Source organism: Mobula hypostoma, chromosome 2, assembly GCF_963921235.1.
Source record: "Mobula hypostoma chromosome 2, sMobHyp1.1, whole genome shotgun sequence".
NCBI lineage: Eukaryota > Metazoa > Chordata > Chondrichthyes > Myliobatiformes > Myliobatidae > Mobula > Mobula hypostoma.
In genome coordinates, this window is record NC_086098.1 from 236,423,074 (window position 1) to 236,650,573 (window position 227,500).

Below are 227,500 nucleotides of genomic sequence, written 5' to 3' on the forward strand. Positions count from 1 at the left end.
ACCCCGTGACGGGTTAAAGAACCAGCAGAAATGGAAAACACTTTGGAGTCCAGTACTGCTATTAACTAATGGAATTTATTAGTAACTACATAATACAGTAATATAAAATCAGATATATCAAACAGGTTAGCAATGATTATATAGATATAGTATATAAGTGTGGAAATATATGAAAACCAAGCTTCTTCAAGTCTAGGGGTAAATAGATAGTCATACGATGATGAGTAAAGTTCAGTTCAGTTCGTGGTTTTGAGTTGAGTAGTGATTGAGAGAGAGAGGGAGAGATTTGAGTCTTCAGGTGATCTGACGCCGTCGATCTTCCCGTTGTCCTCCGAAATCCTCTGGAAGTCACCGACTGTGACCACAACAAAGGGGACCGTTCTTCTGTGGTAGAATTATCAACCCAGGCGAGGGTTGGACACAGATAACTCCCCCACCAGTCACACCCTTTTCACACTGCGAGAGCCACTGATCGATCCTCCAAAATCCACCTTTTCTGTGGGCACAACAAGGCTCATTCAGTGTCCAAAACCATGTGCCTGTAGGTCTATCATCTGACCTTTTGTTTATCTCACCGTGTTGAACACTAGCTGTCCATCAAGCCGCCCCTCTCTTCTCTCACTGTAAGAACTGGGAAACTGCTAGTGTCCTTGCAGAAGTGTAAACATGCTGCCGAAAAAAGCATAACACCATGTCAAAGCAGTCTTCGCCTCTCTTTCACTTTCTATCTCTCACTTTTTAACAAGGTGTCTGGAGCTGAACAACTCTCTCTCTCTCTTTTCAAAAGCACTGTTCATAGGGGCAATTCAGGACCCCGTCACAGGACTGTGTATATCCTGTTTATGTTCCATAGTCTTTCAATTTCCTCTTAATTCACCATATTTCTGGTGTTTTCGCTTACTAATTTCTGTAATAATAGTAATCACTATTATTATTATCTTTGCACAGCTTGTGTTCTTATGCACATGGGTCCCTGTGTTTAGTTCTTCATTGATTGCATTGTAGTTATTTGTTCTACTGCGAATGCCTGCAAGGAAGTGAAATTCAGGGATACTTTGATAATGAATTTACTCTGAAGGTGCCCCTCGACGCGACATTAGGATCCAGCGACTGTGTCTAGACTGGTGGGAGTCTGAGGATGCAGCCTTGGGTCACTCTCCCCTCAGGTGGGGCAGGAGGGAGAGCAGTTGAAGAAGCGCCCCTCCTACTCCGAAACCTCGCGCTCTTCTACGGACCCCGCCTTTCACTTTCGCCGGCCCTCCCATTGCACCAAGTTCCCTCAGCATCACCCCTACCACAATACGGTGCTCCCTCAGCACCGCCTCCCACAGTGGGGCTCTCCCTTGATACTGCCATGCCTACTGTTTGATGCTCCCTGAGTAACAACCCACTGTCCCACAGTGCCCCCACCCTCAACACCGAACCCTCTCCAGCGGAGTTCCCTCATCACCCTGCCCACAGTGCGGTCCTCCTTCACGCTGTCGCTCCCACAATATGGTGCTCTCACTGTACCCACCACTGTCAGAGTACAGGCACCCTCAGCTCCACCACTTACATGCCGCGGCTCACCCTCATCACCGTCCCTCCCACAGTGGCTCTTCCTCAGCACTCATCCCTCTCTCAGAGCGGCGCTCCCTGCCTATTGCAGGCACGGGGATCTGTTACGGCGAAAGGTGGGACCATATTCAGGCCGGGGCCGGGAGCGGATGCAGTTTCCGGGATTCTGTGGGGCATCGCCCTCACGCAGTGCAATTTCCACAGGCCGGTCACTGCTACTGCACCACGAAGACAAGACAGGAGGGGGAAGGAACGGCTGCATTTCCCCCATCGCGGCCACCCGCACCTGATCTGTTGAGCGAGATACCTCGGGTTCATTGCCAGCGCACGTCTCTGCAGACAGTATACATTCCTCATCTTACTGGAGCTGCCGACAAAAACAAGTGATAAGGTGCACCAGCTGTTATCACCCGCATCTCATCCAACGGGGAGGGGACGAGTAAATCAGCTCTCCTGATTGGAGCCCCATGGCCTGCCAAAAAAGGTTGACACGGACTGCAGGGCCGTGGTTCAATGTCCCATGAAACAAGGCGGCACCCCTTTGCACCCTCTTTCCAAGCGAGGAAGACAGCAGCCCGGAGAAAGCAATTCGTTGTAATGTACAGATGAGGGGCAGCAACATGCCACTCGGCCCATCGAGCCTACCCAGCCGCTCACATTTCTGGGCTGATCTGATAGCGACCTCAGCTCCCGCATTCCAGTCTACTTGCATGAATCTTTCACCACTTTGTTTAGCATGCACCAACCTCTCTCTACCTTAAAAATATTCTAAAACTGCTACCAACCCCCTTTGCAAAAAGTAGTTTTAAATCCCGACGGGCGTTCATCGCGGTCATAAATGGGTGATTCCTTTATTCAAACTTCGGATCCTAATTTCAATGTCTCCCACAAGGGGAAACGTGCGCTCAATATCTATCCCTCGGTCTTTCATGTTTTACTCTAGACTCCCCTCTCGCTGGACTTTAGAAGAATGAAGATGGGGGGGCGGGGGCGGTCTTTAACCAGAGGGTGGTGATCTGCGGAATTCATTTTCACAGTCAGCTGTTGAGCTTGATAGGTTCTTCATTATTATGGGTGTCAAAGATTAAACTCACTAGGAGAAAAGCCATTCTGGATTAGGTGTTGTGTAATGAACCAGGTTTGATTAGGGAGCTTAAGGTAAAGGAACCGTTAGGAGACAGTGATCATAATGTGATAGAATTCACCGTGCAGTTTGAGAGGGAGAATATGCAGCCAGATGTATCCGTGTTACAGTGGAGTAAAGGGAATTACAGAGGGACGAGAGAGGAACTGGTCAAAGTTGACTGGAAGGGGATATAATCAGGGATGACTGCAGGACAGCAATGGCTGGATTTTCTGGTGACAAGTCGGAGAGGCAAGATAGATACATCTTAAAGGTGAAGATGTATTCTAAAGGGAGTCATGCTGACAAGGGAAGTCAAAGACAGCACATATGCAAAAGAAAGGGCATATAATAGAGCAAAAATAGTGGGATTGGGAAGCTTTAAAAACCCTACAAACTAAGAACCCATAAGGAGAGAAAAGATCAAACATGAAGGTAAGGTAGCCAATAGTATGAAAGAGGATATCAGAAGTTTTTTCAGATGTATAAAGAGAAAAAAAAGAGGCGTGAGTGAATATTGGATGATTCCGGAGAGGTAGTAATAGTCAATAAAGAAATGGCAGATGAACTTATTTTGCACCAGTTTCCACTGTGGAAAACACTAGCAATTTCGAGGTTATTGGAAATGACTGTAGTTGGTATTGCTAAGGAGAAGGTGCTTGGGAAGCTGAAAGGTCTGAAAGTAGTAAGCCACCAGGAGCAGATGAACTACACCGCAAGGTTCAAAAACGGCAGCTGAAAAGATTGTGGAGGCATTGGTAATTATCTTCCAAGAATCACTGGATCCTGAAATGATTCTGGAAGACTGAAATATTGCAAATTACACCCTACTCTTTAGAAGGGAGGGAGACAGAAGAAAGGAAATTCTAGGCAGCCAGCCTGACTTCAGTGTTTAGGAAGATATTGGGGTCCATTATTAGGGCTGAGGTTTCGGGGTACTTGGAGGTACATGATAATCTAGTGCAAAGTCAGCATGGTTTCCTGGTTTGACAAGTCTGTTGGAATACTTTGAGGAAATAATAGGCATGATACAGAATGGAGTGTCCGGGGATGTTGTTTACTTGGATTTTCAGAAGGCGTTTGGAGAGGCTGCTTATCAAGTTAAGATCCCATGGTATCACAGAAAAGATACTAGCATGGATAAAAGATTGGTTGACTGGCAGAAGGCAAAGAGTTGGAATAAACGGGGCCTATTCTGGGTTGGCTGCCAGTGACTAGTGGTGTTCCACAGCAGAAGGTGTTGGAATTGCTTCTTTTCACATTATGCGTCAAGGAATTGGGTGAGGAAATTGATGGGTTGTGGTCAAGATTGCAGACGAATCGAAGATAGATGGAGGGGCAAATAATATTGAAAGTCTCCAGAAGGGCTGAAACAAATTGGGAGAATAGGCAAAGAAGTGACATTGAAACGTATCTTATATTGAAAGACTTTGTTAGAATAGTTGAGGAGGAGATGTTTTCTGTAGTTGGCAAGTCTTGAACCAGAGGCCACAGCCTTGGAGGGACGTTGATTCAGAACAGAGATGAGGAGGATTGTCTTCAGCCAGAGGGTGGTGAACCTGTGGAAGTCATTGCCGAGGGACGGCTGTGGATGCCCAATCATTTAGTGTATTTAGCGGAGTTAATATGTTCTTGATTAGTCAGATCATCTAAGGTTACAGGGAGAAGGAAAGAGAGTGGGGCTGAGAAGGATAATAAATAGCAACACACTCAAAATGTTGGAGGAACTCAGCAAGTCGACGTGTTCATTTATGCATTTCCATAGTTGCTGCCTGACCTGCTGAGCTCCTTCTCTCTGTGCGTGTGTGTTGCTCTGGTTTTCCAGCATCTGCATAATCTCCAGTGTTTCTAAGAAATCAGCCAAGATAGGATGACGGAGCGGACTCGATGGACTGAATGGCCTTATTCTGCTTCTATGTCTTAGTCTCCCAAGCTCTCCCACACCATTCCCAGGCCCAGCCCCGGCTATTCTCCCTGAACCGAATTCTTACTTTGACAGTGAGGCCAACACTATGCACAGAGCCCCAGCTGTGGTCACAGCTGTGCTCCGTACATTTAGGATAGGAAGGGTTAAGTTCAAAGTCGATGTGAGGGGCATTTGTTTTTTTACAACGGGTGGTGGGTGCCTGGAATGTACTGCCAGGGATGGTGGTGGAGGCAGATAGACTAGTGGTATTCAAGAAGCTTTTAGTTATGGACGTGAATGTGCAGGAAATGGAAGAACGTGGACATAGCTAATGTAACCCCACTTTTTAAAAAAGGAGGGAGAGAGAAACCGGGAATTATAGACCGGTTAGCCTAACGTCAGTTGTGGGGAAACTGCTGGAGTCAGTAATCAAAGACGTGATAACAGCATATTTGGAAAGCGGTGAAATCATCGGACAAAGTCAGCATGGATTTGTGAAAGGAAAATCATGTCTGACGAATCTCATAGAATTTTTTGAGGATGTAACCAGTAGAGTGGATAGGGGAGAACCAGTGGATGTGGTATATTTGGATTTTCAAAAGGCTTTTGACAAGGTCCCGCACAGGAGATTAGTGTGCAAACTTAAAGCACACGGTATTGGGGGTAAGGTATTGATGTGGATAGAGAATTGGTTAGCAGACAGGAAGCAAAGAGTGGGAATAAACGGGACCTTTTCAGAATGGCAGGCGGTGACTAGTGGGGTACCGCAAGGCTCAGTGCTGGGACCCCAGTTGTTTACAATATATATTAATGACTTGGATGAGGGAATTAAATGCAACATCTCCAAGTTTGCGGATGACACGAAGCTGGGCGGCAGTGTTAGCTGTGAGGAGGATGCTAAGAAGATGCAGGGTGACTTGGATAGGTTGGGTGAGGGGGCAAATTCATGGCAGATGCAATTTAATGTGGATAAATGTGAAGTTATCCACTTTGGTGGCAAAAATAGGAAAACAAATTATTATCTGAATGGTGGCCGATTAGGAAAAGGGGAGGTGCAACGAGACCTGGGTGTCATTATACACCAGTCATTGAAAGTGGGCATGCAGGTACAGCAGGCGGTGAAAAAGGCGAATGGTATGCTGGCATTTATAGCGAGAGGATTCGAGTACAGGAGCAGGGAGGTACTACTGCAGTTGTACAAGGCCTTGGTGAGACCACACCTGGAGTATCGTGTGCAGTTTTGGTCCCCTAATCTGAGGAAAGACATCTTTGCCATAGAGGGAGTATAAAGAAGGTTCACCAGATTGATTCCTGGGATGGCAGGACTTTCATATGAAGAAAGACTGGATGAATTGGGCTTGTACTCGTTGGAATTTAGAAGATTGAGGGGGGATCTGATTGAAACGTATAAGATCCTAAAGGGATTGGACAGGCTAGATGCAGGAAGATTGTTCCCGATGTTGGGGAAGTCCAGAACGAGGGGTCACAGTTTGAGGATAGGGGGAAGCCTTTTAGGACCGAGATTAGGAAAAACTTCTTCACACAGAGAGTGGTGAATCTGTGGAATTCTCTGCCACAGGAAACAGTTGAGGCCAGTTCATTGGCTATATTTAAGAGGGAGTTAGATATGGCCCTTGTGGCTACGGGGGTCAGGGGGTATGGAGGGAAGGCTGGGGCGGGGTTCTGAGTTGGATGGTCAGCCATGATCATAATAAATGGCGGTGCAGGCTCGAAGGGCCGAATAGCCTACTCCTGCACCTATTTTCTATATTTCTATAAGATAATGAGAGGCATTGATCATGTGAATAGTCAGAGGCTTTTTCCCAAGGTGGAAATGGCTAGCATGAGAGGGCACAGTTTTAACGTGCTTGGAAGTAGGTACAGAGGAGATATCAGGGGTAAGTTTTTTTACGCAGAGTGGTGAGTGTGTGGAATGGGCTGCCGGCTGCGGTGATGGAGGCGGATACGGTAGGATCTTTTAAGAGACTCCTGGACAGGTATATGGAGCTCAGAAAAATAGAGGGCTATGGGTAACCATAGGTAATTTCTCAGGTAAGGATATATTCGGCACAGCTTTGTGGGCCGAAGGGCCTGTATTGTGCTGTAGGGTTTCTATGTTTCTAATAAATAAATAAATGGTACTGAAAGCATGAGTCCTTGAAAGTAAGTCTGTAGGACTTGGAATCAGTTCAGAGTAGTGGTGAGTGAAGTCATCTCCACTGGTTCAAGAACCTAATGTTTGAAGGGTAATAACTGTTCCTGAACCTCGTAGCGTGGGAGCCAAGGCTGTTCGTTCAGCGTCTGTGGGGGAAATTGTCTGCACGGGTCCAGATAATGTCGGCTTTCCCACGCTCCCCCCGCCCCCGCCAAAGAACTGCCTGACTGGCTGAGTTGCTCCAGTTTTTTATCCCTTCAGAATCTAGCTCTTCAGTGTCTTGTGTCCCTGTAACCTATGAATCTCCATGTGTATCCGCTTCTGCCTTCTTCACTATTTACCTTCCTCGCTTTCTCTGTCGCATCAGAAAATTTAGCACTTCAACCTTCTGAACTTACACCCAAGTAACTTGTATGTAAAATATGAGCAACGATCCTTAAAGCCACACGACCATCAGACATAGGAGCTGTATTAGAGCTTTCGTTCCATCGAGTCTTCTCCGGAATTCCTTCATGGCTGATTTATTATCCATCTGAACCTCATTCTCCTGCCCTGCCTTCGTTACCTTTGACGCTCTTACTTATCAAGAAACTATTAACAACCGTATTAAATATATCCAATGACTTGCCCTGCACAGATATCCTATCTTCTGGCTAAAGAATTTCCTCCTGATTTTGTTCGAATGGGACCCCCATCTGTTCAGAGGCCGTGCCCTCTGGTCGTAGACTCACCCTCTACAGAAAACAACCTCTCCACATTCACTCTACCTAGGCCTTTCAACATTCATTAGATTTCAATGAGACCCCTCATTATTCTCTAAATTCCTGCTAGTACAGGCCCAGAGCCGTCAAACTGTGATACATGTGACCCATGTTTCATGATACATGTTTCAGTAAACTACAAAAGACCGGTCTTTGTCATTTCTCCTGTCAACTAACTGACAATTACCTCCTGATTTTCCATGTTCAGCAAAACTTTTAATAGGACTCTTGCCAAATATCATCTAGAGATCTAAGTATTACACATGAACCCTCTTAAGAATTTCTCTAAGCAAGTCAAAACATAATCTTCCAAAACCAATCTGACCTCGCCTTAAATTATTCAAAGCATCCTGTTACAACACGTTTAACGACAGAACCCAGCATTTTCCCAGTGTCAGACATTGTCTGTAGTTCCCCTGTTCTCCCCTTCCCTCTTTGTACAATGGGTTACACTTGCTGATATCTAGTCTGGTGGAACTACCATCGAAACTGAGGAATTTGGAAAATCACTTTCATTGCATCGGCTATCTCAGCAACACTAGCGCCTGAGAAGTGGAAAATCTGAACCGAGATATCCAGACAGATGGTGTTTAATCCGGACAAGTGTGAAGTGATGCACTTTGGAAATGTACAATAAATGGTAGAATCCTTTGAGTACTGATGCACAGAGGGATCTTGGGGTGCAAGTCGTTAACTCCTTGAAAGTGGTAACGTACCGAAAGGGTGTGTGGTAGCAAAAGGCGTACAGCATGCTTGCCTTTCTGCAGAATCTGCAGGCGCTGACAATCTAGAGTGACACATACAAAATGCTGGAGGAACTGAACAGGTCAGACAGCTTCTATGTGGGGAATAAACAATGGACGTTTGGCGCCTCCAGAATGTTGTGTGTATTATCCTCAACTCCCATACTCCGAAGAAAACAGATCTTATTTGTCTAGCCTCTCCTTACAACGAATACCTCAATGCCGACAACCTGGTCAACCTCTTCTGCATCTTCCCCAAAGCCTTCACGTCAGTCCTATAGTGTGGTGATCTGAGCAGTACACAATGCTCCCTGTCAGGCCCAATTAAAATTCCATATGGTTACAACAAGACTTTCCTGCTTTTATAATGACCCAACCGATGAGGGCGAGACACAGAAAATGCTGGAGGAACTCAGCAGATCAGGCAGTATTTGTGGAATGCGATGAAAGATCTCGGCCCAAAACGTCGAATCTTCATTTCTCGGCATAGATGCTGCTTGACCGGCTCAGTTCCTCCATCATTTTGTGTGTGTTACTCCGGATTGCCAGCATTTGTGTTGTTCAGGAGGTTGAAGATAGATTTGATAGAAGTTTATAAAATTATGAGAGGCAAGACTACATACAGCCACTTTCACAGAGTGGAAATGTTAAACACGAGTGAGCACAGCGTTAAAATGTGAGGTGAATGTTTAAAGGAGATTTATTTTTTAACACCGAGAGTGTTAGATGTCTGGAACATTTTTCCAGGGGAGGCGGTGGGAGTACACAGTTGCAAAGTTTACACTCACACGAATCCAGGCAGGGAATGGATGGATACGGACAATGAGTAGCAAATGGAATCAGTTAAATTGGGGATATGATTAGTGCAAACATTCCAGAAGGGTCTGTCTCTGTGCGGTACTATTCTGTGTTCTAAGTTGCCGGGACGAGCTCTGTCAGGGACCCGAGACTGGTCAGTCCACAGTTTCGAGAACTGGCGCAGCACCCTGACTGGACGTCTCCCGAGCAACAGCCACAAAATGCTGGAGAAAAATAGGAGGTCAGGCAGCATCTACGGAAATTAATGAACAATCAAAGTTTCGGGCCGAGACCCTTCATCAGGACTAGAAGGGAAAGGGGCAGATGGGGCTGGCGAGTGGAAGGAGAATAAACTAGGTGATAGGTGAAGTCAGGTGGGTGGGGGAGGGGAGATCACGTAAGAAGCTGTGAAGTGATAATTGAAAAAGGTAAAGGGCTGGAGAAAAGGGAATCTGATAGGAGAGAAGAGTTGATCCTGGGAGAAAGGGGCACCGAGGGAGGAGATAGGCAGGCAAGGAGAGAACGTAAGAGGCCAGGGTGAGGAAATGAAGAAGAAGGCAGGAGGAGGAGAAACAAATTACTGTAAGTTGGAGAAATCGGATGTTCATGCCTTCAAGTTGGAGGCTGTCTGAAGGGAATATGAGGTGTTGCTCCTTCAACTCGAGAGTGAACATTTTCCTCCAACTCATGATTGACAGCTCTTGCTGGGATGTTACTTCCCACCTCTACACTGAAGACTGGGACATAATTCTGTTGTAATTCAGCTGCCACCTTCTCGTACCCCCATTATTAATCACCCAGCCCAATGTTGTTAACTTGTTCTTCTATTTATGTTTTTTTAAAGGTAATTATCACCTTTATTAGTCGATCGCTCTTATGATAGTTCTCTCATTAGAATGTATGTAATCGGAGAGAAACACACACACACACCTGCTTCACCTCGATTGGTTGATCCTCATTTTATTTGCCACTTCACTGTAGCTCACTCTACGTACAGTTTCCATTAGAACCGTTTCAGACCCATTAGCCCAGGTCTTCTGCCTAGTCCCATCTCTGCGGGGATAGCCAGCCAGTCCGCCTGCTCCGGCTTCGAGATGTCCAATACTAGACAACAGGAATTTAAGGTGACGGGGGTGGGGGGGGGGTGGTGCGGTGTGCGGGGGTACCTTCAAATGAAATGCGTGGCACAAGTTTTTTTTTACAGAGAGAGAGAGGGATGTGGATGCCTGGAATGAGCTGGCTGGGCGGTGGCGGATCCAAATACGACAGAGGCGTTTACGAGGATTCCTAGGTAGGCGCATAGATGTACTGAGAATGGAGACTGAATAGGTAGAAGCGACTCGTGCAGTTGGTTTTTAATGACTAGCTTAATTGGCTCAACATCGTGCGCCGAAAGGCCTGTTCCTCTGCCGTACGGGTCCCTCCAATGTCCTCTGCTATCTTAACCCCCATCCACTGCAGAAAGCCTCCCACCACTCATGCTTTTTACCTTCTCTATCCTCTTTGACAGCACCAGCCTCCACAACCCGTTACCTCAATTATATTAGTTAAGCAAGATGGCAGTCGGCACAGAATATACTCACTGATGATTTTTTGGTCCGTCGATGTTATAATCCCGGATCACAGCTAAGATCAATTCCTGAGGGAGGTGGTTAGCTACACCATTGCTATTTGTGAGATCCCACTGTGCACAAATGAGCCCTTCTGACCATTACAATAGAGAGCGCCGCTGATTGGCCAATCAGCCTCCTTCCTCTTCCAGTGGAAATTCGTTGCTGTTCGCAAGGCTCTGTGCGATTGTGTACTGGGACAGTGTATGGGCAAGGGGATGCAGGAGCAGCCATGCGAGGGCGGGGCCAGGTACAGACACCGCGAGCAGCGTGGCAGGGGCACCCCCTTCTCCCCCACCCCCACAACCCCCGCACAAAGCAAGGTGGTATCTCATTTCAGGATTAAATTCCAGCTTTTGTCCACGACGGTACCACTTTCTTGAAACGCCGTTAGGGAGGTACATCCGATATCAACCTTTCCCACACCCGCCTCAGAGTACTGAAATGTTACGTTTATCCAGTTATGTTATATGGCTCAGAATATTGGACAAAATCTAGTAACACGAGGAAAAGAATTGAAGCAGCAGCGATGTGGTTTTTGAGGAGGGTGCAAAGAATATCATGGACAAAACGAATATCTAACGAGGATGTCATGAACAGAGCAAGCACAAAAAGAGAAATAATATATGAGATCATGAAAAGGCAACGTGACTTCATAGGACATGTGATTAGGAAGGAAAGAGGAGTTAGAATGTACGGTAATTATGCGAAAGATTGAAGGGAAGAAAGCAAGAGGAAGACAAAGACAAATGATGATGGAGACAGCAGCCAGAGAACTGGAAATGAATACCAATGAATTGATCCACTTGACCCGAAACAGGAGTGTGTGGACCATGGCAGTCAAAGCTCAAACTGGGCACGGCACCAGATGATGATGATGATGATACCGACTGACAGTTACTGACGCACTCGCATCCCTCACTCCTCATCCTTAATTCATCACACCCACTCCACTGCCTTCCCACCCGTCTCTCGCTTACTCTCCTCCCTTACCCCTCTCTCTTGCACCAGTCCCTCACTCCGCACCCTCCCTTACTTCCCTCATTCTCTTCCCTCACTCCGCTCCCACACCCCTTCCCTCATTTCCCTCCACCTCCACTGTAGATTCCCTTCTTTTCCCATGCTGACCACTCCCCACAGGCACCAGTTGCATAAACTTTAGCTATTGACCCCCCTGCCTTTGTGACACTCTTTCAGCTCCGCCTCCGCAGTGTGACCCTCTCTCAGTACTGCCCCTTCCACACCATGACCCTCCGTCAGTACTGCCCTTCTCGCACTGTAGCACTCCTTCAGCGCAGGAGAAAGACGAGATGGACTCAGTGGTCTGATTCCCTCAGCAGACCGTCCAGTTCATCTGGCAAAATGCCTCTTCGCCAGACCTCACCAACAGGCACAAAGATCTCGCCTGGCTGGCGGTGAGAGAGGCCCTCCCAGTCAGATCCCTCCTGTACGCCCGGAATGTCGTCTCCGCACCTCACTGCCTACGGGAGGACTGTAATGGGGTGGAGTCGGGGGCTCACCTCTTTGCACACTGTGGGTTCGCAAAGAAGGTGTGGAGGAGAATGGAGGGGACAGTACTAAGATTCATGCCCAGCAGCTGCGTTATCGAGGACTCCGTGATCTACGGGCTGTTCCCGGGGACGCATTGGAAACAAACATCCGGTGCTGCTGGCAGATCGTCAATTCGGTGAAAGACGCGCTTTGGTCGGCCCGAAACTTGGTGGTCTGCCAGCACATGGAGATGTCCATGACTGAATGCTGCCGACTGGCTCACTCTCGCCTGCAGGAGTCCGTGCTGAGGGATGCACTCAAGCTTGGTGCGGCCACCGCGAAGGCCCAGTGGGGAAGGACCACAGTTTAAGGTTCATCGCCCGTGGGAGTGTGAGGGGTTGGGTGGGGAGGAGACTAACCCTCATCAGCGGTGTGGACAGATGAATCAACATGGTGCCCCAGGAGTGGGTGAAATTGTTAACTTGGAAAAGGAATTAGAGCCAACGCGTGCCTTTATTGTTGATAATTTTATTGTTAATAAGTCTTAACTCTTGACCAAGGGTTGAGAGTAAATGAACGATTAATTGTAAACATCTTTCATTTGTATATGAACAGAGAGTCAACGCATAATTTTATTGTAAATAACTTTATTTATTGAATAAGGACTCAGAGTCAAGAAATGTTTTTTCTTATATGTATATAACTTTATTTTGTAGTAATTCTGAATAAGGTATTTTTGGAGAAAAAAAAACACTTTGAGTCCCACGTTGTGACTCTCCCTGAGCACCGCCTCCACAGTGTCACAATCCGTCAGGTTCCCTTTCCCCAGAAACACCCTAGAAACCTCGGAAACAGGTTCTTCCGCCCATCAATCCATGCTTGTCATCTTCACGATTCCAGTGCTCACCTAGATGTCGTGGATTTCTGTGTCCCGCACCCGCTCAGGCTCTGGGCTCGGCTCCCCTCACTAGCTGATTCCACGGAGCTTGTTACTGGCCTTAGATACCGCCGGCCGCGGTTGAAGTTTCCCACTCTGTATCCTCAGCAATTTCTACGCATGCGCTACCAAAAGCACCCCATCGCAATCCATAGCGGCTTGGTATGGCAGCTATTCTGCGTGTGACCGCCGTGGACGCAGCTCAGCACATCACGGAAACCAACCTCTCCTCTCTGGACTTTGTCTGTACTTCTCACTGTCTCAGTAAAGTAGTGAACATATTCAAAATGCCGAGCCACCCCAAACATTCTTTCCTCTCCTATCGGGCAGAAAATACAAGGATCTACCACGTTCTACCAGGGTCAAGGACAGTTTCTATCCGACTCTTGAACAGACCTTTTATACAGCAAGATGGACTCTTGGCCTCACAATCCACCTCATTATGATCTTGCACTTTATCGTTTGCCTGTTACAGTTTACATTGTTATTGTACTACCCTTGATTTGTGTAGACAGTGTGCAAGACAAGCTTGTCTCTGTATCTTGGTACATATAACATTGACAATAAATCAACCTCTGCTCCCCAAATCTTCGTAGTTCTGTGGAATATTCCTAGCAGTTTGTGGAGTCTTGCTGTCAGCCTAACCGCGGGGTGGGAGAGGGTTGAGGCTGGGGGGAGGGGTGTCGGAGAGAAGAGGGTGAGATAACTAAAGTCTCAGACCTATGAATGACCCCACCCCCTCCTCTGCGGCCCAGAGGACCAGCTCCCTCTGCGGACCGCGGAGGGAAGGGCGGCGCGTCGTCCGCGCGGCCCTATCTCGAAAGGGGGCGTGGACTGCGGAGCAGCGCCCCGCTGCCTAGCCTTATATAAGTAGTGTGGAGTGGGAAGTGCGGGCTCCGGACTTCAGCGCAGTTACCTCTCCGTCGATCCCCAGTTCGTCACCATGAGTAACGCGGCCCCGAACATGCGGCTCCGGCTGCCGCTGCTTTGCATCTCGCTCCAGGTCCTGCTCGTGATCCTCTTCGCTCTGTTCGTCCGCTACGACGAGCACACTGACGCCATGAAGTGGTTCGAACTGAGGTCGCGAAATCACACGCCCAATTCGGAGAACGAGTTTTACTTCAGGTACCCCAGTGAGTGGCTCCTACAGGACACCCCCACCACCGCCTCCGACCGGCACTCGACCCGCGGGAAGATCTTTCATTCCAAACCAGGACACCCCTAACACCACGTCCGGTCGACACTCGACTCGCGGGGTTCCACTCATTCTTACTCGGGATGCTCCCAGCTCTGCGTCCGACCGTCACTCGACCCTCAGGTTTCCCTCATTCCTACAAGGGACACTCCTAACACCACGTCCGACTGACGCTCGCCCCGCAGGGAGACCCCTGCCCCCGCCGCCATTCCCACGCCAGACACCCCTTACCCTGCGTCCGAGTGGACACTAGATCTCTGGGGGAACCCCACTCAATCCTAAACCCAACACTTACTACACGGTGTTCGACCATCATTCGACCCCCTCCCTCATTCCTACACGGGACACCCTTAGGGCTGCGCCCCCAGTGGGCACGGTGGAGGAGATTGAGGGGTGGAAATTTCTTCTGTAGTTCCCGGCTGCTGGTTCGGGTCTAGCAGTTTTTGCTTGAACCGACGCGGCGCCTTCTCAGCCTTGCGTTACCCTGGACCGGACTCCGGAATGTAGTTGTTGCTGGGGTCAGAGGGGCAGCTTTTTGTTAGCTTGTTTGACGCGCATAGGCTCTGCGCCAACTACACGGCACCTGTTTCCAATAATTCTATGCGAACGTTTTATTACGCTAGCACATTTAATTTTACAAAGACATTTAATTCAAAAATTAACTTTATTATCAAAGTATACAGCTCCGAAGATACCCCATATTCCATTGTTTACCCCCAAGCGGCCAATTAACTGACCACACCTGCGACGGACGGCGTTGAGCGAGCACAGCACTGTAAGGGTGGCGCTGAGGGAGCGCGCATCATAGGTGCGTCCGTAATGAGAGAGTCCGTTGTCCGAGGGCTCGCTCTGAGGGAGAGCTGCGCTGCGAGAGAGACGGTGATGCGGGAGAGCTGCAATTTCAGAAGGGTTACGCGGTGGAACGCACACTGAATGGAGCGCGCTGTGAGAGGGGCGGTGGTGAGAAAGCATCTCACTGTGAGGGGCGATGGCGACGCAGGAGGCACAGAGACGAGGGAGCGCCGCACCACGGCGATCAATCTAGGATAAAGGACTTTCAGCGTGACGGTTTTAATGTTCCAATCTTCCTTGGATTCGGGGAACCGGCCATGAGTTTAGAATATGAATGCGCTGGGCGAAGTCTCCGAAGATTATGGTAGTGCTGCGTTTTATTGCCGATAACATAAAAGTAGGGACGTTATATTGCCTTCGGTAAGAACAAGTCTGGTTAACTGTTTAAAAAGCCTGGTCTAGCTATTTAAGTAATGCAGTGGGAGAACTGAGAGATTTCGCTGGAACAGCCAGGTTGTCTCATAGGGAAAAGGTTGGTCACGCGGTGCTCGTATCTGCGGGAGTTTCGAGGAAAATTTTCAGGCCGAGACCTTTAAAGTCGACTGTTATTTCCTTCCATAGATGCTGCCTGACCTGCTGCACATTGTGTGTGTGTGTGTGTGTGTGTGTGTGTGTGTGTGTGTGTGCGTGTGCGGACGCGCGCTTTGCTCCTGATTTCCAGCATTTGGCAGGTTCTGCAGGCAATGGATCATCAGTATGCTGAGAGGTTTTAACAGTTTGGATACCGAGTAAGTTTAGTATTAGGGTGTCTTTTACATATTCACTAGTAAAGAGTCGACATCTGAAGACAAAGGTGAAACATTGTTTTCTCTCTCTCTTATTGTGCGGTGTTTTTGAAACTTTTCTCTTCAACGTGCGGTGCAACAGATTTTAAGAGAGTGGCAGACCGATTCGTGATAAATGAAGGAGTCAATTGTTGTTATAGTTTGGAGGGGATGTAGAGTTCAGATTACAGTGAGATTAATCAGGCACTTATAAATAAAGAGCAGGTTTGACGGGTCGCGGCTTACTCCTTCTTCAAAAATACCATGGGACCATGATATTATCCAGCCCATATACACGCCCTTCGGCCCAATTCATCCGTGCTAGTTCAATTTCTTTAATCAGCTTCGTGTCCTTCTGAACGTTTCCTATCCAATTACCTGCCAAAATGACTTCTAACTGTTGTAACTATAACTGCAGCTTTACTGAACACTGGTTAGGCCACACATAACATTATCCTACAGTTGTGCTCGACACACTATACTGTATAGGAAGGACATGATCTACTGGAGATGGTGCTGAGGAGATTCAACGGGATGTTGACTGGATTGGAGGACTTTAGTTACGGAGAAATTGATCAGGCTGAGCTTATTTCCTCTGGAGCGAAGGAAGCTGAGGGGCGGTGGTGGCTGATCTGATAGCAAGTAAACCAAATAATGGGGGGAGGCATATATTGGATGGACAATTAGAATTTGTTTTTACCCAGGGTAACAGAAACAAGGGAGAACAGGAGAAGGGAAGGGGAGAACAGGACGTGGGGAAAACGAGGGAGGAGCAAGTTTGAAGGGGGGAAGTAGGTGAGTCTGGAATTTGCTTCCCGAGGAGGTCGTGGATTCAGATGCAATTACATTTAAGGGACATTAACACAGTCACTTAAATAGGCAAGGCACGGAAGGATGTGAATAAATTCTAACCCTAATCTTAATGCATGGGAGAACAGTTAGAAAGGACGTGATGGGCCGAAGGGTCTGCTTCTATGCTGTGTGACTCTAAAACATACCTGTATACGTTTAGATAAAAATCACAGGTGAAGCGTGGGAAGAAACCCTGCCGCCTCACTGGGGCGGCTGGGGAGTTAATCGGTGTCGGTGCTCTCCTCAGGGTGGGGTGGGCTCGGCACCGCCTGTGGGGTGTTGTTATACCAAAACTGGGAGCTGCAATTCCTGTGGGTGGCACCGCTCACCACCCTCCCCATTAGGGTTGGGATGAGGCTGGAGACCGTCAGAAACTAGAAGATATAAAATAGAACACAACAGCAGGTCCTTCGGCCCACTATGTTGTACCAACCTTTTGACTCTCTTCAAAATCAATCGACCCTTCCCTATGTTTTTCTATCCCTTCCCTCTTGCTTCTCTCCGGACACGGTCCTGGATGTAGGAGTTGGTCTGGGGTGCAGCGTTTTTGCTGGACAGAACTGCCCCAGATCCCACCCTGTCTCCTCAGTAAACTTTAACATCTTCTTGTTTGTCTGTCTTCTACCCCATCCCCTCTCACTCCATTCCCACTACCCTCTCTTACAATTCTCACTGCTCTCCGTCCATTCCCCTTTCTGTAATTTTCCCTCGCCCATTCATTCCCTCCTCCATTGCCTCTCTTCTCCATTTCCTTCTGATCTTCCCCGTCCTTTCCCCTCTCCTTATTCCCTCCATCCGGTCCACCCCTCCTTCTTTCTTTGCTTGCCCCCCTCTCTCTCTCCAACCCCGACCCCACTTTTCCAATTCCTCATTCTCTCTCTTACTCCCCACTTCCTTCTGTCATCCCGCATCTCCTTGTTGCCCCCCTCCACGTCCCTCCCCTTATTCCAAACCCATCCCGCCGCCCCTCTGTGCCAGGTTTCCAGGATGTGCACGTTATGATCTTCGTGGGCTTTGGATTCCTCATGACCTTCTTGAGGAAGTACGGATACAGCAGTGTGGGCTTCAACTTCCTGCTGGCCGCCTTCTCGCTGCAGTGGGCCACGCTGGTGCAGGGCTGGCTACATGGCCTCGGGGAAGACGGCAAGATCCACATCGGCATAGAGAGGTGAGGCCGATGGGGGCGGGGGGGGGGGGAGGCGGCGACAGAGAGATGAAAGGGAGAGGAGAAGGGAACGGGAGAGCAGGACGTGGCGAAAACGAGGGAGAGGATGGAAAAGGAAATAGGAGAGGTGAAGGAGAGGGAGGGAAGAAAGGAGAGGAGTCGAGGTCGATGGCCAGCGGGAGAAGAGGGGAGGGGAGAACCAGGGAGACCAAGGACGGGGGAAAGAAGGAAGGGGGATAATGAAAGAGGGGAACAGGAGGTGAAAGGGTGGCGAGAACGAGGGGGAAGAGGGTAAGGAGAGAGGAGAGAATGAGGAGACAGAGATGAATAGAGAGGGGAAATGAGGGAACAGGGGTACAGGAGGTGAGAGGGGAGAGGTGAACGAGGGGCAGAAGGTGAAAGAGGCAAAAGTGGGAAACCAGAGGGAAGGATGTGAAAGGTGAAGGGAGAACGAGGGAAGGAGAGGAGAAAAGGAGGAGAGGAAAAAGGGAGACGAGGGAGGGGAGAATGGGAGAGGAGGGGAGTCAGGAAGGGAGTGGGAATAGAACAGGTCAAAGGAAAGAAGACAGTGAGAGGTGAGGCAGGGAATGCCGGATTGGGGTGAGGTGGATAGTTGGAGGGAAGGAGGGGGTACAAGGGGGCAGAGCCTGGGTGGAGTAAGAGAGTGACCTTGTGTAATATTTGCTGGAGGCGTGGCAGTGGATGGGGTTATAGGGTGGGGTGGGGCTCTGGGGTATGTCATCCCGATGCGTTGGCCATTGTTATTGATGGAAGTGGAAAGACTGTGCAGATGGGATGGGTCATTGATGGGCAAGAAGGGAGGAGGTGTGGGAGTGAGGGGAGGGGGAACAGAAGGATGGAGAAGCCTTGGGGTGGTATGTTGAAGAAGACTGGAGGATGGTGAAAGGGGAGGGGTGTTTGGTGAGGGGGAAGAGAGCTGTGGGAAGAGTGTCGAAGAGAGGTGGAGAACGGGTGAAGGGGAGAGAGGGATGGAAGAGGAGAGGCGGGGAGGGGAGGGAGAAGTGTGGGAAAGGAAGGGGAGAGATGGGAGGGAGAGGTGGAGAGAGATGTAAAAGGGGAAGGGGAGAGATGCGGGGGTGAGAGGGGGAGTGAGATGTTGAGAGGTGGGAGAGAGAGGTGTGGAAGGGGAAGGGGAGAGGTCGGAGTAAGGTCGGAAGGTGGGAAGGGAAATTGGCGGAGGAGAGAGGAGAGGGAGGGAAGAGAGGGTGCAGGGAGAGAGGTGTGAGAGGGGTATTCGGGCTCGGGGGGTAAGAGCTCTCTCTGCGCACAACACAATGTACCAGCCCTTTTCTTGGGCAGATTATTTCACCCCAAGACCTCTAATACCACTAACCTCGTCTCTTCCCCCCTCCCCCCGCAAATCACGCCCGCGCCAGTATGATTAACGCGGACTTCTGCACCGGATCCGTCCTCATCTCGTTCGGAGCGCTGCTGGGCAAGTGCACCCCCGGGCAGCTCCTGGTGATGACAGTCTTCGAGGCGGCCTTCTTTCCTATCAATGAGTATATCTTGCTCTCCCTGCTGCAGGTGAGTGGCAGAACCCTTTAAATCATGGCACAGCGGTGGGGGCAGGGGCACATGCTTTAAAAAAGAGGGCGACACCCCACTTGGTCAGACAGCAAGACCACGCCACCAGTACCCTTCCTTCCGATGTAGCTCACCCACCTTTGGTCAGACTATGTTACTCCTGACCCCATCGGACCGTTCAGTTGGTGGGGGGGGGGGCAGAGACTAGTCCCCGTCCTGGACAGAGGGAGAGACCAAGAGGTTAGCTATTCGACTGCTTGGACATCAGGTGGAGGTCAATTGTGTGGGTAGATCATTGTTAAATTAGGCAGGTAAGTCCTCTCACAATTATCCCCCTGCCACACCCATTCCCCCCCCCCACCTGACTCCCCCCACAGCACTTCCCCTCCCACAGCCTTCCCCCTTCCCACCCTCCTTTCTACCTTCCCACACTACCTCTCCCTCCCACATCCCTCTCTTCCTCACACACCTGCTCCCCCCTCTCCTATCCTCCCCTTCCCCCTACCACTTCCTCCTAAACTTCTTCCTTCCCTCCCACACCTTTCTCGGGGGGCGTGGGGGGAACACGCGGGGTGGAGTGCCTGGGAAGAAGAGGTGGAGTAAACGGGGGAAAGGGATGGGAGACGCCAAGACAACTAGAAGGGGAGGGCTTTGGCGAAGCTGAGAATAGAGGAGGAGTGGTGGGTTGGGTGCACAGATGCCGCGGGAGTGGAGACGGGAAGGTGCAGAGAGACGGAGGGTCTCCGTGGGATACGCGTTGCTGCTCACGGCAGACCTTTGTCCGGGTCGCAGGCACACATTTCGCAAAAATAAACAGTGTGTCGGCCAAAGCAAACGACTTCCCGCCTGACTCCCGGCTCAAAAGGGTGTCGGGCCGCCAAAGGTCGGGTGGAAAATCACCCGGAGACCAGGCACCCTGGGGCGGGGATCTTGGGTTGGGTCATTCATGGCTGCTGTCCATCACTCCGTCCCTACCTCACTCGCTCCCTTATTCTATTCTTTACACACCCAACTCCCTCTGAGTCGCATATTTCCTCCTCTCCCTACCCCACTCACTCCTTCTCTTACATACTTCCCCACTCGCTCACTGTATCCCTCACTCCCACGCCGTCCCTTACACATTCCCTGTTCCCTCACTCCCTCCCTCCATCCCACTCCTTCCTCCGCACTCCCACACTCGCCCTCTCATTCCTTTCCTTACACATTCCCTGTTCCCTCACTCCCTCCCTCCATCCTCCCCTTCCTCCACCCTCCTACACTCTCCCTCTCATTCCCTCCCTTCCACATTCCCCGTTCCCTCACTGTATCCCTCACTCCCACGCCGTCCCTTACACATTCCCTGTTCCCTCACTCCCTCCCTCCATCCCACTCCTTCCTCCGCCCTCCCACACTCTCCCTCTCATTCCTTCCCTTACACATTCCCTGTTCCCTCACTCCCTCCCTCCATCCTCCCCTTCCTCCACCCTCCTACACTCTCCCTCTCATTCCCTCCCTTCCACATTCCCCGTTCCCTCACTGTATCCCTCTCCCTAATTACCCTACTCCTTCCGTCCATTGCTCCCTCCCACATTTCTCTTTCACTTCCTCACACAGTCCTTCCTGCTTCCTACCACTAATACCCTGCTTATTCCACACCCTTCCTGCTCCCTACCATAGCCTTCACTACACACTGCCCACTCCCTAATGTGGCCTACTCTCCTTTCCTACCCTCTCTCTCCCTCCCTCCCTACCTCCACTCTCTACCTTATTCCATCCCTTTCTCCCACTCACTCACCGTATCCCACATTCCTTTCCCATCCCACTCCCTCCCGTAAACACTCGCTCTCTACTTCCCTCCTCGTCTCCTTTACTCATTCTCTCGCACTCCCTCCCAAAATTCCACAAGACCGAACGAGATGCGAGCAGAATCCGACCCAAGTCTGCTCCGCCATTTCATCATGACTGATCCATTTCCCTCTCAATCCCATCCTCCTGCCTCCTCCCTGTAACCTTTGACGCCTTTTGTAATCAAGAATCTATTAATCTCCACTTTAAATATACCCAATCACTTGGCTTTCACAGCCGTCTGTGGCAATGAATTCCACAGAGTCACCATTCCCTGGCTAAAGAAATTCCACCTCCTCTCCGTTCTAAATGGACGTCCAGATACTCTGAGGCTGTGCCCTCTGGTCCTAGACTCCCCCACTATAGGAAACATACACTCCATCTGGGTCTTTCAACGTTATAGATCTCAAAGAGACCCCCTTCTCCTTTAAAAAAAAATCCTTCCATCGCCCTCACTCCCATATTATTTCTTCCTGCTCCGGCTCTCTCACTCCGTCTCACCCTACCTCATTCCCCCGCTCCCTTATCCTTATCAGCCTCCCTCCCTACCTCCTCCATTTATCTCACTCTCTCCTTCTCTGCTCTTTCCCTCATCTCCCCCTCCCTCTTTCCCTCATCCGGCCCTCGACTGCAGCGGTAACCCAGCTCCTCCTCCACCCCTCTGCCGGTCCCTGCCCCGCCCCGGATTGCGGAGATTTGATAGCGGGAGCCGAGCAACGCACCCAAGGTCGGAGTCATTAGCTGGTGAGGGACAGGGTCGAGGGAACGCCGCAGTTAAAGGCAGGGTCGAGGGAGCGCCGCACCTTCTGACTATCCTTCCCCACTGGTGCAGATTAAGGACGCGGGCGGCTCTATGACAATCCACACCTTCGGCGCTTACTTCGGGCTGACCATCACCCGGGTTCTATACCGGCCTCAGCTGGAGAAGAGCCGTCACCGGGAGAATCCCGTCTACCACTCCAACCTCTTCGCCATGATCGGTGAGTCGAGCGCCCGGCGGCCCCGCGGGTGCCCGGTCGGTTCTTCTCTGCGCGGTCTCCCTTGCCGCTGACCCCGCTCTCTCTGTCGCCCGCAGGTGCCATCTACCTCTGGATGTTCTGGCCCAGCTTTAACTCCGCCGTCACCAGTCTGGGCAGCGCTCAGCACCGCACGGCCCTCAACACTTACTACTCGCTAGCCGCCTGTACTCTCTCCACCTTCGCCGTTTCCAGCATCGTGCACGGCGAGGGCAAACTGGACATGGTAGGGAATCAAGGCTGCGGTCTCGCCCACTTCCTCCGCCCAGCCAGCCGCCCTTCCCGAGGGTCCGAACTGTTTCCCTTTCTGTGTATGTGTGTGTGTGTGTGTGTGTGCGTGTGTGTGTCTGAGTGTGTGAGTGTGTGTGATTGTATGTGTGAGTGTGTTTGTGTGAGTGTGTGAGTGTGTGTGATTGTGTGTGCGCGCGTATGTGTGTGTGTGTGTGTGTGTGATTGTGAGTGTGTGCGTGTGTGTGTGTGTGGTGTGTGTGTTGTGTGTGTGTGTGTTTGTGCGTGTGTGTGTGTGTGTGTATGTGTGTGTGTGATTGTGTGTGTGTGCGTATGTGTGTGTGTGTGTGATTGTGTGTGTGCGTGTGTGTGGTGTGTGTGTGTGTGTTGTGTGTGTGTGTGGTGTGTGTGTGGTGTGTGAGTGTGTGTGAGTGTGTGTGTGTGTGTGTGTGTGTGTGTGTGTGTGTGTGTGTGTGGTGGAGGAGAGGGATTGGGGTCGGACATCAAGAGCAGCGTGAACCAGGGACGAGAGGTACGGGTCTAAACCTTTGCTGCAGTTTCAGTTAAGAACGCAATTCGTGTGCTGTCACGAACACGATACCATGTTTAGACCATAAAACCATAAAAGGTAGGTTAAGAATCGGGCTGTTCGGCCCATCTCCCATTTTCGCGGTGGGAAAGTGAGAGACGGACGACCAGCCAGAGGTGGGAGTTGTGGAGTTGGTGGAGAGGAAGTGAGCAGTTACCGGAGTTTAACCATTCTCTCGGCAGGTTCACATTCAGAACGCGGCCCTGGCGGGGGGTGTGGCCGTCGGCACGGCCGGAGAGATGATGATCTCCCCTTACGGCTCCATGATCGTTGGATTTCTTTCGGGCGTCATCTCCACTTTGGGTTTCCACTACTTGACGGTAAGTTGGGGTCCCTTGTGTCCTATACAGAGCTGTAACGCGCACCGTTCTCGTTCCCACTTCTCACCCCACCCATCCTGACAGTTGGTCATGGTGTCACATGTACCGAGCTACCAGGACAGACAGACCACCCAAACTGATCACCCGATGGTGATCAATGGATCGGGGTAGCACGAAAGGTAAGAGCAGTAAAGGTAGGTAAGACCCGTGATGAGGTAGACTGATAGATCACGAGTTCATCTTTGAACGGAGGACAGGTCTGGTAGCAGTGGGGTAGCAGTGTCCTTGAGCCTGGTGGTACAGGGTTCCAGGCATTGTACCTCCAGCCGGGTGGGAGAGCGGATAGAGAATATCCGGGGTGCGAGGTCTCGTTGATTATCCTGGTTGCTTTCCCGAGGCAGCGAGAAGAATAGACAGAGTCCATAGAGGCGAGGCTGATTTCCATGATGTCCTGAGCTGTGCCCGCAGCTCTCGGCAGATTCTCGTCGTCACAGGCAGAGCAGTCGTCATGCCGAGCCATAGTACACCCCATAGTTTCAATGGTAAGTCTGTAAAGTCGTCAGGGACTTGACGAATTTCCGTTCAGCTCGATAGGTTGGTCCCACTCGCCTACAATGGTATCGGGAGTGGTGGGTGCTTGGAAAAGACACCCATGGCTTGTGGTGGAGTAAACCTGGACTGGAGCAAGAGGCTGTTGGATAGTCACATTTTATTACATTATAGATAGCAAACAGGGATATGGATCATGTTTTACTCAACGTTCCACCTTCTATGTTCCATGGTTCATGTTCCATTTTCTACATCTTGTCTCCCAAGCCCATCCTGGACTCCAAGTTGAAAATCCAGGACACGTGCGGCGTGCATAATCTCCATGGGATGCCCGGGATCCTGGGAGGAACGGTGGGAGCCATCGCCGCCTCTCTGGCCAGCAAAGAGATTTATGGGGATGGGTGAGTCTACGGAGAGGGAGTCGGGGTGTGTAAAAGGGTCCGGGAAATTGCGCAATTGCGAGGCCATGGGGGCGGCGGCGGGGTGGGCAGGTGTCAAAGAGCCGGAGAAGTGGGCTGTGTGCGAGATGTGGGACTTGGAAAAGAGAGGGGGAAGGAGAGGGGTTCCATTGAAGGGAAGCGGCGAGGGTTCACTGGATGTCGGTGAGTGTGGTCAGCGTTTAGAGGGACGGGGCCGAGCTCAGACCGGATGGGAGGGACCGGGGTTCCGCGTTGATCAGAAGCAGGGTGGTAAAAAGCATCAGGGATCTGACGGGCGTGGCGAGCGATGGGTGAGAGGAGCTGAGAATTACCAGGAGTTGGGACATGGAGGGTGTGGGGAAGAGGGAAGAGGTTACGAAGTTTCCATGAAATGGAGGGAGGAGCCCATCAGAAAGAGCAGGGTCAGTTAGAGACGGTTGGCGGACGGCGCCAAACTTGCATGTGCTGAGGTGGGGGGGGGGGAGGGGGCGGGAGGTTGATGGGAAGGGCCTGCATGAGTTTCTCATCCCGCGATCCCGGTCGCGCGTGGTTCTCCCCCCCGCCCAACACCCCCCACGTCTAACTCGGTCTCTCCGCTCAGGCTGCAGGATGTCTTCCCTCTACTGGACAACGAGCGGTCAGCGAAGGAGCAGGGACTTTTCCAGGCGCTGGGTCTCGTCGTCACCCTGGCGTTCGCCTTGATCGGAGGGGTTATAGTGGGTAGGCTCCTCCCTCCCCCAGCGTTCCGTGTATTCCGGGACATTATCTTTGTTTTGCCCGGGGTCCGCCTCCACCTCGTTCTCAGAAGCCAAGCAGTCCTGCCTAATCAGCGCCCCCCGACCTCTCCAAAACACTCTCTTACAATCGAATATCCAGGAAGATCCCTCTCACCTTCTCTGGGGCGACCACCACACAGCCAACACCTTCTCCCACCCCCCGTCCCGTTAACTTTCCTTCCCAACCCCGGCAGCCCGTTCTCCCCTCCCAGTTTCCTAATTTAACGGTCTTTCCACCCTTATCCGCCAGACACTTGCTCCCCCCTTCATTAGGAACATCCTTCCCCACTTCCTCCGCCAATACCTGCCTCTTGCTAATCCGTCACACTTCATCCGTCCCGTTTCTACCTCTCCCTCCCTCACCTGACTACCATCCGACCTGAACAGACCTCTCGCACCTCGTACTCTCATACTCCTGTGTCCGGGAGGCCACTCCTCGTGTCTCTAGGCAGATTCTCCCGCCGACAGCCCCTCCCTACCGCCCTCCTCCCCCCTCGCCCACTCGGTGCGGCGGCTGGATTGACTTTCCTTTCCCTGCAGGATTTGTGATGAAACTGCCGATCTGGGGAGCCCCGCCGGACACGCAGTGTTTTACCGACCAGCCGTACTGGGAAGTGAGTGATTCTGGGGCCAGGGTGAAAGTCGCCGGTGGGATCCGATGATCTCCTGAACGTGGGTGGGGGAGCTGGAGGGTTCAGATTCCCTCTTTGTGAGGTTCTAACATCCCTCCCAGATAGGACGGATGCTGGGATCTTTGTCCATTCCTCTTATAACAGGGACAGCAAGTTTACACACAGGACGATCCCACGGAAAACGTGGGTGGGGCGGGGGTGCGGCGGTAAATATCGGGGGCAGGACATCCGCCCTTCTTCCCGTTGTCTCGTGAACTTCTACACCCACCCACTGCACTTGGGTTAAATATATCATCCGGAACACTACTCTTCTTCCAGTGCGGCGCTCCCTCGGCTCTGCACTTGGAGAGGGGATGATCCGAGGTGTTCGAATCCCAATACCACCCCACATCTCCCTTCCCGAATCCCCTGACCCGCAGCCAGCCCGGCGGCCCTTGGAACAGCGGGAACTCGAAGCTGGGTCCGCAGTGGCGTGACTTTCCAGCGGCACGGCACTAACCTCGGCATCGTCACTTCCCCTCAGCTTCCCGAGGACGACAGCAACCACAGCGAGATGGTGCCGATGAAGCCGGAGGAAGCCGAGAAAATCGCCTAACCATCCCATCTGATGTTCGCCGACGCCGATTAAAACAGCCGGATAATCTCCGGGCAATATAATACTTTGTTTATTCCAAGTTATCTAACGGTCTTTTTATTTGTATATACAAAACATAAACCAACACATACTGCCTTTTATTGTACATGCCGCCCGATCTTCAATAAATTTCGTTCGTTTTCATTCTGATTTACCTTTATTTGATATTTAAGTCATAATAACGCGCAGAAAACAGTTATAAAATTGATAAAAGACTCACACTGGGTGGTCACTTTATTAGCTACACCTGTACACCTGCTCATTTATGCAAATATCTAATCAGCCAATCATGTGGCAGCAACTCAATGCATGAAAGCATGCCGACGTGGCCAAGAGGTTCAGTTGTTGTTCAGGCCAAATATCAGAATGGTGAAGAAATGTGATCGAAGTGACTTTGACTGTGGATTGTTGGTGCCAGACGGGGTGGGTTGAGTACCCCAGAGACTGATGATTTCCTGGGATTTTCACTCTGGAGTTTGCAGACAATTATGCAAAAAAAAACCAACAAAAAATACAGTGAGCCGCATTCCAGTGAGAGGTCAGAGGAAAATGACCAGACTGTTTCAAATCGACAGAAAGGCGACAGTAACTCAAATAACCACGCATTACAACAGTAGTTTGCAGAAGAACGTGTCTGAACGCACAACCCGTCGAACCTGGATGTAGATGGGCTACAGCAGCAGAAGACCACGAGCATACACACTAGTGGCCACTTTATTAGGGAGAGGAGATACTGAATAAAGTGGCTACTAAGCGTATATGGGTAGACAGAGTCTTTTTCTCAGGGTGGAAATGTCAAATACTAGAGGGCAAAGGTCAGAGTGGAAAGTTTAAAAGAGATTGTAAGGGACAAATGTAATTACACAGGGAGTGGTGGGTGCCTGGAATCGCATGGCCGGGGTGATGGAAGAGGTGAGCATTTCAGAGGCATTTAGACAGAGACATGAACGGGCCAGGAATGGAGGAACACGGACCGGGTACAGGAAGATAGGGTTGGTACCATGTTCAACAGGAAGGTGGTGGGATCTCCAGGAATAATCCCCAAGACACTACCCTAGATACCAGGCAGAGACTTGTGTGTCAGAGACGGGAAGGGAAAGCGGAGCCGAAGGGGGCTACAGAGATGGCGAGGAGTGTGGACGACGGTGTACCCCTGGCAGGAATGGAAACTAGTCTCCACTGGCCCTTTAGTTCTTCGATCCCCCCGTCCCCGTCTCCCCGTCTCTCTCTCTCTCTCTCTCGCTCGCTCGCAGACCTACAGACAGAAAGACAGAGACATACACAGACAGACAAACGTATTCGTACACACACACCATTTCTATCGTCCATGGAGGGAATTCACATTCGTTGACCATCGCCCCTGACGAAAGGCGAACGAAGGCATCGTTCCGTGATTTGTCAGTTTGTTGGTGTCTTCTGCCACCTGCTGGGCATTTCGTCACCCTGCAGGCTGGCCTGACAGGAGGCGGAGGAGATCCTGGGGAGCTTTGGTTTCATTCTCCACAGCCGCTGCCTGACACGACGAAAGTAACAGTCTTTTCCCCCGTTTGTCCAACCCTAACAACCCGGATACGGCCCAGTCCATCACGGGTCAAGTCCTTTCCACCAGACTCTGATAATAAATTTACTTTGAACTTTGAATCCCTCCTTGTAGCTCATGCACACCCACCCCTCAACCCAAGCAGCATCTCCAAAGCCTCCACAGCCTTTCTCAAATGGAGCCGGAACCGCTCACAATACTTGGACCAGAAATATGATCCGACCAGAATTTTACACAACTACAACGTGACTTTCTTGTTAGGGAAACTGCACCGCGGTGGACAGGCGGGTCCTTCAACGGGTAGCCGAAACTGCCCAACCCATCACCGACACAAAGCCTGCCCACCATCAAGGACGTATGCAGAAAGGTGCCAGAAGAGGGCCGGTAGCATCTTAAGGGAACCCACCCACACTTATCATCGACTGTTTGTTCCACTCCTACCGCGAGGGGGCAGCATACCATCCACGCCGGGACCACCAGACTCCAAAACAGCTTCTTTCCCCATGGAGGCAGACCCACCCCCTAACCCACCCCTCCCCCTCCACACCCCCGCCACAACTTCTTTATCATTTCCTGTCAGTCACCTCATGTACAGACACTCCTGTGCCTAGAGTTATTATGGACATGCAATCAACCTATGTATATAACTGTCTTATGTATTTATATTCATTGTATTATTGTGTTCTTTATTGTATTGTGTTTTGTTTTGAGTAACAAATATTTTGCTCTCTTTTACACTTGTCTTGAATCGTGAATTTTGAGTCGTTCAGGGTGCCACGTACTTTCATCCCAAGTTCCCTCTCTGCATCTGTCACTCTGAGGGCCCAGCCCTTCACAGTAAACTGTGTACCACCGCCCGAAGTTCCTCTTCAAGCTGCACACCACCCTGACTGTGAAGCATGTCGCTGCTCATTATCACTGGAGACACGCCACAAGAGCAAAGTGGAAATCCCCTTCCCCACGGTGTCTATGAATTCAACCACCCCTCCTTCTCTCAGGGCAGCTGGAGATGAGGGATAAATGCTCGTGATACCCTGCTCCAATGTTCTGCTCTGGGTGGAGAATCACATTTTTAATTCTGTTTCTAGGCTTCAGAGACTCTTGCCTGCTTTGGGATGTCCTGAACTTTAGTATGTTGGTAGGGAATTGTAAGCGCCCATGTTTTTAATGAATCAACCACTCCTCCTATCCTGGTGTTACCAAATTGATGGTCTGAATCAAATTCAAATTCAGTTTATTGTTCTTCGACCATACACATGTATACCGCTAAACGAAACAACACCCTTCCGATCAAAGTGCACAACTCTGTACGTATAACTCACACACGTGAAATAATGTTACCACAAATAAATTAACAAATAATAAGGTGCATTTAGCACACAAGCTAAAAGGTAAACAGTAAACACTACCGTGATGAGACCTGGGTGGTGACAGGGAGTTCTGTAGTCTCACAGCCTGGGGGAAGAAGCTGTTTCCCATCCGAACAGTTCTTGTCCTATTGCCACGGTCTGAGGGTAGGGGGTCAAAGAGATTGCTGGACGGATGGGAGAGATCATTGACAATGCCAAGGGCCCTGCGCACGCCCCGCTCCTGATAAGTATCTCGCATGGGTGGAAGAGAGACTGGCAGCAGCCCTCACAATCCTTTGTAGGGACTTGCCATTTCCGTACCAGACAGTTGGTCAGGAAACTCTCGATGTAGGGGGCAGCGATGTTGCTCTGAAAATACAAGTTATTGCGGGGTGCAATTACTACTGAGAAAAGCAGGAGTTTAAGCTTTCTGCAAGCAACTCCCATCACCACAGTCGCGAAGCAAGGGGGCTTTGGCAACGCGACGCTCCACAGATCCCAGTGAAACCTCGAGCAAGGAGTCTCGGGGGAGGGGGGAAGTGGCGGGGAGGAGCAAGGCGAGGACCAGCAAGACACACACACACACATTCTCAGCAGTGCTTCTGTAAAAAAAATGGTTAATTTGCCGGGGGGAGGGGCTGGGCTCGCTCCCTCAATCTCCTCTGGAAGCGGAGGAATATCCTCCTCCTGTCCTTGTCCAGTCTGCCGGTCACCCAGTCACATTAATCATTAACCCTCATCCCGCCAGGGGATCAGGCAGCCCTGGTGTTACCATCGCTTTGAACGAGTGTGTCCCGGGATTAATCAACCGAGAATCCTTCACACTAAAGCTGATTATTGCTGTCGATGGGGGAGGGGAGCTGGGGGTGAGACAGAGTTCAGCGCGGGGCGCATGTTAGTGGGTGCTGCTCTGTGGGGGAAAGAGGGGTGAGGCATTGATTAGCAGGGGGGTTGGGTTCAGCTTAGCCGGGGTTGATCTGCATGGGAAGGGGGAGTGAGACTGGGTTTAGCGGGGGTTGGTTGTGGGGGCGGAGTGAGTCAGGGTTTAGCGGGGGCGGGTCGGGTTAGTGGGGGATGATCTCTGGGAGAGGGAGGGGTAAAATAGTGTTTAGCGGGTGGTGGGTGGGTTCAGGTTAGCCGGGGTTTATCTGTTTGGGAAAGAGGAGTGAGACTGAGATTAGCGGGAGGGGGCAGGTTGGTCGGGGTTGTTCTGCAGGGGAGAGGTTAACACAGTCCATTAGAGGCAGCTTCAGATACACAAGACCGGCTTCCACAGTCTTGGACGCAGGAGACGTATGTGTCTGAACACCCTCACGGGACTGTGCGCAAACATAAATACGCACACACGTAGCCACACACACGGCACATCGCACCCACACACATGGGAGTGCACACACGTAGCCCCACACAGAGGATATGGACACTCGTAACCACACACACACCAGACCATGCACACATCTAATTAACCAGTGATGCCCTTGTGCATACAGGGCCCCCTCTACCTATTAACTGCTCCCAATAGCGTGCGTGCGTGCGTCTGACAACCAAGTCCAGCTTCTGGCCCTTATGTGTGGCTTAGCTAAGTCCGGCGGAACCATTTCTATTGACAGGAGAAGGGGGAAAGACGCCTTGAACCAGTCGCTTCGGGCAGCTGCCGTGTTTGGCACCTTATCTGAGAGAAGGAAAACTCTGATCTCCAACCTCCACTGACTTGGGCCTACACCCACTCATGGGGAAGGCTTCGGGAGTAAACCCCGAGGAAAAACCTGAAGCTGGAATCCCTTACACTGAGTTCAACGCTGAATGTTCCTGTGACGCATCTGGTGCCAAACTATATCGGTCTCTGCCGTTCCTTTGGATTCACCTGCATGGAGAGGGGAGCTTGCTTACGGGCACATCTTGCTGTCCATATCCTACTGCCCTGGCTTGCGCATCACGTAGGCAGCTGGGTCACAACATCCTCTCGAAGTGAATGCCAACCTTGCGTTTGCCTCACGTCCTTGTTGAACGCCAAGTTGGCGTGGTCGTTCATTGATTCTATTTTACTCGATTTCATTTTATTTTATGGATTTATTGAGTATGCCCGCAACAAAAAGAACCTCAGGGTTGTACATGGTGACACAAATGTACTTTGATAATACATTTACTTTGAACTTCGAAATCGCGACTGTTAATTTAAAGTCAAGGGTGGACATACCCTTTAAAGATCCGCACTGCCCCTTTATATTTGCCTTTCTCTTGGCCGCGTACGCGGTTCAGGTTCATCCACGTGGAAACTCAGAAGGGAACGATTGAAAATCTGCCCAGCACCCTTAAGATCAGCCTTGCCCATTGAAAATGTGCCCTGAACCTTGAATGAAATTTACATCTGCATAACTAGAACCATCTTATCTGCAGCTTTAAAACTCCGCCTGTCCCGCAAAGTCTCTTCATTGACCATCACCCCGATCCGCCCCGGCTCCGATCTGTCAATCATTCGCTCTCATCCACCCCCAACCCCACTATTGACGTCACTTCCGGCGCAGCTCCATTCTCATCCGCGCCGACAAAGAGTTTGCAGGCACGGCCGCCTTACGCTGAGGTGAGAAGTAGTCCCTGCATGGCCTGAGCCGCCGCGTCCAGGTCAGTGACCGATGCCGTGCTTTCAGCCGCCGATCCGGTGACATCGGCGACTGTGGCTTGACCGTCACATCGTCTGCTCCCTGGGGAAAGGGATGCGGAGTAATACGTCACGGCGAGACCTAACTTGACAGTTCCAGGACCCGCCCCCTCCGCCTCCCGGTCGCCAGCCTATTGGCTGGATGGCCGTCACTCGGCACGGGCGCGACGGCGATTGGATGGAGGTTTGCCGTCAGCAGGGCCGGGGGTGGGAACAAGGGGATGTAGCAGGTTTGGGTGCGCCGGCGGGGTTTCTCCTTGTTTTCTGTCCGAGGCCGCGGGAGAGAAGCGGCGGCGGCCGAATCGGGGAGCGGGGACCCGGGGTTCGGAGCAGGTCAGTGCCGCGGAACTGTGCCTCTTGTGGCCGGCGCCCGTCCCGCGTTCTGTCTCCAACGTCTCTCGTCCTGGTTCCTGTCCCCTCCCTGCCCCCCCTTGTCCTCGGGCTCCTGCTCTATCCCTCCCTCTGTCGCCTCTCCACCCACCCCCCGTCTCCGCGTTATTACCCCTTCGCTCGGCTACTGCCTCCTGCTCCTTCCTTGTACCCGGGCTCCTGTCCCCACCACCCGCCCCGGCGACTTGCTCCCTTCTAACCTGCTTGGTCCCCGGCCCCTCCCCCCTTGTCGCCGGGCCCCTGGTCACTCCCTCCCCTGGATCATCCCCCCTACCCCTCCGATCACCCCTTCCCACCCCCGATCACCCCCTCCCCACCCCTGTCAGCACCGATCAGTCCCTCCCCACCGCCCGTCCCCGGGTACTTCTCCCTTCTAACCTGCTTGGTCCCCGGCCTCTCCCCCCTTGTCGCCGGGCCCCTGGTCACTCCCTCCCCTGGATCATCCCCCCTACCCCTCCGATCACCCCTTCCCACCCCCGATCACCCCCTCCCCACCCCTGTCAGCACCGATCAGTCCCTCCCCACCGCCCGTCCCCGGGTACTTCTCCCTTCTAACCTGCTTGGTCCCCGGCCTCTCCCCCCTTGTCCCTGGGCCCCTGGTCACCCCCTCCCCTGGATCATCCCCCCTACCCCTCCGATCACCCCTTCCCACCCCGATCACTCCCTCCCCACCCCTGTCAGCACCGATCAGTCCCTCCCCACCGCCCGTCCCCGGGTACTTCTCCCTTCTAACCTGCTTGGTCCCCGGCCCCTCCCCCCTTGTCGCTGGGCCCCTGGTCACTCCCTCCCCTGGATCATCCCCCCTACCCCTCCGATCACCCCTTCCCACCCCCGATCACCCCCTCCCCACCCCTGTCAGCACCGATCAGTCCCTCCCCACCGCCCGTCCCCGGGTACCTCTCCCTTCTAACCTGCTTGGTCCCCGGCCCCTCCCCCCTTGTCCCTGGGCCCCTGGTCACTCCCTCCCCTGGATCATCCCCCCTACCCCTCCGATCACCCCTTCCCACCCCGATCACCCCCTCCCAACCCCTGTCAGCACCGATCAGTCCCTCCCCACCGCCCGTCCCCGGGTACTTGCTTCCTTCTAACCTGCTTGGTCCCCGACTCCTCCCCCCTTGTCGCCGGGCCCCCGATCATCCCCTTCATCCCCTCCTTGCTCCATTCATCCGCTCCCCCGGATCACCCCCTCCACTCTCGATCACACCCTCCCCGCTCCATTCATCCTGTCCCCTGGATCACCCCCTCCACTCTCGATCACACCCTCCCCGCTCCATTCAACCTGTCCCCTGGATCACCCCCTCCACTCTCGATCACACCCTCCCCGCTCCATTCATCCCCTCCCCTGGATCAACCCCCTCCACTCCCCCCTCCGACCACCTCCTCCCCACCCCCATCACACCCTAATCCCCCAGATAACCCATTCCCACCCCATCACCCCTTACTTCCCCCTGATCACCCCCTTCCCTCCCCATTCATCCCCTCCCCTGGATTATCCCACTCCACCTACCAATCACCCTCTCCTCACCCCCATCATCACCGTTCAGTCCCTTCTCATCACCATCACCCCTACCCCCCCGGATCACCCCTTCCCCCTCACCAACTCCCGCCGCCCGATTAACCCTTCCTCCCCATAGATCCCCTACCCAACTGCTCCTCCCCCCTTTTATTCCTCCCCTGGATCATCCCCTCCCCTCTGTCAGCCCCTCTCCCCGCTGACCATCTCCCTCGTCCTCTTTGTCTCCAGGCTCTTCCCCCTTCCTTACCCCTCGCCTTCTGCCTTCCAGCTCCCTCCCCTGTGTTCTTCGATTTCTTGCCCCTTGCCTGGCCTCTGCTCTCCTCACTCACTCTCGTCTCAGGCTCCTGCTCCCACCTCTCCCATCACAGGCTCTTGTCTTTTTCCATTCCCCCCCACCATCCACCCACACCTTTCTGTCTCTCGTTGTCTCTGCCCTTCCCTCCTACTCGTACTGGCTCTTGCCACGTCCCTCCCTCTCACTGCCCTCACACTCACCTTTATCATATCCCATTCCTTTGTCCACTCCCAGGACTTTACCCCCTACCCCCACCCGTGGGCCCTTGCACTTTCCAAGCGCCCCACCCCAACAGTATGCCCATCCTGTTCTCTGCCCCCTCCCTGTCCAGTGTCACCAGCCACCCCAGCATACCTTGTTCTGCCATCACCAGGTGACCAATCCTTTTAGGAGCACTGTTGACTCTTTCCCTGGTGCCTGGTGAACCCTCCAGGAGGGGTTGTCCATGCCCCCTCACCCTTCCTCCCTCTCAATGCCATTTGCCCACACTGTGCCCTTCTCCCTGCTGCTACACCTTGTTCCATGGCCTTGTGCCCACACTGCAGCTCCCCTCTCAGTGCGGCTTCCCCCTCTTATACCGATGGACTTGCCGTGCCCTCTTCCGGATCTTCCTGCTTTAACTGGGGTTGCCGCCTTCCTTTGTGGTCAGGGGATCTAATGCAGCCCACCATTTGCCAGCGTGCCCATCGCGTTTGAAATGTTCCTGGCATCCTGTGTAGAAATTTGCCTCTGAATTGGAGCGATTCATTCAGTCTAACTCCTTGCCTGCGTCACGTGTGTTTTTGATGCAATCGTGTAACGATAGTGCACAAAGGAGGCCATTCAGCCCATCTTGTTGTTTATGGTGCCCCGTCAGTCTCTCTTACCCACGGCCCTGCTATTTTCCTTTTCTCTTTCCTTTCAGTTCCCTTGTGATGGGTATACTCTTCAGTCTTCATTTGTTTTATTTTTAATTTATTTAGAGATACAGTGTGAAATAGGCCCTTTGGCCCTCATGAGCCGTGCCACCTGGCACTCCCCAATTTAACCCTAGCCTACCCACAAGACAACTTTCAATGACGAATTGACCTATTAACCGGTGGGTCTTTGGACTGGGAGGAAACCCATGTGGTTCACAGAAGAACGTACAAACTCCCTACAGAGGATGCTGCGCTTTGTACTCCAATGCCCCAAGCTGTAATAGCTTCGCACTAACTGTTCTGCACCGTTTTACCCCTCCGCCCTGACAGTTATATTAAACGTTTGCGTGCTGCCTCTCCTGCCTTTGTCAGCGAGACCTTGATGAATTTTGTGCATCATTCGTTGTGGTAATAATTGCAGCTGATCAGGAACGCGATGAGAGGTTTTATATCTCGCTGTTTCTGTACATGCTCAGAGTAGCGTGGTGTGCCTGCAGATAGATCTTATTCTGTGGCTTTTAATCTCAGAGCCGGGCTGGAGTCGTGATATTTGTTGTGTTTGGGAGTGCTGTGTGCTACATTGGTGAAGGGACAGTGCTGGCTTCTCTAAGCCTTTGACCACTGCTCTAAAAAGTCTGATTCGTCCACTGCCTGACCCTCATTGGGAATCGATGTGTGTTCTGTTGCTGCCGTCTGTGCAATTGCCATCATCTTATCTACAGGAGGCTGATGGAGGTTTAACTCGAGGATGTCGAGGCATTAGTTTCCGGTGTATGAATGGCTTCCAATTTTCCATGGGATATAGATTCAAATGAATTTATTTATGAAGTGTACATCGAGGCATACGGTCTACAGACCTACCAGTTAAGTAGGTTAATCGGTCATTGGAAATTGTCCTGCGATTAGGCTAGGGTTAAACAGCAGGTTCACAAACAAGAGAAGATCTGCAGATGCTGGAAATCAAAGTAACATGCACAAAATGCTGGAGGAACTCGGCAGGCCAGGCAGCATCTATGGAAAAGAGTAAACAGTTGACATTTTGGGCCGAGACCTTTCATCAGGACTGGTTGTTAACACAGACAACACAGTTCACTGTATGTTTTGATGTCCATGTGATAAATAAATCTGACTGTGAAAATTGATATTTATTCTCCTTCATAGATGCTGTTTGTTCCTCCAGCATTTAGTGTGTGTTAGTTAAATAGGAGTGACTGGGTGGCGTGTCTCAAAGGGCCTATTCCACACTTTATCTCAATCAAAGAAATTCTGGAGGAACTCAGCAGGTCAGGCAGCATCTATAGAGAGGAATAAACAGTTCCGGACCGAGACCCTTTAACAGTGCCGATTGCCACATCTACCTAGTCCTGGACCTAGCACCTCTCTCCAATGACCCAGGGTCACAGAAACAGTGATCATCTTTGTTTTGAATGGTATCTGGAGAGATGCAAGCACATCAAGGTCGTACAAAGGGAAATAACAATGAGAATGCAGAACATGGCAACGCACACAAAATGCTGGAGGAACTCAGCAGCATCTATAGAAGAGAATAAATATCGATTTTTCACGTTCAGATTTATTTATCACATGGACATCAAAACGTACAGTGAACTGTGTTGTTTGCGTTAACAACCAGTACGACCTAAGGATGCGCTGGGGGCAGCCCGCAAGTGTTGCCAGACACCCTGGCGCCAACATAGCGTGCCCACATCGTTCAGTAGAACAACAGCAGGTCTCCTGGCTTCCACAAAGGGTAGAGCATGCTTCCCATCCACAGCCAGACTCTTCCATAAGTAGGAATGTTCCCCTCACTCTGCCTGTCTCAGGACAATGTTGCTAATGATCTCTTCCGATAATTCAGTAACCCTTCTTTCCCAAAGTTCTATGTTACTGAACTTCGCATCAGTAATCCACATCGCTTAATTATCAAAGAGGTACGGCATAGAGTATTACATCACAGTACAGACCCTTTGCCCTACCATGTTGTGCCGACCTCTAACCTCCTCTAAAATTAATCAGACCCTTCCCTCCCACATAGCCCTCCATTTTTCTATCAGCCACATGCCTGTCTAGGAGTCTCTTAAATGTCCCTAATGTATCTGCCTCTACCACCACCCTGGCAGTGTATTCCAAGTACCCACCACTTTCTGTTTTAAAAAATCCAGTTGTCCAGTGGATTCATCCCTTTTATCATCAAATGTATGTTGGAAATCCCGAAGTAACAACAGCAAATGGCAATAACACCCGACAGAAACTCTGTTTATCCTTCCAATGATGCTGCCTGAGGAGTTTTCAGTCTTCATTCCCGTGAACTGTCATTTAGTAAGTAACCACCTTCTTCCAGCACGACCCAGTCCGTCACGGGTAAGGCCCTCCCCAGCATTGAGCACATCTGCTTGGAGCGCTGTCCCAGGAAGGCAGCATCCCATCATCAAGGCCCACCCCCCCACCAGCCAGGCCACACTGTCTCCTCACTGCTGCCATCACGAAGAAGGTACAGCAGCCTCAGGACTCACCACCAGATTCAGGAAGTTATTACCCCCTCAACCATCGGGTTCTTGAACTGGTGGGGATGGCTTCACTTGGCCCATCTATGAACTGTTCCCACAAGCGATGGACTCACTTTCAAGGATGTTTTAGATATTTATTGCTTACTTATTATTATTTTTTTTTTCTTTTGTATTTGCACAACTTGTACATTGGTTGGTTGTCCGTCCTCTGGGGTGTGGTCTTTCACTGCTTCTATTATGGTTCTTGGATTTACTGTGAATGCCTGCAAGAAAATGAATCTCAGTGTTGTGTATAGTGATATACATGTACTTTGATAATAAATTTACCTTGAACTTTAAACTTTAGGCAGTACTGGTACAGTTAGTCGAGTTGCTGCCTCTGTACCAGAGACCTGGGTTCAAACCTGATTATGAGTGCTGTCTGTGTGGTGTTGGCATGTTCTCTCCGTGGCTCCATCTGCCTTTCTTATCACGTCCCAAAGTCTTGTGGTTGACAGATCAATTGGCCACTCTAAATTGCTCCTGGTCTGTAGAATTGAGGAGAGGCTGATGAGAATAAGACAAAACAAGATTTATGGGGCGCCACAGTAGTGGTGTGATTAGCATCATGCTATCAAGTGTCAGAGTTCAGAGTTCAATCTCAGCTGTCTCTGTAAGCAAGTTTGTACATTCCTTCCTGTGTGTATGTGGGTTTCCTCTGGGTACTCTGGTTTCCTCCCACGGTCTAAAGACAGGTTGTAGGTTAATTGGTCATTGTAAATTGTCCCGTGATTGGGACAATTGAATCAGTGGGTTGCTGGGTGGTGCAGCTTGAGGGGCCTGTTCTATGCTGTATTGCTAAAAAATAAATAAATATAAACATTGAATTAGTGTAATTGGTTGGCACAGGCTTGATGGGCCAAAGGGTTTCTTCCCACTGAGTGACTCCAGATCTCTTTAGCTCTCAGTAGTCTCTGGCTCCTAGCACCCTGTACTACCGTCTGTATTAATAATCTACCAGAGGTTGGAGCAACTCAGTGGATTAGCTGATCTCTGTTGTTTCAGATTTCAGCGTCTGCTATCTCCCGTGGTCTCTACAGAGAGTTATTTCACTCTGACCCTCATTAACCCTTCTTCCTCAGTACCTGGTAATTACTGATATTAATCCAGCTTCCTCGTACTTCCATTCAGCAGTTCCTCCTCATAACTTGTGAAAATTGGTGATCCTTGCAATTGAGGGATGACTTTCTTATTAAAAATTGGCAGTCACCTTCTTTCATTGCTTCATTCCTCCTTGTAGCCTAAAACAGTTTTGCTGATTTTGACCGGTGGAAGTAATGCTTATTCTGTGTAAAGACGATAGAGTTTCTGGCAAGAGTCTCCTTAATTTTGTTTTAGGAGAACAACTTCTAATTCTATTGTTTCTCTACATAACCACCCACCTTAAGCCTGATTATATCTGTGAGTCAACTCTGTGGCTTTCTCTCTGCAAAATTCCTGCTCAGCTGTAACCATGGTTTGATTAAAGAAACGGTGTAACATGTATTTGAGATTTCTATACATCTAAGAATCAAAAACATTTACTTGCATTGATATAGATCTGGTTGCCTGGGAGACCTTTGGGCAAGTGACTTGAAGCTTGGATAAAGAGAGATTTTGTGGAGCTTTTAAAAGGGCAGGTGGAGAGCATTGGGGAGGCTTGAACCCAGGCAGCTGTCAGTAGTGGCAAGGCCAGAACTTGAGATGTTACGGAGACGCCAGATAAAGAAGGGTTCTGAACATTTCGTTCCTAAGGCGCAGCTCATGTTTGGTACAGAGGAGAGATTAAGCAGCCTGGACTACAGTTTGAAAGCCATAACTATACTCTAATATCTCTACATTTGCCAAGGCTGCACTTGAAGGTTTGTGCCCAGTTCTGGTCACCTCACTGCAGGAGAGATGTAGGGGTTTTGGAAAGAGTGAAAAAGAGGTTCACCAACATGCTGCCTGGATTAAAGCATGCGAGCAATGAGGAGAGATCGGACAAGCTAGGGTGCCTTTCTGTGGCATGGTGGAGACTGAGGGGAAAAAATAGTTATAAGGCTCAGTGGGGTAGATAGTCAGAATCTTATCGCCCAGCCTAGAAATGCCAAGTCCTGGAGGACGGGAATCTAAGGCGAAACTGGGAAAGAGTAACGGAGGTGTGCAGGGTAAGTGCTTTACACCAAGTGGTAGGTGCTGGAACGGGCTGCCAGGGAGACTGCTGGAAGCAGATAATGACAGTGACATTTTAAGAGGCTGCTGCATAGACATGAAAATGCAGGGAATGCATGGATATGGATCATGTCCAGTAGTTCAATTCTGCCTAGTGTTTGGCTTGGACATTGTGGGCCAAAGGGTCTGTTCCCATGCTGTTCAATGTTCATTCCAAACAACTTCTACAGTGAGATGCAGGGACTGTTTTTCCTGGTTTGGGGTAACCTTACAGGCACTGGGCAGACTCCAGGTATGAAGACAGCCTTTCCAGGCAATGATGACAAGAAATCGCTTTACTCGAGGTTTAGCTTAGATGTGGGTAAATTGGAGTGGAGAATGGAACTGTTGAATTCTGGTTTGCATGTTTGATGCAAGTCGTTGCCGTAACCATTTACAGACCTGGTTCAGGTGGAAGGAAACTAGGTTCTTGAATCTTGGTGCAATGATGGCGACTCAGCTCCTGCCTGTTTCCTTATCTAAGGTGGTTTTCAATGCTCATGGAGGGGGGGGGTGTCCTCTCATCTTCATCTGAGTCCAAGCTAGCAGATCACTGATGGGTCAGACTTAATCAAAACAAGCCAGCGCTGCCCCTTTAACTATCAGCACCTTCTCTATGAAACAGGAATGTTCAGAATCGGGTTTATTGTCAGTGACGTGTGTCGTGAAACTTACTGTTTTGTTGGCAGCAGTACAGACAAAAATTACAGTAAGTTACAAACAATTAATTGTGCAAAAGGGAGGCAGTGACTAGTGTTAAACACGAGATTCTGCAGATGCTGGAGATCCAGGAAATACTGGAGGAACTTAGCAGCATCTATGGAAAGAAAGGGTCTCAGGGTCTCGGCCTGAAATGTCTAGCGTCTTGTGAGGTAGAGTTCATGGACCGTTCAGAAATTGAATAGCAGAGGGAAGGATGCTGTTCTTAAAATGTTGAGTGTGGGTCTTCAGGCTCCTGTATCTTCTCTCCGAGGGTAGTCATGGCAGAGCAGACTTGATGGGTCAAATGGCCTAATTCTGCCCCCATGTCTTACGGTGTAATTATACGTTAGTAATAACAACCCTGATTCTGAACATTCCTGTTTCACCAACTCATACAAAAGGTGAGAGTCTTTAATGATGGATGCCATCTTCTTGAGGCATTGCCTTTTGAAGGTGTCCTCAATGGTGGGGAGGGTTGTACCTGTCATGGCTGAGTCTTTGACCCCCCTTCAGTCTCTTGGGATCCTGTTCATTGGAGTCTCCATATCAGGCAGTGATGCAGCCATTTAAAATGCTCTTCACCACACATCTCTAGAGGTTTGCTGGAGTCTTTGGTGACATACCAAATTTTTACAAACTCCCAAAAAGTAGAACCATTGGTGTGCCTTCATCGTTATAGCATCAGTATGTTGTGCTCAGAATAGAACCTCTGAGATGTTGAGCCCTCAATGATGACTGGTGTGTGTTCTCATAATTTCACCTTCCTGAAGTCCAAAATCAATTCCTTTGATCTTACTGACGTTGGATGCAAGGTTGTTGTTGTGACAGCATTCAATTGATCTATCTATTGTACACCTCCTTGTCACCACCTGAGATTCTGCTGTCAACAGTGGTGTCTTTGACAAATTCATAGACTGCCTTTGAGCTGTGCCTAGTGTATATAGGGTAAAGCAGTGCATCCTTGAGCTGGCCCTGTGACGATCTCAAGGAGGAGATATTATTACCGATTTGTAAAATATAACCAAAACGTTGTACACCCAGCTATAGAATAGTTCCCTTCCTCTGACCTCAAGATGTAGAAGGTTGAAAGGATGATTTACAGTGGTGCTAGAAAGTTTGTGAACCCTGTAGAATTTTCTCTATTTCTGCAAAAATATGACCTAAAGTGTGATTACATCTTCCAGCAAGTCCTAAAACTAAATAAAGAGAACCCAGTTTAATAAATAACAGAAAAAACATTAAGCTTGTTTGTTTATTTATTGGGAAAAATGATCCAATATTGCATGTATTTGTTGGAAAAAGTATGTGAACCTTTGCTTTCAGTAACAGGTGTGACCCCTTGTACAGCAATAACTTCAATCAAATGTTTCTGTTAACTGTTGATCGGTCCTGCACGTCGTCTTGGAGGAATTTTAGGCCATTCCTCCTTACAAAACTGTTTGAACTCTGGGATGTTGGTGGGCTTCTTACATGAACCGCTTGCTTTAGGTCTTTCCGCAACATTTCTATAGGATTAAGGTCAGGATTTTGACTCCGCCATTCCAAAACACGAATTTTCTTCTTTTTAAAACATCCTGTTATTGATGTACTCTTCTCTTTCCGATCATTGTCCTGTACTTTCCAGCTCTTATTAAGCTTCAGGTGACAGACTGCTACCCTGACATTCTCCTGTAAAATGTCTTGATACAATTTTGGATTCATTGTTCCCTCAATGATTGTAAGCTGTCCAGGCCCTGAGGCAGTAAAGCATCCCAAACCATGATGCTCCTTCCACCATGCTTCATAGTTGGGATGAGGTTTTGGTGTTGGTGTGCAGTGCCCGTTTTCCTCTAAACATAGCAATGAGCATTCCTGCCAAAAAGTTCAACTTTGTGTAATCAGTCCACAGGACATTACAAGCATTGTAGAACACCCAGGTGATCATTTGCAAACTTGGGACATGCAGCAATGTTTGTTTTTGAAGAACAGTGGTTTTCTCCGTGGTGTCCTTCCATGGACACCAGTCTTGTCGGATTTTTTTAAATCGTGGACACATGATCAGAGACTTTAGCAAGCTCTAGAGATTTCTGCAAGTCTTTTGCTGTTACCCTTGGGTTCTTTTTCACCTCCTTCAGCATTGCATGTCGTGCTGTTGGTGTGAGCTTTGCAGGAAGCTCACTCCTAGGGAGAGTAGCAACAGTACTCAGCTTCCTCCATTTGTAGACAATTTCTCTTACTGTGGACTGGTGAACACTCAGGCCTTTAGAAATGCTTTTATAGCCTTTTCCAGCATAATGCATCTTTCCAATTCTTCTAAGGTCCTCTGAAAGTTGTTTTGATAGACGCATGGTGCACATAAACAGATCTTTCTCGAGAAAAGCTTGCTCTGTCAGACGACACCATGGTGGTTGGTCTGATCAGAGGGGATGACGAGATGGCCTACAGGGACGAGGTCCAGCACCTGGCTGCGTGGTGTGCCGACAATAATCTGACCCTTAACACCCAGAAGACCAAGGAGATCATTCTGGACTTTAAGCATGCCAGGAGTCACACTCAAGTCCCCATCTACATCAACCGAACTGTAGTGGAGTGTGTATCAAGCTTCAAATTCCTTGGTGTCCACATTTCCGAGGGTCTCACCTGGTCCATGAACTCTTCCATCCTGATCAAAAAGGCACAACAGCGCCTTTATTTCCTGCGGAGCATGAAGAAAGCTCACCTCTGTCCCAGGATACTGACAGACTTTTACCGCTGTACCATTGAGAGCATACTCACCAACTGCATCTCAGTGTGGTATGGCAATTGTCCCGTATCGGACCGCAAAGCACTCCAGCGTGTGGTGAAAACTGCCCAGCGGATTATCGGCACCCAATTGCCCACCATTGAGAACATCTACCATAAACGCTGCCTGGGCAGGGCGAAAAGCATTATCAGGGATGCATCTCACCCTAACCATGGACTTTTTACTCTCCTCCCATCCGGTAGGCGCTACAGGAGCATCCGCTCCCGCACCAGCAGGCACAGGAAAAGCTTCTTCCTGGAGACTGTGACACTGCTGAACCTCTCATCACAGTGCTAAGCAGTATTACATCCGTATTGTACTGTCTCAGTACTTTTATATTTGTGTGCTGTAGCACTTTTTTTATTCGCAGTTATTTTTGTAAATAACACTGTTCTTTGCATTTCTGGTCAGATGCTAAATGCATTTCATTGGCTTTGTATCTGTACTCAGCACAATGACAATAAAGTTGAATCTAATCTAATCTAAACCTGACTGTGTCTTTTTTGTAGGGCAGGACCCCTCCACAACCCATACCTCCAATTGATCGGGACACCTGGCTCCAAATAACTTTTGTAGAAGGCTTTATCCCAGAGGTTCACATACTTTTTCCAACAAATCCATGTAATATTGGATCACTTTTCCAATTAATAAATGGAAAAAATATTATGTTTTTGTGTTATTTATTTAATTTGGTTCCGTTTATCTAAGATTTAGGACTTACGTGAAGATGTGATCACATTTTAGGCCATATTTATGCAGAAATAGAGAAAATTCTACAGGGTTCACAAACCTTCTAGCCCCACCGTAGTCCAGAGAAGCCATTTACCAACCAAGCCCATGTCATAAGTCACAGGAGCAGACTAAGGCCATTTGGCCCATTTAGTGCTCCGCCATTCCGACATGAGTGATTTATTATCAATCTCAACCCCATTCTCATGCCTTCTCTCTGTAATCTTTCACACTGTTGCTTATCAAGAACCTATCAACCTCTGCTTTAAACATACCTAATCACTTGGCCTCAACAGCCGTCTGTGACAATGAACTTTGCAGATCTAACATCCTCTGGATAAAGAAATTCCTCTTCTTCTCCAGCTCTGACTATTCTGACAGTGAGGGATTTGAAACAGCCAGGGGCGTGATGGACTTCAGAAAATAATTTTTAAGTACAGTCGCTTCAGATTATTGCTAATGAAGTATTTATCCAATTTTCCCTGAAAGTTCCTCTTGCGTTAATCTCCGTCATCTTTTCAGGCAATTCCAATGATGACATCTTTTTTTATTTTTATATAAAAACTTTTTCAGAGTTTTGTTCTTCTGGCTACCCATCAGCCTCCTGTCGCTGGGAAATGGACCCAAATATTCTCAGGAGCGGGAAGTATGGCTAGTTCTTATTTTTGTCTTATTTCTGTTCATAAATTAATCCTACAAAATGACTACAAAGCACTTTCTTTTTCTAAAAATAATCCACCAAATATGATGATATTTTAACTCCCTTAGCCTGGTGAGAACTTCTCAGGGTTTGGCTTCCAGTACTGATGCATAGGGTTGGATTCTGTGTGTCCAGTGACTTGTGGAGTTGTTAATCTGTGACAAGGACAGAGCTGACTGCTCTGTTATAGTTGACTTTCAGATAAGATGTTAATTCAAAGCCACGTTCCCCTGAATAAATAGGCCCCACTTTGAAGAGCATCTCCATCGATAGTTAATGTCTCCCAGTGATATTAATAGTAGGGAGTCACTGGTAGGTAGTCACCAACATATTGATGCAATTACAAAGAAAGCACAGCAGCGGATATATTTCAATTGGAGTTTGTATGTCACCAAAGACTCGCAAATTTTTACAGATATACCGTGGAGAACATTCTAACTGGTTGCATCATTGCCAGGTTTGGAATGACCACTGCACAGGTTAGGAAAACCTGCAGAAAGTTGTAAAGTCAGCCAGCTACATCAAGGGCACTCGCCTCCCCAGCATCGAGGACACCTTCAAAAGGCGAGGCCTCATGAAGGCAGCATCCATCATTAAGGACCCCCATCACCCAGGATGTGCCCTCTTCTCATTGCTACCATCAAGGAGGAGGTCTTTAGGCTCCCAAATCACCTCCTTGATGGTAGCAATGTTTCAGGAACATGTCTTCCCTTCTACAATCAGATTTTTGACTGGACAATGAACTCGTTAATACTACCTCACATTTTTTCTTTTATTTTTTGATCTGTTTAATGCACTACCTGTTTAATTTTTATATGTATTTCTGACTATAATGTATAATTTCTTATTTTTATGTTTTGAATTGTACTGCTGCCGCAAAGACAACGAAGTGCATGACATACGCCAGTGATATTAAACCTGATTCTAATTCTGCTGTGAGATCTATACTCCTTGACTGTTGTCCTTCCTCCGTAACATCAGTGACGATACTTCAAATGCTACTACACTGAGAGATGGGTTCTTAAAACCTGCTGTTCAAAAACAAGGGCCAGTACCTGGTAAGGGGAGATTAAAGCCAAAACCACTGGGTATCTTATAGCAACACACAAAATGCTGGAGGAACTCAGGTCAGGTAGCACCTATGGAGGGACTGGACAGTCGATGATTCAGGTCCAGGCCCTTCGTCAGTACTGGAAAGAAAGAGGGGAGATGGCCAGTATAGACAGGAGGGCGTCAGTGGTTGGAGCAACAGCTGACAGGTGACTGTTGGATCCAGGTGAGCAGAGTGATAGGCATCTACTAGGTGCTGTCCAACAACTACCCAGGTTGACACCTTCCAGTATTCCCCACAATACTCTAAAGCAGCGTTCATCCCTTTTTTATTCCATAGACCCCTCCCATGAACCAAGGAGTCCATGGACCCCAGGTTGTGAACTCCTGCTCTATAGAGGATCTCGGTGGTCTTTAGAACATTGGGGAAAATATTAGGAGCTCTTTAGGGCAGCACAGTTAGCATAACACTTCTGCACTGTCAACAATCTGTGTTCAAATCCACCTCCACAAGGAGTTTGTACTTTCTCCTCATGACCGCATGGGTTTCATTTGGGTGCTCTAGGTGCAGGTTAGCAGGTTAATTGGTCATATGGACGTAATGGAGCAGTGCGGACTTGTTGGGTCGGGAGGGCGTGGTTTCCTTAAGGGGAAATCTTGCTTGATAAATCTGTTGGAATTCTTTGAGGAAATAACAGGCTGGATAGACAAAGGAGAGTCAGTGAAAGTTGTTTTCTTGGATTTTCAGAGGGCCTTAGACAAGGTGCCACACATGAGGATGCTAAATAAGAGCTTATGGTATTACTGGAAAGGTATTAGCATGGATAGAAGATTAGCTGACTGGCAGAAGGCAAAATATGTGAATAAGGGAGACCTTTTCTGTTTAGCTTGTGGTGGCTGCTCTGCAGGGGTCGATGTTGGGATTCCTGTCAATGTCAATGTTTTGGATGACAGAATTGATGGCTTTGTGGCCAAGCTTGAAGTTTACACAAAGATAGGTGGAGGGGCATGTAGTGTTGAAGAAACAGGGTGTCTGCAGAAGGAACTGGACAGATTGTGAGAATGGGCAAAGAAGTGGCCGATGGTATATGGTGTAGGGAAGTGTATAGTCATGCACTTTAGTAGAAGGAATAAGGGCGTAGTCTGTTTTCTAAATGGGGAGCAAATTAAGAAATTGGAAGTGCAAAGGGGCTTGAAGGTCCTTGTGCAGGATTCCCTTAAGGGTAACTTCAGCGTTCCTGCTAACATTTTTTACAACTGCGCGGACCGACCATTGCTCTGAGCAGGAAATTTTTACATGCCTGGAAACTGCATGGCACGTTAATAAAACGTATAAAAGAAAAATTCCAGCTGCGTGGCAACAAAGGCTACGTGCATGGGAACATTTCAGTTACTGCGCGGCCACGCACTCGTGCAGCTAGAGAGAGTAGAGGTTAATTGGCAGGTTGAGTCAGTAATAAAGAAGGCAAAGATGGTGTTAGCATTCATTTCAGGAGAACTAGAACATAAAATCAGTGATATGTTGATGCTTTATAAGGCATTGATCAGACCACATTTGGAGTATTGTGAGCAGTTTTGATCCCCATATCTAAGAAAGGATGTGCTGGCATTGAAGAGGTTCCAGAGGATGTTTACGAGAATGATTCTGTGAATGGAAAGGTTAATTTGCAGGAGCATTTGATATCTTTGGGCCTCTACCTCCGGGAGTTTAGAAGAATAGACAATAGGTGCAGAAGCAGACCATTCGGCCCCTCGAGCAGAATGAAGGAGGATCTCATTGAAAACTATAACATGTTGAAAGGCCGGGATAAAGTGGATGTGCAGAGGATGATCCCAATGGTGGGAGTGTTTAGGACAAGAAGGCACAGCCTCAGAAGGATGTCCATTTGAGAGATGAGGAGAAATTTCTTTGGCCAGAGAGTGGTGAATCTGTGGAATTCATTGCCACAGACGACTGTGAAGGCCAAGTCATTGGGTATACGTAAAGCAGGAGGTTGGTAGGTTCTTGATTAGTGAGGGCATCAAAGGACATGGAGAAAAGTCAGGAGAATGGTGTTGAGAGGAAAATATATCAGTGATGATCGAATGGTGGAACTGACTCAATGGGCCAATTGGTCTCATTCTGCTCCTCTGTCTTACGGAATTTTGTTCTCCCAGGATCTGGTGAATGGTTCAAATTCTGTAACCAAGGAGACCGTGGAGGCCCGGTCACTCCGTATATTCAAGGCAGAGTTAGTTAGGTTTTTAAGCATGAGGCATTTGAGGTTGGCGCAGGGACACGGGGTTGGTGCAGGGATGTGATACTGACTTGAAACCTTAGCTGTGATGTTACTGAGTGCCAGAGCCATTCCAAGGACAGAATGACCTGCTGCTCCTCATGCATGACTGCTTCAGGAAGATTTGAGAGGTTACCCAATGTTGTCCTCAGAGATAATACACAAAATGTACAGGAGCCCGAAGACGCACACCACCTTTCAAGAGCAGTTTCTTCCCCTCCGCCATCAGAATGGGCAATGAAAGCATGAACACTACCTTACTATTTTGTTCATTTTTGCTCTATTTATTTAATTTTATATATTTCTTATTGTAATTTGTAGATTATTTTGCGTATTGCACTTTACCGTCGTCACAAAATCACATATTTCACAGCATGTCCATGATAATAAACCTGATTCTTTGTGACTGGTGTCTCACCTTCCCACCTGCTGTAGCTGCTGCCTGTCTAACCACTGATTGCTGTCTTTCTCTTGTTGAAAAACTTTCTTGCAATGTCCTGAGATAGTGAGAGACACCGAGGTGCACGTTTACTGTACTGGTGAAATTGCAGAACTGTGAAAGAGTGCCATGAATCCTAGAGAGATTTACAAGGGATGAGATGCCGAGTTCATAGGTGGTAGGGAAGTGGAATGTAGTCTGGTAGATAACACTCTTGGGAGTGTGCTGTGTTATGTGTTATGTGACTTCAGGCAGCGTATTTATTGTATGCACTAACCGAGATAGTCACCAGAGCACAGAGACAGACACGTTATACCTACGTCAACCCCGTCTACAATGTACCTAGTTGAGGGTTTGTCCTGATTGCAATGGGTGTGTACCAAGTCCCTCGCTGGCGTGAGGAATGTGGTGAGGCAAGAACTCGTTGTAACTATATCATCTCCCTGCTCCTCCATCAAACCCTGTTTCCTGCACCTCCTGAGCATGGAGGCCAGGAGGTACGGCACAAAGATCGGCAGGGCAGCCCTGTCTAGGCCCGTGTACCTTGTACTGCAGTCCCAGTTCCAGGGCAAAACAACTAGTCCATCATCCAGGCCATGCTCTCTTCTCGCTGCTGCCATTAGGAAGGAGGTACAGGAGCCTTGGGTCCCACACCACCAGGCTCAAGGACAGTTATTACCCTACAACCATCAGGCTCCTGACTAAGTGTGGATATCTTCACTCACCTCAACTCTGAACTGATTCCACAACCTGTGGAATCACTTTCAAGACTATACAACTCATCTTTTCAGTATTATTCATTTATTTGCACAGTGGTTGTTTGTCAGTCTTTGTGTGTAGTTCTTCATTGAGTCTATTGTATTGCTCCGTTCTATTGTGAATGCCTGCAAGAATACGAATCTCAAGGTACCTGATCTCACTGATTGCATCACTTTCTGGTATGGTGGGGCCATTGCACAGAATCAGAAAAAGCTGTAGAAAGTTCAGCCAGCTCCTTCATGGGCAACTCGCCTCCCCAGCATCCAGGACACCTTCAAAAGATGATGCCTCGAAAAGGTGGCATCCATCATTAAGGACCACCATCACCCAGGACATGCCCTCTTCTCATTGCTACCATCAAAGTGGTGGTCCAGGAGCCTGAAGACACACTCAATGTTTTAAGAACAATCAGATTTCTGAATGGACAATGAACCCATGAACCTCCGTATTTCTTTCCTGATATAATAAGTAATATAAAAATATTACTTATTGTAGTTTCTAGTTTTTATTATTATGTATTGCAATGTACTGCTGCCACAAAACAAAAAAAATTCACCGACATATGCCGTGATAATAAACCTGATTTTGATTCTGACTTTCTTAATTTCTTTAGTCTCCTGTGGAAGTGAAGGTGCTATTGTACTTTCTTCAAAGTAAATTTATTAATCAAGTACATACTGTATAGAGTGGCATGCAAAAGTTTGGGCACCCCTGGTCAAAATTTCTGTTACTGTGAATAGCTAAGTAAGGAAAAGATGACCTGATTTCCAAAAGGCATGAAGTTAAAGATGACACATTTCTTCAATATTTTGAGCAAGATTACTTGTTTATTTCCATCTTTTACAGTTTCAAAATAACAAAAAATGAAGAGGGCCTGAAGCAAAAGTTTGGGCACCCTACATGGTCAGCACTTAGTAACACCCCCTTTGGCAAGTATCACAGCTTGTATACGCTTTCTGTAGCCAGCTCAGAGTCTTTCAATTCTTGTTTGGGGGATTTTCGCCCATTCTTCCTTGCCAAGGGCTTCTAGATCTGTGAGATTCTTGGGCCGTCTCGCATGCACTGCTCTTTTGAGGTCTACCACAGATTTTTGATGATGTTTAGGTCAGCAGACTGTGAGGGCCATGGCAAAACATTCAGCCTGTGTCTCTTGAGGTAGTCCATTGTGGATTTTGAGGTGTGTTTAGGATCATTATCCTGTTGTAGAAGCCATCCTCTTTTCATCTTCAGCTTTTTTACAGATGGCGTGATGTTTGCTTCCAGAATTTGCTGGTATTTAATTGAATTCATTCTTCTCTCTACCAGTGAAATGTTCCCCGTGCCACTGGCTGCAACACAAGCCCAAAGCATGATCGATCCACCCCTATGCTTAACAGTTGGAGAGATGTTCTTTTCATGAAATTCTGCACCCTTTTTTCTCCAAATATACCTTTGCTGATTGCGGCCGAAAAGTTCTATTTTAACATCATCAGTGCTTGTTTAGATATTCCTTCGCAAACTTCTGATGCTGAATTTTGTGGTGAGGATGCAGGAAAGGTTTTCTTCTGATGACTCTTCCATGAAGGTCATATTTGTGCCGGTGTCGCTGCACAGTAGAACCGTGCACCACCACGCCAGAGTCTGCTAAATCTTCCTGAAGGTCTTTTGCAGTCAAACGGGGGTTTTGATTTGCCTTTCTAGCAATTCTACGAGTAGTTCTCTTGGAAAGTTTTCTTGGTCTTCCAGGCCTCAACTTGACCTCCACCGTTCCTGTTAACTGCCATTTCTTAATTACATTACGAACTAAGGAAACAGCTACCCGAGAAGGCTATCTTCTTATAGCCTTCTGCTTTGTGGGCATCATTATTTTCATTTTCAGAATGCTGGGCAGCTGCTTAGAGGAGTCCATGGCTGCTGATTGTTGGGACAAGGTTTGAGGAGTCAGGGTATTTATAAAGCTTTGAAATTTGCCTCACCTGGCCTTTCCTAACAATGACTGTGAACAAGCCATAGCCCAAACAAGCTAATTAAGGTTTGAGACCTTGGTAAAAGTTATCTGAGAGCTCAAATCTCTTGGGGTGCACAAACTTTTACATAGTGCTCCGTTCCTTTTTTTCACTCTAAAATTGTACAAAACAAAAATAATACACTAATCTTGCTTAAAATGTTGAAAAGAATGTTTCATCTTTAACTTTATGATTTTCGGAGATCAGTTCATCTTCTACTCACTTAACTATTCACCGTAACAGAAATTTTGACCAGGGGTGCCCAAATTTTTGCATGCCACTGTATATGACCATATACTGTACAATCCTGTGATTTATTTTCTTGTGGGCATTTACAGTAAATACAAAGAAACGCCATAGAATCAATGAAAAAGTGCACAAAATATGGACAAACAATCAATGCGTAAAAGGCAATAAACTGCAAATATAAAAAAAAATAAATAAGCAATAAATATCCAGAACATGAGACCAGCCCTTGAAAGTGAGACCATATGTTGTGGGAACAGTTCTGTGTTGGGGTGAATGATGTTGAGTGTCTGGTTCACGAGCCTCATGGTTGAAGTGTTCATGAATCTGGTGGTGTGGGTCCTGAGGCTGCCGTACCTCCTTCCTGATAGCAGCAGCGAGAAGAGAGCATGGCCTAGATGGCGCTTTCCTGTGTCACCGGTCCTTGTAGGTTTGTTCAATGGTGGGGAGGGCTTTACCCATGATGAACTGGGCCGTATCCATACTTTTTCGAGGCTCTTCTGTTCAAGGGCATTGGTGTTTCTCTACCAGGTGGTGATGCAACCAGTCATTATACTCTACACCGCATTTCTTTAGAAGTTCATCAAAGTTTTGGGTGACATGCCTAATTTTTACAAACTTCTGAGAAAGTAGGAGTGGTGCTGTGCTTTCTTTGCAATGGCTGAACCCAGTGCAGATCATCTGAAGTAACAATATTGAGGAATTTAAAGTTGCTGATCCTCTCCACCTCTGCTCCTCCGATGAGGACTGTCTCATGGACCGCTGGTTTTCTCCTCCTGTAGTCAATAATCAGCTACTTGGTCTTGCTGACATAGAGTGAGAGCGTGCTGTTCAAGCACCATTCTGCCACTCAGTCTCCCTCAGATGCTGATTCATCATCACCAATGACAGTGGCAAATTTAAGTATGGCAGTGAAGCTGTGTTTAGCCTTGCAGTCAGAAGTATAAAGTGAGTAGAGCAGGGGCTAAGCACACAGCCTTGTGGTGATGGTGATTGTGGAGGAGATTTAGTTGCCAGTCTGAACTGACTGGGGTCTGTCTGCAAGTGAGGAAATCAAAGATCCATTTGCACAAGAAGGTATTGAGGCCTGGGTGATTAATTCTGAGGCTGTAGTGTGTAAAGAAGAGGGTTGGCCATTCAGGATAGACAGGAAACCTTTTCGGAGGTTTAGTCTGGGCAACCTGCTGCCTGAAAGCGCTGTTGAGGCACGGTGGCTGAGTGTATTCAGGACAGAGATCTGTACATTTTTGGGTATTAAGAGATTAGGGAAGTGCCACTGAGGTGAAAAGTTACAGTAGTTGTGATCTTACTGAGTTGCAGAATGAGCCCAAGGGACAGAATGGCTTACTTTGCCACCTGTAGCTGCTGTTGTACAGAAAGACACAGGACACTTTTCTCTCTGCCTTCCCAAGTTCTGCCATCCTTGGTTGCCATTTATCCCTTATTCCAAGCAAGTGAACTGTTATTTCCTGCTGGGCTGCTGTATGCAGCAGCAGGCTGTGTACATTGAATGCCATGTGGCCTGTGATTGTAATGGCAATCTCCCCACCCCCAGCCCCCATCTACCGTTCTGATGAAGGGACTCGGCCCGAAATATCGACTGTTTATTCATCTCCGTAGTTGCTGCCTGATCACCCGGGTTCCTCCAGCAGATTCTGTCTGTTGCTCCACATATGAGACCATAAGACAGGAGCAGAATTAGGCAATTCAGTCCGTAGAGTGCTACTCTGATTATTCCTTCGTGGCTGATCTATTATGCCCTCTATCCTGACTTCTGCCTGCAATTTTGATGCCCATACTAATCAAGAATCTATCAACCTCTGCTTTAAATATAACCAATGACTCGGCCTTAACAACAGCCATCTGCAGCAATGGTTTACCACCCTGTGGCTGAAGAAATTCCTCCTCGGGAATCTGCTTCTGGTTGATGGGTGGGGTGGGTGGGTGGCGCGGAGGATCCCTGCGTTTGATGGTTGGTGTGGCCGCTTAGGAACCACTATCTGGCCAGCCGATCGGCGATTCGCTGAGAGTTGCTCCCTTCTCGCTTCTGTGTGCACTGGAGGCTGAGGAAGGAAGCTGGGCTGAATCAGATCGAAACCCCCACTGTGGTTAAACCCGGTGGAGCTCAGGGCTGCAGTAGAGTGGAGATGCAACCCTCGCATTGAGTCAGCACCGAGCACTCCATTGAGTCATGCATTTTCCCTGACCGACCCGCTCCGCCCCAAGTCATGTCAGTTCCACTCACAGATGGCAGCTCACACCAAACATCACCTGGTAGAGCATGACATGAACTCTAGACAGAATGCAGCAGAAAGAGAATGGGTGTGTCTGGAAATCAGAGGCCTGATGTACACTTACTGGTATAAGATGTTGGTGAATAATCTTGCCACTGTGGTTCAGTGGGGCTGAAAGACACCTGGATGGAGAGGAAACTGGAGGGGAGAGAAACAAAGCAGACTGCAGGTGCTGTGCCATGTGTAACACTCTGTACCTTGTGGTTCTGTTGACTACTATCTCGGTCTAGATTGTAACAGCTATTAATTCACTGCTGCTTGACCTCGTACCAGAGGGCCATCTTGCCTCACTGCCCACCCTACAGCTGAGCAATTAGACTAGCAACAGAGGACTGTCCGCCCATCTGCCTCAGCCTGTCCTTTGAAAATCCGATTGCTTCCACGTTCCTCCTTGCGTCCCAAAACCTGGCAGTTGATATCGTCAATGCTTACGACATGCTGAACCGTTAAGAGTTATGGAATAGTACAGAATGGATTCAGGCCCCATTGGCCAACCAGGGTGCCTGCCTAGTTTGTCCCAACTTCTTGCATTTGGCCCATATCCCCCTAAGCCCCACCCTTCCATATGCCTCTTCTTAAATTAAACTTTTGTACCTCCCTCAACCACTTTGTTTGACAGCTGACTGCCCATCACTTGAAAAAGGGACCCTCTGGTCCCTTTTAAATCTTTCCCCTCTCACCGTAAGTCTTTACTCCCTGGTTTTGGACTCCCCTACCCTGGAGGAAATGACTGTTACCACCCACGCTATCTATGTCTCTTATAATTTTAAGCTTTTCTATAAAGTTGCCCCTCATTCTCCTATGCTCTAAAGAATAAAGACTTAGCCTGGCCAACCTGAGGCCCTGGCAACATTGTCCTAAATCTTTCCTACACTCTTTTCAGGTTATTAACCACATCTTTCCCGTAACAGGATGACCAAAAACTGTACACAGTACTCTCAGTGTGGCCTCATCAACAACTTGTACTTCTGCAATGTAGTGTCCCAACTCCTATACCCAAAGTTCAAGTTTATTGTCATTCAACCATATGTATACTGCCAAATGAAACAGCGCTCTCTGGAATGGGACCAAGGTGCACATACAGTACATATAACTTACACTTAACACAAAGGTAATAACGTGCATTTACAACACAAGTCAAAAAGTAAAAAGTAAACACTACTAGCACCTCATATGTGACTGCCTTCACTGATGAGTATCAGTATGTTAAGTGCCTTTTTCACCACCTGTCCACCTGAGGTGCTGCTTTCAACAAATTATGCCCTTGCATCCTTTAGTCCCTCTGTTCCATTACGCTCCCTAGTACCCTGCTGTTCATAATTTGTCCTACACAGGTTTGACTTTCCAAAATGCATCACCTTCTGCTTATCTGTACTGAAATCGATTTGCCACTTCCTTCCCTGATCAACATCCTCCTGTAATCAACAATAACCTTCTTCACTATCAACAACACCTCCTGATCTTTTGAGTTTGAGTTCACCTCGGGAGCAGTGCAACTCTCGGCTGCTAATTTTTGTGGGCCACGGCTTTGTTGCTTGTAGAATGGCAGCGGTAGCAATACTGTCCAGGTTTGGGGGCCTGGTGTGGCTGTGTTCATGTTGGCAAGGTGCAGCGTCTAGACCTTGGTCTGTTTCCCATTGGTGGAGATGACACCTCCTGGTGTGGTTTACGTCAAGTGCTTCTGTACCTTGTGTGGAAAGCCCAGAGTGTGTGGCTCTGTGGCCTTGGTGATAACTGAGCACTTGTTGTTGTTTCATCGAGGCCTCTGCTGTCACTTGTATGTTGTTGGAGTCTCTGTTAGGGTGGCTGCCTTGTTTGGATTTGAGAGCATCTCTCGGTGGGGAAGACCTGAGGTGGAACCTCAGCAGAACTGAGGTGTTGGATGGGTTGCCGTGTAATTTGCCACAGCTGGAAGTGGTTGACAGTCTTTGATCAATCCTCTGTTTTTGTGGACATGTTTAGCAGGACATACAGCACGTGGTGCATGAACATTTTATCCACATAGGAATATGGTTCCCCATGGATAAAGTGGCTGCTCAGGAGATTTCTGCCAGCAACGTGTTTGCAATTTCAATTTTCCCCTGGTCCTGGAGGATTAAGGTATAGCCTAAATGCACTCCAAAGTACCAGCAAGTATGTGCTCCAGGCCCATCCCACAGAAACAGTTGCTTTATGGTACAAGAGACTCAGGTCCCACACCACCAGGTTCAGGAACAATTATTACCCCTGAACCATCATGGATAACTTCACTCACCTCGACATTGAACTGATTCCACAACCTATGGACTCGCTTTTAGAGGTTTGACAACTTGTGTTCTTGATAGTTATTGTTTATTTATTTACTTATTTTTGTTGTCATTTGCACTTTGGTTGTTCACTGATTCTGTTGTGTTTCTTTGTATTTACTGTGAATGCCAACAAGCAAATGAATCTCGGGGTAGTATGTGGTGACGTATACGATAAGCAATCCCCTTTGAACGTTGAGGCGGAACTGAGCTGTCGGGGTGTAATCTCTTGACGGCGGAAGTATTGCTTTGTGCCTCAGGTCTGGGACCAGAGGACGAGGACTTGGGGGCAGGATAGGTGAATTTGGCTGACCAATCCCACAGACCAGGTGTGTGGACTTCCTGCCAGGGTGAGGGGTGGTTCTTTGGCACTAGAGAGCCCTGAAACATTAAAGGTTAGCTTCATTGCAAAGTGGAAGGTCCTGAAGGAGTACCTGGTAAGGCTCTGAAAACCTGTACCAACCAAATAGCGGGAGAATTCAAGGACATTTTCAACCTCTCATTGCTACGGGCGGAAGTTCCCACTTGCTTCAAAAGGGCAACAATTATACCAGTGCATCAGAAGAATAATGTGGGCTGCCTTAATGACTATCGCCCGGTAGCACTCATATCTACAGTGATGAAATGCTTTGAGAGGTTGGTCATGACTGGACTGAACTCCTGCTACTGCAAGGACCTGGATCCATTGCAATTTGCCTATCGCTACGATAGGTCAGTGGCAGATGCAGTCTCAGTGGCTCTCCACACAGTTTTAGACCACCTGGACAACATAAACACCTACATCAGGATGCTGGTCGTCAACTATAGCTCAGCATTTTATACCATCATTCCCACAATCCAGATTGAGAAGTTGAAACCTGGGCCTCTGTACCTCCTTCTGCAACTGGATCCTCAACTTCCTAACTGGAAGACCACAATCTGTGTGGACTGGTGGTAACATATCCTCCTTGCTGAGGATCTACACTGGCACACCTGAGGGGTGTGTGCTTAGCCCACTGCTCTACTTTCTGTACACACATGACTGTGTGGCTAGGCATAGCTCAAATACCAACTATAAATTTGCTGATGATACAACCATTGTTGGTAGAATCTCAGGTGGTGACAAGAGGGCGTACAGGAGTGAGATATGCCAACTAGTGGTGTGGTGTCACAGCAACAACCTGGCACTCAACATCAGTAAGACGAAAGAGCTGATTGTGGACTTCAGGAAGGGTAAGATGAAAGAACATAATCCTCATAGAGGGATCAGAAGTTGAGAGAGTGAGCAGCTGGGTGTCAAGATCTCTGAGGATCTAACCTGGTCCCAAACATATCGATGTAGTTATAAAGAAGGCAAGACAGCAACTATACTTTATTAGCAGTTTGAAGAGATTTGGCATGTCAACAAATACACTCAAAAACTTCTATAGTTGTACCATGGAGAGCATTCTGACAGGCTGCATCACTGTCTGGTATGGAGGGGCTACTGCACAGGACCGAAAGAAGCAGCAGAAGGTTGTAAATCTAGTCAGCTCCATCTTGGGTACTAGCCTACAAAGTACCCAAGATATCTTTATGGAGCAGTGTCTCAGAAATGCAGCGTCCATTATTAAGGACCACCAGCACACAGGGCATGCCTCCTCACACAGGGCGGCCTCCTCACTGTTACCATCAGGTAGGACGTACAGAAGCCTGAAGGCACACACTCAGCGATTCAGGAACAGCTTCTTCCCCCTGCCATCCGATTCCAAAATGGACATTGAATCTTTGGACACTACCTCACTTTTCCTTTTTGAATATACAGTATTTTTATTGCACGTTTTTTAATCTATTGAATATACCTAATTGATTTACTTGTTTATTTATTATTATTTCTAAGTTTTATTATTGTAATTTCTTTGCTAGATTACGTATTGCATTGAATTGCTGTTGCTAAGATAACAAAATTCACGTCAGACACCGGTGATAGTAAACCTGATTCTGATTCTATCGGTGGCATGTGACATAGAATGAAAAGCATCGTTTGCATCACAGTCTGAGGATATGCTGGGGACAGCCTGCAAGTGTGACCGCACTTCCGGCGCCAACATGGCACGTCCACAACGACTACTCATATGTCTTTGGAATGTTTGTGGGAGGAAACCATCATGTCATGGGAGAGCGTATAAACTCCTTACAGACAGCAGCGGAAATTGAGCCCAATCGATCATCCTGGAAAGCTTTACCCTAACTGCTATGTTACTGTGGCACCCTTTAAACCCTTGCCAGCCATACCAGTGAGGAGATTGGGGCCAGCCTTACACTAAGTCAGCACTTTTGACTGTGCAAAGTCACAGGCCAAAAGGATTCTAGATGGGATGGTCTTGGGGATCGGGGAGCTGTTCAGGTATTGTGCTAGATTGAAGGGCAGGGAGCATGTGACTTGTTAGGTTTGAAATTGGATTAGAGATGAACTGGTCATGATTAGTAAAGCTGTCAAAGATTACGGTACGGGGAAAAGGTGGGAGAATAGGAATATTAAGAGGGGTAACAAATGAGCCATGATGGAATGGCAGAGCAGACTCTGGGCCTCATCTTGCATCTGTGTCTTATGGTCTTATGTACATTTAAAAATACAGTGAAATTCATTATTTTGCATCAACAGCCAAAACGGTCCGAAGGTGTGCTTGCTGGGAGGTGCAGCCTGCTGGTGTCACTACACTTCTGGTGCTAACAGAGCATGCCCGATATTTACTAACCCTAATCCGTACGGCTTTGGAATGTGGAACGAAACAGGAGGAAACCCACACAGTCATGTACATTTTGCCGACAGCTGTGGGATTTGAACCCAGGTTGTTGGCGCTGTAATAAGTTATACTGACCGCTACATTACAGTGACCTGTCAACTTTGCTGGAGAGAGCTTTTTGGTCCATGGTCTGGGAAGAGGTGGATGTTTCCTGGTCATTGCTGTCTCTGGGAATATCAGCTGAGCTGGAATCTTGAGTTTTGAAGGAGCCCTCTGGCCCCCTCCCTGGCTGACGAAACAACCGGCCGGGGCCGATGTGTGTGAGGTTGGTGGAACAGCTGCCTCACTGGCTGGGGACCACCTACTTCCTGTTCTCACAGCTGTGGTTGCCGTGGGTGGAGTGAGATAGGGCGAGTGGGGGTGGAGGATTTGGCTGCCTGGCGTTGAGCTGGTCAGAGAGGCGCTTGTCAGTGCTGGTCATATGTTTTGACAGATTCCAAACAGTTGTTAGAAGCTGTGAGGCCTGTGTGCCGGCCCTGTCTTTGTCCTTCACATGGGCATGTCTGCTGCTTCAGGCACTCGCCTGCACTGCCGTACTGGTGAGTACACTAGGGGCTTGTCAAAATGTACTCCATTTGTCAGCACAGGGGGCTATGGGTCTTTGGGGGTGACCCACTGTTAGAAAAATATCAGTAATGTCATCAAATGCAGATCAGAGGGAGCCAGTTTATCCTTCTTTCTCACTGTGTCTGTCTCTGTGTGAGTCTCTCCCTCTCTCTCTCTCTCTCTCTTTCTCTCTCTCTCTCTGTCCCTCTATGTCTGTCCGTTATCTCTCTCTCTCTCTCCCCCTCTGTGTGTGTGTGTGTGTGTGTGTGTGTGTGTGTGTGTTTGTCTGACTGACTCTTATCTCTCTTTCTCTCTGTCCCTGAATGTGTCTGTTCGTCTGTCTGACTGTTATCTGTCTGTGCACCTCTATGTGTGTGTCTCTCTCTCTCTATTGTTTTCTCTGTATATGTGTCTCTCTTATCTCTATACTTTTTGTATGTGTACATGTGTCTTTTTCTTTCTTAATCTCTCTCTGTGTCCCTCTCTGTGTCTCCCTTATCTCACTCTGCCTCCCTCTATCTCTCTATCGCGCTCTCTTTTTCTTCTCTCTCTCTCTCTCTCTCTGTTATCTCTCTGTGACTGACTCGTACTCCCCCCACCCCCAAGCTGTGCGCAGCATGACCCGTGTGCCAGTGATGTACAGCTGAAGGAATTGAGGCGTTGCTAATGGTGTTGTTGCCTCCTCTGAGTGTTGACGTATAGTGAATATTTTGCAGGGTGAAGGCTGTGCTTGCTGTCCTGAACTGCTGCCCTGTTAGGTAGGTTGTGCGGTGAAATTTTGGCTCGATGGACATTTAATCCTGAAGAAAGGATCAGGTGTGGCCAGTACTGCAACTTCTATAACCACTGTGAATGTCACCGAGCATTTGCTTGCAGCTGACCACCACCCTGATTAGGGGTTGCTCGTCCTCTTGGGGTTGAAGGTTAACTTCTTCCATGATCTCGATTTTCCCAGCACCGCAGAACTTGGAGATCTCCAGGCTTCTCCAATTTTGTCCTCTTAATCATCCGTTTCTTTTTGTCCTCCACGGTGACTCTCGATTGTGTACAATAACCTCACCCAACTACTCTGCCCCGCTGTTGCTTGTTCTTCTGAAGTGTTCCTTAAAACCTTCTTGGTTTAAGATAAAAGGATTAGCTTATAAATGGTATTTGTCACATGGACATCGCAACGCAGTGACATTTGTGTCAACAACCAAGTCCAAGGATTGTGCTGGGGGCAGGCCGTAGATGTCGCCATGCTTCTGGTACCAACATAAGGTGCCCACACCTACAAGCCCTAATCCTATGTATGTCTTTGGAACATGGAGGACACACTAGAGTCCAGGGTGACAGGGGGAACAGACAGACTCCTTTGTTTGGCATTACCTCCCTCAGCTACTTTTAGCTGTTTCTGATAAATGAAAATTATTCTTTTCTTTTATAATAAACAAATCAGAAAAAGGTCAGATAAGCAGTTGAGAGGTATGTCTATTTTCTATCAGAATGTCCCTTTGTTTGATTAAACATGCTGTTGGTGTGGTGAAAGGTTGATTGACCAGAGGTAGTCAGATAATCTACCTCAGAGTTTATTCTCACAAGCTTCCCCATGAGTGGGTACAGCTGCAAGGCAGTGGAGGTGTGAGATCAGTTTTCCTTCTCCTAGATGAGCTGCCAACCACGGCTGATGAGCCCCATCTGCCCGAAGCAACTGGTTTTAAGGCGCCATGAACCTGCCTTTTGTACTGTACTCCACTGTACGATTGTTGGAAACCCCTATGGTTTAGTATCTGGCTCACGATACAATATTTCCAAGCTCCCTTCTCACTCACCTTTGTTTTCCCTCTTCCTTTAAACTTGCCTGTTTCACTGAAAAAAAAATTAGTGTAAATTGGTAACTTGTTGTATTATTGCCACATGTTTTGGGGCACAGTGGAAAAACTGTTTTGTATGCCATCCATAAACCATTGAGGTAGTACAAGGGAAAACACTAACAGAATGCAGAATAAAGAGTTACAGTTGGAGATAATGCAGTGCAGGGAAACTCTCTTAAGGGGCAAGGCCATAATGAGGTAGATTGGGGTCATTGGTCCACTTTAGCATGGCAGGGACAGTTCAGTAGTCAAGATCATGTCGTTGAGCTTGGTAGTGAAATTGGTGGGACAAAATTGCAGTCAGTGGAATGAGCTGAAGTGTAACATGGCACAGCATCGGAGTGATGAATACAGGACTGAAGGTGTTATTTGAATGCACGCAGTATATAGACTATGGTAGATGATCTTGTAGCTCAGTTAGATTTGGCACGTATGACATTTTAGGCATCACTGAGTCATGCTGAAAGAAGGGAACTTAACAACCAAGGATACACATTATATTGAAAAGACAGGCAGGTAGACAGAGGGGTTTGGTGTGGCTATTTTGGTAAAAAAATAAATGAAATTCTTGGAAAGGGATAGGATGGGATTGGAAGTTGTAGAATTCTTGTGGGTAGAGTTAAGAAAATGCAAGGGCAAAAAGACCCTGATGAGAGTTACATACAGGCCTTCAAACAGTTGCCAGGATGTGGGCTACAAACTACAATGAGAAAAGACATGACAAAAAAGTAATGTTGCAATAGGCATGGGGGATTTCAGTATGCAGCTAGATGGGAAATTCAGATTGGTGTTGGATCCCAAGAGAGAGAATTTGTAGAATGCCTACAAGATGGCTTTTTAGAGCAGCTTATGGTTGAGCCCACTAGGGGATCAGCTATTCTGGATTGGGTGTTGTGTAATGAACCACAATTGTTAGGGAGCTTAAAGTAAAGGAACCCTGAGGAGGCAGTGATCATAATATGATAGAATTCATTTTGCATTTTGAGGGGGGAGAAGCTAAAGTCAGCTGGATCAGTGTTATAGTGGAGTAAAGGGAATTACAGAGGCATGAGAGAGGAGCTGGCCAAAGTTAATTGGAAGGGGACACTAGCAGGGATGACGGCAGAACAACAATGGCTGGAGTTTTGGGAGCAATTCGGAAAGTGAAGGATAGATACATCCCAAAGAAGTAGTAGTACTCTAAAGGCAGGATGACGCAATCGTGGCTGACAAGGGAAGTCGAGGCCAACGTAAAAGCAAAAGAGATGGCATATAATAGAGTAAAAATTAGTGGGAAGTTAGAGGATTGGAAAACTTCTAAAAACCAACAGAAGACAACTAAAATGCCATAAGGAGGGAAAAGATAAAATATGAAAGTAAGCTAGCCAATAATATCAAACACCATTTTAGATATATAAAGAGTAAAAGAGAGGCTAGAGTAGATATGGACCACTGGAAAATTATGCTGGATAGTAATGAGGGACAAGGAAAAGGCAAACAAAGTATTTTGCGTTAATCTTCACTTGGAAGACACTAGCAGTATGCCATAAGTTTAAGAGTGTTGGGGGGCAGAAGTGAGTGCAATTGCTATTACTAGGGAGAAGGTGCTTGGGAAACTGAAGGGTCTGAAGGTAGATAAAGGTCTGAAGGTGGACCAGATGGACTACACCCCAGGGTTCTGAATGAGGTGGCTGAAAAGGTTGCGGAGGCACTAGTAATGATCTTTCAAGAAGCACTAGATTCTGGAATGGTTCCAGAGGACTGGAAAATTGCAAATGTCACTCAACTTTTCAAGGAGGGAGGGAGGCAGAAGAAAAGAAATTATGGTCCACTTAGCCCAACCTCAGTGGTTGGGAAAAAGATGGAGTCGCTTGTTAAGGATGTAGTTTTGGGGTACTTGGAGGCACATGATAAAATAGGCCAGAGACAGCATGGTGTGGACTTAGTGGGCCGGGAGGGGATACTAATCTTGAGGGAAAATCTTGCCTGACAAAGCTGTTGGAATTCTTTGACGAAATAGCAGGCAGGAAGACAAGAAGAATTGGTGGATGTTGTGTACTTGGATTTTAAGAAGGCCTTTGACAAGATGCCGCATGGGGCTGTTTAACAAGAGCCCATAGCATTACAGGAAAGATCCTAGCATGGATAGAGCATTGGATGTTTAGCAGGAAGAAAGACTTGGAATAAAGTGAGCCTTCTTTGATTGGCTGCCAGGGACTAGTGGTGTTCCATAGAGGATGGTGTTGGGGATCACTTCTTCTTACATTGTTTGTCAATGATTTGGATGACGAATTGATGGCTTTGTTACCAAGTTTGCGAATAATACAAATATAATGCAAGGGCAGGTAGTTTTGAGGAAGCAGGGAGGCTGCAGATAGGCTTAGACAGATTAAGAGAATGGGCAAAAAAGTGGCAAATGGAATGCAGTGTCGGATGTGTATGGCCATGTACTTTGGTAGAAAGAATAAAAGCATAGATTATTTTCTAAACAGGGAGAAAATTCAAAAATCGAGGTGCAAAGGGACTTGGGAGTCCTTGTGCAGGATTCCCTAAAGGATAATTTGCAGGTTGAGCTGGTGGTGAGGAAGGTGAATGCAGTGTTGGTATTCATTTCAAGAGGACTAGCATATAAAAGTAAGGATGTAATGCTGAGGCTTTATAAGGCACTGGTGAGGCCTCCCTTGAAGTATTGTGAGCTGTTTCGGGCCTCTTATTTAAGAAAGGATGTGCTGACATTGGTGAGGGTTCCGAGGAGTTTCACTAGAATTATTCCTGGAAAGAAAGGCATATTGTATGAAGTACAATTGATGTCTCTGGGCCTTTACTCGCTGGAAGTTAGAAGAATAAGGAAACTCATTGAAACCTATCAAATGTTGAAAGGCAGAATTAGAGTTGATGCAGAGAGAATGTTTCCTGTGGCGGGGGAGTCTAGGACCAGAGGGCACAGCTTGAGAATATAGGAACATGCATTTAGAATGGAGATGAGGAGGAATTTCTTCAGCCAAAAGGTAGCGAATCTGTGGAATTTGTTGTCACAGGTGGCTGTGGAGGCCAAGTCATTGGGTATATTTAAGGTGGAGGATGATAGTTTCTTGATTAGTTGGGGTGTTAAAGGTTATGCAAATAAGGCAGGAAAATGGCGTTGAGAAGGAAATGAATTAGCCATAATGAACTAGAAGAGATTTGATGGGCCAACTGGCCTAATGCTACTCCTATGTCTTATACTATGTGCTTTCAGGTTTTTATATCTTCTGCCCAATGGGGGGGGGGAGGAGAAAAAGAGAAAATAGCTGGGGTGGGAGCGATCTTTCATTACACGGGTTGCTTTATCAAGGCAGTGGGAATTATGACCAGAGTCCACAGAAAGGCGGCTGTGTCTACCACTCTTTGCAGTACCTTGTAGCCACAGGCAGACCAGTTTCCATACCAAACCATGATTACTTAGAAAATACAGCAAGGTGGAGTATTTTTAAATTGTACGAGGTGATAGTGTTCAGAGGGAATCGAGTGTACTTACTTTACATGCCATCTACACATGTCATGTCATCACATCAGTGCATTGAAGGAGTGCAAGAGATAACACCAACAGAACGCAGAATTAAGTGTTACAGTTAGAGAAAGTGCCGTGCAGGCAGACAACAAGGTGCAAGGCCATAACAAGGTAGACTGAAGTCAAGAATCTGTCCTTATGTAGCCTCTCCATCAGCGCTGATGGGTGGTCAAGAAAGGATGTTGCATTATGTCTTTAGTCAATGAGATGAATTCAAGAGTTGGGAAGTTATGTGGCAGCTTTATAAAACTCTAGTTAGGCCAAATCTCATGTAATGCATACAGTTCAGGTCACCTCATTATAGAAGGGATTGGAACCATTGGGGAGGGTACAGAAGAGGTATACCAGGATGTTGCCTGGATTAGAGGTCACATGCTTTAGGGAAAGGTTGGACAAACTTGAGTTGTTTTCTCTGGAGTAGTGAAAGCTGAGGGGAGAACTGATGGAAGTTAATAAATTTGAGAGTCATAGATGGAGTAGACGGCCAGATTCTTTCTCCCAGGTTTAAAATGTCTAATACTAGAGGGTTTGTTTTTAAGGTTAGAGAGGCTAAGTTCAAAGGAGATGTGTGAAGCAAAATTTTCTTACAGAGAGTGGTGGGTGCCTGAGATGTGCTGCCTGGGGTGGAGCTGGAGGTGGAGGTAGATACAATATAAGTGTTCAGGAGGCTCTTAAGCACAGGAATGTGCAGGATATGTAAAGACATGAACACTAGAAAGAAGAGTAGTTTAGTTGGGTATTTAATTCCACTTTTAATTAGTTCAGCACCCACACTGTGGGCTGAAAGATGTCTTCCTAAGCTGCACCGTCCTTTTCATACTAGGAAATGTTATAGTCTTATAATAGTGTGATAGAAGCTGCCCTTGAGCTGCTGGTCCATGCTTTCAAGCTTTTGTATCTTCTGCCTGGTGGGAGGGTGGAGAAGAGGGAATGTCCTGCTAGTAGGGCTTCTTGGACTATATTGGCAGCTTTCCCAAGGCAGCGGGAAGTGAAGGCAGTTCATGGAGAAGAGGCCGGTTTCCGTGATGTGTTGAGCTGAGTCCACATCTCTCTGCAGTTTCTTGCTGTCTTGGGCAGAGCAGTTGCCGTTCCAAGCCGTGATGTATCTGGATAGAATATTTTCTGTGGTGGATCTGTAAAAAATCTTGGTGGGGTTGAAGAGTACATGCTGAATTTCTTTAGTGTGCTGAGTTTTAGTAGAGGTGCTGATGCACTTTCCTGGCCATGGTGTCTGTGTGGCTGGATCAGGACAGACTATTGGTGATCTCCACTCCTTGGAACGGAAGCTCTCAGACCTCTCAACCTCAGCATCTTTGATGTCAACTGCTCATCTTCATGTTGACAATAACCAGCTCATCGTTATTTGTGAGTTTGTCCTCTACTGTGGTGTCATCTACAAATGTGGAGCAGACCTGGGCCGTGCATTCATGAGTGTACAGAAGGTAGAGTAGGGGGTTGAGGATGCAGCCTTATGGGGAATCTGTGTTTAGAATAATTGTGGTGGAGCTGTCACTGCCTATCCTTACTGATTTTGGTCTGTTGGTTGGGAAGTCAAGGATCCAGTTGCAAAGGGAGGTGTTATGTTCCAGGTCTAGGAGATTGGAAGAGAGTTTGCTTGACATGTTAATATTATAGTACTATGTACCAGCAGAAAGTCAGTGAGAAGTCTGTTGGGGTGTTAGAACATGTGATAGTCCAGAAAACCAGTGCAGCACTACCAGTCCCAGACGTGGCCAATTATCGGAGTTTCACTGTGTGACGTCCAATACCGAGTATTGCACTTGGATAGGATGCAAGACTTTGGAACAGGTGCTGGGACAATTTATCAGTAGGTTTTTCTCGACCAAAGCCAAAAAAGACCTGCTGGAAATGTGGGACAAAAGCAGGAAATGTTGGAGAGACTCTGGCACAATATGGAACTGTGCCAGTGCAGTCTGAAATGTCTTGTTGCTCTCGCTGTCTTCATAGTTGCTGCTTGACCTGCTGAGTATGCCCACTAGTTTCTGTTTCTCTTTCATTATTTGACGTCTGACACATTCTTGCCTGAGGCAAATTTTGATCTGTTGAATTCTGATGCTGATCTCATCATAACCCAGAGGTTAAAAATGCCTTTGAACTACCATTCAGAATTAAAGTATGCAAATGTTACCTTGAGATTTATTTTCTTGTAGGTATTTACAGGAAAATAAAAAAACAGTACAATTTATGAAGAATTATGCATAAATAAAGACTGACAAGCAACCAACGTGCAAAAGAAGACAAATTGTTCTAATAAAATAAATAATATTGACAATATTAGTTGTAAAGGGTCACTGAAAGTGAGTACATAGCTTGTGGAATCAATTAAACATTGAGGTGAGTGAAGTTATCCATGTTGGTTCAGATCCTTGTGGTTGTAAGGTAATAGCTGTTCTTGAACCTGGTGGTATGGGAGCTAAGGCTTCCGTACCTCCTGCCCAATTATAGTAGCACGAAGAGAGCATGGCTTAGATGACGGGCGCCCTCAATGATGGATGCTGCTTTCTTGCGACAGAGTTTCTCGTGACTGTGCTCAGTGGTGTAGAGTGCTTTGCCTGTGATGGACCAGGCTGTATCTATCACTTTCTGTAAGCCTTTCCGTTCCTGGCATTGGTATTTCCGTACTAGTCTGTGATGTAAGAAATTCTTGCCTGACAAATCTGTTGGAATTCTTTGAAGAAGTAACAAGCAGGATAGATGTTGTGCATTTGGATTTTCAGGCTTAGACAAGATGCTACACATGGGGTTGCTTAACAAGCTACGAGCCCATGGTATTACAGGAAAGTTTCCAACAGTGGCTGGTTGGCAGGAGGCAAAGAGCGGGAATAAAGGGAGCCTTTTCTGGTTGACTGCTGGTGACTAGTGGTGTTACCATAAGACAATAAGGTATAGGAGTAGAAGTAGGCCATTCAGCCCATTGAGTCTGCTCCACCATTCAGTCATGGGCTGATCCAATTCTTCCAGTCATCCCCACTCCCCTGCCTTCTCCCCATACCCTTTGATGCCCTGGCTAATCAAGAACCTACCAATCTCTACCTTAAATGCACCCAATGACTTGTCCTCCACAGCCGCTCGTGGCAACAAATTCCACAGAATTGCTACCCTCTGACTAAAGTAATTTCTCCGCATCAATGTCCTAAATGGGCATCCTTCAATCCTGAAGTCGTGCCCTCTTGTCAGACTCCCCCACAATGTTCCACAGGGATCAGAGTTGAGACTGCTTTTTTATGTTATATGTCAATGATTTGGATGATGGAACTGATGACTTTGTTGCAAAGTTTGCAGACTATACGAAGATACGTGGAGGGGCAGGTAGTTTGAGGAAGTAGAGAGGCTATAGAAGGACTTAGGCAGATTAGGAGAATGGGCAAAGAAATGGCAGATGGAATATAATGTTGGGAAGTGTATGGTCATGCACTTTAGTAGATTAAATGAAAGGGTTAACAACTTTCTAAATGGAGAGAAAATACAAAATAAACTGAGGCGCAAGGGGACATGTGAGTTCTTGTGCAAGACTCCCTAAAGGTTAATTTGCAGGTTGAGTCTGTAGTGAGGAAGGCAAATGCAATGTTAGCACTCATTTCAAGAGGACTAGAATATAAAAGCAAGGGTGTAATGTTGAAACTTTATAAAGCACTGATAAGGCCTCACTTGGAGTATTGACCAGTTTTGGGCCCTTTATCTTAGAAAGGATGTACTAAAACTGGAGAAGGTTCAAAAGAGCTTGACCAAAATGATTCCAGGTTGAATGGCTTGTCATGTGAAGAGTGGTTGATGGCTCTGGGCCTGTACTCACTAGAAGTCAGAAGAATGAGGGATGACCTCATTGAAACCTATCGAATAGCCTTGATAGAGTGGATGTGGAGAAGATGTTTCCTATGATGGGAGAGTTTAAGTCCAGAGGACTCAGCCTCAGGATGGAGGGACGTCCTTGTAGAACAGATATGAGGAGGAATTTCTCTAGCCAGCAAGTAGTGAATCTGTGGAATTCTTTACCACAGGCAGCTGTGCATGCCAAGTCTTTATGTATCTTTAAGGCAGAGGTTGATAGATTCTTGATAGGTCAGGGTGTGAAGGGATATGGGGAGAAGGCAGGAGAGTTTGAGGCTGAGAGTAAAATTGTATCAGCCATGATGAAGTGGCAGAGCAGACTCAATGGGCCAAATGGCCAAATACTTCTCCTATACCTTATGGCCTTGTGGTTCCAAAACCTGATGGTAAGATATTTTTAGAGCTGTAGGTAACGAGCCAGAGCAAGGTGTGCTGAGCATCGGGTACTCAATCTGTTCCCACACTCAACAGTGTTGAGGTTGAGAGCTTCAAGTTCCTATGTGTGAACATCACCAGTGGCTTGTTCTGGTCCAACCACACTGATGTCACCAAGGAAGCTTATCAACGCCTCTTCAGGAGACTGAAGAAATTTGGCATGTCCCCGTTGACTCGGCAATTTTTATCGATGCACCATAGAAAGCTGTGGAGATAGCTTAACACATCATGGGAGCTAGCCTCCCCTTCATTGACTCTGTAAAGCAAACAGCATGATCAAAGACCCCACCCAACCAATACATTCTCTCTTCATTCCTCTCCCATCAGGCAGAAGACACAAAAACCTGAAAGCATCAGGCTCAAGGACAGCTTCTACCCCACTGTTATCAGACTATTGAATGGACTCCTTGTACAATAAGAGGGACTCTTGGCCTCACCATTTACCAAGGTTATTGCTTGACCTTGTTCTATCTCAATGCACTGTGTAATGATTTGATCAGTATGAACAGAATGCAAGACAAGCTTTTCACTGTATCTTAGTGCATGTGAGAGTATTTAACCAAGGATCATTGACCCTCATTTTCACCCAAGGTTTCTAGTCACCTGCCTTGCTATCTGCTTAGATGCTTTCCTGTCAAATCTGTTTGCCCCCCACTCGCCAAAGATCCTTGGGATCCTTGTTGGATGAGTGAGGCTACATAAATGCAGTCTGCTGCTAAATGCGCCCAAATGTAATTTGAAATATTCTGCACACCTGTAGGCAGTGCACTAAGATGGCCTTGAGAAATTCTGGTGTTTGGGCATGAGCCCTGTGGGAGACCATTCATCCCCTCAAGTTTGTTCTTTCACGCAGACAGATAATGTGCTTTAAGTCTTAACCCATCTTTCCCCACCCGGTTCCATCTCCCCTGATCCCTCTGCACAAATTACACTACTGTCACAGTACTGTACTTTGATGCATGGCCTTAAAGTTCTCAATACCAGTCCAAACGTGCCTGGCCACCTTGAGAGGTCATAGGCCTGAATTCCCAGGACACATGGGGATGCTGCAGATTTTCATAAAGGCTTTGCAAAATTTTTTGAATCCAACCAGGATGCTCCTTGGATTAGAGAGCATGTTGTATGAGAATAGGTTGAGAGACTTAGGGGTATTTTCTTTGGAGTGAAGGTGGATGACAGGTGACTTGATAAAGCAGTACAGTATAAGATGGGAGGCATAGATTGCCCCTATTTGGGACATTTACCAAGAGGGTTGTAGACAAAGGGCCTGAAGCATTGTTGAGGATCGCTATCACTCATTCCACAATCTCTTTCACCATCAGAAAGGAAGTACAGGAGCATCAGGACAAGGACTGGCAGACTGGGTAACAGCTTCTTCCCTCAGGCTGTGAGACTAATGAATACCCTGCCACCACCAAGGTCTCATACTAGGACAAGGAGCTGATTGCTGTTTACCTGTGCTGCACAATGCATGCACTTTGAATTATATTTTATTAACTTATTTGTGGTAATATTTTGTTTTCTGTGTTGTGTGTGATATATGTTTTGTAGGTGCACCATGGGGTGGAGGAACATTGTTTTGTTTGGTTCCATGTATGTACAGTCAGATGACTTTAAAGTTGAACTTGAAATTGAGTAGACAAGCATGGTGGTTCAAAGCCATTCCAGGGACTAAGTGGTCCTCCCCAAGGTGTTACCTGCTGTTGCTATATTCTGTATTTGCTTCTCATTGTAATGACCTGTCTCCTCTTCTCATGGTCACACCAGACAGAAGCAGGCACCGGTTCAACAGGTCCAGGATCACAGTCCAGTTCATTATAAGACTTAGGATCAGAATCAAGCTATTCAGTCCATCAAGTCTGCTCTGCCTTTCCATCATAGCTGATTTATTTTCCTTCTCCTTCCTTCTCCCTGTAACGTTTGTCATCCTTACTAATCAAGAATCTATAAATCTCTGCTTTAAATATGTCCAATGACTTGGCCTCCACAGCTGTCTGTGGCAATGAATTCCACAGATCCACCACCCTCTGGTGAAAAATCGACAGCAGAAGACTTTTTCCCAGGGCAGAAATGGCTAATACAAGGGGACGTAATTGTAAGGTGGTGGTAGGGAAGTATGTCAGAGATTGATGGATGTGTGGAGCACCTGCCAGAGGTGGTGGTAGAGGCAGGTACATTAGGGGCATTTAAGAAACTCTTGAATGATAGAAAAATGGAGGGGCTATATGGGAGGGAAGGGTTAGATTGATCTTGGACTAGATTCAAAGGTTGGCACAACGTTGTTGTCCAAAGGGCCTGTATTACACTGCAGTGTTCTGTGTTGTTTCTTCTACTTGGTTAGCCTCTCGGAGCTTGGACCAGTGTGTCTGCTCAGGAATTGGAGATATGAACAAATTGGAATGCCTGCACTGAGTGTGGTACTCTAAATGGGCTTTACACTAGTGAGATTTGGCAAATTCCAAAGGAGGTGGGGTGGAAAACCAAGGGATGAGTTCAACATGTTATCAGTGAACATGTGTAAAGCAGGCAACAAATTCCTTTTTGCTGTTAATCTGCCCGACAGAAATGCCTGGAGGGTGCTGAGCATGTTTTCTTGGATCACTGTTGGTTTGGGTTGAAGGTGTTATGGCCGCTGTTTCATTGGCATATGGGAGGCTCTTTGCATTGTGTGCTGATTCATCAACACACTCTCTCCCATTGATGTGTGATATCATTCACAAGCATTCGTCTCCTTTCCTGACACTGAGAGTTCATCTGCTCTTCAAAGTAGTGACAAGGGTTCAGACAGGTGATTCGAAGGTATTAACAGTTGGTTGCCCAAATTCTGTCTTTGCTTGTCTTGAACTAACCCATTTGTTCCCAGATAGAAGCAGGCCCTTCAGCCCATCAAGTCCAGTATCAGAATCGGGTTTATTATTGCTAACATAAGTGATGAAATTTGTTGTTCTGTGGCAGCAGTACAGTTCAATACATAAAAAAACACTACAAGCTACCAAGCTACAATAAGAAATATAATAAATAGTCCAAAAAGAGAGTAAAAGAATGATGTAGTGTTCTTGGGTTCATTGACCGCTTGGAAATCTGATGGCAGATGGGAAGAAGCTGTTCCTATTTATTGATTGTGGGTCTGTAGGGTCCTGTAACTTTCTCCCTGTTGTTAATACTGAGGAGAGGCCATGTCTTGGGCGGTGAGGGCCCTTCATGATGGATGTTGCCTTCTTGGGGTATCGCTTTTTAAAGATGTTCTTGATGATGCGGAGGTGTGTGCCCATGATGGAGGTGGCTGAGTTTAGAACTCTCTGCGGCTTTTTCCAGATGCTGATGCAACCAATCAGATTGCTCACCACAGTAGACCTGTAGAAATTTGCTAGTTTTTGGTGACATACTAAATCACCTCAAACTCCTAATGAAATATTAGGTGTGCCTTCTTTTGAAATTGCATCAATATGTTGGGCCCAAGTTAGATCCTCTGAGCTGCGTACCCTTTCCATTGCTGACCCTTTGATGACTGGTGTATATTCTCCCAACTTGTGTGCCAGCCATTGTACCCTTTGTATTAATCCTAATCTGATTATACCCCCTCTCATCATTTCAAACAACTCTCCTCACATTCTGGAGGGCCAGTTAATCCACCAGAGCAAACATCTTTAGACTACGGGAAAGAACCTAGAACCATGGAGGAACCCATAAAGTTGTATTGAGCTAATGACATCGTATCCCTTCTGCCTGCACGTGGCTCGTATCCTGCCACTCAGTGCACATTCTTAAGTGTCTCTTGTATCTGCAGAATTCCCGGAGGAGATGCATGTGGAGACGTGTAAAAGCTCAGGTGGCACAGGAACGTCACGGGCGGTGTGAGGCAGCGCCTTCACCCGCTGTCCCACCTCTCCCATCACCCTTTCTCGGCCCACTTACTGCTGTCACTCATTCACTCCTGTGGCCCGATCCTCACCCTTAGGGGGTGGCTAAGGGAAGTATAGCTTGAACAGCACAGTGGCCTGAGCACACTCCCCTGCCCCCCCCACGAGAAGTATCTCAACAGCTTTGTCCCCTCCCCGTCACTACACGCTAGCTGAGTTATGAACGGCCGGTAACATGAAGAATCCCACCCAACCCCCACCTCATGGATTGCTTGCTCTACCCCCATCAGGGAAGAGACTACATAGCATTCAGACCGGGAGCACCAGACCCAAGCTGTAAGGTTAATCAACACCTCCACCCACTCTCATACCCCTCGACAACCACTAACCACCACTACTTTATCCACCTTGTGTACCTACCATCAACTTTATGGGCGTGCAGTCAATGTATATAATAAGGCATTTTATGTATTTATATTTGTTGTGTTTTTTTCTTATTATTATTGTGTACTTTATTTTTTTTTTGTGCTGCATTGGATCTGGAGGAACAATCATTTTGTTCTCCTTTACACTTGTGTGCTGGAAATGACTTTAAACAATCTTGAATCTTGAATCGTGGACTGTGGGTCTGGTTGGACTCGACAGGGATGGAAATGAATCCTCAACAGTGGGAGGATTGTGATTCTACGCTGTATGCTGCTTTAATGAGCGTAATTAGATCCTTGAGTCGCAACTGCCCTTACAGAGGAAGGGTGGACTCGGTTCCCGTCACCAGCTGTCTCTGCCTGTCCACCAGTGAGCCCTTGGAGAAAAGCTGATGCAGATTGTTGATGTAGCAGCACTGGTAGTGAGGATCGGGTCTTGTAGCATCCACTCTGAAATATCTATCAGTTTTCTGACTCCCAGTGCTTTCTGGAGGGCCGCCCATCTTCCTGAGACACCAGCAACCCCAAGGTAGGTAAAATATGAATTAAGTTGTAGAAGGCGGCTCCCTCCGCACAGCCCCAGGGCAAGAGGACTGCAGCTCAGAAATGGGGGTCTGAAACAGAACACCTGGAACAAAAGCGATGGAGGAAGTCAGTGGGTCAGGCAGCATCTGTGATGAGAAATACAGTCAACTTTTCAAGCCAAGACCCTTCATCAGGATTGGAAAGGAAAGGGGCAGAAGTCAAAATAAGATGATGGGCAGAGACGAAGGAGTACAAAATGGTGCTCACCTGCTTGTCACCTTGCTTTGCTTTTCCTCTTTCCCTTTCTCCCATGGTCCTCTGTCCTCTCCTATCAGATTCCTCTGCCTTCAGCCTCCACCTATCACTTCTTATCTTCTTATTTCATTCCCCCTCCTCCAACTACCCACTTTCCCCCTCACCTGGTCTCACCCGTCACCTGCTTTCTTGTACTCCTCCACCTGCCCCGCCACCTTAGGGTCTCGGCCCAAAACATCAACTGATTACTCCCCTCCATAGATGCTACTTGACCTGCTGAGTTCCACCAGTAGTTTGTGCATTGCTCAAAATTTCCAGCATCTGCAGAATCTCTTGTGTCTCAAGGAAAGGGTATGCAGTTTACAATGTCGCCTCAGTTGAGCCACAAGGTTATGACCCTGTGGTAGATGTATGGCGAGTGGGAGGTCACACCAGGTGCTGAGGTGCGTAAGTGAGTTTGTGGATCCAGACCTTGGGGTCACACCTCGCCTTCTTCCCCTGGGGAGCTGTCAACAGCTCAAGGAGCTGTATGATTTCGAACCACACATCATGGATCCAGAGGGTTTTCAGGGATGTCCTAGCGTTTGAGAGGATCTGTCAGTTATGGGGAGAGGTCCAGTGAACTGAATGACGCCTCTCTTGTGAAGCAGGGCAGTCATCATCTGTTACTTGGACTCCCAACAAAAGCAGAATGGCGTTGAGAGGGATAATAAATCAGACATGATTTAAGTGGAGATAGGTTGAGCAAATTAGGGCATGTACTGTGCTGTTATGTTCTATGATTGAATGACGTAAAAGATTCACTAGTCCAAAAGGCCCAATCCTGCTCCTATGTCAGAAAGCCATAAGACGATAAGATACAGGAACAGAATTAGGCCATTTGGCCCATCGAGTCTGCAATGCCATTTCATCATTGTTGATGTAGCAGCACTGGTAGTGAGGATCAGGGTCTTGCAGCATCCACACTGAAATATCTATCAGCTTTTCTTCTCAGCCCCAATCTCCTTCCTTCTTCCTGTATCCCTTCATGCCCGACCAATCAAGAACTTATCAACCTCTGCTTTAAATATACCCAATAACCTGGCCTCCACAACCACCTGTGGCAATGAACTCTCTGGCTAAAAAAATTCCTCCTCACCTCTGTTTTAAAAGGATATCCTTTTATTCTGAGGCTCTGTCCTCTGGTCTTAGACTTCCTCCACCATAGGAAGCATCCTCTCCACATCCACTCTATCGAGGCCTTTCACCATTCGGTAGGTTTCAATAAGGTTACCCCTCATTCTTCTTAATTGAGTAGAGGCCCAGAGCTATCAAATGCTCCTCATGTGACAAGCCTTTTAATAGAAACATAGAAACATAGAAAATAGGTCCAGGAGTAGGCCATTCGGCCCTTCAAGCCTGCACCGCTATTCAGTATGATCATGGCTGATCATCCAACTCAGAACCCTGCACCAGCCTTCCCTCCATACCCCCTGATCCCTTTAGCCACAAGGGCCATATCTAACTCCCTCTTAAATATAGCCAATGAACTGGCCTCAACTGTTTCCTGTGGCAGAGAATTCCACAGATTCACCACCCTCTGTGTGAAGAAGTTTTTCCTAATCTCGGTCTTAAAAGGCTTCCCCTTTATCCTGGTATTATTTTCATGAGCCTCCTTTGAACCCTCTTAAATGAGAGCACATCCTTTCTCAGATAAGCGGCCCAAAACTGCTTGCAATACTCCAAGTGAGGCCTCACTAGTGCTTTTTAAATCCTCAGCTTTACATCTTTGTTTTTATATCCTAGTCCTCTCGAAATGAATGCTATTATCACATGTGCCTTCCTCACCACAGACTCAACCTACAAATTGACCATTTAGGAATCCTGCATGAGGTCCCTCTGTACCTCAGACTTTTGAATTTTTTTCTCCATTTGGAAAATAGACTAGTCCTTTATTTCTTCTACCAAAGTGCTTGACTGTACACTTCCCAATACTGTATTCCATCTACCGCTTCATTGCCCATTCTCCTAATCTGTCTAAGTCCTTCTGTGGCCTCTGTCCTTCCTCAAAGCTACCTGCCCCTCCACTGTCTTCATATTATCTGCAAACTTGACTGCACAGCTGTCAATTCCAACATCCAAATCATTGACATAATGGGAAAAGAAAGGATCCCAACACAGACTCCTGTGAAAGACCACTAGTCTTAGATACTGGAGTCATTGATCAAGTCAGGCAGTGCCCACAAGGAGAAAAAGGCTATACAGTTTGGAGGGGGATCCCTCATCAGAACAGTGACCCTTTTCCGTATAGGGGTACAGGACCTCAACCTGGGCTCTGTACTGGCCCATGTGATCCATCCTGGCTGCTCCTACACAGCCCTGGACTAGTCCATTTAGTATAACACCCATCTATTCTGGGACCTGATCCACCTTTTACATATAACTGATGTGTTGATTGCCTGTCGCTTCTCTGACCAACATCACAAATAATTTCTCATAGCTGCGAGGGGTGGTAGTGGCGATAAGCTTCCACTACCTATTAAATGCTTTCACTGGTAGCAATCTCAAATAACCTCTGACAACCATGTCTGGCCTTGACATGTGGCTTAGCTACTAAGCCCAGTGGAACCATTTCTACTGACTGGAGAAGGGGCAAAGGTGGGTTACTGAGGCCTTAAGACCAGTGGCTTTGAACAAATGAGGCTCATCAGCCATAGTTGGCAGATCACCTAGGAAAAAAAAAACTCTGATATCAAACCTCCGCTGCCTTGCAGCTATACACACTCATGGGGAAGGCTTTGGGAGTAAACGCAGAGGAAAAGTCCAGAGCTGGATTCCCTAAGGTAGACCTACATTGAGTTCAACGCTTACTTGACAGCTCCTGCAATGTCGCTGGTAGCAAACTTTGGATTCATCAGCTGCATGGTGAAGAGCAGTCTACTGCATAGGCAACATCTTCCCCTGCATATCTTACTGGCCTGGCAAACATGGTTGATCCCAACAACGGAGAGCTTCCTCTGTACACGGTTTGACTTGGTCCTTGTTTCTTTTCCTGTGTCCTGTGCCCTTGACAACATCTGTTTGCTGTGACGGAAGTGGCTCAGGCTTGCCCTGTTCCTGAGTCAGTGGTGTCCATTTGTATGGAGCCATTTCCATTGTCTCCTCTGATGCACGTGGGTGAGTTTGCCTCTCTGCAGATGTGCTCCTTGCAGTTACACATCCCACCAATCCACGGAGGATGTGTGAGTGAGTTCTTAGTAGTGGTGTAGTAGTGCGATTATTTGAGTCGAGCATGATGTTCTCCTAAGGGGTTGTCTGTTGGTGGATTCTCAGGTGGCTGTAGAGGCCGATCTGGGATCCACATATTCTGGTGCAGTGTGGGCTGTGGCTAGTCGTTGGATCCTTTGGTTGTTCATTCTCTCCTTTTGCGGCTGCCAACTTGTTCTCTGCGACACAGCGGAGGTCGCTGTTAGGTAGCGCAGATCCCTTTTGAAAAGATTTCCTCTAGGTGCATCTATTGAGTAGAATGCCTTCCCAGATTTTAGATGTATTGTTGAATTTCTCCAGGCTGATTGTGATGTTTAACTTTGAAGTGTTTCCTTTGCCCACAAGGGGCTCACTGACCTTCCTTCAACTGGGAGTAATAGATCTGTTAGGGGAGACATGAGTTAGGCATCCAGGTAACATGACCTATCCATTGGAGTTGCCTGTCGGCCTTTGTCACTGCACGGTTCAACTGTTCCAGACACCAGGAAGGCCAGTCACAGGTGGGCTTATTGCCAGAGATAAGCACACACCTGAGTCTTCACCAGGAAGCCTGGTTGGCAAGCTGACAGGAGCTGGAGGCAAAGGTTACACTTGCCTAGGGAGGGGGCAAATCTGTTCCAAATCCTGAACTGGGTGGTGACTGCCATACTAAAAAAGCAGCTCTCTTTGATCTCGCCAATATCCAGAAGAAGCTGGTGGGTATCTTCTGGGCAGAAGGCAGCACTGGGTCTCAAATTTCAAAGGCCAGCTAAACTTATTATCAAAGTATGTATATGTCACCATATAGTATCCTGGGATTCAGTTCATTGCAGGCATTCACTGTGGAACAAAGAAATACAATAAAATCAATGAAAAACTACCCACAACCAATGTGCAAGAGACAAAAAAAAGATAAATAAGTAAATAAATAATACTGATAACATGAGTGGTAGAGTCCTTGAAAGTGAATCCATACAGTACTGGGCAAAAGTCTTAAGCACATATATGTAGCTAGGGTTCCTAAGACTCTAGTGTATTTGTCAACGTGGAGTGGAGAGCAAGTTTATAAATCTGGCGGAAGCAAAGGATGTTGGCAATGTCAAGGGTGGAATACCGTGGAGGGGGGTGGAGCGCGTGGTGTGGGACAGGCGGCAATGAAGGAGTGTCAGGTGGGGGGGTGGTTGCACTGGTGCAGACACACCCAGCCCTGAGACACCAGGTAAGGTCATTTGATTCCAAGCAATTGGTTTATTGATCATTACAGAATGTCTCTCTGATTCTTCCTGTTCCTTCTCCTCTTTCTTCCCCTTTTTCCAACGATGATTCCCCTCTCTCCGCCGCCTTCCCACTCTCAGTCCACAGTAGGGACCCATATCAGAATCAGGTTTATCAGCACTCTCATATTTCATGAAATTTGTTTTTTTTTTGCGACAGCAGTACAGTGCAATGCATAAAATTACTACAGCACTGTGCAAAAGTCTTAGCCACTCTAGCTACTGTACGTCCATTTGCCTAAGATTTTTGCATAGTACTGAATGTTGTGAATCAGTTCATTGTTGAGGTGAGTGAAGTTATCCACACTGGTCTCTGCTCCTGATGCAGTCTTTTTGTTGGTCAGTTATTTCTGTGTATCTGTCCCTGAGTGATGACTCAGACTGTGGACACTGCAGAGGTATCTGTAAAGCATTCCTACAGTAACAATACATTCTTCCACCGGTGCACAGCCTTTAGTATGTTTCTGGTGGCAGGCATCGACTATGATGATCTGAGGGAGCTGCCAGCCTTTTTATCGAGACCTCTCAGGGTTACCCCCAGTCAGTGACCCACCCAACTTGTGGAAGGGAGGTGCTGTCACGGTGGATGGACCTTGGGATGTCTTGGGTGCTGGAGAGAGAACCACATCACTGGGTATTGAGGGGATATGCGTATGAGGTGCTCCTGACTTTCTCGGGTTGGAATTGTTTACCCAAAACCTTCCTCAAGAGCCAGTGCGTAGACTGGAATGCCCTCTCAGCCGTTCCACACGGCACAGAAGTGCGACCTCCTTTCTGCACACCTTTCATTTCCTTGCCCACAGTTACCGTCCCGATACACTGCGGCTGGTCTGCCTTTGATCTGGGGATGCCTGATCTCTTTTAGTGGGACCTTGGGCCTGCAGAGTTCTGTACGGAGCACTCCCAAGCAACAGGTTCAGAGTGCCAAGCTTCCTAGAGCCTGCTGAGGTCCGTGTCCCAAAATTGGGGTGTGTGAGACTGCGACTCGTTCTTGTGTGTGAAAGATACTGAGATTAGCTTTATTTGTCACATGTACATTGGAACATTCAGCAAGATGTGTTGTTTGCATCAGATCAAATCAGGGAACATTGTGCTGGGGCACCTCGCAAGTGTCGCGATGCTTCCGGCACCAACGTAGCAAGTCCACAACTCACAAACCCTAAATTGGAATGTGGGAGGAAACTGGAGCACTCGAAGGAAACCCACATGGTCCTGGGGAGAACATGCCAACACTTTACAGACAGTGGTGGGGGTCGGGGGTGGGGAGGTGGAATCCAATCTTATAGCTGGCACTGTAATTGTGTTGAAACGTCTACTTGTCAACTGGTCACACTTCAGTCCCACGCTGCAGCTCTTTGGGCACCTGGTGGAGAGGGAATGTCACTGTCTGGTGAGATGAGGACACTCCTCCTCAGCCTGTCCAGTGTGTGTGTGTTCAGAGGCTTAGAGGGCACACAGTATGGGCACCAGCTCCATGCCATTGAGCTCTGAGTGCTTTGGTGTCCTCTGGCTGTCTGTGGATCTACGGGGCACCATAAGGTCTTAGTATATCCCTCCACACCATTCCACCACACACTCCTAGAGTCAGGCACAAAGTGGAGCTCCCTCCACGCCATCCCATCACACACTCCAGGGCAGGGATAGTACAGGTTAGACACAGTGGAAATCCCGACACAGTCCTAGTCTGTTTCAATCTGGAGCTCTCCGGTGAAGGTGTATCTCTTTGTGTTACAGGTTGTCTGTGATTTTCAACGAGCTGAACATTGTTTCCATTCCCATGGTCCTGGACTTCATCGCTTTGACTTTCTGGAAACGTGAATGGTTCGTAATGTCTTTGTCTACATGTGCGGTGCTGCGATGGGCATTTGCCTGATTCTCTGGTGCCTGTGGAGAAGCCTCCCAGTCTTTAACATTGCACTCTGTGGCTCTCCTGAGTTGTTGATCAGTTCTAACTCTTAACCCTTACCTGGGGTTGGCAGGTTGTGTATTTGGGATAAGGAGAGAGTGAGGTGCTGGTTATCTGCTGAAGGCTCTGTTGTTAGAGCTGGCTGTGTCAGTGGCCGTGCTGTCCCTTCAGTCCTGCAGCTGATGGAGTGAGTAAGTATTTGGATGGGGATTGGGCTGCCCATCAAAGAGCAGCACAAAAACTCCTTAATTGAAAGGCCGAGATAGAGTGGATGGAGGGGTTGTTTCCTACATTGGGGGAGTCTAGGGCCAGACAACACAGCCTCAGAATAGAAGGACATCCGTTCAGAACAGAGATGAGAAGAATTCACTATCCAGAGGATAGTGAATCTATGGAATTCATTGTCACAGATGGCTATGGAGGCTAAGTTGTTGGGTATATTTAGTCAGGGTTTCAAATGCTACGGGGCGAAGACAGCAGAATGGGGTTGAGAGTGATAATAAATCAACCATGATCGAATGGTGGAAACAGGCTCGATGGGCTGAATGGCCTAATTCTGCTCCCATGTCTTATGGTCTTATAATGTGCATACAGGACTTTGGGGTAGGGCTTCATCAAAGTGAGATAATACTGTGAGAATTGAGGGTTATGTTACTGCACACACGGGATATGCTAGTGCAGACACGGGTGATTAGCCAACTGGGCTTGATCAGAGAATGTATGTCAAAATTGCTCGCGGAACATAAGCACCATGGACTGTTGGGAACTCTGACCAAGTCCTGTTCAGTGTCGCTGAGTAGTTATTTGGGAAGTTGAAGGTGTGTAAAATCATGGGGCTGGGGGGGTGGGGGAGGATGCATAGATAGGGTCAATGTACTCAGTCTTTTTCCTCAGGGGTGGGGAATTAATAGCTAGAGGGCACAGGTTTAAGATGAGAGGGGAGAGATTTAATAGGGACCCAAGGGTAACTACCACACAGAGGATGGTATGTTCCAGAGGAAGTGGTTGAGGTAGGTGCAGTAACAACAGTTAAAATAGATTTGGATAGGAAAATATTAAAGGGATATGGATTAGCTTGGATGGGTATCTTGGTCAGTATTTACGAGTCAAGTCCAAGAGCTGGGTTCCATGCTGTATGGCTGCAAGTGTGGTTGTAATTATGGGATCCAAATCACTTGTGAGGTTCTGAAATTTCACACTGAATGGCTTTGCCTTGCAGGTTTATGCATCAGACTGCCCTTGGGAGAGCAGAGAGCCGGCAATGATCTAAGGGGTTTGGCGGCAGACTTGAACAAGAACAGTATTCAGACCACCATTCCCCAGGGGCCCCAGCAGAAAGCATGGGGCGCAAAAAGATTCAGATCACACGCATCGTGGATGAGCGCAACCGGCAGGTAACTCAGCTGATCAGCCTTTACCCCAGTGTGTCTCCTCACCATCATCTGCCTTGGTCTCCGAGCAGCTCACCTAGGGGTGCCATCGCAGCAGTCTGCACACATATACACTCTCACACACGGACGGTTCTCTGAATTGACCCTCCAGAGCGGCAGGGGTTCAAGTTTATTTATTGTGTTTACATTGAAACATACAGTAAGATGCCTCGTTTGCATTAACAACCAACACAACGTAAAGGTGCGCCGGGGGCAGCCTGCAAGTGTCGCCAGACGTCCCAGCACCAACATCACATGCTCACACTGCTTGGCAGAACAACAGAACACAACAAGCAACAAAACAACAGCACAACAAGCCCCGTTCCTCTCTGTCACCCATGCACATACAGTGTCCTCTAACCCCCAAGTCAGGTTATCTTCAGCCCATTCCCTGCAGAACAGGAAGTGTGCCCTACAGCAGCACTTGTTTATGTGCTTGTGAATAGCTGCAGAATCCATTGAGGAGTGAAAAATTTGCATAGTCAGGCAAGACTGTGTGTGTATATATATATATAGCAGCAGTGTGATGCACAGTGCCTTTATAATGCTAAATTTAGAATCTTAATTAGGGACACAGCAATCACTGTTTAATTAATGAGATATTTCAAACCGGAAAACGTCAGGGCAGCGGTTCAAATCTACTAAGCCTGGAGATCAGAACACAACTGGAGGAGAGAAACTTGCCCTCTCTGCACCCCCTTTCCTGTCACACCAGGCAGTGTTGGGATCCTTCTGTGTATAGATCGACACCAAAGTTGAATCACCAAGAGGAGAGTAGAGAGGCACAGGCTGAATGGCCTGGCTAAATGAGAAGAGCATGGGCTTTACTCTGTATCTTACCCCCTCTGTTACGCATGCGAGGAGCATGAACAGCGACCGATCAGTAGTCATAGTCAAAGTCATACTTTATTGATCCCGGGGGAAATTGGTTTTCGTTACAGTTGCACCATAAATAATTAAATAGTAATAAAACCATAAATAGTTAAATAGTAATATGTAAATTATGCCGGGAAATAAGTCCAGGACCAGCCTATTGGCTCAGGGTGTCTGACCCTCCATGGGAGGAGTTGTAAAGTTTGATGGCCACAGGCAGGAATGACTTCCTATGACGCTCTGTGTTGCATCTCGGTGGAATGAGTCTCTGGCTGAATGTACTCCTGTGCCCAACCAGTACATTATGTAGTGGATGGGAGACATTGTCCGAGATGGCATGCAACTTGGACAGCATCCTCTTTTCAGACACCACCGTGAGAGAGTCCATTTCCATCCCCACAACATCACTGGCCTTACGAATGAGTTTGTTGATTCTGTTGGTGTCTGCTAGGAGGATTAAATGTTTGCACGGAATCGCATTAGCCACAGTACACGCTGTGCAACGTTCAGTGCAGGGGCGATGAAACCGTGCGCTTGAAAGCCCTGCGCAAAAAGAGAGGGCCTCCCACATGGAGGAGGCCCATTGGATTTACCGCGTAATCAGTCGGCCACAGCGCACTTACTGCGTTCTCGCAAATATTTTGTCACTTTTCACCCTCTAGACAGTTCTATAACACAATCGAAGGTAAGCAAGGTGTGGGTCAGTTGCAGAATAATGTTTTGACTATATTCCAATACCTGTAGCACAGGTTAGAAGCAGAGCTCCCTCTGCCTGGTCCCATTACACAGCCCTGGGGCAGACACAGTATGGATAGGAATACAGTAACCTGCACCCCACCCCACTATCCTGTCATGTCGCAGTGCAGCATATCTCTCCTTTCTCCCCCCACCCACAACTCTCCACTTTCCACAGCACACGCTCTCTTCATGACTCTCCTGCCCACTGATCTCCCTGCAAGTGTTACACCTGCCCCTTCATCTCCTCCCTCACCACCATTCAGGGCCCCAAACAGTCCTTCCAGGTGAGGCAATGCTTCCCCTGCGAGTTTGTCGGGGTCGTCTACTGTATCCGGTGCTCCTGCTGAGACTCGATTTAGATTAAGGGGCCACTTCATTGAGCACTTATGCTCCATCTACTGCAAAAGGTGGAATTTCTCAATGGCCACCCATTTCAATTTGACTTCCCATTCCCACTCTGACATGTCAGTCCATGGCCATGGAGGAGAGATACCTCTGGGTAGCATCCAACCTGACCCCTCCCTTTTCTCCATTTTTCCATTTGCCATTCTGACTCCCCCTTACCCATTCTCTTCTCACCTGCCCATCACCTCCCTCTGGTGTCCTTCCTCCCCTTTCTTCCATGGTCCACTCTCCTATCAGATTCCTCCTTCTTCAACCCTTCACCTCTTCCACCTATCTTCTCCCAGCTTCATACTTCATCTCCCTCACCTGGTCTCACCTGTTACCTGTCATCTTGTACTCCTCCCCCTCCCCCACCTCCTTTCCCTTTCCTTTTCAGACCTGATGAAGGGTCTCGGCCTGAAACGTCGACTGCTTATTCCCCTCCATAGATGCTCCTGACCCACTAAGTTCCTGCGGTGTTTTGTGTGTGTTACAAGTAAAGCTTATCTATGCCATACTCTCAGCCTCTCCCAGCACGGGGACGGGATTTGCCATGAATTCATCCATCACGCGTATCTGCTTGATGTTACATTCCCACGTACAGACTGACAGTAACCAGGGTACGGAGCCAACATTGCAACAGCTGCCTGCCCAGTAAATGATAGTTTGATGCTCTTGTTCCGGAGGCCTTTGTTGGGATTTGTTGGCTCCTTGCTTGTTCTGAACTTTATTAGAATCACATAGCAGCGAGGAGACCAAGCAACCCGCATGCCTGTGCCGTCTCCTGGTAACAGCTCCACAGTTATTCTCACTCCCCGCAAAGGCATTGAGCAGTTTGTCCCTTGTAGTACTAAATTCCCTTGGGAAGTGGCAACATTGACACAGGTGACATTCTGAGTAGAAGGTTGTGTGCACTCAGTACTTTCTCTGGACTAAAGGTCGAGTCCGATGCTTTAGGGGAGGACTGAACCATCAAAAGTGTTGTATCTGTCTCAGACCATAAGGAGCAGAATTAGGCCATTCAGTCCATCAAGGCTGCTCCACCATCCATTATGACTGATTTATTATCCCCCGCCAGCTCCCCAGAACCTTTGACAGCCTTACTAATCAGGAAGAGATCAACTCCTGCTTTAAATATACTCAGTAATTTGGCTTCCACAGAGGTGTGACCCTCTATTCTGAGGCTGTGCTCTCTGATCCTAGATTCCCCACTGTAGGAAACAGCTTTCCCCATCCACTCTATCTAGGTCTTTCAGTATTTGATAGGTTTCAGTGAGATTCCCCTCATTCTGCTGAACTTCAGCGAGTGCAGGCCCATAGCTATCAAATGCTCCTCATGCCTCTCACTTCTCTCAGGTCTCCCCTTCAGAGGAAGTAATCCGTGTGTCTAACCATTCCTTAAAGTCTCATACTCTTTAATCCAGGCAGCATCCTGGTGAACCTCTTCTGTACCCTCTTCAAAACCACCTCAGACTGAGTGTGTCTGCACCCCGCACCACCTCCCACCCCAGCACTCCTCCTCTGCCACCTGTCCCATTCCCCTCTCGTGACACACCACCGTCACCATTCCCAGTATCCTTTGCTTTCATTAGGTTTGCAAACTCGCTCTTTACTCCACTTTGACAAATACAGTACTGTGCAAAAGTCTTAGGCAGCCTAATTATATATAAATGCCCAAGATTTTTGCAAAGTACTGTAGATGCTAACTGGTTGGAATCTATCCAGACAGGGTATGAGGTGTTGATCCTTCAACCTGAGTTTGGCCTCATTGTGTCAATAGAGGAGGTCATGGACAGGCGTGTCAGAATGGGAAGTTGAATTGAAGTGGGTGGTCACAGGACGATTCTGCCTTTTGTGATGGGCAGAGGGAAGGTGCTCAAGCACTTCCCTCCTCTTTTCTTCCTCCATTTCCCATTCTGGTTCCTTGCTCATCCCTTCTCTTCACATGCCCTTCTCCTCTCTCGAGTTCCCCTTCTCCTCCCTTTTCTTGCATGGTCCACTTGCCCTCTCTTATTAGATTTCTTCTTCAGCCCTTTCCCCTATCATCTTACAGCTTCTCACTTCATTCCCCCTCCTCCACCCACTCACCTTCCAGTGTTGGGAACTGTGGGGTTATGCACTTTGGTAGAAAAAATAAAGGCATACACAATATTCTAAATGGGGAGAACATTCAGAAATCCAGGCTACAAAGGGACTTGTGAGTCCTAGTTCAAAGTAAAGTTTATTATGAGAGGATATAAGTGTCACCACATGCAACCCTCAGATTCTTTTTCTGCGGGTATACTTAGCAAATCTGTAAAGAGGATGTGCTGAGAGCTTTTGGAAAGCATCAAGTTGGATAAGTCACTGGGACCGGACGGGATGTACTCCAGGCTACTGTGGGAGGCGAGGGAGGAGATTGCTGAGCCTCTGGCGATGATCTTTGCATCATCAATGAGGACGGGAGAGGTTCTGGAGGATTGGAGGGTTACGGATGTTGTTCCCTTATTCAAGAAAGGGAGTAGAGATAGCCCAGGAAATTATAGGCCAGTGAGTCTTACTTCAGTGACTGGTAAATTGATGGAGACAATCCTGAGAGGCAGGATTTATGAATGTTTGGAGAGGCATAATATGATTAGGAATAGCCAGCATGTCTTTGTCAAAGGCAGGTTGTGCCTTAAAAGCCCGATTGAATTTTTTGAGGATGTGACTAAGCACATTGATGAAGGTAGAGCGGTAGGTGTAGTGTATATGGATTTTAGCAAGGCAATTGATAAGGTCCCCCATGCAAGGCTTTTTGAGAAAGTAAGGAGGCATGGGATCCAAGGGGACATTGCTTTGTGGATCCAGAAGTAGCTTGCCCACAGAAGGCAAAGAGTGGTTGTAGATGGTCATATTCTGCAAAAGAGTCTGGTGACTAGTGGTGTGCCTCAGGGATCTGTTCTGGGACCCCTACTCTTTGTGATTTTTATAAATGATCTGAATGAAGAAGTGGAGTGTTGGGTTAGTAAATTTGCTGATGACACAACGGTTGGGGGTGTTGTGGATAGTGTGGAGGGCTGAAGGAGGTTACAACGGGACATTGATAGGATGCAAAACTGGGCTGAGAAGTGGCAGATGGAGTTCAACTCAGATAAGTGTGAGGTTGTTCATTTTGGTAGGTCAAATATGATGGCAGAATATAGTATTAATGGTAAGACTCTTGGCAGTGTGGAGGATCAGAGGGATCTTGGGTCCGAGTCCATAGGACACTCAAAGCTGCAATACAGGTTGACTCTGTGGTTAAGAAGGCATATGGTGCATGGGCCTTCATCAATCATGGGATTGATTTTAAGAGATGAGAGGCTATGTTGTAGCTATATAGGACCCTGGCCAGACCCCACTTGGAGTACTGTGCTCAGTTCTGGTCGCCTCACTACAGGAAGGGTGTGGAAACCATAGAAAGGGTGCAGAGGAGATTACAAAGATGTTGCCAGGATTGGGGAGCATGCCTTATGAGAATAGGTTTTCCACAGAGCTGAACTGGCTAGCACGAGAGGGCGTAGTTTTAAGGCGCTTGGAAGTAGGTACAGAGGAGATGTCGGGGTAAGTTTTTTACGTAGAGAGCGGTGAATGCGTGGAATGGGCTGCCGGCGGCAGCAGTGGAGGCGGAAACGATAGGGTCTTTTAAGAGACTCCTGGATGGCTACATGGAGTTTAGAAAAATAGAGGGCTATGGGTAAAGCCTCGGTAGTTCTAACGTAGGGACATGTTTGGCACAGCTTTTTGGGCCGAAGGGCCTGTATTGTGCTGTATGTTTTCTCTGTTTCTGTTAAACAGGATCAATGGGACAACAAACTGTGTAAATGCAAATATAAATAAATAGCAATAAATAATGGCCATGAACTAACAAGATAAAGAGTCCTTAAAGAGACATCATCGGTTGTGGGAACACGAGAAGTAAAATGAGTATCCCCTTTTGTTCAAGAGCCTGATGGCTGAGGGATGGTAAAATCCCCTTTTGTTCACGAGCCTGATGGCTGAGGGGTGGTAAAATCCCCTTTTGTTCAAGAGCCTGATGGCTGAGGGGTGGTAACTGAGGATCTTTGATAACGGATGCTCTTTTCCTACAGCAATGTTTTATGTAGATGTGCTCAATAGTTGGGAGGGTTTTACCCGTGATGTAGTGGGCTGAGTCCAGTACCTTTTGTAGGACTTTCCACTCAAAGGCATTGGTGTTCCCATACCAGGCTGTTATGCAGCCAGTCAGCACAATTTCCACCACACATCTATAGAAGTTTGCCAAGGTTTTTGATGACATGCTGAATCTCCGCAGACTCCCGAGGAAGTAGAGGCAACTTCATGCTTTCTTTTCAATTCACTAAAGTTTAACTTGCAGGTTGAATTGATAGTAAAGAAAGCAGATGCAATTTTAGCATTCATTTCAAGAGGATTAGAATATGCAAACAAAAATGTAATGCCAAGGATTTATAATATGTGGTCAGACTGCATTTGGAATATTGAAAACAATTTTGTGCCCAGTATCTAAGGAAGTATGTGATGGCCCTGGATGCGGTTCAGAGGAGGTTCATAAGGATGATCCCAGGTATGAAAGGCTTAACATATGAGGAGTTTGATGTCTCTGTAGGATGAGGAGGATCTCATTGAAGTCTATTGAATACAGATAGAGTGGACGTGGAGAAGTTGTTTCCAACAGTAAGAAAGTCAAGGATCTGGGGTCTCAGCCTCAATTCGGGGATGAGATGAGAAGAAATTTTGTTAGCCAGAGGGTAGTGAATCTGTGCAATTTATTTCCACAGAGGGCAGTGGAGGCCAATTCATTGGATGTATTTAAGACAGAGGTTCTTGATTGGTAAGGGGATGAGAGTTATGGGGAGGAAGGCAAGAAAATAGGTTGGGGAAAACAAATCAGCCACAGCTAAATGATGGAGCAGACTAGATGGGCTGAATGGCCTAATTCTACTCTGTATCTTATGGACTTAAGGACTTGGTCACACCAATCACCTCATAAAATGCTGAAGGAGCTCAGTAGGCCAGGCAGCAAGGGTCTTGGCCTGAAACGTGAACTGTACTGTTTTCCATAGATGCTGCCTGGCCTGCTGAGGTTCTCCAGCATTTTGTGTGTGTTGTTTGGATTTCCAGCATCTGCAGAATCTCTCTTGTTTGTCACCAATCACCTGCCAGCTTGTACTCCTTCCCTACCCCACCTTATTTTGGCTTCTGCCCCTTTCCTTTCCAGTCCAGATGAAGGGTCTTGGCTAGAAATCAATTATTTTGCAGAAAGCTTTATTTAGTTTTCATCAGGTGCCAAATTCAATATGCTTGTTCATCCTCCTCTCTCCTCTCCTCTTTGCTCTTGATCACCCCTCCAATCAAACTCAGGTGACCTTCACCAAGCGGAAGTTCGGGCTGATGAAGAAGGCGTACGAGCTGAGTGTGCTGTGTGACTGTGAGATCGCCCTCATCATCTTCAACCACTCCAACAAGCTCTTCCAGTATGCCAGCACAGACATGGACAAGGTGCTGCTCAAGTACACAGAGTACAACGAGCCCCACGAGAGCCGTACCAATGCCGACATCGTGGAGGTGAGTTGGCTGCCCGGGGTGGCTCTCTGTGGGACCCTCTGCTGTCCTTCCTGAGGTGCTGAGCTGTGCTTTCCGAGACCATGGCTCAGACTTTTAAGTTTGTAAGGATGGTTTTGGGGAGGGGAGTTAGGGGTCAGGTTAGGATTTAGGCACAGAGATGTGGAGGAGGTAGAGGTCAGGCCTCCGTTCTGCTTTTGAAGTCCAGTGACATGGACTGGTGATGAAGGGCGTTCACAGTCCAGGCCTCCACTCTGCATTGAACGACTGTGTAAGCAGGAAGCATGAGGGCCCGTCAGCTGGTGAACCTGGAGTTCATGTGGTGTTCGTGGTGCCATCATCAGCTAGTCTGGGGTTCAATACCAAAGAATGGCTCCTGAAGGCCGATTGGTAGTCCGGAAATCAAAACACAGTGGCCAAAGCCTGGAGACTGGAAGGTTGCCTGTATGTGTGTGGTTGGTGGGAGGGAAGGAGTTTGGTATGGAGTAAAGGGACTTGTTTTGCTGTTGTTGTTCTGTTGTTTATTGTGTTCTGTTTTGATCTGATGGGCATAGTGGGCATGCTCTGTTGGTTGTTAACACAAGCAAGGCATTTCACAGTATATTTCAAAGTACATCTCATAAATACACTTCAATCTGGGGGAGTGGAATCTCCTCGGTTCTTCACCAGTAGTGGGCTAGACATTTTGTAGTGGAGGGACGGTTTGTGATCTGCCGGGGAGCAGATACAGTCGTAACGTCAGACTTACACAGTATAGAAACAGGTTATTGTTCCCTATCCACACTAAACCCATAAACCCATCAGTTCCCCTCTACCACCACTTTGCTCCGTCTAGCAGAATTAGTCCTTACTCTTAATAATTTCTCCTTTGGCTCCTCCCACTTCCTCCAAACTAAAGGTGTAGCTATGGGCACCCATATGGGTCCTAGCTATGCCTGCCTTTTTGTTGGCTTTGTGGAACAATCTATGTTCCAAAGCTATTCTGGTATCTGTCTCCCACTTTTCCTTCGCTACATCGATGACTGCATTGGCGCTGCTTCCTGCTTGCATGCTGAGCCTGTTGACTTCATTAACTTTGCCTCCAACTTTCACCCTGCCCTCAAGTTTACCTGGTCCATTTCCGACACCTCCCTCCCCTTTCTAGATCTTTCTGTCTCTATCTCTGGAGACAGCTTATCCACTGATGTCTACTATAAGCCTACTGACTCTCACAGCTATCTGGACTATTCCTCTTCTCACGCTGTCTCTTGCAAAAATGCCATCCCCTTCTCGCAATTCCTCCGTCTCCACCGCATCTCCTCTCAGGATGAGGCTTTTCATTCCAAGACGAGGGAGATGTCCTCCTTTTTTAAAGAAAGGGGATTGCCTTCCTCCACCATCAACTCTGCTCTCAAACGCATCTCCCCCGTTTCACGCACATCTGCTCTCACTCCATCCTCCCGCCGCCCCTCTAGGAATAGGGTTCCCCTGGTCCTCACCTACCACCCCACCAGCCTCTGGGTCCAACATATTATTCTCCGTAACTTCCGCCACCTCCAACAGGATCCCACCACTAAGCACATCTTTCCCTTCCCACCCCCCCCCGCTTTCCACAGGGATTGCTCCCTGTGCGACTCCCTTGTCCATTCGTCCCCCCCATCCCTCCCCACTGATCTCCCTCCTGGCACTTATCCTTGTAAATGGAACAAGTGCTACACATGCCCTTGCACTTCCTCCCTTACCACCGTTCAGGGCCCCAGACAGTCCTTCCAGGTGAGGCGACACTTCACCTGTGAGTCGGCTGGGGTGATATACTGCGTCCGGTGCTCCCGATGTGGCCTTTTATATATTGGCGAGACCCGACGCAGACTGGGAGACTGCTTTGCTGAACACCTACGCTCTGTCCGCCAGAGAAAGCAGGATCTCCCAGTGGCCACACATTTTAATTCCACATCCCATTCCCATTCTGATATGTCTATCCACAGCCTCCTCTACTGTAAAGATGAAGCCACACGCAGGTTGGAGGAACAACACCTTATATTCCGTCTGGGTAGCCTCCAACCTGATGGCATGAACAGTGACTTCTCTAACTTCCACTAATGCCGCACCTCCCCCTCGTACCCCATCCGTTATTTATTTATATACACACATTCTTTCTCTCTCTCTCCTTTTCTCCCTCTGTCCCTCTGACTGTACCCCTTGCCCATCCTCTGGGTTCCCCCCTCCTTCTCCCTGGACCTCCTGTCCCATGATCCTCTCATATCCCTTTTGCCAATCACCTGTCCAGCTCTTGGCTCCATCCCTCCCCCTCCTGTCTTCTCCTATCATTTTGGATCTCCCCCTCCCCCTCCCACTTTCAAATCTCTTACTAACTCTTCCTTCAGTTAGTCCTGACGAAGGGTCTCGGCCCGAAACGTCGACTGTACCTCTTCCTAGAGATGCTGCCTGGCCTGCTGCGTTCACCAGCAACTTTGATGTGTGTTACTGATATTAGGGCCCCAGCTTTCTAAGTCTTGGTGATTCAAGTGGTTATCTAGATACTTAAGAGGAATCTGAGGGGAATTGCTTCACTCAGAATGGTGCAATCGTGGAACAAGCTGACAACTGAAGTTGTAGAGGTGAGTTCACCTGTAACAGTTAATAGAAGGTTGGATAGGTGCATAGTTGAGAAGTGTATAGAGGTGTATGATCCGGATGCATATAGATGGGTCTAGGCTGAAGAGCAGGCCAACATGCACTAGATGGGCCAAAGGGCCTGTTTCATGCTGTAAGACTGTGTAACTCCAGGATGTGACAGTCTCTACATTCCAGATTCCAACCACCTTCAAGATTGAAAAATATTCCCCCTTAAATCCTGTATAAACCCATCACCTTAAACCTCTGCTGTTTGGTCTTGGGATGTAGACTTTGATTATCTATCTGTCGCCCTCATTATTTACTGTCAGCTCACCTCACCCTTTGGGTTTCTGGTGTTGGCCACTCCACCCCAGGTGAGAGTCTATCCACTGATCAACTTGCACTAAAGAAAGATAATTTTAAATAAGAGTATAAGACATAGAAGCAAAAATAAACCATTCAGCCCATAGAGTTTGCTCTGTCATTCAATCATGGCAGATTGTTTTTAAAACCTCATTCTCTTGCCTTTTCCCTGCAGCCCTTATCCTTTAACTCTTTAGCAGCCGAGAACCAATCACCCTCTGATTTAAATCTGGCCAGTGACTTTGGTAATGAGTTCCACAGATGTGCTGCTCTCTGGTTGAAGAAATTCCTCCTTGTCTCTGTTCTAAAGGAACATCCTTCTATTCTGAGGCTGTGTCCTTGGATCCTAGATTCTCCCAGTATTGGAAACATCCTCTCCACATCCATTCAATCCAGGTCCTCTGTCTCTGGTAGGTTTAATCAGGTCTCCCCACCCCCCAACCTGCCACCACAATCATAAAACAGTACAGTATAGTACAATTCCTTTGGTCCATGATGTTGTGCCGACCTTTTAACCTACTGCAAGATCATCTAACCCCTTCTATCTACATAGCCCTCCATTTTTCTGTCATTTGCATGTCTATCTAAGAGTCTCTAATCCTTCTGAACTGATTGTATGTGCATTTCTGTGGGGAGAGTGGGGGGCCAGGATTACTTGTAAGGTCATGTCCTTGGTGATCCTTGTCCCTTCCACTAACTGTCTCTGAGTGGAGCACGAGTGACCATGTACATTTTATTGTGGATTTCCATGCCAGAGCAAGCGCACTAGTTCTGGCTGACTCCAGCTGTGGCTTAGCTTGGGCTGGCTTGACACTGATTGGATCAGATTTAAGAACTGGAACTGTTCTTTGACCTTGCATCATGGTAATTCTCTCGGAGGTCAGTAGTTAATCCTTTTCTATCCCGTCTTCATCTTGTGTAACTTTAAGCTCATTCAGAGCTCTGGCGCCTGCCTCCTCATTCAGCTTTGCACACGTCTGTTCTGACCCTGTCATGGGTTGTGGGCTCCCCTGGTGAGACTAAAATTAATTGCCCAGCTCCTAAACCCTGAATACTGACCAGGGCAGCTGAGGACTTTGGAGAGTCCTTCACATCACTGGGATCCAGAATCCCAGTCCCTACCGGGTAAAGGTGTCTATTATTCCGTCCTGAAGAACCTTAATGAAGCTCATAAGGTCACGTTAACAGCACTCTGGTAGTGTCACAGACATCATAAATAACCTTGTAAAAACTCAGGATGTATTCAGTTAACTCAATTAAAATTCCCCAGCTCCTGTGGGATTTGAACTTGTAATGCATTCACTATGCTTGCTTTCATCCTGTCTGGAGGCTCTGGCTTCAGTGGTCTTGGCTTTCTTTGGAAACCCCTCCTTCAGTTTCCCCACTCAGTTATACTCTGCCTCCAAAATAGGTTTGGGACTGTTCAGAAATCTGAAGGCAGAGGGTAGAAGCTGTTCCTAAAATACTGAGTGTGGGTCTTCAGGCTCCTGCACCTCCTCCCTGATGGTAGTAATGAGAAGCACGTCCCAGGTGGTAAAGATCCTTATGATGGAACCTTATGATGCCACCTTTCTGACCCAAGATCCATTGTGGTATATCTGTTCCAAACTTTGGTGTCCAGCACTGGGTGAGGCTCTCCATCTGGCCTGCCTTTTATACAAGTTGGTTGTGCACTCTGGGCACACAAGAGTCTTTAGATGCTGGAATCTGGAGTAACACACAATCTGCTGGAGGAACTCAGTGGGCCGAGCAGCATCTGCGGGGAGGAAAAGGAACCGTCAATGCTTTGGGCCAAAACCATGCATCGGTCCTGTTCGACCTGCTGAGTTCCCCTGACCAGTTGTTCGTTGCCTCGTATTTTGAGTTATCCATGTGGCCTGTGTTGTTTAGAGGTTCGGTGTAACCACCTGGGTTTTATGTTTATGAAGCCCAGGATTCCATGTGCTTTCCAATGGCACTTCAAAAGGTTATACACATATGAATAGGCTCCTGCAAGGCTGTCTGCTGTCTGCTGCCGGGGAGGCTGTCCACTACTGGAGATTGTGCTGTTTAGGCCATTATGTCTGCTTGTCATCACATTCATGCAGTGGCTTCTGTGTCTTCCTACAATATAATGCTATACTGAAGGAGAAAGGGAAAGATTTAAAAAGGTCTGTTGGGTATTGGAGCAAACAGGTAAATTACAATGTTTAAAAGGCGTTTGGACGGGTATATTGACAGGAAAAGTTTCGAGGGGTACAGGCTAAATGTAGAGAGATGGGACAAGCTTAGGTTGGCATGGTACAGTGTCCGTGGGCCAAAGGGACTGCTCTGTGTGTCGAACTCCATGCTAATCTCTTCTTGGAGCAGAATTCAGAGCAGCATCTCTCTTTTGGGAGCTTGTCAGGCAGTGAACAATGTGCCCGATGTAACTGAGTCAGTGTCCTGTTGTGTCACCTTGGGATGTGCTGACGTTGGAGAGGATGCAGAGAAGATTCACGAGAATGATTCTGGGAATGAGAGGGTTAACATATGAGGAACGTTTGTCCGCTCTTGGACTGTATTCCTTGGAGTTTCGAAGAATGAGGGGAGACCTTATAGAAACATTTCAGATGTTGAAAGGCATGGACAGAGTGGATGTGGCAAAGTTGTTTCCCATGATGGGGGAGTCTAGTACAAGAGGGCATGACTTAAGGATTGAAGGGCGCCCATTCAGAACAGAAATGCGAAGAAATTTTTTTAGCCAGAGGGTGGTGAATCTATGGAACTTGTTGCCACGGGCAGCAGTGGAGGCCAAGTCATTGGGTGTATTTAGGGCAGAGATTGATAGGTATCTGAGTAGCCAGGGCATCAAAGGTTATGGTGAGAAGGTGGGGGAGTGGGACTAAATGGGAGAATGGATCAGCGGAGCAGACTTGATGGGCCGAATGGCCGACTTCTGCTCCTTTGTCTATGGTCTTATGGTGTGTCTACTGATGAAGTTCTGAAACTTCTCTTTAAAATGTGATCCAGGTACTTCCTGGTGTGAGTCCATCCATGCTTCTTTGTACCTAGGTATTGGCTTTGGAATGGGTCTGGGGTACAGTTCTGCTCACCATTTTGTCATAGAGTAACACAGTGCGTAAACAGGCCCTTCATCCATGCCGACCAAGCTGCCCAATAAGCCAATCTCGTTTTTCCACATTTGGTCCATTTCCTTCTAAACCCCTCCTATCCATGGACTGACCCAAATGTCTTCTGAATGTTGTTTATTACCTGCCTCAATTACTTTCTCGGGTAGCTCATTCTGCATAACCACCACCCTCTTTGTGAAAAAGTTGCCCACAAGTCCATGAGGTATGGAAGCAGAACTAGGAGTGGTGTATTGCCTGCCCCTCTGCACCCCCCCACCCCCCAATCAGTCATGGCTGGTTCTTTACTAACCCTACTCTCCCAGCTTCTCCCCTTAATCCCCTTACCAATCAAGAATTTACCAACCTCTGCCTTAATACACTCAATGACTTGGACTCCTCAGCCCTCTGTGACAATGAATTTCACAGATGCAGAGCCCTCTGGCTGAAGAAATTCTTCCTCATTTCAGTTTTAAAGGGATGTTCCCTCTATTCTGAGGCTGTGCTCGAGGATCCTCAACTCTCCTATAAATGGAAACTTAAGGTTACTTCAGGAAACTTAAGAAACTGGAGATCCCTTTCTTGGTGAGAGTGAGATGAAGACTGACGAATTAAGTTTGTGCAGAGAACGTTGATTGCAAATGAAGTGAGATTTGTGGCACTGATGGGCACTGCCAACTGTGTGGACTACCATTATGCCTGTAGTACACAGATAACACATGCTACTAATTAGCCTGTGGGAGGAGATGTGTCATTCCTGTAGGTTATTTCATGAAAGGTTTAGTTCCTGAATTTCTTAGGAAGTAACATTGGCCCGTAATGCAGACTTCTAATCAAGCATAAGGCCGAGCACCTTACAGTTCACTCCCTCTGGGCCATCCCCATTCCTTTTCATTCCTGCTGTACATAATCCCAATGGGAATAACACTTCCCACTGCTCCAACCACATTGATGCCACAGATTAGATAGCTCACCAATGGCTCTACTTCCTCATGAGGCTAAAAAAAATTCAGCATGTCCCTATCAGCCCTTTGCCGATTTTTATCAATGCACCAGAGAAAGCATTCTGTCCGGATGCATCACGGCTTAGTACGGCAACTGCTCTACATGTGGCCGCAAGGAACTGTGGACACAGCTCAGGACATCACTGGAACCAGCCTCCCCTCCATGGACTCTGTTTACACTTCTCACTGCCTCAGTAAAGTAGCTGGCATAATCAAAGACCCCACCAACCCAGACATTCTCTCTTCTCCCCTCTCGCATCAGGCAGAGGATACAGAAGTCTGAAAGCACAGACCACCAGACTCAAGGCCAGATCATACCCCAGTGTTAACAGACTCTTAAATGGACCTCATATATGAGAAGATGGACTCTTGGCCTCACAATCTACATCTTTATGATCTTGCACTTTATTATTGCCCTGTTCAGTAGCTTTTTCACTTTATTGGGCATTGTTATTCCTTTACCTTGTTCTGCCTCAATGCACTGTGTAATGATCTGATCTGTATGAACAATACGCAAGACAAGCTTTACACTGTATCTTAGTACATGTGACAATAATAATCCAATACTAATACATTTTCACTGAAACCTGCTGCACTTTGAGATTTTTTGAACCTGAATATCTACAAACGTTTGTAGGTTGTTGACATAGCTAGCTGTGGAAGGAACATTGGCCAGGGTGCCTGTATCTTGATAACTACCTCTAAGAGGCAAGCAACGGTCTCTTTGGGCAATGACATTCTCAGAGGGGTTCATTGAAAAGAAGAGTGTGGAGGAGTCAGTGGTTGTGGTTCCTTCTCCAGTGTATGGGGTCCCAGAGAGCTCCAAAGGTATACTACAGCATGCCTAGGTTTGAGGAGTGGGACTTGGTCGCAGCTACATACTGAAGTGTTGATCTGCTGTTCCCCCCCCCGCCCCTCAACCATCCACTTCCTGTAGACTCCCCAAAACCAGGAGGCAGTGGGTTTTCTGGGGAAGTAGAGTATTTTCAGCCTTAGAGAGAGGTATTGGGGGTTGGTTGGCGTAGGGGAGGGCAGGGAAGTGGGAGAGGGGAGTGTTTGCTCTTCCCATCTCCCTTCCCTGCTCACTTGGCAAAAATCTCTCGCTAACACACCCATACCATTTCCCATCTAACCTCCCTCTGTATCCTTGCCCTCACTAACCAGTCTCCTGCTTCACCTAACAACACACATCAAAGTTGCTGGTGAACGCAGCAGGCCAGGCAGCATCTCTAGGAAGAGGTGCAGTCGATGTTTCAGGCCGAGACCCTTCCAGCTAGCCTCTTTCCCCTCTCCCCAATTTTTTATTCTGGCATCTTCCCCCACCTTTCTCTGTCCTGAAGAAGGGTCTCAGCCTGAAATGTCAACAGTTTATTCTTTTCCATGGATGCTGTCTGACCTGCTGATTTCTTCCAGCATTTTGTGTGCATCCCTACATTTTTGTCTTCCCTCCTCCCGCCCCTGTCCCTCCCTGCATCATTTTTTTCCCTCTCCGCCTCTCCCCTCCTCTTTTTCAGTTGGGCTCCTTTGCTGTCACTGACCTCAGTTTGTTCAGTGGCTGAATGGCTCCCCAGTGTAACCTGAACCGGTTCCTTGCTTACTTACCAGCCTGTGAATTAATTGGATGGTCACAATTAGGAACTGATGTTGGAGATATTTTCAGCTCCAAAATCTGTCAAAGTTTAAACATTGGGGAACATTTGTGGGCTTTGTATTTTAAGACTTATGGTAATTATTTTAGGCTTCAGAACAGTCACTTAACAGGATTTGAATCCATTGATGTTGAGTGTAACTTGTAAGTCGTGCATTTACAGCAAGTCCTACATACACTGTGCTCCCACGCACTAACCAAAATCTGCCTCAGCTGCAGGAAGACCTTTGCTTTCTCAACTTGTTTCACTGCGCACTCTTTTCCAATTTTTTTAACCCCCTCCCTCCTCGCCGCCTTGCTGCCCCTTTTCCCTCACCCCAACTCCAGTCACAAGTCAATGCCTGATGTCTGAAAGAGGGGTATCCTAAAGGAGGGGATTCTAGAGTAAGGGATAAAATTTGAGCTGTGATTCCTGATTCACTCTGTGTTCAGGGTGCAATGCTGAGGATCTTTTCCAGAGAATCTTGCCCGGTCGGGTTCTGCACGTTCTCAAGCGGGACCCCAGGTCTCTGCGTCTGTGAACTAGAAATGTCCAATGCATATTACTCGCCAAAGAAAATGGGGTGTGGTGGGAGGAGGAGCTTCCGGCCGCAATCCGCCCATTCGGACTTGAACAGAGAGACCTAGGATTACAATGAGGTACGGTAGCGTAGTGGTTAGCACGACGCTACTACAGCTCAGGGCGTTGGAGTTTGGAGTTTAATTCTGGCATGCCCTGTAAGAAAACGTATACGTTCTTCTTGTGTGCACGTATGTTACCTCTGGGTGCTCCCATTTCCTCCCACACTTCAGACATACTGGTTAATAGGTTAATTGGTCATTGTAAATTGTCCCGTGATTACTTACTTACTACCCGTTCTGCCACTCGTGTTTAGGGCAGCAGTGAAAGTCCTCCATCTCTGGCAGTGTTCAGGGCTTCCTTCATTGTATCAGTTTTCACTACTGTCAGTCATGCAAGTCCCAGATAGAGACTCAGGAGTACCATCGCACTCAGATGTAGGAGGATTCTTCATAGCTGCTTCCGTAACCATCTTGTTTTACCAGTCAGGGTTGTTAGCCCTGAACCTGGAGGACTGATAGATCACTCTTAGACTGTCCTCTACTCTTTGATCTGTTTGGCATGGATGACCCTACGAAGAGCCAAAGCATAAAGCCCTGACTCCAGCCAACGTAGCTCTCCAGATCATTGAGGCCTGCAAGCCTCCAAACCACGACAAAGTTGTAGTCCCGTGATTAGGATAGGGTTACACTGGGGTTGCTAGGCGGCCTAGAAGGGCCTATTCCACACTGTATCTCCAGATAAAAATAAATAAAATCGCTGGGTTGCCGGGTAGCGCTGCACGGCTTGGTCGGCCAGAAGGACCTGTCCTGTACTCTATCTCCAAATAAAATAAAAGATGATTGGCAAAACTTGTCTTGCACACAGTTCATACAGTTCATCAATTTGTTACAACAGTGTAATGAGGTAGTACCAGGCAAAACAGTAACAATTACAGAGAAATTACATGCAGGTAGATAGTAAAATGCAAAGCCATAACAAGGTAGATTGTGAAATCAAGTGTCACCCTTGTTGTGCAATAGATCCATTCAGGAGTCAGATAACAACAGAACGTAACCTGTCCTTGAGCCTGGTGGTATGGTCTTTTACACTTTTGTATCTTTTGTCCAATGGGAGAGGGAAGAAGAGAGAAGTTTGGGGTGGTTGGCTGCTTTACCAAGGCAACCAGATGTGTAGTCAGAGTCCACAGCGGGGAGGCTGGTTTCCACGATGAGCTGAGCTGTGTCCACAACTCCATGCTGTTTTTGCGGTCTTGGGCAGAATAGTTGCATTACCAAGCCGTGATGCATTCTAATAGGATGCTTTCTATGTACATTGATTGAAATTTGGAGAAGTTGAAAGGGGACTTGCCGACTTTCTGTTGCCTCCTCAGGAAGTAGAGGCATGGTGTTTTTGTGGTTGAATCAGATCAGGCTATTGATGATGTTCACACCTAGGAAAACTCCTGTCCCTCTTAGCTTTGACACTTTTGATATAAACAAGAGAATTTCCACCCCCACCCCCAACTCCTGAAGTGAATAACCAGCTCTCTTGTCTTGCTGACATTGAGGAAAAGCTTGTTGTCATGACACCATGTCAATAAGGCTCTCTATCTCCTTCCGGTACTCTGACTCATCGTTATTTGAGATACGTCTCACTATGGTGTCATCTGCAAACTTATAGATGGAGTTAGATCACACTCTGGCCACACAGTCGTGTGTGTATGTGTGTGTGTGTGTGTGTGTGTGTGGGAGGGGTGGGTTGCTGAGGACATGGCACATGGCACATGGTTACCAAAAGGCCTTCAGCACCCTGTTGATGTGTGTCACCACTTTCAATACAGTGGGTGAAAATCGAAAACAACTGCAGGTGCTGTGAATGTGGAAAAAAAACCGGAAGGTGAATTGTAGAATTATACACCATGGAAATAGGCCATTTGGCTCACCACATCCACATTTATCGATATTTTCCCATCCACATTCGTCCCACCTTTGTCTTCTATGCCTGGTTGAAACAGGAAGAACTACATGACAGAGAGCTTCTACAGGGGCAACATGTTCTGGTCACTGAAGACAGGAAAATGTTGCAAATCTCATGTGATCTCACAGCAACTGTACAGAGAGAAATAATCAAAGTTTCAAGGCAATAAACTTTTCAATGTAAGAAAAGTAATTATCTGGCAGTTACACAATGAATGCTGTAAACAATGAGAGAGAAGGCACAAGAGACTTTAGAAATCTGGAGCAACCTACATAAAGTTGGAGGAACTCAGCAGACCAGGCAGCATCAATGCAGAGAAATTTTCAACTTGTACTTTATTTATTTAGATATAAAGTGTGGAACAGATCTTTCCAGCTCAAGTAGATGCACCATTCAGCAGCTCACCTTTTTAACTCTAGACTAATCACAGGACAATTTACAATGACCAATTAACCTACTAACAAGGTTTTTGGACTGTGGGAGGAACCCACATGCTCATGGGAAGGGCGTACAAACGCTTTGCAAACAGCATCGGAATTGGTGGAATAGCTGAAATAGCTACACTACTATGAATATCCCTACCTACAGAAGATTTTTGTATATATTAATATTATTTTGTTATTTTATGTATTATATGTGATAGGTATAAGGTGTCATGGTAGCGTAGTAGTTAGCGTGACACACAGCTCATGACATCCCAGAGTGCGGAGTACAATTCCGGCACTGTTCTGTAAGGCATCTCTCCACTCCTCCCCCCTCATGGAGTGCATGGGTTTTCTCCGGGTATTCCGGTTTTGTTTCACAGTCCAAATACATTCCGGGTAGGTCATGTAAATTGTCCCGTGGTTAGGTTAGGGTTGTGGGGTTGCTGGGTGGAGTAGCTCAAAGGGCTGGAAGGGCATACTCCACGCTATACTTACTCACTGTCCGCTAAGCCACTGGCGTTTAGGGCAACAATAAAGGTCCTCTATCTCTGGTGGTCTGGTCTGTCAGTAGATTTCCTCTCAATTTTCACGACTGTCAATCGTGTAAGTCCCAACTGGAAACTCAAAAATTCCAAGGCACTTAGTTTTAGAACGATTCTTCTTTGCTGTTTCTGTAACAGTTTTGTTTTACCAATCTGGGTTGTTAGCCCTGAGCCGAACCCCCGAATCTGGAGGATCTGTCCACCTTCTGTCATGTTTGGCATGCTTGGCCCTGACTCCAGCCAACGGTCATTGAGCTGCGCAAGCCTCCACACCCTACGACAAGGTTGTGATCCCTTGGAGGGCTCTACGCTGTATCACTAAATAAACAATAAATTACTGTGTTTTGCACTTTGGTCCCTGAGGATTATTTTTTTTTCGTTTAGCTGTATGCAAATTTATGGTTGAATGACAATAAACTTCAACTTTAACTTGAAATGGGCAGTCAGACTGAGATGGGCCATTCAGCCCATTCATCATGATTGATTTACTTTCTCTCTCAACCCGATTCTCCCGCCTACTCCCTGTATCATCTGTTGTCCTGACTAATCAATATAGCTATAAAGAAGGCAAGATAGCAGCTGTATTTCATCAGGAGTTTGGTTTATCAACTAAAACGCTCAAAGACTTCTGACAAAGTACCATGGAGAGCATTCTGATGGGCTGCATCACTGTCTAGCACTGGGGGTGGGGGGAGCTGCTGCACAGAGCCGAGAAAAGCTACAGAAAGTTGTAAAATGCGTCAGCTCCTTGGGTACTAGTCTCAGTAGTATCCAAGACATTTCCAAGGAGTGGTGCCTCAGAGAGGCGACGTCTGTTATTAAGGACGCACATTATCCAGGGATGGCCCTCTTCTCATTGTTATCGTCCGGAAGGAGGTTCAGAAGTCTGAAAGCACTTCTTCCCCTCTGCCGTACGATTCCTAAATGGACATTGAACCCATGAACATTACCTCACTTTTTTTTTTGTACATTATTTTTAATCTATCCAATATACTATATATATTTCCTGTAATTGATTTACTTTTTTATTTCTATATTATCATGTATTGCATTGAACTGCTGCTGCTAAATTAAATTTCACAACACATAATAATAAATCTGATTCTGACTCAAGTACCTATCAAACTCTGCTTTAAATATACTTAATGACTTGGCCCCCAGAGCTTCCTACCGCAATGAATTCCACAGATTCACCACTTTATGGCTAAAGAAATTCCTCCTCATCTCTGGTCAGTACTGTAATATGTTAAGACATAAGACATAAGACAAAGGAACAGAAGTAGGCCATTCGGCCTATCGAGTCTGCTCCGCCATTTTATCATGAGCTGATCCATTCTCCCATTTAGTCCCACTCCCCCACCTTCTCACCATAACCTTTGATGCCCTGGCTACTCAGATATCTATCAATCTCTGCCTTAAATACACCCGATGACTTGGCTTCCACTGCTGCCCGTGGCAACAAATTCCATAGATTCACCACCCTGTGACGAAAAAAATTTCTTCGCGTTTCTGTTCTGAATGGGCATCCTTCAATCCTTAAGTCATGCCCTCTCGTACTAGACTCCCCCATCATGGGAAACAACTTTGCCACATCCACTCTGTCCATGCCTTTCAACATTCGAAATGTTTCTATGAGGTCTCCCCTCATTCTTCTAAACTCCAAGAAATACAGTCCAAGAGTGGACAAATGTTCCTCATATGTTAACCCTCTCATTCCCAGAATCATTCTAGTGAATCTTCTCTGTACCCTCTCCAACGTCAGCACATCCTTTCTTAAATAAGGAGACCAAAACTGCCCACAGTACTCCAAGTGAGGTCTCACCAGCGCCTTATAGAGCCTCAACATCACATCCCTGCTCTATTCCTGTAGAAATGATTGCCAACATTGCATTCGCCTTCTTCACTACCGACTCAACCTGGAGGTTAACCTTAAGGGTATCCTGTACGAGGACTCCCAAGTCCCGTTGCATCTCAGAACTTTGAATTCTTTCCCCACTTAAATAATAGTCTGCCCGTTTATTTCTTCTGCCAAAGGTCCTCACAAGCAGCAGTGTCATGAAGTCATGAATAAATGTGTCTGGTTAAGATGCAGGCTGGATGACACCAGGGAAGGTGCTGGGAGTGCTCAGCGTGTGAGGGAAGAGAAACAGTTGAGACCCTTTCCCCTATCCCCCCACCCCATGTGCTCTTGAGGGTGTCACTGCGTTGTGGGTGACCCCCCTCCCCCACATAATGTGAGCAGGGAGTTTGTCCAGCATTCTAGCGACTCCCACTGTAAGTTAACACTGCATTTAGTTCATGTTCAAGTTTAATTGTCATTCAACCATACACAGAAATACAGCCAATGAAGCATTGTTCCTCTGGGATCAAGGCACAAAACGCATTCCCAACAGACACACAGCATGCAGCAAATGTAACTATGATGGCAGAAAAAATACAGTTACAAAAAATCTTTTCAAAATACAAGTATGGCCCAAGTCCCTGGGGCTTTTCTTTTTGGAGCAAAGGAGGATGAGAGGTGTGTTGTACAAGGTGATAAGAGGCATAGACTGAGTGGACAGACAGTGCCTTTATCCCAGGGCAGAAATGGCTAACATGAGGGAGCACAATTTTAAGGTGATTGGAGGAAAGTATAGGGGAGTGTCAGGGTTTTTACAGAGGGTTGTGGGTACGTGGAAAACGCTGCCAGGGGTGCTGATAGAGGCAGATATGTTGGGGACATTTAAGAGACTCAGATGAACACATGGATGAAAGAAAAATGGAGTCTATGTGTCAGGGAAGGATGAGATTGATCATAGAGTAGGTTAAAAGGTAGGCACAACATCATGGGCTGAAGGGCCTGTGTTGTATTGTTCTGTGTTCTACATTATCCCATTCATCCTTATTGGATTTTGGTGTGTATGGGATGTTCTCTGTTGGGACAAATGAACAAGCTACTCTGCCTTCCATATCTCTGCTGACCATGATCGCAGTTTAGATTAATCTCATCTGCCTGTTCCTAACCCTGCCTGATCCTTGCCGGGTGTGAAGGGCTGGGTTCGTCCGGTTCCCCGAAAGGCGTTGGGTGTTGGTGTTGGTGGCAGCGCCCAGCTCATTCCCTCCTTCCCACCACAGACCCTGAAGAAGAAAGGGTTTAACGGGTGCGACAGCCCCGAGCCTGACGTGGACGACGCCATCGAGCAGAGCCCTTTCATGGAGGACAAGTTTCGGAAGGTCACCGATGACATTGATGTCTTGTTCAAGAGATACGGGGTAAGTGTTGCGCACCACGCTTCACGACATGGGTCATAGTTGTGGCTCCCGGCGGGTGTCTGAGGGACAGGAACGAGATGGTGGGTACCTCCATCGGGTCCCTACGGAGGAAGGAGAGTCTGTTGACCCCTCCTGGACTGGACACAAGATAGGGTAAGATTTCGATCCTACAGAGGAGGGAGTGTTGTTGACCCTTCCTGAAATCTACACAGGAGTGGGGCAGGTTGTTGACCCCTTTGACCCCTTCCGAAGCTGGCACAGGAGCCAGGGAGGCAGTTAACCCTTTGCGGATCCTATGCGGAAGCAGTAATCCTGCATGTGCTTCCCTGGCTCAACACTTTTGGGGAAATGTTCAAATCCTTTTCTGTCCCCCTGAGTGACACCTGTTTCTCTGTACGGGTCGGGCGGGGAATTATCAACAAGCCAAAGGGCCTGCGACCATTGATCTGTGTAGCCATTTGTTTCTTGTGGTGCCATGGTTTAATGACAGGTTGCATTGCCTTCTGCCTTTAATCCTGACTCTGGGAGGGTCGTCTCCTCACCACCCCAGACCACTGTGTGTGTTGCTTGAGGCCAGGGTGTGGCCCCTCTTGTTCATGCTGTGTGACCTCTCCTCCTTCACATTCCCTTTCCCCTCCAGTCAACCATGCAGCCCACGAACTTCAGTGTGCCAGTGACCATCTCCATCGGCAGTCAGAGCGTGTTGCCCTACAGCGACCCCGGCTCATCCCTGGTTAGCCCCTCGCTGGTGACCACCTCGCTCACCGATTCCAGCCTTCTGAGCCCGCAGCAGACCGTGATGAGGAGGAACACCGTATCTCCTGGCATTCCCTCCAGGCCGCCGAGTTCCGGCAACCCAGGTAAAGGTTAAAGATCAGCTTTATTTGTCGCACATATATCGAAATATGCCATGAAATGAGTCGGTCGTGTCAGAGCCCAACACAGTCTGTGGATTTGCTGGGGGCAGCCTGCAAGTGTCACCAGCAGCAACATAATACCCCCAACTTACTAACCCTCCCCTGAGCATGTTTGGAATGTGGGAGGGAATCAGGACCCGAGCAAACCCACACAGTCACAGTGAGGATGCACAAACTTCTTATGCTTCAGTGGCTGTGAGTGTTGTGACATCTCAACTGAGGTGGGGGTGGTTGTGGGGAGGGCCCAGTGCTCATTCTCTCCCCCCCCCCCTTGTTCTAACACTACCTTCTGTCCCTCCGTATCTCCAGGTGCATTGGTGGGACCAGAGCTCTCTACGTCCAACGGAGGGTGCCCAAGCCCTGTAGGTGAGTGATGCCGCTGTGCGCAGTGAGCCATGGGTTCTCCTTGTAAGGGGCAGGGCTGCGGGTTGGTTCAGATCAAATGTTCTAGGAGCAGCATGGGTCAGCTGCCTCGGTGATTATTTATGTAGAGATACAGCACGGTAACAGGCCACTCCAACCCAAGTCCACAGCCATCTGTGGCAATTGCATGTGCCAACTGCCACACCACTGTGCCACCCCTCACTGTGTGTTCCCAGTACATTGCGGCACAGCAGGTAAACTTACTGCCTCCTGGCTCCAGAAACCTTGGGCTCAATCCCGACCTCTCTCCTCCCCTTCCTTAAAGAATCAGGTTTATTATCACGGTGAAATGTGTCGTTTTGCAGTGGCATTGTACAGCAAGGCATAAAATTACTATTAATCACAATAAGAAATATAAAAAATAAAGTAATGCAAAATAGTGAGGTAATGTTCATGGACGGCTCAGAAATCTGAAAGCGAAGTGTCGTCATCGTCATCATTATGTGCTATGTCGTATGGTGTGGCCGATCATGATTGTTCTTGGCAAATTTTTCTACAGAAGTGGTTTGCCGTTGCCTTCTTCTGGCAATAGCAGCCCTAGCCATTATCAATACTCTTCAGAGATTGTTTTGCCTGGTATCAGTGGTCACATAACCAGGACTTGTGGTATACACCAGGTGCTGATATGACCATCCACCACCTGCTCCCTTGGCCACATGTGACTCTGAGCAGGGGGCTAACCAGGTACCACACCTTGCCCAAGGTTGACCAGCAGACTAGTGGAGGGAAGGTGCGCCTTACACCTTCTTTGGTAGAGACATATCTCTACCAGGGCAGGAAGAGGATGTTTCTAAAACATTCACTGCCCACATCCCACAAACCAGATGGAATATAATATAGGGAAGTTAAAAGTTCAAAATAAGAATATGTAGTATATAAATTTACTTTGAACTTTGAATTTTGAAGTGTGTGGTCATGCAGTTATGTAGAAAGAATAAAGGTATAGGCAACTTTCTAAATGGGGAGAAAATTGAAAATCGGGGTGCAAAGGGACGTGGTGTCCTGGTGCAGAATTCCCTAAGGGTTAACTTGCAGGTTTAGTCATTGGTAAGGAAGGCAAATGCAATGTTGGCGTTCATTTCCAGAGCACCAGAATGTAAAAGCCAGGATGTGATGCTGAGGCATTGGTCAGACCACATTTGGAGTATTGTGAGCAGTTTTGTGTCCGGTATCTAAGAAACAAGATTCTGGCATTTGAGAGGGTCCAGCAGAGGTTCATGAGAATGATCTCAGGGTTAACGTATGAGGGGTGTCTGATGGCTCTGGGCCTGTACTCGCTGGGGGCGTGGTCTCCTAAAACTTATCAAATATTGAAAGTCCTGGATTATGTGGATGTGGAGAGGATGTTTCCTGTAGTGGGGAAGTTTAGGACCATTGGGCACAGTCTCAAAATGTCAGGACATCACTTAGAACAGAAATGGGAAGGAATTTCTTTATCCAGAGGGTGGTGAATCTGTGGAATTTGTTGCCACAGATGGCTGTGGAGGCCTAGTCACTGAGTATATTTAAAATGGAGGTTGATGGGTAAGGGCATGCAGAAGGCAGGAGAATGGGGTTGAAAGGGAAAATGAATCATCCATGATGGAATGATGAAGCAGACTCAGTGGTCCAAATGGCCTATTTCTGCTGCATAATCTTTTATGGTCTGAACCCAAGGATGTGTGGGTTGGTTGTTGCCACTGTAAATTGATCCTCCCCCCACCCAGGTGAAGGGTAAAATCTGAGGGCAAGGGGTTGTTGCTGTACTAAGCTTTTGTGTAGATGAATGGTAGGTGGAATGTATGGACTTACTGGGCTGAAGTTGTGACTCTACAATAGAGGTCCAAGTGTTGCTGGATGAGCTTTATATAGTTCACCATCATAAATAGCATGCTCATTTCTAGTGCCTTCTATAGGAAGGGTGTAAAAGCTTTTGAGAGGTACAGAGATGATTAGGATGCTGAGGATTAGGCCTGGATTAGAGGACATGTTTTATGAGGAAAGGATGAGTGATCTAGGGTTTTTCTGTTTGGAGAGAAGGGTGAGAGGAGACTGGATAGAGGTGTACAAGATGATAAGAGGAGTAGATAAAGTCAGAGACTCTTGCCTTGGGTGGAAATGGCTAATATGAGAGGACATAATTTAAGGTGATTGGAGGAAAGTATCAGGGGGAATGTCAGAGGTAGAACTTTTACATAGAGTTGAGAAAATCTGCAGATGCTGGAAATTCAAGCAACACACAGAAAATACTGGAGGATCTCAGCAGGTCAGGCAGCATCTATGGAAAACAGTAAACAGTCAATGTTTCGGGCTGAGGCCCCTTATCAGGACTGGGAAAAATGATGAGAAGATAAAGCAAGAAAGGGAGGGGAGGAAGAAATGCAAGGTGGTAGTTGTAAAGTGAAACCGGGAAAGGGAGAGTGGTGAAGTGAAGAGCTGGGAAGCTGATAGTTGAAAGAGATAAAGGGCTGGAGAAGTGGGAATCTGATAGGAAAGGCTGGAAGACCATGGATGAAAGGGAAGGGGGAAGGAGTACCAGAGGAAGGTGCTAGGCAGGTAAGGAGATGAGAGGGGAATGGGAATGGTGAGGGGGGGGGGGCAATTGCCAGAAGTTTGAAAGATAGATGTTCATGCTTTCAAGTTGGAGGCTACCCAGATGTAATATAAGATGTTGCTCCTCCAGCCTGAGAGTGGCCTCATCGTGCACTAGAGGAGGCCATGGATTGACATGTTTATGGGAATGGGAAGTAGAATTGAAATGGGTAGCTGCTGATGGACAGAGCGTAGGTGCTGGGCGAAGCGGTTTCCCAGTCTATATTGGGTCTCGCTGATATACTGGAGGCCACACCGGGAGCTCTGGATACAGTAGATGACCCCAACAGACTCTCAGGTGTAGTGTTGCCTCACCTGGAAGGACTGTTTGAGGACCTGAATGGTAGTGAGGGAGGAGGTGTAGGGGCAGGTGTGGCACTTGTTCCACTTGTAAGGATAAGAACCAGGAGGGAGTTCAGTGGGAGGGATGAATGGACAAGGGAGTCACGTAGGGAACAGTCCCTGTGGAAAGCAGAAAGTGGGAAAGATGTGCTTGGTGGTGCATCCAGTTGGAGATGGTGGAAGTTACAGACAGACTTCATTTGTACAGAGTGGTGGGTGTGTGGAACACGCTGCCTGGGTTGGTAGAGGCCCATTAGGGACATTTAAGAAACTCTTAAGCACATGGATGATACAAAGCTCAAAGTCAATGTACATACCATATACTAATATACTAAGTCAATGTCACCATATACTACCCTGAGATTAATTTTCTTCTGGACTTTCACAGGAAAATAGCAAACTACAATAGTTATGAAAAATTATGCATAAATAAAAACTGGAAAATAACTAATTTGCGAAAGAAGACACATGGTGCAAATAAAAAAATGAAAGGCTACTTGGCAGAGAAGGGTTAGACTGATAGAGTCAACACAACATTATAGGCCGAATGGCCTGTACTGTTCTGTGTTCTAAGTTGTTTCACAGTACGTTGTCAGGTTAAAAGAGACAAAGGGAAAGTCTTGGTCCTTCAGCACATTATCTCTGCTACTCTCTTTGGTCATCTACAGTAATCCTTTTGCCTTGTCCTTCTCTGCCTTGCACGTTTGAGTCAGTCTCAGTGCCCTTAAGACAGAGTGGCTGTATCTGATTCCTCCACCTCTTCTGGCTGCGTGGGTATCAACCACTCTTTTTTTAAAATTTATTTTATTTAGAGATATAGCAGGGAACAGGCTCTTCCAGCCCAACAAGCTGCACGGCCCAGTAACCCACCTATTTAACCCTAGTCTACTCACAGGACAATTTACAATGACCAATTAACCTACTAACTGGTCTTTGGACTGTGGGAGGAAACCAAAGCACCCAATGGGAACCCACATTTCAAGGAGAGGATGTGCAAACTCCTTACAGATGGTGTCAGAGTTGAACTCCAAACTCCGATGCCTCAAGTTGTAACAGTGTCACGCTAACCACTATGCCAACGTGTATTGGTGGGGGTTATTAGTGTCACATGTGCCAAGGTCCAGTGAAAGCTTGTCTTGCAGTCTGTTCATGCAGATGAAATCATTACACAATGCACTGAGCTCAAATAATGTAAAATAATAAATTGTAAAAGCTATTTAAAAAGTACAGTGCAGGTAAAAGATGAAAGTGCAAGGTCACAAAGAGGTACATTATGAGGCCAAGAATCCATCTTAACCTCTTCCCTTCTTTATATCTGCTCAGCTAGGACAGTAGAGCTGCCAGGTAAAATAGTTGAATGCTCCTCTTGCGGGATGTGGGAAGGCAGGGAGACCTCCAATGTCCTTGGCGACTACAACTGCGGCAAGTGCACCCAGCTGCAGCTTCTATTAATCTGCGTTAAGAAGTTGGAGCTGGAACTGGATGAACTCCAGATCATTCGGAAGGCTGAGGGGGATGATAGATGGGACATATAGAGAGGTAGTTACATCCAAGGTGCAGGACCTCAAGATACTGGGTGACAGCCAGGAAGGAGAAAGGAGTTAAGGAGCTAGTGCAGAGTACCCCCGTGGCCATCCCCCTCAACAACAGGTAGATCACTTTGAATACTGTTGGGAGAGGTTGACCTAACAGAGGGAAGTCACAGTGGTTGGGTCTCTGGCACGGAGTCTGGCTCTGCAACTCAGAAAAGAAGGGGGGGAGAAGAGGCACACTGTGGTAATAGGGGATTTGCTAAGAGAACTAACAGGAGGTTCTGTAGGTGAGAATGAGATTCTTGGATGTTATGTTGCCTCCCCGGTGCCAGGGTCTGGGATATCTCAGATCGAGTCCTCAGCATACTTAAGTGGGAGCCAGGAGTTGTGGTCCGTGTAGGTTCCAATGACGTGGGTGGGATGAGTAACAAAGTTTTGCATAGGGAGTTCAGGGAGTTAGGTGCTAAGTTAAAGGGCAGGACCTCCAGGTTTGTGATCTCAGGATTGCTACCGTGCCACATGCTAGTGAGACCAGAACTAGGAAGATTGTACATGGCTAAGGAGTTGGTGTAGGAGGGAGGGCATAAGATTTTTGGATCATTGGACTCTCTTCCAGGGAAGGTGGGAACTGTCCAGATTGGAGGGTTTGTTAATGCTGCATGGTGATGTTTAAACTAGAGTTACAGGGGGATGGGAACCAGAATGCTAAAACAGCAGATGTTATGGAGGCAGATGTTGGTAAGACTTTAGACAAAGTTAGGAATCAAAAAGTTGAGCATGGTGTCCTGAGCTGCGTATATTTCAATGAAAGAAGTATCATAGGAAAGGCGGATGATAGTGCTAAAGATGAGGTAGCTGGTTTACAGAGATAATATGTAGTGAGGAGAGACTGTTGATAGGGCAAAATTACAGTCAACAGGATGGGTCGCAATGTAAAAGGCTGACAAAATCAAAAAAGGTGAATACAGGACTGAAGATGTTGCATTTGAATGTGTGCAGAATACAGAATAAGGTAGATGAGCTGTTGCAGATTGTCATGTGGATGCTGTAGGCGGCACTGAATCATGGCTGAAAGAAGATTATAGCTGGAAGCTTAATGTCCAAGGATACACATTGTATTGAAAGGACAGGCAGAAAGGCAGAGGGGGCGGCATTGCTTTGTTGGTAACAAACGAAATCAAATCATTAGAAAGAAGTAATATAGTGCTGGAAGGTGTTGAATCATTGTAGATAGAGCTAAGGAATTGCAAGGGTAAAAAGACCCTGATGAAGGTTGTATACAGACCCCCAAACAGTAGTAAGGATGTGGTCTACTAATTACAACGGGAGATAGAAACTGCATGCCAAAAAGGCTACAATAGTTATGGGGGATTTCAATATGCAGGTAAATTGGGAAAATCAGGTCGGTGCTGGATTCCAGGAGGGGGAATTTATAGAGTGCTTATGAGATGGCTTTTTAGAGCAGCTCGGAGTTGAGCCCACTAAGGGATCAACTATTCTGGATTGGGTGTTGTGTAATGAACCAGAATATATTAAGAGAGCTCAGGGTAAAATAACCCTAAGGGTAAAGTGATCATAATATGATCAAAATTACCCTGAAATTTGAGAAGGAGAGGCTGAAGCCAGTTTAACAGTATTACAGTGAAGTAAAGGGAATTACAGAGGCATGAGAGAGGAGATGGTCAGATTGATTGGAAAAGAACACTGGCAGGAATGATGGTAGAGCAGCAATGGCTGGATTTTCTGGATGCAATTCAGAAGGCACAGGATGTATACATCCCAAAGAGGAAGAAATATTCTAAAGACAAGATGACACAACTGTAGCTGACAAGAGAAGTCAAAGCAAACATGAAAGCCAAAGAGACTGCACATAATAGAGCCAAAGTTGGTGGGAAATTAGAGAATTGGGAAGCTTTTAAAAACCAACAGAAGGCAACTAAAAAAGTCAATAAGAAGGTAAAGATGGAATATGAGAGTAAGCTAGCCAGTAATATTAAAGAGGATACCAAAAGTTTCTTCAGATACACAATGTGTAAAAGAGAGGCAAGAATGGATATTGGACTGCTGGAAAACGATGCTGGAGAGGTAATAATGGGGTACAAGGAAATGTTAGACGAACTGAATAAATATTTTGCATCAGTCTTCACCGTAGAAGACACTAGCAGTATGGTGGAAGTTCCAGGTGTCAGGGGTCATGAAGTGTGTCGGTCATTACTGGAGAGAAGGCTCTTTGGAAACTGAAAGGTCTGACTGTAGTTAAGTGTAGGTAAGTCACCTGGACCAGATGGTGTACACCCCAGGGTTCTGAAAGAGGTGGCTGAAGAGATTTGGAGGCATTAGTAATGATCTTTCAACAATAGCAAGATTCTGGAATGGTTCCGGAAGACTGGAATATTGTAAATGTCACTCCACTATTCAAGAAGGGAGAGAGGCAGAAGAAAAGAAACTATATGCCTGTAAACCTGACCTCAGTGGCTGGAAAGATGTTGGAATTGTTTATTAAGGATGAGGTCTCAGAGTACTTGGAAGCACATGATAAAATAGGCCATAGTCAGCATGATTTCCTCAAGGGAAAATCTTGCCTGACAAATCCGTTGGAATATTTTGAAGAAATAGCAAATATAATTTTGCAGGATACCAAAGTTGATGTTGTGTACTTGGATTTTCAAAAGGCTTTTGACAGTGCCACTCATGAGGCTGCTTAACAAACTATGCGCCCATGGTATAACAGAAAAGATTCCAGCATGGATAAAGCAGTGGCTGATTGGCAGGAGGCAAAAGAGTGGGAATAAAGGGAGCCTTTTCTGATTGGCTGCCAGTGACTAGTGGTGTTCCACAGGGGTCAGTGTTGGGACCGATTTTTTTCAATGTTATATGTCAATGATTTGGAGAATGGAATTGATGCCTTTGTTGCAAAATTTGTAGACAATATGAAGATAGGTAGAGGGGCAGGTAGTTTTGAGGAAGTAGAGATGCTACAGAAGGACCTAGACAGATTGGAGGAATAGTAAAGAAATGGCAGATGGTATACAGTGTCGAAAAGTGTATTGTCATGCACTTTGGTAAAAGAAATGAAAGGGTTGACTCTTTACTAAATAGGGAGAAAATACACAAAAAAAAATGAGGCACAAAGAGACTTGGGAGTCCTTGTGCAGGATTCCCTAAAGGTTAATTTGCAGTTTGAGTCTCTAGTGAATAAGGCAAGTGCAATGTCAGCATTACTTTCGAGAGGACTAGAATATAAAAGCAAGGATGTAATGTTGAGACTTCATAAAACATTGATGACACCTCACTCGGAGTATTGTGAGCAATTTTGGGCCCCTTATCTTCGAAAGGATGTGCTGACATTGGAGAAGGTTCAAAGGAGCTTCACAAAAATGACTCTGGCTTGTCATATGAAGCGTGTTTGATGACTCTGGGCCTGTATTCACTAGAATTCAGAAGAATGAGAGATGACCTCTTTAAAACCTATCGAATGGTGAAAGGCCTTGATAGAGTGGATGTGGAGAGAATGTTTCATATGATGAGAAAGCCTAATTTCAGAGGACACAGCTTCAGAATAGAGGGGGTGTCCTTTTAGAATGAAGATGAGGAATTTCTTTAGCCAGAGCGTGGTGAATCTGTGGAATTCTTTGCCACAAACGGGAGCCAAGTCTTTATGTATATTTAAGGCAGAGGTTGATGGCTTCTTGAGCGTGAAGGGATACTGGGAGATTGGAGCTGAGAGGAAAATTGGATCAGCCATGAAGAAATGGTGGAGCATCCCCGATGGGCCCAATGGCCTAATTCTGCTCCAATAGCTTATGGTCCTATGTTCTATGGGTAGGGTTGTTGAATTTGCTGGCTGCTTTACTGAGGCAGTGAGAAGTGTAGACAGAGCCAATAGAGGGCAGGCTGGCTTCTGTGATGTGCTGAGCTGTGCCTGCAAATCGGCAACTGCTCATGGAGGGAGCAGTTACCTTGCCAAGCCATGGTGCATCCAGACAGAATCTTTTTTTTATATGGTATATTGACAAAAGAGGGGCCAGACCAGGAGAGCAAGATTCAGTAGAATGCTAAGGTACCACTGGCAGTGCTGGATTACCTCACACTCCGGTTTCAAACATTCGAGGAATGCAGGGTGACGTCAATTCTGACATTCAACGCTCTCAGTAGCTGTCAGCCCTACAGGAGCGAGCAGCAGCTCAGCCAGTGCCAAGCTCTTCCCTATGGCTCTGATCCGGGCGATCCAGTAATGCAAGAACCTGCTGCCATCACTGAGTGACTCATCCAATCCACACCTGGTACAGGCAGCTCAGAGCAAATCTGCTGTTGCCTCATTACAGTAGCATTAGTGTTTAATGCAATGCTGTTACAGCTCGGGGCGTCGGAGTTTGGAGTTTGATCCCACCGTCCCTTAAAAGGAGTTTCTACGCCTTCCTCTTGGAATGTGTGCGCCTTCTCCGGCTGCTCCAGTTTCCTCCCACAGTCCTAGGCATACTGATTAGGAAGTTAATTGGTCGTTGTAAACTGTCCTGTGATGGGGCTATGGTTAAGTCAGAGGGTTGCTGGCAGTGCGGCTCAAAGGGGCAGAAGAGGCTATTCCACGCTGTATCACTAAATAGATGGAGCCTCTGATCAGCAGCAGGGCAGGGAATAAAGGGGACAGAGAGTTGTGGACACAGCACATCATTGAAACCAGCCTCCCTGTTGTGGACTCTGATCATGCTTTACCGAAGCAGTGAGAAGTGCAGACAAAGTCCCCACCCACCACAGATTTCCTGGAGTGGGACCAACAGCTCTTACCCCATGTTAAAGATTATTTATAAGCTTTCCGTAGTGCAGTAAGACAGACTCACAATCTACCTCATGCTGACCTTGCACCTTACTCTGTGCCTGAACTGCACTTTCTGTGTAGCTGTTACACTTTATTCTGCATTGTAATCTTTTTACTTTGTTCTACTTCAATGCACTGTGTATGAACAGTATGCAAGAAAAATTGTTTTGCAATAGTACTGTCCAGTACATAAATTATTACAGTATTGTGCTGAAGTCTTGGGCATATATAAAGACTTTTGCACAGGACTATAATTGTCAACATGGAGCAGAGAGTGAGTTTGTAAATCTGGAGGGAGCAAGGGACATTGGGGATGGCGAGGGTGGAGCGCCATGAGGGGGATGTGGGGCAGGTGGCAGAGGTGTGCCAAGGATGCATGTGCAGACATACCGGCCCTGAGACGCCAGGCAAGGTCATTTGATTCCAAGCATTTGGTTAATTGATCATTACAGAATGTCTCTCTGGTGCTTCTCACTCGCTCCCTTCTGCCCTCTCACTTTCCCAAACATGATTCCCCTCTCCCTGCACCCTTCCCCCTCTTAAGCAACAATAAAGGCCCATATCAGAATCCGGTTTATCCTCACTCACATATGTCATGATTTTTTTTTTTGCAATAGCAAAATTAATACAGTACTGTGTAAAAGTGTTAGGTTCCCTAGCTGTATGTGTGTATATATATATATATATATATGCCTAAGACTTCTGTGCAGCACTGCATAAATTACAACGAGAAATAACAAAAGGGAGCAAGATAATGAGGTACAATTGTGAGTTCATGAACCATTCAGAAATCTGATGGCAAAGAGGAAGAAGCAGCTCCTAAAATGTTGAGTGTGTTTCATCAAGCTCCTGTACCTCCTCCCTGATGGTAGAAATAAGAAGAGGGTATATCCTGGTGAGCTTCCTTAAAGGTGGACTCTGGTTGGGTGATAGGTCACAGGTTTAAAGTGAAAGGTGAAATATTTAAGGGAAACCTGAGGGGGTACCTCTTCACTCAGAGGGTGGTGAGAGTGTGGAACGAGCTACCAGCAGAATTAGATGTGGATTCAATTATAATATTTAATAGAAGTTTGGAGGAACTGGAAGACTGAAGAAGCATCTCGGCCTGAAATGTCGAACTGTTTACTCTTTTCCATTGATGTTGCTTGAGCTCCTGAGTTCCTCCAGCATTTTGTGTGAGTTGCTTTGGATTTCCAGCAACTGCAGACTTTCTTGAGTTTAGATAGATACACTAGAGAGAGGAGTTTGAAGGGGTATACTCTGGGTGCAGTCAGATGGGACTTGGCAGAAAATTGGGTCAGCATAGACAGGATAGACTGAAAGGCCTATTTCTGTACTGTACTGCTCCATAACTTTGTGACAAGCTTTCCACTGTTTCTTGGTACAAATGACAACAAACCACTTGGGGATGGGTCAAGTCTGTAAACAGACAAGAAGGGGTGACGGATGGGCAGGGATGGGGTGTAGCGCCATGGTATTGGGATCGTGCCCTTCCAGTGGATGTGTGCCCAGTCCCCCTGCTTACATAGGGCCAGAATTTGTTCCCAACTAACAAACAATCTGGTCAGTGAGGCAAAACCTTCGGTGAAGCTGGCTCTACCAAACAGGCTGTGTTATCTTCGATATTCTGCCAGAGGTTCACAGTTGGCTGTGGAGCTCACTGAGAGATCTAAAACACTGGACGATGCCACGTGTGAGTGTGTGTGTGTGTATTTTGCTGGTCAGTGTGGAATCCTTGGCTTGCTCTCTCCGCCCCCTCCCGGAGACTCCCTGCCGGAGGTTTCACTGGAATCTGCTGAGCGTCACATTGCCAAAACGTATTTGCATTGCGACAGTGGTAATGGGAGTGACTTGCAGAGAGGTTAAATTCTCTGGTTTTCTCAGTGGTCATTGCATCCTGCAATAACCTGAATCTTCAGAGCACCCCTCCCCAGCCCCCATTTAACCAATTTTTATAGGAACACAATAGAGAGTGTCCTGACCAACTGCATTATCACCTAGCTCAGAAATTGCAAGGCATCTGGCCTCAAGTCCCTACAAAGGATTGCGAGGACTGCTGAGAGGATGATCGGGGTCTCTTTTCCACTCATCTGAGATTTTTATCAGGAGCGCTGCATACTCAGGGCCCTTAGCATTGCCAATTATCTCTCCCAACCGTCCCACAGTCTTTTTGACCCCCTACCATCAGGCAAGAGGCATCGTAGCATTAGGACAAGAACTGTTAGGATGGGAAACAGCTTCTTCTCCCAGGCTGTGATACTATTAACCAGCCAGGTCTCATCACATATGAAGCATCGATGGCATTCTACTGTTTACTGTTTAACTTGTGTCGTAAATGCACCTTATTATTTGTTAATGTATTTGTGGTAACACTGTGTGTGTGAATTATATGTACTGTGTTGTGAACCTTGGTGCGGAGGAACTTTGCCTTGTTTGGCGGTGTACATGTGTGTGGTTACATGACAGTAAACTTGAACTTGAACCCTTTAGCCAAGGAAATTCTCTTTTGCCCTTTACTCTGGAGCATGGACAGATAAAGCCCAACTAGGTCATGGGTGATACAGGAATGCTGTTAGGTTCCCAGGAGATAGGGAGGCTTTGAGAAGAAGCTTCATTGTCCGGGACCCAGGCACAGCTGCTGGCAGAAACACAGTGGAAATGTGCGGTGATCAAGAGAGCAGTGCTGGAAGAACACAGAGAATCTGTGCGTGCGTCAGGGCTGGAGGAACTCAGAAGGTGAGACAGCATCTGTGGCGGGAAATGGACAGTTGATGCTCAGGGTCCAGACTTCCCATTCCTCAATTCCCATCTTTCCAATCCTCCCCACAACTTATGCAACCTCCTCCCCCACCAGTCCAGTCCCTTCGCCTGCTCTCAAACACTAACAACTTTCAGTTGTCATGGCATGGTAGTGTCGCAGTCAGAGTAACACTATTAAGCACCAGTGTTCAATTATGCCAGGAGTTTGCAAGTTCTCCCGGTGGCCACGTGATTTTCCTCTGGGTGCTCCAGTTTCCTCCCATATTCCAAGGACGTATGGGTTAGTAGATTTATTGGTCATATGGGTGTAATTTGGCAGTGTAGGCTCATTGGGCTGGAAGGGTCTGTTACTTTGCTGCATCTCTAAACTATATAGTTTGCTGGTACCTGCCTTCCTGCTCTAACACAGTCGAGATGAAGGGTCTTCCGTCATCTCAGCAACTCTCCATGTCCCTGACAGATGCTGTCTGATTTCTTGAGTTTCTACAGCAGTTTGCTTGTTGCTCAAGATGCCAGTGTCCGCAGACTCCTTTGTTCACTGGAAGAAGTTGAAGAGATGGGGGAGGATGTGAGGACCTGGGATAGTTGCAGATACCAGAGAAAGTGAGGAAGAGAAGCAAGAGTGTGTCACTCCATCACTCAATACGGTTGTGACTGATTTTGTGCCACAATGTTGCTGCCTTTTGTGATTTTTTTTAATAATGACTTGGACGAGGAAGTAGAAGGGTAGGTAAGTAAATCTGTGGATGACACGAAGGTCGGTGATGATGTGGATGGCCAAGATGGTTGTCATAGGATACAACGGGACATTGACAGGATGCAGAGTAGGGTTGAGGAGTGGCAGATGGAATTCAAAACAGAAACGTGTGAAGTGTTTCACCTTGGAATGTTAGAACTTGAAGGTAGAGTACAGAGTCCATGGCAGGATTCTTAGCCGTGTGGAGGAACAGAAGAATCTTGGCGTCCATGTACATAGATCCCTCAAAGTTGCCACGCAAATTGATAGGGTGGTTAAGAAAGCATATGGTGTATTGGCCCTCATTAGTCAGGTAAATAAGTTCAAGAGCAGTTTGGTAATGTTGCAGCTCTGTAAAACTCTGTTTAGACCACACTTGGAGTATTGTGTTCAGTTTTGGTCACCTCATATAGGAAGGGTGTGGAAGCTTTAGAGAGGATGCAGAAGAGATTTACCAGGATACTTCCTGGATTAGGGAGCTTGTCTTGTAGGAAAGGTTGAGCAAGAAGGAGTATGAGAGGTGACTTGATAGAGGTGTATAAAATGGTAAGAGGCATTGATAGTGTGGACAGCTAGAGACCATTGAAGGTTTATTGCATGGCAGCATCTCTATTTCCTTGGAAGTTGGCAAAGCTCTGGCATGACATCTAAAACTCTTCTTTGATGGAGAGTGTATTGAATGGTTGCATTACAGTCTAGTATGCAAACACCAGTGCCCTGGAACAGAAAATCCTACATTAAATAGTGGATATGGGCTAGTCTATCATGGCTAAAGCCTTCCACACCACTGAGCACATCTATAAGGAGCGCTGTTGCAGAAAAATAGCATCCATCAGTAAAGACCTCCACCACTCAGGCAATGCTCTCTTCTTGCCTCTCCCATCAGGAAGAAGGTACAGCAGCCTCAGGGCCCACACCACCAGGTTCAAGAACAATTATTACCTCTCAACCATCAGGCTCGAACCAGTGGGAATAACTTCACTCAACCTCACTTGCTCCATCTCTAAACTGTTCCCACAACCTATGACAACCTTTCTCACCTTTTTGCCCTGGAAGAACCCTTGAAATAATTTTCAGGCCTCTGGGAACCCCTATGTAAAAATATTTATATCTACAGCTCACGGTGTGTTAGTGTGATAAGTAAGTTGTAAATATAATAATCCAAAAATAATTGTCAATGTTCTTTTGAGTAGGGAATGATTTTTAGGCAAATTTTCTTGAAAAAAACAGGTAAAGCTCAGCTTACCTTTCTTGAAATTAATCTCTTTCTTTCCCTTCCATAAATTTTGAAAACTTGTAAGGCAAATAATAAATTTCTGTTAAATAACAGGCTTAAGCTAAAATGGGATTTTAATTTTTCTAAAGGTAGGCTTGGTGTATTTAATTTAAATAAAGGTTGTAAATTGATTTTAATTAATGCTATATATAGAATGAATATTTATTGACAATGTTGAATGGTAAAGTTACTAAAAACCATAAGTCAAAGTAATATAAATAAAAATATAGCCTAAGACACAATTTTATGCAAGATTTTGAAAAAAACGTTTTCTTACTAAGTGATGTGATCAGGCTCAAATATCAGCCTAGCATGTGAAACCTGTACTTGTTTTTTGCTGCAAAAATACTCCATTCTGGGCTGAACTTGAGTTAAGCACACATGAATTTCACCTTCAACTCAAATGAGACGATTTCTATCCTTTCTCTTGATGCTTATTAAACAAGAAAAAGCTTGCTCGCACATCTAAAAAGTTGAAAACTGGAGCAATATATTCATTGCTTTCTGATGAATGGCAGGATACTCTTCTTTCACAGAAATCCAGAACTTGTCTAGCGACAGCTCAGTAAATCTTATCTTGAGTGCATGATCAGTTTGCAGCTCACAAACTACTTCTTCTTCTCTCAAAGTCAAATTCTCAGGCTGAGCAGAAGATTCAGAGAAAGGGTCCTTCACCCATTGTTGAAAGGGAGTTAAAATACTGTTCAATTTTATTTTGCAGTTCTTCCAGGTGATTTACAATAAGACTTGAGACTTTCTGATCCTTCCTAACTCTGAAGCCTAAGCAGCAGTGAAAACATTTCGAGATTTCTTTTTTCAACATGATTTTTCCAAAGATCCAGCTTCCTTTTAAATCTAGGGATCTTGTCACTTGAAGTCAAAACATTTTCTCCAGGGCCTTGTTGAGACTTGTTCAACTGGTTCATAATGATGAAAAATGTCTGCTAAGTTGGCTAGTTTCTGCAGCCATTCTTCGTCTTCAAAGCACTCAGCAAAATCTGGCCTACAATTTTCTTGAAAGTGCTCCTGCAATTCACCTTTTAGCTCAAACACCCTGTTGGGAACTCTTTCCCTGCTAAGCTACCAGATTTCTGTATGTAGCAGGAGATTGGTGTGCTGTTTGTCCAGGTTCACACAGTTTTTTAAACATTCTCGAGTGAACTAGTTGTTCAATAAAGTTAATAATTTTTGTAGCATCATCCTGAATTTTTTTCATTTCATCTCAGAGTTTTTGACATCATCACCTCTCTATGAAGAAAGCAGTGTGTTGTGACAATGTCACGATTTTCTTTTTTTTACAAGAGAAACAAAACCTCTCATGAAGCTAACCATTGATGGGCACCATCAGTACAGATGCCAACACAGTTCCTCCAAGACAGACTTTGTTTCCAGATATGAAAACAAAACTTTAAATCTGTCTTGGCCTCTGCTTGTTTCAGGCAGCTCTTTGCACTAAAAAAAGTTTCCTTGAATTTCACCATCATTTACAAATCTTACAAATACTACAACATGACATTTATTGGTGAAGTCTGTTGACTCATCAACTTCAATGGAAAAGCTGGTGATTTTTAGTTTATCACACAAAACCTCTACAGCATCAAGTGACATATCATCAATACATCGACTTATCATACTGTTTGAGAGTGAAACCTTGTCAATTTCTCGTACTGTATCTTGTCTAAACATTTTTCCCACTGTAATTTTACATGCTGTCATTATTAGGTTTTCACCAACTGTGTGACTTCACCTTTTCTGGGTTATAAGTTCTGCTACCGAATAACTTGCTTCCTGGGCCATTTTACTGATGATGACCTCCAATATTCTACTACGCCAGTAGAGATAGTTTGCTTCCATAAGTTAGTCGGCAGCACATAAGGGGAAGTTGAGGTAGATAATTTAGGAGGAAGAGGCTGACATGTTGGGCGAGTCCATTCAATGCTCAGGAAAAGGAACTTCACGCTCTTCATCAGCCTGCCGTCCTCCCCTCCGTGCAATACAGCACTCACCAATTATCAACGGCTTTCCCTATCTTGCCTCAAAAGCAGAGAATGGACTCAACCAAATAAACACCATCCTACTGTGCACTGCCATACTGGGCTAAGAGTCCTCTAACGAGATTGCTAACGGGGCTGCTCAGTCACTGCCCACCCGTGCAAGCGCTGGTATTACGCATTGTACGAAGTTCAAAAAACTATGTTTATTAAATCACAATCTCTCGCGGAACCCTAACAACCTAGTATTATGCAGAACTCCATTTGAGAAACCCTGACCTATAGACTCACTTTCATGGACTCTTCACGTCATATTCTCTGTATTTATTGCTTATTTATTATTTATTATCATTATTTTCTTTTGTATTTGCACGGTTTATGTCTTTTGCACATTGTCCATCGTACTGGCTGCGGTCTTTCATTGATTCTATTGTGTTTCTTGGATTTACTGAGTATGCTTGCAAGGAAACAAATCTCAAGGTTGAATATGGTGACATGTAAGTACGAGCGGTGATTGATAAGTTCGTGGCCTAAGGTAGAAGGAGTCAATTTTAGAAAACCTCGCACTTTTATTTTTCAACATAGTCCCCTCCTACATTTACACACTTAGTCCTGCGGTCGTGGAGCATTCCGATCCCCTCTTTTTAGAAGTCGGCATCTTGGACCTCCAGAAAGTGGTCCACAACAGGGGTGATTGATAAGTTCGTGGCCTAAGGTAGAAGGAGATGAGATATACAGCTCTCGTTACATGCATGTGCAGTTCAACTCTTTGAGTGATTATGCAGAAAGTTTGAAGTTAATAACTCATCAATCACCCCTCGTACTTTGATACTGAACTTATTTTTGAACTTTTACCCAGCCAATATGAGAGGGTTTAATTGTAAGGCGGTTGGAGGAAAGTATGGGGTGATGTCAGAGATAGGTTGTTTAACAGAGTTGTGGGTGCATTGAACACACTGCCGGGGTGATGGTAACAGCAATCCAAGCAACCTTAGATAGACACATGGATGATAGTAAAATGGAGGGCTTTGTGGGAGGGAAAGGTTAGATTGATCTTGGAGTAGGTTACATCGTGGGCTAAATGGCCTGTACTGTGCTGTACTCTGCTGTGTTTATCTATCGGTCTTCAACACACTAAGCGACGAGGTTTTCTTGACCCCTGTTGGAAGAGCGTTTGAAGAATTATGGGTGGAGATATTTCTCTCCTGTGTCACACCTGCCATTCCCCTCTTTACACTGTGGTCATCTCTTTATACTCCCCACTCTGTCCTGGTGCAAGGTCATGACCTTTATACTCCTTGCTCTGTCCGAGTGCAGGGTCATGACCTTTGTACTCCCCACTCTGTCTTGGTGCAGGGTCATGACCTTTGTACTCCCCACTCTGTCCTAGCGCAGGGTCATTATCTGTAGTCTTCATAGTTCATCAGACGCTGCTCAGCCCCTGAGCTCCTTCAGTATCTGCATTCTCCTTTGTCCGGGGGTACTTGACTACTTGTGACTTCTTGTTCCCCCGCCCTGTTTTGTTGCAGGGAACGGTTACGTGAACCAGAGGTCCTCGCCTGGACTGCTCACCACCACGAGTCTGGGCAAGGTGATACCGCCGAAGTCACCGCCTCCCCCTGTCGCACAGCTGCCACTCGTTAACAGCCGAAAGCCCGACCTTCGGGTCATCACCTCGCAGAGCAAAGGACTGATGGGCTCCCTGGTAAGTCCCAGCAAACAGGCGGGCAGCTGCTCACTGACCTCCCTTGGCTGTTGGCGTGGGAGTGGGGGTTAGTGTGCTTGTTATTTAAAATGGGATGGGTGGAAAAGGAGGAAAGCATAATTCTGGGAATTGCGGAGTATCCTGATGGTAGCACCAGGATGGTGTAGAGGGAACATCACTCTGTGTCTGACCCCGGGAGTGTGTGATGGGATGGTGTAGAGGGAACTTCACCCTGTGTTTGACCCCGGGAGTGTGTGATGGGATGGTGTAGAGGGAACATCGCCCTGTGTTTGACCCCGGGAGTGTGTGATGGGATGGTGTAGAGGGAACATCGCCCTGTGTTTGACCCCGGGAGTGTGTGATGGGATGGTGTAGAGGGAACTTCACCCTGTGTTTGACCCCGGGAGTGTGTGATGGGATGGTGTAGAGGGAACTTCACTCTGTGTCTGACCCCGGGAGTGTGTGATGGGATGGTGTAGAGGGAACTTCACTCTGTGTTTGACCCAGGAATGTGTGATGGGACAGTGTAGAGGGAACTTCAATCTGTGTCTGACCCTGGGAGTATGTGTAGAGGGAGTTTCACTTTGTGTCTGACCGCAGGAGTGTATGATGGGACAATGTGGAGGGGGCTTTATTCTATACCCTTAATGATGTTGACAGAGCATGCTCAGGGCATGGTGGGCTGGAGGGATGTGGGTGTTGTCAAGGTGTGTATTTCCTGTGCTGTTTGGTGACTGTGTGTCTCTCCTGCTCTTCCATGCTGTCAGACAGAGGAGGAGCTGCAACTGGTGAGTGCTGAATGAGATGGTATTGCCTGAACCTTGTTTGAATCTCTGCCTTTTCTCCCTGCTTTACTTGTTTGGACACCTGTCTGTGGGTGTGAATCCCACTCTGGACTGTTGAAGACTTGAAGATCATAAGACAATAGGAGCAGAACTCAGCCATTTGCTCCTCACGCTTTCTTGGCCATTCCATCATTGCCAATCTATTATCCCTCTCAACTCCGTTCTCCTGTCTTCTCCCTGTAACCTTTGACACCCTGACTAATCAAGAACCTGTCAACCTCCACTTTAAATATACTCAATGTCCTGGCCTCCACAGCCATCCATGGCAATGAATTCCACCCTCTGGTTAAAGAAATTCCTCCTCATCACTGCTCTAAAGGGACATCCTTGTATAGTGAGGCTGTCCTTAAAGCTTGAACAGCAATTTTGGCGCATTCTGCAGAGCCACACTCAGTGAAGCTGCACTGTTGTGTATGTGGGTGGGTGTGTGTGTGTGGGTGTGTGTGTGTGTGTGTGTGTGTTTACTGCAGATCCCAGGTGATCTGACTGATCTGACATTCCCTATCCTCTACAGTGACCATGTGTAGAGGTGACCATCTCCCTCGTGTCCTGGAGTTGGGGTTTAGTTGGTGTCTGACATTGAAGAGCGAGTTCTGTTTGTCCGGACTCCGTCTGGCTTGATCCCACCATGACCACATCTCCCTTCTGCCCTGGGGTTGGTGTTTTAACTGGTCATTGAAGAGTGAGCTCAGGCTAGTTCTGACGGTCGAGGCCCGTTCCCATCTTGCTGTGTGGAAGTGCCAGCTGCTTTTCCTGCAACCGTGCGGTGATTACGTACAGAACAACTCCGTGCATGCTCTGCTATTGCTGTCTGCTTCGTGTTGCTAAGAATCCTCTTGGAATGTTGTGTTTTTTCAATAAGCACCGATAGAGCAGCTGGATGGCACACAGTAAGCATGGGGCGGTAGACTTGTTCAACTAGTGTTGGCCAAGGGAATTTATAGTTGATTTATTATTGCCACCCGCTCCGAGATGCAATGGAAGGCGTTGTGTGCCCTCCTGACAGAATATTCCCACATAAGTACATGAGCTGATACAGAAGAATGCAGAATATAGTAAACAGGGAGCCACAGCATTGTAGCAGGTAGGGCGACATTACACCTCGGGGTGCTGGAGCTCAGAGTTCAGTTCTGATGTCATCTGTAAGTTTATACGTTCCTCCCCATGAAATGTGTGGGTTTTCTCTGCATGCTCCAGTTTCCTCCCTCAGTCCAAAGACTTACTGGTTAGTAGGTTAATTGGTCATTGAAATTGTCCTGTGATTAGGCGAGGGTTAAATTGGGTTTTGCTGGAACACAGTTGAAACAATGGAAGGGTTTATTCTGTGCTGTATCTCAATAAATAAAGATTGAAATTCTGTTGAAAATCCGGAACAACGTACAGGAAATGTTGGAGGAACTCAGAAAGTCAGGGAAGGAATGAAGAGTTGACTTTTCGGGCTGTCTCAAGCACTTCTTTTCTTTTCTTTCTTCCTGCTTCCTTTCCAGTCCCGATGAAGTGTCTGGACCCAAAACGTTGACTGTTTATTCTCTCCATAGATGCTGCCTGACCTGCTGTGCAATCTGTTCTTTCAATAGTCTGATAATCGTGGAGTAGAAGATGTCCTTAAGCCTGGTGACATACGCTTTCAGGCCTTTTTATTTACTGTCCGATGGGAAAGGGGAGAAGAGAGAATGTCTAAGGTGGAAGAGGTCTCTGATTATGTTGGCTGCTTTATCAAGGCAGTAAGAAGTACAGTGGGAGGCTGGTTTCCATGATGTGCTGAGCTGTGTCCACAACTCTCTGCAGTTTCTGGTGGGCACAGGCGGAGCAGTTGCCACACCAATGTGATGCATCCAGATAAGGTGCTTTCTGGGGTGCATTTTTTCCAATGGGAATGTGTATCACGTGAAGAGGTGTCATCCCTGTGTGAAGGTCTGCGAGAGCACATGTTTAAAGGCCCAGGAGATTCCCTGCATTGGTTTATTATTGTCACCTGTTGTGAAAAGCTTGTCTTGCACCGTTCATGTAATGAGCAATATGTAAGATGTGTAATGAGCAGACCAATACACAGCGCACTGAGCTGGAACAAGATAAAACAATAACGTAATACAGAATGGAGTGTCACAATGACAGAGAAAGTGCAGACCAGGCTCATAACAAGGTAAATTGTCAGCTTAACAGTCCATCTTATGATACTGGGGGTTATTTAAATTATTACAGTGGGGCAGAGCCTGGTGGTATATACTTTCAAGGTTTTGTATTTTCTTTCCAATTGGGAGAGGAGACAAAAACCTAAAAGCACGAACCACCAGTTTCTCCCTCATCACTGGCCCTCCCTTTGTGCCTAGGCATTTAGCTGGTTTCACTGCACTCATCTTCAGAATGGGCCATTTGGAGCTTGAGGTACGAGGCACAGAGACACAGCTGCTCCCCGGATCTGCAGGGGCAGGTATAAGTTGGTCAGGTGGATCGTGACGGCTAAGAACAGGGATTTCTTGTCCTGCTCCCTCAGACCTCCACACTTCCCTCTGTGGTGAAGTGAGAATTCTGCAGTGCGGCCTTACACCAGCAGATGGCAGCTCATCCCCACAATCTAACCATATCCAGCCGACACACCACATCAGAATCAGATTTCTTATCACTGACGAGTCATTTTGTGGCAGCCTTACAGAGCAATACATAAAATATTACTATAGTTTACATTAATAAATATCAATAAATAGTGCAAAAGTAAGTTACTAGTGCATTGTCCTTTTGCTGTTATAGTAACTGACGTGGTTACTCAGTGGAATTCTCAGTTTTTGTTCAGTTCTGAAATGTTATTGGGGAATGAGGTTGTGGAAGCTTTGGAGTGGCTGCGGAAGAGTTTTACCAAGAAGCTCAAAATGCTGCAGGGACTCAGCAAGTCAGGCAGCATCTGCGGAGAGGAATAAACAGGACTCTTGGTGAAGGGCCTCGGCTGAGAATGTCAGCTGTTCATTACCCTCCATAGGTGCTGCCTGACCTGCTGAGTTGCTCCAGCATTTTGTGAGCGCTGCTGAGGATTTCCATCATCTACAGAATCCCTTGTGTTTGCCAGGATACTGCCTGGATTAGAGTGTGTGTACTCTAACGAGAGATCGGACAAAGGTGGGTTGCTTACTGTCGAGCTGCAGAAGCTGAGAGAGGTGATCTGATAAAAGTTCCTAAAATGAAAAGGCTGTATCTTTCTCCCAGGGTAGAAATGTGTAGATAGTAGGGGGTATGCATTTCAGCTGAGAGGGAGAAGTTTTAAAGGAGATGTGTGGAGCAAGTTTTTTCTTTACACAGAGTGTGATGGGTGCCTGGGATGGTGTTGGAAAGTGATCCCATAGTGGTGTTTCAGAAGCCATTACACAGACACATGGCTATGCAAGGAATGGACAAAGATAGATCACGTGCAGGCAAATAGAATTAGTTTAGTTAGACCCCGTGTTCAGCATAACCAAGGGGCCTGATCCTGTGATGTACTGAGCAATCATCCACGGTGAAAGACAGGGCGGGCATGAGTGATTATAAATAACACAGTGCATTCAAAGTCTCTCTGCCTGTACTCTCACTGTTGAACAGCTCTTCCCGACTCACCCAGTCACGTCGCTGTCTATTGTCCACCTGCAAACAATTGCAATTGGCAGTAACTGGTCATAGTATCTCTGCTTTCAACCTAAATCCATGGGGAGGAGGTGCATTATGAAACGTCTCCACACCAGGGATATTTATTTGATAAAAGAGCTGTGAGGCGAAAGTTATTTATATAAATAAGTGTGTTGGTAGTCCTTGGCGAGGGTTTTCCTTTCTGCCTTGGGGCTGGGGGAGGTGCAGGAGGCATTCAGAGTTGTACTGAAAGGGGGGGCAGGGGTGCCAGGAGCCTGGTAGTGACTGCAACGGAAGTCAGACGGGCGCACTGACCAAGTGCTCCAGGGATGCCTGCACTTCCTGTGGATTAACCGGGGCACCACAGTAGATAGGGAGGCGGTTAGCGCAACGCTGTTGCCGTGTTAGGAGTTCAGAGTTCAGTTCCAGTGCTGTCAATAAAAAGCTTCTACATTCCCCCCGTGACTGTGTGGTGGCTCTGGGTGATCTGGTTTCTTCCCACGTTCCAAAGAGGTACCAGTTAGTAGGCTAAATGGTAAGTTATCCTGTGATTCGGCTAGGGTTAAATAAGTGGGTGGCTAGGCAGCGTAGCTCTCCGCGCTAGAAGGACCTGTTCCTCGCTGTATCTCTAGAAAGATAGTTAGAGAGATCAGCCGATGACAGAAGAAGTTAATTGTTCCCAGGGTATAATTGCAATGAAAATTAGTACATTTTAAATATTGTAAATTATAGTAATTTTAATGTATTACACTGTCATGATGCTGCGAAATAACAAATTTCATGTGACAAGTGGAACGGTACAACACAGTACAGACCCTTCGGCCCACAGTGTTGTGCCAACCTTTTAACTTACTCATACATCAATCTAACCCTTCCCTCCCTCACAGCCCTTCATTTTTCTTTAACTCATGTGCCTAGCTCAGAGTTTTTTAAATGTAATTTATCTGCCTCTACCGGCACTCCTGGTAGGGCATTCCACACACCTACCACTCTGTGTAAAAAATTTACCTCTGACATCCCCCTATCACCTTAAAGTTATGCCCCTTTGTATTAGCCATTTCTGCCCTGGGAGAATGTCTCTGGCTATCCACGTTATCCATGCCTCTGATCATCTTGTACACCTCTATCAGATCACCTTGCATCGTCCTGCGCTCGAGAGAGAAAAGCCCAGCACATTCAACCTACCCTCATAAAGCATGCTCTCATCCTGACAAATGTCCTCCGCACTCTCTCAGTGATACGTCAGTGATAATAAACCTGATTCTGATGCCCCCAAACAGCTGCATGATGTGGACTCTAGTCTCCACCAGCTGTTCCTGCGGAAGCCTGCAGAGGCAAACTCTGACTGCCCACTGCAGATCTCCTACACAGAGTGAGATGCACTATTGCGTTGCCCCAGAAGAAGGGGCAGGGAGCTCACCATGCTGGGCTTGATGCAGTTCAACCTCCGAGAGTCTTGGTTAATACAAGTTAACATTAGCTTATTACCTTATGTGTTTTGTGCATGAGTTATGTTTATGTACAGTGCCTGTAAAAAGTATTCACCTTCCCCCCCCCCCAGAAGTTTTCATGTTTTATTGTTTTACAACATTGAATCACAGTGAATTTAATTTGGCTTTTTTGACTCTGATCACAGAAAAAGACTCTTTCACGTCAAAGTGGAAACGGATCTCTACAAAATGATCTAAATAAATTACAAATTTTAGACACAAAGTAATTGATTGTATAAGTATTCAGCCCCTTCAAGTCTGTATTTAGTAGTTGCACCTTTGGCAGCAATTACAACCTTGAGTTTGTGTGGATCAGTCTCTATTCGCTTTGCACAACTGGATACTGCAATTTTTCCCCATTCTTCTTTACCAAACTGCTCAAGTTCTGTCAGATTGTATGGGGATCATGAGTGAACAGCCCTTTTCAAGTCCAGCAACAAGTTCTCAGTTGGATTGAGGTCTCGATAGTGGCAAATTGAGAGTGGCACTTAGCCACTCCAATGCATTAACTTTGTTGTTTTTAACCCATTCCTCTATAGCTTTGGCTTTATGCTTGGGGCCATTGACTTGCTGGGAAACAAATCTCCCAAGTTGCAGCTCTCTTGCAGACTGTATCAGGTTTTCCATCAGGAATTTCCTGTATTTTGCTGCATTCATTTTACCCTTTATCTTCGCAAACCTTCCAGGGCCTGCTGCAGTAAAGCATTCCCACAGCATGATGCAGCCACCACCATGCTTCACGATAGGGATGGTGTTTTTTTGATGATTTGCGGGGTTTGGCTTACGCCAAACACAGCATTTAGTCTGATGGCCAAAAATCTCAGTTTTGATTTCATCAGACCATAGAACCTTCAGACTTCAGAGTCTCCTACATGCTTCATGAGAGTTTTTTTTCAACAGTGGCTTTCTCTTTGCCACTCCCTCCATAAAGCTGCAACTGCTGTTGTTTGCGCAGTCACTCCCATCGCAGCCGCTAAGCCCGTAACTCCTCCAGAGTTGTCATAGCTCTCTTGGTCCTTTTTACACGGTCACTCAGTTTTTGAGGACTGCCTGCTCTAGGCAGATTTACAGCTGGTCCAAGGCCAAGGGATATTTAGTGACTGGGAAATCCTTGTGCATCCATCTCCTCACTTGTGCTTTTCAATATGCTTTTCACCAAGTTGTTTGGAGTGTTCTTTTGTCTTCATGGTGAGGTTTTGCCAGGACACTGACTCACCAGCAGTTGAACCTTTCAGATACAGGTGTATTTTCACTACAGTCAATAGAAACATCTTGACTGCGCACAGGTCTTCAAAAACAGATTCCATTTAACTAATCATGTGACTTCCAAAACCAATGCCTACACCAGTGATGATTTGCTGTGAAATATTCAGCAGGGGGTGAATACTTGTGCAGTCAATTACTTTGTGTTTTATATTTGTAATTAATTTAGATCACTTTGTAGAGATCTGTTGTCACTTTGATATGAAGGTCTTTTTTGTTGATCAATATCAAAAAAACAAAATTAATTCCACTGTGATTCAATGTTGTAAAACAATAAATCATGAGAACATCTGGGGAGGGGGGAGCTTTTTATTATTATCATCATCATCATCATCATCAGGTGCCATGCCCAGTTTGAGCTTTGAGGGCCATGGCCCACACACTCCTGTTTCGGGTCAAGTGGATCAATTCATTGATATTCATTTCCAGTTCTCTGGCTGCTGTCTCCATCATCATTTGTCTTTGTCTTCCTCTTCCCTTCAATCGTTCCCATAATTACCGTGCATTCTAACTCCTCTTTCCTAATCACATGTCCAGTGAAGTTACGTTGTCTTTTCATGATCTCATACATTATTTCTCTTTTTGTGTTTGCTGTGTTCATGACATCCTCGTTAGATATTGGTTTTGTCCATGATATTCTTTGCATCCTCCTCAAAAACCACATCTCTGCTGCTACAATTTGTTTCCTCATGTTACTAGATATTGTCCAACATTCTGAGCCATATAATATAACTGGACAAACGTAGCATTTCAGTACTCTGAGGCGGGTTGTCATGCCTAGTTTAGTATTGGTCAGTATACTCTTCATTCTCGTAAAAGTGTCTTTTGCCATCCCTATTCTTCTTTTGATGTCCATGTCCCACCTGCCATCTGATGTCACCCAGCTTCCTAAGTAGCAAAAGTTCTGTACTTGTGTTATGTCTTCCCTGTTTGTTCTCAGCCTGCAGATAGGACAGGGATCCCCAACCTTTTTTGCACCACGGGCCGGTTTATTATTGACAATATTCTTGCAGACCGGCCAACCGGGCGGGGAAGGGGGTGGGTAGGGTTGCCAACGGACAAGAGTAGCAGTCAAATACGTTATGTTTACCCCGAGAAAGACTACCGTGACCATGGAGCCTTGCGCAGGCACCAGTGTGCACATGCGTGTACGTGCTGATTTTTTTTCTGCAAATCGTTTTTGACGATTCTGTTCGGGTGGGGGGAGTTGTTTATCACGACCGGAATATAGGTGATAAGTCAACTATGTCGCTTATAAGTGGCTAATACACTCAATTTTGTTTCTGAAAGGGATTATCTAACGAATTTAATATTAAACACACAGCGCATCTTTTCCTCGCATGAATACAGTGATAAGTCAATTATAAGTCAATAGCATCATAATACTTTGAGTAACATTTGGGAATTAAACACACAGCACATATTTTCCCTGTATGAACATATAAAATCATTGCAACACACCAATATCGCTGAATCAGTGGGAGCCCTGGGCTTATTTCCCTGCCACAAGACGGTGCCATCGAAGGGTGACGGGAGATAGCGATACTCGAAGGGGGTTCCTTGTGTCCAGTCTATTCCGCAATTTAGCTTTCATTGCATTCATTGCAGAAAACCCCGCTTCGTAGAGGTATGTTGGAAATGGAAGCAACGTTTTCAGTGCTTTTGTGGCTACCTCAGAATAATTAGCCTTGACTTTGATCCAGAATGCCGGCAGAGATGTTATGTCAAATATACTTTTCAGCCCGCCGTCATTTGCAAGCTCGAGGAGTTGATCTTCTTCCTGTGCTGACATGGATGACGCGTGCGTAATGACTTCGCATGCGTTCAAGTTCCAACAGTGGACGTGACAGGGAATGAGGAAAGGTGCAGCTGACTCATATCGCCAAATCAAATCATTTCCTTGCACTTGCTTTGCGACCCGGTACCGGTCTGTGGCCCAGTAGCTGGGGACCGCTGAGATAGGATTCTCCTTCTTTTTGGATATCACCATACATTCTGTCCCTTTGCAATTGATAGATAGACCCATTTTTGCACTTTCAATTATATCAATTAAGTTTTGTAGTTCTTCCTCCTTACTTGTAATTAACACAGTGTCATTTGCATATCTGAAATTATTGATGTTTTCACCGCCAACTTTGACTCCCAAGATGTCTCTTATTTTTTTTAGTATTGTTTCACCGTACACATTAAATAAATCCGGGAGAAAACACACTCTTGTCTAACGCCTCTCTTGATCTTTGTAAACTGACTCACTTATCCATCTATTCTTACAGCGGCAGTTTGTTCCCAGTACAGATTTCTGATTAGGCAGAGGTCTTTCAAATCTAGATCTAGAGTTTTCTGTAATATTTTAAATAACTTATTGTGCTTCACTTTATCAAATGCTTTTGTGTAGTTGATAAAACAAACAAACAAATCTCTTTGCACTTGAATAGCTCGTTCTGATAGTATCCTTAACATCAATATTGTGTTTCTTGTACCTTTGTCTTTCACAAAACCACATTGTTCTTTACCTATTTCAGCTTGTATCTTACTTTTAGCTCTTGTCATCAAAATTCTTAGGAGTATCTTGGTGATGTGACTCATTAAACTTATGATCCTATGTAATTCACATTCTATTGCTCCAGATTTCTTAGGAAGAGTGATAAATACTGATTTTTTAAAATCTCTTCTGGTATTATTCCAGTCTCATAAATGTCATTGATTAAATCAGTTAAGTTTTTCAATTCCATAATCTTCAAGGGCGATAATTTGTTCTATTACTAATTCATCAGGACCTGCTGCCTTTCCTTTCTTCATCTTATTTATTGCATTACAAACTTCAGATTTTAAAATACTTGGACCTTTAATGTCTTTCTTAATTTCTGGTTTTTCGCCTCAATCGTCTTCAAACAAATCCTGAATATACTCTGTCCTCTGTTCATAATCTTAATCTCATATTTTTCCATGATAGTGGTACCATCCTTTGCTTTCAAACATCCAGCTGAAGAACAGAGGAGCTTTTTACCGGTGATATTCTTGATTTGTTGATGTAACCTTTTTGGATCAGTAATAGGGATTCTTTCTATTTGCTCACATTCCTGGTTTAACCATTCTTCTTTGGTTTTTTGACATAAGCTTTTAACTTTTTTATCTAAGGATTTATATGCTATAGGATTTGCTTTCTTCTGTCTCCCTTCTTCCTTTAGAATTTTGATTTCATCTGTCATCCATTTATTCTTTGTGCTTTTTTCTTTTTTAGGAATCACTGACTTTGTTGATTCTATTAAGGCATCCTTCAGAGAGTTAAATTTCATTTCTACATGATTGCTATTATCTTCAACAGATTCTATTTCTAGACTTTGAAATTTATTCCTTACTTCAATTGTAAATTTTTGTCTTAAGTTTTCTTCTTTAATTAATTGCAAGTAGTCAAGGGATTGTTCAGGTTTTTGCTTCTTTAGTTTTTTAAGTTTTACTTTTACATGACATACTACTGGGTTATGGTCACTATTACAGTCTGCACCGGGATATGTTTTGCATTGAGTCACTGAGTTTCTAAATCTTTGGTTTATAGTAATAAAGTCAATTTGATTTCTAGTGTTGTCACCTAGACTTTTCCAGGTCCACAAGCGTCTTGGATGGCTTTTAAAGTAGGTATTCATAATGACCTGATTATTCATCTTGCACCATTCTACCCATTTCTCACCTCTTTCATTTCTTTCCCCTAGTCCAAATTTTCCTATGGTATTTCCATCAACACCTTGCCCTACGTTAGCATTTCAATCTCCCATGACAATAACAATATCTTGAGATTTGCATCCATTCTTTGCTTGTTCAAGCTCTTCGTAGAATTTATCTATATCCTCATTTGTTCCATCTGCTGTTGGTGCATATACCTGTATAATTGCAAAATCAAATGGTTGTTCTCTGAATCTAACAAGGAGCACTCTTTCTGATATTGCCCAATGTCCTAAAACACTCTTTGCCATGTTTTCATTCATAAGAATTCCTACTCTATTAGTATGGGATGTTCCACAAGAATAAATCACTGTTTTATTTCTATTCTGCCATGTTCCAGCACCTATCCACTAATTCCCATGATGTTAACCTTTAGTCTTTCCATTTCATTTGTCACATTGTCCAATCTTCCTGCTTGATATAGGGTTCTTACATTCCAAGTGGCAATAATTTTCTTTTGTGTTACTTGAATTTTATGAGCAGTTGCTTGATGACGGTCGGGGATCCCCTGCTGACCAGAATCAACCCTACCGAGCGAAGCATCTTCTGAACTGTCTTGAAGATCCTCTTGACGTTGTTGTTGTGTGATACATTTTGTGAGTTTGACCATGGTTTTCTTAGCAAATAGATTCTAGGAAACCTAGTATCTAGCAATGGTGGTTTGCTATTGCCTACCATTGGGCAAACTGAAGAAATCACCATTTCTCTTCCCAAATGTTCATTCGCCTGTACTATACCCGTTGACATTTGAGGTCCTAGCTCATTCGCCTTCTCCGTCGTAAGTTCAGTTACTGAACCCGCCGGATCTGCCGTTGGCCTTTGCTCGTATCTTGAGCAGGAACCTTTGCAGGTGCTACCGTTCCGGGTCACAGCGGCCCTGGGAGCAATGAATGACTGAGAGGTAACTCCACTTTCTCCAAAGCTCTGAAAGTCCCCAGTCAGAGCCTCATCACCGGTTGCAGTTTAGGGTCATACCCAGGAGCTGAACTTTTTGTAAGCATTGTATTAATTTATTTATTGAGAATCAGCACAGAACTGGCTCTTCTGGCCCAAAACCCCCCGATTAACCCAAGCCTTAAGACAGGACAATTTACAATGACCAATTCATCTGCCAACCTGTACGTCTTCGAGCTGTGGGAGATATCTGCAGCACCCAGAGGAAATGCACACGCATACAGGAAGGGCATACAGATGACGTTAGAGATGAACGTCAAACTCCAATGCCTTAAGCTGTAATTGCATTGTGCTAACTACTACATTACCGTAGCACCCATATGTACAGTATTGTGCACCTAGTCCAGAGGAACGTCGTTTCATTTGGTGATATACGTGTGTATAGTTGAATGACAATAAGCTGAACTTGACTATGTTCAATAACTTGAACTATACACGCTGCACGTTATGACATCAATCATAAACGAGAAAATCGGCAGATGCTGGAAATCCAAGCAACACACACAAAATAATGAAGGAACTCAGCAGGACAGACAGTATCTATGGAAAAGAGTAAACAGTCAACGCTTCGGGCTGAGATCCTTCAGCAGTCCTGATGAAGGGTCTCGACCTGACATGTCGACTGTTCACTCTTTTCCATAGATGCCTGGCCTGCTGAGTTCCTCCAGCATTTTGATTATGACATCAATGCAAGTTTTGTGGGGGGAAAAGGTGATTGATTCCAAGATCGTGTCATGGTGTTCCAGGTGGGTTTAAGAACCTGATGGCAGTGGGAAAGGAGCTGTGGGTCAGTCTGTGAATGTCTTCAGGCGCCTGTCCCTCCTGCCTGCTGGTAGCATTGAGAAGAGGGTATGATCTGGATGGTGGGGGTCTTTGATGATGGGTGGCACCTTCCTGAGACACTATCTCTTGTAGATGTTCCTCTAGGGTGAGGAGAGCTGTACCTGTGGTGGAACTGCTTCCGTCCCACTGTCCTTGTGTTCTTGTGAGTTGGAGTTTCCATACCAGGCTGCGATGCAGCTGGTCAGAATGCTCCCCACCGTACGTTTGCAGAGGATTGTTAGATTCTTTGATGAACCTTGGGACATCCCGATGCAGTGACGCAGTGTGCCATCCCTCACACGGCACTGTGATACTGACCCCAGTGACTGAGTGTGGCCCTCTGCCTGAAACTGGAGTTGGTTTGTTATTGTCGCATGCACTGGGATACAGTGAGAAGCTTGTTGGCACAGATCATACCGCAGATTTCTGTACGTGTACCATGGAGAGCACTCTGAACGGTTGCGTCATCGTCTGGTATGGAGGGGAGCCACTGCACAGCTTCAGAAAAAAGATGCAGAGGGTTGTAAACTCAGCCAGTATCATCATGGCACTGGTCTCTCCCTCACTGAGGACATCTTCAAAAGGCGGATATTCTCAAGAAGGCAGCATCCATCATTAAGAACCCTAGCCATCCAGGACATACCCTCTTCTCATTCCTACCATTCGTGGGTGCCTGAAGACCCACACTGAACATCTCAGGAACAGCTTCTTCCCCTTCACCATCGGATTTCTGAATGGTCTATGAACCATCCACCTGGGTATTTCACTCTCCTTTTGCACTGCTGGGTATTTCTTCCGTATTTTTTATTGTAACTTGTAGTGAGTTTTCATGCACCGCACTGCTGCCACAAAAGCAAACTTCACGACATATATCAGTGAAAATAAACCCTATTCTGACGCTGAGTTGTTGTGCACAGTGCATTGAGACAGTACGAGGTAAAGCAGAATAATAAGGTGTAACAGTTGCAGAGGAAGTACAGTGCACGTAAGCAGTAAGGTGCAGGATTATAACAAGGTAGATTGTGAGGTCAAGAATCCATCTTACTCTATAAGGAACCGTTGAACAGTCTTGTAACAGCGGGATAGAAGCTGTCCCTGAGCCTGGCGGTACGCGTCACTGACCCGGCCTGTTACTATCAGTTTGTACAGGTTACCATATTCTACTTGATACTCATTTTCTTGTAGGCATTTACAGAGGGGAAACAGGAAATACAAGAGGATTTATGAAAAAAAGTGCATAAACACACAAAGACTGACAGTCTGTAAACGGTTTGTGTGGGCATGTCCGACCCTGAGCACAGCATTACTGCCAGAGTAGCAGGAGCTAGTGCACCTCGGAATATGCTGTCACACTTGGAGTGTTGCGATGTGTGGCAGGGTGGGGCGGGGTGCCTCTGTGGTGTGACGGCAGTGGACTACTGGGTGGGGTGGGGTGCCTCTGTGGTGTGACGGCAGTGGGCTACTGGGTGGGGTGTCCCCTGGTGCCTTCCACTGACTGGTTTTATCCCCCTTACAGAGCACACAGCAGCTGACTGCAGGCACACAGTCGCTCAGCACTCCGGTGGTGTCAGTGGCCACGCCTAGCCTCCTCCCCCAGGGGCTGCACTACTCGGCAATGCACAGCACTTACAACACAGGTGAGCACGAGGCCACGGTACCCACCCCGCGCCATTTCCCTTCCCCCCCCCATTCCCAACCCCTGTACCATCCCACACCCCGAGTCGACTGAAGGGCAATGTCCTGGTGTGGAGGTGGGTACTTTACATTCACTCCGCCCCGCAGACACGAGGGGTGAGGAGGACCGAGCGTGGGGAGTAATCTGCTACGGTGTTTTTTTTTGAACAAAGGTTTATTCAATGTCTTTAAGAACACAGCGAAACACTTTACAATGTGAGGGCAGCACAGTAGTGTAGCAGTGAGTGAAATTCCATTTCAGGCGCCATTGACCCAGGTTCAAATCCACCGCCATCTGTAAGCAGTTTGTACGTCCTCCCTGTGGAATACCTGGATTTCTTCCAGGCGCTCCGGTTTCCAAAGACGTTGCGGTTGGTAGGTTAATTGGTCGTTGTAAGTGATCCTGTGATTAGGCTGGGGTTAAGTTGGGGGTTGCTGGGCATTGTGGCTTGTTGGGCTGGAAGGGCCTGGTCCGCGGTGTGTCTGTAAACAAATAAATAAACGAAGCACCAGCAACCCAAGTTTATTCCCACCGCGGTCTGTTTGAGTCCATGCTCTCCCCGTAACCGGGTGCTGCAGGTTCCTTCCACATTACAAATTAAAATTTAAAATACAGTTTCAAATTAAAATACGATTATTACTACCTACAGCACATGAGCCCCTGAGGGGCCCCCTGTGCCCACAGAGACCCCCTGCTCCTTCCCCAAGGACACCCGGGCACAAGCATAAGCACAGAAGAGGGGCTCAAGTAGAGTCCTCGTCTGTTCACCATCCGGATCTAGGAGTGGCTGTCTTGGCCTGGCCCAGGCGCAAGCCCAAGCCCACCAGTAGGTCCCCCAGGCAATCCACTCCTTTCCCTGCTAACTAATTATACAGTACATCAGCAGCGTGGGGCTGAAGTACAGCCACAGCATGAGCGGCCCTTTCAGGTACTCAGGCAGGGGCTGCAACCTCTCACACTCCATATAAACGTGACACTGACTCATTTCCTAAGCAGCCATAGGACCCCCCCCCTTCATTGTGTTCACCTCAGCCTCATCGTTCAGTGACTCTGCTCTGTCATCCTCTGAAGAGGAATTCCAAAGTGCGAAACCCTGCCCCCCACTTCTCTGACACAGAGTGGAGCTCCCTCCATACCGTCCCATCATACACTCACAGGATCAGGCACTTACGGAATCTGACACAAAGTGAAGCTGCCTCTACACTGTCCCATCGCACACTCCCGGGGTCAGACACAGAGTGAAGCTCCCTCCACACAGTCCCATCGCACACTCCCGGGGTCAGACACAGAGTGAAGCTCCCTCCACACGTCCCATCACACACTCCCGGGGTCAGACACAGAGTGAAGCTCTCTCTGTACCGTCCCATCACATACTCCAATGATCAGACATGGAATGAAGTTCCCTCCACGCCATCCCATCACACATAACTAGGGTCGGACACAAAGTGAAGCTCCCCGCACATGCTCCCTGGACCTCTGTCAACCTGACTCCTGCCATTATACTCTCCAGCCCCTCCCTTTGTCTCTCTCTTCTTTACCCAGGATGTCCCTGAGAGCCGCAGTCACTATAGTCCCACCCCTGACCCCTGCCCTGCTCCCCACTCTTAAGTCCAGCCGTTGGGACATAGTCAGAGGTGAGTGTGGTGTTGCAAGGGCAGTGGGTGGACGTGCAAACTGCTGCTGGATTTTCATCTCCTGCCCCCCCCACCCCCTTTGTCTTCCAGACTATCAGTTGACCAGCGCTGATTTATCAGCCTTGCAGTCATTCAACTCTCCGGGTGCCGTATCTCTTGGCAATATGACGACGTGGCAACAGTTGACACCGGCGACGATTGGCAACATGCTGTGAGTGCTGGGTCTGTCCCCCTGGGCAGAGGGTGGTGGGCAGGGGTGGCCTGATGTCAGCAGGTGCTCACAATGGGCAGAAAGCAGGTCAATGATCCCAGGTCGGTGGGGCAGTGAAGAGGGTGTGTCCCATCTATGACGGGACAGTGCAGTGGGAGCTTCACCAGTGTCCGACCTCAGGAGTGTATGGAGGGAGCTTCGCTCTGTGTCTGACCCAGGGCGTACGTGACGGGACGGTGGGGTGGGAGTTCTTCAATGCCTGACTTGCAGAATGACGCTGCCTTTCCTCTGCCAGGGTCGGGCCCAGTAACCAGCTCCCTCAGGTCTCCACGCTGACAACAGGCAGCACCCAGGACGTGCGGGTGAAGTCGGAGCCGGTGTCCCCCACCCGTGAGCGCACCACCCCCTCTGGCTTCCTGCCGCAGGGTCCGCAGGACGGGGGCCGCTCCCCGGTACACAGCCTCAGCAGCAACGGTAGCCCACTGGAAGGGAGCGAGCGGGACGAGGCCCGGGCGGGCTACATCTCCCCTGTCGGACACATGCGGGTGGGCGGGAAGGAGGACGAGGACCCATCCGCAAAACGCCTGCGGATGGACGCCTGGGTCACCTAACACCCTCCACAATCCCCTCAACCCTCCCCCACACCGCCCTAGAGAAGGAAGGTTCGAGGGAGGCAGTGTCCGTGTTATAGCCCGGTTTTACACAACGCAATGTCCAACCACACCCACCCTCCTCCGCTATGCCCCGCATCCACGCTCTTTGGCACCGCTTGTCAGTAACCAAAGACTCCTGGTGAAAACTGGCACTGACTACGCACTCCCTCCTCGATATCAGCCGCAGATCCCTCCTTGTCATTTTCCCTTCACCCCTCTGTCACCAGAGGGGAGCAATATCCCAGTGTGAATGCCATCCCAGTGGGCTAGGATTTAATCAGCAAGTGTCCACCTTGTCAAGGTGTGCGAAGGGCCGCTGGACTGGTGGTGGTAGCGGGTAAAATGGGAGCAGGGTGGGGCCTCTCTCCCCTACGCTCCCCCCCTCTCTCCCTCCCCCCCTCTCTCCCTCCCCCCTTCTCTCCCTCCCCCCTCTCTCCCTCCCCCCACTCTCTCCTTCCCCCCTCTCTCTCCCTCCTCCCTTTCTCTCCATTCCCCCCTCTCACTCCCTCTCTCTCTCTCACTCCCCGTCTCTCTCTCCATCCCCCCTCTCACTCCATCCCCCCCTCCATGCCCCCCTCTCTCCATCCCCCCCTCTCTCCATCCCCCCTGTCTCCATCCCTCCTCTCTCTCTATCCCTCCCTCTTCTGTGTTCTCCCTCATTCTCGTCCTCCCATTCTCTGCACCCCATCTCCACGCTCCCTGTGGTAGCTGGACGTTTCTCTGTATTGAACAAATATCGCTGTTTTTCACACCCGGGGTTGTTACTTGGTGTCTGAGCTCCTCCACCCCCCACCCCAGATTCTTGCCCATGACACTGGGCTGGGCAGATTGTCCCCACCCCTGGGTGCTGCAGAGGGTGGTTTAGTGATCCTGGGGTGAATTCTGGGGTAAGGGTTTAGTGGAGATCACCATCCCCACCCAGACCTCTCTGGGCACGTACTCCTGCGATTCCCAGTGGGGTGTCAGTCCTGGAATGTGACCACCTCTTTCACCTCTGTCCCCTTCCCCATCCTGGAATACTGGTCTCTGATAGCTGGAAAACAGAGCCCTCCGCCATCGCTCTTTCCACCCATCGTCCCACGCCCTTTCCTCGACCCACCAGTTCCTCCCTTCACCCTTTCTTCCCGCCTTCCCTCCACACTCCTGCCCATCTCTCCTCCGTTTCCTCCCTCACCCCTTTGTATGTCTCCTTCCCCCAATTCCGTCCACCCACCTGCCCATCCACACCCACTCCCTCCTGTCTCCCCCACCTATCCATTCTTTTATCTCGTTTCTCCCTCCTTTCCTTCCCCGTAGCTCTGTATCTCCCACCTCTCCTCATCTCACACCCTGTCTCCTTCCTGCCCTCTCCCCCAGATCCACCTCTCTCTCCTCTCTCCACCCCTCAACCCATCTTTTTCCCCGCTGGCCAACAACTGCCCTTCAGGGTTGATCAAATAAACACCTCCCAAATCCCCTCCCAACCTCAGGTGCCCCCGTCCCCACCCTTTTCCAGCCCCTCGGTGTTGTCAGCTGGTGATCAGCTGATTCACAGCCCTGCTCCCCCCACCCCCCCCAACAGTGATTTAAGTTATTGGTTGGTAGATTTATCATGTGAGTGTGTGTATGTGTGTGCGTTTGCGCGCGTGCTTGGCCGCGCCCCTGAGTTTTTTAAAATGTGCTGCCACTTGTATAGATAATTTTTTAAAGAAATACAATAGACCCACAATATTTAGGCCTCTTTCAGGAGACGTACCTGCTGCAGTTCTGTGTGTGGCTCACAGGGTTTTCGAGGAAAACCGTTCACAGGACTGACACCCTTGGTTGGGAGGGGACGCAGCAGTACAGTGCTAATTTATTGTCAGAATGTTTATGTTCTTTTTTTTTAAAAAAATGCATGTCGACATATTTAAATGAAAATACAAAAAAAAACATACTTTGAGCCTCTCGATGCACAATAGAGAGAAGAGTTATAGCTAATATATTGTGTCCAGATTGTGTCTCAGGCTCGAAGCTTATCGCTGTTATATTTGGTTTTCCAGGTGGAATTACAAATTGTGTATATTTTTCATAAGCGCGAGAATGCACTGATCTTCCGCGGTTGTTGGGATGGGGAGGGGCGCGGAGGCTCTGGCGGCCCTGGTGGTAGGGTGACCAGGGCTGGGGAGCCGGCTGTTCGTGGCTGACCTGCCTTGGCGGACATCTCCCCGGCAGCAGCCGGTCAGGGTGGGAAAGAGGTGTTGAGGACTCCCCCTATGTAAACCCCTCCCTGCGTCCGAGCCGCAGCGGTGGAGAGTGGGTGTGGGAGTGTGAGGGTTTTATTTCAGGCCAGGGATGAGAGTGGGCCTTGAGGCCAGGAACGCTTCCTCCTGCCTTCCCCTGGTGGACGAGGCAGGGGAGTGGAGGGTGCGGTGGGCAGGGGCTTCCTCTGCATGCCAGTATCCGCCTTGTGAAGCCCATTTTCCTCCCTACGCGAGCCTCCTCTCAAAGGAGGGCCAGTGGGGGGTGGTTCTCGCCAGATTACCAGATGGAGTAAGGGGGTCCTTGTCCCCTGCAGGTCGAGCACACAGGGAGGGGAGAGGTGGAAACCCTGCCCCTCCCAGTCGGTGCACAATTCAATCTCAGCTGCCTCTACCTCAGAACTGAAGATCACTCTTCCCGAGTGGATCTCAGTCGGGGGGATCGAGGACTCTGTCTCCACCCCCTCCAACTCACCCACCCCACAGGACGACCTGGCAGGGAGCTTGCCAGCTCCACTCTCCCTCCTCCTCATCCCCACACACAGCCTGGGGGGGGGGGTGCCTGCGGTTGAGTGTAGCATAGTTTGGCAGCTGCCCAGGGCTCCCACCTCCTTCGTGTCCTTTGGGATAGTCAGCTGGGTGGTTTTGCTTCTGGTACCCTGTTTGGGAGTGGGGTACGGCTGAATTTGTTTCTGAGAAGGGCTCTCTCCCCCCCACACCCTTGAACAGGATATGTGAAGATAAGAGGGTTGTGGGAGAGCGTAGGCGTAGGGAGGGGCAGGGGGCATAAACTCTGCACAGACTACGCCAAGCGAGCACCTGTTGGGGCAGGCACCAGTCCACGATGCCCCCACTTCCCCGCCTGTCCTCTCTCCCGCCCTGTGCTGGTGTTCCCGTGTGTAGACAGGCGGATGGCTCGCTGGGTTTTAACGGCGGGGCTCGCCTTTTTATCTCTGTAACGACAATCACTAATATAACGTCGCCGAGTGTTTTACTCTCAAAAGGCAGCGTGCGAGTGTGAGCGAGTGTGTGCGCACGTGTGCGTGCGCATGTGTGTATATGCGAGTGTGTGCGTGTGTGTGTGCGCGCGCGTGTGTGTGTCCCTTGTCCCCCCCCGTGCCGTATGGTGATGCTTGTATATTACACACACAAAGAATATTAAATTGGACGTTCATCTCTGAACTCCTGCACTATATTTGTTGTAAAGAGGTTTACTATCATTATTTTAAATACACATTTCTGATCAGATTGTCTTTTCCGTGTTTAATTTATTGTGTTCCTTCGCCGAACTACTACCACCCCCACATCCATTGGGTAGCGCAGAGAGCGTGGGAGTTTCAGGAAGAGAGAGTGCTGCTGCGGGAGAGTGTGACACTGGGGAGGGATGCAGGGGTGGGGAGGTTTATTTATTTAGAGATACAGCGTGCAATAGGCCCTTCTGGCCAGCAACCGATTTAACTCTAACCCTAATTATGGCTCAATTAATAATGACCAATTAAGTTACTAAGCTGTCCATCTTTGGACGGTGTGGGCGGAAACTGTGTATTCCAGCGGGTGGACATGCAGACTCCTTGAAGAGGAAGCTGAGATTGAACTCCAAAGCTCTGATGCCCCGAGACGTGATAGGGTTGTGCTAACCGCTAGCTACCATGGATGTTGGGGACAAGAGGAGAGATGCTGGGGGAGGGGAGGGATGGAGCAAGGGGAGAGGTCACAGGAGATTATGGGGGTGGGGGTTGGCGCTGACCTTGGGCGGTCCTGCTGGATCGGGGTCATTCCGGTCCTGAGCTGGGTGTTGAGCACAGACCCCCCCCCCTGCCCGCCCACACCCACGAGGAGAATGCAGGAGGTCTAGACGGGGGCAGCTCGTGAGCGAGGGAGAGGGGTGGATTGTGCTCCGTGCCTGGGCCCTGTTCTGTACATGACCCACCCTCCGGCCTGTGGGACCCTGGGGTAGGTGGGTGGCGGGTGGTCTCGAGAGCTTTGATGCCAACATTTGCCTGAACTCAAGGGCATGAGTTAGTATGAGAGCTTGAGCAGGCTGGGACTACATTTCTGGGAGCATAGGGGTCACTGTACAGAGGTTTACCAATTCATCCTGCAACATGGATAAGCTGGAGGGGAGAAGGCCCAGATGCAGCGAAAAGCTTGTCTTGCATACTGTTCATACAGATTAAGTCATTGCTCAGTGCATTGAGGTAAAACAAGATCACTGCACGTCATAAACACAAGGGATTCTGCACACGCTGGAAATCAAGAACACACAGAAGACGCCGGAGAAACTCAGCAGGTCAGGCAGCATCCATGGACAGGAATAAACAGTCGATGCTCTCGACCAAGACCCTTCATTAGGACTGGAAAGGAAGAGGGCAGAAGCAGAATGCAGAATAAAGTGTACTGGATAAAGAAAAAAAGGTAAATGATAAAGTGCAAGATAACAGCATTGTGATCACTTTGCTCTACAATAGAGGTGCATTTTGTTCAATAGACAACAGGTGCAGGAGTAGGCCATTCGGCCCTTCGAGCCAGCACCGCCATTCACTGTGATCATGGCTGATCATCTACAATCAGTATCCAGTTCCTGCCTTATCCCCATAACCTTTGATTCCGCTATCTTTAAGAGCTCTGTCCATCTCTTTCTTGAAAGCATCCAGAGACTTGACCTCCACACTGGGGCTGTGCATTCCATATATCCACCACTCTCTGGATGAAAAAGTTTTTCCTCAACTCGGTTCTAAACGGCCTACCCCTAATTCTTAAACTGTGGCCTCTGGTTCTGGACTCTGCCATCAGCGTGAACATGCATTCTGCCTCCAGCGTGTCCAATTCCTTAATAACCTTATATGTTTCAATAAGATCCCCCTCAGCCTTCTAAATTCCAGAGTATACAAGCCCAGTCGCTCCAATCTTTCGACATATGACAGTCCCGCCATCCTGGGAATTAACCTTGTGAACTGACGCTGCACTCTCTCAATAGCAAGAATGTCCTTCCTCAAATTTGGAGACCAAAACCGCACACAGTACTCCAGGTATAGTCTCACCAGGGCCCTGTACAGCTGCAGAAGGATTCTTTGCTCTTATACTCAATTCCCCTTGTTATGAAGGCCAGCATGCCATTAGCTTTCTTCACTGCCTGCTGTACTTGCATGCTTGCTTTCAGTGACTGATGTACAAGAACACCTAGATCTCACTGTGCTTCCCCTTTTCCTAACTTGACTCCATTTAGATAATAATCTGCCTTCCTGTTCTTACCACCAAAGTGGATAACCTCACATTTATCCACATTAAACTGCATCTGCCCACTCACCCAGCCTGTCCAAGTCACCCTGCATTCTCATAACATCCTCCACACTGCCACCCAGCTTTGTGTCATCGGCAAATTTGCTAAATGTTACATTTAATTCCCTCATCTAAATCATTAATATCTATTGTAAACAGCTGCGGTCCCAGCACTGAACCGTGTGGTACCCCACTGGTCACCGCCTGCCATTCCGAAAGGGACCCGTTAATCGCTACTCTTTGTTTTCTGTCAGCCAGCCAATTTTCAGTCCATGTCAGTACTCTGCCCCCAATACCATGTGCCCTAATTTTGCCCACTAATCTCCTTTGTGGGACTTTATCAAAGGCTTTCTGAAAGTCCAGGTACACTATATCCACTGGCTCTCCCTTGTCCATTTTCATAGTTACATCCTCAAAAAATTCTAGAAGATTAGTCAAGCACAATTTCCCCTTCGTAAATCCATGCTGACTCGGACCAATCCTGTTACTCCTATCCAGATGTGTCGTAATTTCATCTTTTATAATTGACTCCAGCATCTTTCCCACCACCGACGTCAGGCGTCGGCGTCGGTCTAATTGTACTCTTGAATAATTCCTTTAATTTATGTTTTTCTTCTCGATGTCTCTGATGCTCTGCGCCTGTGACGCTGCTGCAAGTAAGCTTTTCATTAAATCTGTGCACACACATACTTGTGCAGATGACAATAAACGACTTTGACTTCAGATGGAGGTGAGGAGGGCTTTGCTGCCCTTAGAGGGGTGGGGGGGGGAATATTTGGGACTTCGAGAGTCACTGGGCTTATTTACACATACAGAATGCTGGAGGAACTCAGCAGGTCAGGCAGCAACTATGGAGTGTGGTTACGGGCTGTTGAGAGGGATCGGGGGATGGGAACAGCAGCCACCTCAGCAACGTGTGGGAGCGCTGCCCCGGATGACGCATTACTGCCACATGCTGAAAGCCTATGGATGAAATGCAAATCAACACTTTCTACCACGAGAAGCCAGACATTAACAATACCCTTTGTGGCTTCCAAACATTTTTTTCAAAGGCCCCCTGTTCTCCCCGGCCGCTGCACAAAGGCCTGAGGCACCAGGACACGTGCACTTCACGCCAGGGGCTGACTCAGTGAGGGATCTGGGCTGACTCAGGATGTGCCCAGACTCACATCGTCCCACAGGGTGCCAGCAGAGGTGATCAAATGTGCATCACCAGAGAGCCGGATCGGAGAAACCCCGATCTTTGTGGGGTGGGGGTGGGGGTGGGGGAAGCAGGTCGCTGAACTGTATCTCCTGCACTTGATGGGACAAAAACCTGTAAAAACTGTTATTCATTCTCTGGGGGCACTCCTCTGTTTTCCTGGATGGTTGAGAAGAAAAAAAAAACATTTTATTGGCATTAAATGTACCTTTGAAAAACAGGCAGCCCAGACCATCACGAGTAAAGCCCTCCCCACCATACAAGGAACGCTGTCGCAGGAAAGCAGCCTCCATCGTCTCCACCTTTCTCGGTATGGCCATCAGGAAGGAGGTACAGGAGCCTCAGGACCCACACCACCAGGTTCAGGAACAGTTATTACCCCTCAATCATCACGTTCCAGAACCAGAGGGATAACTTCACTCACCCCAACACGACTGGTTCCACGGCTTGTACACTCACTTTCAAGGGCTGTGCAGCTCATGTTCTCAACAGTGTGTGATAGGACGGTGTAGAGGGAACTTCACTCTGTGTCTGACCCCAAGAACGTGATAGGACATGTGGAGGGAGCTTCACTCTGTGTCTGACCCCAAGAATGTGTGATGGGACAGTGTGGAGGGAGCTTCACTCTGTGTCTGACCCCGGGAGTGTGTGATGGGACGGTGTAGAGGGAGCTTCACCCTGTGTCTGACCCCAAGAATGTGATAGGATGGTCTGGAGGGAGATTCACCCTGTGTGTCTGACCCCAAGAATGTGCTGGGACGGTGTAGTGGGAGCTTCAGTCTGTGTCTGACCCCGGGAGTGTGTGAGGGGCAGTGTAGTGGGAGCTTCACTCTGGGTGTTTGTGAGAGAGTGTTCACGTTCAGTAACTGCCTGGGTTAATGCATTCTATCCCTGTGCGTTGCAGCTGCGGAATTGGTAGACCCTGCTCCCTCTCAGACAGAGTGGGTCAGTTCCTGGAAGGAAGCCGCTCTATACAATGCTCTCCTGTCCCGGTGTTTCCGGGCTGACTGAGCTGTGCTTGCTCAGGCTACAGTCCAGTTACCAGGCCCAATCTGAGTGGTTATTCAGAAAAAGAATCTCAGAGTTGTATGCGATTTCATAGATGTAGTCTGATAATACATTTTACTTCAACTTCGGCGTACAGGGTACCGTGGGGCTGGTAAATAGGGCTATGGAGAGAGCGGGGCATTAACATTAGGGTGGGACTGACTCAGGGCTGTGGGGAGACAGCAGGGCAGTGGGATTAGTGTGGGGATTGACACGGGGCTGTGGGGAGAGAGTCTGGTAGTGGGATTAGTGTGGGGACTGACGGATGTGGGGAGAGAGTGGAGCAGTAGTATTAGTATTGATACTGAATCGGGGCTTGGGAAGAGATGGGGCAGTGGGATTAGTGTGGGGATTGACACGGGGCTGTGGGGAGAGAGTGGGCCAATGGGATTAGTGTGGGGATTGACTGGCTATGGGGAGAGAGCGTAGCAGCGGGATTAGTGTGGGAATTGAAACGGGGTTGTGGGGAGTGAGTCTGGTAGCGGGATTAGTGTGGGACTGACGGATGTGGGGAGAGAGTGGGGCAGTAGTATTAGTGTGGATACTGAATCGGGGTTTGGGAAGAGATGGGGCAGTGGGGTTAGTGTGGGGATTGACACCGGGCTGTGGGGAGAGAGTGTGGGAGTGGAATTAGTGTGGGGATTGACACGGGGCTGAGGGGAGAGAGTGTGGGAATGGGATTAGTGTGGGGATTGACACGGGGCTGTGGGGAGAGAGTGGGGCAATAGACAATAGACAGTAGGTGCAGGAGTAGGCCATTCAGCCCTTCGAACCAGCGCCAGCATTCACTGTGATCATGGCTGATCACCCACAATCAGTGCCCTTTTCCTGCCTTCTCCCCGTATCCCTTCACTCCGCTATCTTTAAGAGCTCTATCTGACTCTTTTTTGAAATAATCCAGAGAATTGGCGTCCACTCCCTTCTGAGGCAGAGCATTCCACAGATCCACAACCCTCTGTGTGAAAAAGTTTTTCCTCAACTCCGTTCTAAATTGTCTACCCTTTATTCTTAAACTGTGGCCTTTGGTTCTGGACTCCCCCAAAATCGGGAACATGTTTCCTGCCTCTAGCGTGTCCAATCCTTTAATAATCTTATATGTTTCAATCAGATCCATCTCATCCTTCTAAATTCCAGCGTATACAACCCCAGTCGCTCCAATCTTTCAACATACGACAATCCCTCCATCCCGGGAATTAACCTCGTGAACCTACGCTACACTCCCTCAACAGCTAGAATGTCCTTCCTCAAATTTGGAGACCAAAACTGCACACAGTATTCCAGGTGTGGTCTCACCAGGGGCAGTGGGTTAGTGTGGGGATTGACATGGGGATGTGGAGAGAGTGCCAGTGGGGTTAGTGTGGGAACTGGCACGGGGATGTGAGGGTCGTGGAGCAGTGAGATCAGTTTTGGGACTTGTCTGGTGCGGCAGCTCAGGATTGATCCCAGCAGCGTGACGGATCGATTGGATCTGTGTGAGTGAGTGAGTGAGTGAGTGAGTGAGAGAGAGATCGATCGATCGATCATCTGTGGGTAGCTTTCAGATTTTCAGTTTACTGTAATCAGCACAAATCCATGTCTGCACAGGCGCAGTGGAAAAATTTACCCGCGCTGTCATCCCAGGCACAGAGCATCGAATACGCAGCATTAACAAGAAAAACAGTAATTATACAGACGTTTTATAAGAAAACATGTTTAAAACGAAATGTAAGAAACCCAATTGTAGTGCAAAATGATCGGAGCGATTATAGTTTTGCTAATCTGAAGTAGTAATTAGGGTTGAGCGGGGGACCAACTGGTTGAAGGGAAGTCGCTGTACAAGAGGCCGGGGTTGGTCCGCCGGCTCCTGTGGGTGGGGATTTCAGGACGGGAGATGGCCGTGTCGCACATTTCATATTCCCGGGTGAATGTGGGTGCTGTGTTTTAGCAGTGGGGAGGGGCACATGTTGGAACCCCTTCTCATTAATCAGCCCCATCCTTCCTGACCAGATATGGTGGGGGGGGGCGCGGTAGGACTGTGGATCCGACATACCTCACAACGGCTACACCTGGCACCTGCCATCACTACATCAGGCTGCTGTAACAAGATCGCGCTGAAGAAATTAAATACGATGTATCACCGTTATAGTGGGGGAGAGATGGAAAGGGTTAAATTCGAAGGCACGGGGGGCGCTGGGCTGTGCAGAGAAGGAGACGGGAGGGGAAGGTATGGAGAAAATGGTGGGGTGGGGGGTTAACAGAGATGGTCAGAAGGAAAGAGGACATATCGAGGGACGCAGAGCTAAAGACAGGAAGGGGAAGGAAGATGGAAGGAGAGGGAGAAAGAGAAATGGTTAGTGGGGAGTGAGAGAGAGATATGAACAGAGGGAAAGAAGAGGAATGGAAGAGAGAAATACACAGAGGGAAAATGGGAATGAGAGATGGACAGGGAGAGAGGGGGAACGGCAGACAGATGGCTAGAGGGAGAGGGGCAATGGGAGAGAGAAATGGATAGGAAGAGAGGGGGAATGGGAGAGAGACGGATAGAGGGAGAGAATGGGGACAGTGTTGGTCAGAAGGGACAGTGGGAATGGGAGACAGATGAACAGAGGGAGGGGGGAATGGGGGAGGAGGTGGACAGATGGAGGGTGGAATGAAAGAGATGGTTAGAGCGAGTGGGGAAATGGGAGAGAGAAATGGGAAGAGGGAGAGGGGAAATGGACAGGTGGAGAGGCGGGGAAAGGGAAAGAGATGAATAGACGGAGAGAGAAATGGACAGGGTGGAAAGAAATGGACAGGGGCAAAGAGAGAAAATGGGACGAAGGAGGATCATTCAGATAGACCCATCGACAGGAACGTGCAGAAAGAGAGGGAAGGCAGCGTGGAGAGAGAGAGAGAGAGAGAGTGGAAAAACAGTTGTCGGCAGACAGAGGGGAGGAGCGGGAGAGTGGTGACATGCCGGCCAGTCGCTGTTATTTTGGGAGAATTGTTGAAGTTGACCTACTGACCAGTGTCAGTTATACCTGACCTTAAATGGGCAGAGTAGATCGTCCCCTCCCTCACACCGGAGCCCGCAAAGGGGTCCAACTCGAAGACGGAATTCCGCGCAACAACTGCTCCTCGCCATTTGTTCCAAACAGGTGGAACTCACGGAGGGCATCGTCATTATCCAGTTTCAGAAAGTTCCATGACAGCCGGGGGAGGGGCTCGGTGTACCAGTGAAAAGGTTGTGCCCCATCATGTCACTGTATCAGTGAAAAGTTTGTGCATTCCTGGAGGGCTTCAACCATTCCTTCTCTGTAACCCTCTCAAGACCCTACCCCCCCCACACACGTATCTGTAACCCCCTCAGGACCCTACACTTCTCCCCGTCTCTGTAACCCCTCCAACCTCTACACCCCTCCCCGTCTCTGCAAACCCCTCCGCCCCCATCTCGCACTCTCTGTACCCCCCGCCCACGCCGTTTTGACTGGTACACTCTGTAGGTGACCCTCCTGTCTAGGAGTTAGGAGGCGTCGGGGTGGTTGCAGGGGCAGATGACACTACCGGGGCCGGTGATGAGACAGCGGGGTGAATGATTCAGCAGAGATGAAGCTCGGTGCTGGGAGACTGTGCGCTGCTGCCGTGGTTCAGGAGTACAGGCCACCAGAGACATTCCTGGATACCCTCCCCTCCCAGGCCACTGACCAGCACGTCTCCCTGAATCCCTGTTTATCGGCCTTCTCCGCTGCGGCGCGTGGTGCTGGTGACGACAGCTGTGACAAAGAGCTATCGGGCCAGGACAGCCACGCACGGAATGTTCCTGAAATAGCGTCCCCATTCATATCCTAATCTCTGGAATGAGAGTAATGCTGAAGAACCGGCTGCTCCCAGTGTCTCGCACGGCGAAGTGGGGGCAGCTTGATAACCAGACAGATTGGTTTTCCACCCCAACACCCGCGCTCCTCCATCTCCGCCTCCTGTTACCCGTGTCTCCACCGCTATACCCTAGCTGGACAGTTCAGTTCACCCGAGCATCCCATTCCCTGGCCGGGGTCTGTGACCAGTGGCGCTGGGACATCTGACTGGGGTCTGTGTGAATGATTGGGAATGTTTATAATATATAATATTTATAACAGGTAATATGAACATTGTTGGAATCAGAATCAGATTTATAGTCACTGACATGGGTCGTGAAATTTATTATTTTGCGGCAGCGGTGCAGAGCAAGTCAAAAATTTCTCTAAGTTACAATAAGAAATATTTTTAAAGATAGATAATGCAACAAGAGGGCAAAATAGTGATCATGTGCTCATGGTGGAGCGGGGAGCTGTTCCTCAAACATGCTTCTTCGTGTTCCTATACCTCCTGCTCGGTGGATGTAACAAAGTCATGTCGTGGAGGTGTACTGCCCCTTTGCATTTAACCTTCCAACGTGCAACATATCATATTTGACCGGGTTAGATTTTATCTGCCGTTTCTCCGCCCATTTCTGCAACTGATCGATATCCCACTCTATCCTTTGACAGCCATCTGCACTGTTCACGCCTTCACCAGTCCTAGAGTTGTCTGCACTCCTACTGACTCATCCATCTACATATTTTTATCGTTTGTAGTATGCAGTATATGCCATAAACAAAAGAGCTGCCAACACTTGATTCCTGTGGAACACCACTGGTCACAGACCTCCAGCCGGATTAACACCCCCCTGTCTTCCGTGGGCAAGTCAACGCTGAATCCAAACTACACAGGTCCCGTGCACCTTAATCTTCTGGATTTGCCTACCATAAGATCATTAGGCCATTTGGTCTATCGAGTCTGCTCCGCCATTCCATCATGGCTGATTTATTATCCCTCTAATCACCATTCTCCTGATATCCCGGTAACTTTTGACGCTCTGACTAATCAAGAATTTATCAATCTCCACTTTAAAGATACCAAGTGACCTGGCCTCCACAGCCACCTGAGGCAGTGAATTCCGAAGGTTCACTATCCGCTGGCTAAAGAAATTCCTGATTTCTGTTCTAAATGGACGATCCTCTAATCTGACCAGGGGAGACCTTGTCATGTAGAGAACGTCCACTGTCCTAACCTCGTCAATCATCTTCGTTCAACTCTGTGTTGAAACAGTGGAATTGAACCGTTTGATGGCTCTGGGCCCGTCCTTGCTGGAGTTTAGAAGAATGACGGGTGACCTCATTGAAACCTTTCCAATGTCGGAAGGCCTAGCTAGAATGGACTTGCCCAATAGTGGAAGATTCCAGGCGAGGGCACAACCTCAGAATAAAGGATGTCCCTTTAAAACAGAAATGAAGAGGAATTTATATAGCAAGAGGGCGGTGAATTTGTGGGCTGTGGAGGCAAAAATAGATAGGGGTTATAGGGAAAAGGCAGGGAAATGAGGTTGACAGCGAAATAAATTAGCCTTGATTAAAAGGTGGAGAAGCCTAATTCTGCTTCTATGTCTTATGGTCTTATGCTCAGGCACATGAGCAGACAGGAAAGGGTGGGATACGGAGCATGTGCAGGATTGGGTTTCATTAGCTTAATTAGTTCGGCACAACATTGTGGGCCGCAGGGCCTATTTCTGCAGGATTAGCTGTTCTACGCTTGGGTTAGTGCCCGGGTTCTTTATGGGGAGAAATTGGGAGAATGGGATTGAGACAGAAAATAAACCAGCTATGATCAAATGGCGGAGCAGAGTCGATGGGCTAAACAGCCTAATTCTGTTCTGTGATTTTCACGGCTGAACCACGCACTGGTGAGTCCAGAGCTGTGACGCATCTCTCTGCACAGTTTTTGTCCTGTGCGATTAACACTAGACATCATCGGTGGCCATTATCCGCGGTTCACCGACACTGGACCTGGAAGATGACAGCACAGGCAGATAACGTGATTATGAAGACACGCGGCACGCTTGCTTCTCATGCGGTTGGGCAATAGAATATAAAAGTGGGGACATGACGTTTCGACTTTACAAAACACTTATTAGACTGAGTACTGTGTACAGTTCTGGATATCGCGCTCCCGGGTGGAGGCGGCGATGCTGGAAGGGGTGCACGAGAGATTCACCACGATATTGTCTGCAATAGAGCTTTTGCGGTATGAGGAGAGCTTGGGTCTGTCCTCTCTGAAACGAAGCAAGTTAAAAGGGGACAGGACTGAGTTATATAAGATTGAGGATTATTGATAGGGTAGAATGAAGGGAATGTTTATAGATTCATAAAGTATATAATCAAGCCCAATTCTCCCAACTCAGTAAGCTTGTCCCGTCTGCCCACGTTTGGCCCGTAGCCCTCTCAATCCCTTCTATCCATGTACTTATCTAGATGGCTTCTAAATGTTCCTGATGTACCTGCCTCGACAACTCATTTCTGGCAGCTCATTCCAAATACGCACTACCCTTTGTGTCAAGAAGCTGCCGCTGATGTCCCTTCTAAGTTTCTCGCCTCTGATCTTAAATCTATGTCCTGTTGGTTTTAATACCTCCTCCCTGAAGAAAAGACTGTGCTTCATCCTGTCTGCGCACCTCCTAATCTTATATACCCGTATCAGGTGACCCCTCAATCTCATAAAGTCACAGCGTTTCACAGCAGAGAAACAGGCCGTTCAACCCAGCTGGTTCGTGCTGACCACGGCATCCTCTCTGTTCGTCCCAGTTGCGTGCGTTTGGTCCATGACCCTCCAAGTCCCTCTCCACTTTCTACTGATCCATGTGCCTCTGAAATGTTGCCATTGTATCCGCCTCGACCACTTCCTCTGGCAGTTCATTCCATGTACTCACCGCCCTCTGTGTAAAGGTTTCTCGTATCTCTCCACTCTTATTTTTTACCAGTGCCCTCTCGTTTTGGACTCCCCGACTCTGGGGAAAGACTGTGACCATCCACCTTATCAATACTCCCCATGGTTGCATAAATTTCCATGAGATAACCACGCATCTATCCGGGCTCCAGGTTCTCTCCCTAGAACTGAATATGTTGCAATAAAACTGAAAATTGGAGAGACTGCACTTGGAGTATGGTGTACTGCTTTGGTCACCCTGTTGCAGGGAAGACATTGTCAATCGGAGAGGGTCCAGGAGAGATTTACGAGGATGTCGCCTGGTCTAGAGGGTTTGAGTTAGGGAGAGAAGTTGGCCACGCTGGATCGTTACTCCCTGGGGCGTAGATTGTGAGGTCAAATGTCTGTTTTATTGTACAAGCAGCCCGTTGGAGCGCCTGATAACAGTTAGAAATAAGTTGTCCTCGAGTCTAGAGGTACGTGATTTCAAGCTTTTGTATCTCCTGCCTGATGGGAGAGGGAAGAAGAGAGAACGTCCGGGGTGTGTGGAGACTTCGATTATGCTGGCATCTTTACCGAGGCAGCGAGAAGTGTAGGCAGAGTCCATGGAGAGGAGACTGGCTCTTGTGATGCGCCGAGCTGTGTCCGAGCTGGGTTGATGGACACTGGGCACTAGACAAGATGTAGTTTATAGAAACCGGCTACTGATCACACACTGGAGAGTTTACAGCCCCTACTTTCGGCGCGAACACTGACGATTGCACTGGGATAGAAGATGCGGTTTATTGGCAATGTCTGGGGGCCAGGTGAGATGGGAGGTGCTGTGTTCGCAGACACTGGCTCTAGAGTGGAGGCACTGAACGCAGTAAACAGGTACCACTCCAGGCGTGGATGCAGATTGGGTATAGGATAACGACACTAGGTGAGTGTTGTCCACACTGTGTGGAGGATATCGACTGGGTGTGTGTATCCGACAGCGGGTGTGCAATCGACTCTGGATGTAAATTATTGACTCTTACTGTAGATTTTCGATAGCGGCTGTGGGTTTTCGAAACTGGGTGTGGATTATGGACACTCAGTGGATACCGAACGTGGATGCAGATCTGTTATTGACATAGGATGTGATATATCGACAGCAGGCGGTGGTCACTGACACCGGGCGAGGCTGTTCTGCGCCAGCGGAGACGCCGGCTGACCAGTTGTTCACAAGAATGGGTCATTGGGGTCGGAGTAAACTTTAAGCATTCAATCGTGATACCGTCTCTGCGCACTCCGCCCTCCTCTCCACTCTCCCCCTCTTCTTCCCTCTGCCCCCTCTCCCCCAGCTACCCTCCGGGTATCTCCAGCTCTACCTTTCTTCCCCTATCTATCTTCTCCCCACCTCTCCTCCGGATCCCCCCCCTCACCTTTCTCCCACCTCCTCACCATTTCCGTCTGCCTTCTCACCGCCGCCCCCATTACCGCTTCCCCTCCTCCTCCATCGATACAGACGATTCTGGGAGTATCCTTTACTTTTCTCACCCCTCCTCCCACAGGGTGTTGACCCAGCTCACTACCGTTCATCTGAACTCCCACTCCCGCGGCACCCCACCATTACCACCCCCCCCCTTGCACAGAGCAGTCACTGTTCGCCTACAGCACAGATGCAGGCCCTTCGGCCCACCACGTCCATGCTGACCTTTTTGCCCATCTATACTAATCGCATTTTCGCGCATTCGGACCGCATTCTGTCTAAATGTCTCTTAAACGCAGTGATTGTATCTGATTCCACCACCTTCCGTGGCAGTGAGTTCCAGCTATCAACCACTATTGCTCGAGTATCTCGGCAGCCCAGGCAGCACCTATGGGGAGGAATAAACCGTTTCGAGCCGAGAATCTTCATCATGACTGATGACTCCTAATGAAAGCGGCATCCATCATCAAGGACCCCCACCATCCAGGCCAGGCTGTCTTCTCGCTGATCCCATCAGGAAGAAAGTACAAAAGCCTCAGGACTGTCACCACCAGGTTCAGGAACAGTAATTACTCCTCAAACATCAGGCTCTTGAACCAGAGACGTTAACTTCACTCACCCCAACATTGAATTGGTTTCACAATCTATGGACACACTTTTAAGAACTCCACAACTTTTATTCTCGATAGTTACATCTTATGTATTATTAATTATTTTTTGCCAGCTCAGGCTGGTAAAACCTGAGGTACGGCCATATCCAAGCACGCTTATTTGTCAATTGCTATGAAATTTCGGCTCTTCTAGTGACGTTTAGTGTTGTGGCTCTCTGAAGATTAGGCAGATATTACTGTGTATCCCTGATTGTTTAATGCTAATGTGCAGTGCCTTTGGGTTTATCCCAGCTGTAGATATTACTATTGGGACAATGTATACCCTGTTCATGTTCCAAAGTCTTTCAGTTTCCTCTTTTAATTCAGCATATTTCTGGTGTTTTTCACGTATTGCTTTCCGTGTGCTGTGTGTGTCTGGAATGACTATATCTATTAAGTTGTTCTTGCTTGTTTATCCTGTAATATTATATCAGACACTATTATGGTTTGCCTTATCTGTAATAATGGATAGGTCATAATATAATTTGTAGGAACTGATTCTAAATCTAGATCAGGCTTGTATTTATAGTAAGGTATGGTGTCTTTTACGAGTTTGTATTTTAAAATAAGGCTTTAGTGAATGACATTTCCAACTTGATAGTGCCTGTGTAAGTAATCAGATTGAGTTACACTGCTGCCGAATCCTGTAATGTGTTGGATTGTTTCTGGTTTCTCTTGGCATTTCCCGCTTTTATCGTCTTGAATTTGTTGATTTGTATTCTATGCTTTTGATATTTTTTTTCTTTTGTGTTAACCACCTGGTTTTGTATTGCCACAGGGAACTCCTCTGTTTCTGGGAAATCGTCCCCAACTCTGAGCCAGGCGTTCGACGCTCCCTTGTTGACATCTCGTCTGCTCAGATTTTGGTGAAGTCTTCCATGGAGGGTCATGTCTTCTGTTATTATTTTTATAACATTTTACAAGCTGACAAAACCTGAGGTTCGGACATAACCGAGAACACTATGAAAGAGGTAGCTGAAGAGATTGTGGAGGCATTGGTAATGATCTTTCAATAATCACTAGATTCTGGAATGGTCCGTGTGGGCTGGAAATTGCAAGTGTCACTCAATAAGGGAGTGAGGGAGAAGAAAGGAAATTTTAGGCCTGTTATTCTGACTTCAGTGGTTGGGAATATGTTGCAGTCTATTATTAAGGATGAGTTTTCGGGTACTTGGAGGCACATGACAAAATACTATGGGTCATAAGTGGAATTATTTGAGGAACTAGTAGGCATAATAGACAGCATATGTTATCTATTTGGATTTTCAGAAGGCCTTTGACAAAATGTCACACATGATCCTGCTTAACACGATCAGAGCCCAGGGTATTGCAAGAAAGATGCTAGCATGCATAGGAGATTGGCTGACTGGCAGGAGGCAAAGAATGGGAATAAAGGGACCTTTACTGGTTGATTGTCGGTGATTAATGGAGTGTCGCAGGGACTGGTGTTTGGTCCGCTTCTTTTCACGTTATATGTCATGATGACAGATGGAATATAGTGTAAATAACTTGCAAGTTGAGTCGGCGGTATGGTAGGCAAATTAAATATTAGTATTCATTTCGTAAGGACCAGAATACAAAAGCAAGGATGTGATGCTAAGGCTTTAAAAGGCATTGGCCAGACCACAAAGTGCATAGTGAGCATTTTTGGTGCCTTGTCTAAGAAAAGATGTATTGGCCTTGGAGACGGCCCAAAAGAGGTTCACGAGAATGCTTTCGGGAATGACAGCTTAACGTATGAAGAGCGTTTGATGCTTCTGGGCCCGTATTCACCGGAGCTCATTGAAACCGATTGGATATTGAAAGGCCTAGATAGAGTGGATGTGGAGAGGATGTTTCCTATGATGGGGGAGTCTAGGACCAGAGGGCACAGCCTCAGAATAGAGAGATATCCATTTAGAACAGAGATGAGGAACTTTTTCTTTAGCCAGAGGCTCCTGAATCTGTGGAATTTATTGTCACAGACGGCAGTGCAGGCCAAGTCATTTGGGTATATTTAAAGCGGAGTTTAATAGGTTCTTGATAAATCAGGCGTCAAAGGTTACGGGGGAGAAGGCAGGAGAATGGGTGGTGAGGGATAATGGAATGGCGGAGCAGCCCCAATTGGCCGAATGGCCCGATTCTGTTCCTATAACTTACGGTTTTATTTTTCATTGCCTCTGTTGTGTTTTTGTTTTGTAGTTACTGTGAATACCCGCAAGAAAATGAATCTCAGGCTTATACATGGTAACATATATGTACTTCGATAATAAATTTACCTTGAAATTTTGAAGGGTCTCGGCCTGCACTGTTGACTATTTATTCCTCTCCATAGATGCTGTCTGACCTGCTGAGTTCCTCCATTTTTTTGTGTGTGTGTTGCTCTGCATTTCCAGCATCTGCAGAATCTCTGGTGTTTGAAATATCAACTACCCCGTGTCTTAAAAATACGCAGCTCTGAGATCTCTTTTCGAACTCTTCCCCCTCACCTTAAACCTGTCCCTCTTGTGTTTGATACCCCAACCATGGGGAGAGCAGTCCATCCCATCAATGTCCAGTACTCTTTTATAAAAGGCTGCCCCTCAGTCTCCTTCAGTCCAGGGTAAACAAGCCCAGCCCGTCCTCTGATCCAGGCAACACCTGGTGAAATTGCCTCTGCACTCTCTAACACCGGCCTCGCCACCTCGCAAACACCCCACCCGCCTCCCAGCCCGTGCTTCGCTTTCCCTCCCTCCCCCTGCCCCTGACATCAAAATGCGCACGCAAATCTCTTAAACCTCAGTTCGCCTTTATTTATTCTCCCACAGCTAAACACACTCACGTTTATTTTTTTTTTAAAACGCTAATAGTCTCCAGGCGGGATGTGTCTGGTAGCCGGACCGCTTTCCCACAGTCAGCCCGTTTAACCCCTTACCAGCCGGAGCCTAGTTTTAAAGTTCCAATTAATCACCCAGGGTAGCCTCAGCGGAGACTGGGTCTAGAGTCTGCGGCTTCCAAGTCGAGGTATATACTCTGATGCGGGTTCGCCGATGGTACTTTGTTCGGGTTCTGTTGGCTCCATATGTTAAGTGGTGATTATTCGTCCTCGGAAGACCAATAGTGGTAGGCGGTCGCGATCATTTCCGCCGCCCTGCCGTCGCTCTTGGCTGGGACCTCGCTGTAATCATGCAACCCGTTCAGGTGCCGGTCTTTGGTAACCAGAGGAGTGTCCGGCCGCGGTTCACGGTCCTCCGCCATCCAGGTGTCCTGCGCTGAGCTCGTTGATTGCGGGGCGAGGAACAGGTCCCGGGATGGGCTCGCTTCCTGTGGGATGAGGAGCAGGTCAACACTGCCGCCGTCACCCTCGTCCTTGCCTTTCCCTGTTCGGTTGACCAAGGGCTCCTCACCGGCTAACGCCTCCTCTTCCAGGTCCTCAGGGTGGCTGAGAGTCTCAGGGCAGGATGCAGGCTCCCACACGTCCTTCATTGGCTGGGGTTCAGTGGGTTGTCCCTCCCCTTTCACGGGTATCCCTCCTTCCCCCGAGCCCGCAGCGACGTCATGTGAATCTAGACTACCGCTGCCAGTCCTGGCCCACGCTCCAACTTTGAGCGAGTTTTCCTCCAAATCGACCCGTGGCCCCTGAGGTTCATTCTGTCCGCTGTCACTTTCGTCGGCCTCAACCCGAAGCGTTACCTTCTCTCGCTCCTCCAGCGGACATCCGCCATCCTTCTCTAGGCCCGGTCTCTCTGCTGCTAACTCCAAACTCGGGGCATGTTGGTCCTCCGCTTCTTTCTTTTCCTGTGGCCTCTCTTGGTCGGCCACCTCAAGTCTATCGCTGTCCACTCTTTGAAATTCTGGGTTCGCAGCTACCTGAATCTCGGTTTGGTCGGGCAAGAGGATGCCTGGAGTTTGAAAACCAGTTGACGCATCTTGCTCTGCGGCTGTAGCCTTTTTCTCCCCCTTCTCTTGTTGGATCCTTATCGTCGGGTCTCCAGGACAGTCGGGGATTGCCTCGTCTTGGAAATTGTCCACGTTTTCCACACTCTCTGCTTCCTCAGTCTCCAGGCCATCGGTGCTCATACTGTCCTCCAGGGTCAGACGTCCTATTGGGGAACCCTCCGCATCCACGTCAGGGGTGACGTCACTCGCCTGCCCCCGGGAATCTACCACCGCACCGGCGCTAGGGCTTTCCTTAGGGAACCCTCCGATCAGTTGGCATCCATCGGGCCGTTCTTCCCAAGGGATAGAGACCTCTTGCACATCAGTTCCTTGGGATGGGAGCGCGCATGCCTGAACTACATCTTGTTGCCATTCGGTCAGTGACTGGTCCTCCGAGCCCGGAGTTTCCGGGAGAATATTTGACAGGCTGGGTGAGGGCGGCGCCAGGTCTTCAGCTCCCTCCGGGGAGTCTCTCAACGCCTGGTCTTCCTGGGCCGTCGGCTTCTCGCCCAAGGACGGGGCAGCTGGCGAGGTTGAAATGCCCTTTTCTTCCGCCCCATCAGGGAGAGCCGAAACGGTGGCGGACATCTCTTCTCTGGGCTCAGTTAGTTCAGTCGAGGAGAGAGGCACTTCCTCCCCCGCGCCTACCTCCTCCACACGGAATGTATCTTCATCTTCAGCCAGCTCCATCTCCGCAAGACTTACTGACTTCACTTGTGGGGAGTCTTCATCGGCAGAGACCGAAGCTCTCAGTTGGATGGCCGGTTCCTCCTCGATCTCCGCGCCTCTCTCCTCAGACACTTCTCCTGGGATCTCTGCCTGGTCCGCCCAGCTCCTCTCCAATTCCCCCTCTGCCACCTCCAGATCTGTCTTATCCTCTTGTATCACCGTCTCCTGGTCTCCGGTCTCTAGGTTCGCCTCACTGAAGCCGGTATCTTCGGTCCCGATACTTTCTTCTTCCCCCACTGCCGCAGTCTTCAACTCCGCACATTCCTCCTGTACATGGCCTGCGTACTCCTGAATTAATGTAGGCTCCGGGACTTGTGCCGCCTCAACCTCAAACTCGCCCGCCCACTCCTTCCGTTCTCCATCATCTCCGGGGACGGTCCCCGCTTCCTCACTGAAATTCAGCCCAGGGGCCCCGGGCACCTCTTCTTCCTTTGCCGGAAACTCAGGGGTGACTAAATCCTCTGGGCTCTCCCGGGGTTCGCCGTCCCGGTATCCCTGCGGATGGTTCTCTGGCTCCACCGCACATGTTGGCGTTAGTGCCGTCTGTTCCACCGCTTGCTCCTCATCTGCGGTGTCTCTGCCGGGAATGGCCCTTCCTTCCATCCGCTCCTCCGCTGGGAGGGGCACACCCACTTCCTCCGGCCGAGATTCAGCTTCCATCCCCACGGTCCACGGTTCCGGAGCGGATAGAATCTCATCATCTGCCGTAGACTCGGGGGTGAGTAATTCCTTTGGGCCCTCCCGAGTCTCGCTGTCTCGGTCTCCCGGCGGGAAGACCGCCGTCTCCTCCCCACCTACTGGTGTTTGGATCTTCTCGTCCACCTCTGGCTCTTCACTGGTGGTGTGGCTCTCATAGCTGGCCCTTTCTTCCGAATCGACCTTCACTTCCGCCGTCTCCTCCCAATGGAGGGGCGCGTCCACTACTTCCGATCGGGGTATCTCCTTCCCCTCTGTCGACGGACCCGGGACGGCTTCCACCTCTTGATCCTCTCCCCGAGGCTCAAGACCTAGTGATACCTCTGGCTTCTCCTGGGGCTCGCCGTCCCGATCTCCCTGCGGGTGGTCTGCTGGCTCCTCCACACAATCTGGTGTAGGGGCATTCACTGCGACCTTTAGCTCTTCATGGGCGGTGACTCTTTCGGGACTGGCCCTTCCTTCCGAATCGACACACGCCTCCGCCTTCTCCTCCCACTGGAAGTGTACGTCCATTGCTTCCGGTCCAGGTTCCTCTAACTCCTTCTTCGCCAGAGGCCCAAGACCTGGTGATTCCTCTGGGTTCCCCTGGGGCTCGCTTTCCCAGTCTTCCTGCTGGTGGTCCGCTAGCTCATCCGCACATACTGGCGTTAGTGCCCTCTTTTCCACCGCTTTCTCCTCATCGGCGGTGACTCTGTCGGGAACGGCCCTTCCTTCCAATCGCTCCTCCGTTGGTTCCTCGGCACATACGGACGTTAATGTCCTCTGTTCTACCGCTTGCTCTTCATCGGGGGTGACTGTGTCCGGAACAGCCTTTCCTTCCAATCGCTCCTCCGTTGGTTCCTCGGCACATACTGACGTTAATGTCCTCTGTTCTACCGCTTGGTCTTCTTCGGGGGTGACTGTGTCGGGAACGGACTTTCCTTCCAATCGCTCCTCCGTTGGTTCCTCGGCGCATACTGACGTTAATGTCCTCTGTTCTTCCGCTTGCTCTTCATCGGGGGTGACCGTGTCGGGAACGGCCGTTCCTTCCAATCGCTCTTCCGTTAGTCCTTCGGCACATACTGACGTTAATGTCCTCTGTTCTACCGCTTGCTCTTCATCGGGGGTGACTGTGTCGGGAACGGCCCTTCCTTCCAATCGCTCCTCCGTTGGTTCCTCGGCACATACTGACGTTAATGTCCTCTGTTCTACCGCTTGCTCTTCATCGGGGGTGACTGTGTCGGGAACGGCCGTTCCTTCCAATCGCTCTTCCGTTGGTTCCTCGGCACATACTGACGTTAATGTCCTCTGTTCTACTGCTTGATCTTCTTCGGGAGTGACTGTGTCGGGAATGGCCCTTCTTTCCATTAGCTCCTCCGTTGGTTCCTCGGCACATACTGACGTTAATGTCCTCTGTTCTACCGCTTGCTCTTCATCGTGGGTGACTGTGTCGGGAACGGCCCTTCCTTCCAATCGCTCCTCCGTTGGTTCCTCGGCACATACTGACGTTAATGTCCTCTGTTCTACCGCTTGCTCTTCATTGGGGGTGACTGTGTCGGGAATGGCCCTTCTTTCCATTAGGTCCTCCGTTGGTTTTTCGGCACATACTGACGTTAATGTGTTCTGTTCTACCGCTTGCTCTTCTTCGGGAGTGACTGTGTCGGGAATGGCCCTTCTTTCCATTAGCTCCTCCGTTGGTTCTTCGGCACATACTGACGTTAATGTCCTCTGTTCTACCGCTTGCTCTTCATCGGGGGTTACTGTGTCGGGAACGGCCTTTCCTTCCAATCGCCTTTCCGTTGGTTCCTCGGCACATACTGACGTCAATGTCCTCTGTTCTACCGCTTGCTCTTCATCGGGGGTGACTGTGTCGGGAACGGCCTTTCCTTCCAATCGCCTTTCAGTTGGTTCCTCGGCACATACTGACGTCAATGTCCTCTGTTCTACCGCTTGCTCTTCATCTGGGGTGATTGTGTCGGGAACGGCCTTTCCCTCCAATCGCTCCTCCGTTGGTTCCTCGGCACATACTGACGTTAATGTCCTCTGTTCTACCGCTTGCTCTTCATCTGGGGTGACTATGTCGGGAACGGCCCTTCCTTCCAATCGCTCCTCCGTTGGTTCCTCGGCACATACTGACGTTAATGTCCTCTGTTCTTCCGCTTGCTCTTCATCGGGAGTGACTGCGTCGGGAACGGCCGTTCCTTCCAATCGCTCTTCCGTTGGATCCTCGGCACATACGGACGTTAATATCCTCTGTTCTACCGCTTGCTCTTCATCGGGGGTGACTGTGTCGGGAACGGCCCTTCCTTCGAATCGCTCCTCCGTTGGTTCCTCGGCACATACTGACGTTAATGTCCTCTGTTCTACCGCTTGCTCTTCATCGGGAGGGACTGTGTCGGGAACGGCCGTTCCTTCCAATCGCTCTTCCGTTGGTTCCTCGGCACATACTGACGTTAATGTCCTCTGTTCTACCGCTTGCTCTTCATCGGGGGTGACTGTGTCGGGAACGGCCGTTCCTTCCAATCGCTCTTCCGTTGGTTCCTCGGCACATACTGACGTTAATGTCCTCTGTTCTACCGCTTGCTCTTCATCGGGGGTGACTGTGTCGGGAACGGCCGTTCCTTCCAATCGCTCTTCCGTTGGTTCCTCGGCACATACTGATTTTAATGTCCTCTGTTCTACCGATTTCTCTTCATCGGGGAGGACTGTGTCGGGAATGGCCCTTCCTTCCAATCGCTCCTCCGTTGGTTCCTCGGCACTTACGGACGTTAATGTCCTCTGTTCTACCGCTTGCTCTTCATCGGCGGTGACTGTGTCGGGAACCGCCTTTCCTTCCAATCGCGCTTTTGTTGGTTCCTCGGCACATACTGACGTTAATGTCCTCTGCTCTACCGCTTGCTCTTCATCTGGGGTGACTCTTTCCGGAGTCGCCTTTACTTCCAATCGGTCCTCCGCTGGCTCATCCGCACATTCTGACGTTAGTACCCTCTTTTCCACCGCTTGCTCCTCATCCAGGCTGACTCTGTCGGGAATGACCCTTCCTTCCATTCGCTCCTGCGCTGGGAAGGGCACATCCACTTCTTCAGGGAGGGATTCCGCTTCCAACCCCACGGTCCACCGTTCCGGAGCGGCTAGACTCTCCTCATTTGCCGCAGACTCGCGGGTGAGTAATTCCTCTGAGCCCTCCTGGGGCTCGCCGTCCCGGTCTCCCTGCGGGTGCTCCGCTGGCTCCTCCGCACATACTGGTGTAGGGACACTCACTTCAACCTCTACCTCTTCACTGGCGGTGACTCTTTCGGGGCTGGCCCTTCCTTCCGAATCGACCCTCATCTCCGCCGTTTGCTCCCACTCGAAGGGTGCGTCCTTTGCCTCCGGCCGAGGTTCCGTCTTCAACCGCTCCGTCCATAGCTCCGGAGCGGGTTCCGCCTCCTCCTCTTCCTCCACCCGAGACGCAAGGCGTGGTGATTCGACTGCTTTCTCCCGAGGCTTGCCGTCTCGGACTCCCTCCGTGTGGTCCGCTGTCTCATCCGCACAAACTGGTGTTAGGACACTCACTTCAACCTTTGGCTCTTCATAGGTAGTGACTCTCTCAGGACTGGCCCTTCCTTCCGTATCGAGCCGCGCCTCCGCCGTCTTCTCCCACTGGAGAGGTGCGTCTGTTGCCTCTGGACGCAGTTCTACTACCTCTACCTCCGCCCGTACTACCTCTTCCTCTGCCCGAGGCCTAAGACGCAGTGGGTCCTCCTGGGACTCGTCGTCCTGGTCTCCCTGAGGGTAGTCTGCCGGCTCCCCGGCACATGCTGGTGTTGGGACCTGTTCTTCCATCTCTTGTTCCTCACTGACGGTGACTCTCACGGGACTGGCCCTTCCTTCCGAGTCGACCCTCTTCTCCGCCGTTTCTTCCCGTCGGAGGGGCACGTCCTTTGCTTCCGGCCAAGTTTCCGTCTCCATCCCCTCGGTCGATCGTTCCGGAATGGTTTCTTCCTTCTTCTCTTCCTCCGCCCGAGGCCCAAGGCTTAGTGATTCGTCTGAGTTTTCCCGAGGCTCATCGTCCCGATCTCCCTGAGAATGTCGCGTCGGGTCGTCCGCGCCCATTAGCGTAGGGATCCTCTTTTCCACTGTTTGCTCCTCACGGGAACAAACTCTCTCGGGACTGGGCCTTTCGTCCGAGTCTTTTCTTTCCTCCGCTGGTTCCTCCCACCGGAGAGGCGTGTCCATCTCTTCAGACCGGAGTTCCGCCTCCATCCGCTCGGTCCCCGGTTCCGGTGCGGCTTCAAACTCCTCCTTTACCGGAGCCACGACGGTGAGCAATTCCTCTGGGTTCTCCCGGGGCTTGCTATCCCGATCTTCCTGCGGGTAGTCCGCCGGCTCCTCCGCACTTACAGATGTTGGGGCCCTCTCTTCCACCTCTGGCTCTTCACGGGTGGGGACTGTCTCAAGACTGAATTTTCCTTCCGAATCGACTTTCACCTCCGCCATCTCCTCCCGTCTGAGCGGCGCGTCCACTGCTTCCGACTGGGGTTCCGCCTTCATCCCCTCCGTCAGCGGCTCCGGGTGGTCTTCCTCCTTCCTCCCGAAGACCTTCTCTTCCTTCACCTCGGGGCTTCCTTCGGCCGGATGCTGCCGAATAGATTCCCCAGGCATCTCCGGGCTCCATCCTTCAGAAGCCCCATCCTCGGCCGCCGGAGGTTCCATCAGCACAGCCTCTTCCATGACAGCCGACAGTTCTTCCCCTGAACTCAGGTCCTCGCGGACTGGCATGGCGCAGACTTTCTTGTCCGTTTGACTTTCCTCGATCCTGGTCACCTCGACCTCCGGCTCCTGGAAGCTTTCGCTGAGTTGTCCTTCCTCTGCTCCGGATCCTTCGGGGTAGCCGGCTTCACTCTCTCCTAGTGCTCCTTCCTCCACCGCCCCATCGCCACTTCCTCTGTCGACTGAGTCATTAGTTTCGTGCGTCTTCGGCACATCCTCGCCACCGTGCAGTAGGCTCTCCGCCGTCATCTCCTCATCGTCTTGTTCCCTTATCTGCCTCATATCCACACTCAGTCGTCTGGTCTCCAATTTCTCTGGTCTTGCCTCTCTCGCCGAATCCTCCCAAGGAGCATTCGCCGTCGTAGAACATTGATCTTCGACCGAGATCCCCTCCGCCTCAATGAATGCGGCCGCCTCCTCGGACCACCGACCCTCGCCCGAATCACTCCGTGTCTCCTTCCCCGGTCTCGCTTCGGATGTTCCTTGCCGAGACAATGCGACTTCGACGGGGCGTTCAGTCACATCGTTTTGGCACGCAGCTGAGCCCGGGGCTTCGCGCAGTGAATCGGAATCAGAATCCCCCTCCACAGGGTCCCTCAGTTCCCCGTTGAATTGGCCAGCCCCAATGTTCGGATGGCCAGAGTCCTCGGCTGCCGACTCAGGGCAGGTAGATAATGGTGGAGGGACGTGTGGTCTCCCTCCGTCCGCCCCGGGCTCGGCAATGCCCCCGTTCAGCAAGCCCGTTAAGGGCGGCTGCGCCGCAGGCTTGACGAACAACTTTGCCTCGGTGTCCTCCTGGTCCGGAGTCTCCGTGGTCCGATCATCCGTGGGATATTTGTCGGCCTCGTCTCTCGCACCACGGCCCAAAGGAACGTCCTGTGCGCTCTCTCCGTCCAGTAAATCTCTCTCCGCGGGGAATTCTCCCGGCCAGGTCGCGACTGACCCATTCAAGGCCCCTCCGTCGGCTATGTCCGCCGAGGGCTCGGTGCGCGTCGGTGCTGCGTCCGCGAGGGCATTTCGTTCTTTCCACCCGGACGTCACGGTCACCGCTCCCGGGTGAGCAGTTCTCCAGGCGTTTCCAGCTTCCAGCCTGACCGGGGCCGAATGTTTCTCGGTCGAAAGGCCCTTCCCGCCGGGGAATCCCAACTGCGCATCTGAGAATGATAAGCAGAGGTGAGTGATGTCCGCTGAGGACTCTCGCCATTAGACACACCCTTTTCCAAAGGAACATGCCCCTTGCTCTCTCCACCCACGAGTAAGAGGACGGCCGGTGGATTATTTGATCTTCTTGTCGTACACTATAGGACACGGCGTACGGTGGGGTACCATGGGGAGGGAACTGAGAATAAGAATGCATAGTTCCCCGGAAGCGGAGGCACGGGTAGAGAGGGCGTAAGAAAGGTTTGGCTTTCATCAGTCAGGGTACGTGTTCGGACGTTATCTCGCAGCTGTAGAAGAAGTTACGCAGTGTGATTATTGTGTTCGGTTTTGGTCGCTCTGTGATAGGAAACATATGATTAAGCTGAGAAGAGTGCAGAGGTTTACGGGAATGTTGGCAGGACTCGAAGTCCTGAGGAATAGAGAAAGTATGGGTAGGCTGGGAGTGTAGGAGATTGAGGAGTGCCAACAGAGAGGTGTGGAAAATCATGAGGGGCATAGATCGAGTAAATGTGGACACTTTCGAAGGGAAAGGGGGTCAAAACCAAATGGGTATAGGCTTAAGGTGAGAGGGGAAAAGTGAAAATGGTATCTGAAGGGTAGGTTTTTCCACCCAGAGGGAGATCCGTATATGGAAGGAGCTGCCAGAGAAAGTGGGGGAGACAAACGAGCGCAAGAAGGGCTAGCTTGATCAGTATGGTCAAGTTGGGCCGAAGGGCCTGAATCCATGCTGAATAACGATTACGAATAAATACAACGACGAGCACAGATCGGTGGAATGTTCCGGGGGCTGTGCGGGGAAAGGTTACGATCGGGGGCTTTTGTTGACGGTGGGGCCGGCCAAGATTACATTGAGACCGAACGGCTCGTACTTCTGCGGTATCGATCCATGTTCCCCACCCGCTTCCACTCCCCTCCCCTCCGCCGCCTTACCTCGCAGTGACGCCGGGAGACCCCGCGCCCCGGCTGACGAGTGTATCCTTTGGGCTTCTGCGTCCAGCAGCGCTCTGTGAAGGAAAGGCAGGCCTTACTCGGGTCCCCGACCTTTCCCTCCCTTGGTTACCCCGACCCTGAGTTCTGGAATCTTCCGCTCATATATGGTCGAGGAATGTGTCCCTCGGGTCGCCCATCCCACGGCACTGGGAATCTAGGCATGGATGACCCCGCAGTCTCCAGAGGAGCTGAATGCGGTTGGGGGGTGGGGGTGGGGGGGCAGGTTAGTATCGTCTGGTGAACTGAAGTCACATTTACGTCCGAGCGGCGAGAGGGGATGAGCAAGGGGCTGGTGGGGTGGAGGGGAAGGTGTAGGATGGCTGTCATTGCGTCCGTGGGTGTTGGAGGATCTGAAACTGGCGCATGGCTGGCCGTAGTTTACTGACTTTCCGGGTGGTGGTGGGGGGGGGGGGGAAGAGAGAGAGAGAGAGAGAGGGGGGGGGGGAGGGAGAAGCAGGGAGAAGGTTGCAGAGAGAGGGAAGGACCAGCAGAGAAAAAGCGAGAGGAGCGGAGGCAGTGAGAGAGTCAGACAGAGAGGCAGAGTACAGAAAGCGAGCGTGGGGTAGGGGGGGAGGAGAGCGAGAGGAAGTGGGAGACTGAGAGGAGAGGAGGACATTTCGGAGGGACAGGCGGGTGTGTGGATGTCAGTCCGTATGTGTCGGCTGCCAGATGAACTGAGTGTGAGGGAGAACGAGGAGAGAGATGGTATGAGAGTGAGTCATTTAGAGGTTAATCCCCGCTGAATGGCTCGCTCACAGGCGGCAGAAGAAATCCCTTGTAGCGCCGGCCCATTGTGGTGTTAATGACCGGCGTGTCTCCCACGTGGGGGGCGCAGAGGTCAGCAGCGGGGCCGGGACTGACCCACAGCTGTGCGCTGGCCCTAACTCTGTGTGTGTGTGTGTGTGTGTGTGTGTGTGTCTGTCTGTGTATGTATGGGTTTCTGTATATATCTGTGTGCCTCCCCGTGAGTGTCTGGTGTCTGTTCGTTTGCCAGTGCTTCTCTTTTTGTATGTGTTTGTCTGAGCATCTACCCGTGGGTGTCTGTGCACGTGTTTGCCTTTGTCTATCCGTGTGTGTGTTTAAGCCTGTCTACATGCGTGTGTCTCACTGTCTATATCTATCAATGTGTGTGTGTGTGTGTGTGTGTGTGTGTGTGTGTGTGTGAGAGAGAGAGAGAGAGAGAGCGAGAGAGAGAGAGAGAGAGAGAGAGAGAGAGAGAGATCTGTCTGTTAATGTATTCGGAAAGTTTTTTTCGGGAGATGAGAGACGTTCCAACAAACATTCCCACGTCCCATCGCTGTGAAAGGATTCGATTTTGAAAAGGTTTCCGCGAGGCCCCTCCCTCCGCTCTTCATTCCGAACCCTCCCATTCGCTCCCAGTGATCTCACTCCCATTCTTCATCCTGAGGCATTACATCATCCTCATCCCGGCCCCCGGCTTTCAAATCCTCGCACACCTTAACCCTTTACCGTCCCAGATGGAAGCACAGAGGACTGTTGCCGAGCGAGAGGCTGTGCGCGTGGATCAACCTTCTCCCCTCCCCCTCCATCACATGGAAAGGGAGCTCCAAAAGTGAGGGATCAGAGGAACTGGGAGAAATGGAGGGAGCGCTTCAAGAGAAAGGGCAGATGGGAGGAAACGTCGCGCCGTGAGATGAGGCGTCCTTTGGGTGAAACCTACGGATGGGTGGGACTCGATCTGAGTAAATGAAGTCTCTATATTTCTCTAGCCCCTCTCCCGGGTAAGAATGACCCCTCACACCACGGGTGAGAATGGCAGAGCATGACTGACTAACATCTGTGCTGTAAAGTCCAGATGCTGATGGAGGAACGGTTAAATATCCCTCATCCCGCGAGGAGAGAGAGGCTGGTTGGGTGGGTGAGGGGTCAGAATGCGTTTACCTGTAGGTGGCCACCTCCAGACTCAGCGCCAGTTTCATTTGCATCAGTTGTCTCTGCTCCTCCACAATCTGCTCCATCTTGACCGCCAAGGTCTCCCTTTCCCGTTCCAGTTCTCCGACTGTTGCCTGGAAGGGGCGATGAGGTCAGAGATAAGGGAAGGTCGTGTGGGTGGTTAATGAGCCTATACGACAAGCTTAGGTAGGTGATCTTGGTGGCCATGGGCGAGGTGGGCCTGTTTTCGTGCTGTCCCTCGTTGAGTTTGGGCGTTTAATGCCTGCTTTTTGAAGTTATCAAATTTTTCCCGAAGCACCCCAACGACCCAGCCTCATTGTACTCCGATATAGGGAACTGGACTCACCGCCCTCTGCAATAAAATCTAACATCCCCCCAGTGTTAATAACTTCCCTTAATTTTATCACCACCGCCTCCCCCAACGAGGAAACAAAGTGACATCTGCCTCGGTGTTGGACTGTACTTGGAGTACGGCAAATAGTTCTACATATCTACATATCTGGTCGTCCCATTGCAGGAAGTTTGAGGAGGTCTGGGCTACGGTGCAGAGGAGGTTTCCCGGGATGCTTTCTAGATTAGTGAGTATTAAACGCTAAGGAGGGGCTGAGCAGTCTTGGCCACAAGAGATTCTGCAGATGCTGGAATCCAGAGTAACACACACAAAATGCTGGACGAACTCAGCAGGCCAGGCAGCATCTATGGGAAAAGATAGAGGGTCGACGTTTCGGGCCGAAACCCTTCAGCTCGAAGCATCGACTCTTTATACCCGTCCATAGATGGCAGCTAACCCCACCCCCCGAACATTTTTGGTCTGTTTTCTCTAGAACGTCAGAGACCGAGGAAGTATGTGAAACTAAAGGTAATGCTCAGATTTTTTTCCCCCAGGGTAGAAATGTCAAATACTAGCTTCGAGGCGGGGAAACGTGCGGCACAAATTTTTTCGTTTTTCACACGTAGTGTTGGATGTCTGGGGGGTGGTAAAAACAGATCTGGAAATTGCGTTTAAGAGGCAGACCGCGGAATGCAGGGAGTGGAGGGATATGGACTGGCAGATAGGATTCGTTCAATCGGGCAGACATCGTGGGTTGCACAGTTTCATAGTCTATGACAAGCAACAGAATTTTTGACTTGTTGTAAGGTCGCCTCTCATTCAAAACTCCGAGGAAGTTAATTTCTGGAGCCGCGCCTAACAGGATCCCAGGAATCTGTTCCGGACTGTCCCGGAATACCATACATTTTTTTCTTAAATAAGACCAACGCTGTGCGCAGAACCCCAGGCGCGGCACACCAACACCCCGTAAAACTGGATCAAGGCGCCTCCCTTTTCTAAACACCCGTCTATCTCCATGCAGCCGGCCGACGCCCCGGTCCCTGCCCCGGTGGGAAGCGGCTACTGGGCGAACGTGGGGTGGGGCAGGTGAATTCCTGAAAGTCCCCATTGGGTCACGCGCCGCTATTTGCGGGTCCGTGCAACTGAACTTGTGACGATGGCACAGCCCACTCGCAGGGTGACTCAGCAGGACTGTCAGCAGACAAGCCCCCCCCCCCACACTCGTAAAACAGGTGTGAGTGCTGGTAGATGGCATCCATGGCAGGCAGCCTGCAGAGTGGGGGCGGCGAAGGGGAATGTTCTACAGTGGGGGACAGGATTCCGATGTGATTCCACCAGCCCCCACCCTCTGCATTCCTCTTCCCTACTCCTCTCTCCCGTCTCTTCAGCTCCCCTACGCACCCTCCCGATTCTTCATTTCCCCTTCTCGTCCCTCCCCCATCTTTCACTCATCCATCCCCCCACTTTTTCCCCTCCCGTCCCCAATCCCTTCCCCGTCGTCTCTCCTCCTTTCCGCCACATCCTCTCCCCATTCCGTCCTCCCCCCCTTCCTTTCCCCATCCCGTCCCTCTCCTTCCACAGCCTCTTCCCCTTTCGTTCCACGCCACGTCTCCCAAACCTACCGCACCCTCAACACCCTCTCCCCGTCTCTCTACAACCCCTATTTCCCCCTCCCTTCGGCACACCCCTCTCCCCAGGACTCGCAAACCACTCCAGCCGACGCTCCACTCCCGAGGGAGCGCCCGCCGCTGTGATGTTAAAGCGGGACCCGTCATCCTCTCGGGTGTCGTTCGCCGCTGGGAACTCTCCCTCCTACCCCCCACACCCCGCCTCCGGTCTCGGGAACCGGAGTGAACCCTCCAGCGCCGCTAACTGACCCGTCGCCGTTTCGCGCTCCCTTGCCCCGCCACGCTCCTCGCGCCACAGGTGAAGTCCGAACCTGGAGTCTCTGCGTGTCCTGTTCGCTCGCTCTGTTTTGCTGCCTCAGCCTCTCCTCCAGCTGCCGCCTCTTTTCCCGCAGTGTCTCCAGCTCCCCGCGCAGACCCTGCAGCCGGTGCCGGTTCAGCCTTGTCTCTTCCCGGGCCGCCTCCTGCCTCAGGCCGGCCTCGGACACCACGCGCTCTAGCCGGGTCAACTCGTCGCGGTACAAGTCCCTCGCCTCCGTCCACTTCAGGTCGACCTCGCCCAGGCAAAGCCGGAGGTCCGGAGGGGAGAGCGCTGGCACGGGAGTTGTGGGGAAACGCAGCGAATTTCTGGCCTTTTCTTGGAGTAGGACATTCCTCTCCTCACGCTGGACTTCCTCCAGGTGCCCCAGCTCGTCCTGAAACATCCGGACTTTCCCCTCCATTCCCTTCCGACCCCGCTGCTCCTCCTCCAGCCACTTTCTCCTCTCGGCAAGCTCCTTCTCGGCCGAAGTGCGGAGGCGCGCCTCCCCGCAGCATCTCTCGGCCACCAGGCGTACCTCCTCCAGCAGCGCGTCCCGCTGCAGAGCCGCGCGGTCGGTCTCTCTCAATCCCTCGGCAAGTTCCTGCCTCAAGGCCTCCAGCTCCGCCTCGAGCTCTTTGCGCCTCCCTCCATCGGGGCCGGGCTTCAGCGCCTGGATGTGGTCCCGCAGAGTGGAATTCTCTTTCTCCAGTACCGCCACCCTCTGCAGGTAACACTCCAGGCGCTCGTTCAGCGCCCGCAGCTGCACCGATTCCTGACCCAGCTCTCTTTGTCTCGACACGGTCTCCATGTGAAGCACCGCAGATTCACCGCGTCTGCCGCCGCTGCCGCTTGCTGCCGCACCCGTCCCGCTTCGCAGCTCGTGCTCGGGGAGACTGACGCCGGTCCCGTGTGGCAGCGAACTTAGAGCCAAGTTGAGCACCCCACCCCCATTTCCCCCCGCCCTCCTTGCTCCAACTCCGCCCCAACCACACCCCCGGACAGCTCCTTTGCTCCGAAACTCATTCCCTGTCTTTCGCCTCTGTTCGCCACAAGTACTCTCTTTCTCTCCTACGCCAGCATCTCACCGACAGCGCTGTGGCTACTACCCCCTACCTACAGGACCGTCTCCGACCCGCACAACCCAATCCTTCTTTCTGTAAATTCCCTGCTTCCTAAAACTCTCACAGAATTTTTAAAGCCCTTCGGCTCCTAAATGCCTTTCCGTCTCTCTAAACTCATTGTGGCCCAGACTCCCCTCCCCGTCTCTCTAACATTCTCCACATCCTACATCACTCTGGGTCTCTCTGACCAACTCCAGTCTCTACACCCAGTCTCTGTAACCCACTCCAGTCCATACACCGGTCTCTGTAACTCCTCCGGCTCCTACAATCTTCCTCGTCTCTCTAACCCACCCCGACTCCTCTATTCCCATCTCTACACGTCTACATCACTCCCTGTCTTTAACCCCCTCCAGTTCCTACACCTTTCACTCGTCTCTTTAACATCTTTAACATCCTCCGGTTCCCACACCCCTCCCTGTCTACTGTAACCCCTTTAAATCCTTCCCCGTCTCTGTAATACCGCCCCGGCCTCAAAACCTCTCAACAATTGTTCTCTCATTCATTTCAGCCTCTCAGCCCTGACCACACCACTACTGGTGGCCACGCCTTCGGAGCCCTGGGCTGGATGCGGCAAAATTCGCTCCCCGAATCTTCCCTTCTCGGGGCTGCGGCTTCAGCCTCTGTCCCGGTGCATCACCGGCTAGTTTGCACTCGGTTCCTGCCCCGGGAGTTGATCTTGTGACTGTCAATGTTGGGAATATCTCGCCATTCTTGTGCTGAGGGTGCGCGCTGCGCCCTGTCCAGTAGAGGGCGGTCCCGGGACCACGTTAGTGTCCATGGGCAAGTTTGTAAAGTGACCAGACACATACACCCAGGGGCTGGGGCTGTTTAACACCTCAGAACCTTCCTCCCAACTCTCAGGCCGATGTCATTGAAACCCAAGGAATATTGAGGCCTCGATAGAGTGGACGTGGAGCAAAATGTTTCCATTAGTGGGGGAGTCCTGGACCAGAGGGCACAGTCCCTTAAAACAGAGAGGAAGAGGAATTTCTTTAGCCAGAGCGCGGTGAACCTGTTGAATTCATTTCTACGGACGGCTGTGGAGGCCAGGCTGCTGGGTGTATTTAACTCGGAGGCTGATAGGTTCTTAATTAGCCAGAACGTCAAAGGTTACGGGGAGAAGGCAGGAGAATGGAATGAAAGGGATAATAAAGTTGGCCATAATGGAAGGACCGAGCAGACTCGATGGGCCGAATGGCCCAATTCTGCACCGGTATCTTATGGTCTGATGTCTAGGCGGAGCAGAGGTGCCATGGGGCTGTGTACATACATCTATTGATGCTTCTGGACACATCTTCAGTGATGTTCCTGGAATCATCGGGTGTTTCGGGTCTTTCAACATCATACAACCTCCTCCAGGTGACCCAGCCGGGGCTGATCAGACCCCAGCTTGTGTCCAGATGGCTAGCTACTTATGACTCCATGGCTCCCCTCTTTTGAGCCACAGCCATCTTGAGGCCCTCTCTGCCGCATCGGTGATACCGCGGATGGCTCTCCTCTTCCTCTCTCCCTCGATGCCCAAAATGCTGAAGGCTCTAACTAAAGAACGGGCTATGAATCCCCTACAACCAACCTCCACTGGGAGACACCTCGCTCTCCATCCAGCCTGCTGACAGTTGCTGACCAGTCCTGCGTACTTGGAGAGCTTCCTTTCAAAGGCCTCCTCCAAGCTATCTTCCCATGGGACTGTCAACTCCAGCAGCACCACTTGCTTAGGGAAAATTGCTGCAGAAATCTAAAGCAAACACTGAAATTACTGCAAACAGTCAGCAGGTCAGGCAGCGTCCGAGGAGAGAGAAGCTACCAGGTCGGCGAGCCCGTGCGATGGAGCACTATCCGCTCTCTTATATTTATCCAAACTTCTATCTCTCTACCCGTCCAACTGTCTTTTTAATGTCAAAGTCCAAGTGATCAAATCGCAATGTAAATTTATTAATCGAAGTACCTATACTGTATGATATCATACACTATCTTGAAATTTTATTTATCTGCAGATATTTATAAAGTAGATTTTTACAAACAAGGTTATACATAAACAAAGACTGACAAACAACAACGTGCAAATAAATATTAAGAACATGAGCTTTGAAAAGGAATCTGTTGGGTAATAACAGTATTTGAACCTGACTGGGAGAGGGGGTAGTGTCCTAATTGTAAGGCTAATTGCTTTATCATTGTCATATGTACGAAATACAGTGAAAAGCTTTTGTTTGCCAGTCACCCAGACAGGTCATTCCATACATAAGTGTTTGAGTGTCTGAAGGGGCTTCTCCTCGGGTTTTGGTTGCGCTTCAGCTCCGCGCTCCTGATATGTGGTCACCCAGTACGGTCGCTCGAAGGATCTACTGGTGGGCTCGCCCCTGGGCCTGGCAAAGATGGTCATTCGCGGATCCAGACGGCGGGCTGTCGAGGGCTCTGCCACAGCCAACTGCCTGCCCCTCTTCCGGAATGACGTTCGTGCCCGAGGGAGCATGCCATGGACACAGTGAAGGATTTCCGGGAATCTTGAAAGAGTGAATCCCTCACCCCCGAGAGTTGAAGGTTTTACACACAGTAGTAAATGTAATTCACTGCCTCCATGGTCTGTGTGGGAAAATACCCATCAGATCCTCTTTAAATATTTTTCCTTCACACACTGAACCCATGGCCCCTAGTTTAATAAACCTCTTTCAGGTCACCCCTCAGCCTGCTTCGCTCCAGGGAAAGTATTCAGCCGTTTCTTATAACTCAAGCCCTCCATTCCTGGTAACAGCTCGTGATATTTTGTGCCCTTCCAGGTGCAATGACGACTTGAATTGCGCAAAATAATGCATCACCAGCGTACAATGGCTGCAAGTTTGAACTGTCCCAAACTGTCCCAAACAGGGATTCCCAGCCTTTCTTTTGCCATGGACCTTTATTATTAACCGAGGGGCCCGTGGACCCGGGTTGGGAACCCCTGTTCTAAAGTTACTTATCCGGGCTGACAGACCTTCCGAACGCATCAGCTCTCCCAACGGGGAGAACAGGAGAGGGGAAACACCGCCACCTACAGGTTACTCTCCAAACATCCCGACTTGGAAATACAGTACTGTAATATCTCTGGTATTGGCATTGCTATTAGTTTATTATTAGCACCTGTACCAAGATACAATGAAAAGTTTGTCTTGCATACTGTTCATATAGATCAAATCATTACACGGTGCATTGAGCTAAAATAAGGTAAAACAACAACAGTACAGAATAAAACTTAGAAGCTACCGAAAACGTGTATAGCAACTAAAAGATAAAGTGCAAGATCATAACGAGATAGATTGTGAGGCCAATAACCTACCTTATCGTATAAGAGGTCCCTTCAAGAATCTGATAGCAGTGGAATAGTTGTTGCTTATTTGTTTGTTTGTTTGTTTGTTTGTTTATTAATTTATTATTTCCTTCTTTTTGTATTTACACAGTTTGCTGCCTTTTGCGCACTGTTTGAACGCTCGAGTTGGTGCGATCTTTCAATTATGGCTATTGTTCTATTATGGCTTTAATGAGAATGCCCGCAAACAAATGAATCTCAGGGCTGTATATGGTGACATTTATGTACTTTGATAATAAATTAATTTATTTTGACTTTAGTATAGAAGTTGTCCTCGAGTCTGGTGGCATATACTTCCAGGCTTTTATATCTTCTGAGCGATGGGAGAGGGGAGAAGAGAGAGTTACCGGGGTGGGTGGGGTCTTTGATTATGCTGTTTGTTTTACTGAGACAGCGAGAAGTATAGACAGAGTCTATGGAGGGGGGAGCCTGGTTCCTGTTATGTTCTTCCTTCAGTTAGTCCTGACGAAGGGTCTCGGCCTGAAACGTCGACTGCGCCTCTTCCTATAGATGCTGCTTGGCCTGCTGCGTTCACCAGCAACTTTGATGTATGTTGCTTGAATTTCCAGCATCTGCAGAATTCCTGTTGTTCCTGTTATGTTCTGCCTCGTTGGGCGTAAACCCTGGAACTCCCCGGGACACCTTGCATGCTGCAGCCAACCTCTCACGGCGCAATTAGCGAAGTCTGCTGATATTGTGCCAGTAGTCATGGGAAAACTCTTTGGCAGCACCTGGAATTCGGCACCCTGTGTTTGTAGAAATGTAAGCCACAGATAGGGTTGGACCGACAGTTCCTATTCCACCCTGCCCCCGTGCATAAATTCAAATACCTGAGAGCATGCTGTAATGTGAGAGGGGGTGAGTTTAAAGGAGATGTTGGGGTCGGGGTGATTTCATTTGCACAGAGAATAGTGGGTATCTGGAACGCGCTGCTTGAGATGGTGGTGGAGGTAGATACGATGGAGCAGTTTAAAAGGCTCTTAAACAGGAAGGATATGAAGGAAAGGTAGGCAAAAGGCTTTAGTTTAATAGTATATCATTGAGGAACAAGGACAGCTTCTACACGCTATCATAAGGCTATTCAATGCACCTTTTCCACGATAAGGGGAACTCTTGGCCTTATAAACTCCCTCGTTATGATCGTGCACGTTATCGTTTATCTGCACTGCGCATTTTCCGTAGCTGCTACACCTAATTCTGCATTCTGTTATTGTTTTACCATGTTCTACCTCAATGCACCGCGTAATGATCTGATTTGTATGAACAGTGTGCAAAACAAGCTTTTCACTGTATCTCGGTACGTGTGACAATAATAAACCAGTTCACAGAGCAACACTGCATCTCTCCTATCCATGTAAATGTCCAAGTGTCCTTTGTAATTGTACTCGCCTCAATCATTTCGTCTGTCAGCTCGTTCCATATACTGCGCGCACCTCAATCTCTGAGAAGTTATCCCTCAGTTCATTTTAAGATCTGTCCTTCTCTCACCTTATTGTGTACGTGTAGTATTTCTACCCTGGGGTCAAGCCTGTCCAAATCGTCTGAGAACCTGGAGTACCCGAGTTGAAGGTGGACAGCACCGAACAGGCATGAACATCGATTTCTCTAACTTCCGGTAAATTTCCAGCATCTGCAGAATCTCTCGTGAAGGTGCAATTTCGTATAGAAGGATTGACATAGAAGGTTTTGGTATCAGATTCTGGGAGATGATTGCTTAGTAGGGATATTTGCCCACTGATCAGCGAGGACATGGGCCGAATGGCCTGTTTCCCTGTTAACTTGAGTGGATGGTTCTATGATGCAGGGTGTGATCTGTGATCCGCCAGTTTTTACCGGCTGTCACAATAAGCCCCCAGGGATTCTGTCTCGTCTCACTGCACTGACCACGGGTCTTTTACGGAGAGCACATCCCGGTACCGTCGCTCAGCAACGCCCCTCCCACAACACGGTGCTCCTCAACACAGCCCCGCCCACAACGCGGCGCTCCCTCAGTGGTACTCCTTTTACAGCGGCATTCCCGCCTCTTCGGCCCTCCCACATTTCAGAGCTCCCTCCTCACTACCCCTTCTACAGTGCGGCGCTCCCTCCTCATCGGACCTCCTTCACCACACAGCTCTCCACAGAAGCTCGACTTAACGCTTCTGATCTTAATGGGTGACAGCCCCTTTCACAGGTCACACGGGCGTCAGTAGGCTTCTGATCTCCTAAGTGTAGCTGGTTGCCTGAGGTCTCATCTGTTTTCCCCTTCCCTCTCTTTCTGGGTCCGCAATGAAAGCCAGGGCTTCCTCCTACACGTCTCTCTAGTCACTGTCTTTTCACTGCTGCCTCAGGGACACAGCGACCCGAGTTCGACCTCACTCTGCCATTTCTTTTTCTCTTACCCCCTCTCATTCTGCCTGGGTCTGCCGTCTTACTGCATCTCTCTCTGTCACTGCATCTCCCGTCCTCCCTCCCTCTCTCTCTCTCCTTTCTGCCCTCCCCCACTCCGCACCCCAACCCTCCCATGCCCCCCCCGTTGGATTTGGTACAAAACGTAAATGTCCCACCTGACCTGAACTACCTTGTCCGCCAATCCCCATCCATGAGTCCTGCCCCTCTATGTACACTAAACAGAACAGTGTTTACACCAACAACCTGGGCTACTCGTGGGTGATGGGGGGTGGGGTAGAGGAGGAATGACGGGGCAAGGGTGGGGGTGGGGAGAGTGCGGGAGGCAAGGTTGGCATGATTGACAGTTGAGGAAAGCCTATCCCCAGACCTGTGGCTCGAAGGTCGGACCAATGGGAGCCGACCTGGGCGGGTCTGCGTGTCTCAGGGTCCAAGTTCTCTGTCGGTGCCCACAGGTGTGTGTGTATGTGGGGGAAGTGTTTCATGATTCCCGCCCATCCCTGGAAAAATGACGAGGTCGGCCGGAACTGGAGTGGGATTGAGGGGCAGGGTCGCGGGATTAACCCCCAGGAATTGAGGAAACAGCAGCGAGGAGCCGGGAAAACCCCAAAGACAGAGGAAAGGTCTCGCATCGTCCGTCAGAAACGGGCGGGCTCGCAGGCCTGGGTGAATTAAGTGCGCCGCTGGACCAGTCCGTGTACTATGGTGCTAAGAGTGGACGGAACACCGCTCTGGATAATGATCTATACTACCATCTTGGCCAGTCCCAGCTCGGCAGAGAGTAGGTCCCGGCACTTTCCCTGTTCTCGCTCGGGGTGGGGTGAGGGAACCAGAGTGGGTAACGTGGGGTGTACTATGGCAGCCCAAGACCTTAGCCTGACACGGAGGGGTGTGTACGGGTCGCGGAGGGTTCTATGTACGCAAGACGGGTCGTGTCCCCACCCCCACCCCCACCCCCGGGAGTGCTGGGGCAGGTTTAAGAAGAGACGCCTCAGACAGAGAGATAATTCTTAAGGGGCGCTAACCCAACTCGTAACTCCCAGACGAGGGCTGGAATTCACCCGTGCGTCCCAGTTATTGATAACTGTCTGCTGATCGATTGAAGGCGCCGTTAATCCCTAACTCCCAATGATTTAGGATGATATTGATCATTGACCTCAAATCAAGTAGCGCTGAAACTGATCAAGTAACTGCTGACCGATTAGGGGTGGAATTAATCTTTGACTCCGACACGATTCGGAATGAATTTGATCACTAATTCAGGATTTGTTGATTGGATAGGAAACTGATACTAATTGACAGTGAACTGATCACCACCTCTCACTTAATTAGGGATGAAATCGGTCAAGTGAAATTGATCATTGATTGAAGGTAAAATTGATCATTGCTTTCCGATTGATCAGGGTGAGGTTGATGAGTTCGCATTAATTAGGAGTAATATTTATCACTGCTTTCCCATTGATGAGAGGGGAGTGAAATTAAGCAGAACCTCATTGATTAAAGGCAAAATTGATCACTACGTTCCCATTAACAAGGGGTGAAATGGATCACTACTTCATTGATTAGGGATGAAATCGATCGCTACTGTCCTATTGATTAGGGGTGAAAATAATCACCAATTTCTAATCAGTTGGTGGGGGAGGAGTCTGGATCGTTACCTGTCGATGGAGGATAGATCTTTGATTCCTGATCCATTGGGCTGAAACTGGTTGCCATCTCGCAGTGACCGAGCAGGTTACAAGGATTGTTTGATGAACGCCTCTCTGCTGGTGGGAGTTATCACAGTGACTCAAGAGAGTTGGCCCGTTGTGATTCTATCACCCACAACACTTACACGAGGCACAGAACAATGGGAAGTCCGGACAGGATAAACATGTGGCTCACTCACTCTCCTTGAATAAACCTTTACCGAGAAGGAAAATATTTTGGCAATGAAAGTCTGTTTCAAAACATGTTTACTTAGCTCTGACGTATTTTGCTGCTCCTTGTCCCTCAGTGTAGCTGTGGAGACCTGTCTGCTTTGTGTAATCCTTATTCCATCCGTGTGTCACCTCGTTTACTGGTTTGTCGCCAACATCACCAAATGGATTAGGGGAATATTGATCATTGAACCTTTGAGCGCTGAAAATGATCGTGAACTGCTGGTCGATTAGCGGCGGAACTAGTCACTGATTTTGTCATAATTAGCGGCGAGTTTAATCATGAATACCGGATTTATTGATTAGGTGAGAAAGTGACTGTAAATCGACATTAAACTGGTCACCGCTCCCCACTTAGAGATGAAATCGACCATTCTTCTGATCGGCTGGTGTGAAATTGATCGCTTTTCCCCCATTAATTAGGTTGAAATTGATCACTACCCACTGTATTCTTAAATGTTCAAACGCCTGCGGGCCAGCGGTTAGTTCAAGCCTAATACTCAGCATTTGCGGGCTCAGCCTGAGCTCGAACACCCTCTCTCACCTCCCCCCCACCCCACCCCTCCGTACTAGGTTGCAGGAGTGTGTCGGTTCCACATCAGGAGCAGCACAGAGTGGTCCAGAAACCAGCCGCACATTCATTTGTGCCAGGGGGCACTGAATATGTGAGGACAGCTATTTAACCCAAGGTGGTGGGAATATGGAACGAGCTGCCGGGAAGGGAGGTAGATGCAGGTGCGATAAGGCCTTTTTAAACACTTTTGGACAAGTATTGGGGTAATTGTAGAGGTGGGCGTGATGACGACGCTGAAAACTCACTCGGACAGGTGCGTGGATAGGAAAGGTTTAAGGGGCCATGGGCCAAACGCGGAAAATGGGCCCAATTGGGAATCTGCATGGATGAGATGGGCCGAAGAGCCTCTTTTCGTGCTGTATGACTATGTCCATTACTGTGTGAGCTGCATGTGATGAAAGCTGTGCAAGGTGCCAGCGCCCGACTCGAGGTTAACTCGGGGCCCCGCTGGCGGGAGGCTGTGAGTGATGCCCAGCCCCCAGAGAGCCTGGGACCGAGCCCACAGCCAACGTCGTGGCTGACGATAAAATCTTGCTGTTCGCAGATATAACTGTTGGGTTTCTCACTTTTCGAGGGGGAGGGTTCTTCACTGGCGGGTGACCCTAATCAGGACCAGAGGTTCAGTGATGGGAAAGTCTTTCTCTTCTCTCTCTCCTTCTCCCCTCTTTCCCTCTCATCCTCTTCTCCTTCCCTCTCTACTCTGATTCTCCTAAATTCGCCCTTTCTCTGCCTCTCCTTTATCTTCCCCAGCTCTATTCTCCTTCATTATCTCCTTCTATCCTTCTTCTTCCTTCCCTATCCAACTCTTGAAATTGCGCTCTCACCTTCAACTTGCCCTTCTCTCTATCTTTAACCATTTCTCTCTTTGCAATCCTTACTTGATGTCCTTGCTCCCTCTTCCCCCTTCCCGTCCTCCCTTTCCCCTTACTCTCCTTACTTTCTGCTCCCTCTCCTCCACCCCCCTCCGCCCCAGACTGCGAAATCCCAGGAAACTGTCCTCACTGTTTCCCATTCCTTTCCTTCTCCCTCTGCCCCTTCCCCTTTCCACTTCTCTCTTCTGTCCCTCATCTCCCACTCCCCATTCACGGCTCCCTATCTTCTCTTTCCCTTCCTATCTAATCTTCCCTTCACACATTCGTTTCACCTCATATCCCCTTCCCTCACTCTCCTCTCCCCCTCCCATCTCCCCCACTACCCCGCGTCCGAAGCTCCAGTAACAGGCTCCTCGCGACCTCCATTCATCCCTTTCCCTCCATTCTTTTTATTTCCTCCTCTTGATATTTTTGTCTCCTTTTCGCTTCACCCTTTGATCGCTTCCCTTAATCGACCACCCTCTCGCATTCTCCCACCCCCAATCTCCAAAGCCCGGGTAACGGACATCTCCCCCTCTCCCCAAACTGCCCTCCACTTTTCCACTCTCCTTCCCTCTATCCCTCGTGCCTCATCTCTCATTCCCTCCCACACCAACTCACTATTTTCTCCTCCCCCTCTCCACACCCTTCATCCCCTCTTCCCCACCCTTCTCTCCAGCCTCCGGAACTCCGGTACTCAACCCCTTCACTCCCCCCTCTCTCCTTCCAACCCTCCTTTCTCCCCTTACCTCCTGTTCCCTCATCTCCCAGTCCCTTTTTCTCCAACCTCCGGAATCTGGTAATTGTACCCTTCTACTATTTAGTTCCTGCCCCCCCACCTCCAATTGCTCTCTCTCCTCTGAGCCCGGATAAGAGCCCCTTCCAGCCTACATATTCCACTCCCTTCCCCCGGTCCCTCTCCGTCCACCTTGTCCTTCTTCCTTCCCCTTCCCCTGAATCAGTCAACGGTCCCCTCCCACTCTCCACACTCTACTCCCTAACCCAGCCCCTCTCCCTCTCCCTCTTTCAGTCCACCGAGCCCCGGTAACGGTCCACCTTCTCTCTCTTCCCGGTGCAGTCTGCGGCAGCGTGGATGTCCGTCACGAAGTCAGTCAGCTGCAGAAGCTGGAAAACTGCACCGTGATCGAGGGGGATCTCGAGATTCTCCTGCTATTCAACACCAAGGCCGAGGACTTCCGGGGCTTCTCCTTCCCCCGCCTGACCATGATCACCGACTACCTGCTCATCTTCCGCGTCTACGGCCTCGAGAGCCTCCGGGAGCTCTTCCCCAACTTGGCCGTTATTAAGGGCACCAATCTCTTTTTCAACTACGCCATGGTGATCTTCGAGATGCCGCACCTGCGGGAGATCGGCCTGTTCGGCCTGACCAACGTGCTGCGGGGTGACGTGCGCATCGAGAAGAACCAGGAACTCTGCCACCTCTCCACCATCGACTGGTCGCTCATCCTCAACTCCGGCGAGACCAGCTTCGTCTTCGGCAACAAGCAGGTGGAAGAGTGTGGCGACGTGTGTCCGGGAGCCATGGACGGCGGCAACCCCTGCGCGCAGACCAGCTTCAAAAGCCAGACGGATTACCGCTGCTGGACGTCCACCCACTGCCAGAAAGGTATTAGTGTCCGTTTGCTATCGCCGCGGACACCCAGGTAGGCAGTTTCCATCCATGTGGGCAGAGCTGGTCGATGCATTACAGGAAGGCTTGAACACGGTCCGAGAGAGGTTCACTGGGGTGTTTAAAACAGTTAAAGATTAGTTTTATTTGTCACATGTACCCTGATGGTCGTTGACGCCAAGGACGCATTTCACTGTATATATCGACGAAAAATGATAGTAATCATCATTTATTTATTTATTTATTTATCTATTTATTTATTTATTTATTTATTTATTTTAGCGATACAGCGCGGAGTAGGCCCTTCCGGCCCTTCGAGCCATGCTGCCCCACCATCGCCATATCCCCGATTAATCCTAACCTTATCAGGGGAAAATCTACACTGACCAATTAACCCGACCCACAGGACGTCTTTGGAATGTGGGAGGAAACTGGAGCGCCCGGGAAAAACCCACGCATTCCACAGGGAAAACGTACAAAGAGTCCATCCTACGACAGGAGCAGAAGTAGACTATTCAGCCCATCGAGTCCGGTCTGTCATTTTATCATTGCTGATCATGGATTTCACTCAACCCAATACACCCGCCTTCTTGCCATAACAGTTGATGCCCTGACTAATCAGGAAACTATCAATTTTCGCTTTAACTATGCCCATAGCATTATCCTCCACAGCTGCCTGTGACAGAGCATTCCACAGAAACTGGACACCCCCACCACAGGAAACATCCTCGTCACATCCACCCTATCTAATCCTTTCAACGTTAGGTAGGTTTCAGTCAGATCCCCTGCATTCTTCTAAATTCCAAGTGAGCACAAGCCCAAAGCTACCAAACGCTCCTCAACTGTTAACCCTTTCATTTCCGTAATCATCCTCGTGAACCTCCTCTGGACTCTCTTCAATGATAACACATTCTTTCTGAGATATCGGAACCAAAACTCTTGACAATACTCTAAGTGCGGCCTGGCTAGTGTCTGATAAAGCCTCAACATTATCTCCTTATTTTTATATAATATTCCGCTCGAAATGAATGCCATCAGTACATTTGCCTTTTGTTGGATTTTAAAACCTTCCCATTCATCCAACTTCTTATCCAATTTCAATTATCCACTTTTTTCTACCTTATGTGCCCTTGTGAACTATTCCCAGAAACTTCAGCCCCCTCTGCTCTGCCGTTATCCCCGCCAGTAACCTCTCCAACCCACCTGAGTGATGTCCTCTCTCATGCCTCTGTAATTCCCTTTACAGTATTCCACTGCGATACTGATACGTGTGAGTTATGTTTCTCCCTCTGAAAATGCAGGATGAATTCATTCATATTATGATCACTATCTCCTCAGTGTTCCTTTACCTTAAGCTCCCGAATAAAATCTGGATTTTACGCAAACCAGTCTAAGATAGTTTTTCCCCAGTAGGCTCAAGCACAAGTTGCTCTAAAATGCCAGCTCGTAGACATTCAACAAAGTCCCTCTCTTGCGATCCGACACCAACCTAATTTTCCCAACCCCTTGCATATTGAAATTCCCCCATTACAAATGTAACATTACCCTTATTACATGCCCTTTCCAGCTCCTTTTTCAATCTTAACCCCACATCTTGGCTACTATTTGGAGGTCTATATATGATTCCTATAATGTGTTTTTTTTACCCTTGCTATTTCTTAACTCCACCCACAAAGATTCTGATCCTGATCCTATGCAACCTCTTTCTAAAGATGTAATTCCATCTCTTACCAACAGAGCCACACCAATTCCATCTCTTACCAACAGAGCCACACCACCGCCTATGCCTTCCTGCCTGTCCTTTCGATGCAAAATATATAATTTGATATTAAGCTCCCAACTATGAGCTTCTTTCAGCCACGACTCAGTGATGCCCACAGTCATATCAATCAATGTCTAATTGTGTCACGAGTTTATCCAACTTATTGTGAATGCTACGTGCATTTAAATGCAATACCTTCAGTACTGTATTCTTCAACCTTTTGAATTTTGCCTCTGTGGTGCAATTTGTTTGCTCTGTTTGCATTTGTACCCAATCATTGACTTGTCGTTCCTTACATTTATACTACACCAACATCTACTTTGTGAACCTGCTGGTTCATCCTCTGCTCTATCATACTGGTTTCCACCCCCAGCTACATTAGTTTAAACCACTCCTAACAGCTCTGGCAAACCTGCCTGCAAGAATATTGCCCCCCCCCCTCCGGATTCAAATGCAATCCGTCCATTTTGTACGGGTCACACCTGCCTCAGAAGAAGGACCAATTATCCAGAAATACGAATCCCTGCCCTCCCCCGCTCCAACTGTTCAGTCACGCATTTATCTGTCACCTCATTCTGTTCCTATCCTCACTGTCGCATGTCACAGGCAGCAATCCCGGATTACTACCCTTGAGGTCCTGCTTTCACCTTCCTGTATTCTGTTTTCAGGACAGCCTCCCTTTTCTACCTATGTCGTTGGTACCAATATGTACCACAACTTCTGGCTGCTCACCACTCCCCGTCCTTTCAGGAAATTGTGGACGCGTTCAGAAACATCGCAGACTCTGGCACCTGGGAGGCAAAATACCACCCGTGTTTCTTTTTCGCGTCCACAGAATCGCCTGTCTGTCCCCGTAGCTATATGATCCCCTGTTACTTCTGCAAAACGTCGCCGGAATTGAACTCTGAAGCCGCGAGTTGTAACAATGTCGCGCTAACGGCTTCGGGACAGTGGCGTCCTGTCTATCTTAACAAGAGGAGAAAAAGAAGAGGGTGGAGGGACAGGGCCCAGAGAGTGGTGGGTGCCTTGGATATGCCGGTTATGGTGGCGGTAGGGGCAGATACATTTAGGATCTTTAAGAGACGTTTAGATTGGCATTGAATGTGAGGGAAATGAAAGAATATTGACTTTGTGTAGGCAGAAATGACTAGTTTAGTTGGTCATTTAATTTAACTAGTTTGACACAACATTGTGAACTGAAGGGCCTGTTCCTGTGCTGTACCGTTCTATGTTCTATGTCCTATGTATTAAAATAATTTCTGGGCCACGTTTGCGACAACGGCCAACATCGTCCGAGGGTGAGCTGGGGGCAGCCCACAAATGTCGCCACGTTTTCGACGCCAATATAACATGCCCACAACTTACTAACTTGTCCATATTTGAAATGTGGGAGGAAACCGGAGCACGTGAAGGAAACTCACGCTGTCACCAGTGAACGTGCAGACTGCTTACAAGACAGTGACGGGAGAGAACCCCGGTCTCTGCACGTAGCACGTGAAGTTGTAGCAGAGATAGATTTGATCCATCGACCCCTGGGTTACGGGCCCAGAAGTTTACCAGAACGTTATCTGAATTAGAGTGGATGATTTACAAGGATAGATTAGACAAAAATTTAAATTATTTTCTCTGGAGCATCGAAGATAGAACCTGATTGAAGTATATAAAATCACGAGACACACAGACAGGGCAGATAGTCACAGTTTTTTCCCTGGTTGTATGGAACAAGTAGTTTTACACGGTGAGTGGTGGGTTCTCGAAATACGCTGCCTGGGGTGATGGTGGAAGAGGGATGTAGAGGCGTTTAAGAAGCAGTTAGATAGACACATAGGCAGGCATGAATGTGTGGATATGAACCGTGTGCATATATATAGGGTAGGTTTAATTTGGCATCATTGTTGGTACTGGCATCGTGTTCCGGAGGACTTGCTCTTGCACTGTGCTGTTCTATATTCCGTACAATGAAGAACTTTTGACTATATACTACCTAGAGTACATTGAGCATTAAAATGAAAACAGCGAAGAATAGTATTACAATACAGGGAAAAGCTCAGACCAATACAAAGATAGGTGGAGCGGCAGGCAATGTTGAGGAAGCGGGGAGTTGCCGAAACACTTAGATCAGGATGCATAGAAGTTTCAGACGGAATACAGCATAGGAAAGTGTATACTCTTGCACTTTGGTAGAGGAATAAAGTCACTAGATACTTGACACTAGAATACTACAGCACAGTACAGGCCCTTCGCCCTCGATGTTGTGCCGACCCATATATTCCTTTAAAAAAACGTACTAAACCTACACTACCCCGTAACCCTCTATTTTTCTTTCATCCATGTGCCTGTCCAAGAGGCTCTTAAATACACCTAATGTTTTAGCCTCCACCACCATCCCTGACAAGTCATTCCAGGCACCTACAACCCTCTGTGTAAAAAACTTACCCCGATGTCTCCCCTAAACTTCCCTCCCTTTGTACATATGCCCTCTGGTGTTTGCCATTCGTGCCCCGGGAAACAGGTACTGGCTATCCACCCTATCTATGCCTCTCATAATCTTGTAGACGTCTATCAAGTCCCCTCTCATCCTTCTATGCTCCAAAGAGAAAAGTCCCAGCTCTGCTAACCTTGCCTCATAAGACTTGTTTTCCAATCCATCCTGGTAAATCTCCTCTGCACCCTCTCCATAGTTTCCACATCCTTCCTATAATGAGGTGACCAGAACTGAACACAATACTCTACGTGTGGTCTCACCAGAGATTTATAGAGTTGCAACATGACCTCTCTACTCTTGAACTCAATCCCCCATTAATGAAGCCTAGCATCCCATAGGCCTTCTTAACTATCCTATTAACCTGTGCAGCGACCAGAGGGATGTATGGATTTGAACCCCAAGGTCCCTCTGTTCATCCACACTCTTAAGTAACCGACCATTAACCCTGTGCTCAGCCTTCTGGTTTGTCCTTCCAAAATGCATCACCTCACATCCATTGCATTACCTAACATTTATAGGCGTAATCTATTTTCTAAATGGGGAGCAAATTCAGAAATCAGAGGCGCAAAGGGTCTTGGGAGTCCTCGTATAGGAATATCTAAAGGTAAACTCGCAGGTTCATTTGGTAGTCAGGAAGGCAAATGCAATGTTAACATTAATTTTCAGGGGACTAGAATACTGAAACAAGGATGTAATGGTGAGGCTTTATAAGGCCTGGGTCAGAATTCACTTGAAGTACTGTGGCAGTTTTGGGCCCCTTATCTAAGAAAATATGTGCTGGCATCTGAGAGGGTCCAGAGGTTCACTAGAGTGATTCCGGGAATGACAGGTTATTGTGGGGACGGGTCATGGATTTTCCGGCGTTATGGGGAGGGTAGGATGCGCCTCGATTGAGCGGAGCTCAGGATACAGGGAGATGCACACACCGCACTTTGGGCTGTAACTGGAGCCGTGTGCCACGTTCTGCATAGAGGTGGTGACTGCTTTGCAGGATGTGTGTGTGTTTGTGGGGGGAGGGGGGTGTTGGAGATGGCAGAGGAGATGCGCCGGCGAGTGGCTGGGATGGGAAGATGGGAACCTACGGCTGTGGGCGGTAACTGCTGTGCTTTCACACCACTGATGGGAAGGTTGACAATCGTACAAGTTACGATAAGATGAGAGGGGCGATTCCCATTCTCTGGACAATATTCCCAACTTACTAGCTCTTCCAACTCCTATCTGTTTCGAGGGGGAAATAGGGGCGGCTACCAATGGCAGTGAATCATTTAAAAAAAGACAGGATCAATGGCGCTGCGGGTTTGATCCCGACCTCCAGCGTTGTCTGTTTGTCTGTATGACTCCCGTGTTTGACCCAGTTGTTCCCGTTCCCTCCCAGATCCCAACGACCGATCCCACACGTGGATTATCCTCGAACTGCGTTGGCCGTTGACGTAAAACGACGCATTTCTCAGTATGTTTCGCTGTAGATAAGACCGTAAGGTATAGGTGCAGAATTAGGTCATTCGGCCCATCGAGTACGCTCCGCTATTCGATCGTGGCATTTATTATCGTGCCTTCTCCCCGTAACCTCGAGTGTGGGTGACGTGAAGAATCTGGGTGGGGGGCGGAGTCAATGGGAATGTGGGGCAGAATAAAATGAGATTCCTGTAAACTAATGTTCGGGACCAAAGTGCCTGTGTCCTTGCCATGTGACCGTCCGTGATACTACAGCTAGGCCGAACGTTTCACTCTGCTAGGTGTATCTAACAGTAGGATATAGACCTGGCCTGGTAAGGTTCAGGGGGATATGGGGCGAAACGCGGGCGAACGGGACTAGCTTAGATGTTCATCTTCGTCAGTAGGACTAGTTGGGCCGAATGGTCTGTTTTCGTCCTGTATTATGACATAGGTAGAAAGGGAGATGGTGGCTGGGGTGGCGGTGAAGGCAGAAACGTTCGGGACTTTTAAGAAACGTTTAAATAGGCACATGAATGTGAGGAAAATGCAAGGATATCGACATGTATAGGCAGGAGAGATTAGTTTAGTTGGCTATTTGATTACTAATTGAAGTGTTTCGCCACCACATTGTGGGCCAAGTGTCCTGTTCCTGTGATGTACGATTGTATGTTCTATGTTCTATTATATGAAACATTCCTGGAGGGAGATGTTCAGCCTCTCAGGCTGGACTCGCCGGTGTCTGGGCTAACCTGTCTTGCTTCCCACAGTGTGCCCCAGTAAGTGCAGAGACCGCAGCTGTACCGCAAGCGGCGAATGCTGTCATAGGGAGTGCCTGGGCGGCTGCCGTCGTCCCGGGGACAACCGCATGTGCCTGGTGTGCCGGAACTACCACTACCAGGGTGCCTGCCTGCCGCACTGCCCCGTCAGGACGTACAAGCACGCGGGCTGGCGCTGCGTCACCCAGGAGTACTGCGCCAGTCTGCACAAGACCTCCGAGCACTCCAAAGACTGGCTTCCCTTCGTGGTCTTCCAGGGGGAATGTCTGCCCGAGTGCCCCTCCGGATATACGCGCGACAACAGCAGGTAGGAAGTGTTGAATCCCGTCTGGGTCGGGAGGGGTCCGAGAGAGCCGGGAGTCTAGGAGGAGGGGGGGAATGGTAGGGAGGGGAAGGACGGTAGTGGAGAAGGGGTTGGCTGCAACGAGGGGTGAGAGTCAATGGAGAAATAGGGAAGGATGCGAGCAAATGCAAAACGGAGGTACAGGGAGTCCTGAAGATGCTGGAAATCTGGAGCAGCACACGCGCGCGCACACACGCACTCACTCTCACACGTATTCACACATACTCACGCACTAATTCACAAGCACACAAATATACACACAGATACACAGTCGCGCACACACACACACACACACACACACACACACACACGCACACACTTGAGGATCTCAGCAGGTCAGGCAGCATCAATGGCCGAGATCTTATATCAGGAATTGGAAATGAAGGGGGCAGAAGCCATAGACGGATATTAGGCTGGCCCACATCCCGCCACCAACTCCGGGAGACCTTCTGCTTCCTACCGCAAGCAACCCAGACCGCTAGAACGACTTCCGAAACCGGCCGGCGTGCAGCATCCAGTTGCTAACGGTGCCCGTTCGTTCGCGGAGCCCGTCCTCATGCCGAGCTCGCGGCGGTGGTCCAGGCAGGGCACCGGCTCCCACAAGATTCATGTCTACCTGCTCATGTACAGAGGGAACTTCGCTCTGTGAGCATTTCAGGGCTTGGTTCGATATATTCAGTGTAGTGATGTTTACGGTAAATATTCCTGGATCCGACCGCCGTGCCTTTCGCTGCGACATACAAGCTACGCTGCAGGAACGAAGCAGGTCTGGCAGGATCTATGGGTCACAGCTTGAAACGCCGACTGTTTATTTCCCTCCATAGCTGCTACCCACCGAAGTTTGTGAGTGTTGCTCCAGGCTTTCGGCATCTGCGCAATCTACCACGTGTGCATGTCTGTCGCTGTGTTCTAGATCCAGGGTATCACCCTCTCTCGCTACTTTCCCTTCTGCGATGACACTACATATCTCTCTCGGACACCCTCACTCTCCGTATCTCTCTAATCTCACCACTTTCACTGTCTCCCTTCCCCTCCCTGCCACAACCTCCATTTCCTCATCTGCTATGTTCTCTCTCACCTCTCTTCATCCGACATCCGCTCCCACTCTGTTACTGCTCTCTCCTCCCTCCCGCTCTCTCTTCCTCACCCGTGTTATACCTCCCTCATCTTTACTTCACCTCATCTCAGCCTCCCTTCTACTCCATACCCTCTCACCCACACGCTCCTTTTCTCTCTTCCTCACCTTCCGTCCCTCCTTCTCTAGCCCTCCCCACTACCTCCTTCCCCGCTCTCTGTCTCCCTCTCCCCTCCCGTCTCCTCTCTTTCTCTCACCTCCTCCTCTCCACCTGCCCTTTCCGTCTCCACCTTCGTTTCTGCCCCTCTCCTCCCCCCTCCCCTCTCTCTGTCTGTTTCTGTCTGTCTAACGCACCCTTCTCTCCGCAGCTTGGGTTGCAGCAAGTGCCTGGGACACTGCCCCAAACATTGCCACGTGGGCACCAAGACCATCGACTCTCTGGCTGCCGCCCAGCAGCTATCCGAGTGCACCGTCGTCGAGGGCAACCTCATCATCAACATCCGCGGAGGCAGTGAGTGCCAAGGATTCCTCACCTAGGGGGTGGTGGGGGTGGGGAGTGCTCCCTCACGGTGTGGGAGGTGGAGGGAGACTCCCCTCCCCCCTTGGGGTGTGCTACTTCACAGTGCAGGAGTTGAGGGGAGATCCCTCGCAGATTGTGCTCCCTCACGGTGGTCATTAACAACAGCCACCCCCTAACACTCCCCCCGATTAGTGGAGTGTGGAATCCCAAGGGTCCGCAGTCCCGAATCCCTACTTCCTATCCTGGAGCAGGTGGGCGTTCTACTGTCTGTGAGGTGGAGGATGGTGGGGAAAGGAGACAGCGGGGTCCTGCAGTATAACTCCGGTCCGCACGGGGTGTTCCTGAGGCGGTGACTGATGTGGTCGGGGTGAGCCCAGGGTTGGGAACGGAAGTCCTGAGAGAATGAGGCTGGAACGACAACCCCCCCTCCCCCGCAACCCTGCGCCTCCCCCTGACTAAATGTTGCCTCCCCGTAGACGACCTTGCAGTGAAGCTGGAGGCTAGCCTGGGTCTCATCGAAACCATCACCGGCTTCCTGAAGATCAAACACTCCTTCGCACTGGTCTCACTCTCCTTCTTCGCCAACCTCAAGCTGATCCGCGGGGATTCGATGGTCGATGGGTAGGTCGTCCAGAGGGTTGGAGGATACTGAGGTCAAGGGTCAACCCCTCTTCCTTTCCTGCTCCCTCAGAGGCTATGTCATGCTGTGGCGTGTGTGTGTGTCGGGGTGGGGGGCAGTGGGGGAAGAGAGAGAGAGAGCGTTAGCAAGCCGACGTCTCTGCAGTGTGGTGAATCTCTGCGTATCGACTGCACGTATGAGTACATGTGTAATGAAGCTATGTGTCAGTATTAGTGCGTGCCTTTAAACCCAACTGGTCCATGCCGATCACAGCGTCTTCCTGCTAGTCCCAGTTGCCCATATTTAGCCCAAGACCCTCCAAACCCCACCCTATCCATACCTATCCAAATACCCCTTAAATGTTGCAATTGTAACCACACTGACCCTTCCTCTGGAAGCTTATCCCAGATTCTCACTACCTCTGTATAATGAAGTCTCTTTTAAATCTCTCCCCTCTGTCTTTTATCCGTGCCCTCTCGTTTTGTATTCACTAACTCTGAAGGAAAGACAATGAGCATCCATCTGATCCATACAAATCATGATTTTATAAACTTCTATAAGGTCACCTGTAATTCACCTGTGCTCCGAGGAATAGCGATCTAACGTGGCGAACCCCTCCCTATAACTCTAATCGAAGCAGCATCCTCGAAAATCTCTTCTGCGCTCTCTCCAGCTTGACAAGGTCTTTCCTGTAACAGGGTGAACAAAACTCTATACAGTACTCTAAGTGCGACCTCATCTTAAGATATAGAAGCAGAATTAGATCTGTTCATAGACGGACCCGCTGTAGAAAACCTCCTCTCTACATCAACTCCATCCAGGCCTTTCAATATTCCATAGGTTTAAATGAAATCCCCCACCCCCATTCTCCCAGCCTCCCGCGAGTACTGGCCCAGAGCCATCAAATACTCCTCAAACATCAGCCATTTTACTCATGGAGTCATTCTCGTGAACTTCCTGTGGACTCTTTCCAATGCCAGTACATCTATTTTTATATAAGGGGTCCAAAACTGCTCATGAATCTTATAAAGGCTCAGCATTACATCCTTGCTATTCTAGTCCTCTCGAAATGAATGCGAACATTGCCCTTGCCTCCCTTACTACCGACCCAAACTGCAAATCAACCTTTAGGGAATTCTCCCCGAGGTCTCCCAAATCCCCTTGCACCTCGGCTTTTTGAAGTTTCAAAAATCCGTTCAGAAAATAGGCTACGCCTTTACTCCTTCTACTAAAGTGCATGACCATACACTGCCCCACGCTATATTCCATCTGCCATTCCTTTGCCCATTCTCCGAATACTGTATGTCTAAATACTGTACCTCCGCACTCTCTCTGCTTCCTCAACACTACCTGCTCCTCCACCTAGTATCTTCAAACTTTGCCACAAAAACATCAATTCCGTCATCCAACTCATTGAAATTTAACGTGAAAAGCAGCGGTCCCAACACCGAATTAGAATGAGAATCAAAATCAGGTTTAATATCACTGGCATATGTCGTGAAATGTATTAACTTAGCGGCAGCAGTACAATGTGATACGTGATAACATAGAAACAAATAAATTAGTAAACCGATTATAGTATGTGTATGTATACACACACACACACACACACACACACACACATATATATATAATAGCTAAATGAAAAATAGTGCAAATACAGAAATAATTTTAAATAGTGAGGTAGTATTTATGGGTTCCATGTCTTTTAGAAATTGGATGGCAGAGGGGAAGAAGCTGTTCCTGAATAGTTGAGGATGAACCGACCACTGCAAATCACCGGCAGCCACCCAGAACTAGCCCCTTTATTCCCACTCTTTGCTTCCTGCCAGTCAGCTAATCTTTTATCCAAGCTAGCAACTTTCCTGTAACGCCACGGGCTCTTGATCTTGTTAAGTAGCCTCATGTGTGGTACCTTGTCAAAGACCTTCTGAACACCACTGATTTACTGTCCATCAAATACTTCCAACAGATTTGTCAGGCAAGATTTCTCTTTAAGGAAACCATGCTGACGTTGGCCTACTTTATCACGTGCTTCCAAGTACCCCGAAACATCATCCTTAATAATGGACTCCAACATCTTCCCAGTCACTGAAGTCAGGCTAACTGGCCTATAATTTCTTTTCTTCTGCCTCAGTCTCTTCTTAAAGAGTAGAATAATACTTGCAATTTTCCAGCCCTCCGGAACCATTCCAGAACCTAGTGATTCTTGAAAGATTATTACTAATGCCTCCACAATGTTTTCAGCTCCCTCTTTTAGATCACTGGGGTGTATTCGCTCTGATCCAGCTGACTTATGTACGTCCAGACATTTCAGCTTCCCAAGCACTTCTCCTTAGTAATAGCAGCTGAACACACTCCTGGACCGACGCTCTCGCATTTCTTGCATTCTGTCGTTTTCCATAGTGAAGACTGACGCAAAATTCTTCTTAAGTTCATCCGCCATTTCCTTGTCCCTCAGTACTACCTCTCCAGCGGTCCGATATTCTCTTTCGCCTCTCCATTACTCTTTATATTATCTGAAAAAAAAACTTTGGCGTCCTCTCTTATATTGCTGGCTAGCTTAACTTTGACTCGTATAACTGCAAATTAATGGCCCCACTCCTAAACTCGATGGCCTGACTGGTGAAGGCCAGCATACTGAATGTCTTCTTCGTCGCCCTGTTTATTTGCACAGTTCACTGCATTCAGTTCAGCATTGAGTTATGGAGATGGGCTGAGAAGTACAAAATGGATTTCAACATAAGTGTGAGGTGACACTCAAACCAGGGTAGGACTTGTGCGCTGAATGGTAGGGAACAGGAGTGAGGGACCTGGGAGTGCAAGCAGACAGTAAACTATACGAAAAACAAAAGATTTGTCAGACATGACCTTCCACAGACAAAACCATGCTGACTAATCCTGATCAGACCTCGACTATCCAAGTCAAGGCAGATCTTATCCCTGGGGTCAGACTCACCGCTCTGTAGTTCCCTGGCCTGTCAGTGCTATCCTTCTTGAACAATGGAACAACATTGGTTAGTAAGTTTGGAGATGACACCACAATACAATTGCATAGTAGACGATGAAAAAGGTTATCAGAAATTAACAGGTGGATCTTAATCAGCTGAGTCGGTTGGCCAAGGAATAGCACTTCGTATTTGATTTGGATAAATGCGAGGTGTTGCATTTTGGAAATTAGCTTCCAGGTAGGACCTTCAGAGTGAACAGCAGCGTGCCGGGGAGTGTTGTGGAACAGAGGGACTTTGAATCTCCCTCAATGTAGAGTCATACTATAGGCAGACAAGGTGGTGAAGAATACTTTTGGCATGTTGGCCTTTATTCGTCAGAGCATTGAGTATAAAATTTGAGAGGTCACGGTGTGGTTTTACAGGACAGTGGAGAGGCGGCACTTGGAGTATTATATTGCGTTTTGATCACACTGCTGAAGGAACGCTGTTATTAAACTTGAAACACAACAAAATACTACCAGGGCTTCAGGGAACCGAGTTATAGGGACTTTATTCCTTAGAGTGCAGGACACTGAGAAGTGATCTTGAAGAGGTGACCATGAGGGGCAGAGATAAGATGAATGCGCTCAGCCTTTTCCCCAGCATTGGGGAATCAAGTACTAGATTTACGATGAGAGGGAAATGATTAAAGAGGAATTTGAGTGCACCTTTCTATACATCCATTAGGGTTAGGGTAGTGTGCATGTTGTGTCGAGAGGCCTAGCGAGAATGGTAAGGGCCCAAGTGCTGGAGTGTCCGAGACTAGAATCGAGACCCGAGTTCTAGACTACGAAGGGAACAGGGTTCTTAACTAGATGCTGGACGAGAATCTAAACGGGACAGAAATCCTAATCACAGTCGCAGACTGAACCAAAAAAAAAAAATGAGTTGACGATTGAGCACCGAACCTCGGTTCAGGTGCTCTTTAAATATCCAAGTTTTGGTGCTAAAACATGGCAGCCCATTAGCGGGGTCGGACAGAATCTTTAAAGGCACCACGCTAGCTATCATTGTCCGGAGAATTGGAGCGTCTAAACCCCGGAGGCTGGCGCGGTTGGAATGAACTGTCAGAGGCAATATAATAACAACATTTAAAAGACAGTTGGACAGACAGGTAGATAGTAAATGTTAAGAAAGTTACTGTCCAATTCGGGAAATTGGGACCTCTTGGTCAGCATGGGCCAATTGGGCCCGTTCCGGCTATGTGACTGCACGAATCTAAAGGGTTGACTTATTCTTTTTTTGTGTGTCTTGTGTTCTGTTCATATGTAAAATGCGTGTGTGCATTTATACATTCCGGCCCGTTTGTGCGCTGTGTGAGCACGCTTTGTGTGTGGCTACCTCCAGTGTGTTTGTGTGTATGTGGTGTGACTAAGCATTGCATACGTACGTATGCAAAGTTTATGACTGTGGAGTGTTTGCGTTGTATGTGTATATTTGGGTGGTGAGTGTACGATCTGCATGCGGTGTACTTACTAGCTTCATGTGTATGTATATCCAATCCCACACTGTGTGTACATGACAAGTGTATATGTATGATAGTAAGAGTGTGCATGTAATAGATATGCGTGTGTTTGTTCATTCTCTGTGTTCTGTCTGCGTATCATGTGTGTTTGCTCACACGGAGAGTTTATGAATGGTGTTTTGCTATGTTGGCATAGTATATGTATTCACTGACTGCGTCTATATGAAAGCGCGCGCGCGCGTGTGTGTGTGTGTGTGTGTGTGTATATACCACATATACATGTGTGCGTTTGGTCTGTGAGTAGCTGGGGAGTGTACGTGCACATGCGTGATATATCACAGGGAGGGAGTGTGAGGTGGCAGCGTACGAGCGTACGTGTTTGAACACTGTGTATACTCTGCGAGGTACACAGGTGCCTTGTGTGCGCATGTATGTAGGGTGAGCATATAGAGGCGTAACCCTAGGGACCTATTCCCACTGTTAAGGTCACAGATTCTGGCCGAGGGGGAGTCGGTGGAAGGAGGGGAACGGGTGGGAAGTAGTGGATACTCTGTGGAAGGGGCCGTGCTACCGCAAGGGGAGGAGGTTAGGCCGTGTAGGGGTGTAGAGCGCGGAAGAGGCGGCGTTGGGGTGATAATCGGGGAGTGGGTGGTGGTGGGATAGGATACAATCGATGGGTGCAGGGATTGGTGTTGATTAGGGAGAGACTGTGACAGGGTCTGTGCCCCCGCCCTCTCAGGAACTACACGCTATACGTGCTGGACAACCAGAACCTACGGCAGCTGTGGAACTGGAATCACCACCGTCTCTCCATTCCGGTCGGGCGAGTTTACTTCGCCTTCAACCCCAAGCTCTGCTTGTCGGAAATCTACCGCATGGAGGAGGTGACTGGCACCAAGGGCCGCCAGAACAAGGCGGAGATCAACCCGCGCACCAACGGAGACCGAGTCTCCTGTGAGTCCGCCAAATGCGAGCGTCTCGGAAACCCCCACCCTTTCACTCCCCCTTCCTCGGAACGACCCGACTACGTAGCACCTTTCGCCCCCAATTCTTACCACTCCTCAACTTACCCCACACAGCACTCCTTCGTCACTCTCCCCTGTCGCTTTCAAATGACCACACCACCCGTCACACATTCCAGGGGTCAGACACAGAGTGAAGCTTCCTCCACATTATCGCATCACCCCTCCCCGGGCTTAGACACAGAGTGAATATTCCTCTACACTGTCCCATCACACACAGCCCGGGGTCAGACACAGAGTGAGCTCTCTCCACACTGTCCGATCACACACCCCCGGGTTCAGACACAAGGTAAAGCTTCCTGTACACCGTCCCATTACCACCCCCAACTCCGCCGTCTGACACTTGAGTGAAGGCTCCTCTATACTGCCCCACCACACACTCCTGGAGTCAGACACAGGGTGAAGCTCCCTCTGTAAATCGCCCACTTCTTGGGGCGGGTAGCTGTGTGGTGTCCACCCGGCTGAGCTGGCTGTCTTTTTGCGCAGGTAAGAGCCACGTGCTGAAGTTCATCTCCAACACCACCTACACCGACCGCATCCAGCTGACCTGGGAACGGTACCAGCCCCACAACTTCCAGGACCTCATCAGCTTCATCGTCTATTACAAGGACGCGTGAGTGCGGGGGGACGGGGAGGAGCAGGCCTTGATCGTATAACGGAAAGCAGTACAGCACGCCACAGGCTCTTCGGCCCGTGTGTCTGTGCTGACCATGATGCCCAATTAGACTAATGCCATCTACGTGCATGCATCATGTATCCCTCCACTCCCTGCCCGCTCACGGGTCCTTCTAAGCGTCCTGCTGTCTTATCTGTTTCCACGATCTCCTCTGGCAGTCCACCACTTTGTGTAAAACTGCCCCATAAATCTGCTTTAAACATTCTCTCTCTCTCTCTCAGTTTAAAGCTATGCCCTCTAGTTTTTGAGTCATAGTCACAAAATGCTGGAGGAACTCAGCAGGTCAGGCAGCATCTGTGGAGGGGAATGGAGAGTTGATGTTTCGGGCCAAAGCCCTTTATCAGGAAGAGTGAAGAAGTTAGAATAAAGAGGTGGCTGAGGAGAAGGAGGACAAAATAGAAAGTGAAAGGTGAAGCTAAGTGAGGTGAAAGGTAGGTGGGTGGGAGACGGGAGTGAAGTGAGAAGCTGGGGGTAATAGGTGGAAAAGGTATCTTTAGCTTTGAGATTTCCATCCTAGAGTAAAGAGTCTGGCGGTTTGACCATCTACTCTATCTATACCCCTCATAACTGTATGAGCTTCTATCAGATCTCCCTTCAGCCTCCAACACCCCAGAAAAAATAATCGAAGTTTTTGTCTTACCTGTTCTTGTAGCTGATGCCTTCTAATTCAGGAAGCACCCTGGTAAACATCTTCCGCACTTTCCCCAAATCCAGTAATGGGGCGATGAGAACTACATGCAGTAAACCAAGTGCGCTGACTAAAGTTCTACACAGCTGAATCGCGACTTCCCAACTTTTATACTTAATTCACTGACCAATGCTAATACGCCGCCTTTACCATCTTATCCACCTGATGTCACTTCCAGAGAGCTGTGGACCCAAAATCCCGAATTCCCTCCGGACATAAATGGTATTACAAAAGTACTAAATTCGAAGTAAATGGATTACCAATATACAAACACACACACACACACACACACACACACACACACACACATACATATATATATCTGTATATCTATCTATCAATCTATTTTTATATTTATATATATATATATATATATATATATATATATATATATAAGCATATACAACCCTGAGATGTTGTTTATAATAGTAATAATAATTTTTATTATATTATTATTGTTGCTGTTATTATTAATATTATTATTATATTTTTAATTTTTTCCCCTCAACTCAAACTGGTAAAACCTGAGGTACGGCCGTAGCCCAGCACATTCATTTTTTAATTGCTGGGGGCTTTCAGACTATACTTGTGGTGTAGTTGTGGTGGAGGCCTAATTGTTTAATGCCTTTGTGTAGTGCCTTTGAGATGATACATATTACTATTAGGAAAATGTATACACTGTTCACGTTCTATAGTTGTTCAATTTCCTCTTTTAGTTCAGCATATTCCTGGTGTTTTGATTTCTATATATTATGTGTGTTTGGAATGGTTATACCTATTAAGTAAGTTGCTATTTCTTGTTTATCCTGTAATATTATATCCGGACGGTTATTAAGGAGTGTCCTATCTGTAATAGTCGTAATAGGATCTGACGCTAAAGCTGGACCACGTATATATTAGTAGTAAGTAAGGCGTCTTTTATGAGTTTGTGTTTTGAAGCAAGATTTTGGTGAACGTTTGCCGCTTGATTGTCCCCTTGTAAGGAATCAAAATGAGTTAAACTGCTGCATGATGCTGCAATTTGTTAGATAGTTTCTGGTTTCTCTTGTCATTTTCTGCATTTATCGTTTTGAATTTTTGTCTTCTATTATATAAATATTTTTTGATATTTTTGTGTTAATTACCTGTTCCTGTATCACCACAAGGAGCCCTTCTGATTCTAGGAAGAGATCTCCAAATCTGAAGCAGTGGTTCAACGCTTCTTTGTCGACATCAGATCATGGGGATGTCTTCCATGGAGGCTCATTATCTTCCACTGGCTAACTTTTTCTTCTGTAGTGACAATTTCTTCATTTTTCTGGGTTGTGCTTTCATTTATGATTACTGCTCTGTGCTTATTAGAATTGTATATGCTCACGTGGAGTGTTGACTTAGGGATGAATTAGAATCAGATTTACTGTCATTGACAAAAGTCATGAAACTTCTTGCGGCAGCAGTGCAGTGCAGGCATAGCAGTGTACTAATGTTGCAATGAAAATAAATAAACAGATAAGAAATAAATACATACATATATATATATATAAGTTATATGAAATATATATATATAAATAATGTGAAAGAAGGATAGCGAGGTAGTGTTCCTAGATTCATGAACCATTCAGAAATCCGATTACAGGGGGGAAGAAACTGTTGCTAAAACTTTGAGTGTGGGTCTTCTGCACCACCTCCTTGATGGTAGCAATGAGAGGAGGGCATGTCTGAGTGGCGAGGGTCCTTAATGATGGATGTTGCCTTCATGGGCACTGCCTATTGAAGATGACCTTGATGGTAAGACGGATCGTTTCCATGGTAAAGCTGGTTGAGTCTACAACCCTCAGCAGCATTTTCCGATGCTGTGCAGAAAAGGCTCCATACTAGGCGGTACTAGAAGCGGTCAGAATGCTCTCCACAAAGCAGCTGTAGTAATTTGCCGGAGCCTTTGATGACATACCAAATCCCCTAATGAGGTATAGCCGCGGATGTGCCTTCTTCATGATTACATCAACACGCTGGGCCCAGGACAGATCCTCCCAGATGTTGACACGCAGAAACTTGAAGCTGCTCACCCTTTCCTCCGCTATCCCTTTGATATGGACTGGTGCGTGTTCTCCCCAGTTCCCCTTCCCGAAGTACAAGTCCACGGCTCCACGGAAGTAGATATAGGTAGATATGGTGGGACAGAAGGAGCCTCTGGACCCACTGGGGAAGGAAGGTCCTCTCCGTGTGAACAATCCGGCCCCACTGTACCCTCGCTGCGGACCCACCCTCTGTACCCCCGCTGCGGCCCCACTGTACCCCCGCTGCGGACCCACCCTCTGCTCTCTCGGTTTTGCAGCCCTTACCAGAACGTGACTGAGTACTTTGGACAGGACGCTTGTGTGCCCAACAGTTGGTCCATGGTGGACGTGGACCACCCTCTCAACAAGGAGCACTATCCCGAGGTGATGCTACATAACCTGAAGCCCTGGACTCAGTACGCCATCTTCGTCCGCGCCATCACACTCACCGTCTCTGAGACCAGCCACAGCCATGGCGCCAAGAGCCAGCTGGTCTACATCCGCACAAAGGCGGCCGGTAACACACCTGGGCCGGGGGAGTTGGGGGCGAGAGGTTCCAGAATGGGTGGGGGTGTATCCCATAGACGGGACGGGAGACTTCTAATGTGTTTAGAGAGCACCAGGTATCCAATGGCAGCAGGGTGGGGCGATGATGGTGGTTCAGTGGGGAATGGGAATGGGAATGGGGAGAGAGGGCGTAGGGGTAGGTGCCGGGGTTGGGTAGGAATGGGGGGAAAATATGGGGGAAAGGTGGGTTGGTCGGATAGGATTCGCAGTGTGGATGGGTCGGGACGGAGTGAATGGATGAAGGTTGATTGCGTGGATGTAGGAGGGAAGGGAAGTAGGTGAGGTAGTAGTTTGGTGGGAAATGGGGGAGAGGGTGCGGAAGGGGGGATTATTGGATAGGAGATGGTGGTGCACCTACGTATGGAGGAGGTTGCTGGTGAAAGTCATGTGAGTGAGGGGATGGGTTGGGTGGAGAAGGGGAAGAATAGCTTGGTAGGAGGTCGGTGTGTGGATTGGCAGGAAGAGGGTGGTGATGTTTGTGTGGGAGAGCAGGTGAGGGTGTGGGCGGGTGTGGGAGGGGACGGCGCGGGTGTGGATAGGGATGGAACGGTTGGGTCAGGTGAGAGTGGTGGATGTGAGAGGGAGGGGAGAGCGTGGGTAGGAGTGAAGTGGGGATGATCAGGGGAGTGGATTGCGGGTGGTGTTGGTGTGGATGGGAAGTGTGGGTGAAGACGGGATGAGTGTGGTGTGTGTGTGTGGGGGTGGGGTGGTGAAGGGGCCACATCGGCGGCATGAGTGGACGCCGCTGATGCCTCTCCGTGTGTTGGCAGCTCCCACCGTGCCGCAGGACGTGGTCTCCATGTCGAATTCATCCTCACAGCTGATCGTGAAGTGGAAGCCGCCGATCCAGCGAAATGGGAACCTTACCTACTACCTGGTGGTGTGGCAGCAACAGCCCGAGGACGGGGAGCTCTTCACTAATGACTACTGCCACAAGGGTAAACCCCCACCCTCCCCTCCCCGTCCGCCTATCCTCATCCCTCACTTCTCTCTCCATCTCCACCCTTCCCATCCTCCCCCACACCTTATCCCCTTCCTCCACTCCCTCTCCCTCTCACACCCCTACCCTTCTCTCCTCTGTCTCTTACACTCCCCCTCCATTCTTCCCCCTCCAGTCCACGCCCACGCTACCTATCCCCCCACTGCAATACCCCTCCCTTCCATTCAACTTCCATGCACACCCCTACTCTTTCCTACCCCGTCACACCCCTTCCCTTCACTCCACTTCACCTCCCACTCACAACCCTCCACTCACCCATCCCCAAACTATCCTCCCTCTCCTACCTATAACCCTCGCCTCGGCCGGACACTATCCACCCTTTCACCCCCTCTCCCAGCCTCTCCACTCCCTTCCCCTCTGCATTTTCCTCCTCCGTACACTCCCATCTGCCTTTTCCTCCTCTTCCCCATCACCACCCCAACATCCCCACTCTCTTCCTCTTCCAACCCCTATTCACATACCCCCTTACCCACCACTCCTCCCTCCATCCACACCACAATCCCTTCTCATTCCCCTCTCTATCCATACTCTTCCCCCTCATCCTAACCCTCTCTCCGCACCCTCTCCTTTACCTTCTTCGCAGCCTTGCAACAAACTCCCCATCACTCCCCATTCTTTGGCAATCCCTGACCCTCGCCAGTGACCCTTGGCATTGAACGCTGATCGTCCACGTTCACCACAGGGATGAAGCTGCCGACCAGCGTGGTGGCCAGCGCCCCCGATGACTACGACCACGACGGCTCCAATGATTCTAGGCCAGAGAGCGGCGAACATTGCTGCCAGTGTCCGAAAACACAGGAGCAGTTGGAGCAGGAGGCCGAGGAAACCTCCTTCCGCAAGAAGTTCGAGAACTTCCTCTATAACTCCATCTTCGTCCTCAGGTAACAGGCCCACGTCCAGCTGGCCACTGCAAGGCGCCCAGCCCCAGCAGATGTACATACACAGCCGCGTTCACAAGCGGCCTTTCACGACACCGTCGGGTTCGGACTGAGAGTAGCTACACTAACCCCCTCTGAATCTTAACTAGGAGTCTTCTAGGAGTGCGTAACGGGACGGTGTGAAGGAAACTTCATTCTGTGATAATCCTGGGAGTGTGTGATGGGATAGTGTAGTAGAGGGGACCTCACTCAGTGTCTGATACCAGGAGTAGGTGATGAGACAATGATGAGGAACTTTCACTCTGTGTCTTCTCCCTCTGTGTCTTTTCCCCCCTATATCTTTTTCCCAGGAATATGTGATGGGACAGTGTAGACGGAGCTTCACTCTTTAGTTCGACCCCCGGGAGTAGGTGATGACACCCTGTGTGTGACCCAGGGAGAATGTGATGTCATGGTGTGAAGAGAGATTCTCTCTGTGTCTGACCCCGGGGATAAGTGATGGAACAGTACAGAGGGACTGTTACCAACTGACCCTTGAATCCTGAATAGAAATGACAGGGGGTGTATGGGTGGGGGTGAGGGAGTGAATGTTTTTTTTGTCGGCACTGGGTGGGGAAAGGCTGTATTATCAGACTCACTGGGTGGGGATGTGGTTGGGAAGCGGGGTGATCCACCGCCCTCGGGGAGGCATTGCCGGTCACCGGGTGTGTTGAGGAACCCGTTACTAACTGGACTCCCTTCATCTTACAGAAAACCCAAGACAGTGCAAGGCATGAAGCTCAGGTAAGGGAGAATCCCTCGCGATCCACGATGAGGTCGGTGAGGGTCACCCAGGCTGTGCTCCAGGTGGGGCAGGGGAGGATGGACCAGCAGTTTGTGAGGTGCTGCCCCCACCCCCTACTCTGATTTTTCGTGCCCTCCGTATGGAGTTGGAGCTCCCAGCCCATGCCGAAGGTTCCATCTTCGCTTGGAACAGTTGCGGCCCATAGATTCCTTTCATCATTGGATTATTTTTACTTGTCGCATGCACATCGAAACATACAATGATATGTGTCGTTTGCGTGACGATCAACACAGTCAGTCACCATGATCCCGGTTCCCCCGTAGCACACCCACAACTCACTAACGCTAACTCGCATCCGGAGGAAAACCACGCGGTCACGGAGAGAACGTACAAACTCCTCACGAGCAGTTAATCGGGAATTGAATCCCGATCGTTGGCGCTGTAAGGCGTTGCGTTACCATCTCGCACTCCTCTCGAATCAGTGGGACACTGGAGCCACAGAACGCACAGTACAAGAACAGGCTACTCGGCCCAGCGCCCCGATATTGGCTGTGGCAGCCCACTGCAGTCCCAGGAACCTGCAGACTGTCTTTGTAAAGCTTTTGGCTACATCAGTGGGGAGGAACCATCCCCTCCTTCCCATCCTTATTCCCACATGGGATTTGCAGGGAACAATTAACAACGCTGGATCAGTCAGTGTCAGAGGGGTGACCGACTTTACCCTTGCAACTCACAGCTAATAGTGTATCTCACACACAGGAAAATGATTCTCGGGGTTGTATATGGTAACCTATGTGTACGTTGGTAATAAACTTACTTCGAGCTTTGAACTTCAGGCTCGAGTGAGCTACAATAACTTATGCCGATAAAAGCAGGATCATTTCCACACTAAAGAACAGCGTGTTGGGGGAGAGATGTGTAATTCACCGATGGAGGGTAGTCACTTCAGTTTGGACGCAAACACCTCGTTAGAGTATGAGATATTGGGCAGGAGGGTTCCACCTACCATCAAGGATCCTACCTGGGCCAATCTCACAGAATCTTTTGAGAAAGTTACCAAGAAGGTTGTTGAAGTTGACTACATGGACTTTAGCAAGGCTTTTGACAAAGTCCCGCATAGGAGGTTGGTCCAGAAGGTTGTCACTCAGAATTGGCTTCGCACGAGAAACCAGACAGTGGTGGTTGATAGTTGCCTGTCTGACTGGAGGTGTGTGACTAGTGGTGTGCCGCAGGTATTGGTGCTGGGTATGTTGCTCTCTATCACCTATATTAATAATTTATATGATAATATAGAAAGAATCAGCAAATTTGCGGACGACAGCAAAATTAGGAGCGTAATCGACTGCGAGGAAAGCTATCAAAACTTGCAGCGGGATCTTAACCAACAGGGAAAGTAGACTGAAAAATGACAGATATAACTTAATGCAGACAAGTGGGAGGTTTTGCACTTTGAGAAGACAAACCAGGGTAGAACTTCTACAATGAGCAGTAGGACAGTAAGAAGTGCGGTAGAATAGATGGATCTGGGAATACAAAGCATTGAAAATGGTCTCACTGGTCTCACGCTTAGAGAGCTTTTGGCAGATTGACTTCATAAATCAATGTATTTAGTACAGGAATTGTAATGTTACGTTGAATTCGTGCAAAATGTTGGTGAAGTCAAATGTTGAGTATTGTATGAAGTTCTGGTCGCCTACCTTCAGAGGAGATATCAATAAATTTGAAAGAGTACAGAGGAAATTTGCAAGGATATTTCTGGGTCTTGAGGACCTGAATTAGAGGGAAAGGTCTTTATTCCCTGGGGCACAGAAACATGAGAGGAGATCCTATAGTGGTCTTCAAAATTGATAGGTATAGATAGGGTGAATGGATGAAGACTTCCCTCCTTCAGGCTAGGTGACACGAAACTAGGGGTCATGGGTTTAGGGGGAAATGAAACATTTAAGGGGAACCTGAGGGGGAACTTCTTCATTCAGAGGGAGAGTGTGAAACGATCTGCAAACAGAATTGGGGCATACAAGTTCAATTGTAACGTTTAAGAGAAGTTTGGAAAGGTACATAGATGCGAGGGGTAAGGAGGTCTATGGTCAAGTAGCAGAATGAAGACCAGGTTTGCATGGGCTAGATGGACCGGAGGGCCTCTTTCTGTGCTCTATGACTATAATTACATATGATTTCTGTTCTGGGTGTTGTTTGAACATACGTGCCAGTAGTGTACGGTATTAATTGCACCTGCCACTGCCCTACCCATGCATAGGACACCCACTTCCCCCTGAGCGGACCCGAGAGTGACCGGCTACCTTGCTTTGCTTTCTTCAGGCCGCTGCGGCGACGAAGAGATGCCCAGAGCTTATGGAACGGGACGGTGTCCACAGTCAATGTCTCGCTGTCAGAAGCCGGCCTAAACCTAACGGCGGGCAACGGTTCGGGAGCCGAGGGGAAATCGCGGACCGACTTCCCGTACTTCGAGGACAAGGTGTTCAACAGGGAGCGGATCGTCATTTCGAACCTGCGGCACTTCACCGAGTACCGTATCAACATCCACGTGTGCAACCACGCCGCCCATAAGGTGGGCTGTAGCGCTGCCACCTTCGCCTTCGCTCGTACCATGCCCAAGGGTGAGTGACCCCTCCCCCACCTGAATGCACACCCATTCACCATGACCACCCACCCCAACCTTCAGCATGCCCAAAGGCGAGTGAGCGCACTCCCACCCCGATCAGCCCTCCCCACACTAACCACGCCCCACGAACAATCCACCAGCACCCTGATCAACCTACCCCCACTCTGAACACCTGCCCCCACGCTGACACCCATGTGCACTCTGACTACTGCGCCCTACGAGTAACCCACCCCCATTCTGATCTCCCACTCACCTCACCCAGCTACCGTGCCCCCCAACTAACCCATCCCTCAGACTGACCACCGCCCAAATCTACTTGCGGAAGAGTGAGTGAGGACTGTCCTACCTGCCAACTCCACACCCTCCCACTACACCCGACACCTTACCTTACCCCAGCATACACTCATTCACCGGAGACACCCAACACGCCACTCACACCACATACACCCGAAACAGACAATACCCAGCCCTCATCCCAAATACTCACTCAATGCCCTTGAACAGAAAAAAAAATGTAGCGGGTACGACCCAGTCCATTTCTCGTAAAGCTCTCCCCACCATTGAGCACATCTACACGGAGCACTCTTGCAGAAAGGTAGCATGCATTATCAGAGGCCCTCACCATCCCAGGCCACGCTCCCTTCTCGCTGCTGCCGTCAGGAAGGAGGTACAAGAACTTCAGGGTTCCTCAGCTAACAGGCCCTTGAACCAGAGGAGATAACTTCATCCAGCTTCACTCACAGCTAACACGGCACTGTTCTCATAACCTGTCGACTAACTTTCGAGGACTCTTCTTCTCATGCTGTCCATATTTATTGTTAATCCAACCATCTATCTATCTTTGCACTGTTCGTTGTCTTTTGCATCTTGGTAGTCTGTCCGTCCTGTTTGGTGAGGTCGTTTATTAATTCTACTGTGTTTCTTGGATTTACTGTGTATGTCCGCAAGAAAACAAATCTCGGGGTTGTATATGTTGATATGTATGTACAGTAATTTGATAATACAGATACTTTAATTCCTCTCATCTATCCACCCGAAACACCCAACACGCCACCCTCACTCCACAAACCCACCCACATGATGACCACCGAAACACAGAGCACTAATTTCAAGCCATCTACCCACCCGTACTCTCTAACCGCCCACCTCACTGCACCCACCCACAAGACATCTATTCACCCCACCTCACCCAAACCACCCGCCAATGTAAAACATGCAGCGCCCTTCCCTACCACCCCAACCCCAACCCCAATGACCGCCCTATCCGAACTTCCCCAACATGCCCAAGCCAGCCTCCAAAGGTTTCTGCCCCGTTCACTTCCCGCCCCGTGGCTGGGTAGTGCGCACGGTTACCCCAACCCTCGTAACGCCTGCTGCCGCTCTCTGGCGCAGCTCAAGCCGACGACATCGTGGGGAACGTGACGTGGGAGCTGGTGAGCGCGGACACGGTGTTACTGCGGTGGCCCGAACCATCGGACCCCAACGGGCTCATCCTCAAGTACGAGATCAAATACAGCCGGGACAACGAGGTGAGGACCGCGGCTCCAGTCCTACCCCCATAATCACCCTCCGGTACCCACACCCAACCCCTCCTATTCCCTGTAAACCCTCCGACACCTACACCTCTCCTGGTCTCTGTAACCACCCCCCCCCCGCTCCGCCTCCTACACCCTTCCCTGTCTCTGTGTCATATTCCCTCCCCTTACACCCTTCTCCGTGTTAATAACCCCCTCCGCACCTACACCCCTCCCCGTCTCTGTGTCATCTTCCCTCCCCTTACACCCTTCTCTGTGTTAATAACCCCCTTCGCACCTACACCCCTCTCCGTCTCTCCGATCACTACACAACTCCCTACCTCTGTCACTCCGTCTCTGACTTCTGGTGTCCCTCTCCCCCACCGGCTGTTGTTGCTGACTGCCGTCTACCACCCCCCACTTCCACAGGAGTTCCACCAGTGCGTGCCCCGCCATGTGTACCAGCGGTACGGAGGGGCGCGGATCAGCCGGTTACAGCCGGGGAATCACACGGCCACAGTGCACACCACCTCGCTGGCCGGCAACGGCTCATGGACCGAGCCCATCACCTTCTACATCCCCGCCCTGCCCAGTGAGTACCGCGCCGGTCCGGGCACCGGCTGCTTCGTCCCGCGGTGCGGGAGGGGATGAGATATGATGGACGGAGGGGTATAAACAGATGGGGGAGGAAGAGAAGGATTGTGATAGGGTGGGGAGGTAGGAGAGGGGTGTGAGACAGTAGCGGTAATGGGGGAGAAGTGTAATAGGGTGGGGATGGGCGAGGGGGCTGTGGTGCGATGGGGAGGAAACGTGTGATGCAGCGGGGGTGGGGTGACACGGTGGGGACGGGAGGAGGGGGGTATGATGCAGTGGTGAGAGAGGGAAAGGGAGTGATATAATGCGGGGGGAGGGGAGGGTTTGTGATAGGATGGGACAAGGGGTTGAGTGCCCCCGGTGGTACTAGGATACGGTCCAGAAGGTGGAGTGTGGGTGTGATGCGCTGGAGGGAGTGGGCGAGGGGTTTGTGGGAGGGACGAGAGGGATGTGATACGGTGGGGGAGGGTGAAGAGGGATGTGCTATTGTTGGGGAGGGAGGGGAGGGGTGTAGTATAGTGGGGAGGGTGACAGGGTGTTACACGGTGCAGGGGAAGGAGAGGGGTGTGATGGAATTAGGCGGGGAGAAGGGGGTGTTGTAGGTGTAATACAGTGGGGGAGGGAGAAAGGAGGCGTGATACAGTGGGGGAAGTGCGGTTAGGGGGGGTGACACGATACTGATCGGGGAGAGTAGGTGTGATACAGTGCTGGGGGCGGTGAATCTCAGATGGGGGGGTTGTGAAATGGTGGGGTAAGGTTGTGATACAGGAAGAAGACACAAAGAGACCGGAGACTGAGAGGAGGGAGGGGAGATATGCATGGATGGGAAGAGAGTGAGATAGAGGGAAGAGAGTGAGATAGAGGGAAAACGCCATGGCGGTCAGCGCGACACTAATACAGGTCGGGCCGTCAGAGTTTGGAGTTAATTTCCCGCGCCGTCTGTAAGGAGTTTGTACGTCCTTCCTGCGACCGCGAGAGTTTCCACCTTGTGCTTCACTTTCCTCCCATAGTCCAGAGACGACCGGTTAGTAGGTTAATTTGGTCATTGTAAGTTGTTCTGTGATTAGGCTGGTGGGCTGCTGGGCGGCGCACTTCCGCGCTGTATTTCTGAAGAAAATAACATACTGGCAGAAGGGGGCAGGACCGAAAGCGGGAGAGTTACGCTGGGTCGACTGTGTGTGGTCAAGGGGACGGTAGGACAGGAACTGAGGGACAGTACTGGGGGGTGGGAAAGGGAGTCTCAGAGGAAGAGTGTTGTACTGAGGGGAGGTGCCAGTGAGGGCCCGAGAGAGGGAGCGTGATAGTGAGGGGCGAGTGGGTGGATGATGGTGAGGCTGGCTGAGTTGAAGGGCAGGTGGAAAGTGAGGGAGGGTGATGGTGAGGTTTGAAATGAGTAGGAGGGGGAGGGTGATGGTGAGGTTGGGGGTGACTTGGAGGGGGGAGTGTGATAGTGGGGTGAGTTGAAGGGGAGGGTGAAGGTGAGGGTGGGATTGAGTAGGAGGGGGTGATGGTGAAGGTGCGGTGAGTTGGAGAGTAGGGGAAGATGAGGGTGGAGATGAATTGAAGGGGGGTTGAGGGTGGGATTGAGTTGGAGGAGGGGGAAGGTTGTTGGAGGTGGAGGCGTGATAGTGAGGATGGGGTGAGTTGGAGGGGGAGGGTGATAGTGGGGTGAATGGAAGGGGAGGGGAAAGTAAGGGTGGGTGAGTTGAAGGTGTCTGACCCTCTGCTCCTCCCCAGTTGAGCAGAAGTACGAAGATTTCTTGACGGTACTGACCCTGATGCCTGTGGCCGTACTGATCGCCGTCCTCCTTCTGGCCCTCGTCGTTTACATCTACAACAAGAAGAGGTGAACGGGACCGTTCTAGCCCCAGAGGGGTCACCCACCTTCCTGACACACTCCCATCCACAACCAGGACCCACACCTCCACCTGCAATCAGGACCCCCGTCAACAACCGTGATTCAATTCCCACCCACAGCCGTGATCCGCACAATCAGGAACCCCGCCCTCCCAAACACGGGAACTCCACTCTCCCGCCGCAACCCCACACACACTCTGCGTCCCCACCTAGAGCCGGGACCCCTATCCTCTCAGCACATTCACATCCACAACCAGGACCTTTACACAGAGCTGGGAATCCGACACTCCCAGCACACCCCCACTCACAACAGGGAGCCCAAACTCCCGGCACACCCACACCCACAACCAGCATCCCCACCCACAACCGGGAACTGTACCCAAAGTGGGAACCCGCCCCTTCCTAGCACAGCCCCACCCACAGCTGGAAACCTCTAATCCCAAGCAGGAGGACCCCTGCCCTCACCGCACACCTCCTTCCTAAACCGTGATCTACATCACCTACTGGGACCTTCACTTTCCCTACCCGCCTCCCTCTTCAGCCTAAACTGACTCTTTGAGGGAAAGTCACGCTGTGGTAGTGCCATTGCGCAGGGAGCCCTATGCGGGAAGGCCGATGAGGAGGTATCTCTGCGCAGTTGGAGGGGCGATGAGAAGGGAGAGGTTTCCGTCCTGTGGGAGGTGCGGTGAGAAGGGATCTTCGTGTTGTGGGGGCCAGTGCGGAGAGATAGAGTGGTGCTAGAAAGTTTGTTCGTCCTGTAGAAATTTTCTCTGTTTCTGCATAAATGGTGAGAAGGCAGGGGAGTGGGACTAAATGGGAGAATGGATCAGCTCATGATAAAATGGCGGAGCAGACCCGATGGGCAGAACGGCCGACTTCTGCTCCTTTGTCTTATGGTCTTATGGACTAAATATAACCTAAAATGTGATCAAGTCCATGTAACTTCTAAAACTAGAGAAAGAGAACACAATTAAATAAATAACACAAAAACATTATACTTGTTCATTTATTTATTGAGAACAATGATCCAATATTACATGATATTGTCCGGAAAAGTACGTGAACCTTTGCTTTCAGTAACTGGTGTGACCTTTTGTACAGCAATAACTTCAAATAAACGTTACCAGTAACTGTTGATCAGTGCTGCACATTGGCTTGGATGAATTCAGGTCCTTCCACAACATTTCCATAGGATTAGGGTCAGGAGTTTGACTCTGCCATTCCAAAGCACGAATTTTCTTCTTTTTAAACATTTCTCTTGTTGATTCACGCTTGTCTTTGGGATCAGTGTTTTTTTTATTAAGCTTCAGGTGACGAACCGCTTCCCTGACATTCTCCTGTGAAATGTCTTGATACAATTTTGAATTCGTTGTTTCCTCAACGACAGCAAGCTGTCCAGGCTCTAAGGCAGCAAAGCAGCCCCGAACCATAGCTCCTTCCACAATTCTTCACAGTTGAGATGAGTTTTTGGTGTTGGTGTGCAGTGCCTTTTTCCCTCCAAACTTAGCAACGTGCAGTTCTGTCAAAAAGTTCAACTTTTGTCTCGTCTGTCCGCAGAACATTTCCCCAGAAGCGTTGTGGAACACACAGGGGGCCTTTTGCAAGCTTGAGGCGTACAATGATGTTTTTTGTTGGAGAGCAGTGGTTTCCTCCGTAGTGTCCTTCCATAAGCACCATTCTTGTTCAGTGTTTCTCTTATAGTGGACACATGAACAAAGACTTTAGCAAGTTCTCGAGATTTCTACTGGTCTTTTGCTGTTACCCTTGGGTTCTTTTTCATCTCCTCCAGCACCGCACGTCGTGCTCTTGGTGTGATCTTTGTAGGATGCCCACTCCTAGGGAGAGGAGCAACAGTACTGAGTTTTCTCTATTTGTAGACAATTTCTCTTATTGTTTACTGATGAACACACAGGTCCTTAGAAATGGTCTTGTCGCTTTTACCAGCTTCATGCATCTCTACAATTCTTCCTCCAAGGTCTTTTGAAAGTTCTTTTGATCGAGACATGGTACACAAACAGATCTTTCTCGAGAAGAGCAGGCTCTGCCAGTAAGCTGACTTTTTTTTATCGGGCAGGGCCCCTCCGCAACCCACCCCTCCAATCTCATCTCATTGATTGGACACCTGACACCAAATAGCTTTTGTAGAAGGCATTTTTCCAGAGGCTCACAGACTTTTTCCAGCAAATACATGTAATATTGGATCTTTTTTTCTCAATAAATAAATGAACAAGCATAATTTTTAGTGTTATTTAATTGGGTTCTCTTTATCTAGTTGTAGGACTTAGGTGAAGATCTGATCACATTTTTGTGCAGAAACATAGAAAATTCTACAGGGTGCACCAAGTTGCTAGCACCACTGTATCCGCGCTGTAGGAGGTGTATGAGGGGCAGAGGAGGGATTTCTATGCTGTAGGAGGGGCGGTGATGATGGATCTCCGCCTTGTGCTGCGGTATGGAAGAATCTCTGAGCTGTGGGAGGGGCGCAAAGGGAGGGTCTCCACTTTGTGAGTGGGGAGTGAGGAGGGATCTCTGCGCTGTAGGGGGGGGCGAGGAGGGATCTCTGCGCTGTGGGGGGTTGAGGAGGGATCTCTGCGCTGTGGGGGGGGGTGAGGAGGGATCTCTGCGCTGTGGGAGGGGCGGTTGCGGTCAGTTAGGGGGGACCTCCGTGCTCTGTAACTGACCTCTCTTTGGTGGACAGGTCTACCCTGCCTTTCCGTGGTGGATAGTATTAATCACACCCTCCTCACTCCTGTGGCTTAAAGCACTCCCCGTCTCTTTCTCTCCCCTTCCACAGGATTAACGGATTCCTCAACGGCACCCTATATATGTCAGTGAACCCTGAGTACTTCAACGCGGCCGACAGTGAGTGAGAGCGCAGCTCGGTCGAGAACCGGCCGGCGGGGTGGTACGGTGACCGGTGACCCCAGCCAAACCCTCTGCGCAGTTCGGGGCTGAAGGGGTTAATCCCCAGGACTGGCTCAGTGGTTTCAGAGCGGATGGAGAGGCAGAGATTCTTGATGGGATGGGGAGGGAGGGGTGGGCAGAGGGCCGGAGAGGAAGCACCCCCTCCGCTGGCGTCCGATGCTGGATGGACGGATGGAAATTCACCCCCAGCCCTAGGGGAAAAGGGGGTCAACTCACCGTCAATAGTGGGGGAGGGGCTATCGTTACTCAAGGGTGGGGAGAGGCGGGAATGAGATGGTACAGTGGGGATCGGGGTGGGTGTGGGGAGTCGGGGAGTAGGGAGACGGGAGAAAGATTTACAAGAGGGGCCGGTGTGGAGCAGAAGCCCCGGTGCCCCGCACAAGAGCTGGGCTGTCCGCCTCCAAGTTCACTCCCATCCCTCCCACTTTAAAACGTCTCTCTCGCTCCTCCCTGGTGAAACCTGTCCCACACCCTCCCTCATATGTAACCTGTGCGCCCTCCCTCTTCCCTCTCTCCCTCACCCTGCGTATCTTGACCCCAACCTCCTCTCTCTCTTTGTCCCTCACGCTGGCATAACCTGACCTCCCTCTTCACCCTGTACTTGTTCTCCGGGTGTGCTCCGGTCTCCCTCACCCTGTCCCCGGTGTAACGGGTGCCCTTCCCTTAACTCTTGGCAGTGTACGTGGCGGACGAGTGGGAAGTCCCGCGGGAGACCATTACCATTATTAAGGAGTTGGGCCAGGGATCCTTCGGCATGGTGTACGAGGGGATCGCCCGGCTGGCGACGACGGGCCAGGCCGAGACCCGCGTGGCGCTGAAGACGGTCAACGAGTCGGCAAGCAGGCGGGAGCGCATCGAGTTCCTCAAGGAGGCGTCCGTGATGAAGGCCTTCGACTGCTACCACGTGGTAACACTGCTAGTCCGTGTGTCCGGCCGGCCGGGCTCACGGGGTGGGGGGGGGGCGGTCCTATCCACGCGCCCCTCAGCACTCAGACTCCGTGTGAGGAGGCGGGCGCGGGGATTAGTGTCAGCACAGACTAGTGAGCATAGGGGGACTCGTCCAACCCTGTGTGAGCTTGTCTGTGTGTGTGTGGGGGGGGGGGACGGGGGGGAACGCATATACGCATATACGTGTGTGTGTGTGTGTGTGTGTGTGTGTATGTGAGGGTGTGTCTGTGTAAAGTGAAGTGTGTGAATGCTTGTCTGTCTGAGTGTGCGTGGGAGAGGCGTGGGCATCTATAGTTCCAGTGCCTCTAGTGTGTTGTTAAGGGTTACTTGTGGTATTGTGGGGTTGGTTGTTGGTGCATTGGGGTGTAGGGTGTCGTGCTGTGGCGGTGCAGGGGTATTGGGGAGATGGGTGTAGGGATTTAGATGTGTCGGCGTTTAGAGGAGTCAGTCTGTTGGGGTGTAGCAGTGTCTGGGTGTTGATGTGTAGCCGCATGGGTTGTTGTGAAGTTCGGGTGTAGGAAAGTTGTGGTGTTGATGTCGATTTGAGGTAGTGGAGGGGTGTTAGGATGTAGGGGAGTCGGGGTGGGCGAGGGTAAGGATGACGGTATCTCAGTCCGTGCTTTTCATGCGCAGGTGCGTCTGCTGGGGGTGGTGTCGAGGGGACAGCCCACCCTCGTCATCATGGAGCTCATGACCCGGGGGGATCTCAAGAGCCACCTCCGTTCGCTGCGGCGGAGCACAGAGGTACCTGTACCGCCCGACACCCAGATTCCCACCTGACACCAAGCGCCCAACTCCCGGCCCCGCCAGCCCTCCGCGCTCTGGGAGTTGGCATCCATCCTGCTAGTCGTGGCCAGCGGCCGGTTCCACAACTGTATCCAGCAGTCCAACTCCTTGCAATGAGACCGCGCAACCTCGGAGCTCGGGAGAAGCAGTTAGGGCGTCCCTCCCTCAGTCACCACTCGAAACGGGGAGGGGAGGGTGGCGGTAACACCTTGCCGATCCAGACTGTTCTTATGCGCTCCCGGGACAAAACCCGGTCTCGGGAACATCAGCACTGCGCACAATCAGAGCTCCAGACCTCGGCCGGTAACTCCAGGTGGTCGGATGGCAGTAGGATCCTGTTACTGAGGGTGAGGTTTCCATTCCCCACCGTCACTGTTCCGTCTTCCCTTACCCCTGCCAACCATTCCTCCCACCCTCCTCTCGCCCCCCTCCGTAACGTCCCAAGAGTGCGGAAAGTATCCAGACTCCCTCCGTCCGCACCAGAGGCGAGGAAGCGAGAATGTGGGTTTCGGGGGTCGGCCCGCAGGCAGCAGACCGAATCCCCCACCCCGCCCCACACCCTGACGCTGCCTCCTTCTTCCCCCGACAGAACGATCAGAGTTTCTCGCCGCCCACTCTGAAGGACATGATGCAGATGGCGGGTGAGATCGCCGACGGGATGGCCTACCTCAACGCCAATAAGTTCGTGCACCGGGACCTGGCGGCTCGCAACTGCATGGTGTCCGAGGACCTTACCGTCAAGATCGGAGGTGGGGGCGGGTACTGCCTGCCATTATAATAGTTGCAGGCGGCCCATACATTGACTCCAACCAATCACAATTGGCATCATCTCGCCATCCAGATCCCCGGCCTGCCATTGGTTGACCTGCCCAGGGAGCGGGGGGGGGGGTGCGGGGATCAACAGAGATAGGGAGGGGCCGGAGGGTTCCAGTGGTGGAGGGGCTGAAGGGTGGTCACAGAGGCGGGGAAGGGGTGTCGAGTGTGACCTGTCTACACTGAGATCCCTTGGCAGCGCCGGGTGAAGGGGGTTGTGCGCCCCCATCTGGAGGTTTTCTGACCCACATGCCCTGGGTAAGGGTGAGATCGAACCCCACCTCCAGCCCGAGACCGGCAGCTCCCTCACTAACGCATCTCCCTTGCAGATTTCGGGATGACGCGGGACATTTACGAGACGGATTATTACCGGAAAGGGGGTAAGGGGCTGCTCCCCGTACGCTGGATGGCCCCGGAATCCCTCAAAGACGGGATCTTCAGCCCACACACCGACGTCTGGTGAGACGCTGCCCCTGTGGGTGTGACGGCGCGGGGTGGGAGCCAGGGGAGGAATGGTAGAGAGGTGGTAATACAAGGAGTAGTACCGGAATCTGGAATCCTCAGTTCGGACCGGACCATTTCCCGTTACCCCTTCCCATTCACTGCCAACATCCGCGTTCCGAATGAGCCCAGTCTCTTTCTATTCACTCTCACCGTCACACTGCCAGTGGACACGATCCCTTCCCACCTACATCCAACTCTAATTGGACCCAACGCCCCTCCATCCGCTCCCACCGTCCGCACTCCCAATGCACCCAACCGTTTCCATTCACTCTCTCCGTTCACGCTCCCAGCGGGACCTCAACTATTCCCATTCACTCCCAGCGACCGCACTCCCAAAGGGACCCCACCCCTTCCCATTCACATGTCGGCACGGGCGGAGGGTCAGGGTAGAGGGATCGAGCGTTGGGAGGGGCAGAATAGCTGGGAGCGGGGATGTGACGTGAGGCTGGGTTTAGGGACAAGACATAGGAACACTATTAGGCCACTCGGCCCATTCCGTCTGCTCTACCATGCCATAGTAGCTGATGTACAGTCCCTCTCAACCCCATTCTCCTGTCTTTCTCCCGTAATCTCTGATGCTCTGACTAACCAAGAATCTATCAACACACATGTTAAATACACCCAATAACGTGGCCTCCACGGCTATCTGTGGCTATCAATTCCACAGATTCACCACCCCTTTGTCTAAAGAAATTCCTCCTCATCTTTGTTCTAAATGGACGTTCAAGTTTGTTGAAGTGCAAGTTCTAATGTAATTTAACCATACAGGAATACCCATGAATACAGCCAGACGAAACAGCGTTAATCTGGGGCTAGGCGCAGTCATTTACAGCACAAGGCATACATATCACATGCAGAATACAGTCTCTCTCTGTCTCTGTCTCTCTCTCTGTCTGTCTCTCTCCCCCCCCCTCTCTCTCTCTCTGTCTCTCACACACACACACACACACAGTAGTGGAGAGCAGCACTGGCTCTATAACGGACGCTGCACCACACCGCGTCCAGCAATCATCTTCAGCGCCCAAACTTGATCGCCTCTTTCCTGAGCGGCTGCAGACAGGTGACCCCACGATCTGAGGCCCAGCCATCCCTACGAGCCAGGCCACGCTGCTGCCCAGCCATCGCTACGAGCCAGGCCACGCTGTTCCCCAGCTGTTCGCCAATAAAACTGCGAATCGGACTTGAAGCATTTGCACATTACGAATGTCCAACAGGGCCAAACGATCGTAACAAACACGTTTTAAGGCAATAACACCTTCGGTTAGCCATATAGAAGCTGCTGTGCCCGAGCGCGCCGCCATTTCACCTATTCTGAGGCTGTGCGCTGTGGTCCTAGACTCGGCCACTACTGGAAACATCCTCCCCATATTCACCCTGTCGAGGCCTTTCGATATTCGATAGGTTTCAATGAGATCACCCCTCGTTCTTCTAAACTCCGGCGAGTACAGGCCCAGAGTCATCAAACGCTCCTCGTTCGTTAACCCTTTAATTCCCAGTATTATTCTTGTGAACCTCCTCCCCAAGGCTTAGATGAGGGGCCGAAAACTGCTCACAATTCTCCCAACTGCGGACTGACCAGTGCTTTATAAAGTCTCAGCATCGAATCCTTTCTCTTATATTCGAGTCCTCTCGAAATGAATGTTAACATCTCATTTTCCTTCCTTACCACCGACTCAGACTGCAAATTAACCTTTAGGGACTCCGATATCACCTTGCACCTCATATCTTTGAATTTTCAAAAAAAAAATCTGTTTAGAAAATAGACTGCGCCTTTACTACTTCTACCAAGGAGTTTGACCATACATTTCCCTGCACTATATTCCTTCTGCCACTTCTTTGCCCACTCTCCCAATCTGTCCAAGTCTTTCTGCAGACTCCCTGCTTCCGCAACACTAGCTGCCTATCTGCAGACTATCTGTATCGTCTGCAAACTTGACCATAAATCCATCAATTCCAACATCCAAATCGTTGATATACTAGGTGAAAAGAAGTGGTCCCAATACCGCCTCTCTGGAACACCAGCAGCCTACCAGAATAGACCTCCTTTATTCCGACTCTTTGCCTCCTGCTGGTCCATGCTAGTACCTTTCCTGTAATACCATGGGCCCTTATCTTGTTAAGCAGCCTCAATTCCGGAACATTGTCAAATCCCTTCTGAAAATCCAAGTAAACAACGTCCACTGAGTCTTCTTTGTCTCTCCTGCCTCTTATTTCCTCAAAAAATTCCAACAGATTTGACAGGCAGGATGTCCCGTTAAAGAAACCATGCTGACGTTGGCCTACTTTATTCTCGAAGTATCCCGAAACCACATCCTCAATAATGGACTCCAACATCTTCCCAACCACTGAAGTCAGGGCTATAATTTCCTTTCTTTTGCCTCTCCTCGCCCCCCTTAAAGTGAGAAGGGACATTTGCAACGGGAAGGACTGTGGTTGGGTGGGATGGGAGGAGGTGGCCAGGAACGGTGGGTGAACGTCTCTGCTCCTACAGGTCGTTCGGAGTTGTGCTGTGGGAGATCGCCACTCTGGCTGAACAGCCGTACCAGGGCATGTCCAACGAGCAGGTCCTACGCTTCGTACTGAATGGGGGCACGTTGGGGAAGCCCACTAAATGCCCCGAGAGACTGTAAGTACCCCGGCTCCATCCTACCACCCCTAGTACACCCTCCATAGTCCCCTCTAACCCTCGTTCCCATGCACCCTAAATACTCCCTCTGCTCCGTCTCTACTCCCTTCACTCCCACTTATCCCCGCCTACCCAATTACTGTATTACCCCAGACTCCCCCAACCTCATTATCCCTTCCTTCCCCTATAACTTACCCCTTCCTGATTCTCCCTCATACTCACTCTCTCCCCGCTTCCTGTTGTCTCATCCTTCCCTCTTCCCCACTCCCTCCCACAGCAATCCCCCCAATCCATATCCTTCCTGAAACCCCCTTTTCCTTCTCCAGCACATCTCCACCCTCACCTATTCCTCCTCCGGCGTGGGAGATTTAAGGGAAAGCTAGGCAAGTCTTTTTTTCCACATTGAGTGGTGAGTGCCTGAACACACTGCTAGGGACGGTGGTGGACGGAGATGCAACAGGGGTATTTAAGAAATTTTTAAGTAGGCATATGAACCGGCAGGGAATGGATGGATACCGACCGTGTGCAGGCAAACAGGTTTGATTTAATTTGTAATCAGAACCAGCACAGACAGGACGGGCCGAATGGCCTTCACTCTATCTGACCCCAGGAGTGCATGATGGGACGGGGTGGAGGGAGTTTCGGTCTGTGTCAGATGCCGGGAGTGTGTGATGGGACTAGGTGTCCGGATCTCCCCTCTCTATTTGATCCCGGGTGTGTGTGGTGAGATGGTCGGCCCGTCCAGTGGTAGAACTGACCCCCTCTTTCCGTCCTCAGGCACGAACTGATGCAACTATGTTGGCAGCAGAGCCCGCGGTCGCGGCCGACTTTTTTGCAGATCTTGGAGCGGATGACAGACGCCATGCGGCCTAACTTCCGGGAGGTCTCGTTCTTCCACAGAGGCTCGGCACAGTTGCGGGACTCGGGCGGCTGCGGGACACCTCGCCTCCTGTCAGCAGCCAGCTCCTCGCCCTGCTCCTCGGGGCCCCGCACGCCACTCACTCAGTCTCCCGCCATCGCCGAACGCAGCCGGGGGACCCACCCAGGCTACTGCCACCTGAACGGGAAGGCGGCCGGCGTGGAGACTGCCAGCACACTGTAGCCCAGGCTCGGGAGCAGCCCATACCCGCAGCCTCTGGACTCTCCGCAGCCTCTGCCTGTCCGCTCGTTGGAAGCTCCACACACAACCAATAAACCTCCTCCTCCAGCCAGCCTGATGTCGTTGCATGTTCGGACCTAATCCAGGGGACACACCCGCTCCAGACTTAGGGTGTGCCCCCGGTACTGTGGGAGCGGCGGTATTGAGGAAGCATCATACTATGGGGGTGGGGGGGGGCGATACTGAGGGAGGGAGAGAGATCGCACTGTTGGAGGGACAGTACTGGGTGAGTGTCACGTTGTGGAAGAGTCAGTACCGAGGGAACATCACTGTATGGGAAGGACCTTAGTGAGGGAGCGTTGCACTGTGGAAGGCAGCGGTACTGAGGGAGAGTCACACTGTGGGCAGGACAATACTGAGAGAACGTCACACTGCGAAGGAGCAGTATTGAGGGAGGGTCACACTGTAGGGAGTCGGTACTGAGGGAGCGTCCACTATGGAAAGTGCAGTACTGAGGGAGCGTCACATTGCGAAAGGAACGGCACTGAGGGAGCGGCGCGCAATGGAAGGGCGGTACTTATAATATTCACACTTTGGAGAGGTGGCAGTGACAGAGCATCACACTGGGACGGTCAGTACTGAGGGAAGGTCACGGATGCGGGAGAGACGGTGGTGATGGGACTCACCGTGGAAGGTACAGTAATTAATATTTAGTTATTGCAACAGTGACCACTGGGTGGCGATGCAGACCACGTTTCCAGTGCTGACAAACATCTGTGGTGCTGCCAGGTGTGTGTGTGTGTGTGTGTGTGTGTGTGTCTGTGTGTGTGTGACAGCAATGTGTAATTTGTGTGAGGGACGTGTGTGGCGCATATGTCGTGTGTGTCAGCTCTGTGTGACACGTGTGTGATCTAGTGTGACTTACGGTCAGAATCGGACAAGGGGTGCACACGAGGCTTCACAGCGGGCCTCCTGGGTACTCATCCACCCACCGAGCTGAACCAAGAGCTCTACCTACTGACCCCCACCCTCCAACCCGCCTCCAAACACCCTGCTTCTGCACTTGGGGCCCACGCATCAGGAGCCTAAGGCTGAAGTGCGGCTAGAACTCTAGGAGCAGCCCTTTCAAATCATTAAACAGGAGCCCAAGGAATTCTGCAGAGGGGGAGATGGAGCGGGGATGGGACCTGTCACCCAGCGCCGAGCTCACCGCCCAGCCTGCGGCCCTGTGACAATGGGCTGGGTAGAGAATATCAGGGTGCCCCCTCCCCGGGTATCTCAGCCCGACCGCAACCCCTACCCTGACGCTGCCCGACTGCTGTAACCCGAATTATGCGACGAGTCAAGCAGCCGCTTTCGGGGCACGGCCTGGTTGTCCGTGGTCCCATTACCACTCAGGGCCCAGGCAGCGTCCTGACCGCCGTGGAGAGGGGATGTCGGATGGAATGGGCTGTGTGAGGGACGGTGGGACGGAATGGGTGAGAGGTCAATGGGTGAGGAGAGTCAGGACAATGGGACACATCTCATTCACCTACGATCGCACAGCGTTCACGACCGCCCGGGTGAAGTACCCCGTGTCCTCATAGCGCTTGTCCCAGACCATGGCCGGTAAGTGACGCGGGGTTGCAGAAGCAACCTTCTCCAAAAGGCAGGGCCTTTCTAACACCTACAGGACTCTCACCTTCGGAAGTGCGGCTCCACCGTCTCAAGAAACTGCACATGGTCCGATACCGGGCAGCTGCTCGCTCGGTGCCCCAATCATTCCTCCTAAACACCCTCTCCCTCCACCACTAGCGAACCGTGGTTGTACTGTGCTCCTCTCAAAGCAGGCTCTTCTCCCATCCGTGACCAGGGCAGGAGGTCCAGGGGACAAAAACCAACTGTCGTTTCCCCCTCCAAGCTCACTTCCTGGCTTCAGACTTCTACCTTTCCAGTCCTGATGAAGTTCCTCCGGCATTTTTTATGTGTTGCTCTGGATTTCCAGCACCTGCGGAACCTCTTGTGTCTAGGAACTCAAGAGGCCAGGCAGAATCTGTGGGGAGGAATGAACAGTTGTGCTTTGGGCTGAGACCTTCCATCAGACCTGGAAAGGAAGGGGCAGAGGCCCGAATAAGAGGGTGAGGGAGGAGTGGAGGACAAGCTGGCAGGTAATAGTTAAGACCATTACCGATGGGGTTGAAGTGAGAAGCTGGGAGGGGATAAGAGGTAAAGGACTGGAGGAGAAGGAAACTGATAGGAGAGGAGAATGGGCCATGGGAAAAAGAGGAGGATGTGTAGATGAGGAGTCGAGAAGGGGAGCCAGAACGGGGAATGTAAAAGAGACAGAAGGAGGAGGGGGGAGAAATTACCAGAAGTTAGAGAAGTGGATGTTCATGTCATCAGGTTGGAGGCTACCCACACAGAAAATGAGGTATTGCTCCTCCAACCTGAGAGTGGCCTCATTGTTGCCGCAGAGGAGGCTATGGGCTATGTGACTAAAGACAATGATGAAGGAAGAGCAGTAGATGTAGCGTATATGGATTTCAGCAAGGCATTTGATAAGGTACTCCATGCAAGGCTTATTGAGAAAGTAGGGAGGCATGGGATCCAAGGGGACATTGCTTTGTGGATCCAGAACTGGTTTGCCCACAGAAGGCAAAGAGTGGTTATAGATGGGTCATATTCTGCATGGAGGTCGGTCATGAGTGGGGTGCCTCAGGGATCTGTTCTGGGACCTTTACTCTTCGTGATTTTTATAAAAAAATGACCTGGATGAGGAAGTGGAGGGATGGGTTAGTAAGTTTGCTGATGACACAAAGGTTGGAGGTGTTGTGGATAGTGTGGAGGGCTGTCAGAGGTTACAGTGGGACATTGATAGGATGCAAAACTGGGCTGAGAAGTGGCAGATGGAGTTCAATCCAGATAAGTGTGAAGTGATGCACACAAAATGCTGGTGGAACACAAAAAGCCGGGAGTCCTGGCGAAGGGTCTTGGCCCAAAACGTCGACTGTACCTCTTCCTATAGATGCTGCCTGGACTGCGGCGTTCCACCAGCATTTTGTGTGTGTTGCTTGAATTTCCAGCATCTGCAGATTTCCTTGTGTTTAAGTGCGAAGTGATTCATTTTGGTAGGTCAAATATGATGGCAGAATATTCTATTAATGGTAAGAATCTTGGCAGTGTGGAGGATCAGAGGGATCTTGGGGTCCGAGTCCATAGGACACTCAAAGCAGCTGCGCAGGTTGACTCTGTGGTTAAGCAGGCATACGGTGTATTGGCCTTCATCAACCATGGGATTGAGTTTAGGAGCAGAGAGGTAATGTTGCAGCTATATAGGACCCTGGTCAGACTTCACTTGGAGTATTGTGCTCAGTTCTGGTCGCCTCACTACTGGAAGGATGTGGAAACGCTGGGTCCAAATCCCAGAAATCTCACTCACCCCAACCACACTGTCCTCACAGTCCATAGCAGTCCAAAGGAGGCAGCTCACTCCACCCTTGGGCAGTCAATGTGGGCCTTGTCTGTACCCAGTGTTCGCTCTAATGACAACACAGGGGTGCTGAGGTTGTGGATACACCCGACCCCCACCCCACCCCCTACCCCACCAACAACGTTGTGTGTCACCGTGACCATCTGTCCCACACAGATTCGTGGCTAGCAAATCCTCCTTTCGTTGGTTTGTGTGATCGGAGGGAGGTAGGCAGAGAGGGAGGGAGGGGGAGCAAGAAAGAGAGAAAGGGAGAGGGGAGAGACAGGCAGAGACAGAGAGAGAGAGAGGCAGAGAGAGAGAGAGAAGCACAGAGGAACAGACCAGAGAGAGATGGGTTGAGAGAGATAGCAGAAAGAGAGAGAGAGACCAAGACAGAGAGAAAGAGGCCGAGGGAGAGAGAGGAAACAGAAAAGAGGAAGAGGCAGAGAGAGAGATGAGCAGAGATAAAGAGAGAGAGATAAGCAGAGGGAGAGAATGAAGAGAGAGAGAGATGAATGACAGAGATAGGCAGAGGGGAAGAGATGGACAGAGAGAGAGAGAGGGTAAAGGGCGATAAAGAGAAGGAGAGGCAGACACAGGGAGAGATAGGTAGAAAGAGAGATAGGCAAAGAAAGAGAAAAGCAAAGAGTGAGGGAGACAGACAGAGAGGGGGAACAGAGAAATAGGCAGAGAGAGAAAGGCAGAGAAAGGGAAAGGGAGAAATAGGCAGAGAGGGATAGAAAGAGGGGGACAGAGAGAAAGAAAGTGATAGACAGAGATAGAGAGAGAGAAGCAAAGAGAGAGACAGGGAGAAGAGGTAGAGGGAGAGAGGGAACAGAGAGGAAAAGTTAGGAAGAGAGCAAGAAAAACAGTTAGTCAGAGAGAAAAAGAGGCAGAGGGAGAGAGAAGGGGAGATGGCAGAGAGAGAGAGAGAGACAGAGAGAGGGGAGGGAGGGTTGTGGGAGAGTGAGAAGGAGAGGCAGAAACTGGGAGAGAGAGGCAGAAAGAAAGAAACAGTC

The 227,500-nt window shown here is 48.9% G+C and overlaps 4 protein-coding genes across 11 annotated transcripts; 3 read left to right on the forward strand and 1 right to left on the reverse strand.

The window, feature by feature from the left end:
• Nucleotides 1-13,970: 13,970 nt before the first annotated feature.
• Nucleotides 13,971-26,572, forward strand: rhbg (Rh family B glycoprotein). 2 transcript variants are annotated; one of them, XM_063041674.1, is made up of 10 exons: nucleotides 13,971-14,214; nucleotides 17,723-17,912; nucleotides 19,307-19,457; nucleotides 22,114-22,261; nucleotides 22,357-22,523; nucleotides 23,297-23,434; nucleotides 24,251-24,384; nucleotides 25,004-25,122; nucleotides 25,719-25,792; nucleotides 26,334-26,572. In XM_063041674.1, the coding sequence occupies exons 1-10, from the start codon at nucleotides 14,025-14,027 to the stop codon at nucleotides 26,403-26,405; spliced, it is 1,383 nt and encodes a 460-aa protein (XP_062897744.1). In that variant the 5' UTR covers nucleotides 13,971-14,024; the 3' UTR covers nucleotides 26,406-26,572. The 2 variants fall into 2 exon arrangements, with proteins under 2 accessions (XP_062897744.1, XP_062897745.1); XM_063041675.1 differs by having other exon boundaries at nucleotides 14,102-14,206.
• Nucleotides 26,573-31,865: 5,293 nt separating this feature from the next.
• Nucleotides 31,866-144,298, forward strand: LOC134342950 (myocyte-specific enhancer factor 2D homolog). Of its 7 annotated transcripts, none has more exons than XM_063041677.1 (12): nucleotides 31,866-31,914; nucleotides 80,312-80,398; nucleotides 81,703-81,877; nucleotides 89,270-89,473; nucleotides 104,769-104,906; nucleotides 105,547-105,766; nucleotides 106,133-106,189; nucleotides 123,800-123,975; nucleotides 124,743-124,763; nucleotides 138,180-138,300; nucleotides 140,063-140,183; nucleotides 140,479-144,298. In XM_063041677.1, exons 3-12 carry the CDS (start codon nucleotides 81,824-81,826, stop codon nucleotides 140,792-140,794), a joined length of 1,428 nt encoding a protein of 475 aa, XP_062897747.1. In that variant the 5' UTR covers nucleotides 31,866-31,914; nucleotides 80,312-80,398; nucleotides 81,703-81,823; the 3' UTR covers nucleotides 140,795-144,298. The 7 variants fall into 7 exon arrangements, with proteins under 7 accessions (XP_062897747.1, XP_062897746.1, XP_062897750.1 ...); XM_063041676.1 differs by lacking the exon at nucleotides 31,866-31,914 and adding an exon at nucleotides 32,183-32,325; XM_063041678.1 differs by lacking the exon at nucleotides 31,866-31,914 and adding an exon at nucleotides 58,785-59,340.
• A 15,880-nt stretch (nucleotides 144,299-160,178) lies between these two features.
• Nucleotides 160,179-177,389, reverse strand: LOC134357970 (uncharacterized). Its single transcript, XM_063069801.1, has 6 exons — nucleotides 177,158-177,389; nucleotides 175,451-175,652; nucleotides 173,809-174,715; nucleotides 171,527-171,651; nucleotides 169,565-169,638; nucleotides 160,179-168,627 (listed from the first exon to the last, which is right to left on the reverse strand). Exons 1-6 carry the CDS (start codon nucleotides 177,387-177,389, stop codon nucleotides 160,475-160,477), a joined length of 9,693 nt encoding a protein of 3,230 aa, XP_062925871.1. The 3' UTR covers nucleotides 160,179-160,474.
• Nucleotides 177,390-181,383: 3,994 nt separating this feature from the next.
• LOC134337113 (insulin receptor-related protein-like) lies at nucleotides 181,384-223,173 on the forward strand. Its single transcript, XM_063031969.1, has 21 exons — nucleotides 181,384-181,428; nucleotides 185,070-185,618; nucleotides 192,073-192,388; nucleotides 193,868-194,010; nucleotides 194,496-194,640; nucleotides 199,833-200,047; nucleotides 200,602-200,728; nucleotides 203,794-204,032; nucleotides 204,853-205,020; nucleotides 205,765-205,963; nucleotides 209,064-209,362; nucleotides 210,760-210,896; nucleotides 211,311-211,473; nucleotides 213,213-213,321; nucleotides 216,127-216,194; nucleotides 216,935-217,164; nucleotides 217,839-217,949; nucleotides 218,581-218,740; nucleotides 219,134-219,263; nucleotides 221,800-221,934; nucleotides 222,712-223,173. The coding sequence occupies exons 1-21, from the start codon at nucleotides 181,386-181,388 to the stop codon at nucleotides 223,034-223,036; spliced, it is 4,011 nt and encodes a 1,336-aa protein (XP_062888039.1). The 5' UTR covers nucleotides 181,384-181,385; the 3' UTR covers nucleotides 223,037-223,173.
• Nucleotides 223,174-227,500: the final 4,327 nt, after the last annotated feature.

Excerpts from the sequence above, each read along its gene's own strand:
- rhbg (XM_063041674.1), top strand. The coding sequence starts at position 14,025 with ATGAGTAACGCGGCCCCGAACATGCGGCTCCGGCTGCCGCTGCTTTGC. Across the intron at positions 22,262-22,356 it reads CAACCTCTTCGCCATGATCG|GTGCCATCTACCTCTGGATG; the intron begins GTGAGTCGAGCG and ends TGTCGCCCGCAG. Across the intron at positions 24,385-25,003 it reads AAAGAGATTTATGGGGATGG|GCTGCAGGATGTCTTCCCTC; the intron begins GTGAGTCTACGG and ends CTCTCCGCTCAG.
- LOC134342950 (XM_063041677.1), top strand. The coding sequence starts at position 81,824 with ATGGGGCGCAAAAAGATTCAGATCACACGCATCGTGGATGAGCGCAAC. Across the intron at positions 81,878-89,269 it reads TGGATGAGCGCAACCGGCAG|GTGACCTTCACCAAGCGGAA; the intron begins GTAACTCAGCTG and ends AATCAAACTCAG. Across the intron at positions 138,301-140,062 it reads GCACAGCACTTACAACACAG|ACTATCAGTTGACCAGCGCT; the intron begins GTGAGCACGAGG and ends TTTGTCTTCCAG.
- LOC134357970 (XM_063069801.1), bottom strand. The coding sequence starts at position 177,389 with ATGCTCCCTCGGGCACGAACGTCATTCCGGAAGAGGGGCAGGCAGTTG. Across the intron at positions 175,653-177,157 it reads TCAGACACTCAAACACTTAT|GGCGCAGCGCGCACCCTCAG; the intron begins GTATGGAATGAC and ends TCTACTGGACAG. Across the intron at positions 171,652-173,808 it reads AGGACACGCAGAGACTCCAG|GCAACAGTCGGAGAACTGGA; the intron begins GTTCGGACTTCA and ends CGCCCCTTCCAG.
- LOC134337113 (XM_063031969.1), top strand. The coding sequence starts at position 181,386 with ATGATCTATACTACCATCTTGGCCAGTCCCAGCTCGGCAGAGA. Across the intron at positions 205,964-209,063 it reads AACTCCATCTTCGTCCTCAG|GCCGCTGCGGCGACGAAGAG; the intron begins GTAACAGGCCCA and ends TGCTTTCTTCAG. Across the intron at positions 210,897-211,310 it reads AATACAGCCGGGACAACGAG|GAGTTCCACCAGTGCGTGCC; the intron begins GTGAGGACCGCG and ends CCACTTCCACAG.